This window comes from Eleutherodactylus coqui, chromosome 7 (assembly GCF_035609145.1).
Source record: "Eleutherodactylus coqui strain aEleCoq1 chromosome 7, aEleCoq1.hap1, whole genome shotgun sequence".
Lineage (NCBI taxonomy): Eukaryota > Metazoa > Chordata > Amphibia > Anura > Eleutherodactylidae > Eleutherodactylus > Eleutherodactylus coqui.
This window is the reverse complement of record NC_089843.1, coordinates 195,461,100-195,749,457: the sequence shown is the minus strand read 5'-3', so window position 1 is coordinate 195,749,457 and position 288,358 is coordinate 195,461,100. Positions and strand designations below refer to the sequence as shown.

The 288,358-nt window shown below is 44.2% G+C and overlaps 1 protein-coding gene across 2 annotated transcripts; it reads right to left on the bottom strand.

The window, feature by feature from the left end:
- Positions 1–45,678: 45,678 nt before the first annotated feature.
- On the bottom strand, positions 45,679–286,043 carry LOC136573061 (3',5'-cyclic-AMP phosphodiesterase 4C-like). Of its 2 annotated transcripts, none has more exons than XM_066574204.1 (15): positions 285,561–286,043; positions 189,197–189,388; positions 188,483–188,519; positions 187,340–187,413; positions 181,369–181,418; positions 150,407–150,519; positions 135,899–135,992; positions 117,857–118,026; positions 116,865–116,963; positions 105,217–105,381; positions 81,314–81,413; positions 70,078–70,232; positions 52,403–52,525; positions 51,300–51,482; positions 45,679–46,885 (listed from the first exon to the last, which is right to left on the bottom strand). In XM_066574204.1, exons 1-15 carry the CDS (start codon positions 285,749–285,751, stop codon positions 46,328–46,330), a joined length of 2,304 nt encoding a protein of 767 aa, XP_066430301.1. In that variant the 5' UTR covers positions 285,752–286,043; the 3' UTR covers positions 45,679–46,327. The 2 variants fall into 2 exon arrangements, with proteins under 2 accessions (XP_066430301.1, XP_066430302.1); XM_066574205.1 differs by lacking the exon at positions 285,561–286,043 and adding an exon at positions 211,791–212,289.
- Between the last annotated feature and the right edge of the window lie 2,315 nt (positions 286,044–288,358).

Sequence of the window (288,358 nt, the reverse complement as noted above, 5' to 3'; positions counted from 1 at the left end):
CTGCTCCCCCACCCCCTCCTCTGTTCTCAGGGACCTGTCCTCTTTACCTGAGGGGTAAGACTCTCTCCCCTTCAGTTGTTCTTCTCCCTTCCAGCTGTCAGTGAAGGGTTTTCTGGACTGTCCTGATGGCTGCTGCCTGTATGCCTGTGCAGGGGGGCTCTCACGCTGGGCTGGGCAGAGCTGTCTCTTGGGTGTAGAGTTTCACTCACCCCCTCCTGATGGTCCAGAGGTGGCTGTGCCTCCACTTGCTGTGCAGGGTTGAGCTTCTGTCTCTCTGCAGCCATGCTCCCTCCTCTCTCCAAGGTCCTATCAGTGTGCTCTGGGGGAGACATTGACAGCTGATTCTGTATCTCCTGGCTTGCCGACGTGCAGAGGCTGTAGCCGCGCTCTGCATATAACGGCGCAGTGGTGTTTCAGGGGCTGCTACTGCCGACCCGCTCTTCTTGTTGCCTCTGGCCATGCTTTTAAGCTTTGGTAACGGTCCTGGGGTATGGTGACCAGTCTATAAGGTAATGTGGATCCGGAGCTCTTCCGCCTGGAGTAGCTTTACTGGGTAACAACTCCAACAATACAAGGCAAAAAAAAAGACAGTATTCCAAATGCAGGTAGAGTTATGGATATATACAGACAGACTTGAAGATAAGTACCTCCACACAGCAATCCCAAAATTCAGAACACCTGTGTGTGTGACAATTGTAGATGCATACCTCTACCCAGCGGTCCCAGAGTTCAAGACGCTTGGGTGTGAATAATTGAAAGAAAGAAAGAGTAGCTCTGCACTGGGCCTTCAGAAAGTCTCACTCACTAGTTGCTCACTATCTCTCTTGGGGGCTCACTCCTCATCAAAAAAAAAAAAGCACTCCAGGTAACCTCTCCTCCTCTTCAACACATAAGGGCTGAAGCTACCCCTGTGTACCTCTGTGCTTTGCTCTTTCAGCTGGAACTCAAGATGGAAGACCACAACTACGACTCCCTTTCCCGCTCTCAATCGCACACATTTATAGCCCCTCTCATCCCATGTGACAGGACATAAATGATTACGTTTACAGTCAGTCAGCTAATACTTAACCTCTCACTTGCTGCAGCTGTGAAATACACATAACAGAATGACAAGACAGTTTTGCACAGAGCATCTACATAAGCCATACATGTATGACATTATGGAGGGGAGCAGGAAAACGTACTGGGCCACTACAATGTCTGGGTCTCCTATATATTAGGACAAGTACTAAGGGTGCACTCTGTTGTAGTAATAATAATATAAATGTGTTTCTTAAATCAGCCTAGGCAAACATATATATGTGTATATTCTCTGCATCTTCCAGAATTAGCTATCAAGGGATGGAATTTCTTATTTCAAGTACTGCATTCTTTCGGTTCAGATTGGAATATTAATAAAGTCTATGCTACTTGGGTAAATAGGAATTATGTGTTCACATAGCGACATACACCCGGGGCGTAAACATATGTTAATCATTAGTGTCATTACATACTAGGCCAATCATGAGTTGTTATGATGTTGGGAGGGGCATGCACGTAATTAGTGCGTCATGGTCAATTATATTTGGATTGTACTTCCTTTGAATAAACCAGAAGAGTATTGGGGGCTGACGGATAACATCTATCAGTTCAAATACATATATTCATGCATGAAGCTTCTCATTATAACCAATCTGGAGCAGATCAGTGAAATCTTCTGGAATATGATTTATTCCCATAACAACTCTGTAGTCATGTTTGGATCCACTATATATTAGGACAAATAAGAAGGGTTCACTGTGTAGTCATTTCTGGGTCCCCTATATCAGGACATGTACTAACGGTGCATTGTATAGTCATTTTTGGCTCCCCTATATATTAGGGCAAGTACTAAGGGTGCAGTGTGTTGTTATGAGGGTGCAATCATGAGTTGTTATGATGTTGGGAGGGGCATGCATGTAATTAGTGCGTCATGGTCAATTATATTTGGATTGTACTTCCTTTGAATAAACCAGAAGAGTATTGGGGGCTGACGGATAACATCTATCAGTTCAAATACATATATTCATGCATGAAGCTTCTCATTATAACCAATCTGGAGCAGATCAGTGAAATCTTCTGGAATATGATTTATTCCCATAACAACTCTGTAGTCATGTTTGGATCCACTATATATTAGGACAAATAAGAAGGGTTCACTGTGTAGTCATTTCTGGGTCCCCTATATCAGGACATGTACTAACGGTGCATTGTATAGTCATTTTTGGCTCCCCTATATATTAGGGCAAGTACTAAGGGTGCAGTGTGTAGTGATTTCTGGGTCCCCTATACACTAGGAAAGTACTAAGGGTACCCAAAATATAAGGACAAGTACTAAGGGTGCACTGTGTAGTCATGTCTGGATACCTATATATTAGGAAATGTACTAAAGGTGCACTGTGTAGCCATGTCTGGGTCTGCTATATATTAGGACAAGTAATAAGGGTGCACTGTGTAATCATGTCTGGATCCTCTTTATATTAGGTCAAGTATTAAGGGTGAACTGTGTAGCCATGTCTGGTTCCCCAATATATTAGGACAAGTACTAAGGCTGCACTATGCAGTCATGTCTTGGTCCCCTATATATTAGGACAAGCACTAAGGGTGCACTGTGTAGTCATGCCTGGTTCCTCAATATATTAGGACAAGTAGTAAGGGTGCCCTGTGTAGTTATGTTTGCGTCTCCTATATATTAGGACAAGTAACATAGTAACATAACATAGTAACTGTTAGATTGTGCTGCTCGGACCTGTAGTACTATGGTTTCTGGGAGCACATTTACACAGGCGTGGCATAATTGTGCTGGCTGGGTGTGGTGATGATCTGCTAACCAATCCCTGGAGTCTTTTCTCACATATATACCCAGCTACTGCCAGTGTCTGTTTGGTGTCCAGGGTGAGCAGTAATGTTTTCTTCTGTGTTGCAGCTTGCTGTGTGACTTGTGTCCTGTTGTCTGTGCTGTTGCTGTGTGAACTGTGCCTGGTGCTGCTGGATCATGTGTCTTGTTAGAGTAGGGACCGTGAGACATGAGGACCCTTGATTGCTGGGCTCACGGCTTAAAGGGGTTGTCCCGCGGCAGCAAGTGGGTCTATACACTTCTGTATGGCCATAATAATGCACTTTGTAATGTACATTGTGCATTAATTATGAGCCATACAGAAGTTATAAAAAGTTTTATACTTACCTGCTCCGTTGCTGGCGTCCTCGTTCCCATGGAGCCGACTAATTTTCGCCCTCCGATGGCCAAATTAGCCGCGCTTGCGCAGTCCGGGTCTTCTGCAGTCTTCTATGGGGCCGCTCGTGTAGAATGCCGGCTCCGTGTAGCTCCGCCCCGTCACGTGCCGATTCCAGCCAATCAGGAGGCTGGAATCGGCAATGGACCGCACAGAAGCCCTGCGGTCCACGGAGACAGAGGATCCCGGCGGCCATCTTCAGCAGGTAAGTATGAAGACGCCGGACCGCCGGGATTCAGGTAAGCGCTGTGCGGGTTGTTTTTTTAACCCCTGCATCGGGGTTGTCTCGCGCCGAACGGGGGGGGGGGGGGGGGGGGGGTTAAAAAAAAAGAAAAAAAAACGTTTCGGCGCGGGACAACCCCTTTAAGTGACTTGGTCAATTCACGAACTAATGCTTTATACTTATATTACAGCTATTCCATCTGCTTTAGCATGCAGGGATGTTTGGGAGAGTGTGTTGGCTGTTTGTCCTATGTTATGGCTGACTAAATTGGTCTGACATAATTGATCCCTCATGAAAACATGCTGATGAGGGGTTATACTGTTGTTTTCATTGAGGTATTCTAGGATGGCGTCTCTCAGAAACCCCTCGAATATTTTTCCAATTATTGTAGTGAGACTTACTGGCCTGTGGTTACCATGCTCTGTTTTGAACCCTTTTTTGTATATTGGAACCACATAGGCAATGCACCAATCCAGTGGTATAACTCCGGTCTTGATAGTGTCCATAAATATAAGAAATAGTGGTCTAGCTATCACGTCACTTAGTTCCCTTGGAACCCTTGGGTGTATTCCATGTGGACCCGTTGATTTATGGATTTTAATAGTTTTTAACCGACTCTGCACTTCCTCCTGTGTTAGGCATGCAATATTTAGTGTGCGGTACATTTTATTGCATCTCGTGTGACAGTTCTTTTTCGTTCATGAATACACTTGAAAAGAAACTATTTACAGTGGTGCCTTGGCTTAAGAGTTTAATCCGTTCCGTGATGGAGCTCTTAAGCCAAATCATTCGTATGTCAAATCACTTTTCTTATTGAAATGAACTGAAACGTCATTAATGCGTTCCATTTCATTTCAATGGGAAATATTTTACACTACATGTAAAAAAACTAAATGTCAATACTCACCTCCCGCCAGTGTTCCGGTCCTCATGCAGGTCTCTCTCGCTGCTGCAGCCTGCCGCGTCCCTCCTTCATGCCGACAGAGCATTTCTTCCTGGAAGCCGGGCTTGAATACCCCACCTCCAGCAAGTTTATGCTCTGATTAGTTAATCCAGCGCCGCGTCAGCCACTGAAACCCAGCGCTGGATTAACCAATCACAGCCATTCAATGATGTCATTGAATGGCTGTGATTGGTTAACCCAGCGCCGGCATTAATTAACTTGCTGGAGATGTGGTATTCAAGCCCTGCTTCAAGAAAGAAATGCTCTGTTGGCATAGAGGAGGATGCGACAGCCTGCAGAAATGCCACAGACCATCGCGAGGACGAGAATGCTAGTGGTAGTTGAGTATTAGAACCCCCGAGCCAGCTTGCGAGCCCCTTGACTTGCGAGCAGGCTCGTAACCTGATTTTTTTGCTCTTAAATCAAAGCAAAAATTCGGGAGCGAGACAGTCAAGAAGCTCGCAAGCTGGGTCACTCGTAAACCAAGGTACCACTGTAATAGATTTACCTTCCTTCCATCTTCTATGATTTCTCCTGCATTATTTGTTAAAGGGCCAGTGCTCTCAGTGCAAATCTTTTTACTGTTCATATAATTGAAGAATAGTTTAGGGTTATTTTTGCTCTATTTGGCTGTCAGTCTTTCTGCCTCCTCTTTAGCAATTTTGATCTTTTCTTTACATATTTACTTTTTTTCCCTGCACGATTTTTGCGCTTCTATGCTGCCCTCTTGTTTTAGTAGTTTAAACACTTTCTTTATTGCCCCCTTTACAGTCTTGTCGAGCCACATTGGTTTCCTTCTACTTGTAGTTCTTTTGTTTTCAAAGGGTATGAACTGCTCACATGAGGTAATTAGGATATTTCTAAACTTCTCCCATTTGTTGTCTGTACTATTCTTTTTGATGCTGTTGTCCCAATTAGTGTTACCGATAGTAATTCTGAGCTGATCAAATTTTGCTTTACTAAAGGTAATATTTTTTGTTGCTCCCTGATAGGGCTTCTATTTGAATGACAGCTGAAAATTAATTATATTGTGCTCACTATTTCCCAAGTGTCCCTCAAACTGCACCTCCATTATTCGGTCTGGTTTGTTAGTTAATAATAAGTCTAGAGTGGCCCTCACTCTAGTTGGCTCCCGAACAATCTGGGCAAGGTAGTTATATTTAATTGTTCTCAAGAACTTATCACCCTTGCATGGTTTGCAGGTATCGTCTACCCATATTATATCTGGGTAATTGAAGTCCCCCATAATAATTCCCATAATTATTACTTCATTGCGGTTTGACACCTCTTCTATCTGCCTTAATAATAACATTTCAATTTCTTCTGTAGCTTTTGGTGGCCTATAGAAAACCCTATGAGGATTTTGTTATTTTCTTCTCCCTGTAGTGCTAGCCACAGAAATTCCATGTGTATATTTACTGCACCTATATCCTCCCATAGCCTCTGCATTAAGTAGGATTTAACGTACAAACATACCCCTCCCCCTTTCTGTTCCCCACCGTGTCTTTTGAAGTGATTGTAACCCTGTAAATTCACCACCCAATTGCATTTTTCATCAAGACATGTTTCTATTATACCCACTATATCGTAATTTTCATCAGTCAAGCTCACCCACTTTACCGATCAGACTTTACTGATCAGACTTGTTGCATTTGTTGCCATACAATTTATACGGTTGTTGTTGTTCTTTATATTCATTGTGCTCCTACTGGTACTATTGGCTGATCTGACAGTTCTAACTGTACTAACCACACCCCCTGATCAACCCCCATTCCCATTACTTAGCTCCAGGTCGCTATCTACACTGTCTACCTCCCGGTTTCTGTTTTTGCCCTACCATCCAGTCCCTAGTTTAAACACTCCTCCAGTCTTCCAGCCATCTTCTTGCCCAGCACAGCTGCCCCCTCCCAATTAAGATGCAGCCCATCCCTACAGTAGAGCCTGTAGCTGACAGCAAAGGCAGCCCACTTCTCCAGGAACCCGAACCCCTCCTTCTTACACCAACTCCGGAACCACTTGTTTACCTCCCTAAGATCCTCCTGCCTTTCTAGTGTGGCTTTAGGTACAGGTATTATTTCCGAGAAAACTACCCTGGAGGTCCTCGCCCTAAGCTTGGATCTAAGATCCCCTGAAATCGTTTTTGAGGGCCCTCCACTGACCTCTAATTTGTTCTTGGTGCCAATGTGCACCATGACCGCTGGATCCTAACCAGCCCCTCCCAGTAATCTGTCAATCTGATCTGCGATGTGTCGAACCCAAGCGCCAGGAAGACAACACACCGTTCGATGATCTCGGTCTTTATGGTAGATTGCCCTATCTGTCCCCCTTATTTTACATTATAAAAACGGTATAGATGTAGCAATTATATCAGCATTGCAGAGTGGTTTCATTGTTAATACTAATTAATAGAGATGAGCGAACGTACTCGTTTCGAGTACTTACGCACCCGAGTACCGCCATTTTCGAGTACTTCGGTACTCGGGTGAAAAGATTCGGGGGGCGCCGGGGGGCGGGGAGAGGCGTGGCGGTGCGGGGGGTAGCAGCGGGGAACAGGGGGGAGCCCTCTCTCTCTCCCTCTCCTCCCCACTCCCCACTGCTACCCCCCATGCCGCCACGGCGCCCCCCGAATTTTTTCGCCCGAGTACGGAAGTACTCGGAAATCGCGGTATTCGGGCGAAAAAGGGGCGTGGCCGAGCACGTTCGCTCATCTCTACTAATTAACTAATGCATCCTGAAATTTTTATTAATAAAATTACAAACATAACAGTACAAAATATTAACATATTACAACAGTAAACTGGCACTCTGAACAATTATGTCGAGTATTTTAAAAGCCAACTGCTCCACATCGCCATCAACTTTGCAGAGATCATTTCCATGAGGTGGCACCACTGACTTCCATTGTTTGGCAATCAAATAAGAATCAGACATGAATATATGGCCTATCATTTTTTGCGAGGCTCAGGGATACCTTCCAAATTCAATAACAAAAGGGCACTCAGTCTTCTAATAGAATTGGAATTTGAGAAGTTTTTAACCCCTTAGTGACACGGCCCCTTTTTCTTTTTCCATTTTCGTTTTTTCCTCCCCCCCTTCAAAAAAAAATTATAACTCCTTTATTTATCCATCGACGTCTGTATGAGGGCTTGTTTTTTGCAACTTGTATTTTTAAATGATGCCATTTACTGTACCATATAATGTACTGAAAAACTGGAGTAAAATAAAAAAAACGACATTCTGCCATCTTTAAGTGCGTCTTGTTTCTACGGCGCACAAACTGCAACAAAAGCAACATGACAGTTTTTTTCTATGGGTCAGTACGATTACTACGATACTAAACTTGTATAGGTTTTTTTTTCACTGTACTATTTTTTTTTTCAAAGACATTTAATTTTTTTCAATTATTTTTTGCGGTCATTTTGTGCGTGCAATAACCTTTTAATTTTTCCGTCGACGTAGTTGAGCGAGGGCTCATTTTTTGCGGGATGTCCTATACTTTCAGATAGTACCAATTTGCAATACATACAACTTTTTGATCGCTTTTTATTGTGTTTTTTCTGCGAGACAGGGTAACTAAAAAAGTGCATTTCTGGCATTCTTTATTTTTTTTCGTGCAGGAAAAATAATATGCTACTTTGATAGATCGGACTTTTATGGACTCGGCGATACCAAATACATATTTGTATTTTATTATTTAGATTTTTTAATAATAGATATGGCAAAAGGGGGGTGATTTAAACTTTTATACCTTTTTTATTACAATTAATAAAACTTTATTGATTTATTTATTTTTTTTACTTTACTTTAAAGTCCCCCTTGGGGACTACAACCAGTGATGCTTTGATTGCTCCTGCAGTATGACGTAATGCTATAGCATTACGTCATACTGCCATTTGACAGGCAGTCTATCAAGCCACCCCACGGGGATGGCTTGATAGGCCAGTCTGCTAAGGCAGCCCTGGGGCCTTTCAGAAGGCCCCCAGCTGCCATGACACCTGCATGCCCCCCCCCCTCGATCTCACTGCGGGGGGCCCATATGGGACCCCCGAACATAGTTCAGGGGATTTAAATGCCGCTGTCAGAATTGACAGCGGCATTTAAAGGGTTAATAGCCGCGACCGTCCTATTGCGGCTATTGCCCGTGGGTGACTAAACAGCTGACGCCCGTGCTGTATGAAGAGCGGTCGCGCCGTGACCACTCTTCATACATACCCCGACGCTCCATGATGTACCCTTACGTCCTGGAGCGGGACGGGGTTAAAGAAGGACAATCCCAAAATATATGAAGGAGTCAGCCTTTTTGATTGCAACCCCTCCAACAATGGTCACTTTCGATTAAGCCCTGTTATTAAGGGCTACTGGAGTTAAATACCAGCATTAGAGATGAGCGAGTGTACTCGCTAAGGCAAACTACTCGAGTGAGTAGTGCCTTATGCGAGTACCTGCCCGCTCGTCTCTAAAGATTCGGGTGCCGGGGGGAGAGCGGGGAGGAACAGGGGGAAGATCACTCTCCCCCCCAGCACCTCCCTGCTAACTCCCGCAACTCACCGATCTCCCCCAGCCGGCACCCGAATCTTTAGAGACGAGCGGGCAGGTACTCGCATAAGGCACTACTCGCTCGAGTAGTTTGCCTTAGCAAGTACGCTCGCTCATCTCTAACCAGCATGCTACAAGTTTTATACATACTTCAAGTATCACTGAGCCTTTGGTTACTTTAGATGCGAGTTTGACTGCGGTTTCCCAAGTTTCAACGCCAAACAGTGCCTTTAAATCTTTCTCCCAATTTAATATGTGCGTCTTTATGTTCAATACACCATTAACGGTCAGGCAATCATAGAAAACTTCTATCTGGGAGTTTTTTGTTATAGACTTTCACTTCAAAATCCCAAAGATTTTTATAGGTATTTTAATCTTCTGCAAATCTGTTAAGCGCAAATGTGATCTTATTTGGAAGTATCTTAGCCTTTTGCCTTCTGGCAAATAGTTTTTTTTTATATTATAGCTTCAAATGGCATTACATCAGATCCTTCCAAAATCTATTCTATATAAGATATCCCCCTTGATTTCCATATGCTTAAGGACTAGAGATGAGCGAGCGTACTCGGAAAAGCACTACTCGCTCGAGTAATTTGCTTTATCCGAGTATCGCTGTGCTCGGGTCTGAAGATTCGGATGCCGGCACGGAGCGGGGAGCTGCAGGGGAGAGCGGGGAGGAACAGAGGGGAGATCTTTCTCTCCCTCTCTCCCGCCCGCTCTCCCCTGCTCCCCGCTGCGATTCACCTGTCAGCCGCAGCGGCACCCGAATCTTCAGACCCGAGCACAGCGATACTCGGATAAAGCACATTACTCGAGCGAGTAGTGCTTTTCCGAGTACGCTCGCTCATCTCTATTAAGGACAAATCTTTGATATAGAATTCTAGTGTTTCTATGGGTATATTGGGTTTCATTAATTGAGAGGGATTATTTAAGCTCCGAATGAGGTGTTTCGAATTTTCAAAAGAGGCATGTATTGTAGGGGATAAGTTGGAATTTATGATTTTTAACGATGGGGATCCTCTATCAAAAGATAAAGTAGTTGCCCAAAGCAAAACACTCAAAGATCTTTGACCCACCTCTGCTTCCTCAATTACCCTCCAGCCTATGTATTTTATTGGGGTTAGCCAGTGCTTTGTTTGGTTAATAATTGCGGCTTTTTGGTATGCTTCAACTTTTGGCTTACCTCCTTCTTCTTTACCCACCCATAGTGTCAGAATAGTTAATGCTACTCTAGGCTTTTTACCCTTCCAGATAAAGTTAGTAATTTGCCTATGGAATTTTTAAAGAAATGTTTTAGGGACTATAACTGGGAGGGATCCAAAGACATATAGGAGTTTCGGGAGGTCATCGTTTTGTAAACTGCAATTTTGCTCATCCAAGATAGATTATGTGACTTATACAAGTTCATTTCCTCTTGTAAGGAGATAATAAGGGATTGAAATTTCTTTCTAACATAAGCTTTATAGGGTGCGTTAGAACAATGCCTAAGTGTGAGACACTTTCCGTCTGCCAATCAAAGGGGAATTCTCTCTGCAAAGCTTTTTTGTGGCTTGGTATGATATTGATTCTCATGGTGACATCCATTTCTCCTTCCCATGTGCATAAACTTACATTTATCAATATTGAACTTAATTTGCTATTTTTCTACCCAAGCTTATCTAGGTCCCTTTGCAGCCGCACATTGTCGTCCTTTGTATTAATTACCTTGTATAATTTCATATTGTCTGCAAATATCGATATTTTACTGTGCAGTCCTTCTATAAGGATAAATATATTGAACAGAATGGGGCCTAATACTTAATCCTGTGGCACCCCATTAGCAACACTGGGCCAATCAGAGTACGATTCATTAATTACCACCCTCTGCTTTTTATCTTTACACAGATACACACGTTTTTGCCCAGTCCGAGTCTCATTTTATATATCAACCTAGTATGGGGCACAGTGTCAAATGTTTTAGAAAAAAACAGATATACAAGATCAATAGACTCTCCCAGGTTCAGCCTAGTACTTACTTCATTGTAGAAGCTGATCAAATTGGTCTGACATCATCGACCCCCTCATGAGGGGTTATACGGTTGTTTTCCTTGAGGTATTTGAGGATGGCATCTCTCAGAAACCCCTTGAATATTTTTACAATTATTGAAGTGAGACTTACCAGCCTGTAGTTACCAGACTCCCTTCTTGTCCCCTTTTTGTATATTGGAATCACATTGGCAATATGCCAATCCAGTAGTACAACCTAGGTCTCAAAAGTGTCCCTAAATAAAAGAAATAGTGGTCTGTTTATCACGTCACTTAGTTCCCTTAGAGCCCTCTGGGTGTATTCCATCTGGGCCCAGCGTTTTTTTAGTTTTTAATTTTTTTTTTTTTAAACACCGCAATTCCTTCTGAGTTAGGCAGGTGATATTTTGTGTGCAGTTCATTTTATGCCCTGCATCTCGTGTGACATTTCTTTTTCCTTTGTGAATACTTGAGAAAAAACTAAATAGATTTGCTTTCCCCCCTATTTAATAGATTTGCTTTCCACCCATCATCTTCTATGATTTCTCCTGGGGACCCAGACATGTCTACAGATTGGGGCTCTATTAGAGATGAGCGAGCATACTCGCTAAGGACAATTGCTCGATCGAGTATCTCCCCGCTCGGAAGAAAAGGTTCGGCTGCCGGCGCGGGTGACAGGTGAGTTGCGGCCATGAGCCGGGGGGAGCGGGAGGGAGAGAGGGAGAGAGAGAGATCTCCCCTCCGTTCCTCCCCGCTCTCCCCCGGCGCCGGCAGCCGAATCTTTGCTCCCGAACGGGCAGGTACTCGCTAAGGGCAATGCTTGATCAAGCAATTGCCCTTAGCGAGTATGCTTGCTCATCTCTAGTCTCTATATATTAGTACTTTTCCTAATACATAGAGGACCCAGACATTTCTACAGATTGCACCCTTAGCACTTGTCCTAAGTGTGCCCTCTGTAGTCATTTCTAGTTCCCTATAAATAAGGACAAGTACTAAGGGTGAAATGTGTACTCATGTCTGGATTCCCATAATATTAGGACAATTACTAGAAGTGGCACATACTTTTATGGAGTCTAATTACGATCTGGGGCACTAGTGATGAGCAAACTTTTAAAAACTTCAATTAGCCTGGTTGGTTCACCAAATTTTGGCAAAAAGGTCAGTTTGTAGCAAATAAAAACTTCACTAATTCTCCCTGAAACTGGTGTGTAACACTATCTAAGGCTGCATTCCCATGAACGTATATCGGCTCGGTTTTCATGCCGAGCCGATATACGTCGTCCTCATGTGCAGGAAGGGGGGGGGGGATGGAAGAGCCAGGAGCAGGAACTGAGCTCCCGCCCCCTCTCTGCCTCCTCTCCGCCCCTCTGCACTATTTGCAATGAAAGGAGGTGGGACGGGAGCTCAGTTCCTGCTCCTGGCTTTTCCATTCACCCTCCCCCCCCTGCAGATGAGGACGACGTATATCGGCTCGGCGTGAAAACCGAGCCGATATACGTTCGTGTGAATGCAGCCTAAGAGCCATAAAAGCTCAGTATAACACTCTTAGGGCTCCTTCTAACAGGCAAACTTTTCAGCAGTATTATGTGAGCCACAACCACCAGGAGTGTCTCCAAAATATGGAAGAAATGCAAATCTCTTCATTATACTTTCTCTCTGTACATTGCACTTCTGGTTTAGGCTCACAAAATGCCGATGAAAAATATACCCTTGTGAAGGAGCCCTTAGGTCGCCTAGGAGTGTAAGTACTTTTGAGATGTTTTTAGAGGGAATCTTACACCTAGGTTTAGTTCTGTAAGTTAGGCTACCTACACAGGCAAGCAGCATCATTGCGTGTGTTTTCATAGTGATGCGAGGCATTTTTCTCTCAAAAATGCCTCCTTTCACTTCAGTAAAGTAGCGATCATCAGGCATAGCTTTCAGCTGCATTGAAGGATTGGCAAGAATCATAGAGTGGTAGAGTTGGAAGGGACCTCCAGGGTCATCTGGTCCAACCCCCTCCTCAGTGCAGGATTCAATAAGCTTTTGAGGGTCTTATGCCCATTTAGAGAGAGTTCCTCTCAGAGATGGGTCATTAGTGCAAAGGTAACGGGTCGAGATTGGGGAGAACAGGGGTCTGAGGTAGGGATTGGACAAAATGGAACACCTGGAGGATCCGAAGATATTCCTGTGTGAGTGGCTTGAATGTGGCCATAAATTGCTGTTTGATAATAAATTTTGATTTATAGTAAAAATGGCGTAATGTAGTTATGCAATTGGATCTCCACCAAGCAAAGCAGGCTAGGTCCAGACTGGGTGGGAATTGTGGGTTAGGGATTATCGGTAGCATCGGTGAGGGCTTGGAGGATAGGTTATATTTAAATCGAGTACTTCTCCACAGCAAAAGGGATTAGTATGAGAGGGGACTTAATTGCAGCAATCCTGAGGGAAGAGGGTCCAGGGACTAAGTTAAGGATGGTATCAGGTGTGGATTTATGAGTCTTTTTTCAATGTCGACCCAGGGTGGGTTATTTGTGCTACCCAAACAAATAGCCCATTGGGCTAATCACGCAGATTTGTAATATTTAACTAGATTGGGCACCGAAAGGCCTCCCTGTCATCGGTGGTCATACATTATAGTATGTTTGATCCTCATTTGTTGGTCCATATGAACTGAAGTACAGCACGCTGGAAACTATGGAGGGTAAACAGAGGAATAGGTATCGGTAAGCATTTAAAGAGATAGAGTTTTCTTGGCAAAGTGACCATTTTAATTGCGTTAATCCTACCCACCCATGACAACTAGGGCTTATCCCATTTCAGCAGGTCCAAAGGAAGTTTCATAAGTAGGGGGGATAATTCTATTTATACAGCTAGTGTATTGAAGTAGTCATATTAACACCCAGGTATGTTATATAATGTTGTTTTTGTTGAAAGCGGAAGTTGAGGTTGACAAGTTTCTTAACATGTTCCGAGGTATTGATATAAGATACTTCTGATTTATCTATATTTACTCTTACAGAGAGCTCCCCAGGTGTCTAGAATGGAAATTAAGTTCGGCAGAGTCGTTAAGTGTTGGGATACGGTTAGCAGGAGGTCATCCAGGAATAGGCTTAATTTATATTCATGACCATCAAACTTCACCCCCCTAACATTAGGGTCATTGCGAATGTCCTCTGCCAGCGAATCAACAGCTAAAGCAAATAGAGCCAGGGACAGGGGGCATCCTTCTCTGATTCCTCTGTTAATTCGTATAGGAGTAACTCTTGTGGAGGGTATTTTAAGAAGAGTGGAAGGTGTGGAGTAGATGGCCAAGAGTGCAGAGAAGAAGGGCCCTTGGATTCCAATGCGCCTTAGAACCCAAAATAAATAATTCCACGATAATGTATCAAAGGCCTTTTCTAAGTCTAACGCTAATAAGGTCATCTGGGCTTTTGCATTGGAAACATGGTCCATGATATTTAGTACTTTATGGATATTATCTGGGGCTTGTCTGCCAGGTATAAACCCCCCCTGTTCCCTATGGACTAGGGCCGGGAAAAGGAGGTTCAGTTGAGCGGCTAGAATGACCGTAAAAATCTTATAATCCAGGTTAAGCAATGAAATAGGTCTATAATTTTTTGGGGACAGATGGTCTTTATTTTCTTTAGGGACTCCTGTAAGTTGGGAATCCAGGAATTCATTTGAAGGAGTCTCTCCTCTCATAAGGTCCTGGAATATTGTTTTCAATGGATAGACGAAAATGTCTTTACATTTTTCGTAAGAGGGCAGTAAAATAGTCAGGGGCCTTACCAAGCCTAAGGTTTTTAATGGTGTTTAAGATCTCTTCCTTAGAGGCATCAGCATTCAGGGATTCTCTCTGATCATCTGAAAGGAAGGGGAGTTTTAGGGTTCCCAGAAAAGTGGTTTCTGAGGGAGGCGCATTACCTTCTTGGGCCTTATACAGTGTGCTGTAGTACTCATGAAAAGTATTATAGCTCTGGTCAAGGTTGGACGTTGGATTTCCCTGAGTATTAACCCTTTACAATCCATTTTTTTTTGTCCTCCATTCTCCCCAGCTCCAAATAAATTGGAGCTGGGGAGAATGGATGATAAAAAATACATTTTCCCTTCACCCTCCTGATCTGACAGAGTTCAGGAGGGTGCAGGTGCTCACTGCACCGTGGGGGGAATGCGGAAGTAATACTTCCGCATTCTCCCTTCTGCCTCTCGGCTCGGCGATCATATGACCGCTGGGGTCAGGTGGCACCCAGCGGTCACATGATCGCCCTGCCAGGAGGCAGAAGGGAGAATGCGGAAGTATTACTTCCGCATTCCCCCCACGGTGCAGGCTCCCGGCTCGGCGTTCATGTGACCGCTGAGGGCCAGGTAACACTGGTGGTCATATGATCGCTGGCTGGAATCTCTCTGCATTACATAGCGCTATTTGAGCGCTATGTAATGTGTAAAGGAGAAGGCAGAAAGGGTTAAAAACCCTTTCTGTCTTCTCCTCGGGGGTCCTTGATGAGGATCAGTGCAGGAGTGCATCTGCACCCGATGTGTCTGATGATCGCGTGCAGATGCATTCCTGCACTGCAGTGTCGGACCTGTCCCGACATCGGAGCTGTGGAGGGAAATGATGATGTCGGGGCAGGCCCGACATTGGATTGGAAAGGGTTAATTTTAAAAACATTATTAATTCTAGCCCTGTTTCGGAGACTGGCTGCAAATAGCTGATCTGGTTTGTTAGCGTATTTATAATAGGTCGCCCTGTCCACTGAAGAGTTCATTACACCTGAAGGTCAGTTTCTGCGCCTTCACAGAAACTGCTCCTCTAAATTGCAATTTCTATTAGAAAGCAAAAAATTGAGAAAGACGTTTCTCAATAGAGGTTACCCTGATGAGATTTTGAACAAGCTCTTCAGTTTTCATTAACACAAACTAGAACCAATCTATTGGTACCCAAGAATAAGGTAAACGATGATACCCTGCGGATAATAGGCACTTTTGACGAGGGTGTATCTCAGATGAGGCACATACTGCAAAAATATTGGTACCTCTTAAAAGATGATAATGACCTTAAGGACCACTTGCTTTCACGCCAAAAGGGGGACAAATTTAATTTGAAATTTCAAGGTGTTGAAACCATCCACTCCCAGGGAAGAAGAGGGGATTTGGACAAATGTGTTCTCCAAAAGGAAGCACAATGGATTCATAGGGTGGATTTCATACATCCAAGAGGCTTGAATGAAGTTATGCCCTTTTTTTTTTTTTTTTTTTTTTATTTTTTTTAACTTTTATTTTTATTAAGAATTTTGATTTTCCATATTATTTTCAATGCTTACAATTCTCTCAATCATTTCTCTTGAAATCACAGAAATAAAACTTATCATTTTTGCACCTGTTAAGGTGATAATACAGTAAGACAGTAAACAGTGCAACAATGAACTGCGGGAGTGACTCTCGTGGCCCACCAGCCTTATCTTCCCAATCTATGTACGAGATTCATGGCTCCACTAAGTGAAGCCAAGTGGCTCTTCTAATAATTTCCGGGCTGTATCTTAGCGAAAACTGCCCGTCCATTTCTTATTAGTTCTGGTTGGCGTCACGAGGGAACACCCCCGTCCACAACATTCTTAATAGTGTTGTGTATACATCTTGGGTTATAATTTAACATTGCTGCAAGCTGCATCAGTCTAGTAGACAAATGTGTTGAACAAGTTGGGTCTATAAGGGGAGATTGGGTGGGGGGGGAGGTAGTGAAGAGCAAAGAGGGAGAAAGGTGGGAAGACGGGGGGGGGGGGAAGGAGGGGATAGAAGGGAACTAGTCTGGTTACAGACTGTGTACCGGTGAGACACTATATGAAGCTCCTAATCACCTGGATGGCTCACTCACCTCTGCTCCGGCCACCTTCCAGCGGGTGGGCGCGGGTGTGTCTCCGTGTTCAACGCCCGGGGTCCTTCCAGTCCGTCCCTGCCGAGACTTCCTTTGCTAATAGGAATTATCGTCTATATCTGCGTATTATGTTTTATTCTTTCCAGGAAAGCTTGTTATAAGCTAGTGGTCCTTCCTAGCCTCTCTCCAGGGATGCCAGGTTAAGATAAAGTCTTCATTAGTCCCCCTATTCCAGCTTGTTAGCTCTTCCATACAACATATCATGTCTGCTTTTTCCCTCCACTGTGAAACCGTTGGGGATTTTTGTTGAAGCCAGTTAAGAGGGATCAGCGCTTTCGCTGCATCCAATAAGAATGCTATTAATTTGTTTTTGAACGGATGAAAGTTAGAGGAGGGCCTCCAGAGGAATATCATCTCTGGTGAAATTGTTATACCTGGTGAAAAGACCTTCAAGTCCTTTTCTACCTCTTTCCAGAAAGGAATGATTCCCGTGCACTCCCACCATATGTGGAGATATGAGCCCGTTGTGGCCCTACATCTCCAGCATTTATCATCAGGGGCTAATTTATAGTCGTGTAGCCATTGGGGGGTTTTATACCATCGGACTAAAAGCTTGTAATGGCTTTCCTGCATCAAAACACATGGAGAGAGGCCATATGCCAGTCTTAGGATTAACTTAGCATCAGCTGTGGAGAGGGTAATTTTTAACTCCTTTTCCCAAGACGTTAGAAAGGTTGGTTTGGAAAATAGCGGTGGTTTTATGAAATTCTTTCTGATATTAGAGATTTTCCTAGCACTGGGTTTGTCTTCTATTAAGGCTTTTTCGAAGTCTGTTTTAGGTCTAACCGATTTGTATTTGGACAGGAATTCTTTTATTACTTTTTCTATATGTACCCGCTGCAGGAGCGAAAGTTTGGGGCTAGTGACCAGTATGGTCGCAATTTCTTCTGGTGTTTTATGCGCTTGGGTCTGCAGATCTTCCACTCTGCTGCCTTGTAACTGTTTCCAGATACTCTGGGAGCCTGGGTCTGGGGGGATTTCAAGAAGCCTACACAAGCTTCGGGTGGGTATCAGTGGGGAAGGGGTAGGGGCCAGTGACTCTCTAGTTTTGTCCCAAATTTCACAGGGGCCTTTAAGGAGGGGATTGAATCCCTTAGCTCTATATACGCTCTTTTTTGGAAGCCACAGGTCATCCGTCAAAGATTCCCCATGTGACGCTTTCACCAGGTCGTATAGTATCGGGTCTCTTGACGGACGGGTCAGATCCATCCAGTATCCGATCTGAGTGGAATAGTAATAGTCCTGGACGCTCGGCAAGTCCATCCCCCCCTCCGATCTCCTCTTAGTCATGAGCTTAAATGCCAGTCTGGGCCTTTTTTGTCTCCACACAAAGTTCGAAAACATTGTTCGTAGAGATTTAAAGAACGTTAACGGGAGGTGTATTGGGATCATACGCAGCTTGTAAAGTATAACAGGCAGGACATAGGATTTTAGGATATTTTTCCTACCAAACCATGAAAGGAATGGAAGGTCATATTTTCGTAATAGTGTTTTTATTTGGGCGTTTAAAGGGTCAAAGTTTTTCGAGAAAAGATCTCCAGTTCTTTTCGTAAGTTTTATACCAAGATAGTCCACCACTGTCTCGGACCATACAAACGGGGAGTTAACCCTCAGCGGCCTGCATCTAGCTTCGGGGATCGTTATGTTTAGAATCGTTGATTTTTCGAAGTTGACTTTAAAGTTTGATAAAGATCCGAAGTCTCGTAAGATTGAGGCCAGTCTCGGAAGGCTCCTCTCTGGTTCAGTAATCACGAACATGACATCGTCCGCAAATGCTGCTGATGACAAGCAACCCGACTGGACACTAAGTCCTTCCATAATCGAGTCCTGTCTCACCCATTGTAACAATGGTTCTATCGTGAGGATAAATAATAACGGGGATAGGGGACAGCCTTGACGCGTCCCATTGCTAATTTCAAATGGTGGGGACAGCGACTCATTTATTTTTAGCCTCGCGTGTGGACTTGAATACAGTGTCAATATAGCCGCGATGAGGGCAGGGGGGAAGTTAAAGTTGAGTAATGTTCTTTCCATAAAGACCCAGTCTACCCTATCGAAGGCCTTTTCAGCATCAGTGCTTACTAGGGCCATCGGTATTTTATGGGTTTGGGCATATTGGATTGCGTGTAGTAGTCTGTGACAATTTCCCTTCCCCTCTCTGCCCTTAACGAAGCCCGCTTGCTCCGGGTCTATCAAAATCGGGATGAACTCACTCATTCTCTTCGCCAGCAATTTGGCCCAGATCTTGACATCTAAATTGATGAGTGATATAGGCCTATAGCTACTACACTGTGTCGGGTCCTTGCCCTCCTTCAAGATAAGGGTAATGTGAGCCTCCTGAGCTTGTCTAGGTAGAGTGGCTCCTTCTAGTAGTGCGTTGAACGTTTCGGTGAGTCTGGGAATCAGTTGCTTCTTGAAGGCTTTGTAATAGGTAAGTGAAAGACCATCAGGCCCGGGGCTTTTGCCATGAGCAAAAGAGTCAAGAACCTCCTCTACTTCTTTCCCTGAAATTGGGGTCAGAAGGGATGTCGCCTCTATGTCACTTAATTTTGGTATTTTTAGGGATCTCAGAAACGCGTCCACCCTCTCAGACAGAATCTGTTTGGCCTGGGGGGATGGTCTTTCTTCGAGATTATACAGTTTTGAGTAGAAGAGTTGGAATTCTCTAGCTATATCTGGTGTCGAGGAAACTCGCGACCCAGATTGTGTTTTTATACTTAAGATAGAATTCCTTGTCTTCATTTTTTTAAGAAGCGAGGTCATGAGTTTACTGCCTCGGTTGCCGTGTGCGTAGGCAGCATGTTTAAAATAGATGTGCTTTTTGTTAAACTTCTCAGTTAAGCAGCATTTGAGGCGGTGCCGAAGGGAGGTAAGTTCTTCGAGGTTCTGTTTAGTCTGGGATTGTTTTGTTGTGTGTTCAAGTTTTGTAATTTGGGATAGTAATTTGTCAATTTCTTTTTGTTTTTGTTTTTTAACCTTTGAGCCCAAGGCTATCAACAATCCTCTGACAAATGCCTTATGAGCTTCCCACACCATAGGCGATTCTACACTACCATCTGTGTTATTCTTGAAGTATTCCTCAAGATGCTCTTCTATATTTAGTCTTTCCTCCAGGGGATCTAGAAGGGAGTCATTCAGACGCCATCTCCATTCTCCCGGGACAATGTCCGGTAAATTGATGTCTAGATGGATTGGAGCATGATCCGAGACAGTGATGGGGTCCATATCTGCCCTTTTCAGATGGGTCAAGAGACCCGTGGAGATCAGTATATAGTCCAGCCTTTGGAAGGAAGAGTGGACTTGAGAATAATGAGAAAAGTCCTTTGTGGAGGGGTGGAGGGAGCGCCAAGCGTCCAGGACCCCTAACTCTAACATAGCACGTTGTAACCTTTTTAGTTTTACCTGTGAAATTTGTGAGCGACCTGTTGAGGAATCTAGGATCGGGTTTAATGTAATATTCAAGTCTCCTCCTATTATGATGTGTCCAATGGCGAATTGCTTAAGAGTATCCATCTGCTTTATCAGCCAAGGGATCTGATCGGAATTTGGAGCATAGATATTTGCAATTGTCAGCTTTAGGTTGTTAATGGAGCCCCTTAGAAAAAGGATCCTACCCTCCTCGTCTTGGAACTGTGCATCCAGTTTAAATGGAATTGATTTGTGGAATCCTATGGTTACCCCTTTAGATGCTGAATTTGGGTGTGAATTGTGAAAGTATTGCTGAAACCCCAACCCCGGGAGTGTAAATTGTCTATCTTTTTTAAAATGTGTTTCTTGCACAAAAAGAATTTTTGTCTTACATTTTTTTAGCAGGTGTATCACGTTGTGTCTCTTGTGCGGCGAGTTTAGACCCCGGGCGTTGAATGAAGTAAAACGGGTGAGAGCCATCTCAGCTGCTTCCTCCTATTCTGTGCCTGTATTTTTAAGAAAGACAAGATAAATCAACTCAGTTAAATATTAATCGGTACAGATAAGTTTCTTTTCCTGTCAAGGGTAGAGGAGGGTGGGTAAGTGGGTGTGTTAAGGAAGGAAGTGGGGATGCGGGTATGGGGGTTGGGGTAGTTTACAAACAAATCAAAAGTGTGTCAGTTGAGAGGTCTTCGTCGGAATACCGCAGATAATCCAATCAAACTGCTCCCACACTCAGTATATATTCAGAGAGTGTGATGTTTCTACCTATGAGCTCTCAACTGAGACAGCCTTCAAACCAATGAAAAGAAAAACAGTAAGTAACTATCTTTAAGTGGGCCTGTGCCATGTGGTCAGGCCCCATCACTTATGCAGAATATGCAAAGGCAAAGTTCTTTTTTTTATGTCAACTGACAACTATAGAGGTTCCTTTAAACATAAGCAAGGAACCTCTACTCTCCAATAAGTAAGGTTAACGGCTCCCATCCTTCTCAGGTGTCTTCCCTTGGTGGGCCATCTTTGGGTCTTTTCTTTTTTTCCCTAGGTGATCGTGAACGTCCTTGGGGTGGCTCTGTATCCGCGCTAGGTAGCTCCGGGAAAGTCGGCGGCTCAGGTAGCGGTAACCAACACGGGATCTCCATTGGCTCAATTTCTAGTAGGTGCCAGCATTTTTGTAGATCCTCAGGGGAACGGATATTTATCCTTCGGCCTTTTAGATTTATTCCCAGTCCGAACGGGAAGAGCCAAGAGTAGCGAATGTCTTTGGCCCGAAGTGCCTCTAATAATGGTCTCATCAGCCGACGCTTAGCCAAGGTTGTTGGTGCAAGATCTTGATACACTTGTATAGGTGCCCCTTCATATTGTAAATCTTTGGTGGTTCTGGAGGCGTTTAAAATCGCTTGAGTATCTGGGTAGTTTAAGAGTTTGCAAATTATATCTCTTGGCGGTTCTGAGCTTGTGGGTGTAGGTCTCAAGGATCTGTGGATCCGCTCTATAGAGATAGATGATGCTCTGTCTTGACCTACAAGAAGGGTGAACAGTTCTATCGCAATTTTTGGCAATACTTCGGACGCCCACGATTCTGGAAGACCTTTCAATCTTATATTATTCCGTCTATTACGGTTTTCAATGTCTTCTTGTAATATAAGAACTTGGTTTAGATGTTGGTGGTGTTCTCTTACCAGTTGGGCTATTTCGGTGGAGTGTTGGATGATCTTGGAAGACGAAGATTCGAGGGTCTCAACCCTTTTTGTCATGGCCTTGATTTCCTCTTTGATCTCTGAGAGATCATTTCTGATTGGCCGTAGAGAATTAGACATTAGATCCCTCATAAAGCTTTTTGATATTTGGCCGTTGTCTTCCTCCTCTGAGGACTCTTCTCCTTCTCTTTCACTGCTTTGCGTGGCCGGGGCCGTTAGATTCAATGACTTTTTGCTGGAAGGACATGGGGATCTTGAAACTCTTTCTTTTAGGAATCTTTGCATATCTGATTGACTCTTAGAAGGACGTGGTGTAGATAAGGAGTCGTTGCTTTTGTCTCTGCTGTTTTTACCCATTGCGAGGGTTACGATTTAGTCTTGATTATGCGATGGGGCCCTTCACCCAGCCTGCCCTTTTACGGGGCCATTTGGGAGATGTGGTTCTTGGAGGAAATGTTTGGTTAGTTGCAGAATACTAATAGCTTTAAAGAGCCAAGCAGGTTTAGGCGATGCGATTGGTTCGGATTGTCTTTCAATCTACAGCGACCCCCCAAAAGTGTCAAATGGAGCGGTGCGCGCCTGATCGAGGCTCTTGAAGTAGTTGCTTCGGAGAACTGCAGTTTTCAGTTCTGCAAAAAATTCAGGCTATGCCTGTGGGGAGATTAGCTTTATTGCCAATTCCAGAGCCCACGGGTTAGTAGGATTTCTCTGAGTGAGATTGGAAAGGGGTGCTTTAGTCTGCAAAGCCAGCTACAGGGTTCTGCAGTGATGTAAAAATTCAGGCTAGGCCTGTGAAAGGTTTAAGTTGTTGGGATATCAGTCCCTCTTCAAGGGTCAGCCCGATAGATAGATAGATCAGTTATAATTGAGCTGGTTTGGTTTGAAAAGCTGCAACTCTCAGTACTATTTGGTGCTTTTAATGCTTGTCAGCTCTTTAACTTTAGAACTTTGGTAGTGCACAGTGTCTCTTGTTATGGGTCGTAGATCTGCTTCAGGGAGTCAGACTGTGCAAGACCTTTCTTGTTCTAATCTTGTTTTGTATGAGTGCAATTTATTCAGACCGCAGATGGAGGGGAGGAGGGGGGAGGGTGTAGCACCCGGCTCCAGTGGCAGACTCCTGATGGGTATTTATCTGTTGCCTTTGGGTGGCAGTTATTCACCACTCCCAGGAACTAGTAATAGTGCTCCCAGTCCGTATCAGGGATGTTTCCCCTGACTCTCGCCTTAATGGCGCCTCCGCCGCCTCTTCACTCCTTTCCCACCTATACGCGGGCCTCCGCTGTGCCGCGCTCTGGGAGACGAGCGCGCCCCCCACAGCCCGCTCCAAACCTGGTCCTGGAGGTCCTTCTCCGGGTTCCGGGTGGTATCCTGCCGCTGGTACTGACTGGCGTTTATTCGCACCCACGGCGCACCGCGCGCCTCCCAGCCCTCCGGTAATTTAGAATGTTGGGGGGGGGGGGTGATGCGATGGCAGGTATGGTGAGGCGAGGAGGGAAGCCTGGGACTTGTTGTTCCTCTAGGGTAGGGTAGAGGACTGCTTTTAACTTTTTGTATGAGGGAAGAGGCGATTGCAGCTGTGCGATGGTGCGCTCAGATGGAAGGCACCGATCGTACTCTCCTGGATGGGCCAGCGGTTTAGGCTAAGTATAGCCTTTCTTTCACCATCCCACTCCCCAGCGTGCGGGGGGGGGGGGGGGGGGCGCCGCGGGTCCCAGCGCTGTTTTCTCCTACCTTCTGCCTCTTCTCCCGTCGCCTCCTCTCCCTCCGCAGACCTCTCACTCCCCCGTCCAGGGCTCTGGGGGCAGCCGCTTGTTGTTAAATAGCCGGCGCTGCGATGTTTTCCCGAGCGTGCCCCACTTCCGGTCCGCTCTGCCCCACTTCCGGTTTGAAATCTAGGCCCCGGCTTCACTGGTGGTAGTAGGCCCCGATCTTTAGCGGCATCACTCAGCCCTCCGGAGCGTCTCTTTTCGATCCTCAGCTTGCAGAGCTGCTAAAGCAGTTGTTCAGCGGTGTCTCCCTCGGACGGTTGTGCCTGAAAAAGAGGTTTTATCCGCCCGGGTCACAGGAGCTGAGCTTCTGTGCGACCACTTCCTCTGCTGGCTAGGCCACGCCCCCCGAAGTTATGCCCTTTAATATACCGTATATACCGGCGTATAAGACGACTTTTGAACCCCCAAAAATCTGCTCTGAAGTCGGGGGTCGTCTTATATGCCGGTAATACAAAAAAAAGAAAGTGTCAAAACAAAAAAAATCAGTACTCACCTCCCCCGGCGTTCTGCGGCGCTGCTGCAGGCTGACGCTCCCTCCTGGTCCCTGGCAGAGCATTGCTTTCTGAATGCGGGGCTTGAAATCCCCGCCTCCAGAAAGCTAATACTGTGATTAGCTAACACACGCTGTCAGCCAATCACAGCCATTCAATGACATCATTGAATGGCTGTGATTGGCTGAAGCCACGTGTGTTTTAGCCAATCACAGCTTTCAATGATGTCATTGAATGGCTGTGATTGGCTGACGGTGTGTGTTAGCTAATCACAGTATTAGCTTTCTGGAGGCGGGGATTTCAAGCCCCGCATTCAGAAAGCAATGCTCTGCCGGGGACCAGGAGGGAGCGACATCCTGCAGCAGCGCCGCAGAATGCCGGGGGAGGTGAGCAATGATTTATTTTTTTTGCTCCGCTGTATTCCCGGCGTATAAGGTGACAGTTGGGGGGTCGTCTTATACGCCCCGTCGCCTTATACGCCAGAATATACGGTATTCCTTTAGACATTTAACCCTCTCCTCTCACAAATTTATCTATTCCTTTTCCTTACACATGCCACCATCTTGACTGCACTGTGACTCCTGGTGTTCCGTATCTTTTTTGAGCCGTGTCTGTAAAAGAATTAATATTCACCACCATCTATTTTTGATGACACATCATCTTATTATACTGTCCTCACCAGTTTCTAACCATTATCAATTTATTTATTTGTTCTTCATATCTTCATTTATAAAATCATGAATGTATCGTTATTAAACAATTGCCAATAATGGGGCCTGACCATTGGGGTCAGATGATACATCTTATACTGAACAAGTCATTCTCTAAATCAAGGTATTAAATTCTATTCTTGTTGCTGCCTGTGGCTATGTGTCCCATTGCTACGATACCTGATCATGTGATTATTACATGACCGGCGCTCAGATGACACAGGCAATGGTGGGGTGTCGCTAACTGCGGTCTGGTGTCTCGTTACGGGGATACCAGATCACATGGGCATCACATGATCGGTCCCCTTATTGAGGCTGGATAGAGATGGCAGATGTCTTTCACGCTCTGACGGCAATCTCACTCACCGTCCGATGCAGTAACTCCCCATTTTTCTGCTCTTTGTCCTTTTATCGGATCCTTCGATACACCAGATAAATACAAGCAGGGGGCGGGTCTGAGCACACTCCCTTTTGGGACCTCTTCCGCTCCAGTAACTCCTTAAAAAAAAGATAGAACATGCACTATGCTCCTATGGGAGCAGGAGTTAATGGAAACTCCTGCGCTGCCAATAGCTTCCCTGCGGATTACAGCAGGGCATTTAAAAGGCGTTGGCCAGAAGCACCTTTTAAATCTCCCGCTGTTAACTCCTGTTAGTACCCTTGGCAATAACGGTAACCCCAAGGCCTCGGTTAATCCCCGCGGGGACTGACTGGATTTTACAATGGGACATTTAAAAGGTGCTTCTAAGCAACACCTTTTAAATGTCCTACTGTAAACAGTGGGGTATTCCTACTGCCCTCCTGCTGGGCAATTCTCTAGCACTGGAGGGCTGTAGGGGACTCCCCCCACCTCTCTCCCCAAGGGAATTCCCTATAGCGGAGAGAGGGGGGGGGCGGGGTTTCAGGGTTTCCCTCAAGAGTGTATGGGAGGGGGCATGGTTAGAGGGATCTGTTAAAACCCCCATAGGAAACCATGGAGGGGCGTAGCTAGGGGAGGCACTAAGAGGGCAGGTACCTCTAGCCCCACCTTCTCTTCCCACACTCTCAGGGGAAACTCTCAGGATTTCTCCAGAGCAGAGAGACAGGGACAGTGAGCAGAGCTATGGGGGTTTTCCCATAGCCCGCTCCATCTCTCCCTGCTCTGGTGAAATTCCGAAGCCCCCTTCTTCATAGAATCATGGAATGGTAGAGTTGGAAGGGACCTCCAGGGTCATCTGTTCCAACCCCCTGCTCAGTGCAGGATTTACTAAATCATCCCAGACAGATGTGTGTCCAGCCTTTGTTTGAACACTTCCATTGAAGGAGAACTGAAGGTGCCATGGTAACCTGTTCCACTGATTGATCATCCTCACTGTCAGAAATTTTTTTCTAATATCTATTTTGTGTCTCCTCCCTTTCAGTTTCATCCCATTGCTTTTAAGTCTTTCCTTGTGCAAATGAAAATGAGGCTACTCCCTCTGCACTGTGATAGCCCTTCAGATATTTGTAGACAGCTATTAAAGGGGTTGTCCCGCGAAAGCAAGTGGGGTTATACACTTCTGTATGGCCATATTAATGCACTTTGTAATGTACATCGTGCATTAATTATGAGCCATACAGAAGTTATTCACTTACCTGTTCCGTTGCTAGCGTCCTCGTCTCCATGGTGCTGTCTAATTTCAGCGTCTAATCGCCCGATTAGACGCGCTTGCGCAGTCCGGTCTTCTCCCTGGTGAATGGGGCCGCTTGTGCCGGAGAGCTGGTCCTCGTAGCTCCGCCCCATCACGTGTGCCGATTCCAGCCAATCAGGAGGCTGGAATCGGCAATGGACCACACAGAGCCCACGGTGCACCATGGGAGAAGACCCGCGGTACATCGTGGGTGAAGATCCCGGCGGCCATCTTGCTAAGGTAAGGAAGAAGTCGCCGCAGCGCGGGGATTCGGGTAAGTACTAAACGTTTTTTTTTTTAACACATGCATTGGGTTTGTCTCGCGCCGAACGGGGGGCCTATTGAATAAAAAAAAAAAACGTTTCGGCGCGGGACAACCCCTTTAAGTCTCCTCTCAAACTTCGTTTTTGCAAGCTAAACATTCCCAGAACCTTTAACCGTTCCTCATAGGACATGATTTGCAGACCGTTTACCTTCTTGGTAACTTTTCTCTGAACTTGCTCCAGTTTGTCTATATCTTTTTTTAAGTGGGGTGTCCAGAACTGGACACAGTATTCCAGATGAGGTTTGACTAAGGAAGAGTAGAGGGGAATAATTACCTCATGTGATCTAGACTCTATGCTTCTCTTAATACATCCCAAAATTGTGTTTGCCGTTTTGGCTGCTGCATCACATTGTTGACTTATGTTCAGTCTATGAGCTACCCAAATCTTTTTTCACATGTGCTGCTGCTTAGCCCAATTCCACCCATTCTGTACGTGCTTTTTTAAACTTTTCTTGCCCAGATGTAGGACTTTGTTTTTTTTCCTTGTTAAATATAAATACTATTCTGTTTATTACTGTAAATCAAGTTTCAAGTGTCTGCCACTTGGAGTCTCCATTCAAGCCTCACTGCAATCCATGGCCCATTGTTAGGTATAGAGCTTCTGTAGAAACTGGAACCCTAGGATGTTTTCTTGCATGTGTGTGCACATTATTTTGAGTTTACCAACTATTTGGCCACAATGCCTCTGAATGCCTGACCACAACAATGGTCTGGGCACAGCAGAGGGGCAGGCATTCAAATGCTGTCTCCCTGCTCATTGGAGCAGTACTCCTGAGATAGTTCAGTATGGGATGTGAGGGATAGGAAGTACAGGACAGTGAACTACTGCCAGAGTGGTAGTGTTGCAGCACACCTTCCACCTGAATGGATTGCAAACAGCAGGGTGGCAGAAAAATGGGGAAGGCTACCTGAAAATCAGAAATTAAAAACATGATATTGGGTGCAAACAGTAGCAAATAAGCAGGTAAGGAAAACCTGTTAGATTTTGGAAAAGAAAACACTATTACAGCATGAAAATGTCCTACCTCACATGAAACACGGTGGTGGTAGTAACATGGCTTGGCTTTGTTTTGCAGAAAGACGGCTTGTCATCATTGATGGAGCAATGAATTCTAAATAATACCAGCAAATGCTTAACCCCTTAAGGACCAGGTTGTTTTGTACCTTAAGGACCAGACACTTTTTAGGGATTTTACCTATGTGGCGGTTTTACTGCTCTATTTTTTTTCCTTTAGCTACCAAAATTATTTTTGCTGCGTTTTTTTTCCCGTGACATATAGGACTATTTTTTTAATATCTTTTTCACTGACTTTTTTTCCCGTTTTTTAGTTTTATTGGGGGTAAAATGCTAAAAAAAAATGATTTTTTTTAACATTTATAGTTTTTTAAAAAATAATTTTTATATTTACACTAAAATAAAATATGGAAATGGGTTCCTCTATTTATTTCGGACGTTTTGATATATAGTATGTACGGTTTTGGTTTATAGGGCGCATACGGTGACGGTTTTTGTTGGCGTCTGCTTTGTGTTATTCCCTTTTTTATGTATGTTTTGTTGTTTTATTCTGTTGTTTTGTTTTACTTATGTATGTAATTGTGTTTTTTACTATCTGTGTCCCCCATGACGTCATATAAGACCTCTGGGGGACACTCACTTTTTTTTTTTTTTTAACTTTATTTGACATTTTCCCACTGTAGCTGGGCAGTCCATAGGACCCTCAGTTACAGGGGAAAGCAACCCCTGTGGTGACATTAGTCACCTGCAGAGCTGCCAGGGTCTAAGTCTGACCCTCCAGCTCTGCAGTAGCAGGGAATCCCGGGAGGTCACATGACCCCCCGAGGCTCCCGTAGTGAAAGAACTTCTTACTTTCACTTTGCCCCGACAGTGTTCATTGAGCACTGTATATCGGGGAAGCAGAAGGCAGGAAGGGTTAAAAACCCCTCCTGCCTTCTGCTCCAGGTTATCAGCTGTCACTAACAGCTGATAACCCGTTCCTGCCTCTGACTGATTGCAGAGGCAGGAGGCTTAGAGCACCGCCGTATTTTTACGATCGGTGGTCCTTTAAGCCCAGCACCAGCCGCCGTATATATACAGTGGCTGGTCGTAAATGGGTTAAAGAAAATGTCAGGACATCTGTTCGTGAGCAGAGTCTCTAGAGAACGTGGGTCATGCAGCAAGACAACAACGCAAAGCACACAAGTCCTTCTACAAAGGAAGGCTAATAAAGTTTTTGAATGGCCAAGTTAAAGTCCTGACTGTAATCCTATAGAAATGGAGTGGAAGGACATAAAGCTACAATTCATGGGAGGAAACTCACCAACGTATTAGAGCTGAAGCTGTTTTGTCAGGAGAAACTCCTGAAAGCCGATGTGCAGGACTAATCAGCAATTAACGAAAACGTTCAGATGCAGATATTATGGCACAAGGGGGTCACACAGATACAGAACGCAAAGGTTCACATACGTTTAACACTCAGAGACATGTGATTTTGGACCATTTTCCTCAATAAATAAATGAACAAATCTGATATTCTTTACTCATTTGTATGACTTGGTTCTACCTTACATACTTTTAGGACTTGTGTGAAAATCTAATGTAGTTTTAAAGGGGTTGTCCCGCGCCGAAACGGGTTTTTTTTTTTTTTAAACCCCCCCCCCCCGTTCGGCGCGAGACAACTCCGATGCAGGGGTTAAAAAAACCACCCGCACAGCGCTTACCTGAATCCCGGCGGTCCGGCGTCTTCATACTCACCTGCTGAAGATGGCCGCCGGGATCCTCTGTCTTCATGGACCGCAGGGCTTCTGTGCGGTCCATTGCCGATTCCAGCCTCCTGATTGGCTGGAATCGGCACGTGACGGGGCGGAGCTACACGGAGCTACACGGAGCCCCATTCAGAAAAGAAGAAGACCCGGACTGCGCAAGCGCGGCTAATTTGGCCATCGGAGGGCGAAAATTAGTCGGCACCATGGAGACGAGGACGCTAGCAACGGAGCAGGTAAGTATAAAACTTTTTATAACTTCTGTATGGCTCATAATTAATGCACAATGTACATTACAAAGTGCATTATTATGGCCATGCAGAAGTGTATAGACCCACTTGCTGCCTCGGGACAACCCCTTTAAGTCAAATATAAGCAGAAGTATGGAAAATTCTAAAGGGTTCACAAACTTCCAAGCACTGCTGTATATAAAATATTTAGACTTCCTGCACACGGGTGATTTTGCGAGGGGTTTTACACATGGAAAATCGGCCATGGAAACTGCATCCATTAAAACCCATTGGTTTCAATGGATTCCCTCACATGAATTGTTTTTGCGCCTACATTTCCATTGCGCAAAAAAATACGTAACATGCTCTATTTTTGTGCATAGTTGCACACCCGCGGCTCAACAGGGTCTACTGGGGTGCGCAAAAGAGCACCCGTGTGCACTAAATTGCATGGTGAACTGTGAGATTTAGCAGTGTTAATTTAACACCAGTAACTAATTAAGCTGCTGAGTTGGTTCAAAACTGGCAAGGGTGTCTCCCGCGCTCATGTAAACGGTCCTGGCAGTGCAAAATAGGATACTTACCTTACAGAAATTCCCGCGATGAAATGTGATTTGGCCCTATTCAGAGCACAATTACGTAATGCTCTCGTTGTATGTATCTTGTTGTACATTGCGTTGTATGTTAGGAAAACATTCATCTCCACAGAGATTCAAGCTTCAGAGCATGGTAGTTCTGTAGAAACTGTTTGGGTAAGAATACACAGAGAGAGAACAACAGAAAAAACACCACTGTAGGCATTTACTATAGGCAGCCTGGACAAGCAGAAGATATTGATGAACTCTTTCTACATCAGATGGCCAACCTCTCAAAAAAGCATGACATACTGACCATGGGAGATTTTAACTATTTAGACATTTGTTAGGAATCTCTCTCAGGTAAAAGCAATGGATTAGACAAATTCTTATCCGCTCTCACTGACAAATATATCTTCCAAAAGGTAGAAGAGAAAACAAGGGGATCTGCGATCTTGGACCTAATTCTTACCAACAGAAATGTCCAAGAAGGTTGGGAAATATTGCGAAATGAGGTTCTCAAAGCACAATCGGTAACAATCCCTAAAAGAAGGATGAATGGGAAGCATTTAAAGAAACCAGGATGGATAAACATTAGAGATGAGCGAACGCGTTCGTCCGAGCTTGATATTCGTGCGAATATTAGGGTGTTCGGGATGTTCGTTATTCGTAACGAACACCATGCGGTGTTCTGGTTACTTTCACTTCCTTCCCTGAGACGTTAGCGCGCTTTTCTGGCCAATTGAAAGACAGGGAAGGCATTACAACTTCCCCCTGCAACGTTTAAGCCCTATACCACCCCCCTGCTGTGAGTGGCTGGCGAGATCAGATGTTCGCCTAATATAAAAGTCGGCCCCTCCCGCGGCTCGCCTCAGATGCGGTGTGAGTTAGATGAGGGACAGTGCTGTTTATACCGGAGCTGCTGTAGGGAAAGAATTGGTAGTTAGTGTAGGCTTCAAGACCCCCCAAAGGTCCTTATTAGGGCCACTGATAGCTGTGTGTTGGCTGCTGTTAGCAGTGGGATTTTTTTTTTCTCAAAATCGCCTCTGCAGACCGTTGCACCTGGCATTAGGGACAGAAGTGCTGCATAGGCAGGGAGAGTGTTAGGAGTGAGTGTAGCCTTCAAGAACCTCAACGGTCCTTTCTAGGGCCATATTTATCCGTGTGCAGTACTGTCCAGGCTGCTGTTAGCTGTGCTGCATTTTTTTTGGGCTTCTCAAAATCGCCTCTGCAGAGCATTCCACCCTCCATTGATACTGCAGGGAAAGAATTGTATAGGCAGGGCCACAACACAGTTATTATTCATAGAATATACGCAGTGCTGCCTTTTGGTGGGAAAAAACTGAAAACAAATCTATTTGTCCAGCCTCTGTCCGTCCTTACGGGCGGTGGAGACGTGTGAGCTGCGTGAAGAACAGTGCTAAATCATACGCACCCAGCTACGCTTTACTGCTGGCTTCGCCATTTGCTTTCCTTAATTGGGAAAAAAAATACCTGCTCTGCCAGAGTTATAATAACTCTGCTACCCTCACGTTCTGTGACACATAAGCAGGGACACAGCACAGTTATTAAACTTCTCATGTTCATAGAATATACGCAGTGCTGCCTTTTGGTGGGAAAAAACTGAAAACAAATCTATTTGTCCAGCCTCTGTCCGTCCTTACGGGCGGTGGAGACGTGTGAGCTGCGTGAAGAACAGTGCTAAATCATACGCACCCAGCTACGCTTTACTGCTGGCTTCGCCATTTGCTTTCCTTAATTGGGAAAAAAAATACCTGCTCTGCCAGAGTTATAATAACTCTGCTACCCTCACGTTCTGTGACACATAAGCAGGGACACAGCACAGTTATTAAACTTCTCATGTTCATAGAATATACGCAGTGCTGCCTTTTGGTGGGAAAAAACTGAAAACAAATCTATTTGTCCAGCCTCTGTCCGTCCTTACGGGCGGTGGAGACGTGTGAGCTGCGTGAAGAACAGTGCTAAATCATACGCACCCAGCTACGCTTTACTGCTGGCTTCGCCATTTGCTTTCCTTAATTGGGAAAAAAAATACCTGCTCTGCCAGAGTTATAATAACTCTGCTACCCTCACGTTCTGTGACACATAAGCAGGGACACAGCACAGTTATTAAACTTCTCATGTTCATAGAATATACGCAGTGCTGCCTTTTGGTGGGAAAAAACTGAAAACAAATCTATTTGTCCAGCCTCTGTCCGTCCTTACGGGCGGTGGAGACGTGTGAGCTGCGTGAAGAACAGTGCTAAATCATACGCACCCAGCTACGCTTTACTGCTGGCTTCGCCATTTGCTTTCCTTAATTGGGAAAAAAAATACCTGCTCTGCCAGAGTTATAATAACTCTGCTACCCTCACGTTCTGTGACACATAAGCAGGGACACAGCACAGTTATTAAACTTAGATAATTCATTCACTAGAGGCAGTGGGGCCTTTCGTTTTCCAAAAAGGGCAAAAATTATATTTGGCCTGCAGTCTTGCGCCAATTTATTTCCTGCCTGTGAAATCAAATCACTGGTAATACAGCATGCTGAGGGGTAGGGGTAGGCCTAGAGGACGTGGACGCGGCCGAGGACGCGGAGGGCCAAGTCAGGGTGTGGGCACAGGCCAAGCTCCTGATCCAGGTGTGTCGCAGCCGACTGCTGCGCGATTAGGAGAGAGGCACGTTTCTGGCGTCCCCACATTCATCGCCCAATTAATGGGTCCACGCGGGAGACGGTTATTAGAAAATGAGCAGTGTGAGCAGGTCCTGTCCTGGATGGCAGAAAGTGCTTCGAGCAACCTATCGTCTACCCGCAGTTCTGCGCCGTCCACTGCTGCCAATCCGAATCCTCTGTCTGCTGCTCCTCCTTCCTCCCAGCCTCCTCACTCCACTACAATAACACCTGCTCAGGAGCGGGAGCACTCCCAGGAACTGTTCTCGGGCCCCTGCTTAGATTGGGCAGCAGCGGTTCCTCTCCCACCAGAGGAGTTTATCGTCACTGATGCCCAACCATTCGAAAGTTCCCGGGGTCCGGGGGAAGAGGCTGGGGACTTCCGCCAACTGTCTCAACAACTTTCTGTGGGTGAGGAGGACGATGACGATCAGACACAGTTGTCTTGCAGTGAGGTAGTAGTAAGGGCAGTAAGTCCCAGGGAGCAGCGCACAGAGGATTCGGAGGAAGAGCAGCAGGACGATGAGGTGACTGACCCCACCTGGTGTGCAACGCTTACTCAGGAGGACAGGTCTTCAGAGGGGGAGTCAAGGGCATCAGCAGGGCAGGTTGCAAGAGGCAGTGCAGTGGCCAGGGGTAGAGGCAGGGCCAGACCGAATAATCCACCAAGTGTTTCCCAAAGCGCCCCCTCGCGCCATGCCACCCTGCGGAGGCCGAGGTGCTCTAAGGTCTGGCAGTTTTTCACAGAGACGCCTGACGACCGACGAACAGTGGTGTGCAACCTTTGTCGCGCAAAGCTCAGCCGGGGAGCCAACACCAACAGCCTCACCACCACCACCATGCGCAGACATATGATGGCCAAGCACCCCGCAAGGTGGGACAAAGGCCGTTCACCGCCTCCGGTTTGCACCCCTGCCTCTCCCCCTGTGCCCCAACCTGCCACTGAGATGCAACCCCCCTCTCAGGACACAGGCACTACCGCCTCATGGCCTGCACCCACACCCTCATCTCCGCTGTCCTCGGCCCCATCCAGCAGTGTAGTTCAGCGCACCGTTCAGCCGTCGCTTGCGCAAGTGTTCGAGCGCAAGCGCAAGTACGCCGCCACGCACCCGCACGCTCAAACGTTAACCGTCCGCATCGCAAAATTCATCAGCCTTGAGATGCTGCCGTATAGGGTTGTGGAAACGGAGTCCTTCAAAAGTATCATGGAGGCGGCGGCCCCGCGCTACTCAGTTCCCAGTCGCCACTACTTTTCCCGATGTGCCGTCCCAGCCCTGCACGACCACGTCTCCCGCAACATTGTGCGCGCCCTCACCAACGCGGTTACTGCCACGGTCCACTTAACTACGGACACGTGGACAAGCACAGGCGGGCAGGGCCACTACATCTCCCTGACGGCACATTGGGTGAATTTAGTGGAGGCTGGGACAGAGTCAGAGCCTGGGACCGCTCACGTCCTACCCACCCCCAGAATTGCGGGCCCCAGCTCGGTGCTGGTATCTGCGGAGGTGTATGCTTCCTCCACTAAAGCACCCTCCTCCTCCTCCTCTGTCTCACAATCAAGATGTGTTAGCAGCAGCATGTCGCCAGCAGTCGGTGTCGCGCGGTGTGGCAGCACAGCGGTGGGCAAGCGTCAGCAGGCCGTGCTGAAACTACTCAGCTTAGGCGATAAGAGGCACACGGCCCACGAACTGCTGCAGGGTCTGACACAGCAGACCGACCGCTGGCTTGCGCCGCTGAGCCTCCAACCGGGCATGGTCGTGTGTGACAACGGCCGTAACCTGGTGGCGGCTCTGCAGCTCGGCAGCCTCACGCACGTGCCATGCCTGGCCCACGTCTTTAATTTGGTGGTTCAGCGCTTTCTGAAAAGCTACCCACGCTTGTCAGACCTGCTCGTAAAGGCGCGCCGGCTCTGCGCACATTTCCGCAAGTCCCACACGGACGCTGCCACCCTGCGCACCCTGCAACATCACTTTAAGCTGCCAGTGCACCGACTGCTGTGCGACGTGCCCACACGGTGGAACTCTACGCTCCACATGTTGGCCAGGCTCTATGAACAACGGAGAGCTATAGTCGAATACCAACTCCAACATGGGCGGCGCAGTGGGAGTCAGCCTCCTCAATTCCTTTCAGAAGAGTGGGCCTGGTTGGCAGACATCTGCCATGTCCTTGGTAATTTTGAGGAGTCTACCCAGGTGGTGAGCGGCGATGCTACAATCATTAGCGTCACCATTCCTCTGCTATGCATCTTGAGAAATTCCCTGCAAACCATAAAGGCAGCTGCTTTGCGCTCGGAAACGGGGGCGGGGGAAGACAGTATGCCGCTGGATAGTCAGGGCACCCTCCTGTCTATTTCTCAGCGCGTACAGGAGGAGGAGGAGGAGCATGAGGAGGATGAGGAGGAGGGGGAAGAGACAGCTTGGGCCGCTGCTGACGGTACACCGGCTGATTGCCTGTCATCCTTTCAGCGTGTATGGCCTGAGGAGGAGGAGGAGGAGGAGGAGGATCCTGAAAGTGATCTTCCTAGTGAGGACAGCCATGTGTTGCGTACTGGTACCCTGGCACACATGGCTGACTTCATGTTAGGATGCCTTTCTCGTGACCCTCGCGTTGCACGCATTCTGGCCACGACGGATTACTGGGTGTACACACTGCTCGATCCACGGTATAAGGAGAACCTTTCCACTCTCATACCCGAAGAGGAAAGGGGTTCGAGAGTGTTGCTATACCACAGGACCCTTGCGGACAAGCTGATGGTAAAATTCCCAGCCGACAGCGCTAGTGGCAGAAGGCGCAGTACCGAGGGCAAGGTAGCAGGGGATGTGCGTAGATCGAGCAGCATGTACATCCCAGGCAGTGCAACAGTCTTTAAGGGCCTGGCCAGCTTTATGGCTCCCCACCAAGACTGTGTCACCGCTCCCCAGTCACGGCTGAGTCGGCGGGAGCACTGTAAAAGGATGGTGAGGGAGTACGTAGCGGATCGCACGACCATCCTTGGTGACGCCTCTGCCCCCTACAACTACTGGGTGTCGAAGCTGGACACGTGGCCTGAACTAGCGCTGTATGCCCTGGAGGTGCTTGCTTGTCCTGCGGCTAGCGTCTTGTCGGAAAGGGTGTTTAGTGCGGCTGGGGGAATCATCACAGATAAGCGTAGCCGCTTGTCAACCGACAGTGCCGACAGGCTAACACTCATCAAGATGAACAAAGGCTGGATTTCCCCAGACTTCTGTTCTCCACCAGCGGACAGCAGCGATACGTAAGCAATACGTAGGCTGCACCCGCGGATGGAAGCTACGTTCTCTCTCACCATCCAAAACGGGGACATTTCTGCTTCATCAATCTGTGTCTAATATTCCTCCTCCTCCTCCTCCTCCTGCTCCTCCTCCTGAAACCTCACGTAATCACGCTGAACGGGCAATTTTTCTTAGGGCCACAAGGCTCAGTCAAATAATTTTTCAGAACAATTTTTAAAAGTTTCAATGCGCTTAAAAGCATTGGAACTTTAACTTGAACCAATTTTTCGTTACACTGGGCTGCCTCCAGGCCTAGTTACCACTTAAGCCACATTAACCAAAGCGATTAATGTGTTTCACCTGCCCTCTTGGCTGGCCATGGCCAATTTTTGGGATGTACATTAGTACTGTTGATACAGCAATTTTTGTGGGCCCTCGCCTACAGTGTAATCAAATTAATTTTTAGCCCACCTGCATTACAGCTGACGTAACCTCAGCTGTGTTGGGCAATGCAATGGGATATTTTTGTGTACCGCCGGTGGGTTCCAGGGAGCCACCCATGCTGTAGGTGCACACGGAGTTTTTAATACATCTGTACACTTCTAAAGAACCCCAGTCTGACTGGGGCATGCAGTGTGGGCCGAAGCCCACCTGTATTACGCACAACATTACTACCTCAGCTGTGTTGGGCAATGCAATGGGATATTTCTATGTACCGCCGGTGGCTTCCTGGCACCCACCCAGGCAGTGGGTCCACAGGGAGTTTAACCTACATGTGTCCACTTGTAAAGAACCCCAGTCTGACTGGGGCATGCAGTGTGGGCCGAAGCCCACCTGCATTAAGCACGACATTACTACCTCAGCTGTGTTGGGCAATGCAATGGGATATTTCTGTGTACCACCGGTGGGTTCCAGGGAGCCACCCATGCTGTGGGTCGACAGGGACTTCACAATAGGGAGTTGTACCTGCCTGTGTCTATGAATTAAAAAGCCCGGTCTGACTGGGGCATGCAGACACCTTGACAGAATGAATAGTGTGTGGCACATAGGTTCCCCATTGCTATGCCCACGTGTGCAGCTCCTGATGGCGGTGGCACAGGATTCTATTTCTCATTGCTTCTGTACAGCATTGTGGGCTATCGCTCCGCCACTTTTAAAGAGGGTCGCTGCCTAGCCGTGCCAACCTCTGCAGTGTGTGCCTGCGGTCCCTCGTCATGGCAGACGCAATTCTAAATAGACATGAGCGTGGTGTGGCATGAGGGCAGCTGAAGGCTGCGCAGGGACACTTTGGTGTGCGCTGTGGACACTGGGTAGTGCGGGGGGGGGGGGGGGTTGGGCAGCATGTAACCCAGGAGAAGTGGCAGCAGAGTGTCATGCAGGCAGTGATTGTGCTTTGTTGGAGGTAGTGTGGTGCTTAGCAAAGGTATGCCATGCTAATGAGCGCTTTTCAGAAGTAAAAGTTGTTGGGAGGGGGGGGGGCCCACTCTTGCCGCTATTGTGGCTTAATAGTGGGACCTGTGAACTTAGGATGCAGCCCAACATGTAGCCCCTCGCCTGCCCTATCCGTCACTGTGTCATTCCCATCACTTTCCTGAATTGCCCAGATTTTCACACATGAAAACCTTAGCGAGCATCGGCGAAATACAAAAATGTTCTGGTCGCCCATTGACTTCAATGGGGTTCGTTGTTCGAAACGAACCCTCGAGCATCACGGGAAGTTCGTTACGAATAACGAACACCCGAACATTTTGGTGTTCGCTCATCTCTAATAAACATATAACTTGCACACATATTAAAAAGGAAGACAAATATGTTTATCAAATGGAAAGCGGGGGGAATATCTAAAGAAGAGTATAATGCAGTCTCTAGAAACTGTAGGGCAAGTGTCAGAAACGTGAATAATGAATTGAGGCTTGAAACAGAGGCTAAAAGCAATAAAAAAAAAGATGTGGGGGTATGTCAAAAGCAAAAGAAAAGTCAAAAATGCTATTGGATGCTTACAATATGAAAATGGTGAATTGCTTAAGAATGATATTGAAAAGGCTGAACTTTTAAATTCCTATTTTGTATCTGTTTTCTCTCAGAAAATAAATGGAACATAAACTGATCTTCCCTGTGCTATTGGGGAAATAAAAGAATGCAGGCTATCTATAAACAGAAGTACAATGAATGAGGATAAAGCGCTCACTAGAAGGATACTGGAGAGTGTAGTGGGTGGATGGTCCTGAATTCCAATTGAAAACGAGTATTCATAGGTGCTGTAGACAATCTCATAAGAGAGAGCGGCTAGAGGAAAGCTCCAATCATGACATGAAGGAGAAAAACATAAATGGGATAAAAGAAGAAAAAAACCTCAGCGCTCACACCATAGAATAAGTGAAAGTAAACTGTACTGAAGGGACTAAAGATTATGTCACTTACTTCGAGGAGGCGCCTTTAGGGTAGGCGCCTCCTAATCCCAATGGGCGTATCAGAAATGGCATCAGCCAACGGTGATAAACAAGTTCCACGGTTTAATAAAATAGTAAACAATACACAACGCGTTTCGGCCGCACTGCCTTTTTCAAGTGTACCCTTGAAAAAGGCCGTGCGGCCGAAACGCGTAAGTGACATAATCTTTAGTCCCTTCAGTACAGTTTACTTTCACTTCTATGGTGTGAGCGCTGAGGTTTTTTTCTTCTTTTATCTCATTTATCTATAAACAGAGAGATGGTGAGGGAACACTTAGCTAACCTAAATGAATTCAAGTCTCAAGGTCCAGATGAATTACATCCTAGGATACTAAAGGAAGCAGTGGAGTTAATTACTGAAGCATTTCCCATAATCTTTGAAAATTCTTGGAGAACAGGAGAAGTCCCAGAAGATTGGAAAAGGGCAAATATTGTCCCTATCTTCAAAAAAGGGGAGAAGGTGTATCCAGGAAACTAAAGACCTGTGAGCCTGACTTCTATACTGAGAAAGTGGTATACTTTGAACAAATTATTAAACAGCATGAATGCAAGTACTTGGATAAAAATGGAGTAATTAACCAGAGCCAGCATGGGTTTGTAGCAAACAAGTTATGCCAGATGAATCTAATTTCCTTCTATGACAGAATCATCGACTGGGTTTTCCAGGGAAATGCGATCGATATAGTATATCTTGAATTAAGGAAAACATTTGACAAAGTATCTCATACAATACTTATTGAAAAAATGACCAAATATGGGATTGACAACTGGCTGAGTGATCGCACACAAAGAATGGTCATAAATGGCTGCAAATCCAAGTGGAAGAATGTATCAAGAGGCGTACCATAAGGCTCTGTCCTAGGCCCAGTGTTGTTCAACATTTTTAGGCCTCCTGTCCACAGATGGAGCGGAATACACCCACGGTTTTACGCTGTGGGAATCCCGTGGGATAAACAAAAACGTCCCTGCTGGCGATCACGGAAAAACACACGTTTTATTCCATAGTCTCCATTAATACTATATTAATGGAGAACTCCCACTGCAGAAAAATGCGTAAAATAGAGCATGGTGCAATATTTTTCCCACAGTGTAAATACGCGGCAGAATTCCACATATGGGGACTGAGACATTAGGTTCAATAGAACCTAATATCTGTGTTATTCAGCCATGGCTTATGCAGTGGGGAACATGGCAGAAATCTGTCCGTGGGAATTAGCCCTTATAAATGATCTGCAAGAGAGAATTGATGGGAAACTGATCAATTTTGCAGCGACACAAAACTAGATGGGATAGCCAACACTAGGGAAGAGAGAGAGCATTCAAAAAGATCTAGAAAAGCTTGAACAGTGGGCAGTGACTAACAGAATGGTATTTAACAAGGAGAAACAAGTCCGACATCTGGGCAAGAAAAATGAAAAAAACAAATACAAAATGGGGGGAATTGGGTATACTAATAAATCATAGACTGAACATGAGTCAACAAAATGATGCAGCAGCCAAAAAGGCAAACACGATTCTGAGAAGCATAGAGTCTAGATCACGTGAGGTCTAGATCCCCCCTCTACTTTTCTTTAGTCAGACCTCATCTGGAATACTGTGTCCAGTTCTGGGCACCCCACTTTAAAAAAGACATAGACAAATTGAAGCAAGTTCAGAGGAGAGCTACCAAGATGGTGAGTGGTCTGTAAATCATGTCCTATGAGGAACGGTTAAAGGATCTGCGAATGTTTAGTCTGGGATGATTTAGTGGATACTGCACTGAGCAGGGGGTTGGACCAGATGACCCTGAAGGTCCCTTCCAACTCTACCATTTTATGGCTATTACCGCACAATTTTCACATTCTCGACTAAGGTCCACCATGGCTTCCCTATCAGCTGTTAACAAAAATTATCTTCATGAGCTTCCAACTAAATTATTGCTGGGAAGAACCTTTTCTTTTGGGTGTTACAGGCATCTTTTGAATCTTAACTTATCATTCTTCAGGGGTCCCAAATAGTCCCCCCGCAATGTGACTGCCAAGGGCCATTCGGTTGCCAGGGCTGTTAAAGCCATACCACATAGGCATTCATTAAAGACTGCTCATTAGAATTTAATACTGTGGTATTAAATCATACTGCAGGAGCGATCAAATGTTTGCATGTTCAAGTCCCCAATGGAGCAAAAAAATGTAAAAATAAGTGAATCCATTTTTTTATTATTGGAAAAAAAAGAAAGTTAACGTTTAAAAAAACAAAACAAAAAAAAACAAAAACATTTTCCCATATTAAAAATAATTAAAATTATATAAAATTAATAATCTTTATTTATACAGCGCCAACATATTCCGCAGTGCTTACAAGACAGGGGAAATAAAAACAAAACCGCAGTTACATGAAGTAATCAATTGATGGAAACAGTAGGGGTGAGGGTCCGTCTCCAACAAGCTTAAATACTACAAATAATGGGATGATACAGAAGGTAAAGGGGCTGGAGATGTGCACAATATGGTGAGGTGGGAAGTGTGAGATGCTATACACACAGACAATGGTGTGGTACACCATTTACACACACATAAAGGCTGTATAGTGGCTGAATCGGTCTAACTGCAGCTGCAGGTTGATGACGGCTAGCAGGAACTGCAGTCAGTAGCACAGGGAGCATGTTATCAGGTGGAATACAGAAAGGCTTGGTTTAGGGGATACGGTATGCCTCCCTGAAGAGGTGCGTTTTTAGAGCACGCCTGAAGTTTATTGTGTCAGTGATTGCCTGGGTAGCTTTTGGTAGCGCGTTCCAGAGGACTGGTGCTGCTCTGGAAAAGTCTTGGAGGCGGGAATGAGAGGTTCGAATTAAAGAGGCACTTAATCTGGTTTCGTTAGAGGAGGGCGCAGTCTTGGCGGTGAATTAAGATGAGGGAAGCAATGTAGGCTGACACAGTGTTGTAGAGAGCTTTGTGGATGAGGGTAGTGAGTTTAAATTGTATTATGTATTTGTCAGGCAGCCAGTGCAGTGACTGGCACAGGGCAGAGGTGTCCAAGGAGTGGCTGAGCCTGGCTGCCGCATTCAGGATGGATTGGAGAGGGGAGAGCCTGGTGCAGGGGAGGCCGATCAGAAGTGAGTTGCAATAATCAAGTCGATAGTGGATGAGTTCAATAGTGAGCGTTTTTAGCATGTCCATGGTGAGAAAAAGGTGGATTCTTGTGATGTTCTTGAGGTGCAGCTGACATGTTCGGGCCACAGATTGGATATAGAGAGAGATGAGAGTCGAATATAACCCGAATGCAGCAGGCATGCTGTCTGAGAGTTATGATGGTGCCACATACTGAGATTGAGATGTCAGGATGAGGTCCGTTAGTAGAGGGCGGAAACACCACTAGGGCAGTTTTTGAGAAGTTCAGTTTTAGGTAGAGAGAGGACATAGTGTTAGAAACAGCAGACAGACAGTTGGTGGCGTTCTGGAGGAATGTTGCTGTGATGTCATGGGAAGAGGACAGGGTTGATACGTGGCTGCTTGCTTCCTCATGATATTCCAATAAAGAAGAGGATTTTTAATGAATGCTGCCTGGTTCTTCTCCTTTTCTGTGTTAGAAACAGCAGACAGACAGTTGGTGACGTTCTGGAGGAATGTTGCTGTGATGTCATGGGAAGAGGTGTATAACATTAAAAAAACATATTTGGTATCGCTATGTCCGTGAAAGTCCAATTATGCAGCTGTATAGGGGGAAAAATAAAAAAGATATGATATTTTGAAAGTGAGGAGGAATATATGAAAATGAAAAAAAAGGCTGCGTCCTTGAGGGGTTAAATCTGTGAAAGAGGCACTGAACAGGACCTCTGATGCAGATGTGAATAAGCCATAAAGTGGGGAGTAAAATAGTTTTCTGATTACTTCATAGTGAAGCTGCTGTGACCACAGATTGCCTTCACGCCCCCTGCAGGCTCTCAAACCAACAGTCTATTGATGTTGGTATCACTTCACTAACATTGTTGAGTAAGGCCCCCTGCACATGGGGGGAAATCCTGCGGTGGGATTACCTGCAGAATTTCCGCACGTGGCCTCTGCCATAGGTTTGCATTAGAAAACGCAATCCTAGGCAGACAGACGCGATTTGTCCACATGAAATCACACGTGGAAAACAAATAGCGGCATGCTTTATTTCTGTACGTGTCTAGCAGAGGCCCGCACAGAAACGTCAGTGGCGATGGGATGGCTCCTCTCTGCGCATGCGCCGGCTGGCCGGCAGCCGGCGCATAGCAGAGAATGAAGACGCCGGGAGCGGGTGAGCCGCAGGCCTCTGCTGGGGCATGCGTCCGCATCCCGCTGTGAGAATTCTCGCAGCGGGATCCGACCTGGCCGTCTGCAGGCAGCCTAAAAGCAGCATTTTGAGTGCAAATCACAGTAAAAATAGATAAGCGAGAAGAGACGTGTGCCAGAATTGTGGCTTTGTTCAAAAGTGAATGGCAATACATTAAAGCACAATAAGTTAAATGGAGTCCATATAGAACTGTGTTCAGTCAGGATTCAATGATATCACACCATGTTGTATACTGCAAGATTAAATGCTCTGCTCAGGACTGCCTTCTGTTGATTACTTAAGCCCTTCAGTAAACCGTGCACATCCCGTTTACTATTGAAAAGCTACCAGGACTCGTGTCAAGTTTTTTCCCGCCATTGACTCTTACAGTTTTGGATGAAGTCACATGACAAACCACCGTACATTATCCAGACTGTATCTATTATTTGTGCCTCTGTGTGGCGACTGAGTGGGACCCCTTTGCCATCATTGTTGGGAGAAATTACAGAGCCACCTGTGACATCCATCTTACAGTCCCCGTGGTCTCCCCCTCTTTGGCGCGTCTCGCTCGGGCGCTGCATTTTCTCAATTGCAAAAGTAAAGCTAAAGATACGTCTTATGGATAATCCTTGTAGGGGCAATCTTTTGTCCTAGCAAACAAACACCCCACTCTTACAGATAGTTGATGGAATCAGTAATGTTCTAAGTTGCTCTGAATAAACCACAACAGGTCCAGTCAAGATCTTAATATCCTAGCATTTAAAGGGCACTTGTCAACTGCCTAAAGCACTCTTTTCAGAGTCCCATGTGCACATCTCCTATAAACTTGTATAAGATATCTTGCGGACAAGACTCTGAAAGGAGTCAGATTTTTGTCTGGCACCACCGGATCAGACAATAGGCGAGCCTAAAAAAAATCTCACCGGGCTCCCAGTCACCCGCTCTAACAGCACCAGAAGTTAGTTTACAACAGGACCAGAAGTTAGGCAGGTGACAGATTCCTCTGTGCCCAATCCCCCAGCACTTCTTATTGTCCTAGTATACAGAGCATAAAGCGTTCTGGCTGTAATAACATGCATGCTTGTGTTCACATGTAGCAGTCTCTCTGCACACACACAAAACACATCAAGCATTCATAATACATCTAACCATTGAGAAACAGATGAACAAGCACACATTTGTAGATGCTTGGGAGGGGGAATAATAATCTACAGTACATTTGCTGCCACAACCAACTGCTGATAGGCTAGGGCTACTTTTATTGTGGTGCGTTGTTTCAAAGTCCGTTTTCCCTATTGAGCTTGCTAAGGTCATGTTAAGGGGAAACAATGACGCATATTTATATTGGTGATATCTGCCCATCTGTATTGATAACCGTATATTAATGGGGTGGAAGACAAGATGTTTAACCCCTTAAGGACATGGCCCTTTTTTTCCATTTTTAGTTTTTTCTCCCCCTTTTAAAAAAATCATAACTCTCTTATTTATCCATCGACGTAACTGTATGAGGGGTTTTTTTTGGCAGGACTAAAGGAGTGGAGTAAAATGAAAAAGGAAAAAACGAAATTCTGCCAACTTTGGGGGCTTCTTGTTGCACAAACTTCAACAAAAGTGACATGATAATTTTATTCTATGGGTCAGTACGATTACTTCGATACCAAACTTGTATAGTTTTTTTTTTGCTGTACTTCTTAATTATTTTTTCAAAGACGTTTAATTTTTTTAAATTATTTACTGCCGCCATCTTCTGGGCACAATAGCTTTTTTTATTTTTCTGTCAACATAGTTGTGCGAGGATCGCTTTTTTTTGTCGGACATCCTGTAGTTTGTGTTGGTTCCATTTTAGGATACATATGACTTTTTGATCACTTTTTATCGCATTTTTTTCTTGGAGACAATGTGACCAAAAAAGCACAACTCTGGCGTTCTTTATTTATTTTTTCTGCCTGCATTCATCGTGCGGGGAAAATGATGCATTCAGACTTTTATGGACACAGCGATACCAAATATGGTGGTGGAGGGGGGCATACGGCATTCCCGAATATGTCAGAATTGACAGCAGCATTTAAAGGTTAACAGCTCAGTGGATCCGTGCGGCTTATCAGAAACAGCCAACGCCCACGTTGTATGAGTTCACCCCACGATCTCTCTTCATACATACCCCAAACCTGCAGGACATAAATGTACGCCCTGCAGCGTTAAGAGGTTAAAAAAAAGAAAACTTTTCATACCCATTGTAGATACAATGCTCATTCACAAAGCTCCAAGCCGTTTCATTGATAAGCTTCTGGGGGCTGAAAAAGAAAAACTAGAACTTTTATGCAAGCTGCAAATAAAGCTCTTAAAGACTCTCTCTGTGAGCACCATCAGCTGGTGCCTACTACACTAATATGTCTGCTGTGTGGATCTGTGCAGGAGTTTGGAGAAACTTGCATTTTACTAGTAAAAGGAATACACAGAACAAGTCCTACATATTCATGAGCTGCAGCCACACCCACCCGCCAGAGAGTAATTGGCACCTCTCTCTATACATAGTAATAAGCAGAGAGCTGCCAATAGTTGGCTAGAGGGTAAGGTGGGTGTGGCTAGCCTGCAGCTCATGAATATCCAGAACTACTTTAAGATATTTCTGGATATTCATGAGTCATCTATGCATGTGCTGCTACTGATACATTTCTCGTGAACTCCTGCACAAATACATACAGCAAACATATCACTGTAATCCTATGGCGCTCTCAGAGAGGGGTGCAAAAACTTGGAGAGAGTCTCTAACATTCTAAACTATAGTTTTACCCATTTCCATTGCTACTGGTTTTCTCCAGTCACGGTTGGCCACAGCGAAAAAATGCACACCGGTACATGGAAGTTCACCAGCAGTTGGAAAGCCTCAGGTAGCAGGTGCCCATTTTAGGGTCTATAAACTCTTAGAAATGTTTTAATACTGCAAATATTTAGCTCTAGTTTCCCTTTCTACCAGAAGGAATCTCAACCCACCAGCACCTTCGGGACTGGAAAGGTTTGCCTCTCAAAAATAAAAATGAAATAAAAGCTAATGACCCAGCCCCGTGCTTTCCTGGCCGGCCACGCTGATACTGTTGACAGTTTGTTTCTTCTGATATTAGTTCCTTCTTTTTGCTCAATCTATCCTCATAAAAAATAAAAAATGCAAGGTGTGTGTGAATAAAAATAGAATAGTGAAGTTACAATTTGGCATTACGTTCCTAATGGAAGATATGTGATGTTTCCCTCTTGGTCAAAACAGCCCTCCTCGTGGTCTGTGGTCTCCTGCTGTGCAGTGTTAGTGGAGGAGACACTCCTGGCGTCCCTTTGTGGTAGCGTCCTTTCAGCTGTTAATTCCAGGTTTTTCTCCATGGTCAGAGTGTTGGATGGGCATTCTATGCAATCCAGCTGATTGGACACACAGCAAGTGTCTGGTGGAGAAGGCCCACCAGCTTCATCACTGATTTGGACTGAATCATCGGTTACCAGAGTTTTTGAGTCACTGCTTTCCTCATCAACAGGACTCTCTTCCTGCTCAGTGTCAGACTCTCTTTCTTCTTCTAGTGTCAGTTCAAACTGAAACTTGTCTCCTGCAGCACTCCCTCTGTCAGGATCTTGTTGTTCTGGTGGAGGGAGTGGACTTTGGGGGATCATGCTTTGATACCACTCTCTATTGTCCTCTAATGTGTCCAGTATATCTTGGGCATCTGGGTGTACCAAGTCCGCCCAGGTCTCCCACAAAGGATGAACAATGTAATCAATAAAACCAACCTGCAAAGAAAGAATACAGATATGTGTCCAACTATGTTCAGGACACTCACAGACTCAATTAACATTAAAATTGTGCACCATGTAGTATTCTGTCAGTGAAGAGGTTTTTCCATTGGTGACAGCAGTGACCTACTATAGTCAGTGATTGGCTGCAGCAGTCACATGTCCAGGGCAGCAGCAACCAGGAAGGACAGAGTGGTTGTGAAGCAGTTTAAAGTAATGAGAAAACCCATTTAAAGAGATCAGCAGGACCTTGAAATGATTAATGGGACTGTCATTTTTGTTATGTTTTTCAATAGATTGCACTGGCTTACAATACAAAACTTTTTCTTTCACAAGAACATTTCATGGTGGTTCTGCAGTGTCCAAGGAGTGAGCCCACAGCCGAGGAGATATCGGGGTGGATTTGAGGCCTTGTCACGAGGCTCTACCATCTCCTCCCTTGGGGGTAGCACGGCACTGCTGGGGGAGTTTCACAGGGTAACTGAAGCTGTGGTTTATCTTACCCTAAGTCCTTTTGACACCACCGTTCCATTCTCTGTGGTGAATCTAGATGATTAAATAAAGTAGTCCACACACAGGGAAATGTTTCAAAGCAAAACCGGCAACGGTCGGTTGAGCTTGCTTACTTGTAAAGAAAACTATTTACAGTCCATAAACTTTACACACTGGTGTAGACAGAATAGTGGTGTGACAGGGAGGATTCACAGGATATCAGACTGAGATAGCAGTCTCAGTTATCTGTGGGGTTCTGCTCCCGGCTACTCTTTCTCTCTCGCAAGCTCTCTACTGGTCAACGCTCACATTTAGAGATAGCACTCAGCCCTGCAAAGTGGCTCCTGTCAATCTCGCTCACAGTCCTCCATATTAAAAAGCGGGGAGGCCTGGATAAACAGGGCCCAGGGTACACATCAGGCCATTGATCAGCCGCTTTCATCCTGGAGGATCCTAAGGATGAGGCGCAGTTTCTCCTACTCAATAGAAGTTCTCTCCTCTCTGCAAGACGAGACTTCGTAAGAAGTCCAGAAGACAGGACAAGCATAAAAGCCCCTGCACTACACCTTGCATACACTTATATACAACATAATCCCGTGACACATAACAAGGTACATTTTCCAGACATAACCCAGACAGTAACCCATTCAGTGTTGCAGAGGTGCAATACACATCAAATTCATGCACATAGAAGACACTGACAATACAAATGCACAACACAAACACATTCATACTTATGGAGGGACCCCGTTAACTCTGGACCACTACAGTTCTAGTAGTATTTCACATCCTGAATTAAAATCTGTTAGAGTTTTTCTCAGTGTTTTTTTTGCAACACATTTCACGTATTATAAAATTAGTACTTATGTAAGTCAAAATCATGTGAAATGCAGTTTACCTAGAAAGTTTTTGATGATTGACGGGAATATTTTGCTCTCTTCGTGGTCCAGCAATAGCCGGCCGACATACTGGGACTCCACTCGGTACCTCTGCTCCACCGCAGATAACTGCTGATGGGAACGCTCGCCGTGCCGCTCACTGACAGCCCCAAGATGTCCTGGGAAGGAGTCCAGGTGGAAGTTTTGAGGACATATTGCAGCCCACAGCTTGGTAGGATTTCACAAGATCATCACTAAATCACAATAGTTTCCCGATTTATGATTTCCCAGAAGAGGAGACATTTCTGAATGACAATCAGGCTGCTTTTTGCAATGGATTTATGCGTTTCTGAAGTTTTTCGTCATTCATCACTGATCCTATTTGTAGCCTGATAAAAAAAGTGCCTCCTTTTACTTTGGCATCACTAACTTTGGGAAGTTTAGATTCCAAATGCAGAAATGCTGCAGAATTTCTCTCAATTGCTTTTACAAGTTATTTCATCATCCCAGTTCTATACGCTGCGCAGCCAAATACACTAAAGGAACACGAGGCATTTTTTGTCCAGGAATAAACCTGCAGAATCTTGATATTCTGACTTTCAGCATAACAGAAGACCGCGACCATACAGCGCAATGGGCTCTATGGTCGTGAATTCTGTGGTGGAATAAAACATGCTGACTTCTATTTTCCGCAAGAGGATTATACAATTCTGACCCGCTGTGAGTGGAAGTGCGTATTTCAATGCACTTTATTGATCCACGCATTATCACGGATTAATCATTTGCAGAATCCACAATTGCTAGGATGATTTAGTGAATCCTGCACTGAGCAGGGGGTTGGACCCGATGACCTTGGAGGTCCCTTCCAACTCTCAACTCCATGATTCTACTATCAGCTCGTATGATACCAGCCTCATTCCTCTGATCACACACTGAATAGGACACTAAAAATAAAGGTAATTCATCAAATGGCAAACCATAAAGTACACCTACATTAGAGAGAAAAAATAAGTGTCACAAAAAGACCCTAATGGGAAAATTCTAACAACAGATTTGAATTCAGGAGGTGAAATACTACCAGAATCACTAGGAAATGTTCTTGTGAAAGACATCATGTTATTTTCTTGCTATGCACAATAATAGAGAGAAAATAGTTAATGATGATGGAGGATCGGCGGCTCATAAATAACCAGGACTCCCCTCTGGTAGCACACTGGAGAATTTAAACAGAAAAGGCATGTCCACATAAGGGAAACTCTGACTAAATTCTCCTGCGGATGGAAGTAGATGGGATTTACAGAAATCTCATTCATATGCAAGAAAAAAATCTGCTGCATAAATTGACCTGTGTTGCAAATTTGAATTTGTAGCGTATCAATATACGCTGCAAATTAGTCAAAGATTTTCTGAATTTGCTTTTACACAAATTAAAATTAAAAAAAACCCTGCTGGATCGTTCAAATGTGAACAATGATCGTTCAGTGTAAACACCGCCAACAATTGAACGATGAATGATAATTCGTTCACTTAATGTACATTTTATGCAAGCATGAAAATCATCGTTGGAGCGCTCGCTAATCTTTCAGTTTAAACACTGATTGTTCAGTCGCTCTCATTCGCTGGTGCAGCAAACTGAAGGACTGAACAATCCCCTAAAAAAACACTTTTTTAAACTGACTGCCCGAGCGAATGAGCAAACCGTGACGTCATTTGCTTGTTTACTTGTGCAAATAATTTCACACTACATGTAAAAGTAGCCCAAATTCAAAAAATTGTGCGGATTTGCAACTGCAAAATTCCCGGTGGGGATATATTTGATAAGAGCCATGGGGCAGAAATTATAACATTTTGAGAAACCGAATGAACACAAAAATTTGTGACTTTTGTCCCTTTTTATTGTCCATACCACTCACCTCTGCAAAGCTTTGCAAAAGGGGCAAAACCACCCACAGCCTAGCAAGTTTACCATAATTTACGTAAAGCATAAATCTTTACTTAAATTGCATAGCTCATGGTTGGCGTAGATTTAACTATCCGGTGCACGGGACATTCATAGATGTGATAAACTGAGCTGTGCGTCTCTAAATAAGTTTATCACATGTTACTCCTGCGGGCATTACACTATGAAATACTGATCTTAGTAAATATACCCCTAAGATCTCCAAAGCTGCTTAACATAGGCACAACTCCTATTGAACAGGTAATGTGACAATCAGACAGGTAATACAGTTATGTGATCATCACATGTCCATGGACAGACTTATCCACTGGAAGTAAATGACGATTCTTTTGTAATAACTGTAAGCAGAGATCTTACAAACAGTAACATGCAAAAAATTCTCAAGACTGACAAACAGTCTTGTAGAAATGAAGGCTAATCTGCTACATTGTAGCCTATGGTCCAGCTGAGGTGGGCTCCTGTGGACAGTGCACAGGAGGGGGTTTGTTTGTTTGATTTTCCCATTCTAATGTGGATTTACACAAAACCAACCCACTTGATGTAATGCTGTACTCCAGAGGAGAACGTATGTCTAAGGACATATGTCTCTAATGAAGTAGCCTTTCAACGTGTGTCAAAAGTACTTAGGCTCTTCTCACGTTATACGTTTCTGTCCAGCGCTGGTTCTGTCCCAGTTTCCATCCTCTATGCAGAAAACAGTTTGGGGACAGAACCCGGAAGGAACTATAGGTGAGGATAACGCGGTAAAGACAGATGGGGATGGAAACAAAGTGAAGCAGAGACCAAAGAGACCTACTGAATCCTACAGATCATCCAAATTCCATTCTAGTTTCCATCTCTATGCAGTTTTCTGCACTGAGAGGGAAAACATAATGTAAAATAGCCTTTCTAGTATAGTTGTTGCAGTTTGTAAATGTCACTCCAGGCTTTGTGCAGTACAAGATTCAGAAGGGCAAGGGCAATAAGATGACATTTCACAGACGTTCTCAATTTCAATACAGCAAATATATTACTGTGTACTTTAGTGAAGCGTTTATTTCTGCCTGGAATCCCCCTTTAATTTAATAAAGCTAAGGGGTACCTGTGATTTTTCAACAGAAGCATTGTGCTTGTCACACATGGGACTAATTTCTATTCCCTTTTCCCGCTCCCGATCTCCCTGATGGAAGAATTCAACTATGATCCGATCTGTCCATTGGCGATACACCTCCAGGGGTTTGGTGGGATTGCTGAGGTCTGCACAGTGAACCATGTTTTGAAGGACCTAGGAAGAGAACATCAGGGAACACATAAATACCATTTCCATGAAGAAAGTGTCACAATGCTTCAGTAAGGGATCCTCCTAGACTTGCTCCTTTCAAACTATTATAGTTCTGACCACAAGAAGAAATAAAGTGAGCTCTAAAAATACATCTAATGATTTAGGTCATGAGGTTTGTTGTATGTAAGTGAACCACAGAAGTGTTCATATCAGCTGGAAACAATCATATTTTATTTTAATAAATTTGAGGCCAACAACTGCGATATTGAGTGTGAAGACCAAATAAAGGTTGCTTCATAGCTACATGCAATTTCTCAGGTGCTATTATTTTTAATGCAATGGTTTTCAACAAAAAGAGAGCTAAAATAACAATTGTTATGGCAGATGCCACTTTTTCTGGTGGAAACTGTGGTTCTTGATAACAAAGGGCTATTCAAAGGATGGGACATTTTTATGCTTTCATTCACCTACTAGATGAGTGAAAGCTGATAGATTGGTGGAGGTCCAACCACTGGGTGCCCCACCCATCTCGAGTAGAGGGGACCCATGCCCCTCCTAGTTCAAGTTACAACTTCCTACTCTGTAGGGTAGTGGGGAATGCAGCCATTGGTCGCACATGCGCAGCAGCAGCTCTATTCCTCCCAATTGTGCAGACAGATAGCCGAGCGCTGTGCTCAGCTATCTCTCTGCACCACTGAAATAAATGGAGTGGCATAGCTGCATTCACGGACACAGGTCCCCAGTTCTTGGGATTGGTGGGGGTCCCAGAGTTCAGACCCCACAATCTATCAGTTTTTACCTATCCAGTAGATGGATGAGAACTCAAAAGAAAGTGCCATTGTAGGGATAGCTCTTTAAGTATAGGTCAATAATTTTGTAGCCAAAATATAACATGTATGATAAACTGACAAGATTTGTTTTACCTGAATTCGATCAGAATAATTATCAAGCAGCAAAACTCCTAAACTGGTCACTTTTTTTGTTTCTACCATAGTTTTTAGGTCAGCCAGAAGATTCATGTGTTTGGACATATCTGTCGCCAATACCTAATGAAACAGGAAAGTAAGGCAAAATTAACGCCTTCATATTCTACCAAAATAGTAAAATCATAATAGTGTCCTCATTTGTGTAGCCATAATTTAATGAATTCCTATGGGAGCATGCAACATCACATCTGTAGGACACACACAGAGACACAGAGAGAGAGAGACACAAAGAAAGATACACAGGGAGACCGAGAGATAGACATAGAGAGACAGAGAGAGAGAGACAGACACAGAGAGAGAGACAGAGAGATAGACACAAAGAGAGAGAGCGTTAGCTAAGTGTTCCCTCACCATCTCTCTGCTTAAAGAATGCAGGCTATCTATAAGCAGAGAGATGGTGAGGGAACACTTAGCTAACCTAAATGAATTCAAGTCTCCAGGTCCAGATGAAATACATCCTAGGATAATAAAGGAAGTAGCAGAGGTAATTGTTGAACCATTCGCCATAATTTTTAAAAATTCCTGGAGAACAGGAGAAGTCCCAGAAGATTGGAAAAGGGCAAATGTTGTCCCTATCTTCAAAAAAGGGAAGAAGGTGGATCCAGGACACTACAAGCCTGTGAGCCTGACTTCTATACAGGGAAAGATCTTTGAACACATTATTAAACAGCATGTATACAAGTACCTGGATAAAAATAGAGTAATTAACCAGAGCCAGCATGGGTTTATAACAAGCAAGTCATGCCAGGCGAATCTAATTTCCTTCTATGACAGAATCAGCCACTGGGTTGATCAGGGAAAGATGGTAGATATAGTATATCTTGATTTTAGTAAAGCATTTGACAAAGTATTTCATACCATACTTATTGGAAAAATTACCAAATATGGGATTGACAAGGTAACGGTTAGGTGGATTCACAACTGGCTGAGTGATCGTACTCAAAGAGTGGTCATAAATGGCTACACATCCAAGTGGAAGAATGTATCAAGTGGGGTATCACAAGGCTCTGTCCTAGGCCCAGTGTTGTTCAACATTTTTATAAATGATCTGGAGGAGGGAATTGATGGGAAACTAATCAAATTTGACAACACAAAGCTGAGAGGGATAGCTAACACTAGAGAAGAGACTATTCAAAAGGACCTAGAAAAGACTGAACAGTGGGGGGTAACTAACAGAATGGTATTTAACAAGGAGAGGGCCCTTAAGAATGATATGGAGGGCCCTCAAGAACAATTTCAGGGACCTAGGAACCAAGCTTAGGGCGAGGACCTCCAAGGTGGTTTTCTCGGAAATACTACTTGCACCACAAATCACACTAGAAAGGCAGCAGGGAGGTAAATAATTGGCTCTAGAGTTGGTGTAAAAAAGAGGGGTTTGAATTCCTGGAGAACTGGGCTGACTTTGCTGTCGACTACAGACTACCATAGGGATGGGCTGCATCTTAATGAGGAGGGTGCAGTTGAGCTTGAGGAGAAGATGGCTAGAAGGCTGGAGGAGTATTTAAACTAGGGACTGGGAGGAAGGCAAAAAAAGAAACAAAAGGGTAGACAGTGTAGATAGCGACCTAGGACAAAGCAATAGTAACGGGGGTCGAGCAAGCAGTGTGGTTAGTACAGTTAGAACTGACAGAATAGCTAATAGTACCATTAGTAGCACAATGAGTATAAAGAACATCAACTGTAGAAATTGTATGGCAACGAATGCAAGAAGTCTAATCGGTAAAGTGGGTGAGCTTAAAGAGAGAATGTCTGATGAAAATTACGATATAGTAGGAATAACAGAAACATGGCTTGATGATAAATGTGATTGGGTAGTGAATTTACAGGGCTATAATCGCTTCAGAAGAGACCATGGAAACCAGAAAGGAGGAAGGGTATGTCTGTATGTTAAATCATACTTAATGCCTAAGCTACGAGAAGATATAGGTGCAGGAGATAAACATGTGGAATCACTGTGGGTAGAAATACAGGGAGAAAAAAAACAACAAAATCCTGATGGGGGGTTTCTATAGGCAACCAAAAGCTACAGAAGAAACTGAAATCTTATTATTAAGGCAAATAGAAAAGGTGTCAAATCGCAACAAAGTAATTATGGGGGGCTTTAATTATCCAGATATAATATGGAAAGACGAAACCTGCAAATATCACAAGGTTCATAAGTTCTTGAGAACAATTAAAGATAACTACCTTTCCCAACTTGTGCGGGACCCAACTAGAGGGAGGGCCACTCTATCATCAAACCAGACAGGGTTTGCAGGGGGTGCAGGTTGAGGGACACTTGGGAAATAGTGACCACAATATAATTAATTTCCAGCTATCATTCAACAAGAAGCCTTAACAGGGAGCGACAAAAAAACTAAACTTTAGTAAAGCAAAATTTGATCAGCTCAGAACTGCTATCAGTACGATTAATTGGGACAACATCCTCATAAATACCAGTACAGACGACAAATGGGAGAAGTTTAAAAGGATCCTAATCACCTCATGTGAGCAGTTCATTCCCTTTAAAAATAAAAGAACTACAAGTAGAAAGAAACCAATGTGGCTTGACAAGACTGTAATGGGGCAATAAACAAAAAACAAAAGTGTTTAAACTACTAAAACAAGAGGGCAGCGAAGAAGCGCTAAAATCATACAGGGAAAAAAAATCACGTAAAGAAAAATTGCTAAGGAGGAGGCAGAAAGACTGATCACCAAAGAGAGCAAAAATGATCCTAAACTATTCTTTAACCCCTTAGTGACGGAGCTTTTTTGCTTTTTTCCATTTTTGTTTTTTCCTACTCCCTTTTAAAAAATCGTAGCTCCTTTATTTATCCATCGACGTCGCTGTATGGGGCTTGTTTTTTGCGGGACGAGTTGTATTTTTCAAAGGCACTATTTATTGTACCATATAATTTACTGAAAAACTTTTTAAAAATTCTTAGCGGAGAGAAATGGAAAAAAAACGACATTCCACCATCTTTCGGTGCGTCCTGTTTCTACAGCACACAAATTGCAACAAAAACGACCTGATATTTTTATTCTATGGGTCAGTACGATTGCTATGATACCAAATTTGTATAGTATTTTTTTTGCTGTAGTACTTTTATTTTTTTTTTTAAGATATTTAATTTTTTTCAATTATTTTCTGCGGTCATTTTGTGCGCGCAATACCTTTTTTATTTTTTCGTCGATGTAGTTGAGCAAGGGCTCATTTTTTGCGGGATGTCCTGAAGTTTCCGATAGTATCAATTTGGAATACATACAACTTTTTGATCGCTTTTTATTGCATTTTTTCTGGGAGACAGGGTAACTAAAAAAGTGTATTTCTGGCGTTCTTTATTTTTTTTTTCAGACGACGTTCACCATGCGGGAAAAATAATGCACTACTTTGATAGATCGGACTTTTACGGACGTGGCGATACCAAATACATATTTTTATTTTATGATTTTGATTTTTTAATAATGGATATGGCAAAAGGGGGGTGATTTAAACTTTTATAACTTTTTTTTTTTTTAACAATTAAAAAAACTTTATTGATTATTTTTTTAACATTACTTTGAAGTCCCCCTGGGGGACTTTAACATGCGATGCTTTGATCGTTCCTGCAGTATGACGTAATGCTATAGCATTACGTCATACTGCTTTTTTACAGGCAGTCTTTCAAGCCACCCTGTGTGGATTGCTTGATAGGCAGTCTGCTAAGGCAGCCCTGGGGCCATTCATTAAGCCCCCGGCTGCCATGACACCTGCACGGTTCCCCCGATCTCACTCACTTGACAGCAGCATTTAAAGGGTTAATAGCCGCGATTGGCCGAATGGCCGAGCGCAGCTATTGCCCGCGGGTGTCAGCTGTAATAAACAGCTGATGCCCGCACTGTATGGAGGGAGATAGCGCCGCTACCTGCCTCCATACACGTCCTGCAACAGCAGGACGTAGTTTCCCGATGGGGCGGTCGTTAAGGGGTTAATTGTATAAACAGTAAAAAGATTTGAACTGAGGCCACTGGACGTCTAACAAATAATCCCAGAGAAACCATAGAGGACGATGGGGGAAGGGAAACCTATTAAATAGTTTTTTCTCAAGTGTATTTATGAATGAAAAAGAAATGTCACACGAGATGCAGGGAAATAAAACTATGCCAGCTAAATATTGCATGCCGAACACAGAAGGAAGTGCAAAACAGGTTAAAGAGGATTAAAATCTATAAATCGCCAGGCCCGGATGAAATACACCCAAGGGTTCTAATTAGAGATGAGCGAACGTACTCGTCCGAGCTTGATACTCGTTCGAGTATTAGCGTGTTCGAGATGCTCGTTACTAGAGGCGAGCACCACGCGATGTTCGAGTTACTTTCACTTTCATCTCTGAGACGTTAGCGCGCTTTTCTGGCCAATAGAAAGACAGGGAAGGCATTACAACTTCCCCCTGCGACGTTCAAGCCCTATACCACCCCCCTGCAGTGAGTGGCTGGCGAGATCAGGTGTCACCCGAGTATATAAATCGGCCCCTGCCACGGCTCGCCACAGATGCATTCTGACACAGATCAGGGAAAGTGCTGCTGATGCCGGAGCTGCTATAGGGAGAGTGTTAGGATTGAATTTAGGCTTCAAGAACCCCAACGGTCCTTCTAAGGGCCACATCTGACCGTGTGCAGTACTGTTGAGGCTGCTTTTTGCAGTGTTGCACATTTTTTTTTGTATATCGGCCGTGCAGAGCATTGCGTCCAGAGCATTGCGTCCTGCAGTAATTTTACATAGTCCAGGGCCAGTAGTGGTGGTGAGGCAGGGACAGTGAAAGACATATACAGTCTATATAGGCAGTGGGCTTTTCCAAAAAAATTTTGGAAAAAAAATCTATTTGGGCTGCCTGTGACCGTCCTGACTGTATTGCGTCTCTGCTGGGGGTAGTTATCCTAATTCATATGCAGCCAGCTAAGTGTTACAGCAGGCTTGCGCAAAATTCTTTCCTGGCTCTGCGTTGCCTCTTACATCACCGCTGTCATCCTGTCCACAGTGAAACAGTCTGCAGTAATTTTACATAGTCCAGGGCCAGTAGTGGTGGTGAGGCAGGGACAGTGAAAGACATATACAGTCTATATAGGCAGTGGGCTTTTCCCAAAAAAATCTGGGAAAAAAAATCTATTTGGGCTGCCTGTGACCGTCCTGACTGTACTGCGTCTCTGCTGGGGGTAGTTGTCCTAATTCATACGCAGCCAGCTAAGTGTTACAGCAGGCTTGCGCAAAATTCTTTCCTGGCTCTGCTGTGCGTTCCGTAAGCGAAGTCAGCCTCCAAACACAGGCCAATAAGCGGCACATTTAATTACAGCGTTCTGTTTCTGCACTACTGGTAATACAGCATGCTGAGGGGTAGGGGTAGGTCTAGAGGACGTGGACGCGGGCGAGGACGCGGAGGCCCAAGTCAGGGTGTGGGCACAGGCCGAGCTCCTGATCCAGGTGTATCGCAGCCGACTGCTGCGGGATTAGGAGAGAGGCACGTTTCTGGGGTCCCCACATTCATCTCCACGCGGTAGACCTTTATTAGAAAATGAGCAGTGTGAGCAGGTCCTGTCGTGGATGGCAGAAAGTGCATCCAGCAATCTATCGACCACCCAGAGTTCTGCGCCGTCCACTGCTGCAACTCTGAATCCTCTGGCTGCTGCTCCTCCTTCCTCCCAGCCTCCTCACTCCATTACAATGACACATTCTGAGGAGCAGGCAGACTCCCAGGAACTGTTCTCGGGCCCCTGCCCAGAATGGGCAGCAATGGTTCCGAATCCTCTCCCACTGGAGGAGTTTGTCGTGACCGATGCCCAACCTTTGGAAAGTTCCCGGGGTCCGGGGGATGAGGCTGGGGACTGCCGGCAACTGTCTCAAGAGCTTTCAGTGGGTGAGGAAGACGATGACGATGAGACACAGTTGTCTATCACTCAGGTAGTAGTAATTGGAGTAAGTCCGAGGGAGGAGCGCACAGAGGATTCGGAGGAAGAGCAGCAGGACGATGAGGTGACTGAGCCCACCTGGTTTGCTACGCCTACTGAGGACAGGTCTTCAGAGGGGGGGGCAAGTGCAGCAGCAGGGCAGGTTGGAAGAGGCAGTGCGGTGGCCAGGGGTAGAGGGCAGGGCCAGACCGAATAATCCACCAACTGTTTCCCAAAGCGCCCCCTTGCGCCATGCCACCCTGCAGAGGCCGAGGTGCTCAAAGGTCTGGCAGTCTTTCACTGAGAGTGCAGACGACCGACGAACAGTGGTGTGCAACCTTTGTCGCGCCAAGATAAGCCGGGGAGCCACCACCACCAGCCTCACCACCACCAGCATGCGCAGACATATGATGGCCAAACACCCCACAAGGTGGGATGAAGGCCGTTCACCGCCTCCGGTATGCACCGCTGCCTCTCCCCCTGTGCCCCAACCTGCCACTGAGATCCAACCCCCCTCTCAGGACACAGGCACTACCGTCTCCAGGCCTGCACCCACACCCTCACCTCCGCTGTCCTCGGCCCCATCCACCAATGTCTCTCAGCGCACTGTCCAGCCATCGCTAGCGCAAGTGTTGGAGCGCAAGCGCAAGTACGCTGCCACGCACCCGCACGCTCAAGCGTTAAACGTGCAGATAGCCAAATTTATCAGCCTGGAGATGCTTCCGTATAGGGTTGTGGAAACGGAGGCTATCAAAGGTATGATGGCGGCGGCGGCCCCACGCTACTCAGTTCCCAGTCGCCACTACTTTTCCCGATGTGCCGTTCCAGCCCTGCACGACCACGTCTCCCGCAACATTGTACGCCCCCTCACCAACGCGGTTACTGCCAAGGTCCACTTAACAACGGACACGTGGACAAGCACAGGCGGGCAGGGCCACTATATCTCCCTGACGGCACATTGGGTGAATTTAGTGGAGGCTGGGACAGAGTCAGAGCCTGGGACCGCTCACATCCTACCCACCCCCAGAATTGCGGGCCCCAGCTCGGTGGTGGTATCTGCGGAGGTGTATGCTTCCTCCACTAAACCACCCTCCTCCTTCTACGCAACCTCTGTCTCGCAATCAAGATGTGTCAGCAGCAGCACGTCGCCAGCAGTCGGTGTCGCGCGGCACGGCAACACAGCGGTGGGCAAGCGTCAGCAGGCCGTGCTGAAACTACTCAGCTTAGGAGAGAAGAGGCACACGGCCCACGGACTGCTGCAGGGTCTGACAGAGCAGACCGGCCGCTGGCTTGCGCCGCTGAGCCTCCAACCGGGCATGGTCGTGTGTGACAACGGTCGTAACCTGGTGGCGGCTCTGCAGCTCGGCAGCCTCATGCACGTGCCATGCCTGGCCCACGTCTTTAATTTGGTGGTTCAGCGCTTTCTGAAAAGCTACCCACGCTTGTCAGACCTGCTCGGAAAGGTGCGCCGGCTCTGCGCACATTTCCGCAAGTCCCACACGGACGCTGCCACCCTGCAACATCGGTTTCATCTGCCAGTGCACCGACTGCTGTGCGACGTACCTACACGGTGGAACTCTACGCTCCACATGTTGGCCAGGCTCTATGAGCAGCGTAGAGCTATAGTGGAATACCAACTCCAACATGGGCGGCGCAGTGGGAGTCAGCCTCCTCAATTCTTTACAGAAGAGTGGGCCTGGTTGGCAGACATCTGCCAGGTCCTTGGAAACTTTGAGGAGTCTACCCAGATGGTGAGCGGCGATGCTGCAATCATTAGCATCACCATTCATCTGCTATGCCTCTTGAGAAGTTCCCTGCAAAGCATAAAGGCAGACGCTTTGCGCTCGGAAACAGAGGCGGGAAAAGACAGTATGTCGCTGGATAGTCAGAGCACCCTCCTGTCTTTATCTCAGCGCATTGAGGAGGAGGAGCATGAGGAGGATGAGGAGGAGGGGGAAGAGACAGCTTGGCCCACTGCTGAGGGTACCCATGCTGCTTGCCTGTCATCCTTTCAGCGTGTATGGCCTGAGGAGGAGGAAGATCCTGAAAGTGATCTTCCTAGTGAGGACAGCCATGTGTTGCGCACAGGTACCCTGGCACACATGGCTGACTTCATGTTAGGATGCCTTTCTCGTGACCCTCGCGTTACACGCATTCTGGCCACTATGGATTACTGGGTGTACACACTGCTCGACCCACGGTATAAGGAGAACCTTTCCACTCTCATACCCGAAGAGGAAAGGGGTTCGAGAGTGATGCTATACCACAGGTGCCTGGCGGACAAGCTGATGGTAAAATTCCCATCCGACAGCGCTAGTGGCAGAAGGCGCAGTTCCGAGGGCCAGGTAGCAGGGGAGGCGCGGAGATCAGGCAGCATGTACAGCACAGGCAGTGGGACACTCTCTAAGGCCTTTGGCAGCTTTCTGGCTCCCCAGCAAGACTGTGTCACCGCTCCCCAGTCAAGGCTGAGTCGGCGGGAGCACTGTAAAAGGATGTTAAGGGAGTACGTAGCCGATCACACGACCGTCCTCCGTGACGCCTCTGCCCCCTACAACTACTGGGTGTCGAAGCTGGACACGTGGCCTGAACTCGCGCTGTATGCCCTGGAGGTGCTTGCTTGTCCTGCGGCTAGCGTCTTGTCAGAGAGGGTGTTTAGTGCGGCTGGGGGAATCATCACAGATAAGCGTACCCGCCTGTCAACCGACAGTGCCGACAGGCTTACACTCATCAAGATGAACAAAGCCTGGATTTCCCCAGACTTCTCTTCTCCACCATGGACCGCAGCGATACCTAAACAATACGTAGGCTGCACCCACGGATGGAAGCATTGTTCTCTATCACCATCAAAAACGTGGACCTTTTAGCTTCATCAATCTGTGTATAATATTCATCCTCCTCCTCCTGAAACCTGACGTAATCACGCCGAACGGGCAATTTTTCTTAGGCCCACAAGGCTCAGTCATATAGTTTTTGTAAACAATTTTTATACGTTTCAATGCTCATTAAAGCGTTGAAACTTGCACCTGAACCAATTTTTATTTTAACTGGGCTGCCTCCAGGCCTAGTTACAAATTAAGCCACATTAACCAAAGCGATTAATGGGTTTCACCTGCCCTCCTGGTTGGGCATGGGCAATTTTTCTGACGTACATTAGTACTGTTGGTACACCAATTTTTGGGGGCCCTCGCCTACAGTGTAATCCAATTAATTTTTTGCCCACCTGCATTAAAGCTGACGTTACATCAGCTGTGCTGGGCACTGCAATGGGATATATTTATGTACCGCCGGTGGCTTCCTGGCACCCACCCATGCTGTCGGTCCACACGGAGTTGTAACTGCATGTGTCCACTTCTAAAGAACCCCAGTCTGACTGGGGCATGCAGTGTGGGCCGAAGCCTACCTGCATTAAACATGACATTACCTCAGCTGTGATGGGCAATGCAATGGGATATATTTATGTACCGCCGGTGGCTTCCTGGCACCCACCCATGCTGTTGGTCCACAGGGACTTCACAATAGGAAGTTGTACCTGCCTGTGTCTATGAATTAAAAACCCCGGTCAGGTTGGGGCATGCAGTGTGGGCCGAAGCCCACCTGCATTTAATCTGACGTTAGCTCTGCTGTCCAGGGCACTGCAATGGGATACATTTATGTATAGCCGGTGGGTTCCAGGGAGCCAACCATGCTGTCGGTCCACACTGAGTTGTAACTGCATGTGTCCACTTCTAAAGAACCCCAGTCTGACTGGGGCATGCAGTGTGGGCCGAAGCCCACCTGCATTAAACATGACATTACCTCAGCTGTGATGGGCAATGCAATGGGATATATTTATGTACCGCCGGTGGCTTCCTGGCACCCACCCATGCTGTCGGTCCACAGGGACTTCACAATAGGGAGTTGTACCTGCCTGTGTCTATGAATTAAAAACCCCGGTCAGGTTGGGGTATGCAGTGTGGGCCGAAGCCCACCTGCATTTAATCTGACGTTAGCTCTGCTGTCCAGGGCATTGCAATGGGATACATTTATGTACAGCCGGTGGGTTCCAGGGAGCCACCCATGCTGTGGGTGCACACGGAATTCCCATTGCGGAGTTGTACCTGCCTGTGACTATTTATAAAAAAACGCGGTCTGACTGGGGCATGCAGACACCTTGACAGAATGAATAGTCTGTGGCACATAGGTTCCCCATTGCTATGCCCACGTGTGCAGCTCCTGATGGCGGTGGCACAGGATTATATTTCTCATTGCTTCTGTACAGCATTGTGGGCTATCGCCCCGTTCATTTTAAAGAGGGTCGCTGCCTAGCCGTGCCAACCCTCTGCAGTGTGTGCCTGCGGTTCCTCCTCATGGCAGACGCACTTATAAATAGACATGAGGGTGGTGTGGCATGAGGGCAGCTGAAGGCTGCGCAGGGACACTTTGGTGTGCGCTGTGGACACTGGGTTGTGCGGGGGGGGGGGGGGGGTTGGGCAGCATGTAACCCAGGAGAAGTGGCAGCGGAGTGTCATGCAGGCAGTGATTGTGCTTTGTTTGAGGTAGTGTGGTGCTTAGCTAAGGTATGCATTGCTAATGAGGGCTTTTCAGAAGTAAAAATTGTTGGGAGGGGGGGGCCCACTCTTGCCGCTATTGTGGCTTAATAGTGGGACCTGGGAACTTGAGATGCAGCCCAACATGTAGCCCCTCGCCTGCCCTATCCGTTGCTGTGTCGTTCCCATCACTTTCTTGAATTGCCCCGATTTTCACAAATGGAAACCTTAGCGAGCATCGGCTATATACAAAAATGCTCGGGTCACCCATTGACTTCAATGGGGTTCGTTACTCGAAACGAACCCTCGAGCATCGCAAAAATTTAGTCCCGAGTAATGAGCACCCGAGCATTTTGGTGCTCGCTCATCTCTATTTCTAATGGAACTCAGTGACGTGATAGCTAGACGCTAGAGATGAGCGAACGTGCTCGGCCACGCCCCTTTTTCGCCCGAATACCGCGATTTTCGAGTACTTCACTACTCGGGTGAAAAGTACTCGGGTGCGCCGGGGGGCGGGGAGAGGCGTGGCGGCGTGGGGGGTAGCAGCGGGGAACAGGGGGGAGCCCTCTCTCTCTCCCTCTCCCCCCCACTGCAACCCCCCGCGCCGCCACGGCGACCCCCGAATTTTTTCGCCCGAGTACGGAATTACTCAAAAATCGCGGTATTCGGGCGAAAAAGGGGCATGGCCGAGCACGTTTGCTCATCTCTACTAGACGGCTATTTTTTTATATTTATGGACATTATTGAGACCTGGGTTGTACCACTGGATTGCCGAATTGCCAGTGTGGTTCCAATATACAAAAAGGGGTCTAAAAGAGAGCCTGGTAACTGCAGGCCAGTAAGTCTCACTGCAATAATTGGAAAAATATTTGATGGGTTTCTGAAAGATGCCATCCTAGAAGACCTCAAGGAAAATAATGGCATAACTCCTCATTAGCATGGGTACATGAGAGGTCGATCATGTCAGACCAATTTAATCAGCTTCAACAATGAAGTAAGTTCTAGGCTGGACCTAAGAGAGTTTATTGATCTCATATATCTGAATTTCTCTAAAGCATTTGACACTGTGCCAGATAATAGGTTTATATGTAAAATGAGACAGCTCAGTCTGGGTGAAACATGTGTATCTGGATAAACAATTGGCACAGAGATAGAAAGAAGAGGGTGGTAATAGATGGTTCATACTCTGATTGGGCCGCCATTGCTAGTGGGGTGCCACAAGGTTCAGTATTAGGCTCCATTCTGTTTAATATATTTATCAATGACCTGATATAGGGACTGCACAGTAAGGTATCAATACTTGCAGATGATACAAAATTATACAAGATAATTAATACAATGGAGGACCATGTATGGCTACAAAAGGACCTAGATCAATTTGAGGGCTTGGGTAGAAAAATGGCAAATGAAACAGATGCCACCAATTCACACTAAATGGGGTACTGCTAGGGAAAAGTGATATGAAAAAAGACTTGGGGGTATTAGTTGACTGTAAACTTAACTGGAACAATCAATGACAATCAGCTACTGGAAAAGCAAATAAAGTATTGCTGTGCATTAAAAGAGGTATAGGGGCGAGGGATGAGAACATTATTCTTCCACTGTATAAGGCACTTGTCAGGTCTCACATGGAATACTGTGTACAGTTCTGGACACCGCTGCTCGGGAGAGATGTTGCAGTGCTTGAGGGTGTTCAAAGAAGGGCAACTAAATTAATAAACGGAATGGGAGGACTAGAATACCCAGAAAGGCTAACAAAATTGGGATAATTTACCCTGGAAAAAAGACGGTTAAGGGGGCGACCAAATAACTATGTATAAATACATGAGGGGACAATACAAAGATCTCTCCCATGATCTGTTTATACCTAGGACTGTTACGGTAACAGGGCATCCTCTGGGTCTAGAAGAAAGCAGGTTTCATCACCAACATAGAAGGGGGTTCTTTACTGTAAGAGCTGTGAGACTGTGGAACTTTCTGCCTCAGGACATGGTGATGTCAAAATCCATAGAGGAGTTTAAGAGGGGACTAGATGTCTTTCTAGAGCGCTACAATATTACAGGATATAGATATTAGGTGACCAGTGTGGTTGTTGATCTCAAATGTCGATCCTTTCACTTGTGGCTAACCATCCAGGCCATGAGCTATATCTGTTTGTTATTTTGAAATCGTTCTTTAGAATCTATGCAGGCAGGAATCTAAAGCACCCTAATGAAAGAGGGCTAACTGAGGGGAAACGCTGCTCGTAGATCTTCTTTAGATAACAAGCCAAATCTGCAGAAATCTGCTAGTGGTCAGGGAGGTTTATCTTAGCTATGGGCACATAGAGCACTCCTTCCAGAGTGTGGACAGGCATAGGGAGATATATTATCTCCCCACGCAGACTCCATAACAGCAGGGTTTCTGCATCAGCGACTGTCCGCTCATATTTAAGATATAACCCACGTATTTTCAAATTGTGGTCGGACGAATCCTAGATATTGACCGGAGGGGTGGACACCACGTATGTAGGAGACAGCTATACTGATTAAGAAAGCAGTCATAAATATAGATACCTATAAGCAGATCGTAGAGAGACATTGTATGCAATTACCCCGAAAGGATATAAATACCCCTATTAGTTTTATGAGTATATGAAACTAGGAGAGTATGAATAAATGCCTTCTCAATAATATTTATTATTAGTGTGTGTACAAGAATCACAAGACAGTAGACCAAGAGATCACGTCGTCTATGAGGTATATTGAAGTAGATAGATTCGTGATCTAGATATATGTCTATGGAATATAACACCTTTCTAAATAAAAAAGAGAAATTAGATTAAAGATTGATCCATTGTGAGTTCATAGATCTCCTGATGATCTGCCTGATGAGCAGAAGGAAACGCGTCGAGCTATAAACCAATAGGGACACTCACTACATCAGAGATATAAATTACGTAGCTAAAACTAAAAACAGATCAATTGAACTAATTTTGAAAGTTAGTGTGGATTGTTCTCCCACCAAGAATCTATACACATACTTACCTAAGGTGGGACAAACAAAATTTGATTGTTTTGAAGGCTTCAATCTCATACACTATTGTCTTTATAATATTTTAGGCTGATACAGATGGACTTCGAGCCCCAGGTTTTAATATATACCTAATAAAATTAAGTTTTAACTGTCTATACTGTGAAAAGTTCAGTTTCTTCTATAGATCAGTGTTCTGCCCCTTTGATAACAAATGTTGATACAGGAATTACTCTGGCTGCCATTATGGTGTTAGGAAGGAATTTTTATTCTTCCATAGGAGCTAACTGGCTTGCTGAGGGTTTTCTTTCACCTTCCTTTGGACCAACAAGGTGAAGGTCAAAACAGGTTGAACTAGATGGACATTGTCTTCATTCAGCCTAACATACTATGTTGCTATGTAAAGTCCTACATCTCGGCAAGAAAAATGAAAAAAAGCACATACAGAATAGGATAAATTGGGCTTAGCAGTAGCACATGTGAAAAAGACTTGGGTATACTAATATATCAAAGACTGAACATGAGTCAACAATGTGATGCAGCAGCCAAAAAGGCAAACACACTTCTGGGATGTATTAAGAGAGGCATAGAGTCTAGATTATGTGAGGTAATTATCCCCGTCTACTCTTCCTTAGTCAGACCTCATCTGGAATACCGTGTCCAGTTCTGGGCACCCCACTTTAAAAAAAGACATTGACAAACTGGAGCAAGTTCAGAGAAGAGTTACCAAGATGGTGAGTGGTTTGCAAATCATGTCCTATAAAGAACAGTTAAAGGATCTGGGAATGTTTAGCTTGCAAAAAAGGAAGGCTGAGAGGAGACTTAATAGCTGTCTACAAATATCTGAAGGGCTGTCACAGTGCAGAGGGATCAGCCCTATTCTCATCTGCACAAGGAAAGACTAGAAGCAATGGGATAAAACTAAAAGCGAGAAAACACATTAGATATTAAAAAAAACTTTCTGACAGTGAGGGTGATCAATGAGTGAAATAAGTTACCACAGGAGGTGGTGAGTTCTCCTTCAATGGAAGTGTTCAAACAAAGGCTGGACAAATATCTGTCTGGGATGCTTAGTGAATCCTGCACTGAGCAGGGGGTTGGACCAAATGACCCTGGAGGTCCCTTACAACTTTATCATTCTATGAACTATTGGAAAAAGCTGCAATTGCACCAAATACTGAACTAAGCCAGTTGCTTCCCTCTCTCTTGGCCAACTGCCCACACTCCACTGTCCCTGAAAATATGACCCGAAACCTGCGCCACCTGCCGCATCCGTAAATAAATCCCAATCAAAATTTTCACTGACTTCCTCAATCATTAAAGATCTCCCATTGTACTGTTCCAAAAATGCCGACCATATCTCTAGATTACCTTTGTGACCTTTTACCAAATGAACAAAATGGTGGGGTGAACGTACCCCAGCCGTGGCTAAAGCCAACCTCCTACAAAAATATACCCCATCAGCATTATTCAGCAAGCAAAATTGAGCTTTCCAAAATAATGACTGCAGTTCCGCAGCATGAGTCACCCTCCAGGTCCTGGCCACCTATTCCTTTAAGTCCTGTAATTTATCTTCTGGCAATCTACACTCCATTGCTTCCATATCAATGGTGATGCCCACAAAACTCAAACATGTCACAAATCTCTCTGTCTTCTCAGGGGCCAAAGGCACCCCGAAATGCCGGACCACCCATTTTATTGTTCCCAACAGCATTTGGCAAATTGGCGACCCTCCAGGCTCTATATTTAAAAAATTGTCAAAGTAGTGGATGACCGACTGCATTCCAGTGGTATCCTTCACTACCCATTCCAAAAAAGAGCTGAAAGCTTCAAAATATGCACAGAAGATGGAACATCCCATAGGAAAACATCTATCTGCAAAATATTTCGCACCCTAGTAGCAGCCCAGTAACTGAATACTCTCTGGCACCACAGGAAGCGAGTTTTTTGGAACCAACTCAAGTGGCGACACTATAAAGTTCCTCAAAGGAGGTTCCTTAAACGGTCCTGCCATGCGACTCAAACAAACCTCCTTTTCGAGCTTCTTGGTTACCAATTTTTTGTTGAAAATGTGACCCTATGTTCGGGAGCAGGAATTTTGAAACCGTCCTGGAAACCACTAAACAATAACTTGGCCTTTGACTTATCTGAATACCTATTTAAGAATGGCACCATCTCTCCCAGACTCACTGATATTATCCCTTTTTTCAGCAACTGCAGGAACCTTTCTTTTCCACTTCCTAAAGCACTTTGCTGCTCCATGCGATGTGGCATTGCAAGAGGAGCAAACATGTTTGAATTTGCATCCGGCCCTGAACTTGCATTGGCCCTCATTGAATTGCCAACACAAACCTGGCCTATGCCCTCCTGTCTTACAGGCCTGTGAACTAGCAGCCGAGCCTGAAGACCCAACTCCCTCCTGAAGGGGCTGCCCGTACCGCACTGGCGCCATCACCCGGCAGACACAGCCCGCTATCCTTCTGGTCCCATCTAATAGAGGGACGAACCGCCTTCCCCTGCCTAAACTGCTCATCGTATCGCAGACAGGTCTGACCCACGTAAATCGTATATGGTTCTCCAATTGAATGCAAGTAGCAAAAAAGGACGGAATAATCTTCCGGCGTTTTTTTCTCGATTACACTGGCTAATATGGTGAATGCCTGAAGCCAGTTCATAAATGTCTGTGAAATTTAACTCCACTTACGCTTTTCTTCCTCCATTTTTTATATTCGGTCCTCTTTCCTTGTCCAATTTAAAATTTTCCAAAGGGAAAAGAGAATATTTCCACATATTCATCCCGCCATATCTTTTCCCTAACCTCTTTCTTCAAATGAACCCCCAACAACCCCTCAAAGCAAACATAAACCTTCACTTTTGCCCTATCATCCAGATGCACCCCATTTTCTTCCATTTGAAATGCGACCGCAACCCCTGCCGCAACCCCGCCTGCCAGCCCGAGCTTCTGCATAAAATGCTCTCCCTGCTAGATGACGCAGTTTACAGCATAGTCCATGCCGAAACAGGCGATGGAGCGGGCGCTGCCTCCTGTCTCTGTAAAAATTCCCACATGAAACCCAACAATGGCCTAAACTCACTACCCGTGCAGAGTGTGCCTGCCAACTCTCCATCACCGCCACTTCTCACCCCTTACAGTAGTGCTAACCGGCTATCTAAATTAGACTGACCATACATAGGAAAGATAAGTCGTGGCAGCATGTAAAGATGCAATAAAATAAATCCTTTATTCTTCCTCCATTGTAAAAGCTGCAACGTTTTGATCTCTACAGGAGATCTTTCTCAAGCATGCAGGATTTATTTTATTGCATCTTTATATGCTGGCACGACTTATCTTTCCTGCGACTTACCTGGAATTTTTGGATCCAAATTCCCTTCAGTGGCGTGCATATTTTGATCCAGTCCTGCTTAATTTAAAGCTAGAAAAGAGTGCTGCTTGTACTTATACTTGTGATAGACTGACCATACATAGATGTTATCTCCCCGGCCTGCGTAAGGGCTGTAGATCCACCAGCCGCCCATCCTTCATCCAGCCGATCCCTATCCTCCTCACTGAAGCGTCCTCTTCGAAACTCCACCTCCCTGACAGACTGTAACCTCTCCACTGTGCTCACAGTTGCTTCCGACCTCCTCACCGACGATTCACTTCTCCCCGATGCCGGACCAGCAGACCGCTGTCCTCCGCCATCTTCCATCTGACCTCCAGGTCTCCCAACTTCCTGCTCCACCATCCCTCTGATCCTCCTTGACCCAGGTCCACGGCGGGGCTGCTCCCTGACCAGCTCATCGCCAGGTGAGCATCCCCCAGCTCTCTCTCCTCTCTCAGCTTTCACCCCGGCACTAGGCCCCGTCCACTCTCAGCACAAGGCCTAGTACCAGACACCGTGCTGCACTGCCTGGCAGGATTTCCACCCCCAGTATCATCCCAACAAATTTAACCCTTCCCTCCCCGTTAACCCTGTCATGCCTGCCTTCTCCTATCATGCTGCGGGCTTCGGATCCAGCATTTCTTATTATGTGCACGTACATCGCAAGTAATGCGTCATTTAATTATGCTCATGTGAGCCCGGCCTATGAGAAACTGAAACATCTTGTAGACATGGCACCTATACCAACTGCTGGCATTTTCCCTTTGCAGCTCTCAGGTCACCAACCTACCATGTCTATGACCATTTTCCTTAAAGTCTGATGCTGTTTTTTGGTCAAATTCTGAAAAATGTTACAGTTCTCTTCTTGTAGGAGCTTAAATCCAACTGCAAGGTGATGGTTTTCTAGGACAGAAGCATCATTGTACATCAGGGCCAGCTCAGAGTCTAAAAATACAAGAAATGGTAAAATGGATAGTAAATACCGATACAAAACAGAACATGGATTAGAAAATATGAATTCTATAAAGAAGCTGTTCAAGTCCCAAAAGAATGTTTTCCTCTAATTATGTCATATGGACCATGTTTGGAATTGACTATTAAAAGATTTTTCTGACCCAGAGTATGGTCACATGCCCAGCTGTCAAATCTACTGCACATCTGCTGACATCACAAGACGCTTTTATGGCTCAGGGTGCTCGTTGTCAACCGTTATATCACTTGTGGTGGTCTGTCCTTGCATTCAGATGAACTGCACCAATATTCTTCAGTCTACATTAATGATTTAATCTGATTGTATCAGTTTATTTGACAGCAGGGGCACGTGACCACAGTCTGGATGGGAGAAATGGCGCACATTGCAGAAATGGCCAAAATTGCATTCTTCTTCTATTTTCAACTGCGGTACCCCACATAGGTACTTACTATACATGCTTTTTTAATCAAATATATATTTCCATCTGTTTATTTTGGAAGCACATTTGAACAAGTTTACCCATTTATAAACAATGTAGGAGACTTACAAATTTGGCATTAATTTTTAAAATTTTACAGAGGTTCATAGGTGTCAAAATAATATCTACCCCCAGAAATAATCCCATTTTGACAAATGCACCCTTTAAGGTATTCACTGAGGGGTGCTGTGACTACATTTAACCCACATTTTTTGCATGAGTTAATGCAAATCAGGTGAAAAAAAAACTTTTAATTTGTTTTTGTATTTTAACCTCCTACAATTTAGGAGGAGCTCAGTTTGTTCTGTGGAAAAAGTACATCACAGTTTAGGACAAATAGAGCTAATTCTACTTTAAATGGCAGTAGCTCCGCTTCTGTTAGGGCTACCAACACGTTTTTAAAGATGAGGTTCTTGGGATGCTCATATTTGTTACACACCCGAAGTTACAGTTGTTTGAAGTGAAGTCAGGAATACTGAACTTACAGCTGCAATTTTTTAGTCAGTATGCAAAGGAGAGGAGGAAGAGGGGGGGGGGCAGCCGCCACAGAAATGATCTGTGACTCTCCTGTATATCTGCCTGTGTCGGAGGGTGTGTGTGTGTGGGGGGGGGGGGGGGGCGCATGAATTGTTGTTCATGTTCTTCCCTGCTCCACATTTACATATGAGTTTTTTTCCCAGAAAAGGAGAGAAATGAGAAGTTGCTCATCTAATCACTCCTCTACACCGTTAAACCTTACAGATGCTGCAGGCATTGTTGACCACAGCATTTAAATGTTTTTACAGAAAAAAAAGAATTAAAGCTTTTATTCCCTTACACGAGGCTTCAAAAAAATGCAAGGAACAAAAAAACCTCTACACAAAATTAGTATCACCACATTTATAACAACCCGTACTATAAAATATTACATTATTTATCAATCCAAAATCGCACCTAGCACGAGATGGGATGCTGCTGACTGTCATATTGAAAACAATGAGCGATGAAAGGGCACACCCAAAGAAACAAGACCCCTCTTTTCTTCTTCTGTGTGCTTACTAGAGTGATCTTTGTTGGCAAAGACATTTCTTGCTAAACCTCTTCTTTTTTCTCCTGCGTGAGAGCCTGGTACTGGTGCAGCATCCAAGGAATGGGACACGGCCAAGGAGACAGCGGGATAGAGTTTGGGTCTTGTCACGGTGGCTCTACTGACTCCCACCCAGAGGGTAACCGGCGACAGGTCCAAGGGCCAAGGGCAGGTTAAATAAACGGGAAACCAAATAATGGATTACCTTAGTCTCTTATGTCACGCGTGACACCACTGTTTCCTCTGCCACGGGGGAATTCCTAGATGGTGGAGTAAACTCACCCTCACTCGGCCTCCGTGGGGGAATTCCTAGTTGTCGGAGTAAATCCACACACACACACGGGGTCCTTTTAGGACACAGCCTCGGGAAACGGTTGGGCAACTGGTCGCTTTACTTGAAGTAACTTGAGCATAACATTGAAAAGCACACCAGCAGGAAAACAGTGTAAAACATCAAAGTGGTGTGAGAGAAAGGACACAGGGGTGTACAGGAGAAACCACAGTCTTGCTATCTGTAGATCCTGATCCTGGCAACACACTCTTCTCTCCAACACTCTACCAGTCAACACTCACATTTGATAAAACCGGGGGCGCTGCATGGCGGTTCCTTTCTCTCTCTCTCCTAGCATGGGAAGGCTCCTGGGTATGGCAGTCCCAGGGCAGGCTATAGACTCCTTTCCGCCTCTTCCGTTTTGAGACGCACAGGCACAAGGTGCCTGCGTGGTACTCTTGCACTCTCCAGAACAGAATTTTCCTGCACACACCTTGCATTCACATGTATATTACAAGGTCATGTGACAAACAAGCGGATACATTTTTCAGACAGTCAGCTAACATACCAGGCACTTAACCCTTTCAGTGGCAGACATTTAAACTAGATGAAAGGGACAGAAATTGAATGTATAGGGATGCTTTCTACCAGTTAGGATAAGTGGTGTGTTGATAACTCCAAAAATGTGGTGGTTAATATCGGAGATGGAATTGATTATAGTTGCTAAGAATAAAACAAAAAGTAGTGTTCTCAACACAATATTGTATACTAATGCTGCAACTTTGGAAACAAGCTTTGTGAGCTAATACCGTGTTTCCCCGAAAATAAGGCACCCCTGAAAATAAGACACATTAAGAAATTCGCAAGAAATCGCTAATATAAGAAACACCCCGATAATAAGGCATACTAAAGTGTGCAGGCAAGTCGAGAGGCCTGTCCCCTGCTGCCATCCCCGTTGTCTCCTACCTCCTGCTGTGCTGTACGAGTGTGCTGCCGTTGTAAGCTCCTCTTGCTGGCTGGAAAACTCAATAGTATCATCCTGTTGCTGCTGCACACATCTGCTGTGATGAGCTCCCTCTGGTGGTCGGAAGCTGCAATACCATCCCTGCTTACAAGTGGTACAGGAACTCTGCAGGTACGTAACTTTTTTTTATGGCTCTGTGTGTGAGTCAGGCAGCCATATGTGTGATTCTTAAGGCTGGGTTCTCACAGGGTGTATTTCCAGCCTAAGGGTGCCTACCCACTGGAGTTTTTTTTCCCTGCGAAATTCACAGCATTTTTTTTTCTGAAGAGGTCTATGGGACTTGTAATGTTAAAATCGCGATCGCGCAAAATCGCTATTTACCGCGATCCGGTAAATTGCGATTTTGCGCGATCGCGATTTTAACATTACAAGTCCCATAGACCTCTTCAGAAAAAAAAATGCTGCGAAATTCGCAGGGAAAAAAAAACTCCAGTGGGTAGGCACCCTTAGGGGGTGAGCATTACAGTCTCCAGACAGTGTGTGGGAGCCAGCCCTTATTTTTTGTGGCCCTGTATGTGAGTCAGGTAAACAGTGTGTCATTTTGATTCAATAGGGGGTGTCTGCTTTTTTGCTGAAGAGTCTAAAGTACAAGAAATAAACAATGTTCCTACTGTATATTTTTACCCCTAGACATGAGCGCAAAAAGAAAGAGCTATTCCGTTGAGTACAAGAAAGGAATCGTGGAAGATTCTTGGGGCAAAAACCTTCCTGCTTTGGCCCGAAGATTTTACAAGAAATGGAGTGTCAAGAAATTCAGCAGGAGATTCCGGGTTCAGATGTTTATGATGATGTGCCAGAAAATGATGACATGACGGTCATGGAGTAATTTTTGCTTTGTTTTCACAGTTTGTCTAGTTATATTGGTTTGTGGTGACAACTACGGTACTGTGCTGTATACAGGGTAATAAATGTTCATTTTTTTTGTTAAACAATAAATGTGAATTCTTGTTCATTGAAAAATAAGACACCCCCTGAAAATAAGACGTAGCGCATATTTGGGAGCAAAAATTAATATAAGACGCGTCTTATTTTCGGGGAAACAGGGTAGCTATTATATCCTAAGATAATTTAGATTTGGTTGCCGTAGCAGACATGGTTCAAAAATTAATAAACAACTGGACTTGATATAGGCTTGATAAAGGCGTAACTATATGATGAAACGCATTGTCATTACCCGGTGGTGTGTGCTGTGCATTTGTTGGGATCATTTTATCTGCCTGTGCCTGTTGTACCTGTCATCCATGCCTGTCCAGTTGTACCTGCCTGTACTTATCACCTGACGCATACCTGGTTCTACTGATTGTACGTGCTACTCACTGTATATTTGTGAATAAAGAAGCTTTTGACGGATTATCCACAGCATCCCTGGATTTATGGGAGTAGGGGCTATCCTCTCTGTCATAGAGTTCAAAAGAAAACCCCTCTTCGAAGTAAATGGCATATTTTTTGTTCGCTAATATCTCTCCCGCAGGAAAGAATTTGGGTTCCAGCGACCACCAACTTTTACAGTTTGACATAAGAACTGATGTTGAGCAATCATTCACTATAACCACAGTTTTATTTAAGACTAATTTCAAAGATATAGGCGAGATTTAAAAAAATAATTAATTAAGGGGCATGGCTTGCTGATGGCCGGGTAGAATGCATGTCTGAGGTGCTCCTAAAAGGCCAGCTTCATCCAGTGGACAGGATAATCCCAGGACCGACCCAGCCACAACATAGGATGCAAAAAAGGACTAGGCATCCCAAAGCCTATTCCTAACTCTGAAGGGGGACACCTGAAAAGGTTCCTCCCTCCTTGCCGAGACTCGACAGGCTGTGGCGATGAACGCAAAATGGCACTGGAGTAAGGAGCGGCCGGCGAGCCCAGCAGCGGAGGTGCCACCCTCATGCCAATCACTGGAGCTGCAGAGAGCCAGCAATGTCACGCACCAGACTGCATGCAGGGAGAGTCACGGCGGCTCTTCCCATAGTGAAAACACCACCGCAAGCTTGCGGAACAGAGCGGTCACCCCTGATGCTGACACTGACACAGCAACGGCGTTCACCTGTGGCGAAAAAGACCTGCGAGGATTCCCCCTGCCTTGAGGCTACAGCCTCGGACAGAGAATGCGGTGGGGAGACTTTCCAGCACGTTAATGAAGCAGGGCGCCCCGGGAGATGGATGGCAGAACTGGAGGCTCGGGGGACCCTGGACACTCTGATAAAATAAAGCAGATGCCTGCTCCTTTTCTCTTCCCCCATGTGCTGCAGGGGAACAGCAGGGAAGAAGACAGGCAGAAATGATACACAGGGGAGAAGGAACGTTCTCAGCTGCGCCCAGTACCACGAGCAATATGAGAGAGCCCCTGTCCCCTAAATATAATAGACATATGGAGGGTTACGATCAGACCGGCAAGCTCAATGTGACACTCCTCCTCTACCACCTTATCATCGGATAGGGGATAGAGGCATGGGAGCATAAACTCTAGAGACCTCTGGAAAGGTCAATTGAAATTGACAGAAACAATAGAACCCTCAGCCCCAAGCCAGCAGACCCTGCAAGACCCCATGATATAGTCTGCCAGCTTCATTTCTATAAAGAGAAAGAGCTGATCGTGAAGAAGGTGACAGACTCAGGGAGTCTGTCTTTTGAGATATCTCCCATCCTTATACTCCCTAGTCTATCACCACCCTTGCTATCTGCTTTGAAAGAGAGGTGCCATACAGATGGTGATATCCCTTCTAACTCCATTCCCACAAAGGAGGGAAATCAGATGTATTCAAAGGTCTGGGAGACCTTCCAAGATTTCTTGGAACTTTCAACATTCCAATGATGTCCTTGCTGTACTGGCTGGGACCTGGTTTCTGTTATTCCCGCGCCCCCCCCCCCCTCTCCTCCTCCCTTCTTACAGCAGGGCCTGTGTAATTGGTATCAGCTCACCCCGAATCTTCAAATGTGGATATGGCTACTGTGATGTTCTCCATAGTCACCCTTGCCGACAGGGAGACTATGTTTGTCTCATGTCAGTGTCTTGTTTGTAGATTGTGTATGAGATTAGTGTGTATTGTACGGTTGTAGGCACGGAAGGCTTATGTCTGGAAAATGGATCATTTTGTATGTATCGTTTGTGAGTACGTGATGATGATTGATATATGTGTTTGCAAGAATGCAATGAGAGGAAGGCGAAGAAGTGGAGTCGAGTGTAGCAGTCTGCTGGTCTGGAGACAGAGGGACTACAGAGAGGCTGTTAGGTCGTGTGTGGAGTATGAAGAAGGCTGAGCTATAGCCTGATGCTCAGCCTGGACCTGTTCAACCCAGGGATCATCTATACTACTGCTGAGTACTGAGAGAAAAGAACCACTAATCAGAGAGAAGAGAAGAAAGCCAATGTGAGTGTTGTTGCCGGTAGAGAAAGTGATTGCCAGGAGTAAAAGGACCTGCAGATAACTTGGCCTGTGGATTGTTCCAATACCCCATGAACGCCACCGAGATATAATTCTGGTATGCTGTGATTTCTGCAACTGTTATTGACTTTATTAAGAAGTTTAAGTAAATGGACAAGATCGACCGTTCCCGGTTTTGTTCCAAAATATACTCTGCTAGTGTTGGACTATTTTATTAGTCTACAAATTCACTCCAGGAGAAGGACTGTTGGCATCACAAGTGACAACTGGATTTAAGATAACCCCTGGCTCCTATCCCTGTGATCTCCCCCAACAGTAATGAGGTGGCGGGTCCCGAGCTACCCTTAGAGAGAAGATGGAAGAGCCCTGTGACAAGGTTAACATCCCTACCTCGCTGTCTCCTCGGCTGAGGGCCTGCTCTTCGGATGCTGCATTCTACAACCTCTATATACTGCAGAGCATTGATGGTTTCTTTTAAAAATGTTTAAACTGCCTATACAATAGGCACTAATGCAACCCCATAGCATCAGAGACACAGGACTGTGGGCTAATAACAATCTGGATAGTCCCTCTCCTCCAGAGTTCACAGAGCACATCATCCGTGGTTTCCAAAAAGAATTTAAAATTTTGATTCATCTGATCACATAACAGTTTTCCATTTAATTTCAATCCATTTTAAATTAGCTTTGGCCTAAAGCAGACGCTGATGTTTCTGGATTGTGTTGATATTTAGTTTCTCCTTTGCATGATACAGCTTTATCTTGCATTTGTGGATTGTACGCCGAACTGTGTTCACAGACAGTGATCTCTGGAAGTATTTCTGAGTCCATGCAGAATCATGCCTGTTTATGCAGTGATGCCTGAGGGTCCGTAGATTTCGAGCATCCAATATTGACCATCAGCTTTGTCACTTGTGCACATGAAGTTCTCTGAATCTTTTATATACTGTAGAAGGTGGGATATTTTTAGTCTTCACAATTTTACATTGAGGAACATTTTTCTAAAATTGTTCCACAATTTTGGGAAGCAGTTTTTCAGACTGGTGTACCTCTGACCATCTTTGCTTCTTAGAGACTCTGCCTCTCCAACATGCACAGGCATGTGATTTAGTAGAACTCCAGCTCTTTTTCATTACTGCCACTTACTTTTCCAGCCTTTTGTTAACCCAGTTGCACTTTTTTGAAATGTGTTACTGCTATCAATTTGCAAATTAAATTTTTTTTTTTTAATAAAATGGAAAAATGTCTTCCTTTCACCAATATGGTTAGATGATCGCATTCTTTATTTTTTTACATTTAGGCCTAATGTACACGGCTTTGACGGGCTCTGCAAGTGGAATACCGCGGCGGAGTCTGACACGGCGCCACCCTAAAGACCCCATACTTACCTCCAGATCGGCTGCACGAAGTCCCGCATGACACTGCCAGTGCACATGCGCAGTACAGCGCATGGCACGCCGACAGTGTCACATGACACGGCTGTCAGTGTCATATGACGTGCCGGCAGTATCATGTGACACGCTGGCGGTGGGCGAGGAAGCGTTTTCATGCTATCTTCCGCTGTGCTACAGCGGAAGTATAGCGTGACAGACGGCTTTCATTGAGTGCATATACCCGCAGCAAATGGGACATGCTGCAGGTAATCTCATGCTGTGGAATTCCACGGTGGAATACCGCAGCGTGAGCATTAAGCTATTAGGTTCAATAGAACCTAATAGCTGCGGGGCAATGCCGCGGATTTCCGGCACATAGAACGCGGTGGAAATCCAGCCATGGGCATTAGTCTTTATTCACATTTTATCCAGCGATCCAACTTTTTTGGAATTAGGGTTGTATATTTTTGGATTTTTTCTTTTTCTTCCCGCCTTATATGAAATATGAATGTCTTGTTTTTGTCACGTTGTGTTCCTACCACCTGTAGTTCTATGGGTTTCCAGGAGCACATTTCCACACGTGTGGGATGATTGAGCTGACTGGGTGTGTATTGCTCTTCTAAAGGGTGCTGGTCATTTATTTTTCTCCACATTCCCTCTCTGAACACCGGTGCTTAGGGTCATGCATGGTTTGCTTGGTGTTGCTACATGCAGGAGGTTGTGGATGGGATTTCCTTGTGTCTTGGTGTGAACAGTGTCCTGTTCAGCTTGTATGCATGTTCTCCTGTCCCAATCCTTTCCCTCCAGCCTCTTTTTGCATTAGTTCTGGGCATGGTGTGCATTAGGCTCAGGTTGGATGTGACATAATAATCAGCCCTACCATATGCACTAGACCCATGTGTGTTGTGTACTTGTGTGTCATTCCCTCTCCTGCCTTTGACACATATGTTTCTGTACTAGGCCAGTATGGATAAATCCTTTACGATGTTGTACCAGTAGGAGAGGTTGTCATCTTTATTCCCCTCTTGGTCTGTGCACCCCTTCTGTACAGACTATTGGGAATGAGGCTGTTTGTGTAAGGTGCAGTAATTCTGTCAAGAGGTGCACAATAGTTTACTTGCTCCTATTTATGACAGAGATGCATATGTATCAGGCCTGTAGGATAAATCCTGTATAACGTTGTTTCTGTGGAGCAGTTGCTAAAAAATTTTTTATGCCCCAAGGGTCCAGAGGCTCCTTTTTTAAAGGGGAATGAGGTACTGTCACGTTGTGCTCCTGGGACCTGTAGTTCTATGGGTTTCCAGGTGCACACCTAGGTAAGCGGTTGGCGTTTATCAGTCATTGTTGGATGTCTACTCATAGGTTCCATTTGCAGTTCAGTTTGTTATGGTGTTTAGCATGTATTTCCGAATTCTTTTCCTCCAGCCTCTTTTTGCATTTGTCCTGGGCGTGGTGTGCAAGTCAATCATGACAGTTTTATTGTAGAATTATTACAAAACATATTTATCAAACTACTAATGACCACCTGTCAGTTAGTATGTGAATGCTTCTGATGTTCCACCCCTGTTCATGTCATTGCTCTGCCCCAGGTGACATCATCAAAGGTCCTACAACATATATAAAACACGGAGCTTGACTGACAGAAGAACAACACAGTGTTACTGCTCTTGAAAAGTGGAGGACAAAAATAACAAAATGAGAATATAACTAAGCCGTTATTATCTCAGACTCAACTCAGTGGTCCTGACAGAAGGCACTGACCTACCACCACCACAGGCATATATTTATATTCCACAACACTTCTGCTCGATTTAACCCAAACAACCAATCACTGTGAATCAGCCAACGCAAACAACCAATCACTGTGAATCAGCCAACCCAAACAACCAATCAGGTTATGAATCGAGTAGAAGTGTTGTGGAATATAGATATATGTCCACCACAGAGATCCCATGGGCTGAAGGACCTGTGGTGACATCACTGCTGTGGGAGGAGCCATTGTGCAGTTTGATAAAAGAGGTCCGGTGCGCTGAAGGACCTGTGGTGATGTCACTGCTGCAGGAGGAGCTCGTGAGAAAAGATTTGGGTGTCAGCAGGGGGCGGGGGAGAGCGGAGGGAAACGGGGGGGGGGGGGGGGGGGGAGATCTCTCTCTCCCCCCCCCCCCAACTCCCTCCCGCAACACACCGCTCACCCCCGCCAGCACCCAAATCTTTTCTCACGAGCGGGCAGGTACTCGCTAAGGACAATACTTGTTCGAGTATTTGCCCTTAGCGAGTATGCTCGCTCATCTCTAGTCAGGATGGATGTAGTAGAGCTGTGTGGGTGATGTGTGAGGATCATATTGCATGTACCATGTAGTACAGCTGTGTGGCGCATTACGCCAACAGAAACACTGGTACTATAATTTCCTTATAATTACTAGTAGATTAATAAAAATATCATGTATTTTAATATCCGAGATTAATTTACTTATATATTGGATATATTGCTTTTATATTTTAAGCACATTTTATCAGCTTTATTATTATTAGATTTGCATAAAAATGTGTAACTTTGGAGGTCTTATTCTGGAATTACAGCCTTTTGTTGTTGATATGGATTGTTTAGCATGCTGGTTATATGTGAGGTGCTACTGATCCCCATTGTGATGCGATTGCTAGACTTGTTTTCTCACTCTCCAATCATTACGTGTAAATGGGCCTTTAGTGCCAAAGGGGTAGGATAGAAATGCAGGAGACTTTGGCACTGCTGTATCAGAGAAAAAGATCCAGGGGTGAGGTAGTTGAACTTTATTGATGTTGTGTTCCAGCAGCGGACAGCGTCTTTACATGGGTCAAATAAAATCGACAGGATAGTCATGGAATCTAAAATAATCAATCAAAATTCATTCAAACAACAAATTTGAGCGATAATCGTTCAGTGTGAATGCGGAAAAATCGCTCACTTGTTGTTTGTGGTTGTTTAAGCTTAAAAAGCCTCGTTAGCTTGCCCGCTTGTCGTTCAATATAAATGCTCGCTCAGTGATTCCCTCAAATGAGAGGGAAACGCTGAGCGAGAATTGGATGAGAAGCCAGCGAGCAACCGACAAGTCTTTCTGTTTGATGTCAGTGCTCATGCAGTCGGCCAGTGTAAAATGGCCTTTAATCTGAAGCTTGCCAGCCTTCTATAGCTGGAGCAGCTACAGTGATTCCCAGCATTGTGCAAGGAGAACATTGAAAGGTAAGCACACTGAGCATTGATCTAATGTCATAATTTTGGAGATCCCACACAAAGCAGTGTTCTTCCTTTTTGTTTCCATAGTGCATTTTCTTGTGTATTGCCTGCTTTTAATACAAGATGTAGAAATCCCTGAGCAAGCTACATGCTCCCAGGGTCCAGCACAATATATATGCGTGTGGTTTTTTTATTTGTGCTTTGGAAGTGTATTGTTAAAGATGAAAGTGCTGCCACTTACTCGTATTTATTAGGAATTGATTTGATACTCCTGGATGGTCGACATCATGAATAGCACTAGCGAAGATCGCAGCCAGGATTTCCAAGTCAGTAAACACAGCCTGCAAGAATATAAGAATGAATTTTACATTGAATTGTTTCAAAAAATAATCTAAAAAGTCTTAAAGCATAATTACACTAACAAAACAATGCGTCTTCTGCCATAGGCTTTAGGCTACGTTTAGATGAGCGTATTTCTGCGCATACAGACGCGCGAAGAAAACTGCGCGCCTATTTAAAACCATGGAGTTCCTATGAAGTGTTCACATGAGCGTGTATTTACTGCTTGCGAACACGCGCAGCAACGAAAAAAGTGCATGCGTGGCTGTTTGGTCCGTACTGCGCTGCTCTTTACATTGGCTCCTATGGGACACGCAACACAGGAGTCCGGCCAAGTGAACGACTTAATAGACAGCAATGTAAGCTTTTGTGTCTTTCCCTTTGCATTAAGCACTCCATGTTGTGTTCCGGATGTGTATTGTTGTAAACACAAATAAACAATGTTCATCCACAAACTTGTGTGCAGCCTGTTATAAGTGTCTGGGTCAAAACTGTGCATTGTGCGTGCGGGTGTTCCCTAGCATTTTTTCTTTATAAAGTGTAGGTGGATTTTTGTAATCATTACTTTTTTTGTTTTTTTTAATTTGTTTTAACTTTGTCCACAAATATATTGTATGAGTTTTCTGTTATATAAAGCCAAAAAAAGGTTTAGAATAGGAAAAAAAAGGAGTATAAATGAAGAAACGTAGTAATCAAAAGTTCGCTGGGGCGCCAAAAAAAACGTGTGGCTCACAACTATCAATGCCTAAAATACTGGCACCGTGTATATTTGCTGGGATGCTGATACAGCTCAATGTATGGAGCACATCTATGTGCGCTCCACACAGCCAAATTCACAATTTAGAACACCCATATCACAAGCACGGACCTTCGTTCACGCGCACTCTTGCGCGCACGTTCACACGCGCGAATTAACGCATACGCTCGTCTGAACGCACCCTTTAAATGTAGATGCAAGACTTAGCATAGCAGCTATGCTCTAATAATGTCAGCTACAATGTTAAGGCTCCTGCACACTAGCATTTTTTTAACGCTGCGTTTTTAACGCAAATGTCATGGGGACTTTCTAAAACTAAAAAGACGCATCGCAAGTTTGTGCTTTGCAATTTGTGGGAGCCCTCATACAAATTCAACAGACAAGAGAATTTAGACCATGACCAATTATGGCCAATCCTATTTATATGTCACATAGAAGATGAGAGTGTCAAAGAAGTGGATTATGTAGACCAATTTACTCTTTATTTTAAGAGCTTTTTAAACCTACCTCAAAGGTTTTGAAAATAGCATTTATGCTAATAAAAAGAAAAGACAGCGAAGAAGCACTGAAAGCCTTAAAAGAAAAAGAGACCATTACCAAAAAGCGGTTTACCGTTTGATAATTCTAAATCATTCTTTAACTAAATAAAAAGTTAAAGTTTTAAACAAGAAAGTATTGGCCCTTTAAAAAATAATGAAGCAAAAAATTGTAACGTGTGATGAGGAGAAGGCAAATCTATGAAATAGATTTTTCTCCAGTGTATTCATAATGGAAAATTAAATGTCAGGCGAAATGCAGTGTGATAAAGTAAACTCTCCATTAAATGTCATCAATCTAAGGCGGCATTCACTGTATTTCACCTCACCATAAACCTGACAATGAGCTACTCGTATACAGAAATCAACTTTTTCTACACCACCATAACAATGTTAAGCAACTCAATACAGACATCCCTGTACAAAAACCCTATTGATCGGCCCACATACAGATGGGAAAGTTTCCACACCAAACACATCAAAAAGTTCATCGTCAACAGCCAGGCCCAAACAGATTTGCTCTAGCCTAACAAACAGACATGAACATTTAACAAGAGGTAACAAGAGGACATCCGCTACGATTAGAGGAAAGTAGGTTTCATCACCAACATAGAAGGGGATTCTTTACTGTAAGAGCAGTTAGACTGTGGAACTCTCTGCCTGAGGAAGTGGTGATGGCAAAATCCATAGAGGAGTTTAAAAGGGGACTTGATGTCTTTCTGGAGAAGAAGGACATTATAGGATATAAATCTTAGGTTAATTGTCAATCCGGGTATACAGGCAGGTAGGAACTATTAGGGGTTGATCCAGGAAACAGTCTGATTGCCATTAGGGAGTCGGGAAGGAATTTTTTCCCCAAAAGGGCTAATTGGCTTCTGGCCTTGGGGTTTTTTGCCTTCCTCTGGATCAACAAAGGAGGATAGACAGGCTGGACTAGATGGACATTGTCTTCATTCAGCCTTACATACTATGTTACTATATTTATAATAGGTTCAAAAGCTCGCTACAACATCATAACTTTTTGTTAGCCATTAAAAGGTCTCATATCTACATTACTTTGTTTCTCTTACTGAGAACATTTTGCTCTACTGATTAACTTGGCACCAAACCTTTTTCTTTTAACTCAAAAACTGTGACTGTGATGCATTTTGCAAGAAAAACACATCGCTGCACATGCTATTTTTACGCACATGAAAATAGCATGTTGTTCTAATAGTAAAATATAAAAAAAATTGCATCACACTCACATGAAACGCACATCTACATGCAAATGTGATGCAATTTTTTTGGCTCCCATAGGGAATAATGGGCAAATTTTTAATAGAATCACCTAAAAATAGGGCATACACTATCTGTGCAAGCGAAAAATCGCTCAGGTAAATTTACCCATCGAAATCAAATGGTTATTATCTAGAGATGAGCGAGTATACTCGTTAAGGGACAATACTCGAGTGAGTATCGTCCTTCTCGAGTACCTGCCTGTTCGTCAGAAAAGATTCGGCGGGCAGCGGGGGAGAGCGGGGCAGAACGGGGGGGAAATCTCTCTCTCCTTCCCCCTGCTCACTCCCGCAACCCACCGCTCACCCCGGCTGGCACCCGATTCTTTTCTGACGAGCAGGCAGGTACTCAAAAAGGATGATACTCACTTGAGTATTGTCCCTTAACAAGTATGCTCGCTCATCTCTATTATTTTCCCATATGAGTCCCATCCTTATTGCAGTCGGACAAAACTTGCACAGGAAAATCGTTCATGTGAATGCGCCATAACCCAGGAGGAAGTGTGGAGTTGCCTTAAAGTAGATTAAAGTAGACAAATGCTGAGTCCTGCATGATTGCATTCACCTTCGGATTCTAAGGGCATTAAGTACTGTGATAGACCATTGTTTCTTATAACCAAGCAATCTATAGTGACGGAGTTTGTTTCACTGGATAGGGGCATAGCAAATGTGCTGCCAATATTAAAAAAGGGATCAAAAGGTGAACCTGGTAACTACAGACTGGTTAATTTAACTTCTATTGTGTGTAATATTTTTGAGGGGTTTCTAAGAGATACTATCCTGGAGAACCTCAAGGAAAAGAGTTGTATTTCTCCATATCAGCATGGGTTTATGAGGGACAAGTTAAAACAATCTGATCAACTTCTACGAGAAGATAAGTTCTGGACTGTGTCAGGGACAGTTACTGGATTTTGTGTTTCTGTTTTTTTCCAAAGTGTTTCATACTATGCCCCATAAACGGTTTGTATAAAAAATGAGAATGCTTTGTCTGGGTGAGAATATGTGTAAGTGGTGTGGTAACTTGGGGTTGCTCACTCACGGGGATTGCCATCTTCTTCACCTAAGATGACTGGCACCACATTCGCAGAGACTCTGGATAACTGGACTTTTTTGAAAACACTGGTTTCTGCCAGCTGTTTTGCACAAAGCAAAGGTTTACAGCATAAATACATGGCATATACACTGAAACACAACACAACTTCTTGGTTGACAACCCACAGTGTCTTTGTTGATATACCCAACCAGGGCATAGAATCATAAAATGGTAGAGTTGGAACCCCAACCCTCTGCTCAGTGCAGAATTCACTAAATCATCCCAAGTGAGAGGATGCATCAAGGGGGCATCCTCCCCTGTCAGACTCGTGACAGACACAGTTTGGTCCACAGTGGACCTCAGGCTTGCAGCTCTTGTAGCTGTCCGAGCAGCATCATCCCTCTTGCATGAGCGTGTCTGGAGGTTATATCTCCTCCAAACACACCCCTACAGTTGTCTTAGCTATTTTAGCACACAGAATGCCTAATTTCCTGCACTCTGCAGGCCATCCTGTGAACTGCAGCACCAGATACCGCCATACCCTTTGATAAAGGCCATAGGCCTTAACACAGGTCATAGCTCTCCTGGGTCAAAGCACCATGCTAGGGGGTCTCTCTCTCCAAGTGTGGTTGTCCCTTCTCTGATATATTTTTTTAATCATTCTATGATACAATCTGACGTGGTGGCCAAACTCCACAGTCATATCTTCCACTTCCTGTTAAAGACTTGTTATCTTAACTTATCTTTAGCAGCTGCTTTTTCTTCATACCTATGATTTGTCTCTTCTAATTATTTTCTAATTTTTATGTTCTGCACATCAACAGAATTCAAGGATGCAGTATTCTTCTCCATTTTCTTTTCCATATCTGTTATCTGAGCCTAAAATGTTGAAATTTGCATTGACAGGTGTTTTTTTGGGTTTGACATCTTCCTCTAATTGCTTGAGGAACACATTTCTCTTATCTTCCATTCTCTTCAGGTGTGCACTAAGGCCAAGCCTCTGGCATGTCTCTTCTTGCACCATCTTTTGAGACTCTTCGCTCTAAACTTCCAATTCCGCCTGCAGTCTGTTCACCTGCTCAGACAGCACTGCCTGTAATTTGTCACCTTCAGTGACTTTTACTTATAGCTCTTGAAGCTGCATCTCTACCATGTTTCTCTTGCATTCAGATAAGAGAACTGAAACAATACCTCCCTCCACAGTGCCACCTATTGGAAGGCAGCAATACCTAAAGTCAATGTTAGACTCTTTATACAAGCCTTGCAACAATGACCAAGAAGAAAAGATAGCATTTATTGAATTCAAAGTCGCGCTCGTCTTTCAATAGCACCTTCACCTCATGGGTCAACCTAATACACTCACTTTCCAAAGCCTGTTTGGCCTTTTCCAAGGTTTCTTTCACCTTTTAAGTTTGTTCTGACCATTCAGTCAGCTTCTGGATCTGGGTTTCACATACTTTAGCTTCTTTATCCAAGCTTATCTGTAGCTGGGTCATATCATGCTTCCTGGGCTTCCCTGAAGTCCAGTATATCTTCAAAGAACCTTGCTTGCTTCTTTGCCTGGCTGCAAGCAGTTTTGTCCATTTCCAGGTTTTCTTTGAGTTCACTAATCTGAGACTTCAGTTCACAATTTTGCTTAGCTAACTGTATTGTCAATTCTGCCATTTGTTTGCAACTCTGCAATGTGATTACGCAAATCTGTAGAATCTCCTTCTGACTTGCAACGCGTCATCTCTACAGCACATTTAGACACAACGATTATCGCTCAAAAACGGCTATTGAACGATAATCATTGTGTCTAACTGCACTGACATCATGCAGTTTTCTTTAAGCCATCGTTCATTGTTGTCTTTCAGCATGCTGAAAGATAACGATGAGCCTTATCAGGGATTCACAGCGGGATACAGCTAGTACTATTGTTGCAGCTGTATCCTGCTCCCTGATGACAGGCTGGGTATGAAGAAAAGAGTGGTTCAGCTCTGTTCTCCATACCCCGCTCAGAGCACGCTGAGCAGAGAACAGCTGGATGCAGAAGAAAAGCGGGGACACCCCGCTTGTATTCTGCATCCTCCGCTCAGAGCGCTCGACTATATAACAGCCATGTGCTCCGAGCAGGGAACAGTTGGATGCAGAAGACAAGCGGGGATACCCCGCTTGTCTTCTGCATCCTCCGCTCGGAGCGCCTGGGTGTATGACAGTCGGGCGCTCCGAGCGGGGAACAGCTGGATGCACAAGACAAGCGGCCCCGCTTGTCTTTTGCATCCTCCGCTTGGAGTGCTCAGCTGCATAACACCTGGGCGCTTCTGAGCAGGGAACAGCTGTATGCAGATGACAAGCAGCTTTGCTTGTCTTCTGCATCCTCCACTCAGAGCGCAAGCTGATCACTCAACGCTTGAGCGATCATCTTGCGCTGTAAATGACACAATGATTATCGCTTAACCCCTTAGTGACGGCCCTATCGTAAAACTACGTCCTGCTGTTGCAGGACGTGTATGGGGGGAGGTAGCGGCACTATCTCCCTCCATACAGCGCAGGCATCAGCTGTTTATTACAGCTGACACCCGCGGGCAATAGCTGCGCTTGGCCGATCGTGGCTATTAACCCTTTAAATGTCGCTGTCAATTCTGACAGCGGCATTTAAGTCCCCCGAACGCTGTTTGGGGGTCCCGCACGGCCCCCCCACGGTGAGATCGGGGGAGCCGTGCAGGTGTCATGGCAGCCGGGGGCCTAGTGAATGGCCCCAGGGCTGCCTTAGCAGACTGCCTATCAAGCCATCCACACAGGGTGGCTTGAAAGACTGCCTGTAAAAAAGCAGTATGACGTAATGCTATAGCATTACGTCATAATGCAGGAGCGATCAAAGCATCGCATGTTAAAATCCCCCAGGAGGACTTCAAAGTAAAGTAAGAAAAAAGATCAATAAAGTTTTTTTAATTGTTAAAAAAAAGTTATAAAAGTTTAAATCACCCCCCTTTTGCCATATCCATTATTAAAAAATAAAAATCATAAAAAAAATATGTATTTGATATCGCCGCATCCGTAAAAGTCCGATCAAAGTAGTGCATTATTTTTCCTGCACGGTGAACGTCGTCTGAAAAAAAAAATAAAGAACGCCAGAAATACACTTTTTTAGTTACCCTGTCTCCCAGAAAAAACGCAATAAAAAGTGATCACAAAGTCGTATGTATTCCAAATTGATACTATCGGAAACTTCAGGACATCCCGCAAAAATTGAGCCCTCACACAACTACGTCAACGAAAAAATTAAAAAGGTGCTGCGCGCACAAAATGACCGCAGAAAATAATTGAAAAAATTAAATATCTTAAAAAAAAAATAAAAGTACTACAGCAAAAAAAATACTATACAAGTTTGGTATCGTAGCAATCGTACTGACCCATAGAATAAACATATTAGGTCGTTTTTGTTGCAATTTGTGTGCTGTAGAAACAGGACGCACCGAAAGATGCTGGAATGTCGTTTTTTTTCCATTTCTCTCTAAGAATTTTTAAAAAGTTTTTCAGTAAATTATATGGTATAATAAATAGTGCCATTGAAAAATACAACTCGTCCCGCAAAAAACAAGCCCACATACAGCGATGTCGATGGATAAATTAAGGAGCTACGATTTTTTAAAAGGGAGTAGGAAAAAACAAAAATGGAAAAAAGCAAAAAAGTTCCGTCACCAAGGGGTTAAAAGTCGCTCTAAAGACATCTTTTGAGCGATAATCGTTGCGTCTAAATGGGCCTTAACTCTTGGGCTCTCATTTGCATTTTTTAACAGTCTTGTTCACAATGAGCAACTTGCACTTCTAGACATAATCTGTGATCAGCTTCAATTTTGTCTACATTTCTGAGGTTCTCATTCTCAATTTCTGTATTGAACTAGATAGGGTAGACAGGTTCTAGTGGTGGGGGACTCAATTATAAGGGGGATAGATAAGGCAATCTGGACCAGGATCATCAAACGGTGTTCGACACATCGCGGATCGGGTTGACAGATTATTGGGAGGGGTTGACACTAAATGGGGTACTGCTAGGAAAACGTGATATGGAAATACACCTGGGGGTACTAGTGGACAGTAGATTTAACTGAAGCAATCAATGCCAATCAGCTGCTGCAAAATCAAATAAAGTCTTGGGGTGCATTAGCAGAGGTATAGGGGCAAGGGACGAGAACATCATTCTTCTGCCATATAAGGCACTTGTCAGGCCTCACATGGAATACTGTGTACAGTTCTGAAAAGATGTTGCAGTGCTTGAGGGGGTTCAAAGAAAGGTGACTAAATCAACAAACGGAATGAGAGAACTGGAATACCGAGAGAGGCTATCAAAGTTGGGATTATTTAATTTGGGAAAAAGACGGCTAAGTGGCGAACATTAACAATGTTTAAATACATTAAGGGACAATAGAAGGATCTCTCTCATAATCTGTTTATACCCAGGACTGTGACGGTAACAAGAGCGCATCCTCTACATCTAGAAGAAAGCAGGTTTCATTACCAACACAGCAAGGCGTTCTTTACTGAAAGACCAGTAAGACTGTGGAACTCTCTGCCTGAGGGTGTGGTAATGGCAAAATCGATAGAGGAATTAGGAGGGGACTAGATGTCTTTTCAGAACGCTATGATATTACAGGATATAGACATTAGGTGATCAGGTGGTTAATGATCTCAAATGTTGATCCAGTTGTTACTCTGGCTGCCATTATGGAAACAGGAAGGATTTTTTTCCCTTCAACTGAGCTAAATGGTTGCTTGGGTTTTTTTTGCCTTCCTCTGGACCAACAAGGAGGATTGCGCTGGGGGTTGTTGAAACAGGCTGAACTAGATGGACATTGTCTTCATTCAGCCTAACATATTATGTTATGTTGCTATGTTATAGACTCTTGCTCCCATAGGAAATGGAAAGTCCTAAACATCGCGTACCAAAGATAGGACAAGTCCTATCTTTTCACGCAGCTTCTTTGAGGGTATCCTTGCTTTCACTCTGGAGTCTTCCTGTTTCCTCTATCTACTGAGCAACTATGACAAATTCCTCCTGAACTCTGAGCAACTCTTAATTTCCTTTCTCATCTTGGACCTCAGGATCTGCACTGACTACATCTACTGTCATCAGAGAAGCACTTTTTTTGTTCTTCCTTTTCTTTGCAATTTTATTATGTGTAGTCCCAGCAGACATTTGGTTGCTACAAGCAACTACCTCAGTTTCATAGGAAACTATACTGGCAATACCTCGCTCTATGTTTGCTTTCAGTTTTAGTACTACGTGCATTCTTTTTATTATTTCTACTCTCTACCACAAGAGGCACATTTGACGTAATACCAATATGGGTGGTGGCTGAACTCCATATAACAGCTTGTTCACACTCTGTGCTCAGCTGTGCAAATTGAGGAATACTTTTACAAATTCTAGACGTTTCATACACAGGACAAAACATTTCATAATCCTTCTCACTTGAGGCTTCTGTGTCAATAGAAAGATTTTTCTGCAAAACATTTTTATTAATACATTTTCAGACAAGTTCTCATTATACACAAATGCACACCTACGGCTTCCTGCAAAGAAAATATATCATGTAACATTTCAATCACGTTTTTTCCAGTGCAGTCTCCAGACAGATCTTTTCTAGATGCTGATGCACACTGTGCAGTTTCCACCGCAGCAACCTGCAGAGCAACGTAATTATCACATTTCAATTCTGTCATTTTCCACACAAACGTTTGCAATGGACACATACTTCAGAACTTGCAAGTCCATTCTGCCCTGACTCTGTCAGTGTAACAGTCTGCTCCATTAGGAATTGGTTTATGCAAATAAGGGAGATGGAACAATACCTCTGCGGCACCACCTATTGGAAGGCAGCATTCCTGCAAGTCAATGTTAGACTCTTTATACAAGCCTTGTACCAGTGACTGGGAATTGAAAGCCAAGCCAGAATCCATACACAGATAGCTGTGTTTCTGAGTTTTTGCCCCTCATCAGTGTGCAGTAGGTTTCTGGCTTGGCTAGTGGGAGGCCTGTGGAAACCAGAACTGCTGCTGAGAGAGCAGAGTTCAATGCCAGAGCAGTGCTGCTGTCAGAAGCCAGAGCTAGGCCCGGCTCTGCGAGGGAGCTGGAGCTACTCCCCGAGATGACAGCTGTAGTATGTGTAGTGACACTAGGCAACAGTGTAGTAGTTAGTGAGGAACTACTGTTGAGTTAGTGCCTTGATGGGGAAATGTTTATTATTTTCATAGCACCAAGTCTATGTGCTGCCAGTGGCTGATGTGTTTTGCATTGGATTTCCTTGCTACCACTGAAAAGTCAAGCAAATAAAGATATTCAGACTTTTACATGGACTGAGTGTGCCGCTGCGTTGTCGCCGACCCCACCCTCCATGCAGACATTGCCACATATGGTGAAGTAATGCAGGCATGTCTGGTTGCTAGGGGCAATGGCAGGAGAACCTGATGATGAACTCCTACAGAGATGTTCCTGCAGCAGATGGCTAAGCAAAAGGAGGACAATGAGAGGTACCTGGTGCAGCAGCATAATGGATTGCTAAATTAGAAATGGATAATGAGAAAATCCAGATGTGGTTGGAAATGGACCGTGTGGCTATGAGGACATGCTAGGAATTATCCCCACCAAAAGACTTAGGTGCTGAAGGTCCAAGATGCTGTTCCTCGGGATGACAAGTGAAACAGAGTGCTGTTGCTAGTGGGCTATGACGTACTGTTATGGTTGCTACAGGTGACCGATGCTGACAACAGGTGGCTGTCGCCAGCAAGCAGAGAGACTGTAGCTGGAGGTACAAAGCTGCAGATCAGTGTGTACCTGATTGCTAAATCATCAGGAGACAAGGAAAAGACACTTGAAAATAGTGTGCTGTGCTGTCAGCTTGCTCACTTCATATATCTGCCCCCGGTCCTGGGCTTAAACAGCAGAAAATTCCATGCAGGAAAAAGTGTCATCCACGCTTGCTTGCAGAATAAAATATATAATCTTCCTTTATTTAGTGGTACCACTGACGAAGGCTCTGTGCAGCTGTTACGCGTCTGGTGCAGAGAGGTGTATACCTGGCAATTTTAAATATGTCTAAATAAAGAAAGATTATATATTTTATTCTGCAACAAGCGTGGATGACACTTTTTCCTGCATGGAATTTTCTGCTGAGACAAGGAAAAGTCCCTGACTGCATTGCAGGTGGAGTCTCACTGTCTACTGGTCTGAATTGTGACCAAATAAGTCTAACGGTTGGTCCGGAGAAGCTGTTACAGAAGTAGAAGAGTCCATGGAGTGGTGAGGCCATTCATAACACTGTTGGTTCTGGGTCATATGGACTTACAAAAAAAGGGTAAATGCAAGGTTGCAAACATTTTGCAGAAAATGTCTAGTGCAAATATTTATGCTGAAAATGACACAAAAAGAACGTATGTTGTGCATAATATGTTTCTTTCGCAGGAAGGCGCAGTGGAAACTACAGTGTGTGCATTATAGGTTAATGACAACAAGTCTGAATAGTGTTTTGATAACAATGTGTTACAGTAAAAATTTTCTAACGGTACTGACACAGAAGCCTCAGGTGGTAAGGTGTATGAAATGTCTAGAGTTTGTGAAAATTTGCTACCATGTGAACAGGCAGTTACAGAAAGCTCAGCCACAGCCCGGTAGGAATTGGCTCAAATATGCCCCTAGTGGTAAAGTGTAAAAATAATAAAAAGACTGCATGTTGTACTAAGAGTGAACTATAGGGAGGTATTGCCAGTGTAGTGTCCTGGGAAACTAAGGTAGTTACTAATAGCAACCAAATGTCTGCATGGAATACAGTTAATAAAAGGCTACTGACAGAAGAAGAAGCTGGAAAGATCCTGGATGATACCGTGGTGCCCTCATTGAAGTTGCACAGTTGAAGACAGAAGCTGAGGTCATGTTAAAGGAGAATAAGTACCTCGGAAGATTACTCAAAGATGAAGCTGATTGCAGAGTATGTCTGGAAGTGCAAACTTCGCACTGTAAACAGGACCTTAAGAAAATGGAAATGAGAACCCAAGAGTTAGAGATGACACATTGCAAGTTAGAAAAAGAGTCTACAGATGCCTGTATTCAAACTACAGATTTGCATAATCAACTTGCAGAGTTGAAAATGCAGTTAGCTAAGAAAAATGGTGACCTGGAGTCTCAGATAAGAAAACCTGGAAATGAGAAAGCTGCTTGCAGCCCGGCGGAAGAGAAAACAAAGGTCTTGGAAAATATACTGAACTTCAAGGAAGCCCAGGAAGTATTCCATGAGAAAGTGGTGACCCAGCTACAGATAAGCTTGGACAAGGAAGCTGAAGTATATGAAACCCAAGGGCGCTCTAATAACTATGTATAGATATATCAGGGGACAGTACACAGATATTTTCCATCAAATTATACCCAGGGTTGTGACTGTAACAAGAAGGCGCTCTCTATGTCTAGAGGAAAGAAGGTTTATACACCAACATAGAAGGGGGTTCTTTACTGTAAGAGCAGTGAGACTATGGAACTTTCTGTCTGACGAAGTGGTGATGGCGAACTTATCAGAGTATAAGAGGATCCTGGATGCCTTTCATGAGCGATATAATATTAATAAGTTACATTATTGATTACTCAAAAGGGTCGGTGATCCGGGGATTATTCTGATTGTCAAATTTAAAGGAAAAAAAATTTCCCTTAAGTGAGGAAAATTGGCTTCCACCTCATTGTTTTTTTTGCCTTACATTGTAATGTAATAGGCTGAACTGGATAGATGTCTCTTTTTTTCAACCTTACATAACTATGTTACCATGGAACATTATACAAAGCAATCACTTTAACCTTTTGTCACTCCTATTTTGTCATAGACTGTAAGCTTTAGCGAGCAGGGCCTCACTCCTATTGTTCAAATTGTTTATTACTTTAATACTGTACATAACACATATACAGACTACAAATACATACATATACCACCAAAACATGTTTTGAAAAATTAATCTTTTTTACTATACAAAAATATAAAACACAGATAAAAATAGCAAGAGATATTCATAAATATAGCACAATGGTATATATCATAGAATGGTAGAGTTGGAAGGGACCTCCAGGGTTATCGGGTCCAACCCCCTGCTCAGTGCAGGATTTACTAAATCCTCCCAGACAGATATTTGTCCAGCCTTTGTTTGAACACTTCCATTGAAGGAGAACTCACCACATCCCATGGTAATCTGTTTCACTCATTGATTACCCGCACTGTCAGAAAGTTTTTTCAAATATGTAATTTGTGTCTCCTCCCTTTCAGTTTCATCCCATTGCTTCTAGTCTTTCCTTGTGCAAACGAGAATAGGGCTGATCCCAATGCACTGTGACAACCCTTCAGATATTTGCACATTTGAAGTCTCCTCTCAGCCATCTTTTTTGCGAGCTAAACATTCCCAGATCCTTTAACCGTTCCTCATCGGACATGATTTGCAGACCGCTCACCATCTTGGTAACTCTTCTCTGAACTTGCTCCAGTTTGTCTATGCCTTTATTAAAGTGGGGTGTCCAGAACTGGACACAGTATTCCAGATGAGGTCTGACTAAGAAAGAGTAGAGGGGGATAATTACCTCACGTGATCTAGAGTCTATGCTTCTCTTAATACATGCCAGAATTGTATGCATCACATCGTTCACTCATGTTCAGTCTATGATCTATTAGTATACCCAAGTCTTTTTCACATGTGCTGATTAGCCCAATTCCTCCCATTCTGTATGTGCTTTCTTCATTTTTCTTGCCCAGATGTAGGACTTTGCATTTTCCTTGTTAAATACCATCCTATTAGTCGCCGCCCACTGTTCAAGCTTTTCTAGATCTTTTTGAATACTCTCTCTCTCTTCCCTAGTGTTAGCTATCCCTCCTAACTTTGTGTCATTGGCAAATTTGATCAGTTTCCCATCAATTCCCTCCTCCAGATCATTTATAAAAATGTTGAACAACACTGGGCCTAATACAGAGCTTTGTGGTACCCTAATTGATACATTCTTCCACTTGGATACGCAACCATTTATGACCACTCTTTGAGTACGATCACGCAGCCAGTTTTGAATCCACCTAACAGTTGCCTTGCCAATCCCATATTTGGTCATTTTTTTTCAATAAGTATAGCATGAGATACTTTGTCAAATGCTTTACTAAAGTCAAGCTATACTATATCTACAGCATTTTCCTGATCATCCGTCGGTGATAATGTCATAGAAGGAAATTAGATTCGTCTGGCATGATTTGTTTGTTACCAACCCATGCTGGCTCTGGTTAATTACTCCATTTTATCCAAGTACTTGTATACATGCTGTTTAATAATTTGTTCAAAGATCCTTCCCAGTATTTTTCCCAGGAGATTTCAAAGATTATGGCGAGTGGTTCAGCAATTAAGTCTGCTGCTTCCTTTAATACCCTAGGATGTAATTCATCTGGACCTTGAGACTTGAATTCATTTAAGTTAGCTAAGTGTTCCCTCACCATCTCTCTGCTTATAGATAGCCTGCATTCTTTTATTTTCCCAATAGCACAGGGAAGATCAGTTGATGCTCCATCTACTTTCTGAGAGAAAACAGATATAAAAGTTCGGTGTTCTCAACATCATTCTTAACCAATTCACTATTTTCTTGTAAGCATCCAATAGCAGCTTTGAATTTTTTTTTTGCTTTTGACATACCCCCAAAATCCTTTTTTATTGCTTTTGGCCTCTGTTGCAAGCCTCAATTCATTATTAGCTTTAGATTTTCTGACACTTGCCCTACAGTTTCTGCAAACTGCATTATATTCTTCTTTAGAGATTTCCCCCTCTTTCCATTTGATAAACATATTTTTCTTCATTTTTAACATGTGTGCAAGTTCTGTGTTCATCCATCCAAACTTCTTTAAATGCTTTCCATTCTTCCTTCTTTTAAGGATTGTTAATGATTGTGCTTTGAGAATCTCATTTCGCAATATTTCCCAACCTTCTTGGACATTTCTATCCTTAAGAATATCCAGCCATTGGATTCTTCCTACCCTCTTTCTGAGTTCATTGAAATCTGCCTTTCTGAAATCCAACTTTGAGGTCTGAGTTTTCTCAGGTCTTCCTCCCCCTTTTATCCAAAATTCAAAAAGAGCATGATCACTGCCTCCTAAGGTCCCAGCCACTCTTACTTCCTCAACCATTTCCTCCCTTTTGGTAACAATTAGGTCCAAGATAGAAGATTCCCTTGTTTTCTCTTCTACCTTTTGGAAGATAAAGTTGTCAGCAAGATCTGATAAGAATTTGTTGGATCCATTACTTTTACCTGAGAGAGATTCCCAACAAATGTCTGGATAGTTAAAATCTCCCATAATCTCTAGGTGATGCTTTTTTCAGAGCTTGGCCATCTGATGTAGAAAGCGTTCATCAATATATTCTGCTTGTCCAGGTGGCCTATAATAAATGCCTACAATAGTTTCCCTTCTGTTGTTCTCTCCTTGTATTCTTACCCAAACAGCTTCTACAGAACTACCATGCTCTGAAGCTTGAATCTCTGTGGAGATGAATGTTTTCCTAACATGCAACGCAATACCTCCTCCCCTTTTTTAGGTCTGTTTCTTATAAATAGGTTGTATACTTCAAGCCTTGTATTCCAATCATGTGTATCATTCCACCAAGTTTCCCTGGAGTGGATCCCTGTTCTCTAATATTGTGAAATTCTTGGATAAAGTGTTTAGACCCTTTGCTGAAAATGCTGGTTCCTATATTAGGGAATTTTTGGGTAAACTTTCTACTATTCAGGTCACTGATAACACCATATTGGCCTTATTTGATGTCACAGCTCTCTACACTTCAATTAGCCACGATAAGAGACCTGCAGCCATGACTTATTATGTGGAAGGCTCCAATCTGCCTTCGGCCTGTGATGGTTTTGCCCTGTCTCTCTTGGGGTACCATCCTCTTGAACATTTTTTTGTACGGAGGGGTGTACTACCGACAGCGACAGGGCACTGCCATGGGCTCGAATGTAGCGCCCACTTATGCTAATACCTATATGAGAAGATTTGAAGAGGAATATATTTATTCCTCCCAATTTTGGAACAACATCAAAGTGTGGTGGCGCTACATTGACGATGTCTTTGTGTTGTGGGAGGGATCTGAGGATGAACTACGTACTTTCCATTCCACTTTGAATGGAATATATCCGGAACTGCAGTTCACTCTGGTATTTTCCAGGTTAGAGTTGCAGTTCCTAGACGTTTTGGTCACAAAAGTAGGTTCCAAACTTGTGACAGACCTGCTTGTTAAAAGTACAGACCAGAACAGTCTATTACTGTATGACAGCTCTCATCCAATTTCAATCAAAAATTCCCTCCCACGGAGTCAGTTACTCCGGGTGAGGCAGATTACACACGATGGCAACTTGGATCTTAGGCTACAAGAAATGTGTAACAAAGTTTTAGCTAGGGGCTAGGGGCTTTATTGAGGAATGCCAAGACTAAGGTCAGTCAACTTATATGCGAGACCCTATTAAGGCCTAAAAAACAAAAAGAGTTAGAGAGACTGCCATTTATGTCTACATATGGCCAACATAGCCATAAAGTTGCAGCCATGATAAAAAAAACAATAGCCCCTGATCTCTGAAGGATGCCCAAATGTTCTGGAGGCACAACAGGCCCCTATAATGGCATACAGGAGAGGCCCTAATATAGGGGATAAATTGGTCCATTCTCTATTTTTGAAAACAAGGGACCAGTTCAAGGTACGCTTAGACCACTAAAAATGGGTAATTTTCGTTGCCTCTCTTGTTCTTGCTGCAGTAACCTCATTAAAGGGAACACTTTTTGGCATCCAACACGAGGCAATAAATATTAGTTGAAAGAACGTTATTCTTGTACGTCTACTTTTGTCATTGTGGGAGATGTCCTATATGTATTTTCTTCATTTTTGTCAACTTTGAAGATGCTATGTTGTGTTTCCGGTCTGAACCTCTGGGGGAAGGGAACATCACCCCCTCCACCTCCACAAGAATTGGAGGAGCAGTGCTCTGTGTTCATAAACTGGTCAAACCGGTTCTAACTGGCCAAAACCTATCTAGGAATGTCTGTCTTGGACAAGAAGAGAGGAGAAACAGGATGTTTTTCTCATGAGGCCAAATTCAAGAATGAACTGAGCGTGCTCGCGGACGTTCCTCCCAGATGGATGACCTCACAAGCTACCTCACAAATACCTCCCTCTGAGAATGACCTATCAGCTCACCAAATAACGTAACTGTATCCTAAATTACTTAACTTCCTGTGTTGAAACATTTAAAACTTTTACGCGCGTTAATAAAGACAGACTCTTTTGGGACACATGATGTAAGACGTGTGGTCTTTGAAAGGCTCTCCAGGCCTGCACATTATTATTATCTAATATGGCACCCATAATATATCGAATAGCGATGTGGCTTGGCCTATGTGGGAGAGACCTCTACCGAAATAAGAACTAAAATATTAAAACATAAAAGCACCATTAGGACTAAGAACCTAGAACTACCAGTATCTCGACACTTTGCAGAAAAAAAACACACTGTCAGCCAAATGAAATATCGCGTGATAGACCATGTACCACGATTATTGAGGGGAGGAGACCACCTCACATTACTCAAGAAAAGAGAGATTAAGTTGATATTTGAACTTGACAGCATGGCGCCCAAGGGCCTTAACCTATAATATTTATATATGCCACATATCTGAATAAAATTCTATCTTCTATCCATTATCTGTATAGGGATATGCACTTTTTATATGGTACTTGCATCTGGTATCTTATACTGTACTTATATATTTTTGTGTCTCCATTTTTTTTATACAGTAGATGGTTGCTGCACCACTGCTGATCCCAGCCTGCTGTCCAAAGTTGAAAAGACTGTTGAATTATTGTTCCCTAATCTTTGCTCACATCCAGTAAAGAATAATTATGCATATCCCATTTTTTTTATTTTTATACATATAGGGGTAAAGGGCTTGATTTATGACATCTTGTTAATGGATTTTTTTGATTATGTAGGGTATCCCCTTTTTCCCTTACTTTCATTCTAGCTGTGTGTTTTGCTGTCATGGGAGAATAAAGGATATTTTCTACAAACCCGTTTGCTGCCACTTTTTTTTTTTTATCTCTGGACTTCACTTGGGGAATATGCTCAGGTTCCCAGCGGCTCTTGCAACTCAAAGTTTCTGCCACTAATGTGGAGAAGAGTGGTGCTGTTGGTGATTTACTATACTATATATAACTCTTTCCACCAAGTTTCCGTGATGTCTATGACATCATATTTCTCTTCCTGAGTTAGGAGCTCCAATTCTCCATGTTTGTTTCCCATGTTCTGTGCATTTGAGTAGAAACATTTTAGTGTGTGATCGGTGTCTCTTGCTCCTCTACTTTCCAACAGAATGTTTCGTCTTTGTTCTTTCTTTTCACTTCTAATAGGAAAGTTCTGAAATTTATTAATTAGCTGTATATTTTTACCTGGCCTTTTACTTCCCTTCCCATATTGTTCTAGTTTAAAGCTCTCCTAATGCGTAAAGCAAGGTGCCCACCAAAATGTCTATGCTTACCGTATATACCGGCGTATAAGGCGACGGGGCGTATAAGACGACCCCCCAACTTTCACCTTATACGCCGGGAATACAGCAGAGCAAAAAAAAAAAAAATCATTACTCACCTCCCCGGCGTTCTGCGGCGCTGCTGCAGGCTGTCGCTCCCTCCTGGTCCTTGGCAGAGCATTGCTTTCTGGACACAGGGCTTGAAATCCCCGCCTCCAGAAAACACACGTGCCTTCAGCCAATCACAGCCATTCAATGATGTCATTGAATGGCTGTGATTGGCTGATGGCGTGTGTTAGCTAATCACAGTATTAGCTTTCTGGAGGCAGGGATTTCAAGCCCTGCATCCAGAAAGAAACACTCTGCCGGAGACCAGGAGGGAGCGACAGCCTGCAGCAGCGCCGCAGAACGCCGGGGGAGGTGAGTAATGATTTTTTTTTTTGACACTTTCTTTTTTTTGTATTACCAGCGTATAAGACGACCCCCGACTTCAGAGCAGATTTTTCGGGGTTCAAAAGTCGTCTTATACGCCAGTATATACGGTACCTGTTTTTGCAAGCAGTCCATCATATAGGTAATTAGCTCCATGGTCTAGAAATCCAAATCTTTGCTGACGGCACCACTGACGTAACCAGATCTCCTCTAGAATCCCATTCCATCTTCTTATTCCATGGCCATCCACTGGGAGGATGGATGAGAAGACCACCCGTGCTCCTAGTTCCTTCACCTTCTTTCCAAGGTCTTCAAAGTCTCTGCAGATAGTTGCAAGGTCTTTTTTTGCAGTGTAATTTGTCCTTACATGTATTAGTAGGAATAGGTGGTGTTCTGTAGGACTGACGAGTCTTGACAACCTATCAGACACATCTTTGATATGTGCACCTGAAAGACAGCACACCTCTCGTGAGGTGTCAGGTCTGCAGACAGCGGCCTCTGTTCCTTTCAATAGGGAACCTCCCACAACCACCACTTTCCTTTTCTTCTTCAAAAACATTGGGAAGTTCTAGAATTAGTGGCGAGTCAGTCAGTCAGTGAGGGCTTTTGCCTTGACTGTGGTTGGGGAAAACTTCCTGAAGATATGGGTACAGATGATCAGCTAACAGGTCTCTGTAGTGATCGCCATTCAAGGATGGTGGAGATGGCTAATGGTCCTAGGCCATGCCAGGAAAATGCTCACCAATCCATGACACTGCCACCACTGAACCAAACGGTGCACCCATGAGATAAAGCTTTATGCCATTTGTTCCAGATGCAAACCTGACCATTCATATGTACCAGCAGGAAACTGGACCCATCACTTCAGATGACCTTCTGCCATGTGCCAAATGTCCACGGAAGCCTTTCCTGGGCTTTGTTGACAATGACACAGGGCCATAAAGGGCAGACTTGGTCTACAGCTATTGAAACCCTGTTGATTTAAGTTATACTGCATGGTCATTGTGGAAATTTGTCTAAGTTCCCCACTGTTGTTCTACTGGCTCATTTAGTACACTGCAGCACATTATTGTTGAGATGTCAGACGTGCCACATGATGCTCGCTTCTAGGAACAACCAAACATGGCCTGCCGCTGTGTGATCCTCTGTTAGATGTCTGGCCATGGTTCAACCAGTCCTGACACACTCCTGATAATGTGGTTCAGAACCTGCTAACAAATGTGCAACTGTTTCAGAAATACCAAAAATGTTAGCAGCACACCTTAAGGCACCAACAATCTGCCCATGGTGAAAGTCACCACATTTACCCATGACTGCCAAATGTTGCCTGAGAGCAGATAGTGAGGTGATTCTCCTGTCGTACCATGTTACTGATCAAAAGATGTCAGACACCAATCCTAATGCAGTGATTGTTCAGTGTATACTAAAATTATATAATTTTTAGGTATATTTTGATGGTTTGTATAGTCTGTGTAGATGTTGTTAGCTTTGTTCTGTACAAGCATGCATCTGTACTTGATATTTCTAGGTCCAGACAGATTTTGTCTGCACATGTACCCTCTGGTTTATACAGTGCTGTAAAATATGTTGGCAATATATAAAGATTATTATTATACCAAGTCTTTTAACTTTACACCAGAATCATAGATGTATGAAAGCATACACGATTTCTCTGTCTGTTACATACATAGCATCCAATGATCCTGTCCATTAGCTGATCGTTGAGGACCTTAGCTCTGCAGAATAAGTTGCCGCTATACAAATAAAGATTATTATTATTTATTACCATACCACTTCCTGTACTGTATACACAACACTCATTGTGCCATTCTTATGAAACAGTCTAAAAGAAAAACTATCTTTGGTGCTCATAGCAACCAGTCACAGCTTAGCTTTCACTTACCAAGAGCACTTTAAGAAATGAAAGTTGAGCTGTGTTTTTGGTTGTTATGGGCAGAAAAGGTAGTTTTTTTTCTTTTAGACAGTTTCATAAATCTGCCCCATTGTGTCTTACGCATAAAAGTTGTACAAGCAAAAAGTGTCAGTGCTGCAAACCAATCAGATTCTCAGTTTCATTTTATTTTGCGCAGCTATGAAAGCAGTGTTAGTCATATAGACAGAAAATGTAGTGTACTTGCGTGACCATCGCTCCATTCACAAAGAGGGCTTGGCCCCTGTTTTTGTGATCGGTGGAGATCCCAGAGGTTGGAACCCCACAGTGGATATCTGAAAATTGTTGTTTATTGGCCATCGCTGTTAAAAAGTAACTTTTTATACTCTTCTCATATTCTCCTATGATAAAGCTCTAATAAACTTTCAGGTTAGCTTTAGCTATTGCACCAATAAATAATAGAACAAACAACCCCCCCCCCCCCCCCGAAAAAAAATAATCAGAGGAAGAGTTTTCTGAAAACACTTATAAACACTTAAACTTTTCTGTTGTTTTAACATTTCTATAATACCTTTTAAGTAGAAAGTATGCTTGACACACAATATTCAGTTTAGATACTAAAGACGTTAAAAGTAATTAGAAAATTTTCCAAATTAAAACATGCAGAGCATGCTTTAAGTCCTCTCCCTGGCTGAGGCAGAATATTACTAGCAATATTCCGCTGTGAGGAGCAGGAAGGTGAACTGACAGGCTCACTGTGGAAAATCGCAGCATGCCACTATTTGAATCCCGCAAGTGGAGAATCGCTATGATTTTTCGCTCGTGGACATCGAGCTGCACTTTCCATAGTTCTCCCATGGAAAGCGTTCACTGCGTTATCGCCGCGGATAACGCAATGACAACTCACCCGTGGACAGGCAGCCTAATACTACTCTCATAGGTAGTAAACACATTAAGGCCTCGTGCACACGAGCACTGTTTTAGCGCAGTATATGTGTGCAAAAAACATCACGCCTAGACTGAACTAAAAATCGCATAAATGGGCAGGTGCTCCAGGAGGAGAGAGAGAAGAAGCCTCGCAGTGCTTTGGGATTTCCCTATCGCAGGGAAAGAGAGTGGGGCTGTGGGGGATTAACCCATAGTCCCGCTCTGTCTCTTCCTGCTATGGGCTAAACCCCTATAGTCCCGCTCTGTCTCTCATTGCTATGGGTTAATCCCCGATGGCCCCGCTCTCTCTGCTATAGGTTAATCCACCATGGCCCCGCTCTCTCTCTCCCTGCTATGGGGGATTAACCAATAACCCTGCTCTGTCTCTCCCTGCTATCCCCATAGCGCAGAGAGAGTGGGCAGGGCTAGAGAGTGGGGGCGGCATTATATGGCTTCTCACAGAGATTCCCCCTAGCAAATTCAAAGGGGGTGGGGCTAGAGGGTGGATCTCTCAAGCTCCACCCCCTTCTCCTGTGCTCTCGGGGAAACCCTGTAACCCCACCCCCTCTCTCCTCGCTATAGGGAAATCCCTTGGGGAGAAAGGTGGAGGGAGTTCCCTACTGACCCCCACTGCTGAGGACTTGCCCAGCAGTGAGGGTTGGAGGAATACTCCACTGCTTAGAGCAGAACATTTAAAACATGCTACCCAGAGGCACATTATCTCTACGGGGACTAACAGGAGTTTACAGTGGGACATTTAAAAGCAGCGGGGAATTCCCGCGGTCAGCAGAAATCTTCTTTTCCTGCACAGGAGTTTTCTCTGTATCTGGGTAGGGAAATGGCTCGGAGATAGAAAGCAGAGGCTAGTAATAAATGGTTCATACTCTGATTGGGCCATCGTTGCTATTGGGGTGTCACAGGGTTCAGTATTAGGCCCCATTCTGTTCAACATATTTATCAATGAGCTGATAGAGGGACTACACAGTAAAATATCAATATTTGCAGATGATACAAAGTTATACAAGACAATTAATACAATGGAGGACAACATGCGGCTACAAAAGGACCTAGATAAACTGGGGGCTTGGATAGAAAAATGGCAAATGAAGTTCCATATTGATAAATGTAAGGTTATGTACATGAGCAGGAGCAGGATGTCACCAATATACACCAATATACACTAAATGGGGTACTGCTAGGGAAAAGTAATATGGAAAAGACCTGGAGGTACTAGTGGACTGTAGATTTAACTGGAGCAACCAATGCCAGTCGGCTGCTGCAAAAGCAAATAAAGTCTGGGGGTGCATTAAAATAGGTATAGGGGTGAGGGACGAGAACATTATTCTTCCACTATATAAGGCATTTGTCAGGCCTCACATGGAATACTGCGTAGCTTTCTGGACACCGGTGCTCAGGAAAGATGTTGCAGTGCTTGAGGGGGTTCAAAGAAGGGCAACTAAATTAATAAACGGAATGGGAGGACTGGAATACCCAGAAGTGGGATTATTCACCCTGGAAAAAAGACAGCTAAGGGGAGATCAAATAACTATACCAATCAGAGGCAGCTCTCAGCTGTCATTCAATAGCTGAGAGCTGCTTCTGATTGGTCCCTGCGCTCAGCCAATCAGAGGCAGCACTCACTCACCCAGTCATGAATTCATGAATGGGTGAGTGAGAGCTGCCTCTAATTGGCTAAGGGCTGTGACCAATCAGAAGCAGCCTATTCAGCAGGCGGGGATTTAAAATCCCCGCCTGCTGAATACTACAGAGAGCAGTTCAGGAGAACTGCCGGCCGGACGCGGCTGAACTCCAGCTGCAGCAAAAAAGGTGAGTATACTTTTTTTTTTATTTACTTTTACACATTTTCAGGATGCTTTTCAGGGAAGGGCTAATATTTTAAGCCCCTCCCTGAAAATTCATACAGCGCTTGCCGGCAGCCCATTGCTTTCAATGGAGCTGGCTGTATTGCCGGCTCCATTGAATTCAATGGGCGAACATCATTCTCCTCTGCCACAGCTGTGGCAGAGGATAGCGGGCAGCGCTCGGCCCTTTCGCTGAAAACGCTGCTAGGTGCAGATTTTTCAGCGAATCGTCGGCCCCGGTCACGCGATTTGCGGATGCGCAACCGTGTGACTGAGGCCTAGCATATTATGTTATGTTGCTATATTATAGACTCTTGCTCCCATAGGAGTCAATGGAAACTCCTAAACATCGCGCACCAAAGATAGGACAAGTCCTATCTTTTCACGCAGCACAGACCTTAAATTGTAGCCACGCATGTCCTGTCTTATTGGTGCGAGGATTTAGGGTGTCTAAAATTCCTTAATGTGAACACTTCTACATGTTATGCCTGTGATGTGCTAAAACAGCGTTCATGTAAACGAGGCCTTAGAGATGAGTTGTTACCTCTAGAGCAGGAGTGGATAGCAAGACATGGGTGGACTGTGCAACATCTGCAGCATGGATGTTGTTATGGTACGCCACATCTGAATGATAATGGTCTTCTAATGTCATCATGTATGTAATAAATGTGTCCACTGGAATTCTGAATGTCTTTAAAAGGTCTCTTTCCTGAAATAAATGTAAAAAATTGGGAATTAATTTCTACCAACAATTTGGTTTCCACAAGTGCATCATGACTGCATGACTATAGGATGTCCTTTGACCTCCTTAGGAACAGGAAAACAGAGTTCAAAATGCCCCCCTCCCTCCAGTGTTTTCAACTACTCCAGATATACATGGAATTAATTATTGAAGAACTAATGCATACAGCATTATTTTTCATCACAGAAGGGGAAATATAAAAACAGTCACAGAAAACGGCTATATACTTACTGACTAAGGAGTGCATATAGCTGCATCCTCTCACCATGCAGGTAGCAGACTACCAAATGAGGAAGCTAATTGCACCTGTGAGGGACACCGATGAGACAGCCACTCACACAAAATAATTTTTCATGTGCATAACACAGTACAATTGGGATGGAGGGGGTCAATTAACCCCTTCAGTGGCGGGTTTCTTACCACCTTGTCAAACCCACCAGGGCAGGTTTTTTAAACGGGCCAATAATTGAATTTCAATTAATTTTCCAGTCCAAGAGCCATAACGTTTTCATTTTTCCATTGACACAGCCAAGTGAGGGCTTGTTTTTTGCGGGACAAGTTGGATTTTTTAATGGCATCATTTTTGGGTATAGATAATGTATTGCATAACTTTTGTAAAAAAATTTGTACGGAGATTGGGGGAAAAAAAAATTCTGCCATTTGGTTTTTGGATTTCATTTTTACGGCGTTCAGTGTGCAGAATAAATAATGTGATAACATTATTCTCTGAGTCAGCACGATTCCGGCGATACTAAGTTTATACAGTTTTTTTATGTTTTGCTATTTTTGTACATTTAAAACTTTTTTTTTTCTTAAAGGTTTGCTTTTGTGTCGCAACATTCAAAGAGCCGTATTAATTTAATTTTTCCATTGCCAGAGCCCCAGAAGGCTTTGTTTTTAGTGGGATGAACTCTAGTCTTCATTTATCTAATTTTTAGGAAAATGTAAAATTTTGATCACTTTTTATTAGAGAGACTGAAGGTTCAGGTGCCGGCGCGGGGGAGCGGTGAGTAGCGGCTGGCAGCAGGAGGGAGCGGGGGGGAGAGAGGGAGAGAGAGATCTCCCCTCCGTTCCCCCCTGCTCTCCCCCGCAGCTCCCTGCCCGCCGCCAGCACCCGAACCTTAAGTCTCGAGCAATTGCCTTTAGCGTGTATACTCGCTCATCTTTACTTTTTATCCCATTTTTTCTAGTGGCAAGATTAACAAAATCTGTAATTCTGGCATGTTTTTTATTTTTATTTTTCACTGCATTCTCTGAGCAGTGAAATTAAGGGGTTAAATAATGTACTAACTTCCTTCTCTGGGTTATTACGAAACCAGGGATACCACATGTGTAATTTTGTTTTTATTTTTTTTTACAAAATAAAAGGAGAAAGGTGGGGTTTTAGCGTTTTTATTTTCATTTTTTTATAATTTTTCTTTAACTTTTTTTTACATTTTTGTCCCTTTAGGGGACTTGCATAATACTTTTTTTTATTATTATTCTAATAGAGTATTAGAGAGGCTATGACACTCACACAGAGTCTGAGCATCATAACCAGCTGGCAGACCCAGAGGCTATACTCAAACCTCCGGGTGCAACAGACACCCATAAGGACCCCCTGATCACATTGCGGGGGTCCGATGGTGACATGCCTTTACATGCTGCGGCATGTAAAGGGTTAAACAGCAGAGATCGGAGGTTTTCTATGATCTCTGCTGTAAGAGCTGGTGCCTGGCTATCCTCTGACAGCCAAGCACCAGCTCTCCCTGCCGCAGAGACTACTGACAAGCCGATGATCTCCGTGGCAACCTGTAAACAAAGCAGTGCAGGAGTTTAAAAAAAGAAGCCGGAAGTTGCCGGCAGATCGGTAATATCTTCCCGCTTCTTTTTTTCAATTCCTGCACTGCTCTTTGTGGGACTGTGCAGGCAGAGCACAATGCCACAGCTTATGGCATTGTGCTCTGCAGGTCCCATAGTGAAACATAGCCCGGAAATCTTCCGGGCTATATCACTATGGGTAGTGAAGCTCGTCCCGGAAAATTTCTGGGCGTGCCACTCAAGGGGTTAAGGGTGCTGTCATGATGGACTCATTTAAAACTGCATTAGCGTTAGGAACCAATTCCCAAATTCCACAGCATCTGATTAGAACAGCATTACTTAGCAATACCAGATTACATCTTTAGGGGGACTTCTATGTTGGTTAGGACATTCAACCTACAATGTTCGGCTGGCTTGCAAATTTGATCCAAGAATGATTCTGCTGTCTCAGCCCAGAAAGAACATAAAACCCGAATGAAGAAAGCCATAAGTCATTCTCCTTTTGACTTCTGTGGGATTCCTGACCGAGTGACCGAGTATTTAAAGTGGTCCCGCCTGTGGCTCGCCAAAGATGCATGCTGGCAGAGGTTAGGGAAAGTGCTGCTGCTAATATAGGGAAAGTGTAAGAGTAGGATCCTCTCTTCAAGAACCCCAACGGTCCTTCTTAGGGCTACTCTTCATAGTGTGCATTACTGTTGTGGCTGGCTGGGATCAGTAGTGCACCACTTTTTTTTTAAAGCATCTAGGCCTGTGCAGGCCATTACAGCTATACTGTTCTGTGTGTGCAGTGCATTAGGCAGAGGGCTCAACACTAAACAGTACTCTAATATTTCCTGGGCACAATGCAGATCATTGCAGCTATACCGCCCTATGTGTGCAGTGCCTTAGCCAGACGGCTCACTCTCATCGCTAAACAGTACTCTAATATCTCCTGGGACACTGCAGATTATTGCACCTATACCGTCCCATTTGTGCAGTGCCTTAGGCTTGTGGAAACAGCGACTTTCAAAAACATGATGGTGGCGGCGGCCCCACGCTACTTGGTCCCCAGTCGCCACTATTTTTCCCGGTGTGCCGTCTCCGCCCTACACCAGCTTGTCTCCCGCAACATTACCCATGCCCTCAACAACGCAGTTACTGGGAAGGTCCACTTAACAACAGACACATGAACAAGTACTGGCGGGCAGGGCCACTATATTTCCGTGGCGGCACATTGGGTGAACTTGGTGGAGGCTGGGACCGAGTCAGAGCCTGGGACAGCTCATGTGCTACCCACACCAAGAATAGCGGGTCCTACCTCGGTGCTGGTATCTGCGGCGTATTATGCCACCTCCTCCTCCGCCACCTCCACCTCTAAATTACGAAGTGTGAGCACGTCGCAAGCAGTCGGTAGCGCGCGGTGCAGCAGCACAGTGGTGGGCAGGCGTCAACAAGCTGTGCTGAAACTAAATCAGCTTAGGTGACAAGAGGCACACGGCCCCCGAGCTGTTACAGGGTCTGACAGAGCAGACCGACCTCTGGCTTTCGCCGCTGGGCCTCCAACCGGGCATGGTCATGTGTGACAATGGCCGTAACCTGGTGGCAGCTCTGCAGCTTGGCAGCCTCACACACATGCCATGCCTGGCCCACGTCTTCAATCTGGTGGTTCAGCGGTTTCTGAAAAACTACCCCCACTTGTCTGACCTGCTCAGCAAGGTGCGCTGCGTGTGCGCACATTTCCGCAAGTCCATCATGGATGCTGCCACCCTCAGGACACTACAATGTTGGTTTCAGCTGCCAGATCACCGACTGCTGTGCGATATGCCCACGCACTGGAATTTTACGCTGCACATGTTGGCCAGGCTGTACGAGCAGCGTAGAGCAATTGCGGAATACCAGCTGCAACATGGGCGGCGGAGTGGTAGTCAGCCTCCGCAGTTCTTTACTGAGGAGTGGGCATGGATGGCCGACATCTGCTGCCAGGTCCTTGGAAACTTTGAGGAGTCTACCCAAATGGTGAGCGGCGATGCGGCCATTATTAGGGTTACCATCCCGCTGCTTTGCCTGCTGAGAACTTCACTGCTAAGCATAAAGGCCGACACTTTGCGGTAAGAAGAGGCGACGGGGGATGACAGTTTGTCGCTTGATAGCCAAACCACCCTTAAGTCTATATCTCAGCGCGTTTTCGAGGAGGAGAGGGAAGAGACTGCTGGCCACACTGCAGATGGTACCCATGCTGCTTGCCTGCCATCTGTTCAGCGTGTATAGGCTCAAGAGGAGGAGGAGCATACTCCTAGTGAGGACAGCGATGTGTTGCGTACTGGGACTGTGGCACACATGGCTGACTTCATGTTAGGCTGCCTTTCCCGTGACCCACGCGTTAGACGCATTCTTGCCAACACGGATTACTGGGTGTACACCCTTCTCGACCCATGCTATAAGTAGAACCTTTCCTCTCTCATTCCTGAAGAGGAAAGAGGTACGAGAGTGATGCAATACCACAGGGCCCTGGTGGAAAAAGTGATGCTAAAGTTCCCATCTGACAGCGCTAGCGGTAGAAGACGCAGTTCAGAGGGCCAACTAGCAGGGGACGCGCTGGGATCAGGCAGCATGTCCAGCGCAGGCAGGGGAACACTCTCCAAGGCCTTTGCCAGTTTTATGGCTCTCCAGCAAGACTGTGTCACCACTCCCCAGTCAAGACTGAGTCGGAGGGAGCACTGTAAAAAGATGGTGAGCGAGTACATAGCCGACCGTACCACCGTCCTACATGATCCCTCTGCTCCATACAACTATTGGGTGTCAAAGCTGGACACATGGCACAGACGTGCGCTGTACGCCCTGGAGGTGCTGGCCTGCCCTGCCGCTAGCGTCTTGTCAGAGAGGGTGTTTAGTGCTGCTGGAGGGGGATCATCACGGATAAGCGTACCTGCCTGTCAATTGACAGCGCCGACATGCTTACCCTCATAAAGAGGAACAAAGGCTGGATTTCCCCAGACTTCTCTTCTCCACCGGTGGAAAGCAGCGGATCCTAAAGATTCTTTTCGCTGCAACAGGAGAAAAATGCATCCTCTATCACCCCAAAAAAGGGGAGAATTAGCTTTGTCTATCCCTCTCGGATATTACTCCACCTTCTACTTCTCCTAAAACAGCATGTCATCACGCTGAACTACTAATTTCTCTGCAGCCCAAAAGTCTCTGTTTATAAGTTTTTAAAGTTTTAAAAGTTAAACTTAAACCAATTTTTTTGGAGGGCTGCTTGCAGGCTCTGTTACAAATTAAGCAATAACGAGCTGTATTTATACTCTTGCTACAGAAAAGTTTCATGGGTCCGTCCAAACACTTGCTATTAAGAGGTTTGGGGGGTCCGCCTATACACTTGCTACTGAAAGGTTTGAGGGGGTCGCCTATACACTTGCTACTAAAAGGTTGGAGGGGTCCGCCTATACACTTCCTACTGAAAGGTTTGAGGGGTTCGCCTATACTGTGGGTGCACAAAGGTTTCCCATAGCGGTGTTCAGCTGTCTGACACATACACAGAATGAAGTGTGTGGGGACACATGGATTTGCCATAGTTATGTAACTCACGGCACCTTGGGTCACACAAGGTGGAGGCTGAGACCGAGCCTGACCCAGGGCCCGCTCATGTGCTTCCCACACAGAGTATTGTTGGTCCTACCTTGGTCATGGTTTCTCGGGCTTATTATGCCACCTCCTCCTCCTGCTTGAGGTCTGGGGATCAGCGCCGGGCAATATGTATTTGCTCTCGTGTTACCACAGTTATCTGAGACACTGGTTTGGACCAATCAAAAGAAGCGTTACTGAATTAATGAGACATTCACAACTGTACTAGCATCCGAGTCCGCTTTATGCCCACTATTACTGAGGGTGTGTGCAAAGGCCGAGGTCCTGTGGGGGAAGAATCAACTGTGCCAGGTTTGGCCTGTGGAACTTCTTTGTGGTTCATCCAGTCTTTGGAGCGATGAAAGCAACCATAACTGATTTAATGAGATGTTCACAGCTGTACTAGCATCCGAGTCCACTTTATGCCCACAATTGCTGAGGGTGTAGGCCGAGGTCCTTGGCATGGTAAAAACTCTGCCATGTTTGGGCACTATGATTTCTTTATGTGTAATACTGTCTTTGAGTTTCATGGGCTCGCCTATGCTGTGGGTGCACAAAGATTTCTCATTGCGGTGTTTTACCTGTCTGGCACAAATACACTGAATGACTAGGGCAGAAGTGTGGGCCAAGGTCCTGGGCAGGGTGAAACTCTGCTATGTGTGGGCACTCTCTTTTCTTCCTGTTTAATACTGTCCCTGGGTTCCAGGGGCCCCCCTCTACTGTGGATGCACAAAGGCTTTCCCATTGCATTGTTCAGCTATCTGACGCATACAAAGAATGAATTGGGAAGAAATGTGGGCCAATGCAGAGGTCCTTGGCATGATGAAACTCTGCCATGTTTGGGGACTCTGATTTCTTTATGTGTAATACTGTCTTTGAGTTTCATGGGCTTGCCTATGCTGTGGATGCACAAAGACTTCCAATTGCGGTGTTTTAACTATCTGGCACAAATACACTGACTGACTTGGGTAGGATGCAGATGGCTTTCTCATTGCGGTGTTTTACCTATCTGGCAGAAATACACTGAATGACTAGGGCAGAAGTGTGGGCCGAGGTTCTGGGCGGGGTGAAACTCTGCCATGTTTGGGCTCTCTCTTTTCTTCCTGTTTAATACTGTCCCTGGGTTCCAGGGGCTCGCCTATACTGTGGGTGCACAAAGGCTTTCCCATTGCATGGTTCAGCTATCTGACACATACAAAGAATGAATTGGGCAGAAGTGTGGGCCGAGGTCCTGGGCAGAGTGAAACTCTGCCATGTTTGGGCACTCTCTTTTCTTCCTGTTTAATACTGTCCCTGGGTTCCAGGGGCTCGCCTATACTGTGGGTGCACAAAGGCTTTCCCATTGCATGGTTCAGCTATCTGACACATACAAAGAATGAATTGGGCAGAAGTGTGGGCCGAGGTCCTGGGCAGAGTGAAACTCTGCCATGTTTGGGCACTCTCTTTTCTTCCTGTTTAATACTGTCCCTGGGTTGCAGGGTCTCGCCTATGCTGTGGGTGCACAAAGATTTCCCATTAGCTATCTGGCACAAATACACTGCATGACTTGGGTAGGGCGCAGAAGGCTTCCCCCATTGCGGTGTTCTGCTATCTGACACCTACACAGAATGAAGTGTGTGGGGACACATGGATTTCTCATAGCTATGTAACTCATGGCACCTTGGGTCACACAAGGTGGAGGCTGGGACCGAGCCTGACCCTGGGCCCGCTGACGTGCTTCCCACACAGAGTATTGCGGGTCCGACCTCAGTCATGGTTTCTCGGGCTTATTACGCCACCTCCTCCTCCTGCTTGGGATCCAGGGATCAGCGCTGGGCGACCTGTATTATCTCTCGTGCTACAAATTACCAAAGTTATATCCGAGATACTGGATTGGAGCGTTCACAGGAAGCAAAACGGATTTCATGAGACTTTTTACAGGGTGACTGTACATCTGTGATGGCTACTTTTGCGACACTCTGACTTCAAACCAATCTTTGGTGTTAGTATACGCTTCTGCATTGTGAAGATGTGTAGAAGAGCTGGCACCTGAGTCTCCTTTATGCCCACGTTTGCGGTTCCTGACAATTTTGTGACGGAGGTGGCACAGGATTGGAATTATGATCGTATCATCCATTCTCATCAGCATTGTGGGCTATCGCCCACACTTTCAAAGAGGGTCGCTGCCTGGCCCTGCAAACCCTCTGCAGTGTGCGTCTCCGGTTCCTACTCATCCAGTACGCACTTATAAATAGACATGAGGGTGGTGTGGCTATCAAGCCAGCGTGTGGCATGAGGCCAGCTGAACGCTGCGCAGGGAATGTTTTGTGTGCGCTGTGGACGCAGGGTCATGCGGGGGGTTGGACAGCAATGACAGCATGTAACCCAGGAGAAGAGGCAGCGGTGTCACCCGCAGCCAGTGATTGTCCTTGGTTGCAGCTAGTGTGGTGCTTAGCTAAGATGTGCCAGCGCGTGTGCCTTGCTAATGAGGGTCTGTCCCAAGTAAATTGTTAGGGGGGTAACCACCAGGCTCTTACCCCCAATTTGGCTTAATAGTTGGACCGGGGTGCCTCAGATGCAGCCATGCATGCTGCCCCTACCGTTCCCTGTCCGTTTCTGTGGTGTTTCCATAACTTTCAGATGTTTTCAGGTGTTTCACAAATCATCCCCTATGCGGAGCATCGGTCCTATACAAAAATGCTCGAGTCCTCCATTGACTTCAATGGGGTTTGTTACTCGAAACGAGCTCTCGAGCATTACGAAAAGTTCGACTCGAGTACCGAGCACCCGAGCATTTTGGTGCTCGCTCATCTCTAGTTGTAATCCATCTAGCGATCATGTTTTTGGAAGCTATTCTCCCTATCCCTGATATTAAATGAAGATTATTGTGCGTCCCCCATGGTTCTGATATCTCGATATATGTTCTCTGCTAGACACCCTTTTTTTTGTCTGCTACCTTTTTTCATAAATTGTCACATTCAGGACTGAAGACAAAACCACCATAAAATAGGATGGATCACAATTTATTTTTTCACACTATGTCACCAGACCAAGACTTGAGCCAGAACGCCCTTTCGGTTGGTATATAGAAAGATGCCTCCCATATGTTTTTAAGGAGACCATCACCTTTGCAGTCCACTGGATCCTTAACCCCTTAGTGACCACTCCATTGTGTTTTTACGTCCTGCTTTGCTGGGCTTTAATCCTGAAGGCCATAAAAACATTCTTCCTCTGGGGATTAAAGCCCTGCAGGCTGTGGAAATGACAGCTCCATGCTGTCAGTTAGCAAAGGTAGCCAACATCCTGGAGCTCATGGGGGCTACAGAAAGCCCCCCAGGTTACGCGATCGTCAGTATCCACCGGATACTGTCGATCACATTAAAATAAACATAAACTTTAAAAAAGTTAAAGTTTTAGCTCACCCCTGTCCTCAGCGATGTCCCGCGGCATTCTGGTCCTCCATTATTAACTTCCCTTCAGAGTTGGGACAGCAAGTGGGAGACGAATACAAACACTTTCTTCACAAAGACCTTTTTCTTGAAGGTGTTTTAAGCCCTATTGCCCACTTGTAGAGCCTTTGAGCAGCCAAACGACAGAGAAGGCCGCTCCTTTCATTTTGTACCACATTATGCATACAGACATAAGCTTAGAGCCACAATGGGTATGTTTCTGAACACAGGACAAAGGGGGGTATCAATTTTGGGGTGAAAGTCTTCAATCATATGTGTGCTGTACAAAAAAATGTTTTTAAAATGACACAAATGCCAATAAAATGAAAATCGTAATTTCTTCCTTCTGATTTGCTTAGATTCATTCAAAAACTGTGGGTTCACAATACGCAGTACACCCCATAAATGAATTCATTAAGGGGTCTTGTTTTCAAAATGGGCTAATTTGTGCAGGTTCTCTATCGTTTTGGCTGCTCAAGGGCTCTACAAGTGTGCTATGGGGCCCAAAACACCTCTAAGCAAAATATCTGTTCTGAAAGCCATCGGCTGCTCCTTTCATTTTGGGCTCCTTTGTGCATATGGACAGAAGATTAGGGCCACAATAAATATGTTTCTGTACACAAACAAGGGTATCCATTTGGGGGTGCAAATCCTCACTTTCATGTGCACTACAGAAAAAAAAACTTTTTTAAACTTAAGTTTTTTCTTTAAAATGTGTTATTTGCAAAAATATGAAATTTTATTTTTACTCCTCTAAATTGCATTAATTCCTGAAAAGAATCTGTGGGGTCAAAATACTCATGACCCCCTTCAATGAATACATTAAGATGTGTATTTTTTAAAAAGGGGACACTTGTTTCTATTATTCTGACACCTATGAGCCTTTGAAATCTTGCCTTGGTGTAGGAAAACAAACTGTTCCTCAAAATGTTAATAATTAATGTAAAATGTGTACGTCATCTAAATGGTTAAAAAAAAAACGAAAATTTTTCAAATGTGTGTCCAGAATAAAGTAAACAGATGGAAATATATATATCATCAAAAATTTGTACAGTATGTTTTCACATATTTGAGATATTGCTATTGAAAATGTGAAAAAAAGTATAATTTTTGCAAAATGTTCCCAATTTTGGCGCTTTTGATAAATATACACAAATCTATCGATCGGTTTATTTTTAGCAGCTAAATATAGTAAAAGTATGTGGCGAAAAAAACAATGTCAGCATCACTTGGGTATGCAAAAACCTTTATGGAGTTATTCTATGTTAAGGTGACATGTCAGATTTCCAAAATTTGGCCTAGTCATTAAGGAGCAAACAGGCCTGGTCACTAAGGGGTTAAGCTGAGAAGAACCTGCAAATGGGAGTGTCTTTTTTAGATGATATAGCTACCTAGGCATCTTTTGGAATCTGTTCCCAGGTGTTCAAATCTCCAGGAGAAAATAATTGTCTATATTTGAATTCCCAAAGAATGGTAGTGCTTTTTTATGCCTTTCCAATTATTTGTATTTGTTTCACTGGAAATACCCTGAAATTTGGCAAGGAGCATTCTTTAAGTCCTAAATAGGAAACGTATAGCGGTCACTACTCGATTATTCAATGCTAAGTGCAAAAGTAAGTGCACCCCTTACAGGTAAACACCTGTACAAAATTAACGCCAGGTGTATCAGCTAGTTCTTACTATGACTAAGGTAAGAGCGTGCGTTGACTTGACACATTAAATGTCAAGCTATTGTTTGCTACATCTGTATGTCTGATTATAAACGGAAAACAGACTGTATGTAAGAGGGATCTCTTAGCAAGTTTGGATGGATCCAGCAAAACATCCTCTTTAGAGCATATAAGACATTGCTTTATATGTTTTTTTTTTTCTAGGCTCAGCTTTAGCTTTTTAGGAAAAGAACAGCTGAACTATAGTAAGAGCTTACATTGCCATAATAGCTGCCATTCACGCTCTGTAGAATCGTTTAGTCTCCCTCTCAGATATTCATTATGACTGCACAGTTGTCTCCATTTGGAAGTTGTCTCTAGTGGCCACATGGACCTTCGCTGTGGCACACGTTTGGTGCTCAGGCTGCAGCGAATATGAATGTTCCATACCCTTGTCAGGACTGAATGTTAAGTATCCCAGTTTAGTTGGAAGTGACGTCAGACGAAGATGCAGTCATAATGAATACCTGAGAGGGAGACTAAAAGAGTGAGTGGCCCTTTAACACTCTAGGGCAGATTTACTATTTAATATACAACAGTTTTCTTCCCTGTAGTATATATCCTGTATCTGGCTTCTTTTTCTGAGTTACAACAGTTTTCTGGAGCAAAATGCAACAGAAAACTGCCTTTATGCCACACTTACTAATGATTAGACATGAGCGGGCCGGAGAAGTAGCGGAAACACACCTTGACACCGTATGCGTCGGGGGTCTGTAGTCTGTGACACTAATGTTTAGTGATCTAGGTTAAAGGTAACAAATTTGATATTCATTTAATTGAACTTTTATTTATAGTGTCACAAGGAAAGCCATTCGAGGGGTTGAACAGAAGCCATGCACACACTTTGTAAGATGTGTTTTATAGCTGCAGGTACTTTCTAGACATCTAGCGAGAATAATTTTTGCTCTCTTACCTGAAAGATGGAGTACATGATGACTGTTAAGGGTCGGTTTCCAGAAAATTCGGTTACCTTAAATATATCCAGCCCCCACTTATTTGTTTCTTCTACTTCCTGTAATTAAATACAGAATATAAATCTGAGCAGGAGGACGTGTCCTCAGCTGGGAAATGTGCAAACAAGTTATAAAGATCTTGTAAAGCATACCACCCAGAAACAATTGAAGGTCCATACACATTACAGTTTAGTCGTCTGAACCTACCGATAACAACGGGGCAGAACACAACTATGCATGGGGGTGGCTCGACTTCCCTTGAAAGATGAAGTCTAAGGAAAGGCTTAATGACCACCGACGTATTATCGCTGTGGCATTCGCGGTCAGACACCTACCACGAATTCTGCAGCAATGTCCATTCAGAGACATGCCATGTTACATGACTCTCCTATGTCCACGAGCAGAAATCAACCGTGATTTTCCCCCCATAGGGAAGAATCGCAGCATGTTCTATTCTGTGCGGAAAATGGCGCGGACAGCTTCCATTGTAGTCAATGGAAGTCGTCCATCCTACAATATTCAGCGCAGTGGGCACTGCGAAAATATCGCAGGTATCATAGCCCAGCACCAGCGCGTTATGCGCTGCACTTCGCATGCATGTCGGCTCGCTGGGTGAGTCAATTGCGGCGGATCCGGAGAGGTGAGTAGAGGGTCTCTGGGGGGGGCGCTGGGTCTGATTTCGCTGCGATATTTCGCAGGTGGATTCCGACCCAGCTGTAGGCATGAGACCAAAAGAAGGATCAGAGATGATGAATTTCAACTCCCCACCGTTTTGTTCCCTGGGAGATAAGCTGCCACCAGGCAGTCTAGCTGTGGCTTATCTCACTAAACACACAAACATTTAGCCGAGCTGGAAGGAGGTGCCTATGGGGGAAGCCAGTGGAAACAGGCATCTGACAAATCATCATTCATCCCACAGTTGTTGAAGGTGTATGGAGTAAGGTGTTTTGACCTTTGCTAAAAGTGCTTCTTGGTCAGTCTGCACCCCAAAATGTGGAATATTGCAGGTGGTTAAGCTTGAGCTGTGTGTCAGTTTCTTCACACCACTAATTTGGGACATGGGTTTCTTCTTTTCCTTCTCCTTGGTAGTTGGGGAAGGGATTTCAACTTCATGCTGTTTATCTAATAAAAAACAGCAAAAACATATATTTATGAACTTTCACCATTATGTGGCAGTTGATTTACTAATGTTTAGCTACTGTGAATGAAATCAGATACAGTAACATAATTGCTATAGTTCAGCATGTTAATGAATGAATCATCCCTCAATATGATATTATCTGCCCAGAAGAGCAGAATTAAAGGCAGCTGCGTGAGGAACCGGGAGATGCTGGATGCTGAGCTCTCTGATGTAAAAAGGTTTTTTTTTAACCTTCTTTTAGGGTTCAGAGTGATAGACAGCTGAGCGGGTGGCATGTTGGATTCTGAGCCCCGATGCACCTCCACATCACTCTGGCACAGCTCTGGCAGCCCTACCCAGCCACCCTGGTTACCCTCCAAGCTAGAAAGTTCCATGCTAAAAAGGTGGAAGGGGAGACACCCCATCATAGTGCAGAGAGCTCCAGAGCCATGTAAAGGAATAGTCACATTTAGGGCTCATTCACACCGGCATGTTTCGGTTCATGTGCAGCATTTTCACAGACCAGAACTGTGTGTATTCAGGCCTTGGTCACACAAGCGTTTTTTTAGTGCAGGAATAGGTGCGCTAAAAAAAGAATTGCATAACGCAATGTGTGAAAAGCGCATGACCAAAGCTAAAATTGCACATAAATAGTGCGGCCCCATTGAAAGCAATGGGAGAGGATTGCTATCCCCTGCTGCGGCTATGGCAGCTGCAGCAGGGGATTCCTTGGATTTAAAACCACTGAATGTTGTCACATAGGGAAAAGATCGCGCTCCTCTGCCACAGCATTGTCACAGTGTTCAGTGATGATGGGACTCCCTGTGGGGATGAAGGAATCCCCTGCCACAGCTGTCACAGCAGTGGCAGCGGAGCACGATCGCTGACTGCTGTGGCAGGAAATTCATTCATCCCTAGCTGCAGAAAATAAGCCCTAGGTGCAGAACAAAAAACTAATACATCACCTAGAAGCGCTATCCAGCTGCGGCGCATCCTCTTCCCTGTTCTTTATTTATTTTGGCTCTATTAGAACCAGTGCTTTCCAATGAAAGCGTTGACATGTCCGATTTTTACAAGCGCTAAATAATCGCACCTGCAAGAGATATGACAGCGTTTAAAAAAGCGGAGCATAGCATTGCACGAAAACGTGGTTTGCGTGTTATGCAATGCAGCTTGGGCAGTAGTAAATCCTACTGTAAAAGCCCTTAAGTAAGCACTAGCTGCAGGAAAAATTTAAATACATCACCTAGAAGCGCTGTTCAGCTCCGATGCGTCTTTTCACTGGGTCCCCGGCACTGGTCTGCTTCATTTCTTTTAGCTGGGTAATGAAAAATCCCTGCCTCCTGGAAGCGCTGCCTCTGATTGGCTGAGCGCGGTGATTCATTGAATGGCTGTGATTGGTCACAGCGCTCAGGAAAAGTAAAGGGGTCACAACTCAGTTACTCAATGCTCATTGCAAAAGTAAGGGCACCCCTATCTAGTGTACAAGTGTAAAATGTGGCATGAGCATGCTATAGGGCTTAAATAGGAAAAGTGAAGGGGTCACAACTCAAGGTGATATACCTCTGTGGCATATCTTCTAGTATATATATATATATATATATATATATACACACACACAATGCAGAGGTATATCACCTAGTGTGTAAATATATGTACAAACACAACGCAGGGGTATATTTCCTAGTATATATATATATATATATATATATATATATATATACACACACACACACACACACTAGCTGATATACCCGGCTTCGCCCGAGTTAATTTGGTACTGGTGTTTATCTGGTGTTCACACGGAAAATCTTATGAAGTCGTGGTTACTTTAGAGATACCGGAAAAGCATATGTTTACCATTTTGCATAGTTCTCTGCGTTACCCAGGAAACACTACGTGGAGGTAACCATGCGACGTTTCCTTTATATAAAACTAGCATACCCGTCGCGCGTTGCTGCGAAGACAGACATACATTCGTTTGTATATATCTAGATAGCAGCTTTCAAGTTACCTCAGCGGTATAATATATAACAACCAATCACAGCACAGCAGCTTTCATGTTACCTCAGCAGTATAATATATAGCAACCAATCACAGCGCAGCTTTCATGTTACCTCAGCGGTATAATATATAGCAACCAATCACAGCACAGCTTTCGTTTTACCTCAGCAGTATAAGAAATTGCAACCAATCACAGCACAGCTTTCATTTTACCTCAGCATTCTCAATATCCAGCAATTGTCTTGCGAAACATTCAGCGGATGCATCATTTTGTAGTTGAACACACATCCCATTGCTCGTAATGCCTTTTGCTTTTGTGCTTGAGATGGAAATCAAACGATCTTTGTCTGGGGGGCATAACTGTCGACGATGCTCGCAGGATAGGTGTACTATGCCAGTAATCTTCCCAGGAGTGTACTCAACAACTTCCCAAAGTTTCATGGCGATTAGATGAATGGTGTAGTAGCGCAAAAAGGACAGACAAACAGACATACATTCCTTTTTATATATATATAGATGACATCAGGAAGTGAGAGAATTAGATGCCGTATGTAAAATTTGGACGCTAATTATTTTGCGCTTAGAATTGAATAATCGAGTTGGGACCTATTAACTTTTCCTATTAATGACATAATCAATGCTCATGCCAAATTTCAAGTTTCTATGACATTGGGAAGCGAGAAAATTAGATTCCGTATGTAAAATTTTGACGCTAATTCTTTGGCGCTTAGAATTGAATAATCGAGTTGGGACCTATTAACTTTTCCTATTTATGACATAATCAATGCTCGTGCCAAATTTCACGTTTCTATGACACCGGAAAGTGAGAAAATTACATTCCGAACGTAAAATTTGGACGCTAATTATTTTGCGCATAGAATTGAATAATCGAGTTGGGACCCATTAGCTTTTCCTATTTATGACATAATCAATGCTCCTGCCAAATTTCAAGTTTCTATGACATTGGGAAGTGAGAGAATTAGATTCCGTACGTAAAATCTGGACACATTCTTTTGCGCATAGAATTGAATAATCAAGTTGGGACCTATTAACTTTTCCTATTTATGACATAATCAATGCCCATGCCACATTTTAAGTTTCTATGACATTGGGAAGTGAGAGATTTAGATTATGTACGTTAAATTTCGACGCTAATTCTTTTGCGCTAGAATTGAATAATCGAGTTGGGACCCAATTACTTTTCCTATTTTGGAGATAATCTATGCTTGTGCCAAAATTCATGTTTCTACAACATCGGGAAGTTGGAGAACTTTTGGCGAGTCAGTGATTGAGTGAGTCAGTCAGTGAGTCAGTGAGTCAGTGAGGGCTTTCGCCTTTATATATCTACTAGTGTACCCGTCGCGCGTTGCTGCGAAGACAGACATACATACATACTACGTTTTTATATATCTAGATGACGGCAGCAGCGACCACTGAGGTTTACCGCTGGGGTATGTCACTCTTATTACTAATGGGGGGAGTGTCACTATTATTACTGCTGTGGGATGTCACTATTATCGCTGGGGTGAAGGTGTCACTATTACCGCTGGGGTATGTGTACATGTGGCAGAAATGGGCAGGGCTGTGTCTGTTTGTCCTTTATGCGCTACTACACCATTCATCCGATCGCCATGAAACTTTGGGAAGTTGTTAAGTACACTCCTGGGAAGATTATAGGCATAGTACAAATATCCTACGATAAATGGCTCGCGAGCGTCGTCGAAAGTTACGCCCCCCCCCCCCCCACGTAGATCGAATAAGTAAGCCACCTGCTATTGTGATGTCATCACTGATGTCATCAACATCGGACGCCCTTGAACATGCCCCAACATGTTCTATAAAGCTGCATTGTGATGTCATTAAGGCTCTATTATGACACGTACAGCTTGGAACCACTAGAGCACGCCAGCCAATTACCATTGGAGTTGGAAGTGGGTAAACAAGTACTAGGATATCTTCCTAAGAAGCCACAGCAGCCGGATAAATTGTATGTTCCACCCAACGGCTATTTTATTCAGCCTGCAAGGGGGAAGCAGCGGCCTACAAAATCTAATTCTCTCATTTCCTGATGTCATGGATAGATAGATAGATAGATAGACTGTATGCAATAACCCTGATAGATAGATAGATACATAGATAGATAGATAGATAGATAGATAGATAGATAGATAGATAGATAGATAGATAGATAGATAGATAGATAGACTGTATGCAATGACACGTACAGCTTGAAACCATAAATACTAGAGCATGCCAGCCATTTACAGTCAGTCTCCATTGGAGTTGGAAGTGGGCAAACATGTACTAGGCCAGTGATGGCGAACCTTTTAGGGACCGAGTGCCCAAACTACAACCCAAAACCCACTTATGTATCGCAAAGTGCCAACACGTCAGGGGGCGGGGCTTATCACAACGTATGATTTTACCCCCGTCGTTCTAAAAAGGACAAGGCTGTTTCAGAATAGACCGGGTGCAGATTCTGACTGCTTTTTGGACGCGGAAATACTGCAGAATGTCCTCAGCGGAGATTTCTGTGGAAAATTCTGCAGCATTTCCGCATCTAAAAAGCAGTCAAAATCTGCACCCGGTCTATTCTGAAAGAGCCCTGCCCATTTCTGCCACATGTACACATACCCCAGCGGTAATAGTGACACCTTCACCCCAGCGATAATAGTGACATCCCACAGCAGTAATAATAGTGACACTCCCCCCATTAGTAATAAGAGTGACATACCCCAGCGGTAAACCTCAGTGGTCGCTGCTGCCGTCATCTAGATATATAAAAACGTAGTATGTATGTATGTCTGTCTTCGCAGCAACGCGCGACGGGTACGCTAGTATAGATATATATATTAACACAATGCATAGTTATATCACCTAGTGTGTATGTACATATATTATATACACACACACACACATATATACACCGCGCAGAAGTATATCACCTAATATATATGACACACACAACGCAAGGCTATATATCAGCTGCATACATATAACACACACAATGCAGGGATATATCACCTGGTATACATATTTATATATATACATACATATACACACACACACACACAACGCAGGGGTATATCTCCTGCTGGCACGCCTCGCCGTCGGCTGCTTATCACATTAGTGAATATCGGCAGGCTACCCTGCCCCTGCTCCCCCACTGCTCTCCTGCCGGCATGCACTCAGCAGCGCTGCTAGCGGCGCTGAACCCGGCGCACACTGTGACGTTAGTGTGCAGCCAGGATCCTCCTTTCCCCTCCCCTGACGTCTTCTAGTTGTTTCTGCGAGAGCAGAGGGGAGGAGGCGTCCGGCAGCACACAGACATCTCAGTGTGCAATGGGATCATGGCCGAGCAGCAACGCCGAAAAGAGAAGCAGCGGATCTTCCATGAGGAGGAGGGGGTAAGTATGTGGGTCTCGGAGGGGGGGGGGGGCGCTGTGGGGTGTCACTATTACACGGGGGGGGCCGCTGTGGGATGTCACTATTATACTTGGGGCCACTGTGGGATGTCACTATTACACGGGGCTGCTGTGGGATGTCACCATTATACTGGGGGCCGCTGTGGGGTGTCACTATGATACTGAGGGCCGCTGTGGGGTGTCACTATGATACTTGGGGCCGCTGTGGGGTGTCACTATGATACTGGGGGCTGTTGTGGGGTGTCACTGTGATACTGGGGGCTGCTATGGGTTGTCACTATGATACTGGGGGCCGCTGTGGGGTGTCACTACTACCGCTGGGGGGGGTCACTATTGCCACTGGAGAGAGTCACTATTATAGTTGGGGCCGCTGGGGGGTCACTATGATACTGAGGGCCGCTGTGGGGTGTCACTATGATACTTGGGGCCGCTGTGGGGTGTCACTATGATACTGGGGGCTGTTGTGGGGTGTCACTGTGATACTGGGGGCTGCTATGGGTTGTCACTATGATACTGGGGGCCGCTGTGGGGTGTCACTACTACCGCTGGGGGGGGGGGTCACTATTGCCACTGGAGAGAGTCACTATTATTGTTGGGGCCGCTGGGGGGTCACTATTATTGCTGGGGCCGCTGGGGGGTCACTATTACCGCTGGGTTATGTTTACATGTGGTGGAAATGGGCAGGGCTGTTTCAAAATAGACAGGGTGCAGATTTTGACAGCTTTTTGGATGTGGAAATGCTGCAGAATTTTCCACTGAAGTTTCCGCTGAGGACATTCTGCAGTATTTCTGCATCCAAAAAGAAGACAAAATCTGCACGTTGTTTATTTTGAAGCGGCCCTGTCCTTTTTAGAACGACCAGGGTAAAATCATACGTCGTGATAAGCCCCACCCCCTAAAATGTTGCCAGTTTGCGATAAATAAGTCAGTTTTGGGTTGTAGTTTGGGCACTCGGTCTCTAAAAGGTTTGCCATCCCTGTCCTAGTATATACATATATTTACTAGCTGATATACCCAGCTTCGCATTCTATGATTCATAGAATGATCCCTTCCAACTCTACCATTCTATGAATCATAGACTGGTAGAGTTAGAAGGGACCTCCAGGGTGATCGGGTCCAACCCCCTGCTCAGTGCAGGATTCACTAAATTATCCCAGACAGATATTTGTCCAGCCTTTGTTTGAACACTCCCATTGAAGGAGAACTCACCACCTCCCGGGGTAACCTGTTCCACTCATTGACCACCCTCACTGTCAGAAAGTTTTTTCTAATATCTAATTTCTGTCTTCTCCTTTTCAGCTTCATCCCATTGCTTCTAGTCTTTCTTTGTGCAGCAGTTACGACGAGCAGCGTGAGGATCGTTGGAACTGCTGCCCCCTGGTGTCGGCTGTAAGAAAAATCCGGCCCCCAACGTTCAGGGGGCCCGGACAGTGTCCCGCGATAAGACCGCGGGACCTTGTGCGGTTGCTAGGCAGCCGGGGGCCTTCTGAAAGGTGCACAGCTTGATAGGCGCTCTGCATAGGCAGTCCTAGGGCCTTTCAGAAGGCTCCCGGCTGCCTAGCAACTGCACAAAGTCCCGCGATCTGACCGGACAGGTTTCTGCACAATACTGTGCAGGACAGGTTGTTCGTAACTTGCAAAGTTCGTAACTCGAACGTTCGCAAGTCGGGGACTATATATATATATACTAGCGTACCCGTCGCGCGTTGCTGCGAAGACAGACATACATACATACTACGTTTTTATATATCTAGATGACGGCAGCAGCGACCACTGAGGTTTACCGCTGGGGTATGTCACTCTTATTACTAACTAGCGTACCCGTCGCGCGTTGCTGCGAAGACAGACATACATACATACTACGTTTTTATATATCTAGATGACGGCAGCAGCGACCACTGAGGTTTACCGCTGGGGTATGTCACTCTTATTACTAATGGGGGGAGTGTCACTATTATTACTGCTGTGGGATGTCACTATTATCGCTGGGGTGAAGGTGTCACTATTACCGCTGGGGTATGTGTACATGTGGCAGAAATGGGCAGGGCTCTTTCAGAATAGACCGGGTGCAGATTTTGACTGCTTTTTAGATGCGGAAATGCTGCAGAATTTTCCACAGAAATCTCCGCTGAGGACATTCTGCAGTATTTCCGCGTCCAAAAAGCAGTCAGAATCTGCACCCGGTCTATTCTGAAACAGCCTTGTCCTTTTTAGAACGACGGGGGTAAAATCATACGTTGTGATAAGCCCCGCCCCCTGACGTGTTGGCACTTTGCGATACATAAGTGGGTTTTGGGTTGTAGTTTGGGCACTCGGTCCCTAAAAGGTTCGCCATCACTGGCCTAGTACATGTTTGCCCACTTCCAACTCCAATGGAGACTGACTGTAAATGGCTGGCATGCTCTAGTATTTATGGTTTCAAGCTGTACGTGTCATTGCATACAGTCTATCTATCTATCTATCTATCTATCTATGTATCTATCTATCTATCAGGGTTATTGCATACAGTCTATCTATCTATCTATCTATCCATGACATCAGGAAATGAGAGAATTAGATTTTGTAGGCCGCTGCTTCCCCCTTGCAGGCTGAATAAAATAGCCGTTGGGTGGAACATACAATTTATCCAGCTGCTGTGGCTTCTTAGGAAGATATCCTAGTACTTGTTTACCCACTTCCAACTCCAATGGTAATTGGCTGGCGTGCTCTAGTGGTTCCAAGCTGTACGTGTCATAATAGAGCCTTAATGACATCACAATGCAGCTTTATAGAACATGTTGGGGCATGTTCAAGGGCGTCCGATGTTGATGACATCAGTGATGACATCACAATAGCAGGTGGCTTACTTATTCGATCTACGTGGGGGGGGGGCGTAACTTTCGACGACGCTCGCGAGCCATTTATCGTAGGATATTTGTACTATGCCTATAATCTTCCCAGGAGTGTACTTAACAACTTCCCAAAGTTTCATGGCGATCGGATGAATGGTGTAGTAGCGCATAAAGGACAAACAGACACGCACGCAGACACGCAGACACGCACGCACGCAGACAGACATACATTCAATTTTATATATATAGATATATATATATATATGTATATATATATATGTATATGCATACATACACACATACTAGGTGTTATACCACAGCATTGTGTGTGTGTATATATATATATATATATATATATATATATATATATATATTAGGTGATATACCTCTGCGTTCCACAAAAATGAGCCCAGCTCCATCCTCTTATGAAGGCTGTTCAAAACAAAATTTGTGTCGCCAATAGCAACCAATCGCAGCACAGCTTTTATTTTCCTTCAGCAGTGTAAGTAATAAAAGCAGAATTGTGATTGGTTACTGTTGGCAACAAAAATTCCACCAGTATTGGTCGCCTGGTGCTAAAGCACACTCATACAAAATTTCACTCAAATTGGACCAGGACTGTGGATTTGTATACGAAACAAACAAACGGATTTTGCACTTTATATATAAGATGCGTCACTTCATAGTTGGCCGGGGCATTTGACGCACTCTATGGACCAGGTCCAAGAGAGAATGCAAAGCACCCCCTATAATTATGCCTCTGCAAACAGCACAATACAAGGTGACTGCAACCAGCACTGTCTTATCCTAACATCTCTAGAAAGAACAGATGAGGAGAGAGCAGATGTTAGCCAAGGCACCAAAACCACAGGAATTAAAGAGCCCCATGTTTTTGCCCCCTCTCTGAGAGCACCATAAGGTCCTGTTGTGATAGACATGATGATTATTTATAAAATGTCTATCGTTTAATATAACCCAAATGTATTTTGCTATTGTAATGACTTTTAGCTCAGGAGTTTAAAGGACACACACACAATCTAATCATAGTATTTGCTAGACAATGGATGTCTGATCTAATGTTAGTTAAGTACATAGAAGTTACACAAGTTGCACAACCAGCTTCTAAGAGTTAAGGGCCATAGTGTCGTGTATATCCTTATATCCTGTGTTTAATACTGAGTGTTTGTCTAGCCCCCTTCCACTCCTCATCCTGAAGCTAGGTAAACAATGAGTCATCACTACACGGAGATGACTTCAGCTAGAGGACGAAGTCCATACCACCTCAACACTTGGAGGGGGTGGGCAGAGAGGTGGGGGATTCTGTATGATCCGACAAATGAGAATCTTATATGTTACTGATGTAATCTGTTGCACGCCCATTGAAGGGCGGTTGTCATGTGTTATAATAAAAAGCCTGAGCCTCTACACAGGGTAGAGACTCTCCCAGTTTTAGACCAACATTGGTGTCTGATTCTGGTTCGATGATGTGTGCACACGATACTCAATTTGGAAGCGACAAAATACCCCAAAAGCCTGCTGGAGAAACCATACTCCAGATCAGTGGAGTCCCTGGGTGAGCGAGTGGATCTGTGAGGTCACAGCCTGGAACGTACAGAGATCGGCAGATGGCACGCAGAACTCAGGGGCCCGAAAATCTACAGAACACGGTAAGATTGCTTTATCTACCTGTGTCAAAGCTGGGTTCTGACTGCTTTTCTGCCTGTTCCTGATCCAGACTGGACCTTCACTGAAAGACAGGTCTGTCCACTCGAAAAATCACCTTGTTACCTGTCTAGGGGTATTTTGTATGCTGTTGTGTCTGTTATGTCTGAGACGGTTAAAAATTGTTTATGCAAGACCAAGAGACAAATTCTGTGAGGGTTAATGTGTCGGGAGGGCGGACTCGGCTGTTTAAGTCTGAGGGAACACGCCAGTGACACGTGCTCCTAGGTAAAACTAGTGTGAGGTTAGGAAGATTTATGATACGTATACTTACATTTATGATTGAGCGTGTTATGTTCTCATATGTGGAAAGGTATATACTGTGAAGTATAGCCGTGCTTTGTGACTGCTGATTTCTCCAGAATATTGTTGAAGTTTTGGTCATTGAAAATAATCGTCAGTCTCTGTGTATAGCTAAATGTCCTGTCTAGATCGTGTACAAGGAGTGCTCTTGGGGATTACTAGACGGTGGGTTGTTAAAAAAGGTAGATGAGATATATACCTTGGGTTGATATAAAGGTGGATATATATATATATACCTTGAGCCGTTGTGGGTATTCTCCAGTAATCCCGTCTGTCTGCTATTATAGAAAGAATGTGCAGTGTTGATTATTGGGGGAGGGGTGCTGGTAAGAGAGTGGACTGAAGTTAAGCCACTAAGAGCACTTCTCAATTAACCCTTTCTGTTTACTTTGTCTTTCCCTGTGTTTTATAGAATTAATGCGTATTGTAATCTGAGTGGGAAAGAGGTTATATGGGAAGGATTTGAAGAAAGCAGATTTTACAAGAGAAACACTACTGTGTCTTCGAACAGAATGAATAGAAACTTTGAATAGAATAGAATAAGCAGGTAGCATAGAGTTGAGCAAAGTGAACAAGGACAAAGGTCATAGAGCTTGTGATTTGGTTACTGAACAATGGGAAAGGATCAGGAAAAGTTGCAGAAAGAAATGCCAGGTTATAGACAGATAAGATAGATTGTAGAAAGTTTTCAGAAGATGAGCAGGAAGCCTAGCAGAAAGAAATGTGTTTTTAGATTGCTAGAAGGAGGTATAATGTAGTTAAGAGATTGAAGAGGGGAAAGCATGTAGGGGGGGGGGGGGGTATGTGTATTGCTTATGAACAATGTAATGTCTTTGTGTTGACTACAGCCCCTCCCTGTAATGGCGGCCGCGCTTGCAATGTTTACAATCCAACATAGTGTGACTCTGCAGAAAATGTAGTGAGGCCTGCCCCCACCCTGAAGTTACTTCCCCCCCCCCCCCATGTGCTCACTTTCAGGGTGTGTGATGTTACTTCCGGTCCCTCCCCATCCGGGACAGGACCTGGCCCCGCCCCTTCCTCCTCCAGCGGCCATCTTGCCTCACCTGGAAGTGCTGCTGCCCCTGGCCCCGCCCGTTCCTCCGGCAGCCATTTTGCCTCACTTGGGAGATTTGTAGCCCCGCCCCTTTCTGCCTCTGGCGGCCATTTTGCTGCATTTGGGAAGCCTATATTTCCCAATGCCACTGTATCCAGTGCTAACATCATGATTGTCTGAAGTAAAGTTTTGTTTGACCAGACTTTGTTACGCTCCAAGATGTGGCCACTTTGGATATGTGATAAGTTCAGGGAAACAAACCTTCATGAAGATGCAGCTTGGGACATAGTAGATGACTAAGCTGGTTTATAGTGCATGGAAGATTGGAGTTGATGCATGGGGGGCAGAGACCAGGAATACATGACAGGGGACGCTCTCTCATGTTTCCAGGGGCTCTGTTTTCCACTGCCCGCTTCTCCAATTGATACTCAGACAGATGATGTTATGGAAGGCTCCTACAGATGGAATAATTTCACTATAGTCACCCAGCAAACTTTTTCATGCAATTTGGTGAAGTAATTTTACTTTTTATGTGAAGAAAGAGGGACTGAATTGCCCAGAGTAGGATGTTAATTCATCCGTATTCTTTAGTTTTTCTTTAAGTCTTTTGTATATTCTAGGGTCAGTTTACACTGAAGCTATAATTATATTCCGACAGGAGAGTAAAAGCTAAACGCTGGCCATACCCTGAAATACTATTACACTGGGTGACGTAAAATTTGAATTGTGTGGCGCCCCCTTGTGTTAAAAAAATACTAACTGCGACCTGAAAGGGAAAAAAAAAAAGAAAAAAAAATTTTTTTTAAGGAGATTTTCGCTCAGACTTCGCTGCATACAATGTCACCTTGACCTACAAAGTGCTTGTTTTTGTGCCTCTTGGTTTACTAGTTTGAACGCAATGACTCTTTTTCCATTGAGTATTGCGGTTCAAAAGGGGGGAGGCATAGGTGATCTGGGTCATAGATGATCTAGGTGTTGTAGATCAGCTATTGGGTTTGAAAAAAAAAAAATAAATGATTTTGTGCTACAAGATTCCGAGCCATGTGAAATAGAACATCAGCACGATTATTTAGTACTAATACAGTAAGAAACTGCAGATATGCAAACAGTTACCAGAACCCCTGTTGATAATGCATATGTTGAGCTTTTTGCAGATGGTACCAGGGTGAGGATTGATGACTCCACATCGGATATGCAGTGGTCACACAACAAGATGTCCTAGAAGCAGAAGCTCTGCCTCCGCATGTCACAGTACAATAAGCGGAATGGAAGGCCCTCACTGAGGCGTGTAGAGTGGCGAGAGGTAAGACCGGCAATCCTTTACACTGACTCCTGGTATGCATTTGGCATAGCTCATGATTACGGCCCAATATGGAAGGCCAGACAGTTTTTTACCTTAGCAGGACAACCAATTGAGAATGGTGCAACGGTACAGAGTCGCATGGAGGCCCTGCTTCTACCTGACAAAGTTGAGAGTTCGCACCGATTCCTACACTGGAGAGGCGAGAGACGACACCCTCGCTGACAGCGCAGCAAAGGCAGCGGCCCTCAAGCCGTGGAAGAAAGAAGAAAGATACTGACAGCATGAGTCAGTGGTAAAAAACTTTGGACATTGACAAAAATTTGGACTTTGATATGCTAAAAGACTTTTACAGTTACAAGCCAGCAAGGAGGAAAAGAATAAATGGACTAATATGGGAGCAGCAGAAACAGGACAGCGTGTGGTGAACGGTCAACAGCACTTGCCCACCACAGTTCCTGTATCCCATGATGGCCCAGCTGATGGACGCAAAGACCCACCTAGTAAAGCAGTAATGACGACGACGCTTGAAAGAGGTTGGGCGACTTCTGGGTTGTCTGTAGCTGCTGCATCATTTGTCCGGTTTAGCATGATCTATGCCATGGGTAAGTCAGGGCAGAAGTAAATTTGCCACACCACACTTGCCGGGACCACTCTACCCATTTCAGGGATTGCAAATTGACTACGTTCAGCTCCCACTTGTTGGGAAGTATGACTACGTGCTTGTTGTTGTTGATGTCTTTGCAGGTTGGAGGCCGACCCTGTTACCAAGGTAAACAAGTAGGTAACCGCAAAGAAGCTCATGAACGAGGTAAACTGTGAATATGGGGTACCATAGGTGATTCAGAGTCAGACAGAGGTATAAACTTCGCAGGTGAATGTAACATGTCATGTCTGCTCTGGGTGTATCCCAGGCCTTTTACATACTGTACCACCTTTAGTGTAGTGGAAAGGTGGAGAGACGTAGTGGCACGCTAAAAAGTAAGATACTTAAAAATGACGCCACTTTGGAAAGACTGTCATCCAATAGCCTTATACAGTGTTAGATATGAACCCAGGGGGGATTATACATTATCTCCCTACGAGATTGTTTGGGCTAGCCCCAAGGCTAGGTTGTTACTATCCTCAGTGGTTACAATTACAATCTGATGTGTTGACTGAGTATGTGATTTCCGTTGTTAAAGAACTAACCAAAGCCTATGCACAGGTGTTCTCTTCCAGACTCAGAGGCAGACACTGGGACACATATCTTGCAGCCTGGGGATTGGGTGTGCGTCAAGAAGTTCCCCAGGAAGCACCCTCCTGAGCCCCGATTTGATGGCCCCTACCAGGTGCTTCTGACTACTGCCACAGCTGTGAAACTAGCCGAAAGACTTACATGGATCCACGCTTCATACTGTAAGAAAGCTTCAGATCCGGGAGACCAGTCTTAGTTGTGCCAAAGACGTTACTCTGGTTAGGGCTAGTGAGAGAGGAAGGTAGCAACTGGAATCCTTAGTCGGAAGAATATGAGGGTATGGTTACCTTCTAGTATAACTCGTCCAATGCTTAAGTAGCCGCATATTCCTTCGACTATTGTACTGTGGTCCCGTGTCTAGGCGCAAGATCCCACCGCAGGCCAGATTTAGCTCAGTCCAGCTGGTTATATGACTTATATACCCGGGGAATACAATATGTTTGCGCCACTGATAACGTCTGGGGAGAAGACTGCCGTTATTGGGGATTAGTGGGATGGAACACAGGAATAGACTAGTCCTATAAACCGCGAAGTGCCTTAAATAAGAAAAATAAGAGCGGGAAATCCCTAATTAGTCGTATAACCCTCCTTGAGAGTAATAAGGACAGCAGGTATTGGAAGGCTGAACTTAGTATGCTGCTTGGTTTTAATGCGGTTTTTACACTAACCATGGGAGATCCAAGCCCGGGGGACGGGGAGACTTATAGTCTGGGGACATACCGGTACGGGAGGACAGATCCCTTAGGGAAGTTTAAAATAAGGGGTATGGTAGATGCAGCCGAATGGAAGCCTTCACTTAGTCCCGTGCCCATAATTAACCCCCTCCGCCGTAAGATAAAGACCTTGACGAACATGATGATCATAGCCGACCCTACCTTTGAGGACACCTTGACAGTAGCGACTGGCTACTCTGACCAGAATCTCTGGTTGGAGTTGATGAGGTACAATGCTAACAGGAGCAACAAGTCTAACTGTTGCATGTGCGGTAGTGCCCGACTACACTCGGGGATGGTCCCCCTAAATCTCCCTGTAGATGCTGAAGAGTGGTTTATTAGTCTCTTCACGAACATTTCCGCTAATTACACCGTCCGTGAGAAATGGAAGAAGGAATACTCTATAACTACTTAAGTGTTTTGCACCGGAGAGAGTATTACTGACTACCCTGGAAACTACACCTGCCAGGCAAATAGGCAGGGTGGAGGGAGATTTTTGGGGAACTCACCAACGGGTATTGCTCCTCCTACAGTATGATAGGAGGGGAATAGATGCAGAATCAGGTCCAGTCCTTAGGAGACGTTTACTGGCTTTGTGGAGACATGAGGTAGAGGACCCGCCTGGAGGGTAATTGGACAGGGGAGTGTGCCTTAGTAAAGCCCTTATGCTCCTCCACATCCTGTCAGACACCAACGTTTCCCTTGTTTGAAAAAGATGAAGAGCCAGTTCTGATAATGCCAACCACGTACGCTACCAAAGAAAAGGAGAAATGTACTAGTACTGTGCCTGCCCCGATCTCCTAAGATGGATTGTCAGTGGAATTCCCATTTGCCTAGGGATAGTGCAGAAGACCTTAGGTTCCGGCGAGGGCACACCCTGTGGGGTGTTAACTTGTACAGATAGAGGGTATGGATGCCCGGAAATGAGCCAAGGGAATCCATGGCCTCCCTCTGAGGTGAGGTAGGGATCCCCCCCCCCTCCTAGGAGTAGGGACTTACGGGCAGTGGGAAAACCCTGACGCAAGGGTGAGGCGACTTGGACGTGTTCACCATTAGGACTATCTCCAGGAGGGACATTGGTGTGGGTGAAGATTAGGGAGTCCCACGCCGTGCGTACCTGTGCACGCTACTAGTATTGTAACATTATACTAGAGCGAGAAGAGAGACCCCTGGTGGTAGTTTTGATCTACACGTATACATTGACGTCATAGGATAGCCAAGGGGGGTACCTGACAAGTTTTAAAAATTAGAGACCAAGTTAAAACTAGATTCGAGTCCATTTTCCTGATCATTAGGGTAAATAAATGTTGACTGGATTAATTATGTTTATTATAATTAGCAGTGGTTTATAAATTATACTAGAGACGCCTTATAGGGACTAGTCGACCAATAGGACCTACCTCGACTATGACTTTTTAAAAAATAGAATGGCCTTAGAGACGACTTTAGCTAAAAAGGGGAGTGTCTGAAAGATGATAGGGGAGACTTGTCATACCTACATCCTAGACGACACGTGACCCGCGGGTAAAGACGCAGTTGTCATTAAGAAGCTGACCGCACTAACTAAAAAGAGCTAACTTTTGGGACCAGCACTCGCCATGGATGAGCGGGTGGTAAAGGATCCTGGCACAGACGGGCGTCGCTGTTGTATGTGAACTGATGGTTACCTTTTCTGTTCTAGTCTGCTGTGTTATCCCCTGTGTCAGAGAGACCTGTGAAATTGATGCTGGAAAAGCCGCTCCCACCATGAGTTTGCTGGATGCATCCCCAGAAGGAGTGGACAAGTCCTACACCCCCTTGAAGACCCTAAAACGAACCTTCAACGCGCTCCAGTTATAGGCTCATGCGCAGAAAACTGTGAAAATTAGATAGAAAATTAGAGGATAGACATTTTAAGGGGGGATTGTGATAGACATGATGATTATTTATAAAATGTCTATCGTTTAATATAACCCAAATGTATTTTGCTATTGTAATGACTTTTAGCTCAGGAGTTTAAAGGACACACACACAATCTAATCATAGTATTTGCTAGACAATGGATGTCTGATCTAATGTTAGTTAAGTACATAGAAGTTACACAAGTTGCACAACCAGCTTCTAAGAGTTAAGGGCCATAGTGTCGTGTATATCCTTATATCCTGTGTTTAATACTGAGTGTTTGTCTAGCCCCCTTCCACTCCTCATCCTGAAGCTAGGTAAACAATGAGTCATCACTACACGGAGATGACTTCAGCTAGAGGACGAAGTCCATACCACCTCAACACTTGGAGGGGGTGGGCAGAGAGGTGGGGGATTCTGTATGATCCGACAAATGAGAATCTTATATGTTACTGATGTAATCTGTTGCACGCCCATTGAAGGGCGGTTGTCATGTGTTATAATAAAAAGCCTGAGCCTCTACACAGGGTAGAGACTCTCCCAGTTTTAGACCAACATTGGTGTCTGATTCTGGTTCGATGATGTGTGCACACGATACTCAATTTGGAAGCGACAAAATACCCCAAAAGCCTGCTGGAGAAACCATACTCCAGATCACTGTCAGTCACAATGATTACACTGATATGTCTGCTGTGTAGATCTGTGCAGGAGTTTGGGAAAAACCTGCATTTTATCAGAAGCAGCACCTTCAGAGAGGACTACTTAACCCCTTAACGGCCGCCGATATGCCTTTTGACGGCCCAAATCGGCAGTCTATGTATGAAGAGAGATCGCTGGGCGACTTCTCTTCATACAGAGTGGGTGCCAGCTGTTCATTACAGCTGACACCTGCAGGCAATGGGTGCAATCGGCCGCGTGGCTATTAACCCTTTAAATGCTGCTTTCAATTCCCGTAAGGCCCCCTTAGCGATCCCCCTGGGGTAGCTTGATAGACTGCTTGTCAGATTGCAGTATGATGTAATGCTATAGCATTACATCATATTGCAGAAGCGATCAAAACATTGCCAGTTGTGGTACTCCAGGGGGGCTACAAAGAAAAGTGAAAATAAGATCAATAAAGTTTTACTAATTTTAAAACAAAAAAAAAGTAATAAAAATTTTAAATCACCCCCTTTTGCGTTCTCTATAATAAAAAAAAATCTAACTCAGAAAATAAAAATACATATTTGGTATCGCCTCATCCGTAAAAGTCTGATCTATCAAAGTAGCACATTATTTACCCCGCATGGTGAATGTCGTCCGGAAAAAAAAAAAAAAAGAACGCCAGAAATGCACTTTTTCAGTCACCATGTCTCCCAGAAAAAATGCAATAAAAAGCAATCAAAACGTCATATGTGTTCTTACCCAAGAAGGTGCTGGATATGTACTCAGACACTTGGTTTCCGGAGCGGCTCGTTTCAGACAGATGTGTGAGCTCTCTGTTCAGCATCCTCTTAAACTGGAAGAAGACACGAAGAAGAAACTAATAAGTTCTTGTTCACACGCTTGCCAAAGGTTCAAAATCCTAATCCTCATCATGCTCTTTTGTTACATAATTAGGGCCATCAGCACCTAGGCATACTTAAACCCCTAGTGACCAGCCTATTTTGTGATTTTCATAGTCACATTGCTAGAGCTATAATCACTGAAATTTTCGTATAAAGCCTTTAATTTTTGGGGACAAGTTGGATATCTTATTAATGGCCCCACTCTAAGTGACAAATAATGTGTTGGAGATGTTACTGGCCGCACTCTGGTATACATATGATATGATGGAGATGTTACTGGCTACACTCTGAGGGACAAATAATGTATCATACATAGTATGTTAGGCTGAATGAACACAATGTCCATCTAGTTCAGCCTGTTTCACCCCCCCCCGCCTCTCCTTGTTGATCCAGAGGAAGGCAAAAAAAACCCCAATGAGGCAGAAGCCAATTAGCCCATTCGGGGGAAAAAATCCTCCCCGACTCCATAATAGCAATCAGAATAATCCCTGGATCAACCTTTGATATTTCCTACCTGACTGTAAAATGCAGATCAACAACCCGCTGGTCACCTAATATCTATATCCTGTAACATAGTAACATAGTCTGTTAGACTGAATGAAAACAATGTCTATCTAGTTCAGACTGTTTTAACCTTCCCCTTGTTGTATGGAGGGAAAAAGTTTCTTCCGGACTCGAGGATGGCAGCCAGAGTAATTCCTGGATCAACATTTGAGATAAACAACCTTGCTGGTCACCTAATGTCTATATCCTATAATATCATAGCGCTCTAGGAAGACATATAGTCCTCTCTTAAACTTCTCTATGAATTTTGACATCACCACTTCCTCAGGCAGAGAGTTCCACAGTCTGACTGTTCTTACAGTAAAGAACCCCCTTCTGTGTTGGTGATGAAACCTGCTTACTTCTAGGCATAGAGGATGCGCTCTTGTTACCGTCACAGTCCTGGGTATAAACAGATCATGGGAGAGATCCTTGTATTGTCCCCTTATGTATTTATACATAGTTATTATCAAATAACCATCTTTTTTCCAGGGTAAATAATCCCAATTTTGATAGCCTCTCTGGGTATTCTAGTCCTCCCATTCCGTTTATAAATTTAGTTACCCTTCTTTAACCTCTTAAGGACATGGCCTATTTTGGGCTTAAGGACGCAACGATTTTTGGAGGATTTTCATCCCAATTTTTAAAAAGCCATAACTTTCTCAAATTTCTGTCGACGTGGCTGTATAAGGGTTTGTTTTTTGCGTGGCAAACTGTAGTTTTTGATGGTGCCATTTTTGGGTACATAGACTATATTGTAAAACTTTTATTAGTTTTTTTATGATAACAGGGGGGAAAAAAACGCAGCAATTCTGCCATAGATTTTTGGGTTTTTTTACAGCGTTACTCATGCAGTATAAATGATGCAATATATTTTTTCTGCGGGCCAATACGATTACAACGATACCAAAATTCTAATATTTTTTTAGGTTTTTCCACTTTTCTGCAATAAAACCCCTTTTTTGGGAATTCTTTTTTTTTTCTAAATCGCTGCATTCGAAGTCCTGTAACTTTTTAATTTTTCTATGTACGTAGAAATGCTATGTATCTGTGGGGGCTTATTTTTTGCGAGACGAGCTGTAGTTTTTATTGATACAATATTGGGGAATACACAGCTTTTTTGATCACCTTTATTGCATTTTTTGTTTTTTAGGGTTTTTTTAACGCCCTTTTTGCCGTACAGAATAAAAAGCATGTTCAACTTATTGCACACGTCGTTACGGATGCGTCGATACCAAATATGTGCCATTTTAATTTTTTAAACTTTTTTATGCTAATATGAGAAAAAGCACAAAAAAGGGATTTTTTAACATTTTTTAAACATTTTTCTTTTTTGTACATTTTTATTATCTTTTTTTCCCCCACTATTTGTGTCCCTCTGAGGGACTTAAAGCACAGCAGTGATGATAGCTGCCATGCCTTATCGCTTATACAGCGAACCCAGGCACTGGCAACACAGGATGCCGGTATCTGGCATCCTGTTTCCATGGCAACAGGCCAGGCTCTCTGCGATTATATCGCGAGAGCCCGGCAACTTCACAAAGGGAGCCAGCTCCCTCTGTGAACCCTTCCCATGCCGCGATCTACAATGTAGATCGCGGCAGGAAAGGGGTTAACAGCGGGGGGGGGGGGCGCATCTCCGATGCACCCCCGCTGCTGCAGTGGAAGGCTGGCTATGACTGATAGCCGGCACCCGCTGCGGGATAGAGCGAGATCTGACATGATCTTGCGTTATCCCTATGATGTAAGGGTACGTCATTTTGCAGGAAGTACTCCGCTCCCATGACGTATCCTTACGTCATGGGGAGGGAAGGGGTTAAACCCCCTCAAGCACTACCTCTTCCCAAAGCACCGGTGTCCAAAACTGTACACAGTATTCCATGTGGGGCCTGACAAGTGCCTTGAATAGTGGAAGAATAATGTTCTCGGCCCTCGCCCCTATGATTCTTTTAATGCACCACAAGATTTTATTTGTTTCTGCAGCAGCTGACTGGCATTGATTGCTCCAGTTAAGTCTACCGTCAACTAGTACCCGCAGGTCTTTTTCCATATCACTTTTCCCTAGCAGTACCCTATTTAGTGTGTAATGGTGACATCCGTTTCTCCTGCCGATGTGCATAACCTTACATTTATCAATATTGACCTTCATTTGCCATTTGTATACCCAAGTCCCTAGTCTATCTAGGTCCTTTTGTAGCCACACATTGTCCTTCGTTGTATTAATTGTTTTGTATGATTTTTTTATCATCTGCAAATATTGATATTTTACTGTGCAGTCCCTCTATCAGGTCATTGATAAATATATTGAACAGAATGGGGCCTAATACTGAACCCTGTGGCACCCCACTAGCAATGGTGGCTCAATCAGAGTACGATCCATTTACCACCCTCTGCTTTCTATCTCTGAGCCAGTTCCTTACCCAGATACACATGTTTTCGCCCAAAGAGAGCCGTCTCATTTTATATATCAACCTATTATGCGGCACGGCGTCAAATGCTTTAGAGAAATTCAGATACGCGAGATCAATAGACTCTCCCAGGTCCAACCTATAACTTACTTCATTCTAGAAGGTGATCATATTGGTCTAACATGATCGACCCCTCATGAACCCATGCTGATGAGCAGTTATGCCATTGTTTTCCTTAAGGTGTTCTAGGATAGCGTCTCTCAGAAACCCCTTAAATATTTTTCCAATTATTGAAGTGAGACTTACAGGCCTGCAGTTACCAGGCTCTCTTCTTGACCCCTTTTTGTATATTGGAACCACATTGGCAATGCACCAATCCAGCAGTACAACCCAGGTCTCAATAGTGTCAATAAATATATATAATAGCTGTCTAGCTATCTTGTCACTTAGTTCTATTAGAACCCTTGGGTGTATTCCATCTGGGCCAGGCGATTTATCCATTTTAATCCTCTTTAACTGGCTCTGCACTTCCTTCTGTGTTAGGCATGCAATATTTACTGGGGGTTCGTTTTATTTCCCTGCATCTCGTGTGATTTGTTTTTCCCGTTCGTAAATACACTTGAAAATAAACTATTTAATAGATTTGCCTTCTCTCATCGTCTTCTATGATTTTTCCTGCATTATTTGTTAACCCCTTCCCGCTGCAGGATGTAAATTTACGTCCTGGCAGCAGGGTACTTCCCGCAACAGGACGTAAACTGTCAGTCACAGCCGGCGTCCTGCTGCAACAGCGGGGGGGGGGCATCGGAAATGCCCCCCCCCCGCTGTTAACCCCTTCCCTGCCGCGATCTAAGTAGATCACGGTAGGGAAAGGGTTCACAGAGGGAGCGCGCTCCCTCTGTCTCCGGCCGTCTCTGGCGATGTTATCACAAGAGCCCGGCTGGTTGCTATGGCAACAGGATGCCGGATACCGGCATCCTGTACTGCCATAGCCTCTGATCACTATAGTAAGCGATAATGCATAGCAGGGAAGAAGCCCTGTCATGCATTATCGCAGCAATCTTAAGTGTAACAGTAAAAGTCCCTCAGAGGGACACAAGTGTTGTAAAAAAAAAGAGAAAAATAAAGTTCAAAAAATAAAAATGTCAAAAAATGTCAAAAAAGCCTTTTTTTATGCTTTTTCTCATATTAGCATTAAAAAAATGTTAAAAATTAAAAACCCCACATATTTGGTATCAACGCGTCTGTAATGACGCGTACAATACATTGAACATGCTTTTTATCCTGTACGGCAAAAAGCGTTAAAAAAAATGCTAAAAAACAGAGGCAAAATGCTAATCTTTAGCATTTTGCCTCCCATAAAGCGCAATAAAAGTGATTAAAAAAACCAGATGTACCCCAAAATGGTACCAATAAAAAATACAGCTAGTCTCGCAAAAAATAAGCCCTCACAGAGCTCCGTACATGGAAAAATAAAAAGTTATAGCACTTTGTATGCAATGAGTTTAGAAAAAAATAAGAATTTCCAAAAAAAAGGGTTTTTATTGTGGAAAAGTGAAAAAAACCTAAAAAAAAAAAATCTTGGTATCGTTGTAACCGTACCGGCCCGTATAAAAAATGTGTTGTATCATTTATGCTGCATAATTAACGCTTTTTTAAAAAAACAAAAAATCTATGGCAGAATTGATGCGTTTTCTCTCCCTACGATCATAAAAAAAAATAATAAAAGTTTTACAATGTAGTCTATGTACCCAAAAATGGTACCAAAACAATCTACAGTTCACCACACAAAAAACAAGCCCTTATACGGCCGCGTCGACGGAAAAATAAAAAAGTTATGGCTTTTGAAAAATGGAGATGGAAAAATACCAAAAATCGCTTGGTCCTCAACGCCAAAATAGGCCGTGTCATTAAGGGGTTAAAGGGCCAGTGCTCTCAGTGCAAATCCTTTTACTGTTTATATAATTGAAGAATAGTTTCAGGTTATTTTTGCTCTCTTTGGCGATCAGTCTTTCTGCTTCCTCCTTAGCAATTTTGATCTTTTCTTTACATATTTCGTTTTTTTCCCTGTATGATTTTAGCACTTCTTTGCTGTCTTCTTGTTTTAGTAGTTTAAACGCTTTCTTTTTTCCGTTTATTCCTCCCCTTACAGTCTTGTTGAGCCACATTGGTTTCCTTTTATTTGTAGTTCTTTTGTTTTTAAAGGGTATACACTGCTCACATGAGGTGATTAGGATGTTTTTAAACTTTTCCCATTTGTCGTCTGTACTGATATTTTTGAGGACGCTCTCCCAATTAATGTTACCGATAGTAGTTCTGAGCTGAGCAAATTTTGCTTTACTAAAGTTTAATTTTTTTTGTTGCTCCCTGATAAGGCTTCTTTTTGAATGACAGCTGGAAATGAATTCTATTGTGTTCACTATTTCCCAATTGTCCCTCAACCTGCACCCCCATTATTCAGTCCAGTATGTTAGTTAACAATAAGTCCAGAGTGGCCCTCCCTTTAGCTAGCTCCCACATAAGCTGGGCAAGGTAGTTATCTGTAATTGTTCTCAAGAACTTATCACCATTGTGAGATTTGAAGGTTTCATTTTCCCATATAATATCCAGGTAATTAAAGTCCCCTATAATAATTACTTCATTGGGGTTTGACACCTCTTCTATTTGCCTTAATAATGTTTCAGTTTCTTCTGTTGCTTTTGGTGGCCTATAGAAGACCCCTATCAGTATTTTGTTATTTTTTTTCTCCCTGTATTTCTACCCACAGAGATTCGACGTGTTCATCTCCTGCCCCTATATCCTACCTTAGCCCTGGCATTAAGTAGGATTTAACATACAAACATACCCGTCCCCCTTTCTGTTCTCCATGGACTCTTCTGAAGAGATTGTAACCCTGTAAATTCACCGCCCAATCGCACTTATCATCAAGTCATGTTTCCGTTATACCCACTATATTGTAATTTTCATCAGTCATTCTCACTTCAAGCTCACCCACTTTAACGATCAGACTTCTTGCATTCATTGCCATACAATTTATACGGTTGTTGTTGTTCTTTATATTCATTGTGCTACTAATGCTACTATTGGCTGTTCTGTCAGTTCTAACCTTACTAACCCCACCCCCTACTCGACCCCCATTCCCATTACTTAGCCCCAGGTCGCTATCTACATTGTCTACCCCCTTGTTTCTCTTTTTGCCCTCTTCCCCAGTCTCTAGTTTAAACACTCCTCCAGCCTTCTAGGCATCTTCTCCCCCAGCACAGCTGCACTCTCCCCATTAAGAAGAAGCCCGTCCCTACGGTAGAGCCTGTAGCCGACAGCAAAGTCAGCCCAGTTCTCCAAGAACCCAAACCCCTCCTTCTTACACCAATTCCAGAGCCACTTACCTCCCTAAGATCCTACTACCTTTCTAGTGTGCTCGTGGTGTAGGTAGTATTTCCAAGAAAACTACCTTGTAGGTCCTTGTAAGCTTGGATCCTAGGTCCCTGAAATCGTTTTTGAGGGCCCTCCATTGACCTCTAATTTGTTCATTGGTGCCAATGTGCACCATGACCGCTGGATCCTCACCAGCCCCTCCCAGTAATGTAAATCCAATCCGCGTGTGTCAAACTTGAGCACCAGGAAGACAACACACCATTCGCCGATCCCGGTCTTTAAGACAGATTACCCTATCTGTCCCCCTTATAATTGATTTGGAGATGTTACTGGCTGCATTCTGGGGTTGATATAATGTGTCAGAGATGTTGCTGGCCACACTATGGGGGACATGTAATGTGATGGAGATCATAGAATGGTAGAGTTGGAAGGGAAGTCCAGGGTCTCCTCCCTTTCAGTTTCATCCCATTGCTTCTAGTCTTTCCAAATGAAAATAGGGCTGATCCCTCTGCACTGTGACAGCCCTTCAGATATTTGTAGACAGCTATTAAGTCTCCTCACAGCCTTCTTTTTTGCAAGCTAAACATTCGCAGATCCTTTAACCGTTCCTTATAGGACATGATTTGCAGACCGCTCACCATCCAGTGGAAAGGAAACCATTGAAATCAATGGTTTTGTTTCATCCCGTTAAGCAGCTTTTATTTTCACGTCCTCATAATGGGGATAAAAGATGCCCATCTGTTTAATTCCTCAGGCACTTAATGCAGAGTTATCCAAATTCTTAGTTAGAGGGTAGCCAAGCTCGGGAGAATAACTTTCACCACAACAGCAATTAACATGACCAAAGATATCTGTTTATTGATTGACAGGCAGCATTTTTTATAGAGGCACATACTTTGATGACAATAATTCAAATCTATTATAAATCATTTATTACCATTGGTCGATGAGACGTAAACGCAATAAAAATATTTCACTGCACGGCTCCGATGTTGGACGAAGGACGACACATGTTTCCAGCAGTATACAGGACAGCGCTGTGATGTCGGAGGCTGCTCTGTATATATATGTTACAATATACAACACAGCACTGTGATGTCAGAGGCTGCTCTACATATTTTAAGTGGGGGTTCACTTGCCTGCGGATAGCCCACCTGTGATACCAGAACAGCCACCACACGTGCAGAAACACTCAGGAGATATGTATTGTTGTTAAGTCTGGTGCCCAACAGCCTTTATTCAGTATCACAGCAAATCATAAACACAGTTCATATAAGCACCCCACCTGGGTGTCAGTCCAGGGTTGTCGTCCCTGTCGGACTCTGGGCCTTTGCTCGTCCACCTTGGATCACCAGCCTGCAGCACCTCTGCTCTGCTGCACTGTCACTTCCCCTGATCCTGGCAGGAACTGTTTTTTTTTTATCCAATTCCTGCTACACCTAGGCTGTTAACTATGTCTATTCCTTTCTCCAGGTATCAGACTGCCTATTTAGCACCCTCTGTAGGCCAGTCTGATGCTGCCCTGCTACATATCCTCCCCCTTATCAAAGGCTGTAGGGCGAATCACAGCTTTTGGCCCTACAGGGTTAAAACTCTAGGCTCGGAAGTCTCTTGCCCTAACTGGCACTTTCTCATCTTCCACATTGGATACTTCAAATTGTACATCACTCATCCATTCAACTGTTACAGGAGCCATTTCTTCAGTCTGTATTTTAGTAGCGGTATGTGCACGTATTTCCACCTGTGGGCCCTCTATCACAGAGACACTTTCATTCGCTTGGATGACTTCTTTATCTAAAACGAGTAATTTCTGAGGCCTTTTCCCCAGTCTCTGCTGCCTTAGTGGCCTTCCCTGCTTCAGTAGTTTCACCTTCTGCCTTTTCTTTGGTCACTTGTACTTCAGAGAATTGCTTACCTCCCATCTGTAGTTCAGCTCTCACTTTCTCAATGACTTTCACAATTTTTATCTCCTTTTTAAATTCTTCAACAGGATCTTCTTTCTTTTCACTTGTCTGAACTAGGCCCTAGACCTCACTAGTCTCTGAACCTTCTTTTCAGCAATATGACCCTTTGACAAAGTTACATCTTCACGCTTAAATTCTTAGCAGACTTTTGAAACACCGCTTTTTCTGACACCACTTTCAGGGTGCACGTCAAGGTTAGCGATTCAGTCTCTTTCTTAATATTCTCCAACAAGGTCTCTATTCCTTCTACCAGTTGTTGGAACACACTTTTTAGCTTTTCCTATATTAGTGTTCTCTCTTTCCATTGACACAGCCATATGAGGGCTTGTTTTTGTGTGGCGAAATGTAGTTTTTACTGGTACCATTTTGAGGTACATATAATGTAAAAAAATTTTTGAGGGCAGGGAGAGGAAACACATCAATTCTGCCATTGTTTTTAAATCATGCAGCATAAATGACATGATACCTTTTTTCTCTGGGTCAGTACAATTACAACACCACCAAAAAAAGAATTTTTTAAAGGGTTTTCCACTTTTGCACAATAAAAACCCTTTTTTAGGAAATTATTATTTTCACATCACTGCATTCAAAGTCCGATATTTTTTTTTATTTTTCAATAATCGAAACTCTGTGAGGGCTTGATTTTTGCGTGACAAGCTGTATTTTTGATTTGTACCATTTTGGGGTACATACAGCTTTTTTGATCACTTTAATTGCATTTTTTGGGGGAGTGGGTGGGGTTGCCGTGCAGGATAGTGTGTTCAATTTATTGTACAGGTTGTTATGGATATGATAATAATACATGTGTAAAAAAGAGTTTTATTTAGTATTTTTTACATGTTTTTTTTAAACACATTTTATTTTATTTTTTCTCATTTTTTATATCCATGTAGGGGACTTGAATAGAGATGAGCGAGCGTACTCGGCCACGCCCCTTTTATGCCCGAGTACCGCGATTTTCGAGTACTTCCGTACTCAGGCGAAAAGATTCGGGGGGCGCCGTGGGTGAGTGGGGGGTTGCAGCGGGGAGTGGGGGGGAGAGGGAGAGAGAGAGGGCTCCCCCCTGTTCCCCGCTGCTACCCCCCACGCCGCAACACCTCCCCCCGCCCCCCGGCGCCCCCCGAATCTTTTCACCCGAGTACTGAAGTACTCGAAAATCGCGGTGCTCGATCGAGTAATTACTCGAAACGAGTACGTTCGCTCATCTCTAGACTTGAACCATAACAGCTATGATTACTATGATAAGGCATTGCAGGACTCCAGTTCTGCAATGCATTATTGTTTACTATAGCAATCATAAGCAATGGCAAGCTAGGACGCCAATATCTGGCGTCCTGTTGCCATGGCAACCTAGCGCACTCCCTCTGCGAACCCTTTACAGTCCATGATTTTTCTGAGTAATTAGTTATATAACATGCAATATTATATCGCTCAAGAAAGACTTCCAGGCCCCTCTTATACTCTTATTGAATTTACCATCACCACGTCCTCAGGCAGAGAGTTCTATAGTCTCACTGCTCTTACAGTAAAGAACCCCTTCTATGTTGTGTAGAAACCTTTACTAAGGTAAATAGATGAAGCTGCAAATCACAATGAGGTCACTATTATGGGCGACTAAGTATCTGGACACAAACTGGAAAACTGAAATTCCTTTCCATGGCGCCAATGGATCTCAGTGTTGCAAGCTGCTTACTTAGATACAGAATCGGGACTTCAAAAAGTGCAACATGTTCACATCACACATTTTATACAGCAGTATGCATCCTTGAACAACTGTTTAAATACTGTATACATGGCACAAAATGTACACTGTACCGCACTGTCGATCATGGAGCACATTCTAAATGGGGATTGTAAGGTTGGGTTCACACAGGGCGGATTTGCCGCGCGGAATTTGGCCGCGGCAAATCTGCCCGTGGCCGGTAATCTCGGGATTAGCCAGCCATGTGGACGAGATTTCTCAGAAATCTCGTCCACACGGGACGGCCAATCTGCTGCGGTAAGTCCGGCTGAAACCGCGGCTGCAGCCGCCGCAGCCGCGGTTTCAGAAGATGCAGCATGTCTATTTACTTTTCTTTTTTGTTTATTTTTGGCGCGGCTGCGCTCTCCTCTATGGAGCGCCGGCCGCAACGGAAAAGCGAGCGGCTGGCCGCTTCAAAGCCATCGCGGCTTAAACTGCGGTGGTTCTCCCGGTGGAAATCTCGCGTTTTTTGCTGCGGCCAAACCGCGAGATTTCCGACGGGAATACGCCCCGTGTGAACCCAGCCTAAAGATAAAAGTCAAGTAATTTGTACAAGTGAAAAAAACAGTAATTAGATGGAAGCAACTCTCTTCTAAAGTCCCCAAATTCAAGGTGGTTCGATGTTAACTCACATACTTAAATCAAAACACACACTTGCACGTTCCTACACTTCCTTTTTTGTTTACTTAAATAACTCTGAGCAGCAGTAACTCCTCCAATAAATTCTCCATTAGGAAATATGTTTAAATCTCTAGCAACTAAGTAGTTTTTAATTGATTGTTGGGGTTGTGGAAGGGGAGTGGTGGGCTCAGTTTTGCTAATCTGCCTAGGGCACCAAATCACCTTCTTCTGGCCCTGAGTGCAAAATAAGTTTACTGTGACACAAACAATAATTTTGACAAAGAACTTTAAGGTGCGTCAGTATTCATCCCCGTAATTCTAAAATTTGTGGAGTCATCTTTTTCTGCAATAACAGATTAAAGTGTCTTAATTAGAGATGAGCGAACGTACTCGTTTCGAGTACTTACGCACCCGAGTACCGCCATTTTCGAGTACTTCAGTACTCCGGTGAAAAGATTCGGGGGGCGGCGAGAGGCGTGGCGGTGCGGGGGTAGCAGCGGGGAACAGGGGGGAGCCCTCTCTCTCTCCCTCTCCCCCCCACTCCCCACTGCTACCCCCCGTGCCGCCACGGCGCCCCCCGAATTTTTTCGCCCGAGTACGGAAGTACTAGGAAATCGCGGTATTCGGGCGAAAAAGGGGCGTGGCCGAGCACGTTCACTCATCTCTAGTCTTAATGAAAAGCATCTCAACAGCATGATGCTGCCACAACCGTGTTTTACTGTAAAAATGGGGTTCTTGGGGTGATGGGAATTGTTTGCACACACATAGCATTTCCCATGACAGGGCTTCAAATTTTAGGGGCCATTGGCTTCTAAACTGAAAAATTTAGGAGCTAAAAAATATTTTTTGTTGCCAGATTTAAATAGATGACATGTGTTATAACCTTTAAAAAAAGTCCTTTACTGTTTGCAGTGTCCACCTCCTCTCTCCTCTTATCTCTGCACTTTGACAAATTCTTGGTAACATTGAGTCTTACACATGCTGTTTGGTGAACTCCAAATTTATTTTTATATGTTTTTCTTTAAGCAGTGTTTTTTTCCTGGCCACTCTTCCATATAAAGCTCCACTCTGTAGCATGTACACCTTAGAATGGTTCCGAGGACTGATACTTCCATCTCTGCTGTGGTTCCGTAGCGCTCCTTCGGAGTTACCATTGGTATTTTTGTTAAATCTCCAATTAATGCCATCCTTGTTCGGTCTGTGAGTTTGGGTGGGTGGCCTTCTCCATTTTGTTATAATGGTGCCCCGTGGGATATTCAAAGTTTGGGATGTGTTTTTTTTAGAACCCAACCTTGACCTACGCTTCTCTACATCTTCTTGTCTGATGTGTTTGGAGAACTCCTTGGTCATGTGACACTTTGATTGCACACTGGGGGACATTATTCAACAAATTATGTGACTTCTGAAGCTAATCGGTTGGACAAGACCTTACTCTGGAGTAAAGGAGATGAATATACATATGCATTTGTTTCAGTATTTATGTGTGTATCAATTTTTTAAATAAGGTTTTTTCATTCTACTGTCACAATTTGGACTATTTTCTCAAGTCCATTACATAAAATAGAAGTTAAAATTAATTTTAATATCAGATTGTAATGCAACAAAACAAGTAAAACACCAAGGGGGGCGAGTACTGTATATGCATTGCTTATCTTACACTGATCAGAGATGAGAGCTGAATTCATAATTCTGCTAGATGCAATAAGAAACAGTTGATAAGGCATGCTGACAGACATTCCCTCCCTGCTTATCTGTGTTCTTATAATGCAGGGGTAGAAGTAGTTTTACTTACATCAGATTACTGATTGCCTAGTATTAGAGGTACAGTTCCACCATGCGGCGTGTGGGTGGAGGCCGACTGTAGCGGAGAGACCAGAGAGAGGGAGGGACGAGGCTCTCAACATGGTTGTCACAGGTGATTCTGTGATCTCTCCCCAACAATGGCAGAACGTGGCCCAGCTCAGTCACGTGCAGGGCAAAAAGAACAGGCAGATGTAAACGATTGTAATTAGTCCTAACAGTATTATCATGTGATGCCAGTACCTGTTTTCAAGCAAACAGTTGCTCCTTGTTAAATAAAAGAGTTCACAGACAAAGAGAAAGTTTTCAAACCGGAGGTACTTGATTTTTCTTTACTCACATAGTCCAACTATTTTCCAAGTATAAAGCAAGTTGACAGTCTCAGACACACTTCTGGCAGGCATCCCTCTGATTCAACTCTGTTACTCACACATGCATTCTTCTAGGAGGCACTTTTCTTCCCGTAATCTAGGAGTCCTCAGTCTAAGTTATCTGATAGATGATCCCCGGGGGTACATTCCTGACACAGTGGGTTAACACACAACTCTTGCCAACTCTTGCTTAGGCCCACGGCTCTGCGCAGGCAGAAGCAAAAGTAAGCTTCAGCCTCCCGCTAACATGTTTTCCACCGACTACATCTCTGCACACTCTCTACTCACACTACTACAGACTCCGCCTTCTAACTTCTGCTAAGCTCCCGCAATGCCACACACAACAAACAAGTTAGGTAAGACAGATTTGTCACAACAAAGCTCGTAAGAACTTACATAGAACACAGATACACACAAGTACACACAGATACACACAAGACAGTTTACCAAAACTGCCATACACCTACTCTAAAGATACCCCAACTCTGGGCCACTAGGACCAGACATAAACACTGCAGCTTTTCATTGCAGGATTTCTACACAGAAAAACTGCAGCATTTACAGCAGCAGCAAATCTCATGCAGTAGAATCGATCATGTCAATTTTTGCTGCACATTTTCAGCATGAATTTGCGGCACATCCGTAGCAAAATCTGTGAGAATAACTGCACTATTTGGGGCAATCTTTGCTGCTGCTAATTTTATGCAGATTTGCTCCCAATTTTCTGCTGATCCGTCTTGTGTGGATTTACCTTACTGCTGCACTTCTTGTAGAGCAAAACACCAGAGATTATTTGGTGAAGACATTTAGCCAGAAAGGAATTTCAGCTCTGAACTGTAATACAGACTGTAATTTAAGGTACTTTTAGATGGGACATTGGCCCATGTAGAGTATTTACACAGTTTGACTTTTATGCAGACTGATTTTATATGTAAAATAGTGCAGATTGCCTACAGCCATTTATATAATCAAGCTTTCCATTATGTAATGTCCGCAGTATAAATTAACAACCCAATTTATGCTGCAGATTTTTTTTTTTTGTGCAGTGTGTGGATGAGATTTAGCAAATTCTCATCCATGATGCAGTTATGGTAAACGCTGTGAATTAGCTGCACACAACTCTTCTGTGGAAAATATGCAGCATTTATGCCTCATGTGGAGCTACCCTAACAGTGGGGAAACAGAATATAATGTAAAAAAGTACCTTAATTCTTTATAGCTATGTTGTGAAATTTTGTATCATTTGGCATTAAAATCATACATTAAAGACGGTCTTTCTGATTGCTCACATCCGATGTGGAGGTATAAATATATGTATAAATTTGGCCAAATCGGACATCAATATGAGCCTGCATTAAGTAGTCATCAATAGATCTGTATGGAGAAGAATGATGCATGGAATGACCTAAAATTGATCTCAATTGAATTGATTGAAATTTGGCCATAGTGTCCGGATGAAACATACAATATAACTTTTCTCCCTCCTCCTCTGACTTCTACTTGAGTAACTACACAAACCACTAAGTTTCCTGTTAATCGTACCTTGTTTGAGGCCATCTCACTAACTGAATGTCTGGTCTGCAGAGTCTCCAGTTGGTCCAGGCACCAATCCAACTCTTCCAGAGTTTCAATGGCCAGTTTCTGAACTGCATCCTCTATGGATGGAAGAAAAGTAAGCATTCAGACTAATTATTATGGAGACTTGCATTTTTTTAAAAACCATGTTCAAGTTTTCAACACTTTTTTTGCCAATACCAGAAGTAACTTTACCAGTAATATTTTTTGACCCATGCACGGGCTTTTAAATCTAGAAATATCTGTTGCTTGGCAAAATATTGACATCAACAATAGTGAAAACATTTTTTTCTGTTCAGGTTTCTTCCTGGACTAAAAATAAAAGCTAACGAAGGGTTTAACCTCAGGCAACTTTGCCTTTACCCTAGTTAAATACCATGGGAAGTTGTATTTTTTCCTGAATTTGCTAATCTCTTATAAAATACTCTAATGTCTGAAAAAAACTGTCTTGTCTCAAAGGACAAACACAATGCAGTATTCATATCCAGCTTATCAGGCTAAGTGACATGGATTGCTGTAGCAGGAATGATCCACATGTAAATATTCTACATTCTGTATTCTGAGCAGATAGAAAACAGTGTTAAAACATCATCATTAAAATTAAAAACTAAATTCTTCAAGCAAAAGTGTCCTGGATTTCAACCAACCAAAAAAGAAGCATAAACCAGAATTGGCTTTCATAACAATCAAACCCAAAAAATTCGGAATATATTACCAAAAAAAATGGCCAATCCTCAAAAATGATCCCCTCCTTACAGATTTTATTTTAAAAAAATCCAAGATTGATCTTTAAAAAAAAAAATAGGACCATACAGAATATTTTAGCTCCCTCACGACTAGAAGAAAAAAAGAAGGAAGGTGTTTTCACCACGTTAAAACCAGGGATACACAAATGTAATAAGAAAAAATGTAAGTGTTGCCAACATATTAGATATGATAGAAAATACATTGAGATGGGGCAGAATGAGAAACCCACAGAGATAAAACACAAATACAGCTGAAGTTGTGAAAGTAGGTACATTATTAGAGATGAGCGAACGTACTCGTCCGAGCTTGATACTCGTTCGAGTATTAGCGTGTTCGGGATGCTCGTTACTCGTAACGAGTACCACGCGATGTTCGGGTTACTTTCACTTTCATCTCTGAGACGTTAGCGCGCTTTTATGGCCAATTGAAAGACAGGGAAGGCATTACAACTTCCCCCTGCGATGTTCAAGCCCTATACCACCCCTCCCCTGCAGTGAGTGGCTGGGGAGATCAGGTGTCACCCGAGTATAAAAATCGGCCCCTCAAGCGGCTCGCCTCAGATGCGTTGTGAGATAGCTGAGGGACAGTGCTGTTGGTGCCGGAGCTGCTATAGGGAGAGTGTTAGGAGTTAGTGTAGGCTTCAAGAACCCCAACGGTCCTTCTTAGGGCCACATCTAACCGTGTGCAGTAGTGTGGAGGCTGCTTTTAGCAGTGTTGCACTTTTTTTTTTTTTGGTATATCGGCCGTGCAGAGCATTGCGCCCTACAGTAATAGTCCAGGGACAGAAGTGTGGAGACAGGGAGAGCGTTAGGAGTTATTGTAGGCTTCAAGAACCCCAACGGTCCTTCTTAGGGCCACATCTAACCGTGTGCAGTAGTGTGGAGGCTGCTTTTAGCAGTGTTGCACTTTTTTTTTTTTTGGGTATATCGGCCGTCCAGAGCATTGCGCCCTGCAGTAATACTCCAGGGACAGAATTGTGTAGGCAGGGCCAGAAGACATATATTATAGATTGAATATACGCAGTGGTCCTTTTCAAAAAAATATTGGAAAAAAATCTATTTGGCCTGCCTGTCACTGTGCTCAGTGTTCTGGGTCCGTGTCTGCTGGGGGTAGTAGTTCTCCAAATAAATACGCAGCCAGCTAAGTGTTACAGCAGGCTTGCACCAAATTATTTCCTGGCTCTGAAATCACCGGTCTGTTGCAGTTAACAGTGCAACACTGCAGTTCCGTGACACACACATCAGGGACAGAATTGTGTAGGCAGGGCCAGAAGACATATATTATAGATTGAATATACGCAGTGGTCCTTTTCAAAAAAATATTGGAAAAAAATCTATTTGGCCTACCTGTCACTGTGCTCAGTGTTCTGGGTCCGTGTCTGCTGGGGGTAGTAGTTCTCCAAATAAATACGCAGCCAGCTAAGTGTTACAGCAGGCGTGCGCCAAATTATTTCCTGGGGTTCCGTAAACGAAGTCAGCCTCCAACCACAGGCCAATAAGCGACACATTTAATTACAGCGTTCTGTTTCTGCACTACTGCTAATACACCATGCTGAGGGGTAGGGGTAGGCCTATATGACGTGGACGCGGGCGAGGACGCGGAGGCCCAAGTCAGGGTGTGGGCACAGGCCGAGCCAGTGCGGTGGCCAGGGGTAGAGGCAGGGCCAGACCGAATAATCCACCAACTGGTTCCCAAAGCGCCCCCTCGCGCCATGCCACCCTGCAGAGGTCAAGGTGCTCTACGGTGTGGCAGTTTTTCACAGAGACGCCTGACGACCGACGAACAGTGGTGTGCAACCTTTGTCGCGCCAAGATCAGCTGGGGAGGCACCACCACCAGCATGCGCAGGCATATGATGGACAAGCACCCCACAAGGTGGGACGATGCCCGTTCACCGCCTCCGGTTTGCACCACTGCCTCTCCCCCTGTGCCCCAACCTGCCACTGAGATCCAACCCCCCTCTGAGGACACAGGCAGTACCGTCTCCTGGCCTGCACCCACACCCTCACCTCCGCTGTCCTCGGCCCCATCCAGCAATGTCTCTCAGCGTAGCGTCCAGACGTCGCTAGCGCCACAGTTTGAGCGCAAGCGCAAGTACGACACCACGCACCCGCACGCTCAAGCGTTAAACGTGCACATTGCAAAATTGATCAGCCTAGAGATGCTGCCGTATAGGGTTGTGGAAACGGAGGCTTTCAAAAGCATGATGGCGGCGGCGGCCCCGCGCTACTCGGTTCCCAGTCGCCACTACTTTTCCCGATGTGCCGTCCCAGGCCTGCACGACCACGTCTCCCGCAACATTGTACGCGCCCTCACCAATGCGGTTACTGCCAAGGTCCACTTAACAACAGACACGTGGACAAGCACAGGCAGGCAGGGCCACTATATCTCCCTGACGGCACATTGGGTGAATTTAGTCAGAGCCTGGGACCGCTCACGTCCTACCCACCCCCCGAATTGCGTGCCCCAGCTCGGTGGTGGTATCTGCGGGGGTGTATGCTTCCTCCACTAAACCACCCTCCTCCTCCTCCTACGCAACCTCTGTCTCGCAATCAAGATGTGTTAGCAGCAGCAGCACGTCGCCAGCAGTCGGTGTCACGCGGCGTGGCAGCACAGCGGTGGGCAAGCATCAGCAGGCCGTGCTGAAACTACTCAGCTTAGGAGAGAAGAGCCACACGGCCCACGAACTGCTGCAGGGTCTGACAGAGCAGACCGACCGCTGGCTTGCGCCGCTGAGCCTCCAACCGGGCATGGTCGTGTGTGACAACGGCCGTAACCTGGTGGCGGCTCTGCAGCTCGGCAGCTTCACGCACGTGCCATGCCTGGCCCATGTCTTTAATTTGGTGGTTCAGCGCTTTCTGAAAAGCTACCCCCACTTGTCATACCTGCTTGGAAAGGTGCGCCAGCTCTGCGCACATTTCCGCAAATCCCACACGCACGCTGCCACCCTGCGGACACTGCAACATCGGTTTAATCTGCCAGTGCACCGACTGCTGTGCGACGTGCCCACACAGTGGAACTCTACGCTCCACATGTTGGCCAGACTCTATGAGCAGCGTAGAGCTATAGTGGAATACCAACTCCAACTTGCGCGGCGCAGTGGGAGTCAGCCTCCTCAATTCTTTACAGAAGAGTGGGCCTGGTTGGCAGCCATCTGCCAGGTCCTTGGAAAATTTGAGGAGTCTACCCAGATGGTGAGCGGGGATGCTGCAATCATTAGCGTCACCATTCCTCTGCTATGCCTCTTGAGAAGTTCCCTGCAAAGCATAAAGGCAGACGCTTTGGAATCAGAAACGGAGGCGGGGGAAGACAGTATGTCGCTGGATAGTCAGAGCAACCTCATGTCTATATCTCAGCGCGTTGAGGAGGGGGAGGAGCATGAGGAGGAGGGGGAAGAGACAGCTTGGCCCACTGCTGAGGGGACAGATGCAGCTTGCCTGTCATCCTTTCAGCGTGTATGGCCAGAGGAGGAGGAGGAGGAGGAGGAGGAGGAGGATCCTGAAAGTGATCTTCCGAGTGAGGACAGCCATGTGTTGCGTACAGGTACCCTGGCACACATGGCTGACTTCATGTTAGGATGCCTTTCTCGTGACCCTCGCGTTACACGCATTCTGGCCACTACGGATTACTGGGTGTACACACTGCTCGATCCACAGTATAAGGAGAGCCTTTCCACTCTCATTCCCGAAGAGGAAAAGGGTTCGAGAATGATGCTATACCACAGGGCGCTGGTGGACAAACTGATGGTAAACTTCCCATCCGACAGCGCTAGTGGCCGAAGGCGCATTTCCGCGGCCCAGGTAGCAGGGGAGGCGCAGAGATCAGGCAGCATGTACAGCGCAGGCAGGGGAACACTCTCTAAGGCCTTTGACAGCTTTATGGCTCCCCAGCAAGACTGTGTCACCGGTCCCCAGTCAAGGCTGAGTTGGCGGGAGCACTGTAAAAGGATGGTGAGGGAGTACGTAGCCGATTGCACCACCGTCCTCGGTGACGCCTCTGCCCCCTACAACTACTGGGTGTTGAAGCTGGACACGTGGCCTGAACTCACGCTGTATGCCCTGGAGGTGCTTGCTTGTCCTGCGGCTAGCGTCTTGTCAGAGAGTGTGTTTAGTGTGGCTGGGGGAATCATAACGGATAAGCGTACCCACCTGTCAACCGACAGTGCTGACAGGCTTACACTCATCAAGATGAACAAAGCCTGGATTTCACCAGACTTCTCTTCTCCACCAGCGGACAGCAGCGATACCTAAGCAATACGTAGGCTGCACCCGCGGATGGAAGCATCGTTCTCTATCACCATCCAAAACGGGGACCTTTTTGCTTCATCAATCTGTGTATAATATTCATCCTCCTCCTCCTGAAACCTGACGTAATCACGCCGAACGGGCAATTTTTCTTAGGCCCACAAGGCTCAGTCATATAATTTTTCTAAACAATTTTTATACGTTTCAATGCTCATTAAAGCGTTGAAACTTTCACCTCAACCAATTTTTATTTTAACTGGGCTGCCTCCAGGCCTAGTTACCAATTAAGCCACATTAACCAAAGCCATTAATGGGTTTCACCTGCCCTCTCGGTTGGGCATGGGCAATTTTTCTCAGGTACATTAGTACTGTTGGTACACCAATTTTTGTGGGCCCTCGCCTACAGTGTAATCCAATAAATTTTTGGCCCACCTGCATTACAGCTGACATAACATCAGCTGTGATGGGCAATGCAATGGGATATATTTATGTACCGCCGGTGGGTTCCAGGGAGCCACCCATGCCGTGGGTCCACAGGGAGTTGTAACTGCATGTGTCCACTTCTAAAGAACCCCAGTCTGACTGGGGCATGCAGTGTGGGCCGAAGCCCACCTGCATTAAACATGACATTACTACCTCAGCTGTGATGGGCAATGCAATGGGATATTGTTATGTACCGCCGGTGGCTTCCTGGCACCCACCCATGCTGTGGGTCCACAGGGAGTTGTAAATGCATCTGTTTCCACTTCTAAAGAACCCCAGTCTGACTGGGGCATGCAGTGTGGGCCGAAGCCCACCTGCATTAAACATGACATTATTACCTCAGCTGTGATGGGCAATGCAATGGGATATTTTTATGTACCGCCGGTGGGTTCCAGGGAGCCACCCATGCTGTGGGTCCACAGGGAGTTGTAACTGCATGTGTCCACTTCTAAAGAACCCCAGTCTGACTGGGGCATGCAGTGTGGGCCGAAGCCCACCTGCATTTCATCTGACGTTAGCTCTGCTGTCCAGGGCACTGCAATGGGATACATTTATGTACAGCGGGTGGGTTCCAGGGAGCCACCCATGCTGTGGGTGCACACGGAATTCCCATTGCGGAGTTGTACCTGCCTGTGACTATTTATAAAAAACCGCGGTCTGACTGGGGCATGCAGACACCTTCACAGAATGAATAGTGTGTGGCACATAGGTTCCCCATTGCTATGCCCACGTGTGCAGCTCCAGATGGAGGTGGCACAGGATTGGATTTCTCATTGCTTCTGTACAGCATTGTGGACTATCGCCCCGCCCCTTTTAAAGAGGGTCGCTGCCTTGCCGTGCCAACCCTTTGCAGTGTGTGCCTGCGGTTCCTCTGGCAGACGCACTTATAAATAGACATGAGTGTGGCGTGGCATGAGGGCAGCTGAAGGCTGCGCAGGGACACTTTGGTGTGCGCTGTGAACACTGGGTCGTGCGGGGTGGTTGGGCAGCATGTTACCCAGGAGAAGTGGCAGCGGAGTGTCATGCAGGCAGTGATTGTGCTTTGTTGGAGGTAGTGTGGTGCTTAGCTAAGGTATCCATTGCTAATGAGGGCTTTTCAGAAGTAAAAGTTGTTGGGGGGGGGGCCCACTCTTGCCGCTATTGTGGCTTAATAGTGGGACCTGTGAACTTGAGATGCAGCCCAACATGTAGCCCCTCGCCTGCCCTATCCGTTGCTGTGTCGTTTCCATCACTTTCTTGGGTTTTGCAGATTTTCACAAATGAAAACCTTAGCGAGCATCGGCGATATACAAAAATGCTCGGGTCGCCCATTGACTTCAATGGGGTTCGTTATTCGAAACGAACCCTCGAGCATCGCGAAAAGTTCGTCTCGAGTAACGAGCACCCGAGCATTTTGGTGCTCGCTCATCTCTATACATTATATATTTACTAGAATGCCTGTGTGGCAAGAAATATATAGGCAGAACAAAAAATGCACTAGGTCACGCATTGCTAAGCATAAATTTAATATAAGAAGAAGATACATTAAACATAGTGAATGCCATCATTTTTTGGAATCCCATGATTGTCAGACAAAACATCTTACTGTTAAGCCTTTGGAACATATCCAATCTAGGTCCATCAGTCAATTGAGAAAAAAAGAGAAGTTTTGGATTTACAGACTGAAAACTCCGCTGGGTTTGAATGAAGTGCTAGAGAAAATTTAATTATCACTGCAATCTACATATGAACTAGGTGGCAAAGGAAAGGGTAATTCGAATTTTACATGCTCATATTAATAATCCATTTTAGTTATTACAATCTGATATAACAATAGAAGATTAACAATATAATCAGCTATATGTTTACATTAATCTCTGGATATGAATTATGTTTATAAGAAAGATTTAATGAATAATGATGTTGATTTACCATATAACATATGACTTTTACGAGGGTGTCACTAAATTATAATTCGATTTAATTGCATGATATGCATTTTAAATAAGGATGATTTTACAAAGTAAGATTCAAAAATTTTTTTTTCATAAGTGTCTTATAAAATATGTATATTTTTAATATGATGGGATTTTATGAATTTAAATAACCTATGTGTGAATTATACACCTTAGATTCCATGGAGTATTATTCTCTCTCACGGAAAGTTGTGCGGTACTCGATGCAGTGACAGCACAATGTTTGATATACTATGACTGCGTTCGTTAGGCTGGAGTAAGAGATCTTTTAGTAATGAAATAGTAAGATGGAATGCACGTTGTGTTCCACCAAGAGAACGAGTGACGTATCTGGTCACCTGAACAGAAAGTACCTCCCACCATATGACGCTGTGACTGCCCCTGCACCGACATCCACCATGAGTAAGTGGATTTTAATGTATCTAAATAAATGGATTAGATGCTTGAGAAAAGCGATTTTAAGTTGCCGAAACGCATTGCATAATAAATCGAATATACGGGCCAACGGGTCTATCGCTAATCCCTCTTTGTCCCAGAGCGCGGGGAAATTTTTATTCTCTGCAACTGGATTTCAATTTTGATGTGAGAATACATAAGGTCTAAAAATATTTGGTAGAGGCACTATGGAAACAATTGTAGTAAAAGATCACCTCCCATGGCCCCTTGCTGTTTTCATGTAATCAGTAGGACAGGTAAATACAATGTGTCTTCTGAATGTTTTTATATAGTGTGGATATGCGTATGTTCAAACACCATATGTTACTGAAGGAAAGGCTGCTAGATCTATATGATGGTCTCTTCCCCTCTCTGGCTAAATTCGCCACAGAATTTTCTGCAGCAAATTCCACCATGTGAACATGCTCATAGGAAATGCTTACATGTACTGGAAAATGGTGCCGGATGTGCACAGAGACAATCCGCATCAAATTCCGCATCAAGACTGCGGGGGGGAAACCCAACAAAATCTGCGCAATTGGTGTGGATTTTGATGCAGTTTTTTTTATACACATATGCACCAGATTTGACTCTTTCATTGTAACTTGAAACCTCATTCGACATACAATGTCACACTAAGCACTCTTGCAGACTTGCATCTTTCTTATGTTTTTTTTCACATGATATTGCTGCATTTTTTTAACGCGAATGGCAATTGGACTTTCTAATGTTAAAAACGCATCACACAAAGATCGCAAAGCACAAACTTGCGATTTTTTGTGCGATACGTTTTTAATAGAGTTGAGCGAACATACTCTGGCGAGCTGAGAGAGAGAGAGACGAACCAAGGAAAAAAAAAAAAACTCGGGACCCTGCGTTCCACATACAAAAATGCTCGAGTCTCCCATAGTCAATGGGGTTCGTTACTCAAGTAGAGCTCTCAAATTTTACGAAAAGCTTGACTCGAATAACGCGGACCCGAGCATTTGGGTGCTCGCTCATCTCTAATTTTTAACTTTAGAAAGTCCCATCGACATTTGCGTATAAAAAAACAAAACTCAGTGATATCACGTGAAAAAAACATGCAAGAAAAAATTGAACATAAAAACTATCCTGTGAAAGCGCCCTAAGGGCTCAGTCACACGGGCGCGTCGGTGCCCGTACACCAGCGCCGATGCGCCCGTGTGACTGACAGTTAGAAGACGGCCGTACCTGAAGACGGCCGTCTCTCTGCAGCGCTGATGAAAGAACACATGACCGGCAATGAAGCCGGTCACATGTTCTTTCTCCCGGCGCTGCAGAGAGACGTCCGTCTTGAGGTACGGCCGTCTGCTACCTGCAGTAACACGGGTGCCGATGCGCCTGTGTGACTGAGCCCTAAGGGTATTTTATACACAGAGCAATTAATCATTGGAATGAGCAAACTAGTAATTTGATTCGAAAAGACGTCCGTTTATATTTTCGCATGATTCTACATTTATGTGAACAATCATTCCGTATAAAGGGGCCCTAACTGCTGATCTGTGGCACTTTTGATCATCACTGATAAAATGCCTCCAGCTCTATAAGTGTAGTACATGCAGTGATAATCTAGTAGTGACTCTCTACAGTACAATATAGTCGGGCTGGGTTAAGTGTGCTGGGCCCTAGGCACAAATGTGAATTCAGGCCCCTAATCAATGTTCACAATATTTACCCAAAAGTCTTTATCAGGTCACAGGTATAGTAGTAGTTATAATTATTTTATTTTTTAAATTGCGTTTACTAAATGTTATCCATGTATAAAACAGTAGAAATTCATAATTCAGAAAATGAGTTTTTGAGTTTCTCTAAGGGCAAAAATGTTTCTGCTTCATCGAGAGACCTTTTTGATTAATTCTGCCTTGATAGACAATACTGCAATTGCATTAGTGAGTGAAATGCATAGCACACAGTACATAACTAGTAGGGAGACATAAACCCCAATCTGGAGACCCAGGCTGCTAGAAAGGTGATACTAAGGCCCGTCTCACACAAATGGGTTGGATTCCGCATGCGCGAGGCCACAGTGGAATCTGGCTCTGTCCCAGGCTGGCGATCCCGCGTACCTTTTTTTCTTTACTTGGGATGACTGTGGACACTTGTAGTTGGTCATGCGCAGTAGAAATTTTTTTTTCATCGTTGCTAGGCGATGACGCGGGTACCCGCGACCTATCCACAATGTCATTTGCGGATGGGCCGCAGGTCGGACACCGCTCATGTGTGCAGACAAGTGAATGTTCTATTTTTTTTTAATGTGGGCTGAATACCGCGCATGAGACTATTGCAGATTCTGCAATAGAAATCTGGCTGTGTGAGACCAGCCTTGGATGTGCCTGAGGTAAAACAAATATAATAGTGGAGGAAATCAAGTCAAAACAATTGCAAGTAATTCAGTATTATTACGCTTTATGGAAGTTGGAGTCTTTAATAATATCGGGAGCATCAGTGATGAGCAAAATATCTCACCTGCAGAGGAAAAGAAGTGGGGGGAAAAGGACAAATTTTGGGAAGAGGAATGTAGAAGTAATAAGTAGGAGATTATTTAAAAGCATTCTAGTGATACCAGGTATTCATATGATGAGTAGAGGCCTCCAGCATAGAAGCAATTAGCACCTTCAGTCTCTGTGTCAGTGCAGTTTCTCTAAACCAGTCCTCAAGAGTCGGAAGGTCTATGGATTTCCACCTGTGTTAGATCGCTGACTTGGAAGCCTGTAGTAAGTGGTGTGTGAGGTAGCGTTTATATGTAGATAGGGGCATTGAGAACATAGAGAGTAGGGGTGTCTCTGGTGAGTTTGGGATGAATGTGTCAGTTACTTAGTGTATGACTTTGAGGATCACCTCCCAATATGAGACATAGTGCCACCTTGGCTACCACAGTGCCAGCAATGATCAAGGACTGAAGGCTGTCCCCTATGAAGAACACATGAACCTAATGTTTGCCCAGCTCCCTCCCCAATATGGAAGAAGATGCTGAGAGCGTTGGGAAATTAACACTGTATAGAATGTTGATATTCGCATGCGCTGTAGAGGAAGCTAAGATGCATGTGTTCCAAGGTTGTGAGTGAAGGGTGATGGTTAACATGATGTTTCGTCACATTATAAAATGTTTGCGCTGATGACAATCAAAAATAAGATGAGCAGATGAAGTATGGTCAGGAAGAATCTATGAGTGGGCACAAAGAGGAACTAGATACTGTGTAAGATAAGTGCAGGGGACAGTGTGGAAGGGACCCGCCAAGACAGGAATGGTTTGCATGACCTGGCAAAAAGTCAAGATTATCAGTAATTGGGGTAAATGGGCCTTTTGGGTCTATGAGAGGGTTTCCAGCCCCTGAAGAGCATAGTGCTAAGAGTGTGCTGAATAAGGAACATGGTCTCAGGGGTTGTGCTCACAGATGAACTCTGGGTCCAAGGAAGTGAGAGGAGTATAAGGGCGTACTTGGCAGGCTGGACCAACAGTTTTTGCTTGGTTGTTGTACTAGAGAAAGAGGACATGCCTGTGGGCCAAAGCTAAGTAAAATAGAGGGCAGGCAAATGACAGCAACATCCTTAGGCAGTGTCAGAATTGTTCTATAGATCTATAGACGACTGGCAGATCAGATAAAGGCTCCAAAAAAGCTCCAACACTAAATACAGAGCAAGAAGGAGAGATGGAGACAGCCTGCAGGAAATGCATAATCTAGAGAGTAGGGTTATTTTGAGGAAGTTTAAAGGAAAGAAGGTATGCACAAGCCATATGGGCAGACATTAAAAAGCCAGGAGAGGAGAGAGCACGGTATGTTGTGCGTGGATGATGGCGATACCCAACCGCAGCCCCAGTAGCAGAAGGGCAAGGTGGGCAGCAGTGGTGAGTTATGACAATACCTCACCTCTCTCCTTTTTGCAGAATAGAACATTATCAGTTCTGCTGCATGGATGTTCTCTTGGAGTTCCCATGATCTCTCTTCAGAAACCTTTCCTTTCCAATCCAGTAAAACAGTTTGCTCCTTATCTTTTTGACATCTAGGCTCTCTTTGACCTTGTGTTCTTCAACTTTAACAGCAGACAGTCAACAAGAGACTGGGAATATCTGTTAAGGTTCAATGATTTGAAGGGGGAAAACATGGAAAGAATTTGAGATCCTCCAAGAAGGTGACAGACAGCGTTTATATGTGACTGGATTAAATCTGTTTCAAGATTTGAAAAGGGCCTAGGAAGTGGGGTGCAAACGTGAAGGATAGCATCTTCAGGCATATGTTCTTAGATGACAGCCACATACAATCTCCAGGGGAAAATTTAAGAGGACTTTTCCTCTTGATCAGCAGGTTTCTTCATTAATTTACCAGCATGAGCAAGGGAAGCTCAGATTTGATCCCAGATCTTTAAAGACTTATGGCCACTGGCACATCAGTGATGTAGGAGACTGGAAAAGGTACACAAGGATGTTGTGCGTAACCCTGGAGGACTGCTTGACATAGTTGTCATGAGAAAATTCTGCCAACTAAATAGCAGTCATCTTGCCAGGAAGACATACAGTGTCGAAGAAACAGCTCCAGAGTTTGCTTAATGTGTTCTATCTGACTATAGGATTGTGGATAATACAAAGAGGAAAAATTTAAGCTTGACATCCAACAAGCAGCATAAAGCTCTTCAGAATCTGGATGTGAACTAAACACCACAATCAGAGACGATGTGATGGGGGAAGCTCATGTAATCTGAAAATATGAATTATAAAACAGATGCATCAAGCGGGAGGTGGAGGGTAGAACAGGAAGTGAAGTGGGCACTCAGTCTGCAGCAGCTCAAGATCTGGTGCTCTCTGGGGTCTGGTAGGATTTCCACATATGGGACCAGTTTGTAGTCCCTCTATAGCCTCTGGTGTATTGTCAGTCACTGATATATTCCTCTTGGCTCATTTTCTTTATTTAAGCTTTTGTGAGATGGTGGTGATTTGGTTTGGCTGGATTTGTTTGGGGTGTCTGGTTGGTTGTGGGCCCTTTGGTGTAGCATGGATTGTGATGCTAGTAGCTTGGACTGTTATCCTATAGGGGGGGCCTGAAATGATAGCCCCCTCTTCTGGATTCTAAGGTGTAGATGGAATCTCCCCAGCTCAGTTCTACAGGCTCTGTTTAAAGAACTTTGATGGACTTGGAGAAGGTGCTTGCAGAATTCTAGAATGCTATATTACCTTACAGTTGCCTGAAGAGTGTTATAGGTTTTGTATTTTATTACATTTAGATATTCTCATGCATTGAACACCTGACTACAATTTAGAGAGTCCTGTGTACTGGTTGAAGCCTGTGATAGACCTTCCACAATGCTGAGTAATAGTGAAGTAACAGCTCTGGGAGTGGCAGGATAATAAATGGTATATCATGTGATATGGCAAGAACACTTAATGCTACCTTATAGACCTTTGACTTATTACTAGTGGATGTACAAGGTAGTTAGGATGCTATACTACAGAACAGAGCTATAGTTGATGTTATTTTATCATAGATGTAAGAAATTGTGCGGAATGTGTTATTTCAACCTAACTGACAGTTTGACTGTTATCCCGGTTCAGTGTAATGGATCCAACAAATTCTTATCCGCTCTTGCTGACAACTTTATCTTCCAAAAGGTAGAAGAGAAAACAAGAGGATCTGCTATCTTGGACCTAATTCTTACCAACAGGGAGGGGATGGGTGAGGAAGTAAGAGTGGCTGGGACCATAGGGGGCAGTGATCATGCTATCCTTGAATTTTGGTTAAAAAGGAGTGGAAGACCTGAGGAAACTCAGACCTCAAGGATGGATTTCAGAAAGGCAGATTTTAATGAGTTCAGAAAAAAGGTAGGAAGAATCCAATGGCTGGATGTTCTCAACCCCTTAGTGACCAAGCCTGTTTGCACCTTTAATAACCGGCCAAATTTTGGAAATCTGACACGTGTCACTTTAACATAGAATAACTCCGTAAAAGGTTTGCATATCCAAGTGTTTCTCGCACTGTTTTTTCGCCATATATTGTACTTCATTTAGGCGGTAAAAATAGACTGATAGACTGTCCACTACAGAGGAGACTGCGCGATCCCCACACACTCCCCTCTGGAATAGCCCCAAACTGCCGCACTTCCCGGAGTCCGCCTTCTGGAGACGCCGGGGCATCAATGTCCTCTCTGACATAGTCAGCGAGGGCAAGTTTTGCACCTTTATGCAGCTATGGATAGCCCACGGCCTGCCCGAAAACTCCTACTTTAGGTATTATCAACTGCGAGATGTAACCAGGGCTCAGTTTGGAGGTTTATCTATCCCACTATCCATGACACGACTGGAGAGCCTGGCGCAGATGTGCAATGTTGTCAAACCGCTGTCAAGTTTTTATGCCCATACAGCGCAACACCTGGCCCCGCTAGGCGAAAGGGCCATACAGAGATGGGAGGGGGACATCCCTGACCTGACCTCAGGGGAGGATGAGGATATATTGGGTGGTTCTGTTCCCCCCCTGGTTAGCACTAGAGACAAGCTCATCCAAGTTAAGTTTCTGCACCGCATATATTATACCCCCTCCAGGTTGTGCACTATGGGCCTGCTCCCTACTGCAACGTGCCCACGATGTTTGGTGGCGGATGGGACGGTCATGCATGTGTTCTGGGAGTGCGCGGTCCTACAGGAATATTGGAGAGACGTGCTTGTCTTCATGGAAACGCATCTAGGGGCACCGAGGATCATGCATCCTGGAACGTGCCTCTTTGGGCTTGTGGGAGACCTGCCGGTGGCCGCAGCAACACGTACATTATACAAGCTGCTACTCTTCTATGCAAAAAAAGTGATCCTTCCTAATTGGAAACACCCCGGGAGGCCGACTAGGAGCGCATGGGTCCGGGTCGTTAATGCTGAAATCCCAATGTACAAACTGACATACATGCCCAGGGGGTGCCCTGAAAAATTCGACAACATTTGGGATAGCTGGGTGAGTTGCCCCGCGACGGCGTCGGGAGAGCCAAGCCAGGTGGTGGTGGGGGGGGGGGGGGGGGTGAGGGAGAGAGAAGGATAAAAAGAGAACCACCTGTTAAATCTGCTTTCTACGATAAAACCCTATGCTCAGAAAATTATTTTTTTCTCCTCTATTCCCACAGTTCTTCTTAAGAGAGTCGCGCCAAGGGGTTGGGGGGGGGGGGGGTGTCTAAGTTTAAGTTTTTGCTTTCTCTCCTGATTGATCAAGGTTAAACTACTGTTTAGCAATAATTGATAAAGTTAAGAGTTTAAAGGGGGGGGGGGGGCGAAAGAAATAAAAAGTACTAGCCAGGTATAGCATGCCAAGAAGAAATATGTGTATGTACGCAAGTGAAGGTCATCTCTACCCTGTTTTTCATGCAATGTACTATCTGCTGAATCTGACACCTGCGGTGCCAGTTATCTGTGTTTATATGCTTGTTAATTTCTGGCTAAATAAAATTCCTTTAAAAAAAAAAAAATAGACTGATAGAACTTGTGCATATTAATTAAAAGTGCCAAAATTAGGAAATTTAAAAAAAAAATAATTTTTTCACATTTTCAACTGCAATATCTCAAATATTTGCAAACATACTGTACAAATTTTTGATGATCTATATATTGCAATCTGTTTTCACTATTCTGGACGCACATTGGAAAAACCTCAGTTTTTTTTTTACGATTTAGGAGACATAAAAATTTAACATGACTTATCAACATTTTGAGGGAGATTTTGTTTTCCTTTACCAAGTCAAGATTGCAGAGGCTGATGGGTGTCAGAATAATAGATACCCGCACAAATTACCCATTTAAAAATACACATTTGAATGTATTGACTGAGGTGTGTCATGAATATTTTGACCCCACGGTTTCTTTTCAGGAATTCATACAATTTAGAGGAGAAAAACTAAATTGTCACATTTTTGCAAATATGTAATTTAAAAGACAAGATTTTTTTCTGCAGTGCACATGAAATTGAGGATTTACACCCAAAATGGATACCGCTGTTTGTCCTGTGTTCAGAAACATAACCTATTATGCCGCTAATCTTATGTCTGTATGCACAAGGGGACCCAAACTGACATGTGTGACAGCTGCGGTAGAGAATTAAAGAATTCCTCCGCTGCATCTGCCACAGATGTGGCAGATGTAGCAGCAGGGGATTCTTTTACCTAGCTGGGATGAAGCAAACATCTGCCGCATGCGGCAGATGTGTTCTTCATCCCTGTGGGGGACACAGCAGCGACGGACAGGTAAGTAATTTTCTTTTTTTTTAACACTAAAATTTTTCTTTTTCAGGGAAGAGCTTATATGTAAAGCTCTTTCCTGAAAAACAATATAGGTGTGCTAGCAGACCATTGCCTTCAGTGGAGCCGCCGGCAGCAGCAGCAGCTCCATTGAAGAGAATGCCTGCATTTTTTTTTTTACACTAAAATTTTTCTTTTTCAGGAAAGAGCTTATATGTAAAGCCCCTCCCTGAAGAAGAACGCAGGGAGCCGGCAGACCATTGTTTTCAATGGAGCCGCCGGCCGCAGCGACGGCTCCATTGAAAACAATGCATGCATTCCCTATGGTGCACGCATGTCCTATCTTTGCAGGCACACAACTGCAAAGTACGGGCATGTGAACACACCATAGGGAATGCAGTGTTGCAAATAGAAGCGTGTTTTTGTGCGTGCGTATGTACGCACAAAAACACGCTCGTGTGAACCTACCCTTAAGGATGACAAAGTCGCGAATGTCAAGGGGAATTCCAGAAATCCTGTAGGGAACAAGACAAACTCCGGTCACAATTCACCAGTTCTTTTAGCCTTCTCTCTTTGAAACAAAACGGCTGCTGCCTAAGAGAAGAGGCATCGACATTCAAATATAAAGGAATCAATGTGTCCAAACTGTGAAGAATGGGAGTTTTTCCATTCATCCTTGTCAAGTACCCTATCGAGGTTGTAGGCCTCTCAGAGATTGAGTTTACTGAAAATGATAGCCCCCTGTAGTCGGTCAAACAATTGAGAGATAAAAAGAAGTGGGTTTTTATTCTTCCTGCATCACAGCGTTGTGACCTCTATAGTCAATATATAGTTATTAGAGATGAGCGAGCGTACTCACTAAGGCAAACTACTCGAGCGTGTAGCGCCTTATGCGAGTACCTGCCCGCTCGTCTCAAAAGATTCGGGTGCCTGCGGGGAGAGCAGGGGGGAGATCTCTCTCTCACTCTCTCCCCCCCGCTCACCCCCGCAACTCACCGCTCTCCCCCGCCGTCACCCGAATCTTTTGAGACGAGCGGGCAGGTACTCGCATAAGGCACTACTGCTCGAGTAGTTTGCCTTAGTGAGTACGCTCGCTAATCTCTAATAGTCATAGATAAATGTCTTTTTCACAAAGAAGAACCCTGCACCAGCTGGTGAGGAAGATTTCTTCTTGATGTATTATATAATTGTTCCCAGCAGGAAAAAAACTTGTAGATAATCTTGTAGATATGATACCTTTCAATGGCTAACAAAAATACATGATGTTAATGCGAGCTTTCGGACGTATGCAGGGTCCTTCATCAGGGCTTAATAAAATGGATTAGAAGAGGCATGCATATTTATACACACATACTTATGACAAGGTACAGACATGGATGTAATTAATTTGCACTTAAAAGAATACTACAACAGAAATACAAACATATATGTGAAGGTTTTAGGGTCCCTGAATTAGTGTTAAGAGATCATCAAGTCAGCAGTGTTATCTGTGATATAGATGTCTCATACTTCACAGTCATGCATGAATCCTCTTGAAGAATTTAACCCTTTGTTGAAAGTGTCAAAAGTTGTTATAAATGTATATTTCCAAATTCTTCTGTGCCGCTGTCATTTGAAATTGCCTTTCAATATAATAACTTTCATGTCTTTCAAGTTGTGTCTGTGACTAGAAAAGTGCTCCACCGCAGGGAATTCTGTCTTTCCCTTTTTAATTGTGTGGCGATGAGACCTCATCCTCTGTTTAAGTTTCTGTCCTGTGTCCCAACATAGAGGGCCCCCAACAGGACATTTACTGCAAAGGATCAGGTACACAACATCGGACAAAAAACATGTGAATGTCCCTGGAATCTTATAGTCCGGTTGTGTGTTGGGGATTTGTATCCTGTCCTTGGTCAGTACATGTGAGCAGGTCGTGCAGTTCCTTACATTGCAGGGATAAGTTCCTTTTTGCGTGTCAGAGGGCAATGTACTCCTGTTTATGAAGTTCCTCAAGTTTGGGGGTTGCCTGTAACACAGAAAGGGAGGATCTGGAAATATGGTTTTCAGACTGTCATCCTTGTGTAGGGTATGATGGAGTTTCTTTGCTGTTTTCCTTAGTACCTTCAGCCGTGGATTGTAGGTCACTACTAGAGGTACATGATCGTTTTCTTCCTTCACTGTGTATTAGAGTACTTGATTTCTGGGTATCCTGGTGGTTCTGGTGATTTGGTCATCAATTGAGGTGGGATGGTAGCCCTGATTTAAAAATGTTCTTTTAAGATGATATAGATGTTTCTCTCTGTCTGTTGGGTTGGAGCAGATCTGGTTGTATCAGATGGCCTGTCTGTTAATGATGGACTTTTTGATGTGTTTAGGATGGTAACTGTCCCATCTAAGGTATGTGGGCTGAACAATTGGTTTTTAGTATAAAAATGTCTGTGTTGAGTTGTTTAAAATTTTTATAGTGGTGTCCAAAAAGTTGATTTTGGTATATGAATAACTTAATGTCAGGTTTATGGTGAGGTGGAATGCATTGAATCTCTCCTTAAATTTTATTAGTTCTTGTTCGGTGTTGGTCCAGATAATTATGATGTCATCAATGTAGCGGAAGTAGGCCAATGGTTTTCTGGAGCAGGAGGCCAGAAAGTTACTCTCCAGTTTTGCCATGAAAAGATTGGCATATTGTGGGGCCATTTTACTGCCCATGGCGGTTCCGGTGAGTTGCAGGAATATCTCTGTGCCAAAGGAGAAATAATTGTGTGTGAGGATGAATCTTTGTGAGCTGTAACACAGATTCAGAGGCAACCGCATTGGCCTCAAGGTGTGCCTGGCAGGCGGTCACTTCATCTTCATGTGGGATGTTGAAATATAAGGATTCCACATCCATGGTGGCCAGGATGGCGCCATCGGGGAGGGGACCTATAGATGATAGTTTGTTCAGTAGGTCCGTGGTGTCTTGCAAGTAGCTGGTTGTGTTTCTCCCCAGTGGTTTGAGGACACCTTCTACCCATCCTGAGATTCCTTCAGAGAGGGTTCCCACACCTGAGAAAATTGCCTTCCTGGGTTGCCAGCTTTGTGTAGTTTTGGAAGCACTCAAAATGTTCCAACCCTGGGGTTCTCCGGTATCAAGTCCAAACATTTTGTGGAGCCCAGACAGGCTTCTGATGACCCTTCTCAATTCCCTCACATATTTTTGTGTCATTATTAGACACAACCGTATTGTTGTATAGTAGCATTGCATTTCCAGTTTCAAGTCTTCTAGAAGTGTGTTCCTTAAACTTTGTATCTTCATAAGGGCCTTTTTGTTGCTGCTGTAGAAGACGTGGATAAGGTGGTTCCGCAGTCTCTCAGAAGTCCTGTGGCGTAGATGTTGTGCATAAAGGGTATTATAGGTGTGCAGAATGTGATTCCTCAGGCAAGGTCCTTTGGGAATTAAATGTTCCTTCTTGCATTTGGTTAAAAAGAAAATGTCGCTGTCCAGTTGTGGCAATTTCTTCAGAAAATGTTTCAGTTCCATTTGTGTACAATACATTCTGGTATCCTCCATTAGGTATAATGAAAAAAGTTTGGTACGGTGTTAGCAAGTAGAGAAAAATGTGATGGTTCTCAGCAAGAGAAACCAAGTAATCTTGTAGATAAGATACATTTTATTGGCTAACAAAAATACATGATATTAATGAAAGCTTTTGGACTTTCATCAAGGCATAATGAAATGGATTAGAAGAGGCATGCATATTTATACACACATACTTATGACAAGGTACAGACATGGATGTGATTAATTTGCACTTAAAAGAATACTACAACAGAAAAACAATCACTGCAGCACTCGATAAATCAATCAGAGCCATTTATTGAATGGCTGTGATTGGTTCATTGAGCACTGGCCCTGATTGGCTAAGCAATGGCATTTAAGAATGGATAAGAGCAATTGCTTGCTGGAGGCAGGGTTTACAAACTCTGTTACCAGCAAACAATGTTCTGTCAGCACTAAGAACTGCAAGCAAGCCTGCCAAAATGCTTGAGAGCAGCAGGAGGGACCCGGATGGTGCCTGCTAGGTAAGTATAAGACATCCCCCAAAAAGAAGACCCTGTGCCTCTTTTGTGGCAAAAATTAATATGACAGGGTCTTATTCTCAGGAGAAACATGGTGGTATATTGTAAAGGAAGGCCAGAAAGCTCAAGAGGAGTAGTGGGTTTAGGACTGGAGCAACAGAGCACAGACAGTGGGTGTAGCAATGGGTGCTCCAATGACAGATGTGCTCATTATGCCAGTTGATGACCAGTGAGTGTAAACAGAACCAAGGAAATCCCAACAACAACACTGAGTTTATGTATCTGGGTAGAACAAGCAGGGAAATCTCTCTGTGCTGAGTCCCTATTTGTAGATCCAGAGGGAAACTGACAAACCTGATAACTTTAGACAGGAGCTCACCATCTACAGAAGTGACAGATGTGGGCTTCTTCAGAAATAACATTGGTATTCTGTGCTTAACCACCTGATCCTGACAGATGAAATTCCCGGGAGCCTGAATCTAGGTATGCCTCCATAGAGAAGTGTTACCACAGGTCAGAGATGCAGGAATTTTGGAGTGTCACCTAAGGTAGCACCTTCTACTGGTCCTAAGTGATAAACATTCTCTGGTTTCACAATAAAAAAAAAGCGAATAAAAGAAAACGTTTTAATTATTAAAACAAGAAGGCATTGAAAAAGCGCTAAAAACATACAGAGAAAAAAAACAAAGTATGTAAGGATAAATCAAAACTGCCAAGGAGGAGGCAGAAAGACTGATTGCCCAAGAGAGCAAAAATAACCCAACCTGTTTTTTCAATTATATAAACAGTAAAAGGATTTGCACTGAAAGTACTTGCCCTTTTACAAATAATGCAGGATCTATTAAATATTTTTTTCTCAAGTGTATTCACGAAGGAAAAGGAAATGCCATGCGAGATGCAGGAGGATAGAACGAGGGTAAAACTAAATATCACTGTTGCGTCCTCCGGACGTGCAACCTCAATAACACAAACAAAAGGCACAACTGTGCAAAGGAAACATAAAACTAAGAGGAATTCTCTCCCTATAGTCCCCTAGCCCGGGAGGGGGCCCTGCCTACTCGGCGGACCGATCGCTCTGACAAGTGCGAGCCCGCACGCGTGCCTGAGCCGCTGACGAGTCCCTATCAGGGAGCCCTAGCACAAAAGAAAGGCGAAACAGAAAACCAAACAAAACAGAAAAGAACTTAGCTAGCATGGAGAGCTTCAGCCAAGATGTGGTGCTCCATCGCTGTCCAAAGGCAACTGAAGTATTGACCAGCACAGGAGATAGTGCTGGCACCGATAGTGCTGACTGACATTACTCCTGCAGCTACCACACCCCTCAGCTCCCGGAGAAGCAAGGGTACACCCAAAACCTGGTCTGGCCTGCAAGCAAGGTGCAGGCCTCTGAACGGCTGCAACAATCACCTGTCTAATGCAGAAAGAATTGCAGAGCCAGTTAAAAAAGATTAAAATCGACAAATCACCAGGCTCAGATGGAATACACACAAGGGTTCTATGGGAATTAAGTGACATGGTAGATAGACTGCTATTACTTATATTTAGGGACTCTATTGAGACCAGGGCTATACTACTGGATTGGCATAATGCCAGTGTGGTTCCAACATACAAAAAGGGGTCAATAAGACAGCCTGGTAACTGCTGGCTGGTAAGTCTCACTTCAATCATTGAAAAAATATTTGTAGACCTGGTAGAGTCTATTGATCTTGTATATCTGGATTTTTGTAAAGCATTTGACACCGTGCCGCATAATAGGCTGATATATAAAATGAAGCAGCTCGGTCTATGCGAAAGTGTGTAGCTGGGTTAAGAACTGGCTGAAAGATAGAAAGCAGACGGTGGTAATAAATGGTTCATACTCTGATTGGGCCACTGTTGCTAGTGGGGTGCCACAAGGTTCAGTATTAGGACCCATTCTGTTCAATATATTTATCAATAACCTGATAGAGGGGCTGCACTGTAAAATATCAATATTTGCAGATGATACAAAATTATACAAGATCATTAAACCAACATAGGACAATATACAGCTGCAAATGGACCAAGATAAGCTGGGGGCTTGGGTAAAAAAATGGCAAATGAAGTTTAATATTGATAAATGTTGATTATGCACATGGGCAGGAGAAACGGATGTCACCAATACACACTAAATGGGGTAGTGCTAAGGTAAAATGAGATGGAAAAAGACCTGGGGGTACTAGTTGACTGTAGACTTAACTGGAGCAATCAATGCCAGTCAGCTGCTGCAAAGGCAAATAAAGTCTTGGGGTGCATTAGAAGAGGTATAAGGGCGAGGGACAAGAACATTATTCTTCACTATATAAGGCACTTGTCAGGCCTCACATGGAATACTGTGTACAGTTCTGGTCACCGGTGCTCAGGAAAGACATTGCAGTGCTTGAGGGGGTACAAAAACAGGTAAGTAAATTAATAAACAGAATGGAAGGACTAGAATACCCAGACAGGCTATCAAAATTGGGACTATTCACCCTGGAAAAAAGGCAGTCAAAGGACGACCAAATAACTATGTATAAATACATAAGGGGACAATACAAGGATCCCTCCGGTGATCTGTTTATACCCAAGACTATGATGGTAACAAGAGGGCATCCTTTACGTCTAGAGGAAAGAAGGTTTCATCACCAACACAGAAGTGGGTTCTTTACTGTAAGATCAGTGAGACTGTTGAACTCTCTGCCTGAGGAAGTGGTGATGGCAAAATTAATGGAGGAGTTTAAAAGGTGACTAGACATCTTTTTGAAGCGCTATGACATTGCAGGATAAAGACATTAAATAGCCAGAGGGGTGGTGGCTTCAGGTCTTGGAGTTAGGTAGGAACTTTCAAATATTGATCCAGGGATTATTCTGCCATTATAAGTTGGGAAGGAATTTTTTTCTCCTAAATGGGGTAAATTGGCTTCTGCCTCAGTTGGGGTTTTTTTTTGCCTTCCTCTGGATCACAGGTGGGGGAGGTGGGGGTGGAAACAAGCTGAACTGGATAGACATTTGTCTTTTTTCAGCCTTGCATACTATGGTACTATGTTACAATCTGCATGCAAAATAATATTGTGTACTCACCTATTTTCGTAGCTCCCTTATAAAACTCTCTCTTGAAGGACAAGGTGAAATTTATTATATTATTGTCACTATTTCCCAGGTGCCCCCCAATCAGCAGCTGTGTTATTCTGTCAGGTCTACTGGTTAATATTAAGTTCTAATTGCCATCCCCCTAGTCAAATCCTGTACAAGTTGAGTAAGGTAATTATCTTTAGTAATTGGCAGAAAGTTGTTACCTTTATGAGATCCGCAAGTCTCGGCTTCCCAGTTTATATTTTGAATATTGTGGACAGTTTTGGGCACTCAAGAAGGACATATCTGAGCTTGAGCGGGTACAAAGGTGGGCAACTAAAGTCATAAATTGAATGGACGGACTACAATACCCAGAAAGGTTATCAAAATTGGGATTATTTAGTTTACATAAAAGACAGCTGAGAGGCGACCTAATAACTATGTATAAATATATCAGAGGTCAGTACAGAGCTCTCTCTCATCATCTATTATACCCAGGACTGTAACAAGGGGGGCTCTAATAACTATGTATAGATATATCAAGGGTCAGTACAGAGATCTCCCCCATCATCTATTTATACGCAGAACTGTAACAAGGTCTGTAACAAGGTCTAACTGTAACTCTAATAACTATGTATAAATATATCAGAGGTCAGTACAGAGATCTCTTTCATCATCTATTATACCCAGGACTGTAACAAGGGGGGCTCTTATAACTATGTATAAATATATCAGGGGTCAATACAGAGATCTCTCTCATCATCTATTATACCCAGGACTGTAACAAGGGGGCTCTCTAATAACTATGTATAGTTTTGGGCACTCAAGAAGGACATATCAGAGCTTGAGCAGGTACAAAGGCGGGGAACTAAAGTAATAAACAGAATGGGTGGACTACAATACCCAGAGAGGTGATCAAAGACAGGAATTAGGTCCTACCTGTTAATTCCTTTTCTTGAAGTCATCCTGACAGCATACACATGGAGGTTTTCCACCGGACACCTGTTGGGACAGGAAGCGGAGAATACAAAAGGTAACTCCCACCACCGGCTCACCAGTGTGTACCAAATAACTACAGTGACCCGGCTTTGCTTAACCAATCAATTTTTAATACAGAAATCATAGTACAATACGTTACTTCACGTAAAAATAACTCAATGGGAGGGAAAAGCCCCTATGCTGTCAGGATGACTTCAAGAAAAGGAATTAACAGGTAGGACCTAATTCCTGTCTTCCCCTCGTCATCCTGACAGCATACACATGGAGTAGTGCCAACAATCAAGGGCTTTAGGGAGGGACCACTGCCTGTAGCACCTTCCGCCCAAAGGCCATATCACGGCTGGCCCCCAGGTCCAGGCGATAGTGTTTCGTGAAGGTATGAGTGCTTGACCATGTGGTGGCTCTGCAGATCTGGTCGATTGTCGCCTGGGCTCTCTCCGCCCAGGAACAGGCGACCGCCCTAGTGGAATGGGCTCTAACGTCGCCCGGGAGTGGGATCCCTTGGGATCTGTACGCCTCTTCTATGGCCCTCCTGATCCAACGCGCTAAGGAGTCCTTAGTAGCGGCCCCTCCTCTGCGTGGACCCTGGAATTGAATAAAGAGGTTGTTAGACTTCCTGAAGGAATGTGTGACCTCCAAATACTTCAGGACTGCTCGTCTAACATCTAAATTATGGGGTTCCTGACAGAAGGAGGGAAGTACTATTCGTTGTTCTCTGTGAACGTCTGTGAGAACTTTCGGTTGGAAAAAGGGGTCAGGCCTGAACTCTATTTTATCTGGGAAGGTGGTCATGTACAGGGGCCTAATAGAGAGGGATTGGATCTCCCCGATCCGTCTGGCGGATGTGATGGCAACTAGAAAGGCCACTTTATAGGAGAGGATCTTTACTGATAGATCTTCCAGGGGCTCAAAGGGGTGTGCGCAGAGGGCCTGCAAAACAAGGTTCAGGTCCCAGGGGGGCATGGTTTCTCTTATAAAGGGGTGGAGTCTGACTGCCCCTTTCAGATATTCCTTAATTAGCCTATGGTTGCCTAAGGGGAAGTCGAAGAAGGCCCCAAGGGCGGCCACCTGGACCTTAAGGGTACCAGGTCTTAGCCCCATGTCCAAACCATCCTGTAGGAACTCCAATATTTTGTTAATGTCCAGCTGTTGGAGGTCATGTATACTATGCCCTAACCACCTAGAGAAGGTATCCCACACCCTGGAGTATATTTTTCTGGTGGATTTTTTAAGGCTCTCACATAAAGTAGTGGTCACCCTCCCTGATAGGCCCTGGCTCAGGTATTTTACCCGCTCAACTTCCAGACCGCCAGTCTGAACTGTCGGACCTTTGGGCATATCAGGGGACCCTGCTGAAGGAGGTCGTCTCTCTGCGGCAGATGTAGAGGCTCCTGTGTCGAGAGAGCGGCCAGGAGCGGGAACCAGGGTCTCTTGGGCCAGAATGGGGCCACCAGGATAACAGAGCCTGGGGACTCGTGAATTTTCCTTAGGACCCGAGGAATCAGGGGGATAGGCGGGAAGGCGTATGCAAGGTCCCAATCCCAGGCCTGGGATAGTGCATCTATTCCCAGGGAGCCCCCGTCTGCTCCCCTGGAGAAAAACCGGGAACACTTGGTGTTCTCCCGAGAGGCGAACAAGTCCACCTTGGGTGTCCCCCATCTCTCTAAAATTAGCTGGAACGCATGTGGATGTAGAGTCCACTGCCCGGGGTCCGGGGGTTCCGCGTGGATCCCTGGTGGCGAATGAGGGACACAGTTGTTATGTTATCCGAAAAGATCTTAATGTGTCTACCCCTGATCTCTGTCTCGAGGCCCCGAATGGCCTTCCAGACAGCGCAAAGTTCTTTGTAGTTGGAGGATTGAGTAGCTTCCTCCCGGTTCCAGCCCCCTTGGACGTAATGACGGCCTAAGTGGGCCCCCCAGCCAGTTGCACTTGCGTCAGTAAAGATGGATACTGGGGATGCGGGGTACCAAGCCGTGGCTCTGGCAAGGTTGGAGATAGACATCCACCATTCCAAGGAGGATTTTATATTGTAGGTAAGGACGACTTTCCGATCCAGGGAGGCGGGGGATTTATCCCAGCTGTTTAGGATAAAGTCTTGGAGGGTTCTACAATGTAACTGGGCCCAAGGGACTACCCCGATGCAAGATGTCATGAGGCCGAGGACCCTCATGCCTCTCCTAAGGGAGACTTCGGTGGTTAGAGAAAGTGCCCGACACTCATCCTGGATCGTTTTTTGCCTTTCTAGGGGAAGGGATGAGCACTGGTGGTGTGAGTCCAGAATCACCCCCAGAAATTTTTTCTTCTGCTCGGGCAGAAGACTGGATTTAGCGGAGTTGATGATCCAGCCTAACGACTCGAACAGACGGAGTGTGAGGTTGACCTGGAATTGGAGTTCTGAAGCGATCCTGCTATGATCAGGAAATCGTCGAGGTATGGGACAATCAACACCTTGTCAGTCCTTAGTGCCGCCACCATCTCTAACACCAGTTTGGAGAACACCAGGGGGTGCGGAGGAAATCCCGAACGGCAGGCACGTAAACTGAAAGTGAGAGACAGAGCCATCTATCACCAGGGCAAACCGCAGAAACCACTGGGAATCTATGTGTATAGGGAGATGGTAATAGGCATCCTTTAAGTCCACGGTGGCCATGACACTATCCGGCGCAATTAAGGGGATTGCTGACCACACCGATTCCATTTTAAATCTTTGATACGCGATAGATTTATTCAGGAATTTCAGATTGATTATAGTTCTATAGGATCCGTTAGGTTTTTTGATTAGGAACAAGGGGGAGTAGCACCCCTTGAATAGTTCTTCTGCGGGAACCCGAGTGATGGCCCCTAGGGACAACAGCTCTTGCACCCCCAACTGGAGGGCCTGAGCAGACGCAGGTGACTGGCAGGGGGTGACCACGAACCTCTGGGGAGGAGGGGAGGAAAATTCAATTTTGTAGCCATCCGAGACTAGGCGTAAGGCCCAGGGATTGGAGGTCACCTCACTCCATCTAAGGGCGAACCCCTTCAGTCTACCCCCTACTTGTAAGATCCGGGAAGGCGGATTCTCACCCTTTCCGCCTTTGGGATAGGACCAGCGTCCGTTTTTTCCTTTTCCCTTGTATGTTCTAGAGGGAACAAAAGGAGGAGGGTAGGAGGAGGAAGGCCGCTTAAAGGATTTCTCCGACGGTAGTCCCTGGCTCTTATCCGATGCCTTCTCTAGGAGTGTATGCAAGGAAGGCCCGAAGATTCTGTGTCCTTGGAAGGGCAGGGAACAGTCTATTCTTGGAGGCGTTATCCCCTGTCCAGGCCTTAACCCAGACAGCCCTCCTGGCTGTGTTCGAGGGGGCTGCTGAGCGGGCCCCGAACCTCACTGACTCCATAGAGGCGTCTGCCAGAAAGCCGGTTGCCTGCTGGAGGAGGGGAAGACAGTTGGAGATGTCCTCCCTAGAGCCGCTCTGAGAAATCAGCGTCTGGAGTTGGTCCAACCAGACCGACATAGATCTCGCCACAGATGTGGCCGTGATGTTGCTTTTGACGGTCAGGGCCGCGGTCTCCCAGGCCTTTTTCATCGCAGAATCCACTCTGGTATCTAGTGGATCCCACAGTTGGGAAATGTCCTCAAAGGGGAGGGCTGCTTTTTTTGAGACCCTGGCGACCGCCAGATCCACCCTTAGGGACGGTTTCTAGGAACTCGATATCTTCTGGTGTGAAGACCATCTGATCCTTGAATTCCTTGGACAGGAAGAATTTCTGATCTGCCTGTTTCCACTCTGTCAGGATCAGCTGTTTTAAAATGTCATTAACTGGAAATGACGGTTTTGGCTGTGGTAGGAGCCCCCGGAACAGGCTATCCTGAAAGGATGGCTGCTGCGGCACCTCTTCCTCCACCTGCATGGTGCGCCGGACTGCAGTTAACAGCTGACCCAAGTCCGCCGATGAAAAGAAATACTTCCTTGCATCCTCCATGGGTGGCATGGATTCTGAAGGAGAATCTTCTAGGAGTCCCTCCTCAGAGTCCGACTCTTCCATTCGTGCCCGCCTTACCCTTTTCGTGGGGGGCGGCAGAGAAAGAGATGAGAGCGAGGCTTCAATCTCCTCGCCGATTATGGATCGGATGTCCGACATGCCCGAGGAGCCCTCTTCGCGGATCACCTTCTCCATACAGTCCGCGCATAGTGGCTTGGTGTAGCCCTCTTCTAGCCGCCGCAAGCAAACTGGACATTTTCACACTCGCTTTTTGGCCTCTCTAACCTTTTGTGCATCTCTGTCCTAAGAGACGGAGACAGCAAAAAGGACTTCCAGCACCAGATACCTGATTTCTCAATCCTCCCTCCCCGATACCCCCAAAGCAGTCTACTCACCAGCAGGCTGCTTTCAGTGTCCTCTCTGGCTGACATCCTCAGTAAGGTGCAGACAGGAGAGATGCAGGGGAATCCAGTCCTTTTAAATTTTCAAATTTGGCGCCAACACGCCCCCTTTAAGTGAGGCCCCGCCCCCCGTGACGCGGCCGCGCTGACGTCACGCCGCAAACACTGGGACACCGCCGACTAGAACACACGTGGGGACGCACGCCGACCGGACCCACCGCCTAGGAGACACACATGGCGCCGCGCTCGCGCCGACCGGACCGCACCGAGCGCTTCTATGCACGCTGGCATACCTCTCTAGACGTGGATCCCTGGAGACGCTGGCGTCCGAGCCTGCAGGTACTGGGGCTGCTTCCTACCGGTACGACAACCCCACTGGGCAGCGTACTGGGGGAGGATTTTCCCACTGGGGGAACAGTGCTGGGTAGATCCTGCGGGTGAGGGTCCCCTCGTAGGGTCTCACCCACGCAAGCCCTGCCAGCCCGAACAGAGGGTCGTCCCCCCACGGGCGGACAGGCTGCATGGGAGTCTTCTTTTCTTCGTTTTCCTCCAGCATACACCTGGAGGCCCGCTTGGACTGTCCTGTAGGGACAGGAAGACACTGGTGAGTCGGTGGTGGGAGTTACCTTTTGTATTCTCCGCTTCCTGTCCCAACAGGTGTCCGGCGGACAACCTCCATGTGTATGCTGTCAGGATGACGAGGGGAAATTGGGATTATTTAGTTTAGATAAAAGATGGCTGAGGGGCTAATAACTATGTATAGATATTTCAGGGGACAATACAGAGATCTCTTTCATCATCTATTATACCCAGGACTGTAATAAGGGGGCACTCAAATAACTATGTATAGATATATCATGGGTCAGTACAGAGATCTCTCCCATGATCTGTTTATAACAAGGAATGTGACTGTAACAAGGGGGCGCACTTTGCATCTACAGGAAAGTAGGTTTCTACACCAACATAGAAGGGGACGTAGTAATGGTAAATGCGATAAAAGAGTGTAAGAGGGGCCTGGATGCCTTTCTTGAGCATCACAATAGTACATGTTATATCACTGATTTCTTCAGAAGGGTTAGTGATTCGGGGATTATTTTGATTGCCAGACTGGAGTCAGGAAGTAATTTTTTTTCTTTTAAATGAGGAAAATTGGCTTCTACCTCATTGGGGTTTTTTTTGCCTTTCTCTGAATCAACATTGGGTGGAAATAGGCTGAAGTGGATGGACATATGTCTTTTTTCGGCCTTACATACTATGTTGCTATGTTAGTAGATATCTACGAGTGCTAGTAAAAATGAACCCTACTGATTTAACCTTACTCTCTGCTTCTGCATTATAGCTATTAACTCCATCTTTGTGCTACATATACCGGCGTCACAATTATCATTTATTGTAAAAAAGCATAATCACCCATTTCAGCCACTGCAGGTGCTATTGGTAGAGGAAAGTGTTGGTGGTAATCACCGTGATCCAAGGTACCTACTGCCACTTTCACCATCCGTAGCCCCCACCAGCACACTGCACATTGGTTCTCATCATCTGCTAAGGTAGAATCTGTCATAGCAGTGTCTTTGGCATCCAGTAGTCTATTGGATTACACTCTGTCCATGTTTTATTATTAGGCAATCAATATGTCCAGAAAAGTAATCCAAATAAAGCAAAATAGGCTTGCAATCCTGATTTCAATACTGAATATTACAGTATTACTTAGTATATAGTATTACTAATACACTACTAAATCTGTAGTGACTGTAGTTCAAGTTAGAATTAGGCATGATCTTAGAGGGGTTTTCCAGGCAGTGCCCCTGCTCTCAGTGGCAGGCTACATCAGGGCCAGAGTGGAAGCCCTTGCTCAGACCCCTGTGTGTAGTGGTCAATACTCGTAATTGCATTAATTGCAATGAGAGCTGCGCCTCAATTTCAAGCACTGGCCACTACACAGGGGTCGAAGCAGCAGCTTCCACTGCGATACGGGCGTAGCCTGTCACTCACAGCCATCCCTGCCTGGAAAACTCCTGCAAGCCCATGTGAAACAGAGACAAAACAAATAGGCTGGCTCAATGCTCCAGTATTGACTCATAGCTACATATGATGAAGCATTCACATTTTGAAGAGGATGATTCTAATTTTAGCAATGTATGGGCACGTTAGCTAACGTAATACTCCAACTAGCAATGAATTAAATGTAACAAGTTATATGGCACTACATAAGAATCAGCCAGTACTGTAAAGGTTAATGGCTTTCACATTACAGAATGTAAATCCCAAGGTGGTAGTAACTACTGGGCAGCTACTATTGCAGTTTATTTATATGCTAATACAGTACATCAGGCTCAACTCTTGGGCAGGCGTACTGCTAATAGTATGATACCTTACCAGATAGGCTTGGTTTACATGCTGTTGGTGGATTGTTGCCAGATGATCGCCTGGTAAAATAACACAACAGAATAAAACTGCTCATTTATTAAATCTAACAGATAAATCAATGTTGTTCGTTCATAAGGATCGGAAATAAAACTGCAAGCAGTACTGAGATGTACCGACTGCACGCTATGTAGCTTCCTTACTATACTTCAGCATATACAACCTGCTGCATTACTGCTGTACTGATTAATAGGCAAATGTTTAATCTCAGAAACTTCCTCTACAAGTACCCATATATTTACAGTTACCCCGTTGGTGTTTTTCCTGTTTTGTTGCATTACAACCTGAAAAAATAAAATGGATTTTAATTTTATGTAATGGAACCAACAAAATAGTCCAAATGGTGACAGTGGAGTGAGAAAAAGAAAACTGTGTTTAAAAAAAAAAAGTAAGAACTGAAAAGGTGTGAGCACATATATAGTCACCCCTTTCCTATGAAGGTCTAATCCAACAAATTAACTTCAGAAGTCATACAATTAGTTAAATATGATCCCCCTGTGTGCAATCAAAGTGTCACATGATCTGTTGCTGCACATGGGAAAATGGAACAAAACCTCTGCAGTGCCAACTATTGGAAGGCAGCATTCGTGCATATCAATATCAGACTCTTTAAACAAGTCTTGTAACAATGACTTGAAATTATAAGCAAAAAGACAGCTGTTTCGGGGTGATTTTCCCTCATCAGTGTGCTCTTTAAACTTTAATAGTTGGGGCTGCAGAGTTATTGTTCCAATTTTACCATTTGCATATTTCCCAGGGGAGCATGGATGGCCTTATATGTCTCATATTACACCTTCTAGGTGTTCTCCTTAAGGAGAAACAATACCCTTCCTAACCCACAGGATGTCAGTATAAACGTATCTGTTCTGAAAGACCCCTGAGTCTGAGACACCACTAAGCAAGCAACATGAATACCAATTAACCCCCCAAACAGGTCAGAGAGATAGTTGTGGGGAAGTATACATCAAGCTTCACTTGTATAAAAATATCCCAACCTCTAAACACGTCATTTCATGCCAAATTATCACTAAAGAATTAACCTTTCAATCCGACATCTCAGATATGCAAGAAATTTGGTAATATTGTAAAGGGTAGGGTGACTGGGTGATGTTACGAATGTGAATATTACAGGAGGTTTTGATCAGTTTTCTACATCCCAACAGACCATCCCATCATATGTGACCCTCATCAGGCAGGCATACTGTACATTTTGGGAAAACAGGCCATTAAAGGCTCATGCCCATGGGCGTGTGCGTAAAATGCTGCACTGCGGGAGAAGAGGAAGAAAAAGAAGGATAGATGAAGGGAGACGGAAAAGAAAAGAGGAAAGGAAGAGAAAGATAAGGAAGCAAAAAACGAAGAAAGATGAAAAATAAGATAAAGATAAAGGAAATAGCAAGAAAAGTGTCTGACTGCAGCCCCTTATTCCTTAAGTCTTCAGCATCCCATTTTTTGGACAACCCTTGTAAGGGTAAGCTGAATACCTGGAACTGCAACACCAGAATCTCTTCCCAGCCACTGTAGCTGTGACTAATTCAAGCCTTATATTTAGAGATGAGCGAACATACTCGGTAAGGGCGATTTCGCAATCGAGCACCGCGATTTTCGAGTACTTCACTACTCGGGTGAAAAGTACTCGGGTGCGCCGGGGGGTGAGCGGGGGGTTGCAGCGGGGAGTGGGGGGGAGAGAGAGAGAGGGCTCCCCCCTGTTCCCCGCTGCTACCCCCCACTCCCCTCTGCAACCCCCCGCCCCACAGCGCACCCGAGTACTTTTCACCCGAGTAGTGAAGTACTCGAAAATCGCGGTGCTCGATTGCGAAATCGCCCTTACCGAGTACGTTCACTCATCTCTACTTATATTCCTCTCCAAGTACCTTCATTAATTCTTTTTGGATATAAGCTAGTAATAGCTCTAACCCAGTCTTTGGCCACTACTACTACTAAGTAGATACTGCTATCAAGCCTGCATATACAGCCATATCTATAGCCTATATACACAATAAAAATATACCAAAGCATAATACTCCTTTTAAGATGCATTTTAGGAAACAACAGCCACGACTACAGAAGTCTTAATTAAGATCTCTGCATTATCTTTATTGAGGCAACCAACCTTAAAGCTCCGCCTTTCTTAAAGGACCACCGTACCTAGGGTCAGCGACCGAATGAGTCATATTCACCATGTTCTAAAATTGTTAATATAGCACTGGTTTTTACAGCGGCTCAAGTGGAGATATATAATTTTATATTTGACCAAACTGGTCTTTCTTTCCCGTCTTTTTGTTTTTCCCTCTACAATAAAATATGGTGAGAGGCAACAAACATACAGCTTTCTTTGCGTCTGCAACTTCTATACTTCAAAGTGCAAATTATTCTTCCTCTACTGATCCAGGAGTCGCACCCCTGAATCTCCCCAAGGCCTAGATGTAGGTATAATATGCACTATGATAGCCAAGCAATCAATAAGACATTGCACTAGTATTGATTGCTTGGCTACCATAACGCAAATTATACCTACATCTGGGCCTTGGGGAGATTTTTATTCTATTGGTCAATTTTTATATACTCAGCATGCTCTGGCTTATGAATACTGGGAATGCCTCTGCAATGTGGAGACTTTTATTCTACCGGCCCGTTTTGATCCACTGAGCATGCTTCAGCCAATTAGTATAGAGTATACCTAGGCATTGTGGAGATTTTTTATTCTATCAGCCTGTTTTGATCCACTAAGCGTGCTCCAGCTCACGAACACAGGGATTGCCTTAGCACTGTGTCTCCCATTGGCTTAATGTTATGTGTTCTTCTATTGGCTGCCCCACACTGTTTATCCTATTGGTCTTTGCACTGATGTCTGTGCATTATGCCCAGAGCTACTATTGGTTAATCCCTCTGCCGTTCACACAGCTGATTGGTGGTGAGGATGATACCGCTGGCGTACCACTAGGGGTCGCAGGGGTTGCAATTGCAACCCAGCCCCTAAGCGAACAGGGGCTATATGTTGTTTTGCTGTTATGGCCTGTGGTTCAGCTGTGAGTGGCACCCAGGGAGCAGGGGCCTGTTATTTGGGGAGCCGGCAGCCAGTTACGGGCTACAGACTCCCCAGGCATGCAGTCCTCCCTTCCACTGAGACACAGCAGTTGTGATTGCAATTTGTCAGTGCACTACTGGCTGCGTGATTGGTCCAGCTGATGGTGCACTCACAATACATAGTAGAGCAGAGTCGGCAGACCATGCAATATAACCAGGTATGTAATCATGTATGTATAGCTGGTATAACTTATACCAGCAGTACATATATAATTATATACAGGACATATCCAGGCTACACCAGCATGCTCCATATCACTATATACAGGGGAATGTATATCTCCTTGTATATAGTGATATGGAGCATACTGGTATAACTTGGATATGTCCTGTATACAATTATATGTGTACAACTAATCCAACCTATACATCCTGTATGTAGTAATATTTCCCATGCTGGTATAACCTTGTATATCATATAATTATATACAGGACATACCCAGGTTATAGCAGCATGCTCCATATCACTGTATACAGGGAATTGGGGATTCCACTGTCCTGCTCAATTCGAGGAGCAGGAAAGGGGAATCCCCATCACTGAAGGCTCTGGCTTTGTATGGAACTGAACAGCGTCGGATAGACCCAAATAACTATAATGGGGTCCGTCCACTTTCTGCTCAGCTGTGCGGCTTTTGGACGAAAGTAAAAGTGCTGCATGCAGCACTTTTTCTTCTGCTATTTTGAGCCGAATCTGTGAGAGACACTCCAATTGGAGGTTAAAACGCAGATGTGAGACCAGGTTTACACCAACATGGTCAATATCACAGTATACAGGAGATTTATATACTTCTCCCTGTATATAGTGATATCGACCATGCTGGTATAACCTGGGTATCTTCTGAGTATAATTGCACACTTTGCACACAATTAAAAAAATGCATCAAAAGCTTGCAAAAAAAAAAACCACATCTGTTTTTTAAATCCACATGCGTTTTTTATAGTGTATGCATTTTTTTTTAAAAGTTTGTGATTTTTGAATACCGTATGCATTTTTTATTGTGCTTTTTAAAATTGTGGTTCAAAAAAGCAACAAAATAAATGAACACAGCCCAATGCCGGGCTCACTCAGGCGCAAGCTCAAAACACTGCATGGGTCATGCAACGTTTTACTACTGGTTACCTGGCCTATTGTTGTGTATCACCGCAAAATTGTACTGCGCAGGACAGCGTATCTCATGCATGCTGTCCTGCGCAGTCCACATAGTTTTTATTGTTTGTTTCCTGCGCCGTCACTACGCAATAGCGCATATACACGCCACTCATAAGCAATGTAAATACATGCAGGCGGCATTAGGCAACAAAAAACACCTGCGATTTTTGTGCCTAAGAAAATTTTATTTCTTCCCGTTAGCTTATTATAAAACATACTGGAAAATAAATTTCATTTTGAAAAAAGTTTGTTTTTGTGGTCAGGACATTGATAAATTAAAAATAGATGATTTTGAATGTTTCAAGGATATACACAGTGAGAACAGAAATTACTTCACAGAACACGGATGCAATATTGCTGTGATTTTCTCGCAGCGATACCACTGTTGCCCATGTTAAATATATATTTAACTGGGTTACTGCAACTCTCCCATATTTGGGTGTTTACCCAAATTATTTGACACAAATTTCAAACCTCTGCCTGTATCTACTAAAGCAGAAATGACTAAACTAAAAATCTATGGAATTTCTTGGCTGGGTAGAGTTTTAGCAGTAAAAATGATTGTCCTTCCTAAAATACTGTATTACTTATGAAATGTTCCCATCCCGCTCCCAACCCAGTATGTCAAAAATATTCAAATTCTCTTACAATCATTCGTACAGGAAAAGAAAAAACCAAGAATTAAATCTGATGTTCTTTTCCTGCACTGGAAAAATGGTTGACTAGGTTCTCCATCAATTACTCATTGTTATAGAGCAGATATTCTAGATCAGTAATGACAAAACTTTTAGAGACTGAGTACCCAAACTGCAACACAAAACCCACTTATTTATCGCAAAGTGCCAACAAGTCAGGGGGCGGAGCTTATCATGACATATGATTTTACCCCCGTCCTTCTAAAAAGGACAGGGCCGCTTCAAAATAGACAGGGTGCAGATTTTGACTGCTTTTTGGATGTTGAAATGCTGCAGAACGTGCTCAGCGGAAATTTCTGTGGAAAATTCTGCAGCATTCCCGCATCCAAAAAGCAGTCAAAATCTGCAAGCTGTCTATTTTGAAACAGCTCTGCCCATTTCTGCCACATGTAAACATACCCCAGTGGTAATAATCCAGGGTGGAATGATCCCAGGCCAAGCAGTAGGGAATTGCTCCACTTCCCCCATTCTTCACACACAGAGCAATCCGTGCCTGTGTGGCTCTCTGACTTCTCTCCTTGCAAACCCTCAATCGACTAACTCTCTCTCCTTGCAAGACTCTCTCTTACTAATCCAAATATAGAACATAGTCACATAACACAACAAGATACATTTCTCAGACATAACCCGGACATTAACTCATTCAGTGCTGCAGAGGCGCAATATACATCAAATGCACACAACACAGAAGACACTGACAATACTATTGCACAAGACAAACACATTCAACATTATGGAGGACCCTATTAACTCCGGACCACTACATTAAGGGTCTCTTGTTTTGTATTAATCATTGTATGTATCATTCTAGGTTGTCATGCAACAAAACAGGAAAAGCATCAAGAAGGGTTAAGGCACTGCATATACTGTACAGTTGTTTCTTGCTCATCTCAATTTTTTGGTTAAATAATCTTTGCGAGTGGTTATGTGATTATGTGAAATAAGAAACGTAAAACAGTGGAATGTAGAAAAAGACAAAATCATCTCTCACTTGTTAGATACTCTGTCCTGAAGGTGAGTTAACATTGCAAAGTTGCTCCGCACAGTCCTCAGGCTGGCCAGAACCTCAAAAAGATCCAAGAATTATTCTATTACAAAAACAACTGCTAAGAGAAAATCAAGCCATATCAATGCCTTCACTTTGAGGCTAAGTTCACACCAAGTGATATTGTGCCACAATATTAACTGCATGGTTTTTACAGGTGAAATACAACTTTTAAACACGTATCACCTATAAAAATCATTCATTCAAAAATCACATTGCAAAACCACAGCAATGTGTGGGGATTTTCTGTGTGGTGATGGGCCGCATGGCACTCTACTGCTACTTGTGACACTATCCTGAGGGAAGACCATCAACTTGGATGACAGGAGTGTGCAGATAATATAATGTATAGTAATAACAACCAAAGAAACATATAAACAAGAAAACATGGGAATTAGAGATGAGCGAACGTGCTCGTTTAGGACAATTACTCGATCAAGCATCGCTTTTTTCGAGTAAATGCCGACTCGGGCGAAAAGATTTTGGGGGCGCCGGGGAGCGGCGGGATAGAGGGGGGAAGCAGTGGGGAACAGGGGGGAGCTCGAGCTCTCTCTCCCCCCCCCACTCCCCACCGCAACCCCCTGCTCACCCCCGGCGCCCACCAAGTTTTTTCGCTCGATTAGGCAGTTACTCGATGCTCGATCGAATAATTGCTCTAAACAAGCACGTTCACTCATCTCTAATGGGAATAGGTTTTTTTTTTCAGTAGCTCCTTACTAAGTTGTTCGTACTTATATCTGCTCTACTTCTGAGAACTATTGAGTTAGGCTCTATGCACCTGAGAATCAGGGCCTTGGCGCAGATTTGGCACAAGCATTCTGGACAAGACTGCAGCATGCTTGTATTATTTTGTCTGGGAAACTGCCAGGAGAAAGCATAACAAAAACCCAATGGGCACCAGTATAGTCAAGACAGGTCCATCGGGCTCTGTTTGTTTCCATCTAAGTACAACAATCTCAGTATCTGATAGAAAAACGGGATGTTCATTTCCAAAATGGACAAGAAAATGGAATGGCACAATGCTCATGTAGCTGGCCTTTTTTCATGCGTTTTTTTTTCCAATAGAGAAGTCAATAGATTATATATTACCTGTGCGAAGGGGGTCACAATCATGTCTTCTCCATGCCTAAAGGAGAGATCCAGAAATAGCTGTTGCAGACCACTTATCATCATAAAGGCACATAAGCTTTACATTAACGTTGACTTTTTGATTGAATGTTTTAGAAAGTTCCATTTATTATTTAAACAAAAAGAAAAAAGATCACTATATAAAAAACACACATTAAAAATGTTATAAAGGTGTATGCAAAGAATCCAACCTTAGAATTAAACAGTAATGGATATACACCCCATAAATAGGTTGATATCGTTCCCCACCATGAAAAAGGTCTAATCAAAGTGCATAATCAGAAACTGGTTAAATTTCATACAATTATAGCCAACTGATCATGGAGAAATACGCCACATCCTATGCATATCGGTGGGACTCTGTCAGCTTCCTTAGGTAAAAGTATCCAGCCAGTGTATGCTTGGATTGTTCAGCACCTTGCATTTATATAAATAAGTAGTGCCCACTAAACTGTATTTTTCAGGCAATTTTGTTGATGTTCTATCAAGGAATAAATAGTTTTAAACCAATAGAAATTAACTGGCATCAGATAAGAAAGGACTCATTGTGGGATCATTTTTACCATTATGAATATTTTCACCGTACATGTTTTGGTATTTTACTATGAGAAGTATTCTGCATATTCGGAAGATACTAGTTAACCTGAAGAAAGCTAGTCTTCCATTCATACTCACAAGTCGCTGGCAATAGATGAGTTCCTTGACATGGCTTTAGGAGAAAGGTCATAGTCACTATCGGAACGGTAAAGAAAAGACTCTCTTCTTTGGCTGTGAGGAAAGTTGCCCTGCAGGACCAGACCTGATCCTGGACTGGCTTGGGGGTCCAAGGGACTTCTGCCTGCTGACAAGCCATTTTCAACATCAAAGCTGTAAGAAGTAAAAATGAAAAATGAAAAAAAAAATACATACAGAATGGGAGCAATTGGGGTAAGCAGCAGCACATGTGAAAAAGACTTGGGTATACTAATAGATCATAGACTGAACATGAGGCAACAATGTAATGCAGCAGCTGAAAAGGCAAACACAATTCTGGGATGTATTAAGAGAAGCATAGTGTCTAAATCACGTGAGGTCATTATCTCCCTCTACTCTTCCTTAGTCAGACCTCATCTGGAATACTGTGTCCACTTCTGGGCACCCCACTTTAAAAAAAGACATAGACAAACTGGAGCAAATTCAGAGAAGAGTTACCAAGATGGTGAGCGGTCTGCAAATCATGTCCTATGAGAAACGGTTAAAGGATCTGGAAATGTTTAGCTTGCAAAAAAGAAGACGAAGAAGAGACTTAATAGCTGTCTACAAATATCTGAAGGGCTGTCACAGTGCAGAGGGATCAGCCCTGTTCGCATTTGTACAAGAAAAGACTAGAAGCAATGGGATGAAACTGAAAGGGAGGAGACACAAATTAGATATTAGAAAAAACGTTCTGACGGTGAGGACATTCCTTTACCTACCAAAATTATTTTTGCTGCGTTTATTTTTCCGTGACATATAGGGCGATTTTTAAAATATCTTTTTCACTGACTTTTTTTTCCCCGTTTTTTAGTTTTATTGAAGGTAAAAATGCTTAAAAAATGATTTTTTTAACATATATATAGTTATTTTTTAAATTTAGTATATTTATGTTAAAATAAAGTATGGGAACGGGTTCCTCTATTTGTTTTGGACATTTTGATATATAATAGGTATGGGTTTGGTTTACAGGGCACATACTGCAACGGTTTTGGTTGGCGACGGCTTTGTGTTATTTTCTTTCTTATGTATATATTGTTGTTTTATTCTGTAATATTGTTCTAATTATGTGTGGAATTGTGGTTTTTTACTATCTATGCCCCCATGACGTCATGTAAGACCTCTGGGGGACATTCACTTTTTAAAACTTTTTTACTTGACACTTTTCCATTGTAGCTGGGGCATCCGTACAAGCCCCAGTTACAGGGGAAAACAACCCCTGTAGTGACATTAGTCACTGGCAGAGCTGGCCAGGGTCTAGTATGACCTTCCAGCTCTGCTGTAGCAGGGAACCCTGGCGGTCACATGACCCCCCGACTCCCAGAGAGGAAGATACACTTCCACTTTCAGTACACAGTGCTCAATGAGCGCTGTGTACTCTGCAAATGAAAAGGCAGAAAGGGTTAAAACCTCTCCTGTCTTCTCCTCGATGGTGTTTTAAGCCCAGGACCAGGCGCCGTATATTTACCGCACCTAGTCCTTAATGGGTTAAAAGGAATACTGCAACAGAGACATAAACACTTTTATCTAGGCAATAATAAGGGAGTGAAAGTTTTACGGTTCCTTAATTACTGTTGGGGCGGAGGGGTTCACCAGGCCAGCAGTCTTCTCTGTGCTATACATGTCTCATACCTCCCATTCAACCATAAATACTCGTGAATAATTTAGCCCTCTATTGAATGTGTCAAAAGTTGTAAATTTATATTCCCAAATTCTTCTATGGCTTTGTGACTTTAAACCACCCTTTAATATCATAACTTTCAACGCTTTGTTTCTCATTTAAAGTGCAACTGAGGAATACAGCACATCCAAGAAAAAGCAAGCCCAATAGCATTGATTAGGACCCAACGGGGCCCAAGCCCAATAGGATTGGAAAAGACCCAACATGATACAAACCCAATAGGATTGCATAGGACCCAAGCCCAACAAGATTGGATAGGACCAACAGGACCCAAGCCCAATATGACTTGATAGGACCAAACACGATCCAAGCCCAAAAGGATTGGATAGGACCTAAGAGAACCCAAGCCTAAAAGAATTGGATAGTGCCCAACAGGATCCAAGCCCAATAGGGTTGTATAGAACTCAACAGGACCCAAGCCTAATAGGATTGGATAGGACCCAACAGGACCCAAACCCCAGGATTGGATAGGGCCAATAAAATTGGTTTTAGTACAAGCTGTTAACCCATTGCGATGTCTTAAGTTTTTATTGACACTGTTAGTGGCTCACTGGACTGAGCTTATTTGTAACTGATTATTGAAATAATCATATGTATAAATATTAACAAAACGTTTACTGCTACACTAAATGCAGACTGAATTTTCCATCAGTCCACTAGTATCATCTATTGGTCCTATGATCGATTTATGACTGGCACATTGTATGTCTTATTGTCCTGCTGTTCTGACTTGAATATAAAACAGGAAACATGGTAAGAGCTGCTCCCCTTTAAGATTTTTCTTCTCCTTGCAGTCATGGATAATACAAATCTTATCTCTCCTTGGAGTAATCATATCCTTCCTGGCTCCTGCACAGACCAGTGTAGACAAAGGATGACCCCTTCTTATACAAATAACTGCTGTATTGTGACTATGCCCCATAGAAAAACACCACTCTACTATGAAAGTTAACTGGCAATTACATGCAGGATGATGTAGGAATTCTAATATTTTAGGTGTAATATCTAGTGTCCTGTTAATGCTGGGGAGAATACAAGGTGTCAGGTAATAGCCCAACATCATCATTTCACGTGGCAATGTACATTTGCTAGAATTCAATTTAATTCAATAATTAGTTTTCATGAATATTTCATTTTGGTGGATATTTTTACTTTCTAGAACCCTCTGCTGTTGTATTAGCAGCACTAAAAGTAGTACTGCATGCTAACCATTTAAATCAATTGCCTAACATGTAATGTGGAGGATATATATATATATATATATAAAAGGTGAAATGTCCTTTTCACTATCTGAGCCAGTAGAACAGAATTTGCTAGTCACATTCTGACTGCTGCCAGTTTATCAGACTATGCAGCTTGATAGAAATACGAGCACATAACCTCAGGGCGCATTATTTACCCGCACATAACCCTCAGGCATCATTTGACAACACGCTGCTCACCCCGCCCCTGCCCCCTCCATCGAACACCCAAGATGTCGCCGCATTCCACCTGAAACCATGTGATGTCGGATGTTCATGACGACAGAAGCTCACGCAGGACCGGATGTAAGAAGACCTTAACTGGTTCACCGAATCCCATGCTTTGATTCCCAATCACGTATGGCTTCCTGCTGCCCATAAAGGGCAGTTGACTCATAATGCTATAAAAGATGCTATACGCCTACTAATACATCAGAGTCCACGGACACTTTCTACACTGACAGTCAGTCTCTGTGTGATTTCTTGCATTGTGCACACAAATGCTGAACATAAAAACTGTAAGGGTGCAAACATTCCTATTGGTTACGCCAGGGACACAAATGAATCCACGACAGTAATACATGGATGCTCTTTTTAACCCCTTTTCACTGTTGTCAGTTTTGGCCCTCCCGACCAGGCCTAATTTTTCAAATCAGACACTTATCACTTTAAGTGGTAATTAGGAAGATTGAACAATGCCTCTACAGTGCCCCCTATTAGAAGGCAACATTCCATCAAGTCAAGGTCAGACCTTTTAACAGGCCTTGTAACAATGGCAGGGAATATAAGCTAAAACCAAAGTCCTCTCCAGAACGAAAAGACAACTATGTACATACAGCTGTTTCGGGGTTTTTGCCAATCATCAGTGTGCAATACGTTTCTGGCTTGGCTACTGAGAGGCCTGTAGACGTGGGTCAGGAAGAGTATCATTTCTTCCTATGATGAACACCTAGAAGGTGAGTGAGGAGACTTACAAGGCTAACCATGCTCTTCTGGGAAATATACAAATGGTACAATGAAACACTACCTCTGCAGCACCACCTACTGGAAGGCAGCATTCTTGCAAGTCAATGTTAACCAGCCTCTAAGGCCTCATGTCCACGGGGAAAATGCGATTTAAAATCCGCAGCGTTTTTCCCGCAGCGTGATCTGCGCCCCAAAGGGATGCATTGGACACCCGCAAGTAGTTAAATACCTGCGGATGTCATTTTCCCCTGAGGCGCGAATTGCATCTGCGGGAAAAGACCCGCGACACGCTCCATTTTTAGTGCGGGTCTCCCGCAGGCTTCTATTGAAGCCTATGGAAGCCGTCCAGATCCGCGGAACACCTGTACCTGAATTTCTGCTCTCCCGTGCGGAGAGAAGGAGTTAAGAGAAATATGGAGCGCCCGGCGCATGCGCGCGGCACACTGCCGGCGTGCCGAGCACATCCGCCGGGCTGAAGAAAGAAGATCCGGCTGTGACGGAGGGAAGATCCGCAGCGCCAGGACAGGTAAGTTTATTCTTCTTTTTAGCCTCATGTCCGCGGGAAAGGAGGGACCCGCTGCGGGATTCTACATGCAAGTTTTTCTGAGATTGTACTTTTTTTTTTATAATTGTTGTTATTAGTTAAATCGGGATACATCTTATCATTGCAGTACAATATTTTTTGCTGATTTGGCATCATGGGTACATAAGTCATCCCGATTCACATTTTACTTAACTTTTTATATAACTGGGGGAACTGGGGGAAGGGAGACTGGGGGAAAGCGATTGAGGGGAGAGAGAGAGAAAAAAAAAAGGGGGGGGGGGGGTCAGCGAGGCGGGAGGGGGTCGAGGAAGGGGGAACTTATACATTAAACCAAACTTTTGACCCACTTTGATGTTAGCATGTTTGGTCTATTGACCTTTATGTTGGAGATTTTTAGAAAGTATGGAGGCCCCACACGGCCATGGTACGACCAATAATTTATCCTACACAGGCTGGTCCCCCATTGCCACTTGCTCCTGGAACCAATAGGTGTGGTGGAAGCAATTTTTTAGTTTTTCTTTTACTCTCTGTGGCATTAGTTGGATGAAGCTTCCCCATGTTTCGAAAAAAGCTTGTACCATTTTTTCCTTAAATAGTGATGTTTCCGCCCAGTCCATTTGAAACAGGAATGCAAATTTCTCTAGGAACAGTCTGAATGGGGGGCCTGTTGGTTGCACCCATGTCTGTAAGATTGCTTTTAATCCCGCTGCTGCTATGAAATGTAGTAACTTTCTTACTCCTCTGGCACAGTGATATGTCTTGGGGTCTAAGTATCCAAATATTGCCCAGGCTGGGTCTTGTGGGCAGAAGTTCGTCAAGTGTGATATGGTGTATTCGCGTATTTGGGTCCAAATTTTTTTTTTTTAGGGGCATGTCCACAAACTGTGGTATAGGTTAGTGTTTGGTTCCTGGCATTTGAAGCAATTTGGGGTAGCATAGATTCCCATGTAAAATCCCTTGATTGGGGTGAGGTATGATCTCTGGGCCACCTGCAATCTCATTTCTAGAAATCTGGCCGATGGCAGGTATTTGTGGGCTGATGACAAAGATTCCCTAATTAGTGCAGGTGTGGGGTCTGGGTTGTCCAGAGACCATTTCCCGGCCCCTGGATCTGTGTCTTCTTCCTCCCTCATGTTCATTATTGCTCTGTATAGTTTAGATATCATACCCTGTATTCCTGTCTTTCTAGAAATCCAAGTGTTCCCTGTCTGTGTCCAGTCAGGCTCTTGGAGCTGTGGTATGAGTCCCGTGATATAGTGTCTGGCCTGCAGGTATGAGAATAGTGGGATCGGGAGCTCAGGGTGTTTTTGTTTTATTTCTTCATAGGTTAGAACTCGTCTTTCACTTTTGTGCAGTAGTTTATCTATTGAATCCAATCCATGTGTTTTCCACTCAAGGAAAATGTTATGAGGATTTCCGTCCTGGAAGTTAGGGTTGTTTATGAGTGACAAGTGTGGGGATACGTGTGGTGATGTTTGACTGTCTCTGCGTAGTTTGTGCCATGCTGCTAGTATCAAAGGGTTGCGTTTTATTTTTCCTGACAGTTCTGAGTATGGTTGGTGGAGTATGTTTTGTAATGGTATCGGGTTAGCCATTGTCTGTTCGAGTGGTGCGTTTGTGAAATGTGACTTGGAATAGATCCAGTCATGGATGATTCGCGCTTGTGCTGCTAGGTTATAGTCCCTTATGTTTGGTAGGTTAGCGCCACCATTATCTTTGTGTTTGTGTAGGATTTTGAGAGCAATGCGTGGTCGTCCTCCCCAAACGAAGTTTCTATATAGGAAGTTGATCTTCTTTATATCTTTTAGTTTTAAGAGTATGGGTAGTGAGTGTAGGATGTATAGCAAACGTGGGAATTATATCATCTTTAGGAGGTTAATTCTCCCCAAAAAAGAGATCGTGAAGTTCTTCCATACACTTAGGGTCGTTTCTAATTTTTTGACGTATGGTTCGATGTTTGTGTTGTAGAGTGCTGAAGGGTTTTTTGTGATTTGAATTCCTAAGTATTGTATGGAGTGTTTTTCCCATCTAAATGGGTATTGGGTTGCCCAAGGGGGTTTAGCTGGTCCTCTAAGTAATAGTGCCTCTGTTTTGTCCAGGTTCAGGGTGTAACCCGAGAGTCTGCCTATTTTCTCTATTTCTTGTAATAGGGGTGTTAGTGTTTCCCTAGGACTGTTGACTATGAGTAAGAGGTCATCAGCAAATGCTTCTACCTTTATCCTTACTTCTCCATAGCATGCCCCTGTAAAATGTGTTGTATGTGTTAAAAATCTAAGTAGCGGATCTATTGATATGTTAAAGAGTAGTGGTGATAGAGGGCAGCCCTGTCGAGCTCCTCTAAACAAGTCGATGTGGGGGGTGCTGAGGCCATTCACTGTAAGGATTGTGGTGGCATTTGTTTGTGTTGTGTTAATATGGTTTGTGAAAGTCTGTCCAAACCCTCGTCTGTTCAGTGATATGTTTAAAAATGACCAAGCCATTTTGGATGCCAATTCTTTTGTGCTAGAATTGAATAATCGAGTTGGGACCCATTAGCTTTTCCTATTTATGACATAATCAATGCTCGTGCCAAATTTCAAGTTTCTATGTGAGAAAATTACATTCCGTACGTAAAATTTGGTCGCTAGTTCTTTTGCGCATAGAATTGAATAATCGAGTTGGGACCCATTAGCTTTTCCTATTTATGACATAATCAATGCTCCTGCCAAATTTCGAGTTTCTATGACACCGGGAAGTGAGAGAATTAGATTCCGTACGTAAAATTTGGACGCTAATTCTTTTGCCCACAGAATTGAATAATCGAGTTGGGACCCATTAGTTTTTCCTATTTATGACATAATCAATGCTCCTGCCAAATTTCACGTTTCTATGGCACCGGGAAGTGAGAGAATTAGATTCCGTACGTAAAATTTGGACGCTAATTCTTTTGCGCATAGAAATGAATAATCGAGTTACGACCCATTAGCTTTTTCTATTTTTGACATAATCAATGCTCCTGCCAAATTTAGAGTTTCTATGACACCGGGAAGTGAGAGAATTAGACTCCGTACGTAAAATTTGGACGCTAATTCTTTTGCGCATAGAATTGAATAATAGAGTTGGGACCCATTAACTTTTCCTATTTATGACATATTCAATGCCCGTGCCAAATTTTAAGTTTCTATGTGAGAAAATTACATTCCGTACGTAAAGTTTGGACGCTAATTCTTTTGGGCATAGAATTAAATAATTGAGTTGGGACCCATTAACCTTTCCTATTTATGACATAATCAATGCTCGTGCCAAATTTCACGTTTCTATGACACCGGAAAGTGAGAAAATTACATTCCGTACATAAAATTTGGACGCTAATTCTTTTGCGCATAGAATTGAATAATGGAGTTGGGACCCATTAGCTTTTCCTATTTATGACATAATCAATGCTTCTGCCAAATTTCGAGTTTCTATGACACCGGGAAGTGAGAGAATTAAGATTCCATACGTAAAATTTGGACGCTAATTCTTTTACGCATAGAATTGAATAATCGAGTTGGGACCCATTAGCTTTTCCTATTTATGACATAATCAATGCTCCTGCCAATTTCCTAATTTCTATGACACCGGGAAGTGAGCGAATTAGATTCCGTACGTAAAATTTGGACGCTAATTCTTTTGCGCATAGAATTGAATAATCGAGTTGGGACCCATTAACTTTTCCTATTAATGACATAATCAATGCCCGTGCCAAATTTTAAGTTTCTATGATATTGGGAAGTGAGCGATTTAGATTCCGTATGCAAAATTTCGACACCAATTCTTTTGCGCTAGAATTGAATAATCGAGTTGGGACCCAATTAGTTTTCCTATTTTGGAGATAATCTATGCTTGTGCCAAATTTCATGTTTCTACGACATCGGGAAGTTGGAGAACTTTTGACGAGTCAGTCAGTGAGTGAGTCAGTCAGTGAGTCAGTCAGTGAGTGAGTCAGTCAGTGAGTGAGTGAGTCAGTCAGTGAGTCAGTGAATCAGTGAGTCAGTCAGTCAGTGAATGAGTCAGTGAGGGCTTTCAGCTTTATATATATAGATGTTACTATGCACTTGGGAGTAGGTCTAGATTCATGTCTTAGGATTGTTGCAGCAGGAATTTATTATGCATTGTTGTTTTCATTAGATTGGTCCGTATGTGGCATTATCATAACTCTAGCTCACCCTTTCTAATGTATTTTGTACAGTTGTGTTAAAAAAAAAAACACAACACAAATCACGGGGTCCTACTTTGTAGGTTGCATAAAACTTGTATTAGCTGCATGGGGAGTACAAATACAAGATACTGTTGCTGTGTAACCACTGACAAGGACTCTGCTGTGGTAGTCTTGGCAGCAATATGCTAAAAACAGCTGAATAGGATGACTCTCTGGCTACTGTGAATGCCTAGGAGCCTTCCTGTTCACATGCATATTAGTGCAGCAATATCAGTGGTGCAACTAGCAGATTGGTGTGGTTAAAGGGGGAGATACATTTCTTACAGATACCTCTCCTATATGGAGTAAGGATGCCTCCACACAGGCGTTTGCATTTTTTGGGCAGGCGAAAAACGCAGCGTAGGGCAAATGTGTGTCTGCTTTGGAAAGTGCATCGTTGTGCCTTTTTTCACCCAAATCGAACAAATGATGGTTTCATATGGAAACATAGGTGCATAAAAAGGCAAAAAGCCAAAAGATTGAACATGCAGTGATTTTTTGCTATCGCAGCATCGCAACAGAGAACACATCGCAGATGTAAATGAAACCATTGACAGTTATGTCCTCTGTATTAACACGCAGTCCTTCTGTACAGCTATCCTAAAAACATATGTAACTTTTCTCAGCAGATAAAATATACTCTGCAGAGTTACAGTGGCACTGGCCTTTGAGGGAGAATACCAGCAGGGCCAGTGAATTTTGCGCCTCAGGGCAACTAAGTGCTCTGTGGAATGAATGCAGATCATTGTGCCCTTACAGTAGCGCCACTTCTGCAGAGCTTCACATGCTGCATTTTCCCCGCTGCTTACTTAAACCGCATAGAAACTCCAATAAGATGCCAGTTAGATGCATGACACCACCCCTCCCCCACGATAAGCTATTACATACAGCTACACAAATGGGTCATAAGGTGGTTAAAGGGGTTTTCTGAGACCCCCACCAGTCTGGTCATGGAAGCTCCTGTAGCGGTTCATTTTTCACATGACGTCTGCAACAATCACTAGCTTTAGTAGTCATGTGCTCTTCATGACTGCTGAGGCCAGCAATTTGTGACTACTGAAGACGCTTTTGGGACTGGACTGCTGGATTGGAGGGGTGTTTAAAAAAAAGAGTACATTTTTTTCTTTATTTTACAGTGTGTATTGTAATTCTAGCCAAATTCATTGAGAAAGCCTGAAAATGATGCACATTTTGGTGGAAATCTATGCCTACTCATTTCTGCCTGCTGGCTCTAAGGAAGAATTAATTTTTCATGGTTTCAACACTCCAATTAATGGAGAACTTCTGAGATATCAAACATAAACCAGGAGTTTGAGAGTCCAAACATCATTGCTTGATCATGTCAACTTGATAAGCATTCTTCACACAACCTCAGTCACCATTGTCTTCAAGCCTCCATGTGTCCTCTTCTTTCACTATTGTCTTCCAAGCCTCCATGTGTCCTCTTGTTTCACCATGGTCTTCCAAGCCTCCATGTGTCCTCTTGTTTCACCATGGTCTTCCAAGCCTCCATGTGTCCTCTTGTTTCACCATGGTCTTCCAAGCCTCCATGTGTCCTCTTGTTTCACCATGGTCTTCCAAGCCTCCATGTGTCCTCTTGTTTCACCATGGTCTTCCAAGCCTCCATGTGTCCTCTTGTTTCACCATGGTCTTCCAAGCCTCCATGTGTCCTCTTGTTTCACCATGGTCTTCCAAGCCTCCATGTGTCCTCTTGTTTCACCATGGTCTTCCAAGCCTCCATGTGTCCTCTTGTTTCACCATGGTCTTGCAAGCCTCCATGTGTCCTCTTGTTTCACCATGGTCTTCCAAGCCTCCATGTGTCCTCTTGTTTCACCATGGTCTTTCAAGCCTCCATGTGTCCTCTTGTTTCACCGTGGTCTTCCAAGCCTCCATGTGTCCTCTTGTTTCACCGTGGTCTTCCAAGCCTCCATGTGTCCTCTTGTTTCACCATGGTCTTTCAAGCCTCCATGTGTCCTCTTGTTTCACCATGGTCTTTCAAGCCTCCATGTGTCCTCTTGTTTCACCATGGTCTTTCAAGCCTCCATGTGTCCTCTTGTTTCACCGTGGTCTTCCAAGCCTCCATGTGTCCTCTTGTTTCACCATGGTATTTCAAGCCTCCATGTGTCCTCTTGTTTCACCATGGTATTTCAAGCCTCCATGTGTCCTCTTGTTTCACCATGGTCTTCCAAGCCTCCATGTGTCCTATTGTTTCACCATGGTCTTCCAAGCCTCCATGTGTCCTCTTGTTTCACCGTGGTCTTCCAAGCCTCCATGTGTCCTCTTGTTTCACCATGGTCTTTCAAGCCTCCATGTGTCCTCTTGTTTCACCATGGTCTTTCAAGCCTCCATGTGTCCTCTTGTTTCACCATGGTCTTCCAAGCCTCCATGTGTCCTCTTGTTTCACCATGGTATTTCAAGCCTCCATGTGTCCTCTTGTTTCACCATGGTATTTCAAGCCTCCATGTGTCCTCTTGTTTCACCATGGTCTTCCAAGCCTCCATGTGTCCTATTGTTTCACCATGGTCTTCCAAGCCTCCATGTGTCCTCTTGTTTCACCGTGGTCTTCCAAGCCTCCATGTGTCCTCTTGTTTCACCATGGTCTTTCAAGCCTCCATGTGTCCTCTTGTTTCACCATGGTATTTCAAGCCTCCATGTGTCCTCTTGTTTCACCATGGTCTTCCAAGCCTCCATGTGTCCTCTTGTTTCACCGTGGTCTTCCAAGCCTCCATGTGTCCTCTTGTTTCACCATGGTCTTCCAAGCCTCCATGTGTCCTCTTGTTTCACCATGGTATTTCAAGCCTCCAAGTGTCCTCTTGTTTCACTGTGGTCTTCCAAGCTTCCATGTGTCCTCTACTCACTGGGAATCGAGGTATAAAAAGATGGGACCAAATCATTACACATCGCTACTCTCACGTAATTCCTGGGTCCTTTGTGCATGTAGCCTGCGAGGACTCATTGAAGCGAAGTAATCAAATTTTTTTTCTTTGCTTAGTTGACTTTGTTAGTATTTGTGTTTTATTATTCTTATAATAATGTTCTATTTGATTTATAAGGCAATCCAGATTCTGCATTCTGGCCAGCGACCCCTCGTACCTTCACTTTCTGAATTGCGGATGACTGCGGGCGCTTGCTGTCTGTCATGCTCAGTACAGATTTTTAAAAAAAAATTATATTTCCCGCACTGTCACTAGGCGATGATGCAGGTACCTTGGGCCTTTTCTCAATGTCAATTGCGGATGGGCTGCGAGTCAGGCGGCCGCCATTAACTTCAATGGAAGCCGTCCGTGTGGAGTCCGCACAAAAATAGAACATGCTGCAATTTAAAATCAATTGCTATCCGCTCAGGGGAGCGGACTTGCGAATGTTCTATTTTTTCCATGGGTGCGGAATACCGCAGATCTTCCTCGTGGGTGACGATTGCAGATTCCGCAGTTGAAATCCGGCCGTTTGCAGGCCACCTAACTCGTATCTTTATGCTACATTTAGTAAATTCACATTATTTTACTTAATTATTGTGTTGACATTTTGAAATCATTACAGTCTCAGAATCTACTGTAATACATAGGCCAGTTTAATACAAGTGCATAACACGTCCATAATATGGATCCATAATACAGACATTACAACCACGCCATCAGTATTTAATCTGTATTTTCCTCCATATTTGCTGGCATTGGTGTTATTTTCTACTGGATAAAAACTGATCCACAATAGGAAATCATATCAATACGCAGGCAAAAACTGACAAAATTTAGTCAAGCTGCATTTTTAAAAACGGAAAACACACAAAAGTATGCAGGATTTACTAGTAAAAGGTTTGGCGTATTGAGCACTATAAGTCAATGCCCCCCATCATTATAGTGATAATATAAGGCAACTCCGGCATCCAGTGTCAACACAAGAAAAAAGGGGGGTGAAGCCAAACAATTTATTAAGAAAACACATAAGACATCACAGACAACACACAGAGACTAAATAAAACTGAGGATCCATTGAATGGGGATTTAAAGTACGTACATAAGAAATCTCAGTGTGACAGAGGAGTTTGTGTATCTCAAGGACTCTGACTAGTAAACCACATACTAGACAAGTACCCACCAATGGAGCCAGGAGACACCCCGACACACGATTCATTTGCTTGCCTTTGTCAAGGGGTGACAAACACACGCTCACACCTCCTTTTAAACCCCTCCCATTGATCATGTAACAGGATACTGGCACTGTAGACAATGCAGCGCATGCGTGGAAATTTGCAAACGACAGTGCGAGTGTCACCAAGGACTTAGCGGTTGGAACAGGTGCAGACCATAAAAAAAACACACATGCTTCGAGCGAATACTGAGGCCATCAACAATCGCACAAATGGTTGCCATCTAGCGCATGTGGTATGGCATTTTGGCTCCCACCATCAGGGTTATATCTAAATATTTATTTATACAATCCATAATCATTGCTGAAAAAAGAAGATTTATCTACTTTAACACCTGCCCTGTCTAGTGAGTCAGCCTCTCCTGAGTCCAGATTCATTGAGTAATCCCAAACTCTGCCCCACCTGACTGAGCAATGGGACCAGCACTGCAGTGCACTGCCTTAGCCTCAGATACTAATAGAGACTACCTAACTGGGCACAGTTTGGATCCCCCACTGAACTTCCTAGTCACAAAGAGCATCTATGGAGAAGCATATGAGGCCTTTCAACTTGAACCATGTGTTTTGTTGTGCATGTCAGCAGTTCCTGTGGAGACACTGCAGCTTTTGGTGCACCTTAACCTTTTCCAATCTACTGTTTGACGCCTGCAGACATTATGATTTAAGGCTATACAGCTCCAATGTTAGAAGACGTCCATCGGGGGTTCTCTTACTGTATATTGCCAGTCTCTCTGCTGTCCGAGCCTATCCAATGTGTCACCTCATGCAGTACTGGCTTTAGCAAGCAGATAGTGCCATTGTATAAAGGCAGAAAAAGAGTAAGCCCCCTAGGAAAACCAGGATACAAATTGGATTGGAAAGGGTTAAGTCACCCCCCAACTGATGCCGCATACAGCGTCTTTCAAATTAGTACACAGGACAGTCAGCTGAGGATAAATTAAAGGACTAGTGCATGCGCTTCTCACCCAATTGTGAGGCCAAATAAGCACTATTTTCTTTCCAATAAGACCTCCAATTCAAATTTATCTGCATGTGGAGGTGGCCCACATGAAGGCTCAGATAAGAGACAGAGGTAGTTATGAATAACAGTATTTAGCAGCTGAAAAGTTGGTACATTCACTTTTAAGCTCTGGTCACATATGAATCTCCATTTGGGGCCTCTGGCATAGTTCCGTTCAGAAATCCAAAGACAGCAGCAATTGCTAGACCCGGACTAACACTGAAGGAACACTTAACACACCACTATATACACTAAAAACACAGAACAATACTGGAAATAGTGCAGTGATGGGAAGGTACATGGACAAGGCTGAACAACAGGCAACAGGATACAAAACAGGAGGCATACAAAGACTGGAGACCAGCAAATAAATCAACACTGATAAAGTACAGGATAAGCACAGATAAGGAGACAGACACTAGACCTATGCTTGGTGTCAGAGGCATAGACACAACAACAGAGGTAAAGAGGGAGGGTTACCAGCTCAGCTATGTAGTGAGGTAATTACCAATGCCCTACAGCTGAGCTAGGAGTGCTAAAGCAGGTAGACATTGAAGTGCTGAAGAATAATATGCAGCAGTTCAAGTTACAGGGAAAGCAGGGTGACGCCCACGCCTACCAGAAACAGCATGAGACAGACAAGTCTGAGCTGCCAACCTAATACCTAGCATGGAACATTATTGATATATTGAACTTACTAGTGCTTGGAAATAAATTTGAAATCGCTAACATTTTTTCTGCAACTCCTTCTGACCTTCTGTGTAAACATTAAAAATAATTTTCATAAAATTGCTCTCAAATCAGTATATAAAATATGATATAAGACTATTTCAGTAAGCATTGTGAGCAGCCACATGGTTCCCAGCTGCTCAGTTCACCCACGTGAGTGACAAATGAATTAGAAACAATCTCTCTTCTGTGGATATCAAGGCTTACAGACGTCAGACAGAGAGTTGGGTGGACATGGGCGTCAGATTTTACACTGTCACCGAGGCCATCAGTACTGTTCTACCATTGATATCGACCTAGTTCTGTGGAAATCAATCTGACCTCAGAAGTACCCTTGTTAACACCAACACGATACAGAGTCAGCTGGATAACAATGAATTGCTTTGTCTGTGTCTTTGATAGGCTAGAAAAGGGTCTCTCAGTAATATTCATATTTTTCCATGCACTATATTAATGGAAATATCCAAAATCTTACCTCTAACTAGTAGGGACATTTTTACAGCTTTTCTGCAGCTACATCACTGTGCAGTGAAAGGGTTGGGGGTGAGAAGTTGTGCCCCAGTGGTTGAAGGAGCTCTAAGGACCTTTTACATGGGGTGATAATTGCCCCAAAAATCACTCAAAAAAACAGTGATTCCCAACCATGGTTTCATTTGCCACTGATTGTATTTTTTATGTGGGCATAAAATTATTGCTTGTCGACAGAACATCCAAGCACCTAAGTAAGGGATCTAACTAGAGATGAGCGAACATGTCCGTTACGGACACATCCGCACCCGGACACCGGCTTTGCCGAACACTGCAGTGTTCGCGCGTAAAGGTCCGGGTGTCGCCGGGGGGCGGGGAGATGCGCGGCGGCGCGGGCGGCAGTAGCGGGGAACAGGGGGGAGCCCTCTCTCTCTCCCTCTCCCCCCCACTCCCCGCCGCACCCCCCCGCGCTGCCACGGCGGCCCCCGAACTTTTTCGCCCGAACACTGAAGTGTTCGCAAAGTTCGGTGTTCGGGCGAAAAAGGGGCGGGGCCGAACGTGTTCGCTCATCTCTAGATCTAACGTAAAGTGGATGGAAGGAGAGGAAAATACATAATCGCACATCACACGAACCATTATAGCCAATACATTTTTGGGGGCCACGTTTTCTAAATTTACATTTATTTAAATTTACATAAAAATGCTGTGAAGTAAGAATACTTTCAAAAATAGAAAAGTTTGTTTTTGTTAATTAACAAAATGTAAAGTGAATGAACAAAAGAGAAATCTAAATCAAATCCATATTTGTTTGTTTGCCTCAGGAGCAGCATTGATTCTGAAACAAATACCTGTAGGAGGCTTAAAACTGGTTGAGGATCAGCCAAACTTTGCTACAAAGGGGAGGTTGTAGAACACGGTGTCATATCACAGTTCATACACCATGGTAAGATTTCAAAGCAGACTGGGGTTTCAAGGTGTTCAAGCTCTTTTGAATCAGGAGGTGTATTGTCTCTGCTTGAGGAGAGCAGCTAAAAGGTGAGTGAGTGAGGAGACTCATAAAGCCATGCCTGTTCTTCTGGGAAATAAGCGAATATGGTAGATGGAACAATACCTCTGCAGTGCCACCTATTGGATGGCAGCATTCCTGCAAATCAATGTCCAACCCTTTATACAGGTCTTAACAATGATTGGGAATTGAAAACCAAGCCAGAATCCATACACAGACAGCTGTTTTGAGGTGTTTGCCGCTCATCAGTGTGCAGAAGGATTCTGGCTTGGCTAGTGAGAGGCAGGTGGCGCTGCAAAGGTAGTGTTCCATTTTAATTATTTGCATATATCTCCCAGAAAAGCATGCATGGCCTTATAATTCTCCTTACTCACCTTCCTGATGCTCTCTTTAAGGAGAGACAATTCCCCCTCCCCTATAAATAGAGATGAAATTGATAGATATGAAAATAAGAAAATGAATCCAATAGGTGGCACTGCAGAGGTATTGCTCCATTTTCCTAATTTGCATAATACCCAGAGGTGCATGAATGGCATTATAAGTCTTGTCATTCCCCTTCTAGGTGCTCTCCTTAAGGAGAGATAATACCACTCCCGACTCACAGCATAGGCCTCTCACTAGCCAAGCGAGAATCCTGATGAGGGGCAAACACCCTGAAACAGCTGTCTGTGTATGGATTCTGGTTTGGTCTTCAATTCCTAATCATTGTTATGACCTGTATAAAGGGTTGTACATTAATTTGCAGGAATGCTGCCATCCCATAGCTCTTTTGAAGAAACACAAAGAAATGGGCAACATTATGTATAGTAGGCACAGTGGTTGGCCAAGGAAACTTAGTGCAGCAGATGAAAGACACATCACGCTTACTTCTCTTCAAAATCAGAAGATGTCAAGCAGTGCAATCAGCTCAGAACTGACAGAAACCAGTGGGACTAAATTAAAGACACTCACCTAGTAGCGCGTTGAACTTCATTTTGCCTTCATAGTGGTATAGTTCCCACGTGTTCAAACAGTTCTGTAGGAGCATTGGCCCATGTGTACAGAAGAGCTTCTTGCAGTCACCACTAATTAGATGGAGGTGCTTCTCTGAACAGCTGATGGGAAGGGCTTACAGATCCATGCTGCTTGCACCAAATTCTCGCCCTCCCATCAACGTGGTACAACAGAAATCTAGATTACTTTTACTAAGTGATGTTTTTCCGCTGCTCAATGATGCAAATATTGCAAATATATATTGCAACAGCAATGGTGCTGGAAAGGGTCCTCTGCTGTTTTAGCTCATCCATGCTAAGGAATGATGAGGACACATTAGTTAGAGTACCAGCATTGTATTTTGCTGCAATTTGCTTGACTGCACACTGCCTCTTCCTCATAATGATTCTTGACATCCTACTCTGAACCCTCAGTTGTTTACATTCACAGGTTCCTCTTTTGCTGGATGTTTTTCCTCAAGCCTATCACCGAGGGAATCACTAAAATATAACTTTTATTAGGTAAAGATAAAAATAAAAATGTATAAAAGGCGTGGACTCTTATTCCAGTTACACTCCTACTGGAAAAGTAGATATTCTAACAGTAGTAAGTCCATATAAGTATATACCAGATGATGCGCTAAGTTCTAACTCCACAACCACAATGACCCAATCTATATTGTTGGTGCATGGGTCGAGATATATATTATGGTTGTGTACAGCTCCACGTGTATAAATGGCCACAAGGGCTAACAAAGCACAATGTAGGTTATATTTTTTGTATTTATACGTTGGAGCCGATAAATGGGTAAAGGCCAGAATAATAAATGTAACCCCCGTCTGGCAGAGTATTGAGGCATATATTAATGCCCAGGAAATATAGCATCAATCAGGTATATACTATGTGGTATATCCCCTATTATGGTGGATAATACCCTGATGCGATAACCAGCTATAGTAAACACGGTCACTAATTTTATCTATATAGTGACTCGCTTGACTGACGTCATTTAGCGTGTTTATCTAGTTTATATAAAAGCTGGCAAATAGACTGCAGCGCTGAGTGGTCTGTAACTAGGAGTTAAATGGTGCAAGGACACAGCACCAAACGTTCCTTTTATTTTACCACATTCCCATTAGGGACAGACACAGCGGAGAGTCTTAGACCAGGGTCATTAACTCATAAGACCCTGTCACATGGACTAAACACTGCTGAGTGCAGCTAATAAAATGTTTTTCCTCAATCACAATATTCTCTGTATACTCCTCACAATTCTATGAGAAAACCCCATAAATGTTGGCAGTTGAAATATTGGCCTCGGCAAATTTAGCATCGGTGGCTATGCCTCATTCATAGTCGCTTAGATCACTTGATTCTTACTATAGAGTCACATAGGTTACTGAAATGGATTCAGTATCAAATTCTGCACTGCTCTATCTATCTACAACTCTGTAGGTCTGTTCAAGCTCAGCCCTATTGGGAATACAGGAGCTTTTCCTTCTATAGTTAGAAGCTGTGAGAACTGCCTTTATATCAAGGAGAACTTAAAGGGGTTGTCTCGCGGCAGCAAGTGGGGTCATACACTTCTGTATGGCCATATTAATGCACTTTGTAATATACATCGTGCATTAATTATGAGCCATACAGAAGTTATTCACTTACCTGCTCCGTTGCTAGCGTCCCCGTCGCCATGGATCCGTCTAAATTCGCTGTCTTCTGGCGTTTTTAGCCGCGCTTGCGCAGTCTGGTCTTCTGCCTGGTGAATGGGGCCGCTCGTGCCGGAAAGCTGGGCCCGCGTCGTCATCGTAGCTCCACCCCATCACGTGTGTCGATTACAGCCAATCAGGAGGCTGGAATCGGCAATGGACCGCACACAGCCCAGGGTGCGCCATGGGAGAAAACCCGCGGTGCATCGTGGGTGAAGATCCCGGCGGCCATCTTGGAGAAGGAAGAAAGAAGTCGTCGCAGAGCGGGGATTCGAGTAAGTAATATATATATATATATTTTTTTTAACCCATCCCTTGGGTTTGTCTCGCGCCGAACGGGGAGCCTATTGAAGAAGAAAAAACCTGTTTCGGCGTGAGACAACCCCTTTAAGGTTAGGACTTTGACTTGGCCATCCCAAAACTTTATTCTTCTTCCTTTGTAGAAGGACTTCTGTGCTTTGGGTTGTTGTCTTGCTGCATGACCCACGTTCTTTAGAGATTCTGCTCACGGACAGAAGTCCTGACATTTTCCTTTAGCATTTGCCGGTATTCAGAATTCATTGCTCCATCACTGATGACAAGCCATCCTTCTGCAAAGGAGACCCAAGCCATGATACTACCACCACCGTGTTTCACATGAGGTAGGAGGTTTCAATGCTGTAATAATGTTTTCTTTTTCTTCAAACATAACACTTCTCATTTAAGCCAAAAAACTATTTTGGTCTGATCCGTACACAAAACATTATTTTAATACCCTTCTAGCTTGTCCGGGTGATCTTTAGCAAATTGCAGGTCAAGTATCACACCCAGTGGTCACACATCTGCTGCGGTCCAATGATTATATGGGTCCGGCTAAAATTTGCATTTTCTTTTCCATTCACATGGCCGGGTGTGGTGTATGTACACCGCTGCCTGGAATTTCTTTGATCGGGAGTAATGATCAGCATAGCTTCTATTAGTTAAATAGAGTCAGCTGACATAGTTTAGCAGCACTAGCCGCTGCTAAACTCCCCTCCCTTTGTCGGCAGCTCCCATAGACATCTATGGGAGCTGCCAGCTGATTGCGGCCAAAAGATAGGACAAGACCTATCTTTTTCGTCTGCGTCTAAACATCGATCGGCATATTCAGCTGCCGATGTCCTATCTTCGCCGTCCTGACATTTTTACACGGCTAATAACACTGGTCAACACTGACAACAGCGAAAATCTTTCCGACTTGAAATAGCTATTTCTTAATCATTTCATCATGGAAGAAACGAAAATGACTTGAAAACTTTGAAAATGAAAACTTTTAGTTAGCTCTTGGCTTGAGATGTAGCCTATTTAAAGGGGTTGTCCCACGGCAGCAAGTGGGTCTATACACTTCTGTATGGCCATAATAATGCACTTTGTAATATACATTGTGCATTAATTATGAGCCATACAGAAGTTATAAAAAGTTTTATACTTACCTGCTCCGTTGCTGGCGTCCTCGTCTCCATGGTGCCGACTAATTTTCGCCCTCCGATGGCCAAATTAGCCGCGCTTGCGCAGTCCGGGTCTTCTGCAGTCTTCTATGGAGCCGCTCGTGCAGAATGCAGGCTCCGTGTAGCTCCGCCCCGTCACGTGCCGATTCCAGCCAATCAGGAGGCTGGAATCGGCAATGGACCGCACAGAAGAGCTGCGGTCCACAGAGACAGAGGATCCCGGCGGCCATCTTCAGCGGTAAGTATTGAAGTCACCGGAGCGCGGGGATTAAGGTAAGCGCTCCGGTAAGCTTTCTTTACCTCCCTGCATCGGGGTTGTCTCGCGCTGACCGGGGGGGGGGGGGGGTTGAAAAAAAAAAAAACCCGTTTCGGCGCGGGACAACCCCTTTAAGTTAAATAAATATATGTACCTTTATTCAGATCCACAAGGTTAAATGAGTGAAATCCTTACATAAACAAAAGGCATGTCTAGTAAAATCGTGGAATAACTAAAATGTAAATCAGATACCGTAATGCTTAAATCTCAGAATTGATATGTATATATATATATAACAATAAAAAAATGCAGTTAAGTGTCATCCAACTTGTTTGTTTTTTTTCAGAATTTCAGGTTAGAATCCAGCATGCTACGTACTTGTAAAAACTTTTCAGAAAATCTTTGTTATGTGTGGTGAGGTGATATTTTCTGCCCAGAAAAATGGAAATTACTCCAATCATAAAGACTGCATATCGCCAATATTTTGGTATCCAGTTAGGAGATCCGGACAAGCACTTTATTTAAAGTTAGTGTATCTATAAAACCAGAGTTAGGCCTACTAAACATAATATAAAGTCCCATTCATTTTCCTCGAGCCCAAATTAGGTGTAGTTTAGTTATTTTACGTAAAGAAAAAGTTCAAAGCTTATTTTTAGTATTTTGATTTGAGTTTCTTGACCCCAAATTGGGTAGTTTAACTACTTTGAGAAAGGAAAAAATTTCCAAGTGCATTTTTTTTGTCGAGTGTCATTGGCGATCTGAAAGAATGCATTGGAATCCAAGGCTTCCGAGGGTCACGTTTTTTTATCGCGGCTAAATAAGCCATTAAAATAAACGCTCATATGAAAGAGGCCTATGGGGGACAAATGGTTGTAAATACAGTGTCATCGTTGTCGGCAGCACATCCCCCATTTACATTCATTCAGCTGCACAAAGGATGCGATGGCTGAGCAATGGCATCAATGACAATCATCCGGTGACAGCATTGGGGTTTTGTTTGAAAGGTTACCATTAAATCAGATCCAGAAGCAACTGTAACCTCTGCTTCATGAGGAGTGTAGTATTATGTCCCCTACATGAGTGTATGAGTTAGACTGCTTTCACATCTGCACCAGTAACTCTGTTTAGAGGACCCTTCACAGATCCAGCACAAAATGCCAGAAGAAAAAGTCCTGCATGCTGCACTTTTTCTTCCGGTAAAATGCCGGGCAGATGAGTGGAAACGGAAGGGGGTCCTTTCAGCGTTGTTTGGTTCCGTCATAAGATGGATCCATTTGGCCAGGGGTTTCCACTTTCCTGATGAAGGTGTGAAAGCAGCATCATGTTTGCTATTTGGGATTGTTGGATGTGTGCGGTACACGCCTTAGTATATTACAACAATACAAAATGCTGAGCGCTGGTACGCACTGCGAGAGGTTCAACCACAGCATTCCATTCTGTTAGAAACATTTCTATCATAACGCAGGTCTGTGGTAAAAGCGGATAGAGATTTCATTTTCAAATGGGTAAAGAATCCATTATTTGCACATTCAGTGACTACTAGAGATGAGCAAGCACACTTGCTAAGGACAAATACTTGAGTGAGTATTGTCCTTTTCGAGTACCTTCCCGCTCGTGAAAAAAGATTTGGGTGCTGGCGGGGGGCAACTGGGGAACAAGATCTCTCCCCCCCCCCCCCCCCAGCTCCTTCCTGCTCACTCCCGCAACACACCGCTCACCCCTGCTGGCACCCGAATCTTTTCTCACGAACGGGCAGGTACTGGAAAAGAACAATACTCGCTCGAGGACATTTACCAAATCTACATATACTGTATATATGTGTATTATGTACACCTAAATATATCATTTCTAAATCTATATTATGTGTTCAAGTAATTCTCATTAACATGAAGCATTATTATTAGAATTGTCTGCTTCTGCCGGAGTATAAAAATCTAAATGGAACTGAATCTCCGGGCTCCACAGCTGTACCAAAATATAGTAGAAGTGCATTGCAGACATACATATAAGCACTAATGCTTCCAACTACAGCTGCTTTTTCTACCTCTTTATTACCAAGAGAAGATATGTTTAGTCCTTAATACAGCATGTAAAATGCATTGTACAGTCTATTATTTTCTATTCCATGACATACCATATAAAAGAGTGCCTTCGTATTGGAAACCGGGCATATGACAGCATTCTCTGAAAGATTCCTGTATGAATTGGGACAAGGCGAAGACGTTGTGCACTGGAATATGCTACAGATAATCCATGAAGTACCCGATGATTGCTAATCCAGAGTAGCCAAACTAAGCAGATATCCAGAAGCTACGCTACTGGCATCCAATAATACTCCTTGCTTTCGTGTATTTTCTCCTCATAGGATATGATATGATTTGTAGACCGCTCACCATCTTGGTAACTCTTCTCTGAACTTGCTCCAGTTTGTCTCTGTCTTATGAAAAACTCTTATTTCCAGGAATTTCAGAAATCCCAATCGCTCTTGACATGAGATTGAAGCCATCATTATTTCCTCAGTATCTTAACCTGACTTCTCTGTGAAGCACCAAGAAAGCATTGGGTTTGCTCTGAGATGCTGGAGGGGGTGTCTTCAGGTTCGTGTACAGAACATGAGCTCATGCTCCATCATTTCTGTCTTAAAGTGTTGCTTTGTTTTGATTTTGGAATGGGAGCCTTATACAATGTATAAGCACACAGCTGGCTGGGAGGGTCCATGCGCTCCCCTCCCTTCACACCCCTTCAGGGTTAAGGCTAATTTGCCCTTCTCTGTCTCCCCCTCTCCGTTTCCTGTCTTGAATGCACTGCTACATCCTGACCCCATATAGAAAGCAGAGGAAAAACAAACATCTTCACTTCCCTTCCTGGATACTTCCATTCTTGCTTAACACGAGTTTTAATAGATCACATGAAAACACAAAAAACAAACAGCATTAAAGTCGCCCCGGCACCGACAGCAGCTCTCCTAACACTGCGACATTCATGGTATTAAGACTGCGACGTGGTTGTTATTAGAACTGCGATGTAGATGTCATTAGGACTGCAACATGGATGTCATTAGGACTGGAAGACTGGAACATGGATGTTATTAAGACTGCAACGTGGATTTCATTAGGTATGTGAAGTGGATGTTAGGAGGACTGCGACGTGGATGTTATGAGGACTGCGACGTGGATGTTATGAGGACTGCGACGTGGATGTTATGAGGACTGCGACGTGGATGTTATGAGGACTGCGACGTGGATGTTATGAGGACTGCGACGTGGATGTTATGAGGACTGCGACGTGGATGTTATGAGGACTGCGACGTGGATGTTAGGACTGCGATGTGGATGTCATTAAGACTGGAACATGGATGTTATTAAGACTGCGACGGGGATGTCATGAGGACTGCGACGGGGATGTCATGAGGACTGCGACGGGGATGTCATGAGGACTGCGACGGGGATGTCATGAGGACTGCGACGGGGATGTCATGAGGACTGCGACGGGGATGTCATGAGGACTGCGACGGGGATGTCATGAGGACTGCGACGGGGATGTCATGAGGACTGCGACGGGGATGTCATGAGGACTGCGACGGGGATGTCATGAGGACTGCGACGGGGATGTCATTAGGACTGCGACGGGGATGTCATTAGGACTGCGACGGGGATGTCATTAGGACTGCGACGGGGATGTCATTAGGACTGCGACGGGGATGTCATTAGGACTGCGACGGGGATGTCATTAGGACTGCGACGGGGATGTCATTAGGACTGCGACGGGGATGTCATTAGGACTGCGACGGGGATGTCATTAGGACTGCGACGGGGATGTCATTAGGACTGCGACGGGGATGTCATTAGGACTGCGACGGGGATGTCATTAGGACTGCGACGGGGATGTCATTAGGATTGCGACGGGGATGTCATTAGGACTGCGGCGGGGATGTCATTAGGACTGCGGCGGGGATGTCATTAGGACTGCGGCGGGGATGTCATTAGGACTGCGGCGGGGATGTCATTAGGACTGCGGCGGGGATGTCATTAGGACTGCGGCGGGGATGTCATTAGGACTGCGGCGGGGATGTCATTAGGACTGCGGCGGGGATGTCATTAGGACTGCGGCGGGGATGTCATTAGGACTGCGACGGGGATGTCATTAGGACTGCGACGGGGATGTCATTAGGACTGCGACGGGGATGTCATTAGGACTGCGACGGGGATGTCATTACGACTGCGACGGGGATGTCATTACGACTGCGACGGGGATGTCATTAGGACTGCGACGGGGATGTCATGAGGACTGCGACGGGGATGTCATGAGGACTGCGACGTGGAAGTTTTTATGATTGTGAAATGGATGTTACTAGGACTGCAACATGGATGTCATTAAGACTGTGACATGGACATCATTAAAATTACGATGAAGATGTCATTACGACTGCGACGTTGATTTTATTAGGACTGCGACATGGATTTCATTACGACTGCGATGTGGATGTCATTACGACTGCGACGTCGATGTCATTAGGACTGCGACGGGGATGTCATTAGGACTGCGACGGGGATGTCTATACGACTGCGACGGGGATGTCATTAGGACTGCGACGGGGATGTCATTACGACTGCGACGGGGATGTCATTACGACTGCGACAGGGATGTCATTATGACTGCGACGTCGATGTCATTAGGACTGCGACGGGGATGTCATTAGGATTGCGACGGGGATGTCATTAGGATTGCGACGGGGATGTCATTAGGATTGCGACGGGGATGTCATTAGGACTGCGACGGGGATGTCATTAGGACTGCGGCGGGGATGTCATTAGGACTGCGGCGGGGATGTCATTAGGACTGCGGCGGGGATGTCATTAGGACTGCGGCGGGGATGTCATTAGGACTGCGGCGGGGATGTCATTAGGACTGCGGCGGGGATGTCATTAGGACTGCGACGGGGATGTCATTAGGACTGCGACGGGGATGTCATTAGGACTGCGACGGGGATGTCATTACGACTGCGACGGGGATGTCATTACGACTGCGACGGGGATGTCATTACGACTGCGACGGGGATGTCATTACGACTGCGACGGGGATGTCATTAGGACTGCGACGGGGATGTCATGAGGACTGCGACGGGGATGTCATGAGGACTGCGACGGGGATGTCATGAGGACTGTGACGTGGAAGTTTTTATGATTGTGAAATGGATGTTACTAGGACTGCAACATGGATGTCATTAAGACTGTGACATGGACATCATTAAAATTACGATGAAGATGTCATTACGACTGCGACGTTGATTTTATTAGGACTGCGACATGGATTTCATTACGACTGCGATGTGGATGTCATTACGACTGCGACGGGGATGTCATTAGGACTGCGACGGGGATGTCTATACTACTGCGACGGGGATGTCTATACTACTGCGACGGGGATGTCTATACTACTGCGACGGGGATGTCATTAGGACTGCGACGGGGATGTCATTACGACTGCGACGGGGATGTCATTACGACTGCGACGGGGATGTCATTATGACTGCGACGTCGATGTCATTAGGACTGCGACGGGGATGTCATTACGACTGCGACGGGGATGTCATTACGACTGCGACGGGGATGTCATTACGACTGCGACGGGGATGTCATTACGACTGCGACGGGGATGTCATTACGACTGCGACGGGGATGTCATTACGACTGCGACGGGGATGTCATTACGACTGCGACGGGGATGTCATTAGGACTGCGACGGGGATGTCATTACGACTGCGACGGGGATGTCATTACGACTGCGACGGGGATGTCATTACGACTGCGACGGGGATGTCATTACGACTGCGACGGGGATGTCATTAGGACTGCGACGGGGATGTCATTAGGACTGCGACGGGGATGTCATTAGGACTGCGACGGGGATGTCATTAGGACTGCGACGGGGATGTCATTACGACTGCGACGGGGATGTCATTACGACTGCGACGGGGATGTCTATACTACTGCGACGGGGATGTCTATACTACTGCGACGGGGATGTCTATACTACTGCGACGGGGATGTCTATACTACTGCGACGGGGATGTCTATACTACTGCGACGGGGATGTCTATACTACTGCGACGGGGATGTCATTACGACTGCGACGGGGATGTCATTACGACTGCGACGGGGATGTCATTACGACTGCGACGGGGATGTCATTACGACTGCGACGGGGATGTCATTACGACTGCGACGGGGATGTCATTAGGACTGCGACGGGGATGTCATTAGGACTGCGACGGGGATGTCATTAGGATTGCGACGGGGATGTCATTAGGATTGCGACGGGGATGTCATTAGGATTGCGACGGGGATGTCATTAGGATTGCGACGGGGATGTCATTAGGATTGCGACGGGGATGTCATTAGGATTGCGGCGGGGATGTCATTAGGATTGCGGCGGGGATGTCATTAGGATTGCGGCGGGGATGTCATGAGGACTGCGGCGGGGATGTCATTAGGACTGCGACGGGGATGTCATTAGGACTGCGACGGGGATGTCATTAGGACTGCGACGGGGATGTCATTAGGACTGCGACGGGGATGTCATTACGACTGCGACGGGGATGTCATTAGGACTGCGACGGGGATGTCATTAGGACTGCGACGGGGATGTCATTAGGACTGCGACGGGGATGTCATTAGGACTGCGACGGGGATGTCATTAGGACTGCGACGGGGATGTCATTAGGACTGCGACGGGGATGTCATTAGGACTGCGACGGGGATGTAATTACGACTGCGACGGGGATGTCATTACGACTGCGACGGGGATGTCATTAGGACTGCGACGGGGATGTCATTAGGACTGCGACGGGGATGTCATTAGGACTGCGACGGGGATGTCATGAGGACTGCGACGGGGATGTCATGAGGACTGTGACGTGGAAGTTTTTATGATTGTGAAATGGATGTTACTAGGACTGCAACATGGATGTCATTAAGACTGTGACATGGACATCATTAAAATTACGATGAAGATGTCATTAAGACTGCGACGTTGATTTTATTAGGACTGCGACGTGGATTTGATTACGACTGCGACGTGGATGTCATTACGACTGCGACGGGGATGTCATTACGACTGCGACGGGGATGTCATTACGACTGCGACGGGGATGTCATTACGACTGCGACGTGGGTGTCATTACGACTGCGAAGTGGATGTCATTACGACTGCGAAGTGGATGTCATTACGACTGCGACGTGGATGTCATTACGACTGCGACGTGGATGTCATTACGACTGCGACGGGGATGTCATTACGACTGCGACGGGGATGTCATTACGACTGCGACGGGGATGTCATTACGACTGCGACGGGGATGTCATTACGACTGCGACGGGGATGTCATTACGACTGCGACGGGGATGTCATTACGACTGCGACGGGGATGTCATTACGACTGCGACGGGGATGTCATTACGACTGCGACGGGGATGTCATTACGACTGCGACGGGGATGTCATTACGACTGCGACGGGGATGTCATTACGACTGCGACGGGGATGTCATTAGGACTGCGACGGGGATGTCATTAGGACTGCGACGGGGATGTCATTAGGACTGCGACGGGGATGTCATTAGGACTGCGACGGGGATGTCATTAGGACTGCGACGGGGATGTCATTAGGACTGCGACGGGGATGTCATTAGGACTGCGACGGGGATGTCATTAGGACTGCGACGGGGATGTCATTAGGACTGCGACGGGGATGTCATTAGGACTGCGACGGGGATGTCATTAGGACTGCGACGGGGATGTCATTAGGACAGAGACGTGGATGTCATTAGGACAGAGACGTGGATGTCATTAGGACTGAGACGTGGATGTCATTAGGACTGAGACGTGGATGTCATTAGGACTGAGACGTGGATGTCATTAGGACTGCGACGGGGATGTCATTAGGACTGAGACGTGGATGTCATTAGGACTGAGACGTGGATGTCATTAACACTGTGACATAGATGTTATTAGGACTGACACTTGGATGTTAGTTGGTATGTGATGTAGATGTTATTAGGACTGTGCTGTGGATGTCATTAGGACTGTGCTGTGGATGTCATTAGGACTGTGCTGTGGATGTCATTAGGACTGTGCTGTGGATGTCATTAGGACTGTGCTGTGGATGTCATTAGGACTGTGCTGTGGATGTCATTAGGACTGCAACGTGAATGTTATAAGGTATGTGACATGTTTGTTATTAGAACTGCGAAGTTCATGTTATTTGAACTGTGACGTAGATGTCATTAAAAATGCGACATGGATGTGATTAAGACTGCGATTTAGATCTCATTAGGATTGCGATGGGGATGTCATTAACACTGTGACATAGATGTTATTAGGACTGTGACGGGGATGTGATTAAGACTGCGATGTGAATGTTAGTAGGTATGTTATGTGGATGTTATTAGGACTGCGACATGGATGTCATTAGGACCGAGACGTGGGTGTCATTAGGACTGAGACGTGGGTGTCATTAGGACCGAGACGTGGGTGTCATTAGGACCGAGACGTGGGTGTCATTAGGACCGAGACGTGGGTGTCATTAGGACCGAGACGTGGGTGTCATTAGGACTGAGACGTGGGTGTCAATAGGACTGAGACGTGGGTGTCATTAGGACAGAGACGTGGGTGTCATTAGGACAGAGACATGGATGTCATTAGGACTGCAACGTGAATGTTAATAGGTATGTGACGTGTTTGTTATTAGGACTGCGAAGTTCATGTTATTTGAACTGCGACGTGGATGTCATTAAGACTGCGATGTGGATGTTAGTAGGTATGTGATGTGGATGTTTTTTAGGACTCTGACGTGAATGTCATTAAGACTGTGAAATGGATGTTATTAGGTCTGTGACATGGATGTTATTATTACGGAAACATGGATGTCATTAAGACTGCAACGTTGATTTTATTAGGACTGTGACGTTCATGTCATTAGGACTGTGATGTAGATGTTATTAGGATTGCGACGTGGATGTCATTAAGACTGCAACATGGTTATTAGTAGTGTGATGTGGATGTTATTAGGACTGCGACGTTCATGTTATTTGAACTGTGACTTGGATGTCAATAAGATTGCGACATGGATGTCATTAAGACTGTGACATGGTTATTAGTAGTGTGATGTGGATGTTATTAGGACTGCGACGTTCATGTTATTTGAACTGTGACATGGATGTCATTAAGACTGTGACATGGATATTACTGCACGATCTTATCACCTGTGTAAAATCACCCTTAGGCTACATTCAAACGAGTGCAAAACTCACACGCGTTTTGTGTGTTGCGAGACAAACAAAACTTGCCCGAATATGAACTCTATTCTTTTAATTGGATTTAAACACATAAGTGATGTTTACAGCGATGGCGAGGTTATAGAATCTCTGCATTTCCTTTTTTTTTGGCATACCTCGGAACGCGTCACCCATTGTTTTTATTGGGACAGTTAAACACATTGCATACCATGCGAGGTGCATGCGATTGCATTATGATGTTTCTTATTGAAGTCAATTGGAAATACATGACGATCCTCTGATGCACGTGAATCAAGCGCTGGAGGATTGGATCTGTCCAATGTCCACTGGTCCTGGACATTATATATACTCCGGAGGAGGTAAAAAGACAAGAATCTCTCCACATACTCTCTGGCAAGAAATCACTTAAAAGAAGGCTTAGCCTAAATGCACTCCGCACATTCTCCACGTGGGTGTCACTATCACGTACCTCTGTGTGGTGATCCTATTGGCGGACGGCCACACAGGTAAAATAAATGCCTGTAGTGTGAACGGGTACCTGGTACAGTGGGTTGCTTTATACAGAACTACTTGGGGAGGATTGCTCTCACTATGGGGGAGTTTTAGTGACTCATTCGTTCTCTCATGCGTTCCACATGCGGTAAGGCTGTCTCTCCGTCTCCTCCATATTAGACGCGGGGAAGCCAGAGATGTTTCCCTGTGCCCCTGCAGTTTCTCCAACGAATCGGGAAAGAGTGAAGATCCTCAGCTCCTCATAGGGAGCCTCTCCTTCTCCATTTTCAATGCAGGGAAGCTAAAGGTGCTTCCCTGTATCACTGCGGGTACTCCAACAGCATGGCGAGATGGATCATCATCAACCACCACTCCCACTCTAAAACACTCACTTTTTTAACCTCATTTGTACCACATGACACAATAGGAATAGATACACTCAGCTTGCAGACAGAGCGGACAGGCAATGATTTTAAGGGAGTTAACCCTTCAGACGCCGCAGCTGTGCAACACACATACAGAAAATGACACGACAGCTTTGCACAGTTCAACCACATAAGACAAACATGTATGACAATTATGGAGGGGACCAGGATGTTGTTCTGGGATACTACAATGTGAGGCATTTTTACATTAAAAATGCCTTGCATACCCCAATATGTCGAATCTTGCATGAAAGAAACACCCACTTTCAACTACTATACCCAGCAAAACTTTGGGTCCAAGATGGCAACAGATCCCTACTTTTTAATACCCCAGAGGAAGCGAGAAGACACATGCATTTGGAGGAGGCTGGGGAGCAGGGTTGAGGCTAATATACTGAAGGAACTTTATCTCTGATCTCTATTTCACCCCAGTCTCAAATTACATGGATGTGGCGACTATAAAAAAGAAATGATAATATTCATGTTAACTGATTATATGTTTTTTTGTATGTTTTAATCTGGCCTGCTTGAATTTCAGAAATTGGTTTTATAAGGAGACTGGGGTGCCCCTGACATGGCACGAATATTATTCGGTTGCACCTGTGGCCCACTGGGACCGGAGGATGCGACAACGACAATGAGGCATATATTACGGTATTTATGGCAAAACTATACATACCACTATGCCTACAGACACAGAATTAGCAGATTTTCAAACACCCACAACACTACAATTCCTGTTCTGGAATGTAGCAGGACTTAACCAGCCCATTAAACGAAAAAATGTAATCACGCACTTAAAACGCCACAAGCTAGATATTTTCTTAGAGGAAACACACTGAAAAAAGGGAGGGAGGGGATGAGCTGCGGGCACCGTGGATCAACTCATGTTACACAGCTTCACACCCGTGAGCGACCCGAGGAGTAGCTACCTTGATCAGAAAAAACACGCCATACACACTACTACGCAGTATAGCCGATCCGCAGGAAAGATTGTACTAAGAATATGCATAGACACACAAATATACTGTTTAGTGAACATATATGCCCCTAACACAGACCAGCCAACATTCTATTCCACACTGATAGAAATATTACAACCATACTTGAGCAATTGCTTAATAGTTGGAGGCGACTTCGACAGTGTACAGGACGAGTCTCTGGACAGGACAGGCCTTTCCGTTCAACCAGCCCTAACTACACATGCATTGCTGAAATTGATAGACTAGCTTTGCTTATGCGATCCCTGGCGATTGCACAATTCTACCAGCAGGGAGTACACATGTTGCTCGAACGCTCATCACTTATTCTCACGTATAGACTTTTTCCTGATATCCAATAGCCTTTTTGATTAGCACCATCAGTCCACAATCCTCCCAATAGTTCTTTCTGATCATGCACTGGTTGTGCTGAAGCTGCAGTTGGTCTTCTCTCGGAGGCGGATATGTTTATGGCGTTTCCCCTCTTATTTGTGGGAATTGGAGGATTTCAGGGAGTACTTGAGACTCCACTGGAATAACTACACGGATGATAATAGGGAGCATGAAAATGACATAGCATTGTTTTGGCATGCCTTGAAGGCGGTGATGTGGGGCCATGTCATAGGCCAGTGGTGGCGAACCATGGCACGCATGCTAGAAGCGGCACGCAGAGCCCTCCCTGCTGGCACGCGCCGCCGTTGGCCGCTCACCACTGCAGTGTATACCGGCAGGGGCCATGGCTCCCCTGCCAGCATTCACTCAGCTGCACAGCTAGCGTACACTATGACATCAGTGTGTAGCCGAGATCCTCCTTCCCCTCCCCTGACGTCGGTATTTTTGTATTGTGTCGCCACCGGAAGTTAGGGGTGGTAACATGATACAGGAGTTTGACATGTAGTCACGCCCCCAGATTGTGATTGGCTGGGGAAGTGTGTGGCACATGCAGTGTCGGCGGGTTAACTCTGATATGCGCGGAGGGGGAACTGTACAAGGCCATTATCTAGGAAAGGACCCTCGGGCCCAGACACACTCCCCTCAACACCTGCTCTAGAAAGGACCACCTCACCCTGTCGAAGGCCTTTTCGGCATCTACTGCGAGAAGACACAGGGGGATATGGAGGCCGCGTGCTTTGTTAATCAGTTATATTGTTTTGATCGTATTATCGCTGGCTTCTCTTCCCAGTACAAATCCGGTTTGATCTTTGTGAATTTGAGATGGAATAAAAGGGTTTAACCTGTTTGCTAGAATTTTGGAGAATATTTTGAGATCGCTATTTATGAGGGAAATGGGTCTGTAGCTCTTGCAGGAATGAGGGTCCCTCCCGGGTTTTAAAATTACTACGATGTGAGCCTGCAGCGCCTGGGGAGGAAACGGGCACCCCCGAGAAACTGCACTGAACGCTGCTAGCATAAGTTCTGACAATTGCCACCTGAATGTCTTGTAGAACCTCGGGGTGAACCCGTCAGGTCTGGGACTTTTCCCCAACTTCAGGTCCTGCTACAAGAAATTGAGAGGATTGGTGGGCTTTCGGGCTATACCCTAAATTTGGATAAAACTAAAGCCATTCTGCTCAAGGGGCCGGCTAAGCCTATATGAGCAGTCCAATATCCCTTTCATTGGAAAAAGCATTTCGTACAATATTTGGGGATCCAGATCACAAGAAGCCGTTCTAAATTGTACAACACAAACATTGAAACCTACATTAAAAAACTTGAAACGACCTTAAGTTTGTGGAAAAACTTTACGGTGTCCTTTTTGGGGAGAGCCAACCTCCTAAAAATGGCAGAATTTCCCCGTCTGCTATATATTCTACATTCTCATCTCTACCCATATTCTTAAAGGTAAAATATATAAAAAAGATTAACTATCTGTACAGAAATCTGGGGAGGGAAGTGGCCGCATATAGCCATTAAAATATTGCACAAACAAAGTCAATGGTGGAATCAACTTGCCCCACATAAGAGACTATAATTGAGCAGCACAGGCCAGCATTATCCATGATTGGATATATTCCCAATCGCATTTCACAAACGAACTGCTTGAACAAAAAATGACTATCCCATTACACCTACAAATTATATTGCACTTCTTATACGCAGGACTACCAGAGACGGTTAAACATAACCCTTTGATACTTGCGGCTTGAAAGACATGAGATAAACTACGTTGTGACAGTTGTGCGTCACCACACGTATCTCCACATCTATCCTTCATCAATAATACCAACTTTCAGGACGGTAATCCTCATAATATCTTTTTTGAATGGGAGACCTAATTTATTGATTCGGTAGACAAACTACTATGTAAAAGGGAAAAACGCATTCTGTCATACGCGGAAACAAGGCAAAAATACCCTAACCTTTCGGTTCCACTGTTCTCATATTTACAGGCCAGGCATTACATTTCGGGATTACTGCCACATTTCCGGGAGTTTGATTGGACACAGACAGGTGCCACATAGATTTCCAGGTCAATGGGCGTGTGGGGAATGATTTCTTAGTTATACAGAGCAATAAATAATATGCAAGAGCAGAATGACATTGACCCAGGGGTTGGATGCTGGTCTTTGGATGACCCAAATCTCACACCCATATTGATTATGGAATCTGTGTCGTCGGCCTATAAATACCTACCCTCGGTTAGGTTCCTGGAAATGAGGTTACACATCATCCATAGATCCTAACCCCTGTAAAAGGATACCACATGAGAATATACCCCACTTTCAACTGTTTTAAATGCAAAACACCGAATGCTAATCTTTATCACTGTTTATGGACCTGCCCTTTAATCCGGGCTTTCTGGTCCCGAATACGTGAGTACACCAACACACATTTGACAAACTTCTGTCCTCGGGAGCCAATGTGGGAGATTTTGGGCTATCTTGACCCTAATACATATCGTTATTCAAGAGGAGTTCGCAAGCTCTGGCACTTTGTGGTGGCAGCGGGACTAAAGGCTATTCTACAGGTGTGGATACAGCCAACGGGTCCTCCATTTAAACTATTCCTGGACAAATTACCGTTTCTGTTCCAAATGGATTGGGTGGAAACATTGCTTTTCAAAGAAAAAATGGTGCAGTCCTTTTATCGAGACCTGGGGGAGCTTTGTTCAGTTGCTGCCGCAGAGAATAAGAAAACAATTGAGAAACTGTTTTTATCACACCTGTTGGTTCCAGGAACAGATGATATTGGGGGATCTACCTGTCTAGGGTGTTATACTGGTCGTGCCATTGCCGTGGGGGGTCTCCAGATGTCCAGCAAATCTCCAATCTATAGGCCGAGAGTCTGTTTGAGAATGGGTATAAAGACAATATTCTCTGAAAACAGGCTCGTTTTATTAATGCATACTAAACAAGAAAAGGAGGTGATATATAACTCTGCATTCATAGCAGTTCTAAATTTTTTTTTTTTTATTTTTTTTTTTTATAATTTTGTCTTTTCTATCTGTTATATGCTTATATAATGTAAGAAAACACAGGTTAGGACGATATCCATGTATTTACCTGCTAATAGGCAGCCATAGATTGTCCATGTCATAATATTATATATCTCGGTCCAGACCCTCGAAAATACAAGCACTAACAATGTTTAAGATATTACTATAATGTTGGATGCATGTCCTGATTTGATTAATAAAAACATTGAAAAAAAAAAAAAGCCTTGCATCCACAGATAAAATGCACATTGACATGCACGGTGTTGGACTGGGTTTCTTGATATCACGCTCGCCCGTGTGAATTTAGCCTTACTCAAACCCATCTAGCAAGCATCAAACATGAATTATTTTACATAAAAAAACTAGGCTCACGTAAGTATGAACATATCTGCACTGTTTTAATCTATTAGTATACGCGTAGTGCTTTCAGTGCAAATCCTTTTACGGTTTATATAATTGAAGAATAGTTTAAGGTTACTTTTGCTCTCTTTGGCACTCAGTCTCTCTGCCTCTTCTTTAGCAATTTTGATCTTTTCTTTATATGATTTGTTTTATTCCCTGTATGATTTTGGCGCTTCTTTGCAACCTTCTTGTTTTAGTTATTTAAATGCTTTCTTTTTTTCATTTATTGCCCTTCTACAGTCTTATCGAGCCACACTGGTTTGCTTTCTACTTGTAGTTCTTTTATTTTAATGGGTATTGAACATAAATTTGAAGTGGAAGAAGTCTGCAAGCAGTTTTGACTTTCTCCACAGCCGCACACTGAGAGCCCCGCTGGATAAAGCACGTTTGAGACCTGAGCCAAGGTTGCTGTGGTTTGCAGCAGAAAGCTCGGGTCACATGGTGTGAGGGTATATGTATATATTGCCTTATGTTTTTTATGCTTTTATACCTGTATGCAAGTTCTATTCAATGCTAAAATGAGAAAAACTTAATATGTCGCCTTACATCAGATATTCCAAAGGTTTGCAAGGCTGAGAGAGATGTGTCCAGAAATTCAGAGATGATACAGAACCGGACACGAAGGCCGCGTGCTTGGCTGTTTTCCCAGAGGCGCCGTATCAAGATAACGACTGTTTAACTAAGCATATAACTATCCCTGCCTCAGGCGGAAGTGCGGACTTCACATATATGGTTATGCGGTGAATTTGAGTCAATGAGACCATTACCCATTCCTAGTGATGTGACCAAAGGGTATAAGACCCTATGTAATCTGTAATAAAGTGCGCAGTTATGTCCCCGTTTGTGGTGCCTCTTCTTTACCGCCGGCAGCGGGGCATTGGGGTGGGCCTGATTGGTGCTGTACGCAGAATTTCCCTGACAGTGGGGTGCCGCTTCATCCAGGGTGCATCTGAGGGTGGTGTGGTAGTGTGCAGCAGCCAGATTGGGGCACAGGAGAAGAGAGATGGGGAACGTGAAAGAGTATAAGTCGTCGACAAACTATTGGGTGTGGAAGATCTGGAGGTTCCTGTAGGAGGGTCTGGGGAGATGCTGGGGTGTTCGGTGGAGAAGGAGAGGAGGTTGTGGTCAAAGAGTGGGAGGAGGGAGTTAGTAAAGTGGGAAGCAGAGGTGGAGGAAGATTAGATCAAAGTTATTGCTGTCTCTGTGAGGAGGGTAGTCTGATAGTTGTGATAGGCTGAGGGAGAAGCTGAGCATTAAAAGCTGGGAGGCAGATGGGGAGGTGGGATTGTTAGTGGGGATGTTGAAATCGCCTGGGATTTCACAGGAAAGGAAGCGCGGGAGCCAGGCGGCAAAGTGGTCCAGGAATAGGCGGGTGGGATCTGGGTGCCGGTATATAACTGCAACTCATAGGGACAGTGGGTGGAAGAGTCGCAGGGTATGAGCTTCAAACAACAGTAAAATGAGTGAGGGAACTGGGGGATAATCTGGAAGTTGCAATTTGGTGAGAGTAAAATGCCTACTCCTCTGCCGCATCTGTTGTCTGGTCTAGGGCTATAAGACAATTGCAGGCCATTGTAGAAGAGTGCGGCAGGGAAAGCAGTGTCAAACTGCTGTATCCAGGTTTCGCTGAAGGCAAGCAGGCTTAAGCATTTGGTGGTAAAGAGGTCATGTGTAGTTGGGAGTTTGTTGCATGCAGAAGGCTCATTGCAATGGGATGTTGCTGTGTGCATCGGCTAGTGGTTCGGCTTTTAGTGTGGTTGATGGGAAATTGTGGTAGAGAACAGTAAAGGGTGGGCCAGTATTGGGAGAAATGTCCCCCGCTGCTAGAAGTTGTAGGATAAGGAGGTTGAGCAGGTGGTTGTGGGATTTATGAGGGTGGATAGTATGTATCTTGGTGGTGTCAGGGGGGTGGAGGTGTTTGAGGAAGGTGAATAGTGTGTGTGAGTTGTGCATGGGCAAGGAGAGAGGGTCTGATGTAGATAGAATGCATTAGTGGTGGGCGATTACAAATTACACACCTGGGGCGAAATATTGTAAGAGCCATTATTATGACTAGAATAACAATGGGAGAAAGTCTTTTAATTCTACGCATTCCGATTATACTGACAGATATGCCTTTTCAATTCAAAAGGCTGCAATTCCCTTTAAAAATAGCATTTGCGATGACTATCAATAAGGCTCAAGGGCAAACACTTAAAGGGGTTGTCTCGCGAAAGCAAGTGGGGTTAAGCACTTCTGTATGGCCATATTAATGCACTTTGTAATATACATCGTGCATTAAATATGAGCCATACAGAAGTTATTCACTTACCTTCCCTGCGCTGGCATCCCCGTCTCCATGGCTCCGTCTAACTTCAGCGTCTAATCGCCCGATTAGACGCGCTTGCGCAGAAGGGTCTTCTGCCTTCAGGTCTGCCCGGCAGCAGTGGCGTTCTGGCTCCGCCCCCTTCTACGCGTCATCGCGTAGCTCCGCCCCGTCACGTGTGCCGATTATTGGCTGGAATCGGCACACGTGACGGGGCGGAGCTACGCGATGACGCGCAGAAGGGGGTGGAGCCAGAACACCGCTGCTGCCGGGCAGACCCGAAGGCAGAGGACCCTTCTGCGCAAGAGCGTCTAATCGGGCGATTAGACGCTGAAGTTAGACGGAGCCATGGAGACGAGGACGCCAGCGCAGTTAAGGTAAGTGAATAACTTCTGTATGGCTCATATTTAATGCATGATGTATATTACAAAGTGCATTAATATGGCCATACAGAAGTGCTTAACCCCACTTGCTTTCGCGAGACAACCCCTATAAAGGTAGCCGGTGTACATTTAGAAAACACATTTTCACATGGCCAACTATATATTGTGTCAGCCAACAAAACCTTTATATCCTAGCAAAAGATGACAAAACCAAAAACGTAGTGTACAGAACTGTGCTGACATAGCATATTGCAGTTACATTTCAATATACAGAAAAACACAAATGAGATTAAAAAAAATAGAAATTACACACGGACTAAGTCACAGGTAACAAACTATTTGGTTATAAAAAAAAGTGTTAGGTTCCAGCGCAGCCCCCCACAGGAGGGGGTTGATTGAGCTGGCTAGGTGTGGATTTCTCCGGTCAGCCAATCCCTCGGGTCTCAGACCCCTGAAAGTTGGGTACCTGTGTATCTGGAGGCCCCTCTTTAAGGGGGAGGTACTGTTAGGATGTGTTGCTAGGATTTGTTGTTCTACATGGGTTTCCAGCAGGTGGGGGTTGATTGAGCTGTCTGGGTGTGGATTTCTCCAGCTAGCTAATCACCAACGGTCTGCTGCTTATATATACCAGCTCCTCTGCTAGAGGCTGCTGGGCTTTCCTCTCTTTGTTCAGTGTGTTTAGTGAAACAGTGTCATGTTCCTGCATGTCTGTGCAGGGTGCCAGACATGAGGTGCAGATATTCCTGTTCAGGGTGCATGGTGTTTGGTGTTGTATGCAAATTCCTGGCATGTTAGTATGAGCTGTGTTCAGTCCTGCTTTGTTTCGTTTGTCATCTAGGTCTATGTAGTTCCCTAGGTTCCAGCAAAGGGTCGTCCCTGTCGGGACGATCACCCCACATATGTAGGTAGGTTTTATGTGGAATTTTCTCTCCTTAGAGTAGGGACCCACAAGACAACAAGGACCCTTGAAGTGGGCTCGCGGGCTTAAGTATCTTGACCAAAATACGAATCAATACCTCACAGCATATCTATTTACATTTCTTTATGCTTGGTTGTGTTTTGGGTGTTTTTCAGTCAGTGTGCTATGTCTATCCATGAGTTATGTCCACTGTTTCCGAATTCTGCCAGAGTTTTGCCAGTTCGTGAGTGTGAATGACATAACAATGAGCTTTCCTCTATCTGCAAGGGTTTGGATAGCCTAATATTTGAGAGGGTTTGCTCTCTACATTATTACATACAATCTTATGAGAACCGACTGTAGAGCCTAGACAAATATAACGATTTTGTTGTCCAAATGCATGAGGCACTCAGCACACACAAATTGGTGATTGCTCCGAAGATATTTGATAGTATTTCAATACCTGAGCATTCAGAGCCTGCGGCCTGGAAGATTGGCTAAACTGCTGTTGGCCTTCTCTGGACCAATGCTACAACACATTTTTATTTTTACACAGTACCTTTTAATGTTCAATTCACAAAGAAGCCATTAGCAGGACTCTTGAGATGGTAAATAAATTCTGCTTATTGCTGGAGGAATGGTGGCCCTATTGGTTGTCTACTTCATATTACATGGGACTGTAATTCAACCATTGCGGTGTGCCAATAATACTCAGATTTACTAACTTGAACATTAAATTGTCCCCATGTCAAGCATAAATTTTCATTCATCTGAGTCTTTTCTACAGCTGATAGAATCGTTATTGCTCACTTATTGCAGTCCATGAAGGTACTCTTAACTAGATATCGGAAAAAATCAGATCTTTCATAAATTAAGTCATCAACGTGGTCAAAAGGGTTTTCCAGGCCGTGGCGGCTGTCAGTGTAGGGATACATCAGGATCGAAGTGGAAGCTGCTGCTCCCACTCCTGCATATCGGCTGTCAGTTGTAATTGTAGGCACAGATCTCATTGATTTCGGCTTCCACTCTGACCCTGGTGTATCTTTTACTCAGATTAACAGATATTTGTAGGGTGGAAGTTGCAGAATATCAGGGTAGGTTACTGTTCAAGCCATGACAGTACCTCCCTTCTGAGGAGAGGCCTCAGGACCCAGCAATATTCAGATATTTCTTAACAAGAATTGACTTCCACAGCTGAAACTCTAGTCCTCTCTTGCAAGGAGTTCCTAAAACAACAAGAATTACCTATTCGGCTGACCTCACATTGAAGATCCCCATCCACAGCAACTGAGGGAAGGGGGATTGCATCCCAATCATAGGACTTTCATATTTCTTAATTCATAGAATCATAGAATGGTAGAGTTAGAAAGGACCTCCAGGGTCATCTGGTCCAACCCCCTGCTCAGTGCAGGATTCACTAAATCATCCCAGACAGATATTTGTCCAGCTCCTGTTTGAACACTTCCATTGAAGGAGAACTCACCACCTCCTTTGGTAATCTGTTCCACTCATTGATCACCCTCACTGTCAAAGTTTTTTCTAATATCTAGTTTGTGTCTCCTCCCTTTCAATTTCATAGAGAATAGGGCTGATCCCTCTGCACTATGACAGCGCTTCACTGTCACAAACAGAAAGCAATGCTCTGTCGGCATGGAGGAGGGAGCAACAGCCTGCAGTAGCGCCTCAGATCATCACAGAATGCTGCGGGAGTTGCGTATTAATTTTATTTTTCTACAGCTTATTCCCAGCGTACAAGACGACCCCCGACTTTGGACAAGATTTTCCAGAGTTAAAACGTCGTCTTATACGCCGGAAAATACGGTAATCTGTGTCTCCTCCCTTTTAGTTTTGTCCCATTGCTTCTGGTGTTTCCTTATAAAAATGAGAATAGAGCTGATCCCTCTGCACTGTAATAGCCCTTCAGATATTTGTAGACCGCTATTAGGTCTCCTCTCAGTGCTCTTTCTTGCAAGCTAAACATTCCCAGATCCTTTAACTGTTCCTCATAGGACATGATTTTCAGACCACTCACCATCTTGGTAACTCTTCTCTGGACTTACTCCAGTTTGTCTATGTCTTTTTTAAAGTGGGGTGCCCAGAATTGGACGCAGTATTCCAAATGAGGTCTTATTAAGGAAAAGTAGAGGGGGATAATTACCTCACGTGATCTAGACTCTATGCTTCTCTTAACACATACCAGAATTGTATTTGCCTTTTTGGCTGCTGCATCACATTGTTGACTTATGTTCAGTCTATGATTTATCAGTATACCCAAGTCTTTTTCACATGTGCTGCTGGTTAGCCTAATTCCTCCCATTAACTGGGCTGACTTTTCTGTTGGCTAAAGGCTCTACCATAGGGATGGGTTGCATATCAATGGGCAGGAAGGTGCAGCTGTGCTGGGGGAAGATGCTGGCTAGAAGGTTGGAGGAGTGTTTAAACTAGGGTTTTGGAGGGGGGGCAACCAGAGAGAAAGGGAAGGACACAGCGTAGACAGTGACCTGGGACCAAGTAATGTGAATGGGAGTGGAGCGGTGGGGGGGGGGGGGTTAGTGCAGTTAGAACTGGCAGAACAGTATTAGGGATACACGTAATATAAAAAATAGCCCAAACCTTCTAAACTGTATGGTGACTAGTCTGACCAATAAAGTAGACGAACAAGAAATAATAATGGCTGAGGAAAACTACGACATAGTGGCATGGTTGGGTGAAAGCTGTGACTGAGTGGTTAATTTACAGGATTACACAGTCTGTTCAGAAGGGATCGTAAAAAAAACAGAAAGGGGGGGGATTCTCTATGTAAAATCCTGTTTAAAGCCCACATTATGGTAAAATATATGGATGGGAGATGAACATGTGAAGTCTCTACCAGTAGAAATACATGGAGGGAAAAAAAAATACAATTCTCATAGGGTTTTTTTCATAGACAACCAAATATAAGAGAAGCTTCTGAAAATCAATTATTGAAACAAATTGATGAAGTAGCAAATCACAATATGGTGATTATTATGGGGACTTTAACTGCCTGGATATAAACTGGGAAGCCAAAGCCTGTGGATCTTATAAAGGTAACAACTTTCTGTCAATTACTAAAAATAATTAACTCATCCAAATTGCACATTGATTGACTAGGGGGGGGGCGGCCATTTTGGACTTAATATAATGGACCTGACAGAATAACAGGGGTGGAGATTGGTGGGCACCTGGAAAACCATAATATAATACTTTTCAACTTGTCCTTCAAAAGAGAACTATGAAAATACTAAACTAGGAATGTTCTAAAAAAGAAGTGTGCAGATAATAAATGGGAAATGTTTAAAAAACATCCTAATCCATAAATAATGCAAGATCAATTGAAGAGGGTGATGAGGAGAAAACAAATCTATTAAATAACCTTTTCCCCAATGTATTCACAGAAGAAAATGAAATGTCAGATGAGATGCAGAGTGACAAAGTAAACTCTCCACTAAATGTCACCAGTCTAACCCAGGGATAAATGCATAGTCATCTTAAAAAGATTAAAATAGACAAATCGCCGGGTCCCAATGGCATACACCCCCTGAGTTTTAATAGAATTAAACAATGTTAAACACAGAACCTTGCTTCTTATATTTAAGGATTTTATAATGACAGGGTCTGTTCCACTGGATTGTCGTGTAGCCAATGTGGTGCTGATATTCAAAAAGGGGTCAAAAAGTGAATCTGAAAACTACAGACCAGTAAGTCTTACTTCTATTGTTGGTAAAATGTTTGAAGGGTTGCTAAGAGATGCTATCCTGGAGTACCTCAAGGCAAATTGCTGTATAACTCTGTATCAGCATGAGTTTATGAGAGACCACTCCTGTCAAACCAACCTGATCAGCTTTACGAAGAAGTAAGTAAGCCATTGGATCTTGTGTATTTGGACTTTTCCAAAGTGTTTGATACTGTGTCGCATAAAATGAGAATGCTTTGTCTGGGTGAGAACGTGTAAAGGTGGGTAAGTAACTGCTTAGTGATAGAAAGCAGAGGGTACATACTCTGATTGGGTCACCGTTACTAGTGGGGTACCAGAGGGGTCAGTTTGGGTCCTATTCTCTTTACTACATTTATTATTGACCACGTAGAAGGATTGTGCAGTAAAATATTTGCAGATAACACTAAACTATGTAAAGATATTTACACAAGAGAGTCTGCAAGGAGATTGCAAGAGGATCTGTTTAAGCTGGGGGCTTTGGCCGAAAAATGGCAAATAAGGTTTAACACTGATAAATGTAAGGTTCTGCACATAGGCAGAGGAAATACCATTACACACTAAATGGGAAACACTGACATGTAAAAGGACTTGGGGGTTTTAGTTAACTGTAAGCTTAACTGGAGAAACCAGTGTCAGGCAGCTGCTGCCATGGCAAATAGGATCATGGGGTGCATCGAAAGAGGTCTAGGCGCGCATGACGACAACATTGTTCTTTCTCTATATACAATATGGAGATCTCTTCCATCATCTATTACATCCAGGACTGTAACAAGGGGGTGCTCTAATAACTATTCATAGATATATTAGGGGACAATACAGAGATCTCTCCCATCATCTTTTATACCCAGGACTGTAGCAAGGGGGCACTCTAATAACTTTGTAAAAAATATATCAGGGATCAGCACAGAGATCTTTCCCATCATCTATTATACCCAGGACTGTGATGTAACAAGAGGCATCCTCTACGTCTACAGGAAAGAAGGTTTCCACACCGACATATATAGGGGTTCTTTACTGTAAAAGCAGTAAGAATATGGAACTCTCTGCCTGAGGACATGGTAATGACAAATTCAGTAAAAGAGTTCAATAGGGGCCTGGGCACCTTTCTAGCGAGATACAATGTTATATGTTATAATCATTAATAACTTCAAAAGGGTTGTTGACCCAGGGATTATTCCAGTTGCCAGATGGGAGTCAGGAAGGTTTTTTTTCCCCTTAAATGGGGAAAATTGTCTTCTACCTCATTGTTTTTTGTTTCCCCCCTCTGAATCAACATTGAGGGTAATAGGCTGAACTGGATGGACATATGTCTTTTTCAGCCTTACATACTATGTAGGTTTGGAAGACCCCAAAAGGCCCCAGGCTGCTATGGTAACTGAATGAATTAATGCAATGTTATCATGGGGAAGGGGGCAACTGGGTAACAGACCTCTATCAAGCCATTTAAATGCTGTTGATATTGGCATTTAAATGATCAAAAAGCCATCTCCCATGCTGGCCTCTGAATCTGGGTGTCAGCTGTATTTTACAGTTGGCACCCATCGCTTATTGAGCAGGATCGGCTTATGAGCCCATTCCATACAATGACATTTGACATCCTCAGTATGATGTTGGGTGGAGATAAATACAGTTTAACCCCTTAGTGACGAAGCCTGTTTGCGCCTTAGTGACGGAGCCAAATTTTGGAAATCTGACATGCGTCGTTCAACGTGGCATAACTCCGTAAAGGCTTTACATATCCCAGTGATTCTGACATTGTTTTTTCGCCACATGTTGTACTTCATTTAGATTGTAAAAAGAGACCGATATTATTTGTGTATATTTATTAAAAGTACCAATATTGGAAAAATTTTGAAAAAATTGTCATTTTTTCACATTTTCAACCGTAATATCTCAAATATGTCCAAACATACTGTACAAATTTTTGATAAGATATGTATTTCCATCTGTTTACTTTATTCTGAATGCACACTTGAAAAACTTTTGTGTTTTTTTTAACCATTTAGAGGACGTACAAATTTAACATTACTTTTCAGCATTTTGAGGAGCACTTTGTTTTCCTGCACCAAGCCAAGTTTGCAAAGGCTCATAAGTGTCAGAATAATAGATACACCCACAAATGACCCCATTTTAAAAACTACACCCCTTAGTGTATTCACTGAGGGGGGTCATGAGTATTTTGACCCAACCAGTTTTTTTCAGGAATTAGTTCAATTTAGGGGAGAAAAAATAAAATTTCATATTTTTGCAAATATGTCATTTTAAAGACATATTTTTTTCCTATAGAGCCCATGAAAATGAGGATTTTCACACCAAAATGGATACCCCCGTTTCTCCCGTGTTCAGAAATATACCCATTGTGGCCCTAATCTTATGTCTGGATGCATAACGGGAGCCAAAATGAAAGGAGTAGTCGGTGTCTTTCAGAACATACATTTTACTTGAAGGCGTTTTAGGCCCCATAGCAGTTTTGTAGAGCTCTTGAGTGGCCAAAACCAAAGAGAACCCCCATAAGTGACCCCATTTTGAAAACTAGACCCCTTAACGAATTTATCTAGGGGTGTACTGACCACTTTGACCCCACAGTTTTTGAATGAATTCAAGCCAAGGAAAAGGAAAAAATTGTGATTTTCGTTTTTTTGTCAATTCCTTCATTTTAAAAACAGCTTTTTTTGTACAGCACACACATGAATGAAGCCTTTCATCCCAAAATGGATACCCCTGTTTCTCCCGTGTTCAGAGACATACCCATTGTGGCCCTAATCTCATGTCTAGATGCACAATGGGGCCCAAAACGAAAGGAGTAGTCGGTGGCTTTCAGAACATAGATTTTCCTTGAAGGCGTTTTAGGCCCCATAGCACATTTGTAGAGCTCTTGAGCGGCCAAAATCAAAGAGAACCCCCACAAGTGACCCCATTTTGAAAACTAGACCCCTTAACGAATTTATCTAGGGGTGTAATGACCATTTTGACCCCACAGTTTTTGAATGAATTGAAGCAAAGCAAAAGGAAAAAATTGTGATTTTCGTTTTTTTGCCAATTCTGTCGTTTTAAAAACTGCTTTTTTGGTACAGCACACACATGAATGAAGACTTGCACCCCAAAGTGGATACCCCTGTTTCTCCCGTATTCAGAGACATACCCATTGTGGCCCTAATCTTTTGTCTGGATGCACAACGGGGCCCAAAATGAAAGGAGTAGTTGGTGGCTTTCAGAACAGAAATTTAGCATAAGGGTGATTTAGGCCCCATTGCCCACTTGTAGAGCCCTTGAGCGGCCAAAACGACAGAGAACCCCCACAAATGATCCCATTTTGAAAACTAGACCCCCTAACAAATTTATCTAGGGGTGTACTGTGTATTTTTACACTACAATTTTTGAATAAATCTAAGCAAAGCAGTAGGAAAAAAATTACAATTTTCATTTTTTTGGCAGTTGTATCAATTTAAAAACTGGTTTTTTTTGTACAGCACACATAGGAATGAAGACTTTCACCCCAAAATGGATACCCCTGTTTGTCCTGTGTTAAGAACCATACCCCTTGTGGCCCTAATCTACTTAAATGACGCATGGCTAGGCCTATAATAGAAGGAGCACCCGTTGGATTTTAGGGTACAACGGAATAAATTCCAGGCCCCATTGCCCACTTGTAGAGCCATTGAGCGTCCAAAACTATAAAGAACCCCCACAAATATCCCCATTTTAAAAACTAGACCCCTTAACGAATTCATCTAGGGGTGTACTGCGTATTTTGACCCCACAGTATTTGACTAAATTTCAGCAAAGCAGAAGGAAAAAATTACGATTTTCATTTTTTTTGGCAATTTTGTCAATTTAAAAACTTTTTATTTTGTACAGTGTACATCGGAATGAAGACCTTCACCCCAAAATGGATACCCCTGTTTGTCCCGTGTTCAAAAACATACCCATTGTGGCCCTAATCTACTTACAGGACACATGGCTAGGTCTATAATGCAGGGAACACCCGTTGGATTTCAGGGCACAACTGAATACATTCCAGGCCCCATTGCTCATTTGTACGGAATAAAAATTGACTCCCTAAAATCCCCCCCCCCACCCTCCACGCCCTTTTCGGCGTTCCCCAAATCTTAGATAAAAGTAATAATGTGAACTGTGCAGTATTTCCAAAGACGGTTAATTATGGAGGTTGGTTGGGATGGGCACATAGGGTAATAAAATCGGGTATCCCTCCTCTCATGCTTTTTGGGGGTCATTTTTTGACCTCAGTGGCGGTGATGGGGTGTAAAAAGTGGCGCTCTGTGAGTCTTCGTAAGCTTGATGAGGTGCGGCGGTCTCACACAGAAGGCGCTCAACAAGCTGCTCCTGGAACTGCAGGAAGGCGAGCGTTCCCGGGGCTTCTTGTAAATTGCGTATTACAGGTAGCGGTCTGAATAACGCCGGGCTCAGGCAGCCGTAGGTGGAATCTGCTTGTGGAGGCCCGCAGCGGATCCCAGCTGTGAGCCCGGCTGTGACCCTGCGTACGGCCGCGTAATGTACTGCGCATAACTGCCTACTTACACGGGCGGTCATGCGCAGTACACTTTTTTTTGTTGTTGTTTGTATTTCCTGCACCGTCGCTTAGCGATGACACGGGTACCCGCAGCCCGTATACAACGTAGTTGCATATGGGCTGCAGGTATATCCATGACCATGGAGCACAATGGGCTCAATGTTCGGATATCCGCGGTAAAATAGAACCTGCTGCGTTCCCTTTTCTGCGAGTGGATTACACAATTCCAACCCGCTAATGTGAGCGGAATTGTGTAATCCAATGCGATTGATCTGCGTATTACCGCTAATCAAACGCATACGGAATCCGTAATTCCTATCCGGTCATGTGAGACCGGCCAAAGGTAGATTGCTACCATTTTTTCACGTGTCCGGGGACCGCTCAACGAGGCCACCCGTCACTGCTCCAGGCTCTCGGCGACCGTTGAAAAAAAAAAAACCCCGTTTCGGCGCGGGACAACCCCTTTAAGTTTCCTGGGCTCCCCGACTCCTGCGCATGTGTCCGGTGTTTTGCCGCATGCGCAGAATACGAGAAAGTTCACGGAAGAAGATTGCGTCGGGGTGCAAATATGGAGGCCTCTGGTAAAAAGTTTTATCTCCTCTCACCGATCGCATTGGTGAGGGGAGATGAACCTTCCCCTTTTTTTAACTTTTACGTGATCGCCATTATTCTTTGGATAACGGCGAACACGTGATCAGGAACCGCTCACCGCGGCCCTCCGTGAAATCTCCAGGCTCTCGGCTAAGTTTTGTAGCCAGGAGCAGGGAGATTTTAAAAAACCACGGCTTTTGCGCATGCGCCTGCCACATTGGCGACGGGCGCGTGTGCAGAAGCTGGGGTGAGGTCCGCGGATAAATCCGCAGGTCTTAGGTACGTCATTTCATCCTCCCTCACGGATATGATCCGTGGGGGGAGATGAAACGCAAGCTTTTTTAAACTTTTTAAACCTTTTTTTTTTACTTTTTGCACTACTTTTTTTTTACCTTTTACCCCTTTTTTATTTTATTTTTTTTACTTTTTGCACTTTTTTTTTACTTTACATGATCACTGTCATCCATTGGATGACAGTGATCATGTCCCCAGTGACATCCCTCTGCTCTTGGCTACACATGGCAGCCAGGAGCAGAGCAATTTTGAATTCTCCGGGGCTCGAGCCCCTCTGTGCACGCGCCCGATGTCAATCATCGGGCGCGCATGCGCAGACGGGGATTTCGGGTCCCGGGACATCGCAGAGGACCGGGGGTGAGTATCTTCACCTCCCCTCATGGATCCGATCCATGAGGGGAGGTGAAACTTTACTTTTGTTTTACTTTTTCAACTTTTTCGCGATCACCGCTATCGCAATGGATAGCGGTGATCGGGGGCCAAAGGACCGCTCACAGTGGTCCCCGGTAACACCTCCTGGTTCCCGGCTACCTTCAGGAGCCGGGAGCCAGGAGATTTTAAATTTGCCGGGGACACCCGGGCTTCTGCGCGTGCGTGTGACGTCATCGTCAGGCGCGCATGCGCAGAAGGCCGCCGGCGGGTCCGGGAGGACCAGAATTCCGGGGGACACCGCCGACAAGCTGTGTGAGTATTTTCAGCTGCCGTGATGGATCCGATTCATCATAGCAGCTGAATTACTACTTTTTTACACTGTTTTATTTACTTTTTTGCGATCGGCGCTATTCATTTTATAGCGCCGATCGCAATGCCGGGGGGGACTGCCCGCATCCTGGGATGACAGCTCCATGCTGTCGGCTACCTGCGGGCACCGACAGCATGGAGCTGTCACGTCCTCAGGCCAGTGGGCATCAATCCAAAGAGGATGCATAAAACTACGTCCTCTAGGTTTAAGGCCCACTTTCTGAGGACGTAGTTTCCCGATGGGGCGGTCGTTAAGGGGTTAAATAAAGTCTGTGCAGTTCTAAAGTTTGTGTCACTTTCATTTTCAAAAAACAACCTTTCTAGTAGACATCGCTATTCTTTCCTTCATACATACCAGAAAGGAACAAAAGCCAGGTCAGAGAGAGACCAAAGTGGTCCCCATTTGACTTATAAAGGCCAGTGGTTCCATCCAGGGTCGTGTCTGAATGCCATTTTTGGTGATTCAAATAGGACCACAGGATGGAAATGCTGGAGTTCTACTAAAACGCAGCATCAACTCCACTCAACAAATATATTCATGTCCACCCAGAGTGGTTTCATTCTTCTCCTGTATGGAATGTAGAACTCTTGACACTATATAAAAGAAAACCGACTCTGTCGTCTCCTTACCATTTTACCAGTTAAATGTTGCCCAGTTGGTTTACTTTGTAAACAGTTTAGAATACCAACAACTTAGACTTGGCTTCCCACCACGTTATCTGGGGTTTCACGTTTAATAAAACTATAAATACGTCTGCTCTGTTTAATATTCAACGCATATCTGTTCTTTCTGTGTTTATCGTTCATACAAATCTCCTTATAGACGCTCTGAGATTGTTGGGATAAAAAAAAAAAAAAATCAGACCAGGAAAGGTATTTCAAGGATGCTTATGGAAAAATATCTACTTGTAAAAGCTTATTATATACACAGCATTAGACAGAAAACACAAACTTCACATTCAATATATATATATATACATACATATATATATATATATATATACACACATACATACACACATACATACACACATACATACATATATATACATACATACATATACATACATACATACACATACACACACACAAGGTGTGTTCAAAAAGTATCCAACCTTAATTTTTTGTGCGTAAACAAATGAAGCTAGTGAGGTGTGGTTTGGTATATGTATTTAGGTGACCCTAATGCGCATGCTTGGATTTCTTCCCTGCCTGCAGAAGCTGCCAGTTGCTGGCAGACAGCTGATGAGTGAGGAAGTGTAAGGCCACCTGCAGACGGCTGGGTCGGATCCAGCTGCGAGAATTCTCGCCGCGGGACCCGACCCGAGCGTCTGCAGAGAGCAGCGTGACACTCACCTGCTCCCGCAGCCCTGGATCTTTCCTGTGCCAGCTGCCGGGCAGCCAGCGCAGAGCGGAGCTGGCGGCTGGTGATCGACGTTTCTGTGCGGGGCTCGTGATTTGTTTGTTGCGTGAGATTTCGCGCGGCCGTCTGCATAGGATTGCATTTGTTAACACAATCCTATGGCAGCTTTCAGGGGCGGAAATTTCGCGGGAAAACCCGCCGCGGAATTTCCGCCCGTCTGCAGGCGGCCTAATTGAGCACCGTCTGATTTTCTTTTTTGATAATGACAGAAAAACTTGAGCAGTGCTACTGCATTAAATTTTGTGTAAAGCTTGGTGATTCCCAAGTGGAAATGATCCACAAGATTCAAAAGGCCCTTCAGGGATGAAGAAATGGGTACCACATAGATAAAAAAGTGGTACAACCACTTCAAAGATGGGTGGACATCAGTGGAGAGTGAAGCACCTTCTGGTAGGCCCTCAACATACAGAAATGAGACCATCATTAACCAAGTGAGGATCCTGGTGATGCAGGATCGTCAAATTACAATCAGAGAACTTGCACATGAGGCGAGCATCAGCACTGGATCCTTTCATTCCATTTTGACTGTGGATTTGGGCTTCAGGAGAATCTCATCGAAGTTGGTGCTAAAGCTGCTAACGAGCAAGCAGAAGCAACTCCATTTGGAGATCACACAGGGCATGCTGCAAACTGTAAACAGTGATCCCAAATTCATCAACACTGTGATCACTGGCAATATGTCCTGGGTTTATAGGTATGACCTAAAAACCTAGCTGCAGTCATCACTATGGAACCATGCAACACCCCCGAGGCTAAAAACAAACAAGACAGGTTCGCAGCAATGTCAAAGTCATGCTGACTGTCTTCCTTGACTCCAATGGCATTGTTTATCACACGTACACACCACACGGCACAACCATCACCAAGGAATACTACCAAGAGGTTCTGCGTCAACTTCGTAATGCTGTGAGATGCAAATGGATGGACCTGTGGGCAGCAGGCAATTGGCAGTTCCGTTAACGATAATGCACCCGCCCATTTTTCACATGATATACAGTTTCCTGGCCAAACACAACACACTTGTGCATCATCAGGCTTCCTACTTTCCCTACATGGCTCCATGTGACTTCTAGCTTTTCTCCAAGCTGGAAATGCCCCTGAAAGGAACCAGATTTCAGTCCAGAGAAGACATAATGCAGAATGCGATGGACCAGCGATGCACCATCTTAAAAGATGACCCATCACAAAGGTCTGACGGAGGAGGATGCCCTCTAGATGCCCCGGGTGGGAAATAGTGATGGAGACCCTGCGGGTTGTGAACGCTGAGATCGTATATGTACCAGATCTGTTTACTGTGATATGTGGAATAAAGCTAGTGGAATCAGGAATTGCAAGTGATTCGAGTCACTTGAGCCTCTATGCACGTCGTACCGACCATCCTCAACAAAAAGGTTGCCACTATATATATATATATATATATATAAATAAAATTGCAGGCGGGCTTTATACTAGTTTTATATATCAGACAATAAATCTTAAAAGAACATTTATAACAAGATGGGTGAATGATGGAGTTGATTCCCTTCTGACAGCAGGAAAGGGTTTTTGTAAGATTCAGACTGTAATTCTTTCACTGCTGGAAAGATGATATCCTCCTCACTCAGCAGTGAAGAAGAGAGGACACAATACTATCAGCACTCCCCATAGAGAACTGCTGATAAGGCTGACTGATGATTTTTCGGTTGGACTGAATTTAAAGGGGTTGTCCCGCGGCAGCAAGTGGGTCTATACACTTCTGTATGGCCATAATAATGCACTTTGTAATGTACATTGTGCATTAATTATGAGCCATACAGAAGTTATAAAAAGTTTTTCACTTACCTGTTCCGTTGCTGGCGTCCCCGTCTCCATGGTTGCCGTCTAATTTTCACCGTCTAATGGCCAAATTAGACGCGCTTGCGCAGTCCGGGTCTTCTGCTGTTCTCTATGGGGCTCCGTGTAGCTCCGCCCCGTCACGTGCCAATTCCAGCCAATCAGGAGGCTGGAATCGGCAATGGACCGCACAGAAGAGCTGCGGTCCACGGAGGGAGCAGACCCCGGCAGCCATCTTCAACCGGTAAGTATAGAAGTCACCGGAGCGCGGGGATTCAGGTAAGCGCTGTGCTGTTTTTTTTTTAAGTCCCTGCATCGGGGTTGTCTCACGCCCAACTGGGGGGGGGGGGGGTTTGAAAAAAAACAAAACCCATTTCGGCGCGGGACAACCCCTTTAATGATCAGCTAGCAGTGCCCAAAAAGCGCACGATGGGCGCACACTTAGAGGCAGCGATTATCGCTAAAACGGTCGCCGATTAGTGATTCTATGGCTGGTGTAAATGGGTCTTTAGGATGAACTCAAGGTTGTGTTGACACAAGGGAAGAGAATGTGCACACACAACAACACAGACAGATGTCCGGAAAAATCTGTACTATAATGCTACAACAGATACACTAGACATACGTGCAAACCACCACTAATGACAGATAAATAGGAAAACATTTACCTAGAATACCAACACGCATAAGCAGATGGAATAGCTAAAGTACATATGAGGTATTGGTTCGGATTGTAGCCAAGATATTTAAGCTCATGAGTTCATACTTAAGACGTTATATATCTCCTGTATATAGTAATATCTCCTGTAGATACTAGTAATTATTAGGAAATTATAGTACCAGTGTCTCTGTTGGCGCAATGTGTCACACAGCTTTGCTACATGCATGTCACACACACAGCTGTGATACATGGGCATGTGACAGACACACACAGCTGTGCTACATGCCATGCGCCTGACAGACACAGCTTTGGTATATGACATGCGCCTGACAGACATGACATGCGCATGTTACAAACTCAGTTCTGCTACATGACACGGGCGTCACAGACACAGCTTTGGTACATGACATGCACATGGTACAAACACAGCTCTGCTACACTATATGCGCGTGACAGACTGTGCCAGTGTACATGCACATGTTGCAAACTCAGCTCTGCTACATATCATGGGCATCACAGAGACAGCTTTGGTACATGACATGCGCATGGTGCAAACAGCTCTGCTACACAATATGTGGGTGACAGATACAGCTGTGCCAGTGTACATGCGCATGTTGCAAATTCTGCTCTGCTACATGACATGGGCATCACAGACAGTTTTGGTATATGGCATGCGCATGCAACAAACACAGCTCTGCTACACTATATGCGCGTGACCGATAGCTGTGCCACAGTACATACACATGTTGCAAACTCAGCTCTACTACATGACATATTGCGCACAAACACAGCTCTGCTACATGACATACATCCATGCTGTCTGCACATATGACACACACAGCTCTTGGGTACAGTGATGAGCCCCTGGTCATGTGATCCCTGTCTCCACCCACACAGGTGATCACATGAGGGTGACATGAGATCCCCCCGGTGACACATGAGCTATTATGACACAGGGGGCGGGGCTATGATGTCGCCAGGGTTGAAGCTATGTCGTTGCTAGGGGTAGGGCTATGATGTCGCCAAGTTGTGGCTATGATGTCACCAGGGAGTAGGAGCATGAGAATCACTCACATACTTACAGACATGTGGTCGTAGTTTGAATGGGGCATGCTGCTATAACCTAGGTATCTCCTGTATATAATTATACATGTACAGCTGGTCTAATTTTTTCATACAGTGACATTATTTTGGAAACTTGTCCTACATGAGGTCTCGCTCGGATATGACGACTATTTTTGTCAAAGGCTGGCGGTGCATGGCAGCATGGGTTAGGACCAGATGGGCCTTCCTCTGTGGCTGCATCTTATGATGCTACAGTGCACTACACCCTTTCAGGCAGGAGCCAACAGTTTGGGAGGGCAGCCGGCTTGTAGGAAACATAGTTTTTGTTGACAATACAATGAGGGGCAATGTTGAAAAATCCCCGCCTCCTGGAAGTGCTGCCACTGATTGGCTGATGCATAGCCAATCACAGCCAGCGGTCGATGAATCAATCACAGCCATTCATCGAGCGCTGGTTCTGATTGGCTATGCATAAACCAATCCCAGCCAGCGCTTTCAGTAGGCAGGGATTTTTTAATCCCCGGCCAGACGAGATGAAGAATAGTACCGGGGACTAGGGAGAAGCTGCAGCGGGTCCCCAGACAGCGTTTCTAGGGTGATTTATACTTTAAAAGAAAAAAAAAATTCTGCAGCTAGGGCTTTTTTTCGGGGTAGGGCTTATATTTCAAGCTCCCCCCGAAAATCCTTGCATGTGGTGTTATAAAGTTGTGCGACTTTGTAGCGCTACAAAATTGCAGTATCACCGCGAGAATCCGCATCAATATCGCACTGACTACCGATGCGATATCACTATGATTTTCTTGTAGTGATACCGTGTCGCCCATGTGAACGAGGCCTAAGGAGCATCAAATTTTTAAATTCCAAGCAAAGAGGGTATTTTGGATGTTTTTTTTCCCCGGAATCTGTAGTTTTCAGAACAGCATCCTAAGGTAGTGATGGATAAAATAGCAAAGGAAGTCACATTGGATGCACGGTAGCTCCTTTTTGTAAATGCCCATTGATTAATCTGAGAGGTCCACCATTAAAGGTTGTATCGAAGAAAGAGATTGGAAATTCCAGCTTATACACCACCTGTCTTTTCCTCATGGGGAGTCAATGAATGATGGAATTGACGATAGGCTGGCATCTGTCACATCCTTGTAGAAAGCAGTGGATTTGGTGTGGGAGTTAATGGCTGAGGCAGAGGCAGATATAGAATTAACTTTCCGTTCATTACCAATTCACTTGGATAGCCATATTTGGGTTGTTGCTTAGAGGGGGAATATAATGTGGATTTATGATTGCCTATAGGTTTTTCAGTGTCATGTGCGCTTTTTGAAGTCTTCAGCACTTTTGTGGAATGGGTGGTAAAGCAGGTGTCAGGACAACATGGAATTATTCACTACTCGTACAACTTCCTGTGTGTGGGTCCAGGTTATGATAAGTGGTATTTGGGTATAGGGGCAGCCTACTTTCAATTGTTGATGGATGTGTCTTTACTATTAAAGACTACTAAATAAATCTGACAAAGTACGTTGCTTAACCAGGAGAATAGAAGTCAAGTTGTAAAGTTGTCTTTTATTATTGGGGTTTTGAAGTGAGGGTATAAGTAGCCATTGGTAAGTAGCATCCCTGAGCTGCGGGAATCATAGTTTACAGTATGGGGCTCATAGGAGAGGATAGAATTGATTTAAGGTACCAGGAGTGGTACACCTTTTTTCCTAGCAAAGGTATGTGAGTGTGGGACTCTGAAACCCATGCTTTTATTTATGTGCTTTGTAGTTTAAACACATATATATATATATATATATATATATACACATATTGTTTTAAAAAGTGAATAGCATCTTCGCAATACCTCATGTTACAGAAGGACTGTTTATAACCGCTGTCAGAAGTTGGACTACATCACTCACAAAGCTAAACATTTTCACAAAACATTTTAAACAGACGTGCCCAGGAATACACACTTCTCTGCCCTGGTTCCAGCATCGCCCCCATGTGATTGCTGGCACGGCCATACAAAGCTTTGTTATTGAAATCTTCCCTTCCTTCTTCCCTCAGTCAGCAGCAGGAATTTACAGTCCATTTAAAGAATTGGTGTATGATATCCTCAGCACAGCTGGCGGAGTAATTGTTCTGCACAAGTGCAATTTACTCTATGGGGCTTATTTACTATTCAAAATACAACAATTTTGACACAAACTACAGCAGAAAACTGTCTTATATGCTCATGCTATATTTACCATATTTACCATGTGTTTTTAGACACTTTTACAGTTTTTCTGACTTGTCCAAAAAAGGGACATGCCCAAAATTGCAACAAATTCACATGAATTGCCTAAAGTTTTGGACAAATTTTTGGCCTAAACTAAGCAAACTAATAGTTGGTCTAAACTTAGACAAGTTTTAAAATTCAAAAGATTAATCATTCAGTAATAAACCTGGAGCATTTTAAGACTGTCTAGTCTAAAGGCCTTTTACACACAACAATAATCGCTAAAACGGCCGCATAAATGAATGAACTGATGACATTTTTGCATAAAATTACACGTACAGATAATGGCTTTTAATCCTCTCCATTTACTAAGTATACTCAGTAGCTGCTGTTTGCTCAGGTGGGCGTGTGTTTATGTGGGGGATTATCTGGCCTGTAGATTTCATTGACTTCTCCTGGCATGAGTAAACAATCTACTCATCATGTATGCAAGGCAAAGAAAAATCATGCTGCAGCCGCTCAAAAGACTGGACGAATTCCATTCAAATCAAACATCTTTTGAGCAGCTGAACGAATAGCACACGACTGCCTGTTTACACGTAATGATTATCGCCCACTTTCAGCCATTTGAATGAATTTTGAGTGATCGTTGCATGTAAAAGGGCCTTAAGTTTACACTAAATTTTAGATAGTAAACGCACACTTGCGTTTTTCTTGTGCGTTTTTTTCACGTGATATCGCTGCGTTTAAGGGCTCCTTCCCACGAACGGATTTCCGCCGAGTAATTCGCGGCGAAAATCCGATGCGTTGCCCGCAGCTATTAGGTTCTATTGAACCTAATAGCTCAGGGCTCACGGTGCGGAATTCCACCGCGGAATTCCGCACCGTGAAATCACCGGTCCTCACCCGCGGCATGCTCTATTTGCCGCGGGTGTACGCGCGGACAGCTTCCATTGCAGCATCATGCGGGAGCGAGGACGCCGGATCCGCAGGTAAGTTTGGAGGTCTCTGGGGGTCACGGCCGTGTGCAGCCGGCCTTATTTATGCAATTGTCAATGGGACTTTCTAATGTTAAAAACGCATCGCACAAAAGTTGCAAAGCACAAACTTGCGATGCATTTTTAACATTGGAAAGTCCCATTGACAATTGCGTTAAAAAAAAAAAAATGCGATATCGCAGCATAAAAAAAACCTAGGTGGGTGAGAGCCCTAAGGGCCAGAAAAATGGCATGATAGTTTATTCTGAAAAGCCACCTAAAACATTAGTTATGCTAATAAGCGGTTATTTCTTTCCTGACCCCCCCCCCCCCCCACACACACACTAATAACCTCTTCAGTCTCCTGGCGATGCAGCGCAAATGTTCTGTTTATGGCACAAGCAAAAACCTAAAGCTGCGCCACATACAGGATATTAAATTGCTTGCACATTGGATCACTTGCATAATACACTAATCACTACTTTGTGGTGGAATGTATTATGACTGTGTGATGTAGCATATTACACTTGCCTCTTGCAGGCCATAATGAGCTTCAGTTTGTGGCAGACATGTAGGCCACTGTTAGGAAACCTATCATTCCCCATGATTGCACTATTAGGATCTAGGCCTATACCCAGGTCTTCAAACATATCAGCATTTCAAGGGCAACCGCATGGTGGCCCCCACAGTCAGGCTAGCCTGTCATCCCAGGCTGGAGAGAACAGTCAGACTGCCACACAGCTTATTTAGTGGAGCTCTCCCTGTGTGCTACTACTACAAACCACAGGGTACATGGACAAAATCAGACATTACATAGACTATTACAACAATAGGGGTGAGGTCCCTATTCACAAGAACTTAGAAATTATGATAAAATAAGGGTGATACAATAGCTAAATACGTACTAATGAACATAATTGAACCGCCTGCCTTTTTCTCCCCCAACTCCAACAAAAAAGGCCATATGCCAGGTGCTAAACTCAATCAAACATCATGTAAGAAAGGGCCCCTGCAAATGCAAAAGCATTTGCCAAAATCCATATGCTCCTGCAAGTGGACACAAACGTCCTGAGGATAGGGGAAGAGAGAGAAGAGCAGTCAAGGAGACAGTGGGGAGAGTTGCCAAATATGCTGGTTAACTTCCTAGATCAGGGGCAGCTGAGAGAATCTGTGGACTACTCATACTTGCTTTGCCTGGAGCAGTGCTGGTTTGTGAAGGTTTGATGGGGCTGTACTGTTGCAGGAGTTCGGATTGGGAATTCAGAAAGACCACCGCCATAGGGATCCTGTGGGAACGATTACTGAATCTGATCCTTTCTTCTACAGTAGAATATTTTGGAGACCGATGACAGACATTGGAAAACTCTGTACCCCCATCACCATGAGGAGGACACTGGATCTTGTAAGTGAGTAAAGTACTTTGGTAAAAACAAAGTGCATGCACACAAACAATCAGAGGTGTATCGTTAGCAAGCCTGTTAGGTAGAGATTTTGTTTTATACATTGTTGGAGCTACAGTATGTGTTGAAAGGAACTGATCGTTTCCCTTGTAGTGTATTGGCTTCTCAGATACCTCTCCATTAAATATTGATTGTACATGGAAACCCGCTATCATTATTGAACTGTCATCTCTATATATAAAATTGAATGTATGCGTGTCTGTCTGTGTGTCTGTCTGTGTGTCTGTCCTTTATGCGCTACTGAGAAGGTACAGGCTCATAACATGAAAGAATCTGTCTCAAAATGGCCGCTAGATACAAAATAGAGCATTATAATATATAAATAAGCTTGTGCGTAGTGAAACAGTCATTCAAGCAGAAATAACTTTAGAGCATGAGATACGGTGCAATGTCTAATGATTTGTTTCTATTCTTCCGAGAACCAAGCCTGGTACAATCGTTATCAGAAGAGACTCCCCCACGCCCTGAGCTTTGGGAAAAGAGCGAATCGCGCTAATAAGATGCTGCGACCATCCAAACTCACAAGGGAGGACGAGATAACGTCCGGGAGGAATAAACATTTGAAGGACATTTCATATATATTCTCACACTATGCTGTAATGTTTTATTTTTTAACCCAATGAGATTAACGCCGTGACTAATGACGCATTCCTTTCCTGTATTGAGAAATGCTATGAAAAGTTAATAAAGATTCAGAGTACGTACGCCTTAAGCAGAGTGAGCTGTATACTTGCCGGGGCTCTCTCTACGTATCTGAAGAGAACTGGAAACTGACTCTTTGTGTAGTTCTTGGCCTCCTTGGTGCACTGGATATGAATTGATTTGGAAGCCAAGGCTTGAAAGGTTAATGTGACCGTGCAGTGGTCCTTAAGAACTGGCATAGTCGGCAGGATTTTATTGATTAACGCTGATAATAACCATTGCACTACGACACAGACCTGGATTGATGATATCAGCCGTGCCAAAGTCAGAGGACTGATCACCCTTATATACAGCCCAGTAAGTCACATATATATATATACATATATATGATGTCTACCGTGGTCTGTTTTGGTAGGTTTGATTGTAGTCTGTCCTGCGGTCAGTCGTTATTTCAATGTACAATTGTTAAGCTGTCATCAATAGATGTTGTTACCTCAGGTCTTGGGTACTCTTAAGTGACACCGAGAGACAGAATCTGTAATTTTGACTATATACATATATATGTGTTTTCATTGTGGGTCCAGTAAGACTGCCTGTTTAACTGTACAGGGCATTTTGGCTGTTTAACTGTACAGGGCATTTTGTGGGTCCATCAGGACTGGCTGTATAACTGTATCGAACGTAGAAGTCTGTGAACACTACGTCATCGAGGACAGGGCATTTAGACGTGGAAGTCTTTGAACACCACGTCTTGTTGTATCATACGTAATAACATGTTGAAGTTCTTTAAGAACTGGTCTTTTGGATCCTGTCCACTTGGTGTCATGTAGAGGAGGGAAGGAGTATGTGAAGAAGATTAAAAAGTTATGTGAGATAGTGGGTATGCCGTCTGGTGGCAGGCTACAACCTGGATTGTGGTCAGAAATGGTTGATTAAGTGTAGAGGGTCACTGAATGATGCTGGTTTATTGAAAGATGCTGAAATGTGGCATAAGGTTTCTGTACAGTTGAAAACATAAAGTTATGAGGAAGTTGAATGGATTGAAGAACATGTAAAGTCTTACAAGTACTGTAAGCCTGTCAGACCACCTCCATACGAGGGCTCTGATAAGACTGATGATGCTCCACATTGAACGTGCACAAGGTGTGGAATTCAAAACGCAAAATGGAGGGAAACTTGTTTTAACTGTGGTGCCCCCAGACCCCACGCCACTGACACTGTCCCGAGTGAGAAGGAGTTGAAAATGCAGAACATGTGGCGTTATCAGAAGGTCCCAGCACATGTGTTATTTATGAGTTTAAATGCAGGGAATAGTTCATATTCACAGAGAGCTGACAGTTGTTTTGCAAAGGTGGGGGGTGTCGGTGAAGGCTTGGAAAGTGTGCTAGCTGATAATGAAGGAATTTTGGTTGATAGTCGATTGCTCAAGTTTGCAGAGAAAAATGTTTCAGTAAGTGATGTAAAGTTGAAGTAAGAAAGTTGCAGTTTCAAGATGGCGATTATTCATATGCTTTGAATTGAAGACAAAGGAAGGCAGCCCTTCTTCACCATCTGAGGGCACCGCCCCGGCCGTGCCATGGATGATGTTTTTCTCCCTTTTGTCCTGCCCCTAGATGGCCGTGTTGTTATTGGGGCCAATACCAGTCGATAGATCTTGATACGTGTCTAGTATGTAGTATTCCTGGACCCTCCCGTCACTATCGCCCAGTCAGGCCACGCCTTCGGTGGCCATTTCAGTGCCAGCCATAGCCCAGCGGGCATTTTAGCATCTGCTGTAACAATACCTTCAGCTGCCGCTCAGGTGTCATCTTAGCTCCGCAGCAGAAATGAGCTGGCCTCTGACCTCCCATCTATGTATGTTTTTACCTGGCATACCAATTCTGTGCACTGCAATGACGAGTGTCCTTTCTAAATTTTGCATAGAAACATTCAAGTCCCCTCATCCCGCCTGCATACAGCCTCCTCCTGATTATCTGTTCTGCAGTCTGTGTTTAGCACCCCCATCCCAAGTAGGTTTGTGCTTAAAATTTCCCATAAATGTAGTTGTTGCTGGAAAAATCTTTTCCACTTTGCAAGAGGGAAAATGGAGGAGAAAGGGTATCCTCTAGTCTGTGTCCCCCTATGACATGAAGCAAGTTCATGCAGAGTCTGCAGACAACTATGTGACAATTAACCACCGTGCTGTTTGTCCAGTATGTCTTAATGTCCTAACAATGCATCATTGCTGTACGTGTTGTCCATTCCTCATAAGTCAGATACTGCTGAGAAGAAAGGTCGCTAGGATTGCAGATGGCAGTAGAAAAGCTTACAAAAGGAAGGAGAGGGTCAATACGTGATTATATATATATATATATATATAGGAATAGATAAAGGGTTAATGCTTGATTTGTGAAAAGCCGCAGCTGCAAGTCACCCCCCTTGTCTCAGAAAGGGGGGGGGTATAGTGAGGAGGAACAGTGTTTAGTGAGATTTGCAGAGAAGGAATGTGTGCTTCTCAAGGCCAAAGATTAGAGTGGAGAACCCTGGACAGTAGCTTTGTTTGCTTAAATAGAATAGAACCCGTAATGAATCCAGTGAATCATACTGTCTCAAAAATAGGAAGGACATGAAATTTAAGGTATATTCTTTGTGTAAATGTCAGTTCTGTGATTGGTTGGACGTGTGTGTAATTGCTAAATGTGTGTGTTCCTTTAATGGGAAAAAATTAGTTTTACAAAGTGATTGCTGTGGAATCTGTTGTACATCTCTAGTATTACAAACAGTTAAAGTTTGATTGATTCCAGGGAAAGGTGGTAGTGATTGAATGCATTTGTTTGCAAGATGAGGACAGTTGCATCATATGCGTTACGTCCTGTGTGAACTCTTACTAACATTTAAATGAGAGAGACAGATTTGACCGCATGAACGGATGAGAGTTAATGACCCGTGTTCAGACTGTGATGAATGTAAGATGTGTGATGCAGATATTGACTGGGGATAGAAGTGTTTTTGTGTTCTCCCTCTGCATGAGACTTTACTTGTTTGTGATGTGGATGCGCAGACTGTGGAGTTTGAATGAAGGTGTGAAGGAAGACGCGATCAGCCAGTATCGAAGGGGTGGAGCTAGATGATAAAAGTACGTAATGGGTCATCCCTCTCGTTCACAAAGGAGGAGGTGAGAATCTTGAGCAGCTAGTAAAAGTTTTTTGTTTCCTCAAATTTGATAAGACATTGCAGGCAGGATCAGACTAATAATGAATTTGCTTAGAGAATATCGCATTCAAAATATTAGTAGATGTTTGTAGATTATTCTACCCTGATGTAACTCATGTCTCTGTTATTGGCACTGATATCTTACAGGCCTTATCTGCATCCATCAATTTCTCACCGGATGGATCGGTACGGGTTGAGACCTCAGCTGCCGGTTCAGAAGAGTTTTGTAAACTAACTGCTCCAACCAACACCCCTCTTTTTCCTGTCAAGAAAAGACGCTAAAGGGTCAGCCAGACACCTACGGCATGTTGGTGCTGTGTGCTAATAATTTGGAAGCCTGCCAACAAGCCACGATTTCACTGTTAATTTTTCTTGCAGAAAATGTCTGTAAAGCTTCTAAAGACAAACTCCAGTTTTGCAAAACAAAGGTTGTTCTCCTGGGTCATTGCTTAGCCCAAGGCACTAAACATCTAACAGAGGAACAAAAGGCTGCTGTCCAGGCCATACCTGTACTTACATCCGATGCCAAACTCTGCACCTTTCTGGGCCTTGTTTCATACTGCCGCCCATGGATCCACTCGGTTTCCTCTCTTATGCAACCACTCTATGACTGTCTGTCAATCATTCTTTTCTCTCTCACCCCTGAAGCAGCTCTCTACCCTTGGGTATTCCCAACTACACTTTACCCTTTACTCTTTTCTGTACTGAACTTTCTGGCCATGTGGCGACAGTGTTGACACAAAAGCACAGAGGACAACCATGGCCACTTGAAAACTACTCCATGAGGCTGGATCCAGTGGCTCGAGGTGCTCCCTCATGTGTTTGTGCGGTGGCAACAGTACAGGCAATGGTTGACAAATCTTCTGAGTTGGTATTGGACTACACCCCCACCTAGTGGTCCTCACCCTTCATGACATCCGGAGCATACTCAAGCAAGTGCAACCCAAGCACTTATCTCTGGCCTGTCAGATCCGGCTACAATGTGCTCTTTTCATTCTTTCCAACGTTGCTACTACTTTGAACCCGGCTACTCTTCTTCCAATTGAGTATCCTGGTTCAAAGGGGGGAGGAGAAGGCATAGGTGATCTAGGTATTACAGATCAGCTATTTTTAAATTTTTTCCCAACAAGGTTCTGATCTATTTGAAATAGAATATCAGCCTGATTGTCTAGCAGTGATGCAACAAGAAAATTTAGGTTTTAATAACAGTTACTGAAACCCCTTGTTAACAATGCATATTTTGAGTTGTTTTTTATAGATGGTCCCAGGGTGAAGATGGACGACTCCACACTGGATATGCAGTGGTCACACAACAAGATGTCCTAAAAGCAGAAGCTCTGCCTCCGCATGTCTCAGTACAAGAAGCGGAACTAAAGGCCCTCCTTGAGGCATGCAGAGTGGCAGAAGGTAAGATGGCAAATATTTACACTGACTCCCGGTATGCATTTGGCATGGCTCATGATTACGGCCCAACATGGAGGCCAGACAGTTTTTTACCTTAGCAGGACAGCCAATTAAGAATGATGCAGTGGTGCAGAGTCTCATGGAGGCCCTACTTCTACCTGACAAAGTGGAGAGCTCACACCAATTCCTACATCGGAGAAGCAAGAGGCAACGCCATCACAAACCACACAGCAAAGGCAGCGGCCCTCAAGCCGTGGAAGAAAAGAAGAATTTATCAAAAACCTTGGACATTGACAAACTTTGGACTTTGACAAAAACTTTGGACTTTGATAAAAACTTTGGACTTTGATAAAAACTTTGGACTTTGATAAAAACTTTGGACTTTGATAAAAACTTTGGACTTTGATAAAAACTTTGGACTTTGATATGCTAAAGACTTTACAGTTACAAGCCAGAAAGGAAGAAAAAAGACAAATGGACTAAATATGGGAGCAACAGAACAGGGCAGCGTATGGCAGACAGTCAACAGAACTTGCCTACCACGGTCCCTGTGCCCCATGATGGCCCAGCTGACGCACGGAAAGACGCACCTCTCAAAGCAGCAATAATGTCGATGCTTGAACGAGGACGGGTGGCTCCCGGGTTTTCTGTAGCTGCTGCATCATTTGTCCAGTTTTGCATGATATTTGCCTTAAAGGGGTTGTCCCGCGGCAGCAAGTGGGGTTATACACTTCTGTATGGCCATATTAATGCACTTTGTAATATACATTGTGCATAAAATATGAGCCATACAGAAGTTATACACTTACCCCTCCGGTGCTGGCGTCCCCGTCTCCATGGCGCCGACTGAAGCCTTCTTCTCCTTCCATTAGACGCGCTTGCGCTGTCTGCTCTTCTGTTCTGTTGAATGGGGCCGCTCCGGCGTGCTCGCGCCGGAGAGCTGGTCTGCGCATGCGCAGAAGACGTGCGGCGCGAGCACGCCGGAGCGGCCCCATTCAACAGAGCAGAAGACCGGACAGCGTAAGCGCATCTAATAGAGGGAGAAGGTAGCTTTAGTCGGCGCCATGGAGATGGGGATGCCAGCACCGGAGGAGGTAAGTGTATAACTTCTGTATGGCTCATATTTAATGCACGATGTATATTACAAAGTGCATTAATATGGCCATACAGAAGTGTATAACCCGACTTGCTGCCGCGGGACAACGCCTTTAAGCAACAGGGCAGAAGTAAAATTTGCCACATAACACTTGCCTGGGCCACTCTACCCACTTCAGGGATTGCAAATTGACTACACTCAGCTCCCACTTGTTGGGAAGTATGAATATGTGCTTGCTGTTGTTGATTTCTTTTCAGTTCGGAGACCTACCCTGTTACCAAAGTAAATAAGCAGGTAACTGCACAGAAGCTTATGAACGAGGTAATCTGCAGACACGGGGTACCGGAAGTGATTGAGTCAACAAAGGTACACACTTCAGAGGTGAAATAATGCAACACATCATGTCTGCTCTGGGTATATCCAAGGTCTTCCACACACTCTACCATCCACAGAGTAGGGGGAAAGTAGATCCAAAAGGCAATGGAGGAAATGGGCACATTTTGAATTGAGCGTCTTCCATTAGTTTTTCTTTTTCCCAGGAGGGTACATGCCACAGTAGCTGAGTTTGGGGAATGATTCTCTTGTTAATTTTGTCACAGGTCTCTCCAAGGAATTGTCAATAACGCATTCTGTAGTCTCTGCTTCTCTCCCAGGTCCTACAGACGAGTGTCACAATCTGAAACCAGGTGACAGGTTCTATGTGAAAAAGTTTGAGAGAGAAACCCGGTTTGAAGGTCCTTACCCAGTGTTGCTCACCACCCCAACTGCAGTCAAGCTCGAAGGAAAGCCCACTTGGATCCACACCTCGCACTGCAAAAAGGCCCTGGGTCCCGGAACACAGAACTCATGATCCTGCATATCCTTTACAGGCTATGGGCAGGGTTGGGGACCTGGGTGGAAGTGGCTGTCACAGTGACATTGTGGTACAATTCCTCTAACACACACAAGTAGCCATATACACCTTTGACTACTGTACACTAGCCCCCTGTTTCAGTGATCAGAACAAATTAATACAATCAATAAGACTACACTGAGGGTGAGAATCCAACACCGCATCGTGCTAAGAGAGAAACTGACGATCCAGGTGGCAGGTTTGATCCACATGTATATATATAGATGCAATCAGAGTGCCAAGGAGGGGTGCCAGATGAGTTTAAAGCCAGGGATCAAGTTAAGGCTGGATTTGAGTCCCTGTTTGGAATAGTAACCATCAATAAGAATGTTGATTTATATTACAACCAACAAAGGTTCGTGAACTATACAAGAGATGCACTTCAATGGCTTGCTGATCAATTAGGCCCCACAGCCACCATGACTTTCCAGAACCGAATGGCTCTGGATATGATACTAGCTGAGAAAGGTAGTGTTTGTAAAATGATTGGTGAAACTTGCTGTGCGTATATTCCAGATAATACAGGCCCCACAGGTAAAGTGACTATCGCAATAAAGAAATTGGCCACATTGCCAGAAGAGCTGAAGCGTAATTCTGGGATAACTAACCCCGGCGATGAGTGGTTTGCATGGACCGGACAATGGAAATAATTCTTGATGCAGATAGGAATAGGGATTCTGGTTACTCTTATTATACTCCTGCTACTTTTTGTCTGTATTGTGCCCTGCATAAAACGCTCCTGTGCTAAGCTTACAGATCAGATGGTACCTGTCGCCCCCGTATATGTAGATGTAGAGACCCAGGCAATGGCTATATGCCTATGATACAACAGAGCGATTTGTCCCCTTATGGATCTGTCTCAGCAGAAGCAGGGGTGACCACTCTAGTTTCCCAGCTATTAGAATAGAATAGCATGTGTGTTGTAGATCCCTTCTGTGTCTATTAGGTCTTCGCGTTTAGTTAGTTAGGATTAGTTGTCGGGGAAGGGATTAGCCCTTGAACAGCTGACCAACAATGATAGGTAGGGCATAGATCATAAGCTAGAAATAGGGAAAGCAAACCTTACCCCGTCCTGTAGAAGTTATAAAGTATCGTTTATTTTGAGACAGTTTCTAGGGGGAATTGAGAAGGTACAGGCTCATAACATGAAAGAATCTGTCTCAAAATGGCCACTAGATACAAAATAGAGCATTATAATATATAAATGAGCTTGTGCGTAGTGAAACAGTAATTCAAGCAGAAATAACTTTAGAGCATGAGATACGGTGGAATGTCTAATGATTTGTTTCTATTCTTCCGAGAACCAAGCCTGGTACAATCGTTATCAGAAGAGACTCCCCCACGCCCTGAGCTTTGGGAAAAGAGCGAATCGCGCTAATAAGATGCTGCGACCATCCAAACTCACAAGGGAGGACGAGATAACGTCCGGGAGGAATAAACATTTGAAGGACATTTCATATATATTCTCACACTATGCTGTAATGTTTTATTTTTTAACCCAATGAGATTAACGCCGTGACTAATGATGCATTCCTTTCCTGTATTGAGAAATGCTATGAAAAGTTAATAAAGATTCAGAGTACGTACGCCTTAAGCAGAGTGAGCTGTATACTTGCCGGGGCTCTCTCTACGTATCTGAGGAGAACTGGAAACTGACTCTTTGTGTAGTTCTTGGCCTCCTTGGTGCACCGGATATGAATTGATTTGGAAGCCAAGGCTTGAAAGGTTAATGTGACTTTGTAGCGGTCCTTAACACTACTACACCATTCATCCGATAGCCATGAAACTTTGGGAAGTTGTTGAGTACATTCCTGGGAAGATTACTGGCATAGTACATCTATCCTATGAAAAAAAGCGCGCATGCGAGCGTCGTCGACAGTTCCGCCCCCCCAAGTAGATCATTCGATTTCCATCATTGCCACTAATTCTCTCACTTCCCGATGTCGTAGAAACATGAAATTTAGCACAAGCATGGATTATGTCATAAATAGGAAAAGTTAAAGGGTCCCAACTCGATTATTCAATTCTAAGCGCAATAGAATTAGCGTCCAAATTTTACGTACGACATCTAATTCTCTTACTTCCCGATGTCATTAAAACTTGAAATTTGGCACGAGCATTGATTATGTCATAAATAGGAAACGCTAATGGGTCCCAACTCGATTATTTAATTCTAAGTGCCAAAGAATTAGCGTCCAAATTTTACGTACGGAATCTAATTCTCTCACTTCCCAATGTAATAGGAACTTGAAATTTGGCACGAGCATTGATTAGGTCATAAATAGGAAAAGTTAATAGGTCCCAACTCGATTATTCAATTCTAAGCGCAAAAGAATTAGCATCCAAATTTTACGTACGGAATCTACTTCTCTCACTTCCCGATGCAATTTGGCACAAGCATTGACTATGTCATAAATAGGAAAAGTTAAAGGGTCCCAACTCGATTAATAAATTCTAAGCGCAAAAGAATAAGCGTCCAAATTTTACGTACAGAATCTAATTCTCTCACTTCCCGATGTAATTTGGTATGGGCATTGATGTCATAAATAGGAAAAGTTAAAGGGTCCCAACTCGATTATTTAATTCTAAGCGCTAAAGAATTAGCGTACAAATTTTACTTAGTACGGAATCTAATTCTCTCACTTCCCGATGTTTTTTTGGCACGGGCATTGATTATGTCATAAATAGGAAAAGTTAATGGGTCCCAACTCGATTATTCAATTCTAAGCGCAAAAGAATTAGCGTCCAAATTTTACGTACGGTATCTAATTCTCTCACTTTCTGTCATCTATATATATATAAAAATAAATGTATGTGTGTGTCTGTCCTTTATGCATTACTACACCATTCATCCAATCGCCATGAAACTTTGGGAAGTTGTTGAGTACACTCCCGGGAAGATTACTGGCATAGTACAACTATCCTACGATAGGTGGCGCGCGTGCGAGCATCGTCGACAGTTATGCCCCCCAGAAAAAGATTGTTTGATTTCCATCTCAAGCACGAAAGCAAAAGGCATTACGAGCAATGGGATGCGTGTTCAACTACAAAATGATGCATCCGCCGAACGAGTCGCAAGACAATTGCTGGATATTGAGAATGCTGAGGTAAAATGAAAGCTGTGCTGTGTGATTGGTTGCTATATATTATACTGCTGAGGTAACATGAAAGCTGTGCTGTGATTGGTTGCTATATATGATACTGCTGAGGCAACATGAAAGCTGTGCTGTGATTGGTTGCTACTTCTTATACTACTGAGGTTACATGAAAGCTGTGCTGTGATTGGTTGCTATATATTATACTGCTGAGGTAAAATGAATGCTGTGCTTGGTTGTTATTTCTCTTACCGCTGAGGTAGCATGAAAGCTGCGCTGTGATTGGGTGTTATATATTATTAAGCTGAGGTAACATGTAAGCTGCGCTGCGATTGGTTGTTATATATTATACCACTGAGGTAACATGAAAGCTGTGCTGTGATTGGTTGTTATATATTATACCACTGAGGTAACATGAAAGCTGCGCTGTGATTGGTTATTTAGATATATAAAAACGAATGTATGTATGTCTGTCTTCGCAACAACGCGCGCCGGGTTAGATAGTCTATATATATAAAATTGAATGTATGCGTGTGTGTCTGTCTGTTTGTCCTTTATGCGCTACTGCACCATTCATTCGATCGCCATGAAACTTTGGGAAGTTGTTCAGTACACTCCTGGGAAGATTACTGGCATAGTACATCTATCCTATGATAAATGGTGCGCGTGCGAGCACCGTCGACAGTTACGCCCCCCCCACGTAGATCGTTCGATTTCCATCATTGCCACTAATTCTCTCACTTCCCGATGTCATAGAAACTTGAAACTTTGCACGGGCATTGATTATGTCAGAAATAGGAAAAGTTAATGGGTCCCAACTCCATTATTCAATTCTAAGCGCAAAAAAAATTATCGTCCACATTTTACATACGGAATCTAATTCTCTCACTTCCCGATGTAATTTGGCATGAGCATTGATTATGTCATAAATAGGAAAAGTTAATGGGTCCCAACTCGATTATTCAATTCTAAGCGCAAAAGAATTAGTGTCCAAATTTTACGTACGGAATCTAATTCTCTCGCGTTGCTGCGAAGACAGACAGACATACATTCGTTTTTATATATCTAGATAACTACCAATCACAGCGCAGTTTTTTTAGGTTACCCCAGTGGTATAATATATAACAACCAATCACAGCGCAGCTTTCATGTTACCTCAGCTTTATAATATATAACACCCAATCACAGCGCAGCTTATATGTTACCTCAGCAGTATAAAATATAACAACCAATCACAGGGCAGCTTTCATTTTACCTCAGCAGTATAATATATAACAACCAATCACAGCGCAGCTTTCATGTTACGTCAGCAGTAAGAGAAATAACAACCAATCACAGCGCAACTTTTATTCTGCCTCAGCAATATAAAAAATAGCAACGAATCACAGCGCAGCATTCATTTTACCTCAGCGGTATAATATATAGCAACCAATCACAGCGCAGCTTTTATTTTACCTCAGCATTCTCAATATCCAGCAATTGTCTTGCGAAACGTTCGGCAGATGCATCATTTTGTAGTTGAACACGCATCCCGTTGCTCGTAATGCCTTTTGCTTTTGTGCTTGAGATGGAAATCAAACGATCTTTGTCTGGGGGGCATAACTGTCGACGACACTCACGCGCGCAACCTATCGTAGGATAGTTGTACTATCCCAGTAATCTTCCCAGGAGTGTACTCAACAACTTCCCATTAACTTTTCCTATTTATAACATAATCAATGCTCGTGCCAAATTTCACGTTTCTATGACACCGGAAAGTGAGAAAATTACATTTCGTACGTAAAATTTGGGCGCTCATTCTTTTGTGCATAGAATTGAATAATCGAGTTGGGACCCATTAGCTTTTCCTATTTATGACATAATCAATGCTCGTGCCAAATTTCAAGTTTCTATTAGCGTAAAATTTGAACGCTAATTCTTTGGCGCCTAGAATTGAATAATCGAGTTGGGACCTATTAACTTTTCCTATTTATAACATAATGAATGCTCGTGCCAAATTTCGAGTTTCTATAACATTGGAAAGCGAGAAAATTACATTCCGTACGTAAAATTTGGACGCTAATTCTTTGGCGCATAGAACTGAATTATTGAGTTGGGACCCATTAGCGTTTCCTATTTATGAGATATTCAATGCCCGTGCCAAATTTCAAGTTTCTATGTGAGAAAATTACATTCCGTACGTAAAATTTGGACGCTAACTCTTTTGCGCATAGAATTGAATAATCGAGTTGGGACCCATTAACGTTTCCTATTTATGACATAATCAATGCTCGTGCCAAATTTCACGCTTCTATGACACCGGAAAGTGAGAAAATTACATTCCATACGTAAAATGTGGACGCTAATTCTTTTGCGCATAGAATTGAATAATCGAGTTGGGACCCATTAGCTTTTCCTATTTATGACATAATGAATGCTCGTGCCAAATTTCAAGTTTCTATGACATTGGGAAGCGAGAGAATTCGATTCCGTACGTAAAATTTGGACGCTAATTCTTTTGCGCATAGAATTGAATAATCGAGTTGGGACCGATTAGCTTTTCCTATTTATGACAATCAATGCTCGTGCCAAATTTCGAGTTTCTATGACATTGGGAAGTGAGAAAATTACATTCCGTACGTAAAATTTGGACGCTAATTCTTTGGCGCATAGAATTTAATAATCAAGTTGGGACCCATTAGCGTTTCCTATTTATGACATATTCAATGCCCGTGCCAAATTTCAAGTTTCTATGTGAGAAAATTACATTCCGTACGTAAAATTTGGACGCTAATTCTTTGGCACATAGAATTGAATAATCGAGTTGGGACCTATTAACTTTTCCTATTCATGGCATAATCAATGCTCGTGCCAAATTTCAAGTTTCTATGACATTGGGAAGCGGGAAAATTAGATTCCGTACGTAAAATTTGGACGCTAATTCTTTGGCGCTTAGAATTGAATAATCGAGTTGAGACCCATTTACTTTTCCTATTTATGACATAATCAATGCTTGTGCCAAATTTCATGTTTCTGCGATATCGGGAAGTGAGAGAATTAGTGGCAATGATGGAAATCGAACGATCTACGTGGGGGGGGTCGTAACTGTCGACGACGCTCGCGCGCGCCATTTACCGTAGCATAAATGTACTATGTCTATAGTCTTCCCAGGAGTGTACTCAACAACTTCCCAAAGTTTCAGACAGACACACACGCGTACATTCAATTTTATATATATATACTAGCTTACCCGTCGCGCGTTGCTGCGAAGACAGACAGACATACATTCGTTCGTTTTTATATATCTAGATAACAACCAATCACAGCGCAGCTTTCATGTTACCTCAGTGGTATAATATATAACAACCAATCACAGCGCAGCTTTCATGTTACCTTAGCAGTATAAAATATAACAACCAATCACAGCGCAGCTTTCATGTTACCTCAGCAGTAAGAGAAATAACAACCAATCACAGCGCAACTTTTATTCTGCCTCAGCAATATACAAAATAGCAACCAATCACAGCGCAGCTTTCATGTTACCTCTGCGGTATTATATATAGCAACCAATCACAGTGCAGCGTTCATGTTACCTCAGTGGTATAATATATAACAACGAATCGCAGCACAGCTTTCATGCAACCTCAGTAGTATAAGTAGCCGCCACCAATCACAGCACAGCTTTCATTTTACCTCAGCATTCTCAATATCCAGCAATAGTCTTGCGAAACGTTCGGCGGATGCATCATTTTCTGGTTGAACAGTCATCCCGTTGCTCGTAATGCCTTTTGCTTTCGTGCTTGAGATGGAAATCAAACGATCTTTGTCTGGGGGGCGTAACTGTCGACGATGCTCGCACGCGCGCGCCACCTATCGTAGGATAGTTGTACTATGCCAGTAATCTTCCCGGGAGTGTACTCAACAACTTCCAAAAGTCTCATGGTGATTAGATGAATGATGTAGTAATGCATAAAGGACAGACAGACATACATTCAGTTATATATATCAGGAAGTGAGAGAATTAGATTCCGTACGTAAAATTTGGACGCTAATTGTTTTGCGCTTAGAATTGAATAATCGAGTTGGGACTAGAGATGAGCGAACGTGCTCGGCCACGCCCCTTTTTCGCCCGAATACCGCGATTTCCGAGTACTTCCGTACTCGGGCGAAAAAATTCGGGGGGCGCCGTGGCGGCACGGGGGGTAGCAGTGGGGAGTGGGGGGGAGAGGGAGAGAGAGAGGGCTGCCCCCTGTTCCCCGCAGCTACCCCCCGCACTGCCACGCCTCTCCCCGCCCCCCGGATCTTTTCACCCGAGTACTGAAGTACTCGAAAATGGCGGTACTCGGGTGCGTAAGTACTCGAAACGAGTACGTTCGCTCATCTCTAGTTGGGACCCATTAGCTTTTCCTATTTATGGCATAATCAATGCCCGTGCCAAATTTCAAGTTTCTATGTGAGAAAATGACATTCCGTACGTAAAATCTGGACGCTAATTCTTTTGCGCAAAGAATTGAATAATCGAGTTGGGACCCATTAGCTTTTCCTATTTATGACATTCAATGCCCGCGCCAAATTTTATGTTTCTATGTGAGAAAATTACATTCCGTACATAAAATTTGGACGCTAATTCTTTGGCGCATAGAATTGAATAATCGAGTTGGGACCCATTAGCTTTTCCTATTTATGACATAATCAATGCTCCTGCCAAATTTCAAGTTTCTATGACATCGCGAAGTGAGAATTAGTGGCAGTGATGGAAATCGAACGATCTACGTGGGGGGGGGGGGGCGTAACTGTCGACGACGCTCGCACACGCGCCATTTATCATAGCCTAGTTGTACTATGCCTATAATCTTCCCAGGAGTGTACTCAACAACTTCCCAAAGTTTCATGGCGATCGGATGAATGGTGTAGTAGCGCATAAAGGACAAACACACAGACAGACAGATAGACAGACACACATACATTCAATTTTATATATATAGATAAATGAATGTCTGTCTGTCTGTCTGTCTGTCCTTTATGCATTACTTCACCATTCATCCGATCGCCATGAAACTTTGGGAAGTTGTTGAGTACACTCCCGGGAAGATTACTGGCATAGTACAACTATCCTACGATAGGTGGCGCGCGTGCGAGCATCGTCGACAGTTATGCCCCCCAGACAAAGATTGTTTGATTTCCATCTCAAGCACGAAAGCAAAAGGCATTACGAGCAAAGGGATGAGTGTTCAACCAGAAAATGATGCATCCGCCGAACGTTTCGCAAGACAATTGCTGGATATTGAGAATGCTGAGGTAATATGAAAGATGTGCTGTGATTGGTTGCTATTTCTTATACTGCTGAGGTAACATGAAAGTTGCGTTGTGATTGGTGGCTACTTCTTATACTACTGATGTTGCATGAAAGCTGCGCTGTAATTCGTTGTTATATATTATACCACTGAGGTAACATGAAAGCTGCGCTGTGATTGGTTGCTATTTTTTATATTGCTGAAGCAGAATAAAAGTTGCGCTGTGATTGGTTGCTATTTTTTATATTGCTGAGGCAGAATAAAAGTTGCGCTGTGATTGGTTGTTATTTCTCTTACTGCTGAGGTAACATGAAAGCTGCGCTGTGATTGGTTGTTATCTATATATATATAAAATTGAATGTATGTCTGCGTGCGTGTGTGTGTGCGTGTCTCTGTCTGTCTGTTTGTCCTTTATGCGCTACTACGCCATTCATCCGATCGCCATGAAACTTTGGGAAGTTGTTGAGTACACTCCTGGGAAGATTATAGGCATAGTACATTTATGCTATGATAAATGGCGCGCGTGCGTCCGACAGTTACGCCCCCCCCCCCCACGTAGATCGTTCGATTTCCATCATTGCCACTAATTCTCTCACTTCCCGATATTGTAGAAACATGAAATTTGGCAGGAGCATTGATTATGTCATAAATAGGAAAAATTATTGGGTCCCAGCTCGATTATTCAATTCTAAGCGCCAAAGAATTAGCGTCCAAATTTTACGTATGGAATCTAATTTTCTCACCTCCCAATGTCATAGAAACTTGAAATTTGGCACGAGCATTGATTATGTCAAAAATAGGAAAAGTTAATGGGTCCCAACTCGATTATTCAATTCTAAGCGCAAAATAATTAGCGTCCAAATTTTACGTACGGAATCTAATTCTCTCACTTCCTGATGTCATCTATATATATAAAAAGGAATGTATGTATGTCTGTCCTTTTTGCGCTACTACACCATTCATTTAATCGCCATGAAACTTTGGGAAGTTGTTGAGTACACTCCTGGGAAGATTACTGGCATAGTACACCTATCCTGCGAGCATCGTCGACAGTTATGCCCCCCAGACAAAGATCGTTTGATTTCCATCTCAAGCACAAAAGCAAAAGGCATTACGAGCAACGGGATGAGTGTTCAACTACAAAATGATGCATCCGCTGAACGTTTCGCAAGACAATTGCTGGATATTGAGAATGCTGAGGTAAAATAAAAGCTGTGCTGTGATTGGTTGCAATTTCTTATATTGCTGAGGTAACATGAAAGCTGCTGTGCTGTGATTGGTTGTTATATATTATACCGCTGAGGTAACTTGAAAGGTGCTATCTAGATATATAAAAACGAATGTATGTATGTATGTCTGCCTTCGCAGCAACGCGCGACGGGTAAGCTAGTTCATTCTATAAAAGCTATATTACTTTCCAATTGTATGGGTATTCTTCTATAAGGGGTGCACCAACTGTACGTTGTTTACTGGATCTGCTACAAGTTGCGATCATTAGGTATTGATAATCAGGCCTCAGGCCTGAATGTTAGTGTTGCATTACAGTTAACAATCTTTTGTTTATCTCTTCCAAAAAAAATTAATTGTCAATACCAGATATTAAAAAAGATATACTTTTGTAGACTAGTGTCCACATCATATCCTGAAACTTGTGTTGTCTACCACCCTGGCAACCACAGATTAGTGACAGGCATTGTTCTACTGCTGATTATATAATGTACACACAGTGGATCTACACACCGCTATTATAATGCCATGTTTGTTAACAATCCAACAAAGATAAATTATTTCAGAGTTAATACCACCTTCAATGTGACCTATTATCTGTACAATTCTACTGAAATAAGTATAGACACCCTCCTATATGGGATGTGGTTGTGTTCAGAATTAGGCAATCACATTTAAACTCCTGATAAATAGTAGTCAGCACTCCGCTGCCATTATTTACAGGGATTTTGATTGCCCCACTAAAAAGTTTAGCTCTTCCATGAAGATTATCCTGACATTTCTTTAGTTGGTCCATGAAGAGCTTACAACATCAAAGAGATCAGTATCAATCAGTATCAGTATCATCAAAGGTATCAGTCAGAAGAAGGGGGACCTGAAATGTCCAAGGCATTACATATACCATGGAACACAGCAAAGATGGTCAGCAAGAATGGGATTAAATGTGGACAATAGTAACATCACCAAGAACTGTACGTCCCTCAAAAATTCATGAAAAGATCAGAAGAACGAGAGTCCCATGGAACAGACAACCGAGCAAAAAACTCGGATGCCAATCACCCCACTCCTCCCACATCCCTTACCCTCTCCTGTCTACCACCCCCCCCCCCCCGCGGTCCCCTCCACTCCCACGTACCTCCCCCCCCCCCCCCACTGTCTTGTCTAACAGTCTAATATGCACCAAGAACTATATACGAGAGACATTAGAATACCCGGCGTAAGGGTAAAAGTTGGTGCTAAACATTATGTTTATTTACAGTTGTTATTTGTTACGGCTGCCATACAGCTCCTAGCCCAATGGGACTAGGCTTCAAACTGATTCTTATATATGCCAAGTTACATGTATGTTTATTCAATGCAACAAAAAAAAAATCTAATAAAACTGATTTTCAAAAAAAAGAAAAGATCAGAAGAAAATTTGTCTGGGAAGCTGCCAAGAGGTCGACAGCGACATTAAAGGAGCTGCAGGAGTTTCTGGCAAGTACTGGCTGTGTAGTGCATGTGCAGTTCTAATGTCTGGGCTGTGGGGTGGGGAGACAAGATGGAAGCCTTTTTTTTTTAACAAAGAACAACATCCAAACCCAGCTGTGTTTTGACAAAACCTCCATCAAGCCTGCCAGAAGTATGTTGGAGAACGTGTTATAGTCTGATGATGTTGCAGCTGTTCTAAGATCTTCACCTTGCTTTGAGGCTGGACCAGGGTTTAGTAGTGTCTCTACCTTTCCTGGCCTGAGGGGCATGGTGTCAGGTAAGTGATGTCAGTTCTCACCTGTCTCTAAGTGGCCCTGCCCTATATAATCTGTTTTTGTATTGACCTCAGTGTTGGTCAATTTCAGTTTGTTCCTGGATTGCTGGTGAGGAGCACTTCCAGGCTCTGGAGCTCCATTCCTTTTCTACAGTCTATTGCACCAGGTAAGTATGTCAATTTATTGCCGAGCACGGTTTCTTGTGTATTCAGGGCTTCCTGGTAGAGATTTGTTAGTGGCCTAGGCATGAGTGTGGGCTTGCACTTATCAGAGCGGTTGGCCTGCTGATTAGGCAGGGCTCTCTCCCGGGGTAGGGGTCTTCAGGGAAAATTTTCCCCTAGTTTCTTTTTGTATTTGCATTGCATGGGCCTGCTTATTGGTTGTGTTACGCACAGTTGTGCTTATTCTTTTATTTGTGTGCGCCGCACATCCAGTTAGGACGCAACAGATGAAACTAAGGTTGAACTTTTTGTCCATAATTCAAAAAGATACGTTTCGTGCAAAGTCAACAGTGCTAATCACCAAAAGACCACCATACCCAAAGTAAAGATGGTGGAGGCAGAATTAACATCTTTAGTCAAGATGGTGGGAATTTTGAGCAGTTCTAAATATCAGTCCATTTTGTCCAAAAACCTTAAGGCCACTGCTAAAAAGCTGAAGATTAATTTCACTTTTCAGTATGACAACAACCCAAAGCAGACTGCCAAATCAGCAAACGAATAGCTTTCCCAGACGAATATCAAAGTTTGGATTGTCCCAGCCAGAGCCAGACCTGAATCCTATTGCAGAGCTGTAGACATGAATAGGGCACTACACGAGATGCCCTCACAATCTGAAAGATTTTGAGCACTTCTGCAAAGAAGAGTGGACAAAGATTGTTGAGTAAAAATGTACCATGCCGATAGTCACCTACCCAAAAAAGTATTACTTTTAAGGTTTGTATATTTCTGCAACAACATTATCTTAGTTTTGATATTTTTCTAACATAAAAGATTTGTTTGCTTTTCAATGGAATTATACAGATAAAGGGTCACATGGCCCCCCACTGCATTCCCAAAAAAGATTACAAATTATTTCATCTGTTGATCAGTGATGTGTGGCAGTTTGATAGTGTAGTGAAGAGAGACAAGTGGAGGAAGGTAATCAGGAGAGAATTGGGGGCAGTATAGGTCTGAGTTTCTCTGACCGATATCGCACTTGCCTGTGCAAATATGGCCTAAAAGCTATGCCCACATGTACCAGAAATACTGCCAATTTTCTATAAATATTTGTGCTTAAAAAAAGCTACATGGATAAGATCTGAACAACCAGGGGTAGGTAAAAAGCTAAAGCAAACTCAAAGATGCTATAGTATATTTACAGGATGAAAATGGTGAATTGGTTAAAAATAATGTTGAAAAGCAGAACTTTTAAATTCCTATTTTGTATCTGTTTTCTCTCAGAAAGTAAATGTAACATCAGCTGATCTTCCCTGTGCTACAGAAGGGTTAAAAGAATACAGGTTATTTATAAGCAGAGAGATGGTGAAGTAATACTTAGCTAACTTACATTAATTCAAACTTTAAGGTCCAGATGAATTACATCCTAGGATACTAAAGGGAGTGGTGGATTGCTAAACCACTTGCCGGAATCTGTGAAAATTCCTGGAGAACAGGAGAAGTTCTAGAAGATTGCAAAATGGCAAATGTCTCTATCTTTAAAAAGGGGAAAAGGTGGATCCAAGAAACTACAGACCTGAGAGCCCAACTTCTCTACCGGGAAACATCTTGGAAGAAACTAAACAGCATGAAAGCAAGTACTTGGATGAGACCAGAGTAATTAACCAGAGCCAGCATGGGATTGTAATAAATAAGTCATGCCAGACAAATCTAATTTCCTTCTATGACGACAGAATCACCGACTGGGTTGATCAGGGAAGTGCAGTGGATATAGTATAGCTTGACTTAAGTAAAGCATTTGACAAAGTATCTCATACCACCCTTATTGCAAAAATGACGAAATATGGGATTGACAAGGCAACTGTCAGGTGGATTCACAACCAGCTGAGTGATTGTACTCAAAGAATGGTCAAAAATGGTTATATACCGGGGGCGTGGCCTAGCCAGCGGAGAGAGCAGACGCGTGGGACCTTAACTCCTGCAACCCCATCAGGAAAACCTCTTCTGTCGGCGCTCCTGACACCGGTACAGTCTGCCAAATACCGGCACAAGCTGCTCCGCAGGCCAAGGATCAAGACGAGCCGCCCCGGGCCCCGCATAGCCATAGAATTCGTCCGGGCCTAGCGAGGAGAAGGAAGCCGGGGACTAGATTTTTGCGCCGTTCCGGAGGCGCGCGGCGGGAGGTGAAGCGGGCGGAAGCCCCCGCTGCTACACCTACAAGCGGCACGGTCCGGCAACCCCCAGAGGGGTTACCCGGACAATGGTTTGAAGGGGGGAGGCCCAGGCCGACCGGTATTAAGCAGCGCCGTGGCCGCGGCGACTAAAACTGGGTGAGAGGAGAAATACAGCCAGACCCAGTGGAGGGCTGGAAGCGGCCCCCCTCTCTGCACGGGATAAATAAAAAGAGGCCAAAGGCTAAGCCCATCAGGCAGCACAGCTCCGTCCCCGGGGACTGTAAAGCAACCCCTCTTCACTGCACCTGCTCCCAAGCATAAAGGGGTCTCTAACATCTCCTCTGGAGCAGTCCCAGCTTCCAAGCACAGAACTTCCCCCTGCTGCAGAGCAGAAGACAAACTCAGCAGTGAACCCAGCTGCTCTGAAGGTGCTGAGAGACTTTCTCCCCCTGCTTGTAGCCTTCGTACGGGGTCACTCCTATACGCCGCACCTCCCCTCCCCCCCTTCCCTCCCAATACCATCTCCTCACTCCCTGTAAGGGAGAGTAGCTATAAGGGCACCAGAAGACAGCCTGCACAAAAGATTTTACACAGGACCAGGCTGAATTTTTTAAGGGGGACCCTGACCATGGACCCCTCGTATGTTCGAATCACTAAAGAAGCCCTTTCCGGGTACAACTGATACCCTGCCCAGGAGACTCCCCAACCTATAAAGCACCACGCAGACCGCATCATCCACGCAGTCAAACCCTGAAACAAACCACCCCAGCCAGGGTTTTCCTTACAGCGACATTGGGCAATAGGGCCCATCCGATGAACCGAGAATAAAACCACACTAGGGGACGGACCTCGTCGCACAAACAAGCTTGAATTAACTCCTCCACAGCATGGGGAAAAATAATAGAGACAAAAGCAGCGATTCTCTAAGCACTCCCCGACCAACAAAAGGCCAGTCAGACATGCAGAAATTTCTCAAGGAGAGATCCTCCAGATCGCCACATCCCTCCAGCAAAAAAGCCTTAAATCTAACAATACCACCGCCGGCCAATATAGACAGAGACGAAGAAGCGTCATCAGAAGGAGAAGAAACGGAGCAAGTATCCAGAAGCTTCATGAGAGACCTAATCACCAAAGCCTTACAACCAATTGTTTTAGATCTTGCAGAGATTAAAGAAGAGGTTAAGCACACAAACAGAAGAGTAGAGGCCCTGGAAGCCTCCTCAACCTCAATAATTTCGCATTCAACAGATCTCGAGCAAACGATCAGAGAACACCACCTTCAGCTAAACCGAGCCTTACTGCTACAAGAAGATCTGGAAAATTGCAATAGGCGAAACAATATCAGGATGAAGGGCATCCCGGAAACATGGGCTGCAGAGGCCCTCCCCAAGGTGGCGACGGAACTGTTTGCATCACTCTTAGGCCAAGAAAGAGCCACGCAAATTATAATAGAGAGAATTCACAGATCCCTGCGACCCCCCCCTGGGGGCTCGGAGCCACCGAGGGATGTAATCTGCAAGCTGCTTACGTTCGCAGATACACAGGCAGTACTGGAATCAGCAAGGCGCAACAAGGACATACTGTATGATGGAGCTCCAATACAGTTCTTCCAAGATATTGCTCCTACAACCCTAGCCAAACAGCGCCTAATGAGACCCTTGCTAGAGGCTTTGAGAGCCAGGGACATTAGGTATTCCTGGCTCTTCCCCTTTGGACTGGGACTTAACATAAAAGGCCGTCGATACAACATTCGCACGCTGGAAGACCTACAGAAATGCTGGCATATCCTAGAGATGGAGCCTATTGACATTCCCTCATGGCTTCCGCTCCCGGAGTTCCCCACACTTCCCTCTTTGTACCTGGCAGAGGGCGACCAGAACCTAGGGGACACCAGATCCCCTAGAGGGAAGAAAAAGAAAAACAAAGAGGGATCACTTCAGGAAGCCACTTGAGTATCTGTTTGGCTAAGAATTCACGGCAAATTTAATGTTCAGAACCTTGACGGAGGAGATGTTCACTCCCCTGTTGTCTGACAGTTTCTCTATAGAGTTGATAATATTTGATATTATATATTCATTGATAACATGACTTGTTGACAGTGACGAGGCCTGCCCCATTTGGGTCCAGACCTAACCTAACTGTTGCGAACCTGTTGACTGTTAGTCCTTTTCTTGCATCAGTCGGTCTGCGGTCAGGTGAGACTCCCTGTCGGACGGGTGTCCCCCTCGTTAACGAGACACCGTACCCCATACTCGGCACTTGCTCGAGAAGTCCGCCAATACCACAGCCCCACTTGCAACCTTATAGTGTCTAGTAGTCATTAACTGACCCATCGGTCGGTTACTCCCTATAGTCTTTACTTCTCCGCCCCCCCCCCCCCTCTTGCTCCCCTGCTCGGGCTCCTGCCTCTGATCTCACCCCCCCCCTACCCTCTTTGAGGATATCTTGGACGCACCCCCTTAACGCCTGCAGTCTATTAAGCTTCTAGGCGACTGAAGGAGCGGACTCTTTGGGTCGAGGCCTTATCCTATTTCTCTCTCATTGTTTGATTTCACAGGTCTAGAACCTCTCCTAGGAATCGGATCCACTATGACTCCGGTGCGCATCACGTCGCTCAACGCTCGAGGTCTGAATTCGCCAAGCAAGAGGCATGCCGTCGCCCACCTCCTCAAAAAATGTAAGATAAAAATCCTAATGCTACAAGAAACACATTTTAAAAGGGATAAACATTTTACCCTTCCTGGGTTGGGATTTCAACAACATTTTAATAGCACCCACCCAGCCTCGTCTTCCAAAGGGGTTGCCATTATGATACATAAGTCAGTTCCCTTTAAACTAGACTCCCTACTACAGGATGGAGAGGGCAGAGCGTTATTTTTAAAAGGCTCAATCAACGACACAAAATTAACGTTAGCCAATATTTACGCACCAAATGAAGACCAAATTCCCTGGTTAATAAGACAACTAGAGACTCTAAAACAATTTGCGACAGGTCACATCATCTTAGGGGGAGACCTAAATATCACCCAGAACCCGCTTTTAGACTCCTCTACCAACCGCTCTCAAATCTCCCAGGTGAAACTGAGAAGGTTGCACAGAGCCATGCAAGAAGTGGGGGTCCTGGATGTTTGGCGTCTCCGCCACCCCTCCACCAGGGACTATTCATTCTTCTCCCAAGTTCACGCCTCCTTCCATAGGCTTGACTACCTTTGCACCTCACCAGGCCTTTTGCCACACATCAAGAACGCCAGCATTGACCCAATCACCGTCTCTGACCATGCTCCAATTCACTTAGACGTCTCTTTACCACAGCCAGTCCCCTGCGAGTGGAGATGGCGCCTCAATGACTCTTTACTAGACTCCCTGGAGGAAAAATCCAAGATAGAAACTCTGTTGGAGGAATACTTTAAAATCAACTCAGAGGGGAGCGTGGAGAAGCCTGTAGTCTGGGAGGCCCACAAGGCCTACGTGAGGGGGTTACTGATAGCGCTGGGCTCCAAAGTTAAAAAGCAGAGGCAGAAACAGATTGACAACCTGCTAGCCCTAATAGCTACAACGGAACAGGTGGCAAAACAATCGCAAACAAAAAACAATCTAGATACACTAACCGCCCAAAGACACCAACTTCGATGTCTCCTCACTGACAAATACAATAAAAAACACATGTACCGCAAACAGGCATATTACGCCCACGGAAATAGAGGCAGCAAACTTATGACAGCCCTACTAAAGAAATCCAGAACTAGGAATGCAATCCATTCCATAAAAACGCAAGCAGGGACCCTTGTCTCCTCGACACATGAAATCGCCCAAGAATTTCAGACCTTCTACGCGAAGCTTTACAACCTGGAGGAAAACGAGACCCCCTTAAAGGGTCAGAACTTGATAGAAAATATAGATGCGTTCCTCAGGTCTCTTAACCCTCCCTGTACTAGAAGCAGCAGAAGCTTCATCACTAACAGACCCGATCACCGAAAAAGAAATAGAAGACATTCTTAAATCTTTCCCCCTCGGCAAAAGTCCAGGGCCGGACGGCCTCTATTTAACCTATTATAAGGCTTTTCCGAAACAATTAATCCCCAGACTGGCCGAAACGTTCAACGCCCTACTGAACAGATCTGAACTTCCTAAGCAAGCACAGGAAGCGCATATCACTCTTATATTGAAGGACAGCAAAGATCCTGAGCAGTGTAGTAGCTACAGACCCATCTCGCTTATAAATCAAGACGTAAAAATATGGGCTAAACTCCTGGCTGAGAGAATGGGAGAATTCATTCTAACATTGATAACACCCGAACAAGTAGGCTTCGTACGGGGTAGAGAGGGAAGAGAAAACTGTCTAAGACTCCTCCACACGGCAAAATATGCACAATCACGTAAAATTCCAGCAGCCTTCGTTAGTACTGACACTGAGAAGGCGTTTGATAGGGTGAACTGGGTCTTTATGGAGAGAGTGCTGCTTAGGTTTAAGTTCCCCAAGGCCCTGGTCGCAGCTATCTTTTCCCTCTACTCAAAACCGCATGCCAGACTTAAAGTGAACGAATCCCTATCGCCACCCTTTAATATACATAACGGGACTAGACAGGGCTGCCCTCTGTCCGCCACGCTCTTTATCCTTACTTTAGAACCGCTCCTCCAATAGATAAGACAGGACCCAGTAATCAGGGGACTGAAGGTCCACTCACATACCTTGTCAACGGCGGCATTTGCGGATGACATAATGATCGTGATCACCAAACCAGAAAGGAGCCTACCCAGACTCACTTCAATACTAAAAGATTTCGGAGTTCTCTCAAACTTCAAAGTAAACTTTAATAAATCCATAATTTTGAATATCTCAATCCCGAAGGCACAAAGCGATTCTCTGAGACCCAGTTCACCCTTCAAGTGGTCAGACGGTGGTTGACTATCTGGGGGTGAAGCTCCCCAAAAAGATAGAAGATCTATACATACATAACTTCCAACCGCTAATTCCCCATATAAAATCCCTTCTGAGGCTCTATGACCTTCCGCTTTTATCATGGTTCGGGAGGAAAAACATCTTAAAGTCTTACGTGCTACCTAATTATCTACTAACTACGCATGATCCCGATTTATCCTCCCCTATCTTTCTTTAAATCGCTGAAATCGCTTTTCACAAACTTTGTCTGGAGATGTAAAAGACCCAGATTAGCGTTCAGCTTAATGACAAGACGGAGAACAGAGGGGGGAATGGATTTGCCAAACATCCAGGACTACTATCAGGCTTCCCAACTTAGCTACGGGGTGGACCTGACACACCCGTCGAGAGACCCAATACTTCAAAACCTGGCGAAGGCCTCCCAGAGCGACACACTATCAGAAGACCTGTGGTTCCCAATAAAACGTCAATTTAGAGCAAAAGGGTTTAACCCCTTACTTAGAGGCCCATGTGAAACATGGGATAAACTCAAACAATCGCTTGCGCCAGACCCCTCCCCTTTGACACCCATCAGAGGGATAGCTAGATTAGTGGGGATCCATCAAGACCCAGGTTCCAGGAGTATTTGGAAACAATTTGAAAATAGCAAGCTGGAAGACATCCAGAACCTAGCACACAAGTCACCAGAGGAGATCATATCTACTCTAGCTCCCAATAACTCCCTCTCTTTCTTGCAAATAGCACATGTCAAAAAAGTACTTGGCGACTACCAGACTAGGTTCATATCAACCAGACCTAAGAAGCAATTCGAAAACGCTCTAAAAACAAATACACCGGGCTCAAAGAAAATCTCCATCATAAGAAAGAGCTTCATAGCGCCCCCTTTGCATGCTAAACCCACCTTCTTAATTACTTGGGAAAAAGAACTAGGGATCTCACTCTCCACTGCTGACACCAAATTAATCTTGAGCCTGGCCTACGGCTTATCCCCCTGCGTCCTTATGCAGGAATGCCATTATAAATTATTAGTCAGGTGGTATAAAACTCCCAAATGGCTCTTCAGTTACAAACTAGCCCCACACAATAAATGCTGGAGGTGTGGAGGGGAAGTGGGCTCTTTCCTCCACATATGGTGGGAATGCACAGGCATCTCGGGATACTGGATCGAAATAGAGAGAGACCTGAGAGCATTGTCCCCTAATCTCATCCTAACACCTGACATGGTCTTCCTGTGGAGGCCATTGGCCCATTTTCACCCACGCAAAAACAAACTAATAGCACATCTGATCGATGCGGCCAAAGCATTAATTCCACTGTACTGGCTCCAGCAAACTTCGCCCCCAGTAAACCAATGGAGGGAAAAAACAGACTTAATATGCAACCTTGAGGAAATCACGAGCTGGTCAAAGGGAAACCAGGAAGACTTTATCATTACATGGCACCCCTGGAGAGACCTGAGAAGGAAAGCTTCCGAGAATCAACATCGGGCCTCGGATCTGGACGGAGCAGGTGCTACGACCTGCCCGCGCCGGCACCCACCTGATGTGGAAGAGTCAGGCGATAATACGCAGTCTCGGAGCACGGGGGCTGACCTCGGGCGTTGAGCGATGGCGCACTCAGGATTTGGAGCATGTGGCTTCGACAGGTGGAAGGTAAGAGAGGGAAGACCCCGGAGAGAGATGGCATGAGACTCCACCATCGCTTCATAACCAGGAACCCATAACCCTTCCCTTAATTCCCCCCCCCCCCTTTCCCACCCAACCGACCCACTCTCTCCCCTCCCCACACCCTACCATTACCTGCCCCCCTCTACTGGCCTCTAATGGCTTCTATAACTACACGCTACATATCATCCTGGGACTATTACCCCATGTATCCTACTCATGTAATGAGATATGTCACTGTATTTTCTATTGACTCCCTCCCCTAGATCCGAACCCAATGTTAGGGGTGGTCTAGGGAGGGAGACTTATCACCTAACAAAAATATTTGTGGTACATATGCGGTACCAATAATTTTTTCTGTATCTGTAATTCACGAGTATTGTGGTTATTGCATATGCTATCCGGAAAAAATTCAATAAAAAACTTTGAGTTAAAAAAAAAAATAAAATGGTTATATACCTAGACTGAAATACTTGCAACAATGACACGGCAGAAAAAATATTACACTGTAACTAACTTTATGTGCTCATTCAACTCTGTATGCATTTACTTACTATCTGAATAAAAATGAGATTGTTTAAAAAAAAAAAAAGTGGTTATATACATATAATTGGAAGAATGTCTAAAGTGGGGTACCACAAGGCTCTGGCCTGGACCCAGTGTTGTGCAACTTCTTTAGAAATTATCTGGAGGAGGGAATTGAAGGGAAACTGATCAATGTTGCTGTTGACATAAAGCTAGGAGAAATAGCTAACACTAGAGAAGAAGTAGAGGATTCAAAAAGATCTAAACAAGCTTGTTTTGTGGGCAGCAATTAACAGAATGGTATTTAAGAAGAAGAAATGCAAAGTCCTACATCTGGGCAAGAAAAATGAAAAACGTACATACAGAATGGGAGAAATTGGGCTAAGCAACAGCACATGTCAAAAAGACTTCTGTATATTAATAGATTACAGACTAAACATGAGTCAACAATGTGATGCAGCAGCAAAAAATGCAAACACAGTTCTGGAATGTATTAAGTGAAGCATAGTGTCTTCATAGTTATTACACAAGGTCATTCTCCCCCTCTACTCTTCCTTCATCCGACTTCATCTAGAATACTATGTCCAGTTCTGAGCACCCCAATTTATAAAAGAAAGACAATCTGAAGCAAGTTCAGAGAAGAGTTACCAAGATGGTGAGCAGTCTGCATATCATGTCCAATGAGGAACGGTTAAAGGATCTGGGAATGTTTAGCTTGCAAAAAAGAAGACTTAATAGCTCTCTACAAATATCTGAAGGACTGACACAGTGTAGAGAGATCAGCCCTATACTCTTTTGCACAAGAAAAGACTAGAAGTAATGGGATGAAACCGAAAGGGAGGAGACATAGATTACCATGTTTTCCCAAAAATAGGACCCTGTCTTATAGATTTTTTTTGCCCCAAAAGAGACACAGGGTCTTATTTTTGGGGGGTGTCTTATACTCACCTGCCAGGTGCTGTTCGGGTCCCTCCCGCAGGGTTGCGGAGCTCCGGCAGGCCTCGGTGTAGTCCTCAATGCTGTCTAAGCATCTTTGGCTGGTGACGGGGCTTGAATACCCCGCATCCAGCAAGTGATTGCTCTGATTAAATCCGGTTCAGGTGGCATGATGATGACAGACAGAGGCATTGATACTAGAACAGTTATATACATAAATACAGTAACAGAACCAAATTCAGTACAAAAATACACCCCCCGGAATCTAGATTAGTACAACATTAATACAGTCCCAGAACAAAGATCAATGTAGGGATAAAGTAAAGTCATGTCAGCTGCAGCTATTTAAGTTTTTATGATCTTAACAACGGTAAAGTATGATGGGAGTTGTCAGATTACAAACAAGAATGCTTTTACCTATCATCACTACTAACCATACAATGTCTACAAGACTGATCAGAAGCAGCCAGTTTCAGAATGTAAAAAGGACTTTGAATCACACATGGTATAATATATAATTAGTATTATTATTTTCTTCTCCATCCAGTCCAGACTGCCATGACAACTTCTTCAGTGGTTGCTACACAAATGTCTTTGGCTCTTTGCTTTTTCATATCCAAAATCCTTATATGTAGATGAACGTTTAATAGTGCAACACATGGTTTCCCCTAAACACTGTATAACAGTGCAACTCACAGCACACTTTGAGTAATGAATAATAAGCTGTAATGTCCTGCTATAGTAAATAAGATTATTATTTAAATGCTATACTTCCCCCTGTAGTAATATATAGCTAAAATATCCTCCCAGTAGCAAGAACCATATTGTCCCTCTGTAGTAATAAATGGCTATAACATCCCCCTGAAAACTATATAGCCATAATGTCCCCTTGGTGTAATATATAGCCATACTGTCCCCCTGCTGTAATAAACAGCCATAATATCCCCCTGTAATGATATATAGCTACACTACATCAGTGTAGTAATACATGGCCATAATGTCCACTGTAGTAATATATATTGTAGACGTGCAGTACACAGGAGAGCCTGTAGAGTTACAAATATAGGCCTGTGTGAACCCCCTTGCCACAATAGCCATACTGTCCCCCTGTAGTAATAAGTGGCCATTATGTCTACTGTAAAACTATATAGCCATAATGCCCCCATGTAGTACCATAATATCCACACAGTCTCCCTGTAGTAACAAATGGCCATAAGGTCCCCTTGTAATACTACATAGCCTTACTGTCCCCTTTTAGTAATTATTAGCCATATTGTCCCCTATATTAATGTTATATAATATATTAATGCACATTGGAGGAATGTGTTGAGTGAGATACCAAAAGGCTCTGTCCTAGGCCCAGTGTTGTTCAACATTTTTATAAATGATCTGGAAGAAGGGATTAAGGGGAAACTGATCAAATTTGCAGACGACAATATGATGAGAGGGATATCTAACACTACAGATGAGAGAAAGTATTTAAAAGGTCCTACATCCTGGCAAGAAAAATGAAAAAAAGCACATACAGAATGGAAGGAATTGGGCTAAGCTGCAGCACATGTGAAAAAGATTTGGGTATACTGGTAGACCAAAGACCGAACATGAGTCAACAATGTGATGCAGCAGCCAAAAAGGCAAACACAATTCTGGGATGTATTAAGAGAAGCATAGAGTCTAAATCACGTGAGGTAATTATCCTCCTCTATTCTTCCTTAGTCAGACCTTATCTGGAATACTGTGTCCAGTTCTGGGCATCCCAATTTAAAAAAGACATTAACAAAGTGGAGCAAGTTCAGAGAAGAGCCACAAGGATGGTGGGCGATCTGCAAACAATGTCCTATGAGGATTGATTAAAGGATCTGGGAATGTTTAGCTTGCAATAAAGAAGGCTGAGAGGAGACTTAATAGCTGTCTACAAATATCTGAAGGGCTGTCATAGTGTAGAGGGATCAGCCCTATTCTCATTTGTACAAGGAAAGACTAGAAGCAATGGGATGAAACTGAAAGGGAGGAGACACATTAGATATTAGACAGTGAGGGAGGTGGTAAAATCTCCTTCAGTAGTCTTCAGAGTCTGGATCGACATCTGTCTGGGATTATTTAGCGAATTCTACATTGAGTAGGGGGTTGGACCTGATGACCCTGGGAGGTCCCTTCCAACCCTACCATTCTATATTAATATACTATCCCTCTGTAGTAATAAATAATCATAATGTCTACCTATATTAATAAATTGAAAATATGATTTAAAATGCGCCTCTCTTGCAATTTAAAAATGCTTTTTAGCTAAATTGGAAGTGGACTTACCCGGTACTAGAAGGATTAATCCGGTGGTGAAGGAGTTAACCCCTCTGCACCTGTTGTCCACGCTTGCCTTCAGCAGGTTTCTTGCTTCTCCATGTCTCCTTCCTTTTGGAGCGGCGTCTGGGGATTTCCTTACACCGTGTTTGCAAGCACGGTCGGGCTGAACAATAACAAGCAAAAGTAAAAACTATCCCGCGCCGTAGCAAAAAACCAATCTTTTTTTATTTTTATAACAATGCGTTTCGACACGACGTGTCTTTTTCAAGTTTATATGAAACAGGCAGTTTCATGAAGCCACCCCACGGGGATGGCTTAATAGGCAGTCTGCTAAGGCAGCCCTGGGGCTTTTCTAAAGGCCCCCGGCTGCCATGACACCTGCACGGCTCCCCCGATCTCACCGTGGGGGCCGTGCAAGACCCCCGAACATTGTTCGTGGGATTTAAATGCCGCTGTCAGGATTGACAGCGGCATTTAAAGGGTTAATAGCCGAGATTGGCTGGACGGCCGATCGCGGCTATTGCCCGTGGGTGTCAACTTTAGTAAACAGCTGACACTTGCCCCGCGACCTCTCTGCATACATACTCCGACGCTCCAGGATGTAAATGTACATCCTGGAGCGGAAAGGGGTTAATATAGAACTATAATGTCTTCTCATAGTAATAAATTGCTATAATGACACTCTGTAATATATAGCCATAATATCTTCCCTTAGTGACGAGGCCTTTTTGCTCCTTAATGACGAAGCCAAATTTTGGAAATCTAAAGTGTCACAAATAGACCGATAGAATATGCATATATTTGTTAAAAGTGCCAAATTTGAGGGAAAAAAATGGTCATTTCTTTCACATTTTCAATTGCAATGTCTCAAATATGTGCAAACAAACTGTACAATTTTTTGATAAGATATATCCATCTGCTTACTTTATTCTGGACACACATTTAAAAAAATTTAGTTTTTTTAAAACTATTTTGGAGATGTACAAATTTAACATTAATTATGAGCATTTGGAGTAACATCAAGCCTGCACCAAGCCAAGATCGCAAAGACCCCATTTTAAAAACTATACCCCTTAATATATTTACTGAGTTGTGTCATGAGTATTTTGAGCTGGCAGTTTTTTTTCCCAGGAGTTAATGCTATTTAGAGGAGAAAAAATAAAATTTCAGATTTTTGCAAATATGTCATTTTAAAGACATATTTTTTTTCTATAGTGCACATGAAAGGGCATTTGCTGTAGTGCTGATTTAAAACTACGAACATAGCTGTTATTCTCGTGCAGCACTCGCTGCAGCGATAGGACAATATTTTCCCTGGTGGCTGGGATGCTCTTGCAGCGTCGGTCGGCTTGCTGCTGTTCGTCTCCATAAAGTAGATGTGCAGGAACTTGTGTTCCTCATTTGATTCAGGTAGTAGTGAACCAACACAATGATAAATTTGCCCTTGGACTTTAAATGTCGACCAAAATCCTGTCACTCAATTTCTTTGCCACGCCAAATGAGGTCATTTGAAAACATGAGTTGTTTCTTCTCTTATTTTCTAGGAAATGTTTACATCTGGGAGACGACCCTGACGTAAGAGTCTCTAGTGGTTCAGAAGGAGTTCTAAGCATTAATAGTGAAACCTTTCAGCCACAGCAACATAGTCCAGGGGTCTCCTGGGCCACTTTAGAGCATTGCAATATGAACATGGTTTGTTCATTCAGCCAATAGAAAGCTGAGGATGACACTCATAGTTATGGTTTGCATTGTATCTAAAAGCTTTCCCCTCCAAGAATTTCCAATCTGTTTTTCTCAAAATTGAGTGTCTCTCTTGGTCTGAAGAGTATCGGGCATGCTTTGCTTGATCGGTTTCTACAATTCGAGCAGGCACTTGTGGCTTGCGTTAATTCTCGAGTCGGCTGTTTGTTTGCTCCGGTGTCTCAGCTAGTTGAGCGGCGGCTTGTCGAGTGTGTTGATTCTTGAGTCGGGCTAATTAGTTTGCTCCAGCGCTGCAGTTACTCGAGCAGCTACTATTTTAAATGCGTCTGTTGTCCTTCTGCCTAAACAGGTCCTTCACTTGCTTGGCATCTTATATCTAAAACACAAAATCTGTTTGTGTCGTATACAAATCCCCAGTTCTCGTCCGATTTGAGTAAAATTTGGCATTTTTTGTTGCCAGTAGAAACCAATCATTGCTCAGCTTTCATTTGTTATTCCGTTGAGGTACAATGACAGCTGCGCCGTCATTGGTTGCTATATATTATATTGCTGAAGTAACATAAAAACTGTGCTGTGATTGGTTGCTATGGGCAACAGTATTTAATCCTCTTAGTGCTGAGGAAAAACGAAAGCTGCTCTGTGATTGGTTGCTATGGGCACCAAAAACTGGTTTTTACGGTTTGCTGTTTTACCGTTATAAATTAGGGCCGGTGTTCATAAATTAGCTCCATGTACTCCTGTCTGGGGACATATCATTTTTGCAAACTGTTATCCACACGGAGACCCAAGGCGGAATTATGAAAGACTAAATGGGCCGATGATTGGTGGCTTCAGCAGGGTTAGACTGCGGCTAAAAAGCAGTCCTGAAACACAACTTTTTAACACTCAGTATGACTCTTCTAATGGGAATTACTTGTTGGAAATTACCAGGAATACTAAATAGAGTATGTAGAATCCATTGGTGAAAGTAAATTTGGCGGTTGCTGCCTTAAAATTCAAGCAAAGGCAAAAAAAATGCAAATAAGGTTAACAAGACAACAACATTTCAGAATTTTTTTTAGCCTATGACCTTCTCTGGGTTGGGATTATACTGTGTGCAAACTTGATGTCAATCGATCGTATAGTTTGTGCGTGATGCTCAAACAAACAGACATTGACAACTATATAGAAGATATACCCTGCATTACCAAAAAACTGCCGTTGCATGTATTTTATGCTATAAGAAAAAAGTATGGCACGGTGTTAGCCAGTAGAGCAAAATATGATTGTACTCAGTAAGAGAAAGGAAAGTAATCTTGTTGATAGGAGACCTTTTAATGGCTAACAAAAATACATCATGTTACAGCGATCTTTTGAACCTTCTTAGGGTTCTTCCTCAGATGATAGGATAGATCTGAAGAAATATATACATAAGCCTGATGAAGAACCCTAAGTATGTTTGAAAGCTTGCTATAACATCATGTCTTCTTGTTAGCCATTAAAAGGTCTCATATCTACAAGATTACTTTTTGCTCTCACTGAGCACAATCACATTTTAGGGTCACATTCACATCTGAGTTAGAATTTTCATTTACAGATTCTGTCCAAAATACTAGAAAAAACAGCGCAGAACTGTTTTTTCCAGTGAAATGCCAGACACAATAACTGAAACATTGATGGACCCTACTATTCTCAGTAGGGTCAACAAATATAGTTTATGTCCAACAGTTGACAGATATGGAAGAAAAATGCTCATGTGAACAGAGTCGAAGTTATATTTAGTATAAGGATAAGCCTTGTTGCAACAAGAATGTTTCAGCACATGCAAAGTTTGCTACATTGTGTAATACCTTATGTATAAACTCTGAATTATTGTTTCATGTTATAATACAATCTACGAGGATCATGTAAAAAAATTGACAACACCCCACTACATTTGCAGTATAATAAAAACAGAGAAAATGTGAACTACAGATAATCCGTTCCAGGAAGCTGTTTGTAAGGGCATTTTGTTCGTATGTCTAAACAAATGTTTGTATGGAGGGGGATCTTGCTCCATACAACATTGGATACAGGCTGTTTCTTACAGCCGAAACCCGGCGGCAGCAGCTCAGACAGGCTGCACCGCTCATCGGTGCTGTTAATGCTTTAAATGCTGCTGTCAGAATTTACTGCGGCATTTAACCCTTTCCAATCTAATGTCGGGCCTGCCCCGACATCATAATTTCCCTCCACAGCTCCGATGTCGGGGCAGGCACGACAATGCAGTGCAGGAGTGCATCTGCACCCGATCGTCAGACACATCGGGTGCAGATGCACTCCTGCAATGATCATCAACAAGGACCCTCGAGGAGAAAGCAGAAAGGGTTTTTAACCCTTTCTGCCTTCTCCTTTGCACATTACATAGCGCTCAATTAGCGTTACGTAATGCAGGAGATTCTGCCCGGCGATCATGTGACCGCCGGTGTTACCTCACCCCCAGCGGTCACATGAACGCTGAGCCGGGAGCCTGCACCGTGGGGGAACCTGCTTACCTGTCCGGCGTCTTCCGCATTCTCCCTTCTACCTCCTGACCCGGCGATCATGTGACTGCTGGGTGCCACCTTACCCCACAGCTCACATGATCGCCGAGGCAGAAGGGAGAATGCGGAAGATGCTGGACAGGTAAGCAGGTCCCTCCACGGTGCGGTGAGTACCTGCACCCTCCTGAACTCTGTCAGTTCAGGAGGGTGCAGGGAAAATTTATTTTTTCTCATCCATTCTCCCCAGCTCCGATTTATTTGGAGCTGGGGAGAATGGATGAGAAAAAATAAATGGATTGGAAAGGGTTAAAGCTTTAACAGTTTCAATGAGCGGTGCGGCTTGTTGGAGCCGCTGCAGCCAGGTGTCAGCTGTAAGAATCAGCCAGCAAGTGCCTATCAAGCTATGCCTATGACATGGCTTGATAGAAGCCTGTCTGATCACTGCACAGTATGATGTAATGCTATAGCATTACATCATACTGCAGGACAGGCTGTTGCGTATCTAGCGAAGTTCGTAGAGGAGCATCTGTGTTATACAAAAATAGAGGTCATGGATGTTATAGTACCTTTCACACTTGTTCCGCTAACTGGAAGGTGTCAGCACCTGTCAAAGAACGTCATCTCATCAACTACAGCCCTATAACGTAACAGTCTCTCCCTGTGGCCAGATTTTTATTGTGAGAATTCAGGTTGCTCATGGTAGAAATGCAAAAAAGAGTCACCTAGGCCTTCGAGAAGCATGTGGTGAACAGGCACTGCCGTATCAGAGTGTGGCGAGATGGGTAGCAGCGTTTAAGGAAGAAAATGAAAGTGTTGAAACGAGGCTTGAGCACGGCCATGGATGAATTTTCCATTGATCAACTCCTCCTGCTGCTGAAAGTAGACCAACGATAACCATGGGAAGATTTGGCTGCGGAGACAAACATTTCACCCAAATCTGTGCATACGATTCTGACAGCACACCTGAAAATGTAAAAAGTCACTAGCAGATGAGTTCCACACAAACTTTTGGGGATTCAAGCTTGGCTCTGAATAGAAGCAACTGCATTCCATCTGGCTTAATATGAAAGAAAAGAAGAATATTTTCTGAGATGCATTATCAAAATTGATGAGACATGGAGCTATGAGCCTCAGTTGAAAAAGAATGAGCAATGATAATTTTCACAAACGAATATGTAAAGAACACCCATGTCCTCCATTTTTGTATCACATACCACTTTTTTCTGAAAATGTAGCATGGTGTTACATATAATTTTTACATGACCCTCATAGGATATAAAGCCTACAAATGTAGCAAAGATTGACAACTTAAATATCAAGTCATGTCCTGATATCAGCAGGGCCAGCTGCAAAACTTTCTTGTTTGTACTCACACCCATTCCTCTATACCAAGTCTTGTTAGATTCAGCTTGGAGTGTGACAAGTGGGCGGTCCCCACCACTCACTGCCAATGGTTGATGTCAGATTGGGGTGCATCACAAGAGGTCTAGGGGCACATGACAAGAACATTGTTTTCCCTCTTTAAAAGTCAATGAAATATTTACAAGACATGGAATATTGTATAGAGTTTTGGGCACAGGTACTCAAGAAGGAAATATCAGAGCTTGAATGGATACAAAGGCAGGCAACTAAAGTAATAAACAGAATGGGCGGACTACAGTACCCAGAGTTCTAAAGGGGCCTGGATGCCTTTCTTGAGTGCAACAATATTACATGTTATATCACATCCCCTAAAATCCGGAAAATTGGCTTCAAACTCATTGGGATTTGTTTAGCCTTCTTCTGTATGAACAATAGGCTGAACTGGATAGGCATGTATCATTTTTCAGCCTTACACACTATGTTACTATGTTTTTTTGATTAACAGTGAGTGTTGGGGACTGCCAATTTGACACATTCCAAGTGAGCGGTGAGTGCCTTTGGGTATGAGTATGAGCAAAAGAAAAGCTGCAATAAAGTCAGCAGGGCCACGGTTGCAAAGCTATTCAGCTGACACCACCGACAGGAGGATATGACAGGTCCATTTTAATTGCAATATAGTACTGTACAATGCTGTAAACCCAAGTTATCACAATGTGTCAGTCAGGTTACTATTGCTACATCTGTACAAGACTCTTGTAAGATGCCGTTAGATATTCCATAACTTTAATTATGATTCATTTTAGTAGCTAAGAAAAAAAATCAAGTGCAATATCTTCAGTGGTTTAAACAGTAAACTATCACTATGCTTATCATTTATCAACAGGATTAATAAAACCACCCAGTCCTTTCTAGTGACAATGTCCTATATTCACATAGGAAGTGTGAGGCAAGTCATAGAATAACCTTTGTAACAATAAATAGCGAGTTTAAGTATATATGAACAGTAAATTTACCAAGGCGCATGTGCAACCGTAAATCTTCTCTGCATTCGATTATTCCGACTCATGAGAAGTCTGCGCAGAAGAAGCGGTGAATTCCGTGGCGAGTTATGTGGAGAGCTGAGAGGTGAACTCCTGGGGGATCCACGAGGAGATATATGCGTGGCATTTCTCTGTGGGGAAGCACTTCTTGGTTGAAGCTGCATTTTGCTTTCTTATATTGGTGAAATAGAAGATGTCCAGTAGGTAAATGATGGGATATTTTAAGTGGAATTCCACAAGGTTTACAATAAAATAATTTTGGTCTGGCAGCCTTTTCTATAGTCTTTGAATGCGTACATCAGTGGTTCTATCCTAAGCCGGGCTTCAGTTTAAGACTAAACAAGCATTATTTAGAGGTCGTGTGCTGATCTCCTGAAGAGTAATGTTCTTTCTGTCGAGCCCCACTAGCAATAGTGATCAGTCTTACCTTTCTTCTCTTCTACTAATCTCACAATTTACAGTTCCTGCATGCAGACGCCAACAGTTAGCTTTACTGATCACAAGACGCAGAGGAAGCCTTCTAGCGGCAGCACTGCCCATGAATTCAGAAGTCAAAATTGGAACTTTTCTTAAACTTTTCAGCAGGAGCAGTCTTCCTCAGGACACACATCTACAGTAGAGTGCCCGCTCTTCAGTGAGAAAGTCAAAGTACATGTTGTCCTGAGTTAGTGCACTTTTTCCTCTCCAGCACACAGACAGCTATAAGTATAGAGAATGGATCCTGATGCAATTTGTTTATCCACTCTGTCTCCAGCAGTCGCAGCCAACCCTACGTCAGTCACCCAGCTGTCTTCCTTCCTCATAAATCCTGGCTGAGACTCGCAGGGTTTAGGAAAGCCCACAAAGCTTGTTAAGCTTTATTGGAAGTGAACACGATATAGAAGTTTATATTGGTATAATATTATACAGTGTCACAGGATGTATTCAATAATTTATGTGAAATCCATCATGTACTTCCATCAACCTATGTAGGTACTTCAATGCAAAGTACATATTGTCTTTAGATTATTCTCTCTCGCAGTAAGGTTACACGAGTAACTCAAATGACCAGGTGTTGTTTAGCAATGCAAAAACAAGGGCTCTTCAGTATTTCATCATAATTTAGCAACACTTTAATAGCCATATTCAGGATGACTTAATGCCAAATATTTATAGAATAATTAAGGAACTAATAAATCTTAATTACAGCTGGGGAATCTCTCTGCTTACTGTAAGGGTATTAATGTATCTTGAAGCCCCCAGGAAGCTAGGGGTTTGACAGGGCTTGGATGCAGGAACACCCCGTCACACGCCTAGCTCCCCATTGGCTGTCTTGTCTAAGGTCGTAGCAGCAGCGTGTATAGTGCTTTTTGCCTGCCATGGACCGTTAGGGATAATTCTGTTGTTAGGTTTATATGATTACTAGTAAATGCTTCCCTGTTACACCTGTAACATGGAAGCATTGACAGTTAGTAATGTAAGCCTAACAGGACAATTATCCCCAACCCTAACCGTCTATGCCAGGCAAAAAGCACTACACAGCCATGTGTTTGGCACTAGCAGGCGGCCTCTTCCATCTCCCCTGGCCTCGCGGTTAGTCCAGACAGAAGCCACAGGGGCAGCGGGCAGGAGCAGCTGCAGCGGGAAAGGTCCACACTGCACTGTTGTGCCGCCGCTGGATGACCATACACGGCATGTTTTGCCGCCGCTGCTGCCACTGGGGAGAGAAGCATAGCGGCGATGAGCAGGACCGCGCAAGGGTTCAGAAGCGACACGGACACTGGTGATCAGTGGCGTTTGACAGCAGCATCAGTGGGGAAGGTAAGAGAAGGGAGATGTCCCGGGAACAGAGAACTGCAGCACAGGGAGCCTGGGAGAGTTACTGCAGCAGCGGGGAGGACAGCAGCAGGCGCCTGGGTATAGTCATACTAAGCTTCAAGGACCTGCAGGGTACCCATCTCGCCAGCCGATCAGGTTCAGGGGGCGTCACTGGCCTGGCACTGCTCTCTCCAGCTCTACTACATGGTGGCGTCAAGATACACTAATACCTACTGTAAGAACTGTATAATAGAAGAGAAATAACAGTGGATTTATTTAAATATAATTTATTCTTTATAATCTAAATTACTAAAATGTAAATGATAATCACTTAATCAGTTAATGGATATGATGCCATTAAAGGCTCATAGCCACGAACATATCGGTAAAATGCTGCAGGTCTCCCCACAGCATTTCCCCATTTCTTAAACATCTACTCTGCCGGCAGAGACCGTGTATGGCTGTGAGTGTACTGCGCATGCCCATGTATGACACGCACATGGTTATGCACTGTCCGACTTTTGGGTTTTTTTGCATATGAAAACACTGTGCATACACAATTAATGTATTGTGCATGGACAGCGTATCATACGCTGCCCATACCAATATATAGGGCTCATGCTGCGTGGCACACAGAGGAATAGAGCATGCTGCGATCTATTTCTTGTGCATATCTACATGCAGTGTCTGCACGCCGATGTGCATGAATCAATAAAAGTCTATTGATTTTCATTGACTCCATTCACCGCGTATCACATCGCCATGCAATGCATGCGTAATACATGGTGAAATCGCAGTCATGAACATTAGTTCTAACTGTGCACAAAAGGACATTCTGTACACACAAACCCGAGGAAGTGACACCTATTAATGGGGGATATTGGCGAATTGAGTGGTTAAGCGATAAAATCCACAAATATGTCCTACGTTTGACCAGTTGGAGACCAATGAGTCATACACGAAATTAGTTTATC

Bases quoted from the DNA above. Each gene is read 5' to 3' on its own strand.
- LOC136573061 (XM_066574204.1), bottom strand. From the start codon at position 285,751: ATGCAGCTTCAACCAAGAAGTGCTTCCCCACAGAGAAATGCCACGCAT. The intron at 150,520-181,368 runs GTAAGGTATCAT...TTCCATCCATAG, and splicing joins ATGTAAACCAAGCCTATCTG to AGGATGCAGTTCAGAAACTG. The intron at 105,382-116,864 runs GTAAGAGAGCAA...CATTTATTTCAG, and splicing joins TCATGTACTCCATCTTTCAG to GAAAGAGACCTTTTAAAGAC.